Source organism: Lagopus muta, chromosome 1 (genome assembly GCF_023343835.1).
Source record: "Lagopus muta isolate bLagMut1 chromosome 1, bLagMut1 primary, whole genome shotgun sequence".
Lineage (NCBI taxonomy): Eukaryota > Metazoa > Chordata > Aves > Galliformes > Phasianidae > Lagopus > Lagopus muta.
In genome coordinates this window covers 168,306,339-168,592,588 of record NC_064433.1, presented here as the reverse complement: position 1 = coordinate 168,592,588, position 286,250 = coordinate 168,306,339, and the positions used below count along the sequence as shown (strand labels likewise).

The 286,250-nt window shown below is 42.3% G+C and overlaps 9 protein-coding genes and 1 long non-coding RNA gene across 30 annotated transcripts in view; 7 read left to right on the top strand and 3 right to left on the bottom strand.

Moving 5' to 3' along the window:
• VPS36 (vacuolar protein sorting 36 homolog) overlaps positions 1-18,154 on the bottom strand; it is a 23,736-nt gene extending 5,582 nt beyond the window's left edge. Inside the window, exons 1-13 of one of the 2 annotated variants that reach the window (XM_048959777.1) lie at positions 17,959-17,976; positions 16,837-16,905; positions 16,335-16,538; positions 13,188-13,258; positions 11,408-11,522; positions 10,145-10,234; positions 9,197-9,283; positions 5,724-5,756; positions 5,539-5,616; positions 5,024-5,158; positions 4,092-4,157; positions 3,160-3,224; positions 2,631-2,715 (exon numbers count right to left, since the gene is read on the bottom strand). In XM_048959777.1, coding sequence (XP_048815734.1) covers positions 2,631-2,715; positions 3,160-3,224; positions 4,092-4,157; positions 5,024-5,158; positions 5,539-5,616; positions 5,724-5,756; positions 9,197-9,283; positions 10,145-10,234; positions 11,408-11,522; positions 13,188-13,258; positions 16,335-16,340 — 831 coding nt within the window. In that variant the 5' untranslated portion in view covers positions 16,341-16,538; positions 16,837-16,905; positions 17,959-17,976. Of the gene's footprint in view, positions 1-2,630; positions 2,716-3,159; positions 3,225-4,091; positions 4,158-5,023; positions 5,159-5,538; positions 5,617-5,723; positions 5,757-9,196; positions 9,284-10,144; positions 10,235-11,407; positions 11,523-13,187; positions 13,259-16,334; positions 16,539-16,836; positions 16,906-17,958 lie in introns of both variants that reach the window. The other variant, XM_048959768.1, reaches the window with a different exon arrangement.
• A 158-nt stretch (positions 18,155-18,312) lies between these two features.
• On the top strand, positions 18,313-29,151 carry CKAP2 (cytoskeleton associated protein 2). Its single transcript, XM_048933350.1, has 9 exons — positions 18,313-18,435; positions 20,417-20,504; positions 21,845-21,920; positions 22,882-23,690; positions 24,653-24,836; positions 25,402-25,569; positions 26,111-26,183; positions 26,822-27,209; positions 28,262-29,151. The coding sequence occupies exons 1-9, from the start codon at positions 18,375-18,377 to the stop codon at positions 28,491-28,493; spliced, it is 2,079 nt and encodes a 692-aa protein (XP_048789307.1). The 5' UTR covers positions 18,313-18,374; the 3' UTR covers positions 28,494-29,151.
• Positions 29,152-29,540: 389 nt separating this feature from the next.
• NEK3 (NIMA related kinase 3) lies at positions 29,541-41,488 on the top strand. Its single transcript, XM_048928453.1, has 15 exons — positions 29,541-29,858; positions 30,605-30,698; positions 31,372-31,469; positions 32,490-32,573; positions 33,167-33,234; positions 33,350-33,436; positions 34,556-34,610; positions 36,039-36,239; positions 36,576-36,645; positions 37,292-37,335; positions 38,185-38,281; positions 38,657-38,803; positions 39,367-39,501; positions 40,243-40,369; positions 41,307-41,488. Exons 1-15 carry the CDS (start codon positions 29,742-29,744, stop codon positions 41,371-41,373), a joined length of 1,491 nt encoding a protein of 496 aa, XP_048784410.1. The 5' UTR covers positions 29,541-29,741; the 3' UTR covers positions 41,374-41,488.
• A 502-nt stretch (positions 41,489-41,990) lies between these two features.
• NEK5 (NIMA related kinase 5) lies at positions 41,991-67,094 on the top strand. Of its 6 annotated transcripts, none has more exons than XM_048927733.1 (23): positions 41,995-42,036; positions 44,055-44,195; positions 45,921-46,017; positions 48,066-48,163; positions 49,715-49,798; positions 49,906-49,976; positions 52,026-52,112; positions 52,937-52,991; positions 53,899-54,099; positions 54,195-54,267; positions 54,820-54,950; positions 56,732-56,931; positions 57,766-57,832; positions 58,169-58,288; positions 58,418-58,501; positions 58,625-58,729; positions 60,167-60,247; positions 60,974-61,042; positions 61,160-61,283; positions 61,480-61,617; positions 62,604-62,741; positions 65,155-65,242; positions 65,631-67,094. In XM_048927733.1, exons 2-23 carry the CDS (start codon positions 44,079-44,081, stop codon positions 65,887-65,889), a joined length of 2,487 nt encoding a protein of 828 aa, XP_048783690.1. In that variant the 5' UTR covers positions 41,995-42,036; positions 44,055-44,078; the 3' UTR covers positions 65,890-67,094. The 6 variants fall into 6 exon arrangements, with proteins under 6 accessions (XP_048783720.1, XP_048783690.1, XP_048783710.1 ...); XM_048927744.1 differs by lacking the exon at positions 41,995-42,036 and adding an exon at positions 42,129-42,250; XM_048927753.1 differs by lacking the exon at positions 62,604-62,741.
• Positions 67,095-67,211: 117 nt separating this feature from the next.
• ALG11 (ALG11 alpha-1,2-mannosyltransferase) lies at positions 67,212-71,178 on the bottom strand. Its single transcript, XM_048927792.1, has 4 exons — positions 71,077-71,178; positions 70,322-70,555; positions 68,673-69,604; positions 67,212-67,598 (listed from the first exon to the last, which is right to left on the bottom strand). Exons 1-4 carry the CDS (start codon positions 71,112-71,114, stop codon positions 67,327-67,329), a joined length of 1,476 nt encoding a protein of 491 aa, XP_048783749.1. The 5' UTR covers positions 71,115-71,178; the 3' UTR covers positions 67,212-67,326.
• Positions 71,179-71,415: 237 nt separating this feature from the next.
• Positions 71,416-112,648, top strand: ATP7B (ATPase copper transporting beta). 7 transcript variants are annotated; one of them, XM_048959609.1, is made up of 22 exons: positions 73,625-73,680; positions 74,416-74,542; positions 87,164-88,391; positions 89,699-89,956; positions 91,197-91,360; positions 92,272-92,433; positions 94,031-94,107; positions 94,471-94,645; positions 95,209-95,442; positions 95,638-95,729; positions 95,868-95,995; positions 98,536-98,690; positions 98,888-99,022; positions 100,919-101,113; positions 102,012-102,194; positions 103,526-103,724; positions 105,000-105,146; positions 106,409-106,551; positions 108,502-108,705; positions 108,813-108,930; positions 109,747-109,849; positions 110,378-112,648. In XM_048959609.1, the coding sequence occupies exons 2-22, from the start codon at positions 74,468-74,470 to the stop codon at positions 110,640-110,642; spliced, it is 4,440 nt and encodes a 1,479-aa protein (XP_048815566.1). In that variant the 5' UTR covers positions 73,625-73,680; positions 74,416-74,467; the 3' UTR covers positions 110,643-112,648. The 7 variants fall into 7 exon arrangements, with proteins under 7 accessions (XP_048815593.1, XP_048815566.1, XP_048815584.1 ...); XM_048959636.1 differs by lacking the exons at positions 73,625-73,680; positions 74,416-74,542 and adding an exon at positions 71,416-71,468; XM_048959627.1 differs by lacking the exon at positions 74,416-74,542 and having other exon boundaries at positions 73,630-73,680.
• Positions 112,649-139,613: 26,965 nt separating this feature from the next.
• TMEM272 (transmembrane protein 272) lies at positions 139,614-160,474 on the top strand. 2 transcript variants are annotated; one of them, XM_048933581.1, is made up of 6 exons: positions 139,614-139,887; positions 140,145-140,268; positions 142,992-143,071; positions 149,193-149,252; positions 154,684-154,766; positions 156,948-160,474. In XM_048933581.1, exons 3-6 carry the CDS (start codon positions 143,014-143,016, stop codon positions 157,308-157,310), a joined length of 564 nt encoding a protein of 187 aa, XP_048789538.1. In that variant the 5' UTR covers positions 139,614-139,887; positions 140,145-140,268; positions 142,992-143,013; the 3' UTR covers positions 157,311-160,474. The 2 variants fall into 2 exon arrangements, with proteins under 2 accessions (XP_048789538.1, XP_048789537.1); XM_048933580.1 differs by lacking the exon at positions 140,145-140,268 and having other exon boundaries at positions 139,615-139,887.
• Positions 160,475-170,025: 9,551 nt separating this feature from the next.
• Positions 170,026-200,965, top strand: DHRS12 (dehydrogenase/reductase 12). 4 transcript variants are annotated; one of them, XM_048934698.1, is made up of 10 exons: positions 170,026-170,161; positions 170,623-170,756; positions 175,453-175,535; positions 179,375-179,467; positions 180,493-180,574; positions 191,899-191,960; positions 192,709-192,813; positions 193,378-193,468; positions 194,757-194,894; positions 197,401-200,965. In XM_048934698.1, exons 1-10 carry the CDS (start codon positions 170,106-170,108, stop codon positions 197,538-197,540), a joined length of 984 nt encoding a protein of 327 aa, XP_048790655.1. In that variant the 5' UTR covers positions 170,026-170,105; the 3' UTR covers positions 197,541-200,965. The 4 variants fall into 4 exon arrangements, with proteins under 4 accessions (XP_048790655.1, XP_048790656.1, XP_048790657.1 ...); XM_048934699.1 differs by lacking the exon at positions 170,026-170,161 and having other exon boundaries at positions 170,645-170,756; positions 171,751-175,535; positions 197,401-200,952; XM_048934700.1 differs by lacking the exon at positions 170,026-170,161 and having other exon boundaries at positions 170,693-170,756; positions 171,819-175,535; positions 197,401-200,952.
• A 2,379-nt stretch (positions 200,966-203,344) lies between these two features.
• WDFY2 (WD repeat and FYVE domain containing 2) lies at positions 203,345-270,549 on the bottom strand. The gene is made up of 13 exons (XM_048934697.1): positions 270,290-270,549; positions 237,942-238,009; positions 232,703-232,776; positions 225,663-225,717; positions 219,508-219,658; positions 217,531-217,643; positions 216,401-216,527; positions 214,502-214,607; positions 210,728-210,829; positions 209,491-209,621; positions 209,146-209,254; positions 205,014-207,982; positions 203,345-203,433 (listed from the first exon to the last, which is right to left on the bottom strand). The coding sequence occupies exons 1-12, from the start codon at positions 270,478-270,480 to the stop codon at positions 207,953-207,955; spliced, it is 1,257 nt and encodes a 418-aa protein (XP_048790654.1). The 5' UTR covers positions 270,481-270,549; the 3' UTR covers positions 203,345-203,433; positions 205,014-207,952.
• Positions 270,550-270,599: 50 nt separating this feature from the next.
• Positions 270,600-283,044, top strand: LOC125688486 (uncharacterized). 5 transcript variants are annotated; one of them, XR_007374745.1, is made up of 8 exons: positions 270,600-271,101; positions 271,779-271,903; positions 272,337-272,438; positions 273,500-273,577; positions 274,570-274,778; positions 275,740-275,855; positions 276,038-276,142; positions 279,072-283,044. It is a non-coding gene; the product is annotated as an uncharacterized LOC125688486 (long non-coding RNA). The 5 variants fall into 5 exon arrangements; XR_007374746.1 differs by having other exon boundaries at positions 273,742-274,778; XR_007374743.1 differs by having other exon boundaries at positions 273,500-274,778; positions 279,072-281,146; positions 282,516-283,044.
• The last annotated feature ends 3,206 nt before the right edge of the window (positions 283,045-286,250 follow it).

The window sequence follows — 286,250 nt, the reverse complement described above, 5'->3', positions numbered from 1 at the left end:
GAAGAAATTATTGGAAATATTCAAGTAGCTCACAGACAGAGGTACATTGGCACAGTTACTATCATACAGCCTAACTAAGTGATTCTGCAAACAGGAGAGCTTGAGAGAGGAAATAAAAACACAGCAGGGCACGACAGGTCATTGAGGTCCCTTCCAACCTCTACGATTCTGTGATTCTGTGATTCTGTGATTGAGAAATTCAAGTAATCTCAGAGAGAGGCAGAGAATTTCAGTAGATTTATGATATTGCCACTGACTGTATGAAATCCACAGACCTTGCTATTCCACCCTACATTGTGGCCTGCTACTGGGATCACATTCACACAACAAAAGATTCAGTCTTGGGCTCAAAGCTTTGGTCCCATTGTCCCAGTGATGCTAGTTAATACATGCTAACGTGAAACATTCTCACATAGGCTGGCATGTGGACATTTGAAATACAATATTTCAAGTCCAGACTTATTACTGCATTGAATTTCTCATATTAACTTACGCTGTATTAGCCTACAAATTAAAAAATATTACATTTTTTCACTTGCTCAGATTCAAACAAACTTGTAAATCCAGATGCAGTTGCCATTTCCTGCTTCCTACATAACCAGGAGGAAAAGGGTTCATTCTGCATTATTCTCAGCATCCTCTGAGCAGTAGTTTCCCTTTAGCAGAAACTCCAATTAAATTAGGCCTACCTTGAGAGTATATGACTAAATTTAAGTAATGGAAGTCAGTTATACAATCGAATATAGCACATGGGTAGTTATTTTTCCTTCCCAAATCACTGCTCTCATCAAGTGACTTCCCTTTTGACTTCCACGTCTTCCTGTCCTCAGCACTCATTCAAAACCACATCACTCTCCTGTTTGAAACCCTGACTTCCTTTCACTTTTTCTCAGAAGTTTCATGTTATTGTGTATTATACATTAAGCACGGGGTGCTTTTGGTCAGAGTTCTCGTCTCTTCCCTTTCCCTTATGGGCTTGCCTTCCTCATTCAAAGCCTCTCCCTTACATTCTTCTATGAAATCAAAGCCTAGCTTAGAATCATAGAATCACAACTTTGGAAACAACCTACAAGATCATCTAGTCCAACCATCTCCTCATCACCCTTGCCACCACAAGCACTAAACCACATCACGCAGCACGTTGTCCAGACACCTCTTGAACACTGCCAGGGACGGCAACTCCACCACCTCTCTGGGCAGCCATTCCAGTGCCTGACCACTCTCTGAGAGAAAAAGTTCTTCCTTATGTCCAACCTAAACCTCCTCTGATACAACTTGTGGCCATTACCCCTTGTCTTGCTCATTGCCTGGGAGAAGAGGCCAAACCCCTCCTCACCACAACCTCCCTTCAGGAAGTTGTAGAGTGCAATGAGGTCTCCCCTGAGCCTCCTCTTCTCCAGACTGAACAATCCCAGCTCCCTCAGCTGCTCCTCATAAGACTTGTGCTCCAGACCCCTCACCAGTTTCGTTGCCCTTCTCTGGACACGCTCCAGGACCTCAGCATCTTTCCTGTAGTGAGGAACCCAAAACTGAACACAGCACTCGAGGTGCGGCCTCACCAGTGCTGAGTAGAGGGGGATGATCACCTTCCTGCTCCTGCTGGCCACACCATTTCTAATGCAGGCCAGGATGCCGTTGGCCCTCTTGGCCACCTGGGCACACTGTCAGCTCATGTTCAGCCGAGCATCAACCAACACCCCCAGGTCCTTCTCTTCTTCACACTCATCCAGCCACTCATCCCCAAGCCTGTAGCGCTGCATGGGGTTGTTGTGGCCAAAGTGCAGGACCCGACACTTGGCCTTGTTGAACCTCATCCCATTCACCTCAGCCCAGTGGTGCAGCCTGTCTAAATCCCTCTGAAGGGCCTCCCTACCTTCAGGCAGATCGACACCACCTCCCAGCTTAGTGCCATCTGCAAACTTGCTGAGGGTGCACTCAATCCCCTCATCCAGGTCATCAATAAAGATATTGAACAAGATGGGCCCCAGCACTGCCCCCTGGGGGACACCACTTGTAACGGGTCGCCAGCTGGACTTAAAACTCCATTCACCACTACCTGCTGGGCACGGCCCTCCAGCCAGTTCCTTACCCAAAGAAGGGCAGAGCTGTCCACGCCACGAGCAGCCAGTTTCCCCAGAAGAAGCCTGTGAGTTTAATTCTCTACGTACCACTTTCCATGTGAGCACTCTTCACAGCCAACTCAACTGTTATAAATACAAAGTGCTATTTTACCCAAATCAAACAACTGCCTGCCTCAACATTTAAGACCTATTTTCACCACCTTCAAGCACATTGTATACAGAGACTGAAGACCATTGTTGTTAAATATATGCCATGAACTTCATCCTACAGTGCAAAGATTTGGAGGAAGGTTAAAGGTTAATGAATTTTGAAAAGAGATGGAAAAATGCTTTATTCCTTATGGAGAAAGCAACGACCAAGATTATTGCCTGCATTGTAATTTGAAGATGAAAAGTGCCATTTGAGTATTATTGTTAGAAGATTTTAGAAGTGGAATATTTTGTATTTTAAAGCCTCAAAAGGAAATCCTGTACTTCACATTTCTATACCTAATGTGTTTAAATTTCCCCAGCATAATCAGAACACCGAAGGAAGTGGAGTTCACTTACTGTCTCTAAAGCAGAAGCAACCATTTCCTCTTCATTGTGAGACTGGAGCTCAATCACCATCACACCGCTGTCAAATATCTGAAGCCTGAAATCAGAAGAGAGGGTCAAAGTAACCCAAAGCCCCAGGCGCATCACCTATGGCCACCCTTCTGATACATCCACAATGACAACCACATTACAAAATGAAAACAGGAAAGACTGTGTAAAATGAACTTCAAGTTAAAAGCATCTTAGAAATAAAAAGAGATTGAAAAAGACAGAGCATACAGTTGGGCTTAGATAAGCCAATTTTCCCAATATGGGGAAAAAAAAAAGGTTGGAAGTGAGAAGAATAATGTCTTTCTAGCAGACAAAGTAAAGCATGGTTAAAATACATATTGAAGTGTAGAGTGGATGTTGGTGCACACAGCAGCACCTGGACAACTGTGTTTAAAAACAAAGTTCCACATGTAAAATACTGTCAGCCAAGCAGCACGCCCTGACCTACGAGTGCCATGTTTTATAAATACATCTCCTGTACATCTCTTACCGTAGCGGCAGTTTCAGTGGCTCCAGCATCTTACAAGCATTTACTAAATCTTCTGGTGAGAGCAACTAAAAAGTAGTAAAACACATTTATTGACAGCATGCCTTTCTAGGATCAGCATAACACCAAAACAAACAATTGCTACAATGATAGATAGAATATACACCAGGTTACTTAATTTTGTTCTTTTTTTTCCCTTTCATGTTGCCCCATCTATTCTACACTCCTTCCTGTCCCCTTACTGCTTTGTTTTTTTTCCTATAATACACATTTTTACCCTGTTTACTGAGAGAACTGAAGCATTTTGGAAAAAAAATCCTCATTCTTTAGTATTCCCTGGTCTCAGGTTTGTTTTCTTTTTCCACATAAAGGTGGATTTTCTCCTCTATACGGTACTATGAAAAGCAGCATACATTGTTATTAAGTATAGAGAATATATAAACACTGCATGAAAGGAGGAGGAAGAAAAAAGGTAAAAATCTCTGATTTTAATAAGCAGTTGATCACTTCACATTGTTACAGACAGTGAGCAATTGGTAGGGAATACTTTCACAGTTTTTCTTGGATTACCTTAGCAAGGATGTGCACTTTATGCAAACAAACAAACAAAAAAACCTAAGAAAAACTAAGAAAAACTAGGAAAAAATGGGGGAATGGTTTTAAACTGAGACAGGGGAGATTTAGGTTGGATATTAGGAGGAATTTTTTCACCCAGAGGGTAATGAAGCACTGGAACAGGTTGCCCAAGGAGGCTGTGGATGCCCCATCCCTGGAGGCATTCAAGGCCAGGCTGGATGTGGCTCTGGGCAGCCTGGTCTGCTGGTTGGTGACCCTGCACATAGCAGGGGGTTGAAACTGGATGATCTTTGAGGTCCTTTTCAACCCAGGCCATTCTGTGATTCTATGATATGATTCTAGGAAAACCAACTTCTCACCTCCAATCCTCGTGCACGGTTTACCAGACAGTACACTTCTGTAAGTGACATGATTCCTCCTCTCTCCTGTGTAAGCACAAGACTGGTAAGAGAAATAGCATTAATCTAGTAAACACAGTATATTAATTTGCTTTTGACTGTTTGAACAGCTAAAGCAGAGAAGCTAATTGTGGCCTTTAATGAAAAAGCTACCCTGTCAACACCACCAATTTCTAGCACTAGAAATAATTTGTTAGCAATCTTTGTCCAATCATTTTAAAATGTAAAAAACTGATACTATACCCAAAGATTGAGGCCTAATTTTATTTTTAAGCCAAAGGATGAAGGAATTTTTATGTATTAAACTTATCAATCAATTTTCATTTTTCAGGCAGCGTGTCTGATCACAACAGGTGGCACATTTCTTAAACAAAACATTCCAAATACTTCTTAGGAGACATATAGCTGCACAAGTTTCAAACGTGAATATAGATTTCTGGCAAGAATCTAGAACTCCCTAAGAGCTTCAGATAAATTAAAATATGAGATATTACTTGATGGAGAATAAGTATTAAACAGTTTAATGAAATAATAGTTATATATTCAAAGCTTGTACTGTTTTTCTTTCTAAAAAAAAAAAAAAAGAAGTAATATTCTGTGGCAAGGAATGAATACAGAGCTCCTCAAATAGCAGAAAGGCTGCTAATGTGATCCACCAAATACCACCAAAAGTTACTGAATTGGAAGCTGAGATTGCATTTCTCCAAAAAAATATTCTTACACTTCACATTTACATTTTCTTTCTTGAAAAGACCTACGTAAGCAGTGAGTAAGAGGCTGTGCTGCTCCATTAGGAACTTTGCAAAGAGGCACAGTCATTAACACAGCCAGAACACGTTTTCATGAAAACTCAGCACCACAAAGAAAACACTGGTGCAAAATTGGTACGTTACCTCTAATGGTGTCTGCAGCATTCCAGCTAGTTGCTTTGCCAGCTGCATGTGGTAATGAGTACCAGATCCGTGTGTTTCCCTAGTAACTGGATTGGCTATGCCCATACTCAGCAGATATGATTTGAACCTAATAGTCTAAACAAATAAATTCATTAAAAGTGTATCAGCTACTGAACGACTCTCATTTTTAAAGGACTTTCACTTTATTACCAGAAGACAGTTTTGGTGAATTGATCCAAACAGTTTACTACCAATAAAGTCGATTACTAGCAAAGCGAAAGCAAGAATAATACAAAACAGAGAACTGTCATCGTCCACCAACAAAGGCAGTAAAATCCATGCTTTTCAGAAAGAGCCAAAATAAAAGTTAACCAAACTCTTCAGTCTCTTTAACTAGATGTAAAACAAACAGAAAAGCTCACAAAGCATTCTTTGCAGAACTCGTTTTGCTAAAAGGACAGCTTTGGCTTTACACAGGGACATTCCTGTTGATTCTAAAAACAAAATTCATTTACCTCATCCTCCGTGATGTCACCTTGTTTTTCTTTAATCTTATTAGCAATTGACTTGGATAGCTCCACCATTTCCTTAGCCTATCAAGAAAAATCCACAGATAAATCAATTTGCAGGTCATCAGGGAAAACATGCTGAAAACAGAAAACAAGCATAAATCTACTCGCATACGTAACACGTGCCTTACCTTCTCCATTAGCTTACTAAGGTCCTCAAAAGCCTGAAAAGATATTAAAAACATTTCAGATCAGTACAACTACAGCATTCAGCTTCATAGACACAGTGAGCTACCTCGGCAAACCTATCAAGCTGGTTGCAAAAGCTGCTATCCTTTACATCAGTAAGTTATAGTGTGACATATTATAGACAATTGATTGCTTTATGAAACTGTTTCATACAAGTCTACAAAGACAAACCATACAATCCATAAACAAGGAACAAAGGAGACTGAGACCCAAAAAAGTTTAAACAGACCAAGTCAGTGATGCTCTCCTGAATGCTGGGGAAACATTTCTTGGTGGTGAGGGCAGGTTTTCTTCAACCAAGTGAGTTAAAGCTCACTCAAGAAGATCTATTGCTTCTGGACAGCAATAAGCCAGCTGTAATGCTACAGAAACATTCTTCCTGACAACACAATTTTACTGTATTGAGTGGGAGCTTCTAGGTTAGTAAGCAAGACTGTAGTTACTTTAAAATGAGCAATGAAGATAATACACAATTTGATATAATATGCTTAACCAAAGAGACAAAATCTCTGAAATTCTGTGTCAACATCTTTTCATGTATCTCACACAACAGAACAGTGATGCTCCCATAATTTAACACAAAACAGTTAAAGAAGAATGTAAATATCCATGAGACAAACATCAGATTTATACAAATGAAGATTTAAAAAATAGATTAAGATCTTCTGAAAACTCTAGTTGTTGGACCTAAAAAGCACAGCACATGCTAAGGCAGGTAAATGCTTATTTGTACAGTTTTTTCTCCAGTCTGAGCAGCTTAATTGCTGCCACAAAATTTGTAATAAATTGGACCTACAACATAGGACCATGCTTATATCAAGTCTATTGAGCTTAGTAAACTTCTGTGGTCTCAAGTACAATAATTCTGTATTTTCAGGCATAAATAAAAAAGATCCACATATTTTGATCTCAAAGAAACAAAAAGTAAATATATTATATATTTAAAAGTAACACATTTTTGCCAGGCTTAGCAACACACACTCAGCCTGTGGTGCATCTATCTAAATACATGACGACATGCCTGTGTAGTGAACCTTTTCAAACCACCTTTGTTGGCCAACTGGTTTGAGAAACATTCCAGAGCCTCCTCAGTTATTGCCTGCCTGAAAGCAGCACCCAGTAATTCCAGCCACAAAGAAAGATCATTCAGTTAGGGTATAGCAAATGACCACAGATACATCTTGCCTACAGTTTCCAGACATCAGTTCTATGCCGTTTCCTATCTTCCAACTAATCCCCCTCTAGAAAGAATTTTAGCAGGACTTATGCAGGAAGACTGAATTGTTTCCATCTAAAATATTTGTGCACCTGAGTTAGGAAGCTTATTGGCCTGAGACTCCATATACACAGATGAGAGACATGTCTCCAAGAAGGGATGTTTTTTTTTCCACCCAAATCCCTCCTAATGGTACAAGTGACTCCATAGAACCATAGAAGTTCAGCCTCTTAACACTTGGTACCTCAGCTAGGCATCCAGAATTAAGTGGAATACTTCTTCTTGGGGAAGGACAAGGGGGAATGGTGTTAAACTGAGACAGGGGAGGTTTAGGGTCGATATTAGGAGGAAGTTTTTCACTCAGAGGGTGGTGACGCACTGGAACAGGTTGCCCAAGGAGGTTATGGATGCCCCATCCCTGGAGGCATTCAAGGCCAGGCTGGATGTGGCTCTGGGCAGCCTGGTCTGCTGGTTGGTGACCCTGCACATAGCAGGGGGTTGAAACTGGATGAGCATTGTGGTCCTTTTCAACCCAGGCCATTCTGTGATTCTATGGTGATTCTATGATTCTTGCTTCCTTATTTGCCAAATTCAATGGTTTACAATAGAATTCTCAATCTTTGGTGTAATTTAAGTCCTTCTATTGTGTTCGCATGATATCAACAAAATTTTCTAATAAGGTTTTTCCTAACTTATTTCTCATCTCTAAAACCTGCATGAAAACGCTGTTCATCAAAAGAACCCTTGCTTTAGCTAATAAACAGTATGCTGTGTGTAACTCCTCCTCTGCCTGACTCACTGAGGGCAGGCCTGGAAACAAAGGGGAATGTGCACACACCTAACAGGAACTTCCTCAGATAAACAAAAGGCTACAGAACTGGATTCTTATCAGCAGTGAACAGCAGATGCAGGAAGCCTTTTTCTGGAAGCCAGGGCACCATTTTTTAAATTAAGTCATCTATAACATTTAAAGCTGGAGGAAGGCAGGATTTCACAAGTCATGATTTTCCTACATTCATGCAACACTTACAGATGGATTTCTTCTGCTCTCTGAAAAAGCTACAAACGGAAAAAATAACCAGACAACACCTTTTGAACTACACACACACACCACAATGCCTTTTGAACTACACATAGAATTTCATTCACTACATTACTCACAAAAGAAGAAAAAATTGTAGCAGTATCTGAAACAGCATGCTGCCTACAAGCTGCTATGTAACTCTACATAGCAGAATATGCAGCACGCTTTTTACTGGGGCACGCTGAGTCTTGTAACACTTTGCCATTTGAATCAATCTGTTGTAGGCAGTTTATGAGTATTCCCACATCAATCCAAGAGAGGTTGTGGATGCCCCGTCCCTGGAGGTGTTCAAGGCCAGCTTGGATGGGGCCCTGGGCAGCCTGGTCTGGTATTAAATGGGGAGGTTGGTGGCCCTGCATGTGGCAGGGGGGTTGGAGATTCATGATCCTTGAGGTCCCTGCAAACCTGGGCTGTTCTGTGATTCTGTGAATCTGTGTATCACTCTCTATTATGTGACAAAACCAGATCACTTCAAAGGATATTACTCCCAATACATCTGAAAGATTTTCAGTGAAGGAACAAATTGATTCTGCTGTCCATCAGCACTGACATTTGAAAGTCAATTACTGCACTGCTTCTGGGAAAAAGGACAGCATCCATCCTGCCAACATACCCTGCACAGATACCTGTAACTTGCTGGAGCCTGGACAATTATGGCACTGTAATTATAAGTTGAACTCTAACATTTAAAAAATAAGCATCCATGCGATGAAAAGGCAAATGCACCACAATATACATATTACATTTTCAATTGAAACCAAAACTAGCTGTACAAAGAGGAAAAAAACACTTGTCACGTCCTCTTTCTGTAGAAGTCTCTGCATTCTGCTTCTGTTGATGAAAAGTCATTGAGCTCAGATGTGTAATGAATCTTACAAATACACAGCAGTACTTCTGAAGTACAGCCTTCTTGAAAGGAACTGTTTACATTAAGTACCCTTGCAAATATTGAAAAGGCAGTTAAAAAGAATAAATAGTTGTAAAATACACACTCTTAATCAATTCAGATGTCTCAACAAAAGCAATAAACCATCTCAGCTGCCCCTAAAAGAAAGTGTGAATGAACAAAAATAGTGCATACAGATGGCTGACCTTGAAACTTCAGTAGTATTTACCTCGGAAATGTTTTTGTCAGTCTCTTTTCTTTTTGCTTCTAGTTTCCTTTCGATCCCTACAATTCCTACAGCTCTTACTCTTCCTGCCTGGAAAAGAAAAGAAAACAAAGAGTCAAAATAAGAAATGCTAAGTTTTCTCATCCACCTCAGCATGAAAAAGCTTGTATCAGAACACAGAAAAAGTTCCTCCAAATAGCCAATAACATACATACAATAATTCATGTATTTCTTTACAGTACTTTCAAAATCAGTGTCACAAAATAAACAATGTGTATAAAGCAAGTATAAATCTGCTGTCACATAGGCAGATAATGGTTACTATATTGAAGCTATTAACATGAATATGCTTAATAGCTTGGTCTAGACTGAATGCTTTAGTTTATCCCAATTAAAGCCTCCTGAGCCCATGTGAACATTTACAATACAAATACGTGAGTGCTTCTAAACACAATTACCTCAAGAAATCTGTGTTCTGCATATTCATACGTACAATGTATTCACATACATTCTGTGATACAGTTGCAATGTGAACACATTTATCAGAGTTTTTAACCTAGAAGTATGCAGACAGGTAAAAAGACAACCAAACTGACAAAGATATCCTCCAGAACAACTGCCCAATTAGAAGATAAATATAAATCAGATCCATGTGGTTTTCAAACATATGAAATATACGTGTTACATTTCTGTTTTTTGTGGCCAGAGGTCAGATAAGAGATCACCGAAAACCTTTTAGCTTTATCAAGTCTCTCATGCTGAATGTGCTATTACAGAACTGAGCTCACCATCAACCACTCAAGGCAGAGCACTCTTAAGGAAGACAGGCCAGAGGCAGACACAGTATATGGAAACAGCACTTGTGGAAACAAAATTACATGAAGGTTCTGAATTCAAACTAAACAAAGCAACATGAGACGTACACAAGAATGCCAGAAGTCCTGCTCCTACCTGTGGATCCTTGTTAACCTGAATGGTCTGTCCAGCAGGCATGTTCTCCCATCTCCTCTGTGTAATTTCTTCTGAGAATCGTCGAAAGAACTGCAAACATTTAAGAGTGACAATAGATGTTTCACAAAACATGCAGAGTAAATCTGGTTATTTTAGTTTCTTGGCCAACGAACCAAATGTCACTGTAAGAAGCAGCATGGGAACACCTACACATTCACAGAACAACATTCTTCTCCAACCTTCAAAAATACACATGGTAGAGAAGGAGCTAGTAGTCAAATTACCATGACTGCTTCTACTGTAAAATATTTTTTGAGATATTCAAAATGTTCCAAAACATGCTGAAGTTAATGATGGCAAGGTTTGCTCAAACGCCTGCTTTTAAAAGGAAGGAAAATTGATCAACACCATCACAAACAATCTGTTAATTGAACAGCATAAAGACAACCATGTAGACTTATTTGTTTAATGCTAATACCAGAAAGTGGCATTAGTTGATTAGTTAACTTTAAGCAACTTTGCTCACAAAGAAATGAAAGTGAGTGTGATGAAACATATGCACGTTAGATACAAACAAAGAAGACACATAGATGCCTTATGAAGATATCTATAACTAATTCAAGTTGAAAATCTGATTTTCTGCAGTGAAATGGCATGGCTTTCTTCTGCCTTTCAGAGCTAAAGTTTTCCATCTCTCCACATAAGGATTTTATACTGTGACATTTCTTCACAGAGGACAATTCCTTTTTTTTTTTTTATCTTTTTAACATCTATTGCATTTTGAGATTAGCAGTTGGTAAAACAAAGAAGAGGAAAGAAAGAAGAAAAAGATTTATAAAACACAATGAAACAAAGCTCTAAAGCAATGAGAGAATTGGTTAGGAGTAAGCTGCTTGATTTCCATTCAGTGGAGAAGTACAAAGAAACACCTTTGACTCTATTAACAGTAACAGATTGCAAGGTCATCATTTTGGAAAATAACATGTTCCATTTAGAAAATAATACAGGAAGAATAAGATGTTTCTAAATGTACCAGAAAGAGGACAAAGTCTCATAGCACCTCCTGACATTTTTGGGACTCTGTTTAATCAAAGCACAGAACCCTGAATGCTCACAATGTTTGCTTTAAAAAAGGATGTACTGAAAAAGCTCCACCTCAAAAGTCAACACAGAAAGATCGTGGAAAATTATCACTATCACAGCAAGAGGAGAAAGGCATGTCCAAAGCTCTGATATACTGGGTTCACATGGTACAAAACTTACCTCGATTTGTCCATGCTCTTTGAAAGAAAGTTTTATGTAGGAGTATTTGCTGCTTTGGAATGGGCCAGGCTCTTTGTTTGGAGAAGCAGGATGAAGATGAGCGACTATTTTGGCACTAAGAAAAAGTTAAAGGAAAGAGAAAACACAGCTTTTTTCATTAATTAAAAAAAAAAACACCAAACCAAAACCCAAACCCTCTTCCTACAATCAAAGTTATCTGTCTATTCAAAATCTGCACTAGCTTTATCTCATGTAAGAACTAAAGTCCATCAAATAATGCTTTACATTTGTGCAATAACATTGAAATGTTTTGCCACCATGTATATATCTATTTTGTGTGTGTGTTGCATAAAAGCTACTACAACCTCTCAATAACATCTCAAGTTTAAAACAAGTTTAATAACATCAAGTTTAAAACTATGGCATCTGCCATCATTTTTAAAAATTAAATGCAACAGATCTTAAGACTTCAAGCAAATTATTTCTGACAGTGTTAGTTAAGGTAAAAACTGCTTGTCGAGCAGTACTTTTGATTTGGCTTTTGACTTGCAATGATTACTGTCAAAACATACTAACTGTCACAAGAAAACAGAAAATCTCAATATTCTGTTTAATCTGTCTGCTTGTATGCTTCACTTATGAACACCGTATGTGATCTTGTCCAAAATCAACACTGAAAGGTAATGTGTGTGGAAATAACAGTCTAACATGACACCTACCACCAAAACAAGCCTTGAGATAGCACGATTTTAGGAATATACTAAGCCACTATCACATTATGGGGGCAAGTCTGCCATTCCCATTTCATTTTACAAATAGTTATTTTTAATAGATCTTTATTTGCCTTCTTCAGCATAAGGGAACTACCTGATTTCATCTGGGCACCCCCAGGATATTACCTTAGTCTTTTCATCTGACTGCATCTACTCATCTGGCTGCAAGCACATATCTCTATGCAATTTCTCCATTTAATCTTTTTTCTTGTCAAACTTCTTTATACACACACCACACCAGATTTGTGACCTAACCGAGGGGAAACACCAGCTCTTTCTATTCCTCACCAGCACTTCCAAGCTCAGATTCAATCATACGTTCATGTAAAGTAAGATAATATGGGATTTGGCAGAGTCTCTGTTCCTAACCAGTTCTGTGACACGGATGACAAAAATTAGCTTTCAAATTTAGATTCAGCAACAGCACTGTGGTATTGGTGACTAATCACTGAAAATGGCAAGCTGGAACACATACTTTAGTGCTTATAGGATGATTTAACCATTTGCATCAAACACCACTTTGTCGTGACTTGCTTATGCACTTGGTCTTAAGTGAGGAATGCTGAGCTCCCTGGCTGTCAATGTGGAAATATGGTTTACAAACTGATCCTACCATGGATAATTAAGTAATCTTGGATTTGTCACATAACACACATGCAATTAATTATCAATGTGAGAAAACCAAAGTGTTTATCATAGGATCATAATAAAATCATGGAATAGCTCAGGTTGGGAAGGACCTTAAAGCCCACCCAGTCCCAACCCTGTGCCATGGGCAGTGCCACCCAGCAGCTCAGGCTGCCCATGGCCCCATCCAACCTGGCCTTGAGTGCCTCCAGGGATGGGGCATCCACAGCTTCTCTGGGCAGCTGTGCCAGTGTCTCAATGCTCTCTCAGTGAAAATTTTCCTCCCAACATCTAAGCTAAATCTCCCCTCTTTTAACTTGAAGTCGTTCTCCCTTGTCCTATCACTATCTACCTGTGTAAAAACTTTTTTATCACCTTACCTTTTTCCTATCCCAGCTGCTTGCTCTTCAATAAAGACAACTTGAGACAGAGGTATAGCAATGCAGCATTCCTGGAATTATCAATGGAAACACAAAAGAAATTAAAGCCACATCCTGACCATTCTCTTAAACCATTCTTTTCTCTTTTCCCATTTCATAAACAGTAAAGATTTCTACAGGTGCTGTCAGAGGCTGTCAGATGAAGTACAGCGTTAACAATAGAAACTATGAAAGAGAAATAAAAATACAAAAATACAGATTTGAAGCCGAGTTCCAGATAACCAAAACAAATCTAAGTGTAAGGCACTTCAGGCTAGATTTATAAAACCTCAACTGAACAAAGCTTTAGGATATAAGTACAAGACACAAACACTAAAATTTCCACACTGCTGCAGCTTATCCCTGTAAGTGCATAATGCTAATAGGTCCTTCAAATGTTTGGATGGATGCAGCTTGGGGAGCCAAAGCACTACACAAAACCACCAGGCTTCTCGGTGCTGAATGTCTAAAAGCTGAATTACTTTTTGAGGGGTGATACACCAATTAGGAATGCCTCCATCTATTCATCCTCACACAGGTTTAATGTCAACACACATTTGTTGAACTGTGCTTTAGATAAATCAAAGCAGAGCAAGAAACAAGACTGTACCTATCTGTGGGAAACGAATCTAAACTCTTTATTTATGTATTTGAGACAGAAGTTGCTGAAGGGAACAATTCAAAGCATCCAGTTATGTGACTGGTCTTGTTTTGGTGAATATCCTTTGCTGAACATCCTCTTCAGGATGAGATCAATGGTCAGTCAGAATGCAGGAAACCTTACAGACCCTCTTTGAAGCTTTCTCTCCCATCAGCCACAAAGGTGTTCCTAACACCAGCTTATAATGAATACTGTTGGGAGGTCCTCTCAATCCCTGCTACCTAAACTGTCCTTTGCATGGAATGATTAAACACACATTAAATTGGAGCTTGTAAGTATATGTGGAGGAACTTCTACTAACGAATAAATCTCTCAAGGGGAAAAAAAAACAAAAACAGATGGCTTCTACTTCCTATTTTAGACTATTTCAATTCTTCTCTGGCTCCAGATTTTACCACCAATGTACAGAACAATCATGTTTGTAAAATGCCCACATAAATATAGGGGAAAAAAAAAAAGAAGATTCCATTAAAACCCAAAGATTTTGAAAGTAACAAAAGAGTCAAATGTTATATAACAACACATAATATCTAGATTTTTTAAGCAATATATTAATCTAGTTCATAGCTAGAAAGCTATGAGTTTACTCTAAGTACAAGGACTTCACTCCTTCCTGGAGAGAAAAGCAAGAGAAAATGATGCCAAAAGAGCAACAAATTAAAAGTTCTGTGGGGATATGAGGACAGCGTGTTCATTTGGATTTATTTTTCTGCTATTTAGTGTTGAAATCATGTATGATTTTGTGATCTGCAATGTTGTGCAAATCTAGCTATGTAACAAACTTAAAAGAATTACATCATCTTTTTCTTTGGAAATGGCTATTTTCTGTACTGTTTGACTGCAGGTGGTATCTAAGGACAGCAGCTATAAAACAAGTGTTTTTGTAACAACTTTTGCTACTTCAGCCTAACAAGTAGCCTCCTCTATTACAAAAGTCTGTTGGCACAACAAAAGGGAATCTCCTGAAGTTTATTCTAGGTAAGGCAGCTAAGTTTCTGAAGTTTATGCATCATAGCTCCACGTGAATATAAAAGGCCATGGTGCTACCCATGCTTCACTCCTAAGAGCTTGAGAAAGAAACAGTTTCATTTACCACAGTAACAAAGTTATGGATTTAAAAAAAGAAAGCAAAAACTCTTTTGAGACAGAAGTAACCTATACTAGATCAGACATGGATAATTTCTGCTAATCTGCTGCCCTGTGTTTCTGCCTCCTCTCAGCACCTTTGCTAAGTCAAATTGTTAGAACTATTTTCTTATTCTCCAAGTTTTTTCTCTGCTTTTTAGCAAATTCTGTGATCTCTGGAGAGCACAAGGAGCCCTGCCATTGAGGTAGCATAGGGAGAAGAAACAAATGTCATCTTTTTGTTGAGGAGAAAAAGGGGATCTGAACAGTTGTTAGACTTGCTGAAGCTGTCATACACAGTGTTATTCCAGGCAAACTGAAAGCCTGAGAAGATAAGAAGCAATGCATATTGCCTTATGTGCCTGCCTGACACAAAGACATGCTGATGAAGAAGTCAGGGGGGTGAATTACAGAGACAGTTCAACACAGGTAAATTATCTCACATTGGCTGTGGAAAAAAAAAATAATAATAATAATAATTACAGAATGGCTTGTGATTTAGGCAATCAGCTCCTGACAATAGCAACCCCAGCTGGGACAGGCTCTCTGAACAAAGCAGGGGGGTTGGAACTTGATGATTGAGGTCCCCTCCAACCCAGGCCATTCTATGATTCTATGATATACATATGTAAGTTGCTTTGCCAAATTCAGATCATCCTTGGCAACCTTACATGTCATGAAGATCAGAATAGCTCACCACTGTGGAGCAAGAACGTGATGATTGGTGGGGAGTAGTCACTAAGTATGAGAGGTGCTTCAGTTACCCTTGCTAAAAGCCAGTCCAGTGGAATAAAACTTACTTTTGAAGAGCTGTTATGTGCACATGGCTTCTGAGGCTAAATTTTCTAAAATACTGTGTCCAAAACAAAGAGAATTCAACCTGGTTCTGAGAAAGACATCTTCAATTACATCTCTAAAATGGTGCACATTATAACAGTCTATATTTAGAGCTAATTAAATATCTGTAATCTTTCTCACCCATTCACAGCCACATCTCAGGCCACCGGGGACCTGATGTAAAGCATTCAGCAGCAGCATCACACTGTTGTTTCAACAGCACTGCTTAAGCTCTGAACTGATTCTCCAAAGTAGTACAAATGGTCTGGCTTACTGGCTCAGCACAGCAGTAGTCAGCTGGAAGGATAAGGCGTGTACAACATAACACTGCCACCAAACACCAACTATTATCATGGCCTGGTATTATGTGCTGTAACCAGAAGATGGGGATGGTTGGACTTTGAAACACAATGGGGAAGAAAAGGTCTTGCTAAATGAGCAGCATGGAAGAGGCATTCAGATTACAGTCAGAGTGACATTTTCACCTTCATTCTCAAAACCAAGTATCCAATACATGATGGCAGACTTCCTTCTCCATTTGTGTGCCACAGAAAAGGAAAAACGATACGATTCCTTTCTGCGCCTCCTCATCTCTGATCATTTTATTACAGCAGAATTGGGTGAAAGAATATTCCTTGTATATCATCTTCTTTGAACGTAATTTCTGTGAAACAAAATGTGGGCTACATCTGTAAGACAAAACATACACAAACAAAGCTGTGGTGGTGAGGCATTGCAACAGATCACCTAGAGATGTGGTGGATGCCCCGACTCTGGAGACTTGCAAAGCAGGGCTGTACCAGGTCTGGGCAACGTGATGGAGCTGCGAATGCCCCTGTTCACTGCAGGTGAGTTGGACTAGATAACCTTTAAAATGTTCCTTCTACCTCTAAGGATTCCATGATTTCTTTTTCATCTGCAAACGCCAACTTACTTGATATGAAATTTACAACTGAGTGACATGCAAGAGACAGAAGTGGGACTTACATGATTCTTCTGATCCCTCCATATTAATCTGTGCGTGCTAAGCAGTAGTACTCCACTATCAAATTTCACCTAAGCAAGAAAAATAAAACAGATCAGCAACAAATTTAACCACTAAGTTGCATAAATAAATCATAAAATCATTAAGGTTAAAAAAGACTTCCAAGATCATCGAGTCAATGTGTAAACTCATCACCACAACACTCAACTTGGTAACACTACACATCAATACAATGTTGGAATAAGATACAAGCCAATATTTTGAGGGCACTCTTATTGTTTTTTTCTTCCCGAGAACAGAATCAATGAAGTTAATGGAAAAAGAAATGGGGAAAACCAGCATAAAAGGATTACATGGATATAGACAAACTTCCTTTTGAACTGCATAAACATAAAACATACTCTCAGGAAATCCTGAGAGATCCTCCCTCCACATGCTGTGCAAGATACACAAACTGCTAAATGGATATTTATTTCTAAAAGGGCTATTGCCTTTTGTTTGCTGATAAAGAAAGTAGAAGTTCTGTAAGAACACAAAGCAACCTAATGAGAACGTGCTACAGACAGAAGTCTTCAGGCCTACCAAATAGAAGCGTTCCTTCTATCCATTTTATTGTTGAAGAAATATTTTATATATCGGTAAGCAATTAGGATTGGGAAAAAATGTGTGAGCAAATTGCTTCCTACTTGTAAAGCTCGAAGGAAGCTTTTGTAGCTTCTTGCAAGGGTACGCAGCCATTCGGGTGGAGAAAAACAGGGAGACGGAGAGGCGCGGCAGTGGCACCGGCTGCGCGGGGAGGAGGCGGAGTCACCGTCCCGGAGGTGTATGTGGCACTGAGGGACGCGGGCAGTGGGGATGGGCTGCCGGTTGGAGAAGAAGAGCTTAGAGCTCTTTTCCAACCTTCACGATTCTGTAATTCGCAGAGCCAAGCCCTGTCAGAGCTCGCAGCAACGGCTGCTGGGCGCTGCGGCTCCGCTTCACACTTCTCCTCAGCTACGTCCCCTCACGCTTACTCGCCTCCCCTCGTCCAGGTGCCCACAGCAGCATCCCGCGTTCCCCCAGTTCCCCGCCCGCGCACCGGCCGGCACTCCAGGCCTGGCCGCGCCGCCAGCCGCTCCCGTCACCTTCTCCTCCCCGTCGTAGAGACGCACGCCGCGCTGCTGGAGCACCAGCGTCTCTCCCAGCTCCAGCAGCCCGCTGGTCCAGGAGAACCGATCCATGGCGGTCCGGGAGGAACTCTCCCTTCCCCAGGAGACACCGGGCCGCAGCCGCCGCTCTCGTCCGGCAGGCACCGGGCGAGCACAGCCCTGCCCCAACCGCTCCAGCCACGGCGGTGCGGCGCCCTCCAGCGGCAGCCTGAAAAATGACCGCCATTTTCTCGCCGCGGCGCCCTCCAGCGACGGCCCCGGGAACGGCCGCCATTTTCTCGCCGCGGTGCGGGAAGCGCCATTGGCCCGTTCAATTCCCGCGGCCGGCCAATCAGAGAGGCGGAGCCCGGCGGGGATTTCAAACGGCGCAGCCGCTCCCAGCCTGTCCTGCCATGGCGGCGCGGCTCCCTCCGCAGCTCCCCACCAGCCGCCGGTCCGAGCCGGAGTACCGAGGTAAGGCTGCTGCTGGGGGCCGAGCTGGGCCGGGTTTCCTGCCGCGCTGCGTGCCCTCAGCGTTGGGTGAGGGGGGAACTCAGGGAGAAGCGCAGGGGTTGCGCTGCCCGTCAGGAGTTCGTTGCGCTTTGGGCGTTTCTGTTTTTCTTTGTGTTGATTTTAGGGTGTTCAATTAAGTGCATGATCCTAATAGAGGATTAATGTTCAGGGCTCAAAGGCAACATTCAAGCTATTTCTACTTCCTCAGCTTCAGTAAGGTAGCAGTGTCTGCATGTCGAGGGAGCAAGGTGGTGGGACTTCAGCCTAGAGAAAAGAGCTCGAGGTAATCTGAGAGAGGCCTGTCAGTATCTGAAGGGAACAGACTCTTTAGCAGGCCTCCTGTGACAGGGCAAGGGGAAATGGTTTCAAAGTGAAGGAGAGATTTGGGTTGGATATAAGGAAGAGGGTGTTGTGCATGTGTGTGATTACAATAAAGGGGGTTAGGCACTGGCACAGGTTGCCCAGAGAAGTGGTGGATGTCTGTCTGCAGAGACATTTGAAGCCGAGCTGGACCAGGCTCTGAGCAACCTAATCTAGCTGCAGATGTCCTTGTTTATTGCTGGGAACTTGTACTATATAACCTTGGAAGTGTCCCTTCCAACTCAAACATTTCTATGATGGTACAGGGTGGGGGATGAGCTGCTGGAGAGGAGCTCTGCAGAGAGGGACCTGGGTGTCCTGGTGGACGACAGGTTGGCCATGAGCCAGCAGTGTGCCCTTGTGGCCAAGAGGGCCAATGGCATCGTGGGGTGCATTAAAAAGAGCGTGGCCAGCAGGTCGAGGGAGGTGATCCTCCCCCTCTACTCTGCCCTGGTAAGGCCTCATCTGGAGTACTGCGTCCAGTTCTGGGCTCCCCAGTACAAAACAGACAGGGATCTCTTGGAAAGAGTCCAGTGGAGGGCCACAAAGATGGTGAAGGGCCTGGAGCATCTCTCCTATGAGGAAAGGCTGAGTGAACTGGGTCTGTTCAGCCTTGAGAAAAGAAGACAAGAAAGTTCTGCACAAATGTGCACAAGAACTTCTTTACAGTGAGGTGACGGAGCACTGGAACAGGCTGCCCAGGGAGGTGGTGGAGTCTCCTTCTCTGGAGATGTTCAAGACCTGCCTGGATGCCTACCTGTGCGACCTGCTGTAGGGAACCTGCTTTGGCAGGGGGGTTGGACACGATGATCTCTGGAGGTTCCTTCCAGCCCCTACAATTCTGTGATGACTTGAGGCACAGTGGCAGCTTGTGAAATGCAAAGCGAGGATGATGGCTAAGACAAAATCTGAAAGATGAAAGAATAGGCATGAAGAGGTTCAGGAGAGAACTCATGCCTGCTTTGGAAAGGAGATGTTTGTTATTTCTGTGAGTTTCTTACACTGGTGAATGAATCTGTCTCTTTTGGAGAGAGGATTTCACAGCTTAAGACCTCAGAATCACGTTGCGCTGTTATTATCACTCCCAATTTTGGTCTGACATTTGTGCAGAATCCTAGCTGACAACACAAGAGAAGCAAGTGATTTTACAGGTGGGTGATTGGTTGGTTTCACACTTGTTTTTTTCTGTTAGTGGCTATCACAAGTGAAAAGTGGACTTGCTAAGCCAGCAACAGGTATGTTAATGGCATCTACAGAGAAGCATTCAGAAAAGACGAAGCAGGGCCTAATATCTTCCCATTCTTCCCACTGGTTTGGTTTAGGCTTCTTTTAGCTTAGTAGTCAATGCAGAAAAACAGTCATTTTGTATAGTTATAAAGTTATATTGACCTGCTCCTTGCAGCTAGGCTTCTTTAGTGAATGAGATGTTTGTGAGCATTAAAGAATTGTCTGATCAATGATGTCTGTACAACAGTGTCTTGTTGCTTTCCTATTTATATTTCTTTTATAAGAGGCAAAATATGGCATTACTAGTTTAACTGAAAACGTAACAATGTAATGTATTTTTTTTTAAACCCCTTAGAACAGAGAAGACAAAAAGTTGAAGAATACCTATCAAGAAAAAAGACCTTTTCTGGCATGCCCATTCACGAAAATGAGACATCAGTCAGGTATTATTATTTTCTGCTATTCGTATTCCTTTTGGTAATGGATGGTTAGAAAGATGTAAGTGGCCGTTCTTGGGAGAATCACAGTCAAAAGATAACTGTGCAACTAGTAGTGACCATGTGGGTTTTTGTACACCCTTTTATTGACAGCAACTATTAAAAGTTTGTGTTAAATAAATGCAACTGCTTTATAGATGTAATTTAAGTGTGTTGCCCATTCCACTGGAGACTGAGGCAAGGGAGGGTACTTTAATTGCAAAACTCTCATATCAGGTACCACTGTTTGCCTCTACAGCCCTCCTTTTGCAAATACTTTTTTCCCTTCTTTTTGCTCAGGTTATGTTACACATGTCAGTACAGTTGATGTAATCTCATTATGTTTTGTAGTTATCAATTTAATACTTTCAGTTAAGAGCAACTATATTATAACAGAAATTAAACTGTGATGGACAGAAGATAGACGTAACTTACTGTGGATGCCTACCACTGATCACTAATGCTTGTTATTTACTTCATTTTAAATGCTTCTCCTGCTATTGTCTGAAGTTTGGACATTCATTATGAAGGACCTGGCAATAAGCAAGAATAGCTTCTTTAGAGATAACAGTGTTGTAAAGGAGTTCAGAAGATGCTAGCTGTAATCCTAGTTTGTTTTGGATTTGCCATTTTAATGTTTTTGCAATTAGGAAATTTCAGCATGGAATTTATTCTTATCTAAATGGAAAGCCTGGTTTAGCACTTTGTGTACTTGAAGTGGCATGCTCCCTATTTCTATCCTGTTGAACAGTGTCTTGATGGTACAAATCTAGATGAACAGTGAGTGACCTTTGAATATAAAATGCACATGAATTGCAAGAATAAATATAATCCATCAAATACCTGTTCTGTGTAGCAAGAAAAGGCACGTGCTTTCATGTTGTAGAAAGCTGTCTTTTTGGGGAGAGAGGGATTGGAGGAAGTGGCTACTTTAACTGTACTAGTGGCCTTATTGTAGTGTTTGATCTACTTTACTTTTCCTTGCTTTCTGCTTCTTTGGCTATTCCTCCCTCAAGTGCAGTGTATAGGACACTTGACCTTTTGTATCAGGTGCAACATATCCTTAAGTGTAAGAATGATATCTGAAGTGGTCAGTTAACTTTTCTTCCCTGCCTCAGCCAGCTTCCTGTGATGTGGGAGATGTCTTACAGCCTGTGCCATGACCAGTGCTTGCTTAACCGTTTCTCATTCCTGGAGGCAGTGTTCATGCTGAGCAGAATTGCTTCAGTGTGAGTTCAACTTGTAGATTGCTGCCTGAATTGTATTCTCGTGTTGTTTAAGATAATCTTTAATTTTTCTTAATACAGTAGCAGAACTAGGAAAGCAGCTGGCAATAAACTACAAGATAAAACAAAGCTGTCAGCATCTCCAAAGCCAGAAATGGTAAGTCTTCGATAGTCAAATACTCTTTCTGTGGCTATCGTGTTCTGCTCACTGAAGTCAAGTACCTGAAATGTAACTTTTAGAACATGAGAATTTTGCAGGTGTAGAGGTACATCTAGTTAAGATTTCATTCAGTGATTGGTTAATGTATGGTTTTCTTTCAGTCTTCAGGAATGCTATGTAAAATCTTATCAAGTTCTGTCAGAATAGAGAAATCATCTAGTGTGCTTGTTTGTTTTTTTTGTGTTAAACTAACCAACAACTGACTATTGTAATGCTGGTAGGCTTAATGTAATCCGAAGAGAATGCTGAATACCCAGGAACTAGTCTCACTTCTCATAACCTCTGAGCTGGGATTATACTAAGAATGTAAAGACAAAAGTTTCAGGGAGTAGTAGGGAGAATGCCTTATAAAACAAGGTCTATTTTTTTTTTTTTTTTATCCATAACTCGTTAATAACAAAAGTTCTTTCTATCTGGGTAGCACATCCTAATGGCCTTTTTAAAGACTTTTCTCACTACCTACATTCACTGGGCTATGCATGGTGAAAGGAGAATTTGTGCTGCTATTAAGTGATATGTTATTCAAATTGTGAATTTGCTTTTGACTGCATGCAGCCTAAAGCAAGTTTGTACTGTAGAAATCTTCTTGGAAGGCACTTGGAAAGCTGACAGTGGCTTTTAAAATAATTTTCTTTGTGCAGGGGGAGTCTAGCCCTTTTTACTCCCCGAGGCAAAATTTATACAATCATTTGATTCCCAAATAGGAGTTCTGGAATAATAGTTGACAAATATTCTACTTGATGTGCATATGTATGCTACTTCTGTACATACTATCACCTTTAAATTGGCATTTACTGTTAATTGATTCCTTTAAATATGCAAAAGCCTCTAGGGAACTCAAATAGCCTGCAACATGAATGCACATCTAACATCTTCATGGAAATTCCTCTGGTTTCAGGAAGATAAGGAGAATGCCAATGAGCTTTCATGGGACCAAGCAAGCAGAACTTCAGAAGAAAATATCTTGAAATCTTCTACAATCACACTGGCATCGGAGACGAGCTATAATCCTGAAGATCACTCTTCAGTGAATAAAGTCACTGAAATAAAGTCTCAGCGTGTATTAATCAGCAAGTCCCTGCAAGTAAAAACCATGAAAGAGAAACAACTGCCAGCAGAAAAACAGAGTTCAAATGTCAGCCTGCCAAAGAAACCAGTGCTTGGTACGTATCGTGGCAGAGTCATCCAATCCAAGATCAACTCCTTCCGAAAAGCACCAAAGAGTGAGGGGGAGAAGAGTTCTTTGTCAGATGAGAAGCTTCTTATTTCTGCCACCAAGCCAACAGTGAAATCTTTGTCTGGAAGCAGCTGCAATGTAGTTCGGAAGACTGTGAAAGTCACAAATAATCCTAATTCTGTAAAACCTAATTGTGTCCCACCGTTACAGAGCAAACCATCTGTCAAACCTGCTCCTAACTTCCAGTCCAGCCTAAATAAACAGCCATCAACATCTGCGGTAGTACCAAAAAAATTAACAGCCCAAAAGGTGATTGGGAAGAGGGGACCTCAGCAACTGAAGGCTGCTACTAAGAATTCTGACCATGGAACACTAAGAATGAAGAGATGTGAGGACCTGTGTGAAAATGGAAAACCAGAAGCTCCAGCAAAGCAATTTTCTCTTGTACCTGATGGCAAGACAGGACAGGATTATAAAGCTAACAGTATCAAGAAGTCTCTTTTTCTGAAAGAATCTGCAGAGGAGAGAAGGTAACTGAACGAGTCACTGTACTGTAGCTTGATCTTGTGAGGTATCTGTGTTCTTCCTGTGGCTATCTTACTTGATCTAGTTCTTGCTGTAGGAGAACTGGGTTGTTTGAAATTGACTAAAACTGGGCTTAATAGTGAGAAACCAGGATTCTGACTAGTTGCAAAGCTGTTTGGGCTTGTGCCTGTGCACTTACAAATATAAATGCTGTATGCACTCATTTTTTCAGGCTGAGTGATGTGAGAGTTTTAAGGACGTAACATTTACTCCTGTAAATGAACTGCACGGGAATGCTGGTGCTTTAAAAAAAAAAAGACATGTTTATGGACTGAAGGGGAGCACTTCTTAATGAAGTACTTCTCAACTTGGTGAATGCATCCTAGATGATGGGATGAAGATTCATGATTGGGAAGTTATTTAGTACTGATAGTACTCCTTGTAAAAAGTCACACTGACAAAAAAAAAAATTGCAGGTATTATGGCCAAGGAATTGAAATGGGTACGAAGACTGAATTACACTTAAGCTTCATTTTTGAATTTTAGAAGCTGTGTGATAGGTTTGTCCTATGCTGCACTTGGTGCTCTTCTAGTTTTCTGCTCTATACTGGGTGATAGGGATTATAGAAGAGAGGTGGCTATGAATAATGAACACAAGTGTGTTTTTCTTTATCCTATTAAAAAGTCAAGGTCTTGAGCCTAACACACTTCCTGCTGTTGGAAAGGGAGAGATCAAAGACTTCTGAACTGGTAGATACCTAAAGTAGGTGGAGTGATGCACGTGGCTCTGAAATTTTGGTGCAGATCTAATTGGCAACTGTATTCCTTTCAAGCTTAGAAGGAGAGGACTACATGGATACTCTTCACAAAGTTTGTCTTTGTAAGACTTACTGCAATTAATGTCAGTTGACTGTAAAATACATCATGAAATCTGATTAACTAGAGCTAATAATGTTCTTCCATACAGAGTTCGCCTGGCTGAATGGAGGGCATCTAGAGGGAAAGTGATGAAGAGGCCGCCTATATCTGTGCTTCTGGGATCACAGCCTAAGAATGAAGAGCTCTCTTCTACTGGTGGTTTCTTAGATTATGAATTAAATAGTGAAAAAGTCAACAAGACTCTTACAGAATGTCTGCAGTTAGCTGAGCAGGTACTCAGTCTCTTGCCTACAAATTCTACTCATAGAGCCCTACAGCATGGGAGTATTGTGGATGTATCGGACCTATGAATCAGATGCAAGGGATTCATTGCTCCTCAAGTTAAGCAATATCATAGGATTTTGCTGACAGCTGAAGAAATTAGTTGTTGCTCAACTTTACTAACTTGCACAACTAAACAGTATAATTAGATGATAATGGTAACTTCATAAAGTAGAAGAGCTGTGAAGTAACTAATCTAAAACACATTTGCAGAAACATGCCTGGATTTCTGGAAGTCTTTATGAAGTAATTCCACATCTGTATCTATGGGCTATGCAGTTTTCTATATAAAAGGAATAGCATAACTGGTTTTCATTGAGAAGAATAGGTGAATGAGAATTCTTCAGCTCATATTCATAGTTCAGTCTTGTAAATATTTGCTGTCTTCAACTTTCAGGGGCGCTTTTCAAAGCAACAACAACAAACTCTTGGTTTTTGGGTCAAAAGTAGCTGAAATATGGTGCTGCAGGATGTTCACTGCACTTGAACTTTTTTTTTTTTTTGCTTCAACTTTAGGGAAATCAAGGTAACAAAGCACGAGCCATGTTGGAAGAACTGACAGAAAGTATTCCTGGGGCTAAAAAGCTTGCAAAATATTGGATCTGCTGGATGCGTCTTGAACAGATGGGCCCTCCTGAAAAGCTTGTGGCTGGCTATGAGGAAGCTATTTTGGCAGGAGCAATGGTGAGCAACTTGTCTTGAAGTTTGAGACTAAAAGGCATGGAAGCAGGGTGTGTATTTAAAAAAATAAAAAATAAAAAAATGCAGCTACTTCTAATTTTAATACTTGTATGACAGAAGGGTCACCTGACTTGTCTGAGCACAAGAACTTGGATTTGGTTTGTAATTGCTGTAGATACCTTTCTGCTTTCGAGAAATAAGGTTTAGACTCCTAGCACCATATGATGATCTGCAGAGAAGAAATAAAGTAGTAAAGCTAGTATCAGTAAAAACCCAAACAGAACTCAGTTTTACAGTCCTGATGGACTTGATTCCTTTGCTTTAATATCAGCAACGTTTGAGGTAATCAAACATGGCTGTAGTGAGCTGGATACAGAAAGTGCAGGATTCATCTATCTTCTTACTTTGTCTGAAAAGCATCAAATGATTAAGTACGCACTGTATGTTATGTACTGCTTTCCCTGTAACTTATACTAAATAAGATGCATTCAAATATGATTTTGGAATTGCTTTTCTAAAACAAAATTTGAAACCTTTTTTCTAGCCTCGAGATGAACTACGGCGCATGCTGATAGATGCTATCAGAAATACTGAAAACTTGGTTAAGTCTGAGGATGGTAAGTTCGAGTGTTTCACATTGGTTCAATGTCTGGCTTGACAAGCAGCACAAATTGCTTAAAAATATTTGTGCCTATATTAAATTATTTCATGGGAATTTGATTGGTACTTAATTTGAAAACAACCTTGATTAAACAAATACTTCAATAATAAATCACTGGAGATGCTTTTGTGTTCAAACTACTTAAACTCTCTCAAGTTGATGTTGTCCAGCTTTTTTTTTTTAGCCTGAGAATCCAATGTGTAGCAATTCTTTTCATTTAGTAAGTCAGTTGCCTCTTTCACATATGAGCTGTTTCAATAGAAGATGCATATTGCTGGGTGAAAATACTCCAAGTTTTGAAGCAAAGTAGCTATAGAACAGCCCAATAAGTATTTGATCTCAGAAACTGTCTGAAATACTCTATTCAGAGTTGCTGCACCTGAGAAGGAAGGGAATGACTTCTCAGGATGTACTTAGCCTGAGTTTTCTTAAAGTGATAAAATGACTGGTAACTTAAATTGTTGTGGCCCGGACTCAGTTTTGTAACTTTTTCTTTCTTGTGCAAAACTAAGATTTCAGAGACCCCCAAAAACTTCAACTTCTCTGTAACTGTAATTAATCACAGCTACACTTTCTTTCATTTTTCATTTTTAGGGGGAGTTGTGATAGAAACTCATTTAAATGAGGTACTGGAAATCAGCAAAGAACTCAATTCATCTGTTGAGCAGGTTCACGAGACCTTCAAGGATCTTGATGTTGATGATCAGAAAGCAGAGAACGATGACAAGAAGGAAGAGACTGGCAATGAAGTGGTCAAAAAAGAAGAACCAGACCTAGTCTTTAAACCAGAAGAAGAGATCTTGCCAAAAAAGAATAAAAAGCACAAAAATAAAGAACGTGCAAAAAAGAAAAAGTGTGAAAGAAAAGAGCAGAGTGAAGACAGAGTAAAAGATACAGCTCAAACAGTTAACTCTCCTGAGAAGGATAATGACACAGATGGATTACAACTGATTAAAGAATCTACCAACCCCTATTTGGAAAGGTAAGGTTATTTAAGGTAACTACTGAAAAGAAGCAGTGTCTGAGCCAAAACTAATGTTTGTGCTGCTCTGAAAGAGAGAAGCATTGCATCTGAGAACATACAGTTAAAAGTATTCAAGGCTTTTAGGGTTGTTTTTCTTTGTTCAAAAAAGTCTTTTTAAAATAATTCCTTAATAATAACTACTTGTTTTAAGATGCCTCACTATACTAAAATGTCTTTGTGGCAGAGGAAGAACTGTAGCTTCAGAGCCCCTGTAGTTGTACCAGTTTTACAGTGAGCTAGGTCAAGGAAAATCAGGTATTTACAGTTGCTTACCCTTTCAAACATAGAATCATAGAATGGCCTGGGTTGAAAAGGGCCACAATGCTCATCTAGTTTTAACCCCCTGCTATACACAGGGTCAGCAACCAGACCAGGCTGCCCAGAGCCACATCCAGCCTGGCCTTGAATGCCTCCAGGGATGGGGCATCCACAGCCTCCTTGGGCAACCTGTTCCAGTTCCACTCAGTGAAAAACATGAGTGTGTTTGTATGTCAAAAAAATACAGAGGGCATAAACAAGAAGCAACTGTCCTGTAATTGCGTTTTGATACAAAAATTGTGGATGGTAATCCTGGGTCCTGGGATGAAGCAGAGAAGTTTTTTGTTGTTGTTGTGTTTGTGTTTTTTTTTTTTTTTTTTTTTTTTTATACTTTTGCCCCAATGTTTCTTTTGTGACAACAGACCGGGGAAAGTTGTGCTCAGCTCTGCAATGTGCTGAGTTGGGCTCCTGGCAGTTGTCTGCTGTCCCTGACAGTGAAAAGATAACCTCCTTCCTGATGAAAGGAGTGATGGAGGATTCTTCCTTTAGAAACTTTTCAGGAGTTTTACAAGGCTAAAATCTTTCCTGAAAAAGAGGATGGATATCCAACTTTAACTGTATGGATGGGGAAGCTGTTTTCTTCAAGCTATGGGAAGATAGAGTGGATACGAGTAATTATAGTTCTGCTTCTGCTAGGTACTAGAGAGATAGCTTATCTGTCCTGTGCGAAGTAATTTGTTTCTTTTCCCAAGTGTGAAGATGCACTATGATGGAAACGATTCTGATGCTAAAGACCTGAAGATTATAACCCCTTTGAGGTACTCTCTACGAATTCGGGAGAAGATGTACAAGCTTTCAGATACTCCTAAAGATTCTCTTGTCTCTTCATCTGAACAGCTGCAGGAATTGGAATCGAAAGCAACTGCACTTCTCCATAAACAGAATGACAAACTGGAAGAAACAAGCGCTGAAGTAGAAGAGTGAAAAGTGGCACTAACACTACATGGAGGGGTGGAGGAATTGGATTTTTAAGAAAGCTTGGGTGTCTTTTGTTGTTGTTTTTTTAGCAGCCTTAGGAGAGGAGCTATCTAAACCTTGTGTGGTTAGCCTAGGATGAAATCTGGTTTTAATATGCTGTTTTTTAAGCTTGTATCTTCCCGTGCTTTCAAACTCTTGTGATAAATCTAAGGGGACTGTTTGGTTCTAAACGATATCAGTGTCTTCATGTTAAACCTGATTAATACTATATACTTACAGATTAGGCTTAACGCACTTCATGTAACAGCTCAGTGATTATATTGTTAATATTTACTCTTTCCTGTTACAATTCCCATGAGTTCATCAGAATTGTATATTCTAATTCTTTGCTTAAGGATCAAAAGTAACTTAGGAGTTCCAATAGGGAAATATCTACTACAGAAACTAGCTAGTGTGGTATACAACCAGTTTTAAACTGCAGTATCTGGTTTTTGTTTCTATTTTCTTTTTTTTTTGTTTTTTTTTTTTGGGGGGGGGTATTTCAACAAAACTGAGTACAATCCTTTTAGTTATCTGACCATGAACAATCTCACTAACCAACCTTATGTCGGTTTCTGTTAGTTTGGAATATGGTAGACTTATTAAACAAATCAGCTGACTTGTATTTGTGTCTTATTCATAGGCTTGGGGTTGGAAACTAATTGCAGCTCATGGCTACAGCCCTGGGACTGAGTTTCTGGGCCTTATTTTAGTTTATTCTAATGTGTATGCTCTTCAAGTGGCTTTAACTCCGCTTCTGTTAATATTTGACATCTTTTTTTTTTTTTCCAGTGTTTTATGACCACTCGTCTTCAGTACACTTAGCATACTAAACACATAGTTATTTGGATTACAGGGTTTAGGCCTTGGCTTTTGTGCAATACTGAGCAGCCAGAGCCTCTCGGGACAGCAGGATGCCCAGCGCAGCTCCTTGTTAACCAGCCTTTGCTGTGAGGGCTGCGCTCTGCCACCCCCACACGGCAGCGGCCGCCATGGCTGTGCCCCGCCTTCCCGCGCGGCGCCGCCTCAGAGAGCGGCCGGGTGCCGCCTTCATTCCCTTCCCGCGGCGGGGTGCTCCGCGTTCGGGGGCTGAGCACCAAGTCTCGGGGGGCCGCTCCGCAGCATCCCCCTGCCTGCCGCCCTGGCCGAGGCGTAGCGGGAGCCCTGCTGCCGCGGGAAGCGGCCTGGGGCCTCGGCTATCGCAGTCGGTAAAAAATGGAAGAATACGAAGTACTGAAAGTACTGGGAGAAGGGTCCTTCGGGAGAGCTCTCCTAGTTCAGCACAAAGTCAGCGACCAGAAGTATGCCGTGAAGGAAATTAGGCTTCCTGTGGTAAGTAACACACGTGCACCTCCTCCGGAGTCCCGTCCAACCTGGCCTTGAGTGCCTCCAGGGATGGAGAACCCACAGCTTCTCTGGGCAGCTGTGCAGGGCATCCTTGCCCTCATGGTGAAAAACTTTCTCTACTGTAGTTGACTGGACTCCTATCGACTTTGCAAGAATCTAGATTTCATCTGCAACATCTAGTGGGGAATTGAGCCTTATATTATTGCTGAAATTCAGTTAGTCAGGTTACCTATAGCTAATAAAAAAAAATCACAAAATGCTGCACGTAGCTAACAAAAAAAATCACAAAATGGGAGGCTGCGGCTTCCTTGAGGCTGAAGCTAAGTTAGTACTTGGGCACTTGGTTTTACACTGGGTTTGTGCAGTACAGCTGTCAGCTGTTCCAAAGTCAGTGTGTGCTGATTTGTTGTTGCATAGTTCTATGCTGTTAAAATAGAAAATCATTAACTGAGCCTTCAATATTTCCAGGAAGAAGTCTACAATTAGTAATAAACCTTGCATTGAAGAAGATAGTTTTCAAGTTTCTAAAAATTAGAAAATTTTCATATATAAATATATATATATTATATATATATAAAATATATATAAATATATATATAATATATGTAAATACAGAAATTCTTAAAATAACAGAATAAAGTAAATTAAAGATGTCACGTGTAAATATGTGTCAAGTGTATAGATGAAAATGTTTTAGAGTGACCTTGATATAAATGTACTTACATTTTCAGTCTTCGTCTGATGTAGAGAACTCTAGGAAGGAAGCTGTTCTTTTGGCTAAAATGAAACATCCAAATGTTGTTGCCTATAAAGAATCATTTGAAGGTAAATATAAAAACTTAAAATATCTGTATTTAGAATCATAGAATAACGAAGGTTGGGAAAGATCTCCAAGATCATCCAGTCCAACCAACTGCCTGCCTGTCACCAGTATTTCCCACTGAACTGTCTCTCAATACAACATCTAAATGTTTCTTAAATGCCTCCAGGGATGATGACTCTACCACCTCCCTGGGCAGCCCGTTGCAGTGCATCACCACTTCTTCACAGAAGAAATTTTATCTAATATCCCACCTGAACCTCCCCTGCTGCAACTTGAGGCCATTACTTCTAGTTGTATCACTAGTTATGTGGGAGAAGAGGCTGACTACCATCTGCCACATCTTCCTTTCGGGGAGTTATGGAGTGCAATAAGGCCTCCTCCAGACTGAACAATCCCAGTTCCCTCAGCTGCTCGCCATCTTGTGCTTCAGACCCTTCAGCAGCTCTGTTGCTTGTCTCTGAACACGTTCCAGAGCCTCAATATCTTTCTTGTAGTGAGGGCCCAAAACTGAAACCAGTAAAGTTTTAAGATTAATTGTAGAGCTTTATTTAAAGTTGCATACTGCTATGGCACAAAGACCACATTTTTAGCATGTAGTTGGAACTCGATAGTAACAGTAATATATGTATTCTGTTCATTAAATTACTAATTATTTGTAAATTGCCTGAAATCTAGCTGATGGACACCTGTATATAGTGATGGAGTATTGTGATGATGGAGATCTAATGCAAAAGATTAAACACCAAAGAGGAAAGTTGTTCCCTGAAGACACGGTAAGAAAACACATATTTTTGAAACAAGGACCTTGGAGTTGTTCTTCATGTAAACTGGAGTACATTAAGAAGTACTTTATGTCACATAAAAAAATGTAATAGATATGCTAACACCTTAAACTACTTCAAATGAAATAAGATGATAACAGAATCATTAAGCTTGGAAAAGATCAGTAAGGTCATTTATTCCAACCGTCAACTCATCAAGGGAATAGAAGCACTGCTTCTTTTGTAATTTCAGCAGGACAAGTACTGAACTGTAAAAGGAATAAGAAATAAATTGCTGTCTGTATCTGAGAAATGCGTGAACAGTGTGCAAAATACAGATTTGAATGCATAAATGTATGCAATTAAGGAAGAGCTTAATACAAACCAGTCAAGTAAGAGGTACTGCAAATGAAAAGTAAATAAAGTACTGTGCTGAGATAATTGAAATTAGCTAAGAGACTAAATAAAATATTATGCATCGGTTGAGCGTTTGAAGCAAACATGATGCATGAACTCCTTTTGTCATTGAAGCTATGAAATTATTTTGGAGGAAGCTCAGTGTAATGTTGTTGTGATTTAAAAGCCACATCCTGCCACTTATAAGCATCATCTTCGTTAAAATGAAAAGACCAGAATCCTCAACTAATATCCTCAGGTTGGCCCAACATCTCTAAGGCCATTTAAAATAACACAATTCATTTTAGAAACATTATATTATCTCAGTGCAAGTATTTTTTATCTGCTTATTTGCTATGAAATCATAATTAGCACACGCATAAAATTGCCTCCCTGGTTTCAAGACTGTTGTGTGTTATTTGTTTTTCTAGGCACAGCATTCTTTCTGCCTTATTAAAATACACACTTTTATTTTAAAGGATTCAGCCCTTTGGGGTCATTGTGCTGGAGTTACCTATAACTCTCAGGTGTTGGGAACACACTTTCTTCTGTGCTTTTTTTTTTTAAAAGCTCTGTTAGTGAAGGAATCCTTACCTGCAGTATTGAGCCATTATTACTCTTCATTACTTTTTTCAGATCCTTTGCTGGTTTGTGCAGATGTGCCTGGGTGTGAAGCACATTCACGATAAGCGTGTATTGCACAGGGATATCAAATCTAAGGTGAACAGAACAAGCTTTTTTTTGCTACTTACAAACTCTTCCGCATGCAGATGTTCAACTCTCTGTTATAATTTGCTGCTACTGCTACATGCTGTTTTTCACTTGTATGGAACCATGTGGTCTTACACATCATCTTAATATAATTATGCCCTTCATAGCCACACTGATAATAGAGTGCTTCTGGCAAACTGCAGATAATTTAGAACAATAATGGAGGCATGATAAAAGGTGTATGGAGTAAACAGTTTGTGATTATTTTGCCTCTCATTTTTTCTTTCTTGTTATTTCCTAGCAAAAAGGTAGAAACTCAGAAGCGTGCCCTTAGTGCTTTGAGTACAGCACTGAGATGAAGGCGTTTCTGATGTCTGATTCTTTCTCTGCTACTGATGCTGAGAATTTGGGTCTATATTGCTATTCTGTTTGCCTTTAAACAAAATATACTACTTAACTTTTTGTCCTAGAAGCATTAGCTTAAGCAAGTAAAAGGAAACAAAAAATGTCAGAAGTGATCATCAGTATCTTCTCTGTATGTACAAACTGTATTTCCTAAAAATTATTTAAGTGTATGAATTTGTTGTTCTCTTGAAATGCAGAACGTCTTTCTCACTCAAAATGGAAAAGTAAAATTGGGAGATTTTGGATCTGCACGACTTCTTGCACAGTATGTGGATATTTCCACTGGTTTCAGTGGTATTGTTTTATTTTGCAATACATAAATAGTACAAAATGTCCTGAAGAATTACATTTCATGTGGATTTTCTTTGTCATTTCAATAGCCCGATGTCATACGCCTGCACATACGTGGGAACTCCTTACTACGTACCTCCTGAAATATGGGAAAACATGCCATACAACAACAAAAGGTATTCATGTTTTCAGTGGTCACAGATAATGACTGACTGACTTTTTATTTGAAGTTATCTGACTTTGTGCTTGATACTTGTTTGGTTTCAGGCAAGTATTGAATTGAGGAAGGAGTAATCTCTGGGGCAGGGGGCCTTAGGTGCAAGGGCCTAAATTCCTCTTTATTTAGGTAATTGAAGACATAGTATCTTCAATCTTAGGAGTTCAAAAACTGCTGTCCCGACCTCTGCATGCATTTGTAAGAGTAAATAAGATACATAAACACACACATATGTGTATTTATGTGCAAGTATACATACATGTATGCTTCTTGGTTGTTTTATTTTTTAAGCTCTTCTTGCCTGTCTTAATGTAGGGATAATGGCTACAGAACTGATGACTCTTAGATTGATTGAACCCAGTTATTCTAGTCCTTATGCAAGGACTTCTGTGAGCAACCTGACAGAATGGTGCTCACAGCTTCCTCACAGACTGGATGCTACTGAGCCATGGTATCTCCCCCCTCCTACTTCTGTTCTGTGACCCTAGCTGTACCTGAATCTGATTTGCAGAGTGACTCGTTTTTGCAGCAGAGAGGAGAGCTTTATAGTGCTTAAGATTTTTCTGCCTCTCTTGCAAGGATAGTGTCGAGTTGTATCTTTTGCAGGTGTCATTATTTGCTTCCTGTGAAGAAATTGTGATGTTTTCCCTGTAGGAGAGTGTTCATTGGCAGGGACTAGAATTCCAGTTCTCAGAATGAGGGTTGTGTAGCTGCCATTTGATGCTCAGGGCTGTGGAGCACAAAGGCTTTGCAATGCAGAAGGATATAAATATTGTTGAAGTAAATTGCTTAGAAGACATTCTGGGAATAAAAAGCTGAGTACAGTTGTATGACATTATCCTTATTTACTTCAAGGTGGGTTAAAATAAGCAAGATCATTTCCACTGGAGATGCCAAGCACATTATCGTGTTGACTTTTATAGTTTTTATTTGCAGATTTATAGATTTATGGTTAGATTTATTTTAGTTTATTCAATTCAGTTACATACACATAGTGAATTTCACTTTTACTGGATTATTTTACTTGTTAAACTGTAATTTCTGTCTCAATTTCTCTTACCTTTCTCTATGCCTACAGTGACATATGGTCTCTGGGATGCATCCTGTATGAGCTGTGCACTCTTAAACATCCAGTAAGTATGGCTATATGGATATTAGAACAGTTTTGAAAATCCCTTAAAGTTTAATCAGTAGTTGCTGAACTTGGATCCGTAGAGAATTCCATTTTTGACTGAAGTGTTTGCTGCTGCTCTTTCTGAGACAGGGAAGTACTGCTTTACACTTCCCACTTTTCCTCCATTACTTTCCTTCTGTGTTTCAGCAGCTCGTGGTCTACTGAACCCTTCTGTGATATGCCCAGTCTTCTAAATTGCTTGAAAACAATTCTTTTTTCCTTGTTCGCTCGGTTTTCCTTCCTCTCAGTGAGGTGATTTGGGACTTAATAAGAAGCCCAGTGAGTCCCACGCTGAATCAAGATATCTGTTGGGATGTTGGCACAAGCATTGCATTTTATAGGATCTAGCTGATCACAGGAGATGGAGGCAAGGACACTCAAAATCTTTTCTAACGTGTCTACATCATATGCAACTACAGCAAAATGAAAGAAATAAGCAGTTTGGAACCTCACATCAGTGACTGATTGTTAAATCAAGTTGCTGTCCAAGTAGTGTTCTCCTACTGGGACAGAGGGAAGCTGCTTGTATGGTTTTGTATCTCTGTTCACTTCTAGTACACTGGATTTCATGTGTTTGATGCTATGCTCCCTATGTGTTAACTTCCTCTGCCTTCTTTATATGGACACGTGGCTAAGACTAAAAGCCTTATCAAGGTAACTTTTTTTGGCAGGAAATGAGATCATCCTAACATAAGGATATTTTGTTGGACGTTGTTTTATACGCAGCAGTTTCATTTCATCAAGCTACTGCTATAGCTTGAAATCCTTTGTAACAGCAAAAGATCTGGTCTAGTATTAAATGGGGAGGTTGGAGATTCATGTGGCAGGGGAGTTGGAGATTCATGATCCTTGAGGTCCCTTCCAGCCCAGGCCATTCTGTGATTCTCTGATTCTGTGAAGATTCCTTACAGCTGCAGCTGCTATTAGTGTAGAAATTTATATTGCACATCACTGAGTGATGAGGCACTGAAGTGTGCTGCCCTATGTATGTCTTTGTCATGACTTTGGCAGTGTCACAGCCCTTAAGGTAGTGCTTAAGAGGGAGCAGAGCAGCCTTCCCTTTTTAGCAGCAATGAAACTTCACATATCTGAGATGTTTTAATTCTCAGGAAATTATATCTACTTAATTGTTAGCATAAATAAATGCCCATTTAATAGCTGTGTAAAATGTAAAATAGTTACTGATGTACTCAAAGTTATAATTGCACACCTGAATTACAGCCTGAAGTTCCTCAATCAGGAGCCAAATCAGTATGACTGGAGAGAGTCTACACAGATGCATGCCACTATTATTATATAATAAATACTAAAGTTGCTCTTCAATGACATCAATTTATTGAATACTTTGCACACTGTGTGCTCTGATGTTCATTTATTTTTAACGCAGTTTCAAGCCAATAGCTGGAAACATCTAATCCTTAAGATATGCAAAGGATCCTACAGTCCTCTGCCAGCTCACTATTGCTATGAACTCCATTACTTAATCAAACAGATGTTCAAGAGAAATCCCAAGAATCGTCCGTCAGCAACTACTATCCTTGCAAGAGGTTGCTTAGCCAAACTTATCAGAAATTGTTTCCCTTCTGAGGTACAGTACTGTCTTTGTCTCTGGATTTGAACAATAATATCTACGTGTCAGACACCAAATAAATTTCTTTTGTAATTTGGTAGTATGCAACAGTATGAAATGTGTTATATAAATCCTACATTAAAAGCTATAAATATACTTGTAGACATCTCAGAGAAACAAATTTTCTGAAGGGTTTTAAGAAGAGAAGTTGAGTATTGACATCATGCTGCTAAAATAAGGCACGATCTGTAACAGCAGTTTTGTATACTAAGGCTATTTTTAACATACAGTATATACAGTAGCTTGAGGAAGATTAAAATCTTACAGTTCTAACATTTGTGCATACACTTCCAGGTGACAGAAGAATTCAAGCAAGATCTAAAGGAAACTAGGAAATGCAAAGGCACTGCAATAAGACCAAAAGGTGTCAGTGATGTTTTTCTTGATATAGGAGTAATAAAGCAACTAGGAATTGTAAGATCTTAAATACAGCTGTAAAATGTTAATATTATATGCTTGAATCATTTTTTAATCCTTTCAAAGTTTAATATTCCTGAACTTGTATGGAAAGTCCTTGAACAGTGTATATTATATTCCATCATGAAGCTTCATGTTAGAAGACTTTTAATTGGGCATAGCTGAGTGCTATACATCATTACTTTCCCACTGTCAGAAATACAGTGCAGTGCTGCAGTAAAAGATTTTAAGTCTTAGACTTGTACTAGGACTAAGGTTGTTAATTTTAACTGGGCTTTCTTTCCCAGAACACAGTGAAGCAAGCTATTTTTGTTATTTGGTTTAAAGAAGATTTTGGATTTTATCTAATTTAACTACACTGAATGCATTTAATGACACTCAAGTTTATATATAGCTGCAGCCCAAGCAGTTGTATTTTATTGCAGTAAGGTTCAGAGGGACTCAGCATTGAGAATGAGATGCACAGACAGGAGTGTGAAGTAATTTTCCTCACCTGGTTCAGTGGTGTAATGATGCCATACCTCTCAAATACTACTTTACCACAGATGTTTGCCAAAGGCATTAACTCTTCAATCTGTCCCTTAATGTATCAGGCAGTGTTGCAGCTGGTGGAGGCTCAAATAAGAAAGAAAGTAAGGTAGGTGTTCAACTATAAATATGCTATTTACATTTTGGCAGTTCAGAATGTTCTGTATTAGAGAAAAATATCATTCTGGAAACTCTTAGTGTGCTAAAACTGTAGACCAGTCTTCTATGCCAGTTATCACCTGCACTCAACCTGCAGAGTTCAATTGCAGTTTCAGACCTTTGTAACATTTTGATGTTTTCCACATTTAGTTCAGTTCTAAAGTGGATTTCATTATAGTTATGTAAAAAAAAAAGCAAACAAAACCCCTCACTTTTCTGAGATGTAAGATGCTGCATAAAATCATGTATTTTCTTTGCTTTGGGGACACATTTTGAACAGTCTCTTGTAGAAACAATCCAGTGGGGACATCATTCTCACCGGTTCTAGCACCAATGTGAGATTTTAGGTGAGGAGTATTAAGCAACAAGTGACCAAGAAAGAAAGCACTTCTGAGGAGATCATAGCACAGCCTGTCCCAGCCATATTGAGTATATTTTTCAAAACATATTGTCAGTAGGGCTCTTTTTTTCTCTTAATAGACCTGTCAATCTGAGAAGCTTAATATTTGGGTTCAACTTGTTTTCTCAGGGAATAGGACTCATGTTATCTTTATATTGCTACAGCTTTCAAATGTGAAAAAAAAAATCAAAAACCCACAAATTGCATCAAGTAACTACATTCATACTTAGTCTTAAAAGGAGATTGTCGAGAAAAGAACATGCAATGTGGATTGTAGTGTAATAATAGATCCAGTGCAATTGCTGTTGCCACTGCTTTCATGGTGTCTGCAATTTAGTTTTCTGATCCTTAGGCCAACCAACAAAGATAATGATTAACACGGTCCTTATTCTCTTAAAGCAAAGCGAAGATGAAGGTAGCACGTGGTTGAAAAGTGAAAATACAACTAAAGATTGGAATGAATGCACAAGAGAACAAAGGAAAAATGACGAAGAGGGTAAGTTTTAAGGCTTATGAATTTCCTTCTATCTGGTGATTTTAAATGTTGTTGATCCAGACATTTAAACAGGTAGAGCATACAAGTCTGCATCTACATAAATCCATGCTGCTGTTTGTTGCTTCCTAATTGCATTGATTCTTACTGATCATCTCAAGTTCCTGAAAAAGTCTTGGCCAAAGTATTAAGAAAGAACTGTTTGAAAACATTTGGTATGGAGTAAATGGACTCAATGGGGTTATTCTACATCCTGTTTCTAGGTCAAGAATTGTGCTCATAGCATCAAATATGAAATGCTGAACACTTAGAGCCAGTTTGAACAGACAGCAAACAGTGAGATCTGCTGGTGATCATCTTTTGTTGTTGTAATTACAGCAGAAACTTTGGAAGTCCTCTCAGGAGTTACTGACTTGACACATCTCCATAGGAGACAATGGGAGAAGAGGACATTCAGTACTGTAGTGGATGTCCTGGAAAATGCTCCCTTGCTTTCTTCCAGTTTTACATCTGAAGAGAATAAAAGTAAGATTTAATTGAATGTGTTTTTACACAATTTTAGTTCAAATAATATCAGTGCTTCTTTACAGATGTTAAAAACCTAAACTTCACAGGAAATATTTAAAGTGATGTGAAAATCATTTAAAGACACCCTATTAACAAGCACTCAGAAAGTCCACTGTGCTGAAGAGAAAAGGTACATTTGAGACTGATGATTCCTTACTGGTCTTGTGTAATGGGAGCATTTTGAAGAGTAATGAAAACCACAATTAACATTAGCAACCCTAAAATGAAAATTATTGCCAAGAAATTACACTACCATCCCCTCTCTTAACGTGCCATGAAGTGAATGACATTGAAGATATTGTACAAAACTCATCATCTGCAGAACTCAGTTGTTGAGATGTACCTGTTCTCCTTTTCTTCTCTCTTTATGTCATCACCCGCAGTGTGCTGTGAGAGGTCAGTGTGGTGCTTGCATTACAAGTTTTCTACCTTTGTTTTTCTCTTAACTATGATGTTTGCAATTCATGTTGCTAATGCATTTTCATCCGAGTAACTGTATTTAATAATGATTTTATACCTAGATGGTTCTGTTACGAACTACAGTAAAAGTAAGCCACGTAAGCAGTGGGCTAAGGAAACTCCTCGGACCCTGATGAACATCCTCAGTACTGCAGATGTCAGCTTAGCGTTTGAAACATACACAGTTTATAAACCAGGTAAATTCCTATGTTTATTGATAGGCCCTGTGTGTAGAGATTGAACACTGATGCACATGTCACAACAGACATGAACAACATACATTTTGTTTAAACAATAAAAGTTTACCAAATTAAATGTGAACTTGAAAAAGAAAATCCAACTGAGAATTCCTGAGTGATTGTACATCCCCACTGCATCTATGAAAGACTTTCACTTGAACAGTCTGACAGTTTTCACCCTGCCAACTGGCATAATATCTGAGTTGTTGGGATGGAGTAATTAGGCTGTAGCCTCACCAGGGAATCCACTTTCACTGAGTCATACTGCTCTGTTTTGAATAGAGGATGGTAGGATGGTGGAAGGTAACTGTAGGCTGTAGATATGCAGAGCTGCAGGTGTAAATACTCTGTCTGTCTCATAGAACATCCCAAGTAGGTAGGGACCCACTGAGTCCAACTTCTGGCTCCACTCAAGAGCACCCAGAAATCAGATCATACATCTGAGTTGTCCAGATGCTCCTGGAGTTCCTGGCAGCTCAGGGCTGTGCCCACTGCACAGCCTATTCCATGCACATTGACCTCTGGGGCAGAACCTTTTTGTGATATCCAACCTTAAGTTACTGGTGATAAACTGTGTTTATCTGTGTTCTTAAAATATTAAGAGCTTGTACTGGAATCTGCAAAGATCTAGAGACAAACTAGAAGACATTTTTAATAATTTTATTCTATAATTTGTGATTTTGGTTTATGCTTTCAAAGCTTCTGAAAATATACTAAGAGGTCCACTTTCTGATGAAACTGAAGCATCTGATGAACTAGATGGGGAACATGAAGATATTGCCACAGATTTGGAGAGACTTGAGCCTAGATCTGATGAAGACGATACGTATGTCCAAATGACATCTTGTGTTTTTGTTTTGTTTGTTTCCTTAAAGCAATTAATATATATATATTCCTCTAATTAAAAAAAAAAAAGATAACTGTATTTTTCTTATCACTTAAATTCATTCTTCTCTTCCACAGTGATATTAGAATTTAGTAGCATTTGATATCAGAAATACTTTCTTTGCTGTATTTATAGTTCTTGATGTTGAGATTCAAGAAGTTGCTCATTGTTAGATTATTTTTGCTGGTGACTTTGTAAAAAAGGAGATGAAATTAGATCTGCAGTAATGTGCAACCTTTTTCTTGCATGAGGTCTTTGTACTCTGACCTTGAAATCAGATAATCAACAGCAGCAATACCACTTGCTAGTAGTGTGTTGGCTGCATTGGTGTATGATTCTTCACACTCCTTCATGCATAGTTCAGTGAAGTCACTTTTGCACCTACTTACTGAGATACATTTGTAGAAACTTCTAAACTTCTGTTTATGTTCCTGTTTTGGAAAAGCAAAGTATGTCAACGCATTCTGAAGAAAAATACTGTATTTTATATGTGTGTGCATTTGGGGTGGGGCGTTCTTGGAGTGTCAGAATCTTAGCATATGTTGTTTGTTTTGGTGGCACTTGGAGATGATCTGCTCAGGCAGGGATGTACTGCTGCAGTCCAACAGCAACCCTTCACATCAACACACATACGGTGTCTTGGTGTGTGCATCTGGCTTTGCAGCTGATAAAACTTATTTGGGTAAATTCAAAAGGGAGTCCCTGCCAGTTCCTTAATCACAGAAGTGCAGGGAATAAGTCTTTGGTGTTGATGTTTTTAACAGATTTTCTCCTACTGAGTATAATTTTAGGAAAAAAAGAAATACAAAGCAGGTAAAGATTTTATGAGGTTGTACTTTTTTGCTTTGCAAAATAACATTTTGAAATCTGTTTTTAGGGACTTTGAGGAAGATGACCCAGACTGGGTGTCAGAACTGCAAACGGTGTTGATACGCAGTGACTGAAAACCTGGAGTTTTTCTACGGTAACGAAAGTCAGTCTTGGCACTATTTGTAATCCCATCTGTTGTTATTAACAGTTGGTTATTAATAAAGTCACCTCAGTCAAGAAATTCCGAGTGTGCAAATTGTCTGTATGATGTAACTGAGAGGGAATTGCTCGGCTTTGCGCAGGGCGGTGGTGCAGTCACCAGCCCTGGGCTGCTCAAGAGCCGCGTGGCACCGAGGGCTGTGAGTGGGGATGGGGGGACGGGTTGGTGGTCGGACCGGAGGGGCTTACAGGTCTTTTCCAGTGCTGCACAGCAGGGTTAACAGGTCGTGTCTGGAGGGCATTATGAGAAACATGTAGCTTTGCTAATTGAAGCGTTGTTCACACATCATTAATCTTATGATAATACCTTGGGGCGAGCTTTTGCCTTAATTGCCTCCCTGACCAGTCTTATGTACATCATACGCACGTACGTAAACTCACCTGCTCCTAAACAAGGACTAACTTTCCCGTTCTGATACGGAGACAAACTAACTAACGCTGTAGCGTCAGCTGTTCCAGCCCGAAGCCGCTCCGAGGGCACTGCCCGCGGCTCCAGGCCCACCTGGAAGTCTCCTCCTCCTCCGCTTTCTCCTCCTCCTGCTGGCCGCGGTGCTCCGGAGCCGGCTGGGCGCACGCAGGTACCGCGGTCCGCCGTTCGGGCCGAGCCCGACGGCGGGGCACGAGCCCAGGGAAGAAGGGCCCGCGCGGCGCGCCCCGTCGCCATGACGACGGCACCACAGCGGGCGGGAGGGAGCGATGGGGGAGCCGTGGCCGCCGAGCTGCCTCCTCACAGCTGGTGTCCCCGGCAGGGAGCTCCGTCAGTGCCGGCCTGGGGCCTCGTCCCGCGGAGAGGTGGCTCGGGGGGGAGTGGGAGGCGGCGCGAGTGGGTGCGAGGGTCCCATAGATTGAGGGAGCTGCCTGCTGTTCCTGAGAGGAACAGCGAGGTTGTCTGCAGACCTCCCCTGGCAACTTGTAGTCCAGCTAATACATACAACTTCAAGGCGTGTGCGTCTATTAGCCGTGTTAGTTTGCTTGCACATGGGTTGCAAATACCTTTGGCTGTTATTGCCAGGAGTGCAAGCTAAATCAACAAGCAGCGTGTTCTGTGTTTATTTTGCCCGTTAAAGAACAAGTGTGTAGAATTGGTAACCTCTAAATATCATCAAACTCCCAAATCATTAGTCTCACATTGTATTTTATGCTGCCTTTTCTTCTTTCTTTCTTTCTTTTAATTTTAGTTTGTTCTGGGAGCATGCTGCTAGTCCTGTTTAATATCTTTATTGATGATTTGGATGAGAGGGTTGAGTGCATCCTTAATAAGTTTTCAGATGACACAAGATGGCTGAAAGTGTTGATCTGCCCCAGGATAGCAAGGCCCTACAGAGTGTCACTGGGCTGAAGCCAATGGAATGAGGTTCAACAAGACCAAGTGCCAGGTCCTGCATTTTGGCCACAACAACCCCAGGCAATGCTACAGGCTTGGAGCAGAGTGGCTGGAAGACTGTAGAAGAAATAGACCTGGGAGCGTTGGTTGATGCTTGGCTCAACATGAGCCAGCAGTGTGCCCAGGTGGCCAAGAAGGCCCTTGGCATCCTGGCTTGCATCAGAAATAGTGCAGCCAGTTGGAGCAGGGAGGTGATCGTCCCTCTGTATTCAGCTCTGGTGAGGCTGCACCTTGAATAGAGTCACGGAATCACAGAATCATAGAATGGTTTGGGTTGGAAGGAACCTTTAAGATCATCTAGTTCCAACCCTCTGCTATAGGCAGGGGCATCTCCCTCTAGACCAAGTTGCTCAAAGCCTCATCCAGCCTGGCCTTGAATGCTTCCAGGGAAGGGGCATGTGCAGCCTCTCTGAACAACCTGTTCCAGTGTCTCACCACCCTCACAGTAAAGACTTACCTCTTAATGTCTGGTATAAATCTATTCTTTGCATACTGTGTTCAGTTTTGGGCCCGTCAGTACAAGTAAGATATTGAGGCCATGGAGCGTGTCCAGAGAAGGGCAACAAAGCTGTGAAGGGTTTGAAAAACAAGTCTTATGGGGAATAGCTGAGGGAACTGGGATTGTGGAATCTGAATGAAAGAAAGCTCAGGAGAGACCTTAATGCTCTCTACAGCTGCCTGAAAAGAGGTGGTGGTGAGGCAGGAGTCAGTCTGTTTTCCTGTGTAACAAGCAATATGCTTTAAGTTGCACCAGCAAAGTTTCAGCTTGGATATTAGGAAGAACTTCTCAGAAAGAGTGGTGATGTGGTGATGCATTGAAGCACATTGCCCAGGGAGGTGGAGGAGTTGCCATCCCTGCAGGTGTTCATGAAATGTGTGGATATGGCACTGAAGGACACTGGGTGTCATGGGAATGGACTGATGGTTGAACTGGATAATCTTAGTGATCTTTTCCAGCATTAATGATTCTACAGTTCTGTGTTTCAATCTTTCCTTTAATTGATGCTTATTGAAAGTGCAGGTCCACAATCGTTTGCAGACTTCCAGAAGCTAACAGTTGGAGGCAGCATCAGCAGCAGTAATAAAAATATGATATAAATGTGCAGAAAGTTCCAGCACTGTAAGGCAGTCTCTATTTTGGCAGTCCATACTCAGATGTTACAGCACTGACATATATACATGCTATACTAACTTGGGTATTTTTTTTTTTAGCTACTGCTTTAAAACAGAGACTTCATGGATAAATACAAAATCCTTAAAAAAATTGGAGAAGGATCTTTCGGCAAAATATTCTTGGCGAAAGCAAAAGTGGATGATGAGCAATGTGTTATCAAGGAGATTGATTTAACTGAGGTAAAACAGCAAAACCTGGATGATAACAGTAGTTACTGACCAAATTGTGATGATTGCATTCTGCTAGCATGTGTACTTGGGTGAAGTCTTACCACATTTGTAGATGTTCTTCAAAGGCATAGTTAAACTTTTTGGACTCTGTGCTCTTTGACTGCCATTTTAGTGATTTTTCAAATTTAGAGTAAATATTTTGGTATTAACACTTTGTTTTTCACTGTGTGTGTGTTTTTTTTTCCTTTTCAAAGCTGTGCTTACTAAACATTATAGTACCCGATTTAACTTTTATAGCAGATGATTCAGCTACAATGACATTTTGCTAATGAATTGACAAGGCACGATTCTGTGACACATTTCTATCAACTTTTCCATTTCCTTTTTTTTTTTTTTTTCCCACATCCATGTTTTCAGACATGAGTAATTTACAGCGGAGCCCTTCCAATTCTCATTTATTGTGTGTGGCAGTTTGGTTTGTCTAACTGTATAACTCTATTTGTATAACTCAAAATGTTCATTCTGTAGTTGTCATCTCAGTTACTTGGTTGGGCTTGGGCCTGCTTTAGAAGAACAAGGATGCTGTTTGTTGTGCTTGAGAATTCTGTTCTAGACTGAGGTGAATTGGGCCATAGAAGTGCTGTGTTTCTTTCTGTGGGCTGCAAAGAGTGGCTAGCCCAGGTATCAGAGTAATGTCCTCCTATATCTACTTCCAGAAGGACAGGCAGTTGAACTCCCAGGAATTTCAACAGTCATTTTCATTGGGTATCTACGTGCTTGTGACAGGTCTTGTGTTCTGGGCCACACCAGTGAATTTATGGTGTGTGAGAGAACCATAATAGAAGAAAACTGGTATGTATGAGGCCTAGAAGGAACTATATAACCTGCAGATTCAAGCCCAGAAAAAAAAATTGATTTGATTTGGTCATCTCTAATCTTGTATTTCAGTGTATGCAAAACAGAAAGAAAAAAAAGTAAATATTTTCTTGTAGTTTATCCCAGCTGTTAAACAAGAGCTGGTTACAGAAAATTCTGACTCTGAAGTTGTAAAATTTGTCTGATGTTTAGAGTGTGTTTCTTTCTTGTATGAGCTGTGTCTCTGTGTGTCTTTTCGCCTTCTGACTTTTGAATCTTTTAGGGTTACATTTCAAATTTGTTTCTTAAGAAGGAGAGTAGGAGACTTATTTTTACAAATGAAATAGGGCACTTTAATAGAATCTGTGTACTCTGAAGCATGAGTTTTAAAGGAATTATATTGGTAAAAATGTAATTGCAACCAAACACGTCTTCTATTAACTGTAATAGGGTAAAGATTTTGCTTGAAGTGTTGCAAGAACTCATAACAGTTGTAAAACAGAACTTTATTTTTTTGAAATTACCCTTATTAAGAATACAGAATCACCCTGACCTGTACTCTTCAAATATATAAAGTTTAACTTTTTGTTAACTTTGTTAACTTTTTCATCAACTTAGTAGTAGCATTTGTGCAAAAAGTTTAAAGCTGTCCATTTGCCCATGTGTAAGATGTCATCATTTGATAACGTTCCAGTGCATTTCCAAACATCTGCTGCAAATGGGTATTTCAAACTGTATGTACATCGTGTTTTATAATGTTTCTGCATCACCTTGTGGCAGTCTTCCTGTATTGGTAGGAATGCTTTGACACCAATGTAACTGCTTTTGGAAAGAGTTAAGTATATCACTGCTAGCATACAGTTTCTTAATTCTTTGTAGATGCCTGTGAAAGAAAAAGAAGCCTCTCAGAAAGAAGTCATTCTCCTGGCCAAGATGAAGCATGCAAATATAGTAACCTTCTATGCTTCTTTGCAAGGTTTACTTTTAACATTTGTGTTTTATTTGTGACCGTAGGAGTGAAAGGCAGCAAAGTCTAGTTTGTTCTTACTGACCAACAGGAAGTGTGGGCCCAGCACCTTATTTATCAGTAGGGACCACTTCCAGCTCCTAAAAATGAACACAAGGTATCAGCTTTAGTCACTACTTTCTCTCTTCACTGAGTGGATGGGACATAAAGATCAAATGCTAGATCCTGGGATCTCTGCATTGCTTTAGCTGAACTTTAATCTTGACCTTCAGCAGATATCCAGAGTTCTGTAAGACTTTCTCAGGATCTTCAATGGAAGAGTGCTTTGGAGTACTGCAGGAAATAGGTCCTGTGGGCCTTTGACTTATGGGATACCACACTCTGAGGTATCCCTAAGCTTGCAGAAATGTTTTAGCTTAGAATTTGAGGCTGAAAGAGAGAGCAGAGTGGCTTTCAGACAGAGGTTGATGCTGGATTTTGGAGGGCCTCTGAAGAAAAATGAAGGCTGGTGTCCATAGGGAGCATGCAGTTAATGTATGATGCAGGTAGAACTTACTGTACACCCTGAGACCCCACAGTGGGGTTGGGGCTCCTTGGGGTCCACAATCTCACAGGCTTTTGGGTCTGGGACCAGAACTGGGGCTGTAAGAGGTTAACACAGGGTGGGGTTTGGGAGTGTGTTGAACACTTCCCAGATTTCAGGAGCAAAAGCCTTACAAGTCAGTGATAGCTGCAGTTTACAGCTATTGCTTGGGAATGGAAACAAATGAGGACCCAGGTTTACTTTCACAGAATCACAGAATCACAGAATTGTAGGGGTTGGAAGGGACCTCCAGAGATCATCGAGTCCAACTCCCCTGCCAAAGCAGGTTTTTTGGGTCCTTCCCTTTTGAGATGGGGACTCAATCAACCAAGATTTGCATCTCCCTTTTCATTTTAGAGCTGGAAGTGATCCCAAGTACTGGTGAAAGCTCAGCTTTGACGTAAGGTTAGTACTGGGCAGTGCAACAATCTTTGTCCCAGGTTATTCTGTGATTCCTAGAGGCCCACAGGGAGAAGGGTGTTTGTGCTGGAGGAAGTGAAGCTTCCGTGGCTCAAGTTATTCTAGGATTTTCTGAGTTCACTGTAAGAAGAGAACCAGTAGCCACAAAGAGGATTGTCCTCTCCTGAATATTTGTTTGAAGATGGGTACCTGTTTCTAACAAAGACTGGGATCAGGCTGTGAGCTGGGACAAGGTAAAGGCCTGCCAACTGTCCAGGACTTGTGGGATTATGTTACTGTTGGTTACTAAGACAGGAATCTTTTCCATGTCAACAATAAGCTCATGATTACTCATAATTCGCAGTTATTCATAATTACTGCATGTGTCCATCCCTGATTTTAATGCAGTTTCTACATGCAGTCGTGTTTTCCTGTTGTGAGGGAAGGAAAGCTTTATAAAGTCAGAGTTGACAAAGGACTGAAAGAGATGGAAGGAAGGCTGTTCTTCATAAAAGCTAACTCCCTATATTTATTTTTCCTGCTGACTTCTGTCATAAGGAATGCCTTGTGGAATGAATGCTGTACTTACTGCTTTTGTTCAGATTGTTTTATGTGATCAGGATTATAAATATTTCAGGGAACATGCTCATCTGGTAGTCCTCTGGACTCCAGAAAAATCAGAACAGGGTGAGTTCTCATAGTAAACAGCACCTGGTGTTTATTTCTGCTATTGAACTGCTGCTTTCAGCCTTTTCCATAGCACTGACTGTATACTTATTTTTTATTGGGAAATTAGCATTAGCTGTAAGAATATCTGGCTTCTTCTATCAGTGTGGTTTCTTGAGGTGTATCTCATGTATTTAATGTACTGGTGAATCTCCATTTAAATAAATGTTCATGTCTTTCTTACTTTTGCATCAGGTGACACTGGAGGTATCAGTGTTTAATCAGTCACTCTTTGAAATGGAGGAGTAGGTAGAGGATTAATTCTCTTAATAGAAAGACTGTAAAAATGTGAATAATTTATTGCTGTATTAATGAATAATAAAGGAAAAAAGTATACTTTTCCTTTCAGAAGAAAACAAGCTGTATATTGTGATGGAATACTGTGATGGTGGAGATTTGATGAAGAGGATAAATATGCAGCACGGAGTACTGTTTGAGGAGGACCAGGTGAAACCAGTTAACCAAGGACATATTATGTCAAATGTTGTTTGAATTGTCCAGTCCTAGCAACTGTTTCTGTTATGAACTGTTACAAAAACTGAACATTTCTTCGATGAGTTTAAAGGCAGTTCAGAGTTTGCTTTTTACACTATTTTAAGATCTTACATGAATTTATTAACAGTATTTTGATGCCAGTTTTATTCCTCTTCCCTTTATTCCCTCCATCGTGAAGGCACATTCCATTTAGATAAGCAGTATACCCGCTCAGCCAGGTTTATTTTACAAGGTGTTTTGGAGTTACAAGGGGATATATGATGTATGAGTTCCTCATTCTGGTGTGATTTGCATCATGACATATCGTGCTTTAGAATGAAGTCAGTGGTAAATCTCCCATTCATTTTATTTGGGTTAGGTGTTTTCTGGTGCCATTTAAATTGTTAAGCCAACCCAAAGAAACAAGGCCAGAATTCTGATTGCTTTTGGAGCATATTCACATGTGTTTTAATTTGTAAATAGGTTTGTTTGAGTGGTATTGCAGCTCACAGAAACAGAAGTTCCACTACTTAGCCTGCTCCTTGATCTTTTAAGTAGCATTAAGCATTCTGAGGGAAATCTTCCTACATATTGGACTTCGTATATTCAACTCGTTATTTAATTGCATGTAGTCTTCTGCTCTTGCAGTTACAATGAAAACTTGTCTAGATACTGGATAGACATATCTAACCTGTTAGCAGAAATGTACTCTAAATTTTATGACATTACTTCTTGCTTAAATTGGAAAAGAGGAACTCTTTTTTAGCGTAGTATTTATCTATTTATTGTATCAGCTCCACTCAGGGAATCATCTGTGAAACAGAAAGCATTTCTGCATAAAAGATTATATAAACTCAATTAAAGTCTTCCAGGACCTTCAGTTTTCCTGAAGAGAGAAACATGTAAGCAAGTCTTACTTTTGTTTCTGAATTAAATCCAGTGGCTCTTATTCAATAAAAACCATGTATAACTGAAGTTGGATATAGACTTAAGAACTATCTGGGGTTAAGGATAAACTTGTGTGATTACTTAATAACCAAGTTCTTTCATAGCTCTGTTTTTTAACCACATTTCAGACCTGCTTCCTCTTGTTTCTTTTTCTCCAGACCACATTTGGTACAACTACAAGTATTATAACTGTTTGGTATGGTATCCATTGCTGAGGATTTGGATGACACTACCCAATTCTGCTTTAGTTGTTGTTGTTAACTCATTTCTAAAGATCTAGTCTTCTTTCTCTCCTTTGACATAATTATTCAGTCCATACTCAAGTGATGGTCTTGTCACAGTCAATGAAAACTTGACTGGGTTAAAGAAAGTGGGAGCAGGTATTTATATCCATCTCTTGATAGCACTGAAAAAAAAGGAAAAGTCTATGGCATTGATTTTAGTCATTTGAAAGTATTATTTCTTACTGTTTTCTATCATCTGTTCTCTATGTATTTTAGATTTTGTTGTTGTCTTTGTTGTATGTATTTCATCCACACAAATTTACAGATATCTGTCCATTTATCTTTACTGCAGATTTTGAGTTGGTTTGTACAGATCTCCTTGGGCTTGAAGCACATTCATGACAGGAAGATTTTACACAGAGACATAAAATCACAGGTAGTAAAAGTGAGATGGGAAAAGGAGTGATTTTATCTTGTGAAAAATATGCTCAGGAAGCTCTGCTTGGTTTCATTTTCGCCTATCAGTTTCTTCTTCTTTTTCAGAACATTTTTCTTAGTAGTAACGGGAAGGTAGCAAAGCTTGGAGACTTTGGCATAGCAAGACAGTTGAATGAGTAAGTACCTTTTGTATTTTGTATGAGATCTACACCAAGTATGACTATTTTTTGAACGTTTGGAATGTAACCTGCATGGGAAAATTGTCTGTGAATTATGCTTGGTCTAGAATATGAAAAGTCTGTCACTGTATTTTTTCCCATTATCCTGTAATGTGCCATGGTGCTTGAAGCCACAGATCCTTATAACTCTCATCATAGGCTGTTTCTCATCCTATGCTACATAGAGTGGAGAAGCCTCCATCTTTCACTGTTTGTTAAAAAAGGACTAGAACCCCTCCTCTGAAACGTTGAATTCAATGGCATATCATGGCTTGCATCCATGTGGCTGAACTCTGTTCTCTCAAAGACAGTGGTCTGTCTTATCTTTACTGACTCAGGACCAGTGTGCCTTAGCCTATGTAGTAGCCAGACATTGTTTAGGGAAAGGCTTTTTGGCCAACACGTGCCAGGGGTCATGCTAATTAATTGAATTTGGTCCCTTTTTTAGCCTCTTGATAGCTCTGACCTTGGCAGAATCTTTTGCCAATGATGTTCTGGTGTTTCATTAGGTATCTTATGGAAAGATAATTTCCTCTGTTCATCATTTTGTAGGTTATCCTTCTGTTATCAGTCCTTAGGTGCTTTGTACTCCACCTGATGCAGTGTACTTGTAACTTCTCCCATCCCTAAACTAAATTAATCTAAGCTTAATCATGTTACTGCATACGCAATAACAGTAAAGGGAGCAGATAGCTTTAGCCAGCATAGACAATTTGTGCATTCTCTTCAGATGTACTTAGCTGTGTTCATGTGTGAAATCCCTTTATGTATTCGTCACATGAATGTGCAGCACATGTAATGTCTGTCAAGGCCCTGTCAGATTGGCTTTGGACTGAAGCCTGCATAACCTTGTAAGTTTGTGGTACATCAGAGCTGGGAGGTCTCAATGAGAGCTGGAGTATAATGAACTTATTTTGGTAGTATCTTCATCTAAGCTTCCTTATCTGCAGGGATATGCTGTGCCATTATTTTAGCTGCAGTCTCCATCATCACTAATACCTTTGTGGTGTGCCCCTTTTTGAAGCACAAACCCACTGGCAAAGCCTCAGCTCCTCACATGTAAAATACGAGTGCTGGAAACGCCTACCTTCAGAAGTGTTCTGAGGATACCTGCTTTGAGGCTTGGTCCTACATGGTTGATAGGAAGTAAACTCCAGAACTGGAGTACTGAATAGGCATCAGGGACTATAGGGACAAAAATATTTGGGGCTCTATAGAACCTTTTCTTGTATAACAAGTGATTTTAATTTCTGAGTCTCTTTTCTCCCCCTCATCTGTGATACACAAAGGCATTTTCATCTCCATTCTCCACTTCCAACTGCCAGATAGTGTCCAATATTTGTACTTTCAGTTCAGTGTCCTTGCCACCTCTGGCACTCAGAGTTCTCTGTAAAAAGTGTCACTTCCAACTTTAACTGACATCTAGTGCACAGTGAGAGCAATCACAGTCTGTGAGTACCTTCTGACTTCCCAGTGACTCTTGATGACACCCACAGCATAGATGTCTGAAAGAATGTGAAATGAATCCAGGTGGTGTTATTTGGCTATTTACCTACATAACAAGTCAGCAGCAAAGATGGAAACAGAATTCACATACTTCTGCTTTAGTTTCTGAACAACACTTCCTCCTTTATCTTGCTTGCATGACTGACTACCACTTAAATATTCTTACTTCAAAGTCAGAGACTTCTCATATTTTGATGTGTAATTGATGGCTTTCAGAATTTTATGCTAATGATAATAATTCCTTGAAAATGTTGATTACAGTGCTGATAAAAAGTGGGGGAAAGACAATTCTTGTGCTTTCTGTTGAAATGCAAGCACTGTATTAAAATAGTTGGTCATTTTTACAGAGAAATGGGAAATGCTTCTGTTTTTCTTGGAGTGTTCCATTGAGCTATTACTCAACCACTTTGAGAGCAGCTATGATATGCCCCGTGGAGTCTAACTCGATTGCTTGCAGACATTTTCAGTGTATAAGCCTTTTTGTTTATTGTGTTTCATTAGCACGACAGAGTTTGCCTGTACATGCATAGGGACCCCCTATTATCTGTCACCAGAGATCTGTGAAAATCGACCATATAACAATAAAACGTAAGTCTCTGTTTTCTTCATATGCTTGTGCATGAGGGTGTGCAGTCATGAGGTGACTTATTTTCATCATGTTGTGGTTCAAATTAGTATTTCTGCAGGACACCAGAAACTTCACACGTATCAGCTAGAGACAGCTTTGTTCTTCAGTCTTGGTAGGAACATTAAGCAGACATGGTTTGTAGCATGTGCCTTTTCCAATGATAAGGATAGTACCTGGTTAGGTACCACAGAAACATTGGTGCTACAATTGAAAAAAAAAAGAACAGATGTAAGGTTTATATTTTCAGTGCATCTTAAGAAGAAACAAAAGGTGCACTGATACTCATGTCTGATGGAATAATGCTTGTAAATCTGTGGCACAGATAACCTCTCTAGAGAGGTTTGCTGTCTGCTGGGGGCCTGCATTGAGAGCATTGAGAAGAGGCTATCAGGATATCAGGTATGATAAAGGTAGCTGACTGCTATCCCTGCCTGGTCTTTCAAGCTAGGTTGCATGAGACTGCAACCAGGATATTAAAAAATATCAAAAAAATCTTTACATCCCTTGGGAAGGTGTTGAAGGAATCAGCAGTGCAGGTGGTGTTCTCCTCAGTCCTTCCATTTGAAGACTGGGATCTGAGCAGGGGGAGGATGGATCTTTGCCTGTGTTGGCAATTCTGCCTGTGGCAAAGGCATTGGAACTTGATGATCCTTCTGGTCCCTTCCAATCCAAGGCATTTTTTGATTCTAAGATTCTATAATTTTGAGAGCTGAAAAGAGATACTGATTACACGTAAATAAATATTAGTGGCTTTTCATGAAACTTTAATTCCTTTTGTTCACAGAGATATTTGGTCTCTTGGCTGTGTGCTCTATGAGCTATGTGCACTGAAGCATCCTGTAAGTACCTTATAATTAGATCAGTATCATATTATTAAAAAGAAAGTGGACAGCCTAGAAAATTTGTAGAAATAAGAGCATTAATTAACTATTGGAATTGATATTTAAGCATGACTGCCAGTGTTTAATTTTTTGTATTGTGTCTGTTTTGTGCTTACCAAACTACAATGTATTGTGATTGAGTCAGCTGAGTTGCATCAGTAATGAAAAATCAGCTTGTACCTTGGTTCCTGAGAACACAGAACACAGAGGATAAGTTGTGTGAACTGAGGCTTTGAAGCTGAATGCTGTGAAGACAGTATGTATGCAGGTCTCTGCTTAACAGCTTTTGGCAAAATTAATCTTGGGTATTTCTGGAAAAATTATGTCTGTGTTGCTGTATAGCAGTAGAATATGAAAAACTTCCGAGTACCAAAGCTAGCACACCTCCTGAGTCACACAGCAGAAATAAGGAACATAACCAGAAAATCCATTAAAAAAGTGCCTATGTTAATTTTTCTTCAGCAAACTAGAGATGATGAGAACTGATTTCTGAAGAGATTGCACAGCACAGAGCTGCTGTCAGCAAGTGCCTTTTTTCATGTCGAGATATCGGCAGTAGGGCGACAAAGAACAGTCTCAAGTTTCACCAGGGGAAGTTCAGGTTGGGTATTAGGGGGAAAATCTTCTTTGAAAGAGTGGTCAGGCACTGGAATGGGCTGTCCAGGCTGTCACTGTCCCTGGAGATGTTCAAGAAACATGTAGATGTGATGTTAAGGAGCATGGTTTAGTGGACAGCACTGGCGGTAGGAGGATGGTTGGGCTAGATGATCTTAGAGGTCTTTTCCAACCATAGTGATTCGATGATTCTAAGGCATCACTTCCAACCAGCAGTACTGTCACCTTTTTATGTTTTTCACTGATCAAGTTTGAAGGCAATAGTTTGCATCAGCTGGTGCTGAAGATCTGCAGAGGATATTTTCACCCAGTGTCTCCCAGATATTCGTATGATCTGAGGATGTTAATTTCCCAGTTGTTTAAAATATCTCCGAGAGATCGACCATCTATCACTTCTATTTTAAGGAAGCCCTTCTTGCAGAAGCTTGTTCTAAGACATTTGCCCCCAGAGGTGAGTACCTTGTAATGCTGCTTGGCAAGAGGAGAATGTGTATCATAGTATAAAACAGTTCTGTCAGATACTTACGTTGCTTATTGTTAACACAGGAAGAACTCAGTCACACTGTGATACAGAGAAGGAAGCCTTCAGGATCACTGCCTGAAGTCAAGATGATGCCAGGTAATGGTAATATTACTTAACATTGGTTCTACACTAGTGTTTGTTAGTTACGATGTGGTTGATGGTGATAACTTTCACCAGCAGTCTTTATTGCACATTTGGATATAAGAGTTTCAACCAAATCTGAAAATAATACAAGGAGAGAACTGAAATAGCAGAAACATTCACCCTAGACAGTGCATCACTATCCTACCTGTTCAGGAAGAGACCACAGATCATTTGCAGCACTCAGTTAGAAAAGCTGCCATGTGGTTCTGGTTTACACAGGTCTCCCTTTTATTTATTGTACTTCTTTGCAAAACTGATTAGTAAAATCCACGTTACGTGAGTGTGACAAATTACACTGTTTCAAAAACATGTCATTCTAAGAATGAAAAGCAGAGTGCTTGGGAACTGAGAGGTATGATAAAATATGATTCTGTGATGAAAGGATGTAAGGAGTGTTTATTATTTCAGCCTGTCAGTGTTAGGTTTATACACCCTACTATGTTTTCCCAGTGCATCATGTAGAAAGCAACGATAGTAACCTTTTAATATTTTATTTTTTAAAAGTTTGTAAGCTTCAAAGAAGGAGAGTCCAGGACCAAATTCTTCCAGGATCTGAAATGGTAGCACCTATGACAACGCAGGAATTATATCAAAGAAATGAATGGAAGCCTTCTTCAAGAGGGCAACAGCTTCAGGTACTGTTCATCCACATTCTCGTAACATTTAATTATCGTAGAAGATAAACTCCTAATGTTAGAAGAGGTCCTATTAAATTCAACCTAATGCCTGCATCCATCATCCAAAAGATGTTAAACTCTATCTGGCCCAGTATTGACCCCTGGGGTGCCTTGCTGGCTAGTGACATCCAGCTGTGTAGCATGATCAGCTCGGAATCAACATGATTCAGCCAGTTTTCAATCTACGTTGCTACTCCTCCAGCACATTCTTGGTCAGCATTTCTTTGAAGATGTTCTGGGAGACAGTACCAAAAGCTATTCTAAAGTCAAGGTAGGCAATAGCTGCTGCTGTCCCTTTGTCTACCAAGCCAGTCATTTCATTGAAAATGGCTATAAGGTCAGTCAAGTGTGATCTTCCTTTTGTAAATTCATACTGACTACTCCTGATCACCTTCTTGTCTTTTGTGTGTCTGTAAATGATTTCCAGGGTAAATTGATGCATCACCTTGCCAGGCATCAAGGTGAGGCTGCCTGGCCTGGAGTTTCCTTCTTCCTGCTTTTTTTGCAAGATAGGAATGACATCTGCTTTCCTTCAGTCCTCAGTCTCCTTTCATGTATGGTCTCATCTATGTTCAGTTTCTGATGTGTTCTCTAGTCTGGTCCTCTTCCACCAAGAGTGTGCCTTCCTTGCTCCAAACTCTCTCCCTGGTCGGAAGGCCCTGGGATTCCTTAAGGCCACGCTTGCTGCTGAAGTCTGAGACAAAGAAGGGATTCAGTAGCTCAGCCTTTTTCATTCTGTAACTGTTCTGTATCACCAGGCATTCACTGCTCACGTTATCAGTTTTCTTATTTAGATGGTCTGATTTAGTTTTCCTGTTGGCATTAGATTGCCATACTCATGGACACCATACTCTAAAATTTCCTATAATGAGGCACAATATGTACCCTTTCTGAAGTTACCTCTTTTTTAGGAATATTACTGGCAGTGGAAAATGTTTCTTCTTACATAGATATGAATCTGTATTGTGCATTAATCTGCACTATGCTGTGGGTAGAGGTGCAAAACAGGGAGGAATAGATAACGTATTTACTGGCTAAGCAAGGGACCCTGAGATGCTTTTTTCAGCTTCTTTTTCATACACCATGTGATGTTTTTAGTCTCCCACTGTGGAAAAGTTCATCGATGTCTTGTTACACTTCTTTTATATCATGCAGCAGCATGTGACCTTTCTCTTGGTTGTTCTTATGAGATGGAAAAGGCAGTCTTGTTGCATGTTAGAGATGCAGGAAAGTTGCATCACAGAAAGGACTTTGAGAAATGAGAAGCTAACTCCCACAGGCAGATAATCAAAGAGATGCTGACACGAGCAGCACAGTGCTCCCCAGAAAACATTAGTCTGTGTGTTTACTGCCCCAAATGATGTCCCACGTTCCCACTGCTGTCACATATAAGACTGTCCTGGAATTATCTCAGTGTTCTGGACTTTGGAACAGTGGTGTGGCTCAAGGACAGCTAAGTTACAGGGCACAAAGCCCTGACTCACACAACATGGGCTGCTGTCTAATCACAGGAGATGATGGAACAGGGAAAAGAGGAGGACAGTAAGATTACATACACCCTGTGTGTAACAAGTTAGGAAGTTTGTGAAACTATTTTGAGAACTACACTAACTGTACTTACACTAATTTGTACAGACTGTATTAAAATGCAACTCAGAATGGGGAGGATAGGAAATAGTTCAGACTGGTACTGATACTAATGAAAACAATTAAATTAACATCCTTTATTATATTTTCAGCCACAGAGCTCCAGATTTAAGATGGCAGAAAGGCCAGAAAACATTAGAGTACATGGCCATTATGGTCATTACTATGATAAACTCGACAATTTGCAAAGGAAAATTAATGCATGTTATGAGCTTTCTCACATCGGCCAAAGAGCAGAGGAATATTATAAACTAAAAGGACAAATTGCACCTCCACCCCCCCCACCTGAATGGTAAACCTTTCTCATTATTTCCTAGTAGTGAACTATCACTCATTATTTTGAGTAATCAGTCTTCCTCTTTAGGTAGCACTGTAATTATAGCTTATGTAATCTTTCCTTCTCTGCTTGGTCTTTGATAATTTTTGCACAGGTTTATTGTACAACACTGGAACTCCTGCTCTTCTCAATCCAGAAGTTCCTTCTGAATGTATTGTCCTGATGTTTGAAATTTCATTATCAAAATGTCTCCCATACCTCATCGAGTGAAGAGTAAAACACAACCTTTCTGTAGACTTTCTGACCATATCAAAGATAAACATTGTCTTTTCCTCCCATCAGAAACAGAAAGAACTAAAGAGCAAAAGCTGTTCTGTACTGAAGGGGATGGAGTGGGAGACAAGCCATGCAAATGTTGTTTTTTTGGAAGCCTATATTTTGGCTTTAGATATAAAGACCTGCTCTTCAGCGGTCTGTGGATTTCAAAGCCTTTCTTTTATAAGGCAGAGGTAGAAACTTTCTGAGAATGCCTGTCCATTGACCACTTCTTTTGAGGATCAGAAAAAATGACTTTATTCTCATTAACATTTTCACATACCGTTTCTCAAATAAAAGGTGAAAAGGTACTCTGCTCTTCAGAAGGCTAATATAACCAAAATAATAGGAAAGGAGCTGCCCAAAGAGCGTATGTTTTCTTTTTGCTGTTATACTGTTGTCTTGTATTTATACATATTTTATCCATACGTATACATTCATGTTGTACAAACAGAGCTGGCAGAGTATTGCTCGTGCACAAGATAGAATCTGTGAAATAAAATGCAGGATAAGGATGTCACTTTCTTCTCTCAGGCCTGCAGAATACCTTCAAAGGCGCTTTGAAGCCCAGCAGTACAAGATTAAAGTGGAAAAACAGCTGGTGAGTGAATACTGAATCACAGAACAAAATCAGTGAAAGAATCTGAATGAAAATCCTCAAGATGTACTGATGTCTTTCTAATAGACTGTAACAGTGACAGGTAGAAAGTTCTGCTCTAGCAAATGTGTTGATCTGCTCTACAGTGGTCATCTTCAGGTTTTATTTTTAATGTAAAACTGTAGCAATGTAAAATTCTACAATGACTCTTACTTCCAAAAATACACACTTGCCTTACTGCACTCCTCAGTGGAAGAGGGAAAGTGAATTCAGTGAGCACTGAAGAAAGGATTCTAAGTGAAAATTCGTTTGCTTTGGGGTTTATTTGTGCCTCCACAGGGGCTGCGGCCATCCTCTGCTGACCCATATCATGACCAAATGCAGATGCAAAACATAAATGAGGAGCATCTCAAAATGCATCAGCAGGACACGTCTAGAAAGAGTGAGATGAAAGAACAGGTAAAGAAGATGTTTTTCTTAGTTGTTTAAAGCTGTTTCCTTACACTTCTCAACAGTGGTGTTCTTTATATTGCTGTTTCTCTATGCCTTTCTAATAAATATGCATTCTAACTTACTGTTGTTTAATAGGAGTACCTGAAACAGTTGCAGAAAATTCGTGAAGAATACCACAGCAATATGAAAGAACTCAGATTAAGAGCAAGGGTACACCAGGTAGCAAAGCAGTCATATTTCCTTTCCTATCAAACATACATGCAGTTGTATTTCCTTTTCCTTTTTTAAGGTAATACACTTAATTAGTAATTGAAATGAAAATTTTATCAATATGTTCCTTAGGAGAATCAAAAAATACAAGATAAAACCTTTCTGGTGAGTCAAGGGAAAACTGAAGACCACTCTGAAACCAAAGATACAGCTGGAATAAGAGGAGAATCACTTGAGGTATGAGTACCATCCTATAGTCTATACAGAACTTTTTATTCATAGTCTTTGATTCACCCTCTGGGACTATTATGGAAAATGTAAAGTCTAAATCTTAACTGATATTTGTACCACATATGAAAATATCCCTTGATTTCCTTCATGAGCAGCCTGGAAAGCTTATTTGGACTAGTTCTAATTCCATTTGGTCACTTCTTCTTCCTCCTATTTAATTATGGAAAGGTACTTCCACCTCATTTCTTCTTGTGGTGTGTTTCTTCTCCTTCCTTTCTGAGTGAAGGAAAGAGGAAATCACTCACTGTAAATCTTCATTAGAATGCTGTACAGAAGATGTATTAAATAAGAGCTCAGAGTAGAACATGAATACTTCTCCTGTAAGGAAGATGCTCACTTGGGGAGTAAGTTACAATCCAGTTTTATGTGGATTTCTTACCTGAACAGAAATTTGGGAGAAGTGGTAGTAAGAAGTGGAGCCAAAGATTTCCATCTGCAGGAATTCATCCCTTCTTCCTCATCAGATGCTTCCAAAACAGCTGCTGGAATGGAGCTTCAGAATCATTCCACTTTTACTTTGAAATACTGCTGTGGTGAAAACCAGATGAGGTTTCCAGACCACATGTGGTTCTACAGCAGTAATTTCATGAGTGAAACACATGAAAGCGTCAACTTGTCAAATTATTTATCAGAGCACAAACTGATGGCTAATTTTGAAAGGAGAACAGCCCTTGTGTAGGTGGTCGGATTCTTAAGCCAGAATTTGTTTCATGTGGTGTAGGACTTCGTGCAGTGTTGAGTAGCAGGGGGCAGATTTCCACATAAAATGGGACAGACATTGCTACCCTACTGCAGTGATTCTTCAGTGATTAATGGATCCTAATTCCAGCTTTTACTAAAATGAAATCCCTTGCTGGGATAGGCTAGGCTATAGGCAACTCCAGCCACAACTGGACAGAAAAGTAAGTTTTATGCCTGTTTGATGTCACCTTAATTTGTGGCACTCCATCAACTGGAGAAACTCCACAGATGTTTCTAAAATGTCGGTGAGTTGTTGTGGCTTCTCCTGGTGTTGATGATGAGCAGATGTACAGCAGATCATTGATAGACCTGTATATAATCATTTTCTTTGCTTTTATGAGGCATGTTCTAACACAGGATTTAGGAATATGCAGAGGAATAATTAAGTAATTTTTAGGTGTTACCAGAAAACAAGATCACATGAAAACTAGACTTTGTACAGGTACAGGTTTCAGTTACAATATTGATTTTCATCATTTCCAAAGTCTGCCAGTATGAAACTAAGCAATGAATGGAATATTCTTAAAGACACATATATGAGGAAATCAATGACTAGGTTTATTACTGAAACAAGTCTTTTTACATAAGGTATATACATATTCTGCTTCCAAATATTTTAAAGTTGTTGTTTTTCTCTCCTAGGGCATGGAAGAAAACTTTAAACAGGTCAGAATCCAGGACAGGCAAGACCAAGAAAATCTAGAGAAGAAATGCAGCAGAAAGGTATCCATACTTACCATAAGTTTTGCCATTTTATTAAATCAGTACAGTGATGCCACAGTAGCTCTGGAAATCAAAGTATTTGAGAACCAATTAGGAGGACCATTTGCTAAGTTTCTGTGACAAGATAGGATGACTAAGAAACATATGGCAGAGCTTTTCAGGTCTTTTGAGGGAGACCCCACTTAAATCTTAGCAGAGAGAAATCAGTCCCCATTTGTTCATCTGAATATCAAACTGCTTGTCTGAACATATTTTTGTTCAACATTATTCTCTGCAATGCTTTTTGAATTGTAAGAGGGGGTAGGAAATAAATGGGAATGCACATGAGACATCAGGAAAGTTTTGGACCATAAAATCATTCTGATGTGGCCTAAAGGTGTTTTGTGAAGTGTTGCACTGAAGCAGATTTTAATAATGGCTGAGAAACAGCAGAAGAACCGACTCAGTGTATCACAAGTATTTAAATTAAATGATTATTAAAGACATCTTTTCTTAAAATCAGTGATGTTCTGCCTTTCTCTACTGAATGCAGTCTTTTGGAAACATCCATAAACTGCTCTTTAGAACAATCTATTTTTGTCTTATTTGATCTTGTTAAAGAAAAATGCTGCTAAACAGAAGTCATTTTTAACAGAGCAATGGTTTTCAAGTTTGTAGTTCTCTATAAACTGTGTGCCTTTAATTATGTACTTTAATATTTTAATGAAGTGTTTGAATTTTCTTTAGGGGGGAGTAAAATTTGAAATTAATTTAGATGTGTGTGTTCCTGAGGAAGACAGCATTCAAGAAGCAGAGGTAGGGTTCAGTTATATTTAAGCACTTACATCAGTAATCTGGAATGGTGACAGTAGCTCCATATCTAAGGTTTAAATATTTTCATGACCATCATTCTCTACCTTGTTTTTTTTCCAGGTACAGGATAAACTCAATGAGATATTAACTTCTGTGGATAGTGAGAATCTTGAAGACAAACTGTTGAATGTTTATGAAAGCCCTATGGACAGGGCCTTGGGAGAATTATCTGGACACCAAACAGGTATTTCGTAGGGAAATTCAATGGACTATGAGTCCTGAAAATAAGGTGAGAGCTAGATAAGTTCAGTAACTGCAAGACATAACAAGTTTATCTGATGTTTCTCTCTCACTTCAATATCTTATACCACTATCAATGTTTCACCCCCTGAAATCTATTTAAAAATGAAATAACTTCTTCCTCTTTTTCTTCTCTCTAGCGTCCAGTGATGCAGGTGATACTGAAACAAAAAGAAAGCATTGGCAAGCTGGAACACCCCAGACACTACTGAAATGTTTAGCCAATATTGATACTTCATCTGTATCTGTATGTCCTACTATGGCTGAAAATGAACTTGGTAAGAAAGTTTTTATGCTTTTCAGTGAGCTAAAGTGGGGAGCTACTAAAATTCAGCCAGACTGCTCATTTAAATACCTCTGCAAACTTTTCCATACCAGAACATTCACATGATCGAACGGGCTTTTAATTGGAAGGACACTGTAATAGCTGAGGTTATTGGATGTGTTAAACCATAGAATGAAAGAATTGCTTTCCCCTCTAATACTGCAGTCATGTTTTGCTGCTCATAAATAGAAAGAGCACAGTTTTAGGAATCACTGTGTGACCTGAGTAATTTGCTGCCAGTCTGCAGTGAATCAACACAGCTTTCTCAGGCGTTGAGCTGATAATACAAAAGAACTCTGGCAGTCTGTGGCCAAAGTCATCCAAGAGCGTGGTGGTGTTCTGGTTTCCCATGCCACAGACTCGTGTTAATACACATCACGAGTGCATCCTTACACAGATATGATTGTGGTGGTTTTCCTTTTCTGAAGAGGTGATTTGTTTACTTTCTTGCAGTACCAGTGCATATATTCCCAGACAGAAAGGTAGCTTCAGTGACTGGGTGCTGTAAACAAAGGACTTGTCCAGCATCCTTGCAATCTCCCAACACCCCAGATACACAGAAACAACCTGAAGAGTTTGCATAGATAGTCAAGACAAAGCAAAATATTGTTAGGATGCCACTTCTTGTTCCTTGCACATTAGGTGATGGGCACAGGGAACAAGAGAAACAGGAACTTTTTGGAAGCTTTTCAGCTCCAAGCCAACAAGTCTGAGAACAAGGACTGCTCAGTGAAGCTCTACCTGTTTATTCCAGGATCAAGTATGCTTATTACTTGAACATAAACACTGGTGTTAAGAAATCTTTAGTGACAAACAGTCCAGAAAGAGCAGTGTTGCACAAAAGGAAGAAATTAGAGTCAAAATCAGTTTAATTCTGGCAAAAGGCAGTGACAAGCCACAGTCATGATTTAGTGACCTGAGAACCTTCCTGTTCTTCAGCTGACCATGTTATTCTGCCTGAAGACATCACAGCAAACAGGAAGCAGTGGAAACAAACAGCCCCAGGGACGCTCCTGAACATCTTAGCAAAAGCAGAGCTCTGTAATGATTCCTTCATCCAGCTTAAAGACGAAATAGGTAGGATGTCTGTTACTGTAAATTACACAAGGTTTTCTTCAGTTACTGTGCTACTGTGCTACTGGCAGAGGACAAGAAGCAGTACTTCTAGAAAATTTAGAAGCAGTTGACAAATGAGAAAAGCATTGGCAGCTTCTGCCAGCAGCTCTGGCTCTGTCCTGCAGCAGTGCAAGTCCTCTTTCAGGATGTAGCTGTTTTCAGCAGATGGGAAAACCTGCTTACCAGCTATCACTTTATGTATAATTCTTCATTTACCTGGGCAGATGAGGTTAAGGTACTACTTGCAACAAGGCAGGAGATAGCACAAACCTGGAATTAGCCTCTGCAGCAGTTGAGATTGAAGAACCTTGTAAAAAAATCTACAAATTTGTGCAAATACATGTATTTCTGTGGAACAGCTGTAAATTGTAGTACATAATGGCTGGTGAGTAGCTTTACATAGTCCATGCTGATACTGCTGACACTGAAACTGATTGCAACTCACTTATGCTGCAGCACACTTCTCTAAAGGAAGAGGCTGCTTTAAAAATGACATTTTCTATGCATCAGCACGTAGCTAAAAGGCAGAGAATTTTCTACAGAAAGATAAATGTAACCAAATGGTGTCGTTTTACACAGAGTTGCCAGTCTACTGAATGTTTAATTGGAAAAGAGGAAGCCAAATAAATTGCATGCACCAAATTTCAATATTTTTAGTGGATCGTGAGAAATATCTTTCATTTGCAGCAGTGCAGACAGCACTCTCTTGCTAATTATGCATCCCATACATGCTCCAATAGAATAACAAGCTTTTGAAAAACTGCTCCATCCTGAAGGCTTAATGAGGCTGAATTACCTTTCTGGAACTGGCTTTAAAGCTTACACATAAAAAAAAAAAGCAAATCACTTTTCATAGACTCACAAGGTTGGAAAGGACCTACAAGATCATCTGGTCCAACCATCCTCCCATCACCTCTGCTACCACAAGCACTAAACCAAATCTCACAGCTCCTCATCCAGGCACCTCTTGAACGCTGCCAGGGACGGCGCCTCCACCACCTCCTCCCTGGGCAGCCATTGCAGTGCCTGACCACTCTCTGAGAGAAAAAGTTCTTCCTCCTGTCTAACCTAAACCTCCTCTGATACAACCTGTGGCCATTTCATTTCATTAATGTCAGCAGCCCATAGAACTAAAGCAAGAATAAGGTCATGTGGGTATTCTTAAGTGCTATTCCTTTGGGCAGTTATATGTTAAAATACCACCCTCCTTCAGTACGCAGTTCTGTCCTGCTACAAAAGTTGTCATTCTGGAATACATTGTTACCCAAACCGACAGATTTCAGTTGGACTACACACAGGATTCATCCCATGTGTACTGAAACAGCCCTTAGAACTGTTCTTCCACTTTTCAGGTTGAAGTTGCCTTCCAGTCTCTAAAAGTGAGCAGTTTCAGTGAATCATAGCTACTCTATTCAAGCAGTAATTTTCAACCTTTCCCACACAGTATTCTCCTAAGTTTTCCACTGAAAATAGAGGCTGTTGTATTTGGTACTTAACCTCCTAACATCAGATCTGCATTCTTACTTACCCTTTATAGTCCTTTGGTTGTGGTCTACAAACGTGCTGGATTACAGAATCACAGAATCACCCGGGTTGGAAGGGACCCCAAGGATCATGTAGTTCCAACCCCCCTGCCTAGCAGGGCCACCAAACATACACATTCAGATCAGGTTGCCCAGGACCCCGTCCAACCTGGCCTTGAACACGTCCAAGGACGGGGCATCCACAACCTCCCTGGGCAGCCTGTTCCAGGGCCTAACCACTCTCCTAGTAAAGAACTTCCCCCTAACATCCAACCTAAATCTTCCCTCCTTCAACTTGGATCCATTTCCCCTAGTCCTGCTGTTGTCAGCCCTTTTGAAGAGTTTACTCCCCTCCTGGGTGTAGGTTCCCTTCAGGTATTGATAGGCTGCAATGAGGTCACCCCACAGCCTTCTCTTCTCCAGGCTGAACAAGCCCAACTCCCTCAGCCTGTCCTCATAGGGGAGGTGCTCCAGCCCCCTGATCATCTTAGTCGCCCTCCTCTGGACCCTTTCCAAAATCTCTATGTCTTTCTTGTACTGAGGGCTCCACACCTGGACACAGTACTCCAGATGGAGCCTCACAAGAGCCGAGTAGAGAGGGACAATCACCTCCCTGTCCCTGCTGACCACCCCTCTCCTGATGGAGCCCAGGATTACACTGAGCTGAAGTTATAAACTGCTGACTAAAACATGTCATCAGGAATAACTGAAGTCGGTTAAGCACAGTACTGACAGTGCTGTATTCAACAAATAAACAAATAAATAAAGCATTTATTTATTTGCTATTATTTTAGATACTATTTTATAACTAGCTAATATGGAAATAAAGACATTAACCTTGTTGCCTTCAGAAGAAAGCAAGGAAGACGATTCAGAAACGTGTGCCTGTGTTGCTGTTGATGAAGGCAGACTTGAGCCAAGATCAGATGATGAAGACACGTAAGTCAAGCACATCAGAAACCAAATTCATACGATGAAGTTTTCATGAGGTGGCAGGATGTATTGCCTGAAGCTCTTTTTCTCCATTCTTTTAAATTCATAACTGAAGAAAACTTGTTTTACAGTCTGCTAATGTACCTTTCAACTCTGTAATTTATTTTCAAGTGCTAACACTGATGTTAAAAACGTTAGGCCTAAGTATTAACATGGCTGGTTCCCATTTAGATAGCAAAAGATCTCACAAAAAGAGGTGAAGAAATAACTTACGTTTTCTATGTAGCTTGTATATTCTTTACAAAGCATTGTAAAAAGTCTCCAAGGCACTGAAACTAGAAACACTTGTAACAACGTACACTTAACGAATACAAATTTCTTGCTTAATTTACAGAAATTTTGCAGACTCTGGAGATGAGCTGAGACATGAGCTGGAAGCAGCTTTGGAAAAAGCAGTAACGTCTTCAGCAGAGAGATGCACAGAGTCTTCTGTGCTTTCAGTACATAAAGATCAAGCTCATGAAGAAAGCACAAGCTTACCTAGCAAGCTACTTGAGAAATCTAATGATGAGTTAGAAAGTAACTGCGGGTCACTTACTTTAGATGCAAATAATGGAAAAAGCAAGCAACAGCTACGTGATGCACAAGAATGATTACTGATTCAAAACACAGTTTTCCTGGAAATGTGAACTACATCAGTAAAATAATAATAAAAAAGAACAGGTAGCTGTCAATAAATTCCAGGTAAATCAATTGCTTTCCAATAGCGTTAAACAATTAAGATGTTTCTTGACATTTTTTAAAGGAAAAAAAATAACAGGCTACTTTTGGGATTACTACATGTTGAAAAACTCCAATCCAGAATTGTGTATGTGATGCACTTTCCTTGATTAATGTAAACTACCTGGGACATCTCTGACACTTGCCTGGGCAACTTCTGACTGCATAGTCTGCAGCCATTTTTATATCATGTCAGAAAGTCTCCCAGTCAGTGTATTTTATTTTCATAGATCAATCAACCTCCCATTTTAAGAAGCTTTTCCAGCTTTTCACAACCCCTCAGTACCATCAGTGCACCTTAGCATTTCATGTAGTTTCATTTACACTGCACTGACTGCACCTCCAACTCAACTTATACAGCAGCAGTAAGTGGGCTTACTGTGCCACGTGTGCATTCCCCAGTTCCTAATAAAACTTAGGACAGGGTTCCAGTGAATTAATTAATTTCCAGTGATTAAACACGCGTTTTTCCAACCATATGTTTTTCACATACAAAATGTCATCAATACAGGTGAAGTTTAAATAGAGGAAAAAAACATGTTCTGAAGTCTGATTTCAGTAGCTTGTTGCCCTTTTCTTGTAGTTCTCAGAACAACCTAAAACACTGTTGTGATGGCTCAAAAAAACCCACAGTGTTTCTCCAGTTTGGATATGAAAATGGATGCTTAATTTAACTTTTTGCTCACTTAGTTCTCAGTGTCATAAGCACTCTTTTAGAGTTGTGAGGTTTGTATTTGTGTGCTATCTAATTATGGTCTCTAATTTAGGCCCTCCTATTTCCTAGGAACAGAAAATCTTTCAGTAGGATAGAACACGAGAAATACTATGCCATACTGTAAAGGATGTGAGGAAAGAGCTAATGTAAGGACTGACAATTATGACACTAAAAAAGCAAGCTAGCAAATTGTATTAGAGGAATTGCTATAGGTAATGAAATCACCAAGACTACATGAGAAACAGCTGCTTACATTTTTCTTCATTAAACGTAACTACATTTTTCTTCTCATGTTGTTGGAGTACTTAACTTTACCAATGGAAGAAACATATATACATATATATGCACCTATCTGTAAAAACATGAAACAGTGTTCTAGGAAGGATTCTGCACATTAAGAATATAGAATTTTCATCAGAAATATAAGAGAGTATTTATTTCCCAGTAAACTCTCTCTATTACATAAAACATAAACCGACAGAAAAAAGAAAGATCTCTTTATTGAATGGGAGCAAGGGACCATAAATTACACGTATTTACAGGTGACACGGGGTCCAACACAACAAGTTTTATTCCTATGCATTTTTGTTTGCATTCATTTAAATAAGGGTTCCACAGATAAGAGGAATGTCTCTTCAAAACGCTGGTCAGAAAACCTGCACACAGACTGGCGAGCACTTTCTCTGATCTCTAACCTTTCTTCAGGAGACATGGAAAAGATGTGAGCCATTGTCTCGGCGTAACTGTCCTCGTTCTCTGCTAGGAAGCCTGTAATACGTCCTTCATAGGGTACCACAATATCCAGTTTGGGGCCACCAGAATTGTGAGCCAGGATAACTGTGCCAGCTGCCATGCATTCAACCACTCCTGTAAAAGACAGAAAATATGACATGAATGTGTACATGGCATGCTTTGGCTTTCAATAGTTCACTGGAAATTTAAATCCGTAATAAAATTCACCTGGAATTATAAATTAATATAGACTGGAGTTCTAGATAAGTGTGAAAAATACGGACTAAATGCTCTCACAAGCTCTGATCCTAATAAAGTCTGATGACATTAACTTCAGCTTGGTCACTTCATAGCCAAGCTCAGTAACCCTCTGTTTGCCTCCAACCTTACCATATTGTAGCTGTACGGTGCAGGCAATCTTACATTCCCTTTCAGGGAAGACAGGAAGACCCAACTAATCCCAATACACTGTGCCCAATACCTTAATTCTGCATGGCAGCACACTGCAAACCATGTCTCAGCCCCTCTTTGAGATTCAGCTTCACACCACAACGACTGATTTTAGGACTGATGTTAGCACAGGCATCTAATGAAGTGAGATGGCCTATATATTTATATATAAAATATATATTTTATCTCTGAGAAACTCCGAGAAACTCACCTCCAGAACAGCAGCTAGAGCTCTCTGACACATTAGGCATTTCAGATAGCAGTTAAGCAGATGGAACATTCAAAATCTCTCTGCATGTGAGCTAGGTCTAAGTGTCTAAACTCCCCTTGCAGTCAGTGGAGCCAAGAGAGCACTAAGTTGCTTCAGCACAGGCTATGCAGGGAACAGAAGGCATCTGTGTAAGTCTGACACATGTAACACAGGCCTTCAGCTGCAGGGACTTTGTGCTTGCAGATTAACAGCTGAATGTCAGGCAGGACATCCTAAACAGATGGCATTTGTTGTCTAAGTGACTAGAGGATGCCCATAATGCAGTCTGCGATGTTTACAACAATCCAGCTTGCACTACAGTAGCACCTAGTGAACTGACATCTGAACTGGTCTTGAAGGTTCTACCTGTTAGATCACCATTGCCAAGAACAGGACTTGGTCACCTGCTTGGCATGCAGACCTCTTAGGTTCAAACACAAACTGAAGCCCTCCTCATCTGTGTTCTGAACACTGAGACAAGCAGCTGAAAGCTGAGGAGGGATACTGACCAATGCCAAAGTGCTCATTCCACATTGTATGCAGGCCAATGGTGGCCTCGGCCAGGTGTTTCTTTAACTCCTCAAAGGGAATGTTTATTCTGAACATCACACTGTTACTAACTCCAAGCTCTTCACAAAGACATTTAAGGTTATTCACACGGTCTTCATCTTGCTGGTTCCGACAGCCTCCAATTAAAATAAGCTTCAATGAGAGCTGCTGCCTCAGTCTCTTCTCTTTCAGCAACTTAGCAAAGGCTCGGATTTGCAAAGGATGATCTTTTTCAGGCCTGAATTGGCTTACAGAAACAATAGAATATTCAGCACTGTTCTTTTCCTCTTCCAGTGGGATATCCAGGAAGGACTGAACATCACATGGTGGATACACAATGCTAGTGCAAGCCCCAGTTCTCCAGAGGGAAAGAATGTGATTTAGTGTCCAGGAAGAATTGACCATAACCACGTCGCTGCAGTAACCCACCGATCCGTACATGAAGGCAAACAAGTAGTAGTAGACAAGTTTCAGTTTGCTGAAGAGAGGATTGTTTGTAATGAAAGCCGCATTGTTAAACCTGGTATCCTGATTCCTAACTACAGAAAGCATATCGGTGCTGATGGTGGGATAATGGACATAGCATCCAACACGACAACCTCCTAAATATTTAAAGAGGGGGAGAGTAAAAGCATAACCCATCGAGTCAATGTAAATATCTGGAACACACTTGAGAAGAGCTTCCCAACCGAGAAACACGGAGCCTAAACTTTGTCCCAGCAAAGTGAAGCGAGGATAAAGAGAAGCTTCCACAAGATAGCGTTTTTCCAGAAATACAAACTTCACAGGATGAGTCAATTTAATGTTGAATCTTCTGAAAGCACCTTCTACTATGTCTTCTTCAGTGGCATCTCTATCACCAGTGTAAACAACACACATTACATTCCTGTACCTGGAAGAGAAGAGAAGAGAATTTCGCTCATTCTTCTCATCAAATTTTCTAACACAAAACTCAAATATTATCCACTCAAAATTTACCAAAACGTATGTTCTAAATCAAATGTCTGGCCTACCTCTGGAACAACTTACATGTAACTAAATTGATGATATGAATTCTTTCCCTTACACTTTTTTTTTTTTTTTTTTTTTTTTTTTTTTTTTTTAAGTAAAAGCTGGGGACCAGGAATCTTTTTTTAAAGAAAGGATCTCAGTATTAATCAACAGGTTTAGGAACGCCTTGCAGCATACTAGAATGTCCATCCAGTGTACAGCATGAGTGAAATGCAAAAGACTGTGCAAGCCAGTGGACGTGCCAATGCTGAATCACTTTATGTATTAACTCAGCCTCCTGCACTAAGAGGCCATTACTGAGACTAGATCATCAGTTACCTACACACAAGTTATGACCCTAAAAGCTCCCTACGAGTGCTGCAAAACTGATGGAGAAGGATAGATTCTGCCAAGGAGGAAAGAACTGACAGGTGCCACAGCTATGAAGGAGACAGAGGATGGAACAAAACGTGGGTAAAGGGCTGAAGAAGAAAGGTGAAATGTAGGACCCGTATATCAATGATATCTATTCAAATGTGCAAAATGTCATCAGTTGCATAAATGGTATCATGAGAAACAGAGCAAAATATGGTATCACCTGATAAACAGATGTGCTTACTTTTTCTGGAGTGTTCTTATGGCACACCACAAGACTCTCTCTCCTCCACCACCTGCGTTGCAATAGGGATGAAAAAACGCAACCAGCAGTGGCTGCCTCCCATCCCTTCCTGCCAGGTTCTGCTGCTTTCTCCTTCCTTGTATCCAGAGCCTTATTCCACACAGCAGGACGGCCAAGCAGGTGCACAGAACTCCACTTAGAAACAATGCAGGGATTAACAACGAGCACAGGAATCTGAAACAAGGTGGAAATTGTAAAATATAAAGCTGATTTAAGGAAACACTACATGTGAAATCCATACAGAAAGGTGTAAGGGTAAGAGCCAGAGGGTGCCAGACAACTTCTTGAGTTCTTCTAACTGCTGAAATCATCAGCATCACCGCTCCATTTCAATAATTACATTCAAAAACCACTATTCTACGTTGTTCGGCAATTTTTTTTTTACAGATGTCAGCAATGGTTTATTGACATTATTTATGTTTGTGTTATTACACTACATAAATATCACCCGCTCTATTTCAACGTGTCACATATACTCCAAAGGCCGCGTGCCCGCAGCAGCGTGGCACAGCACAAGGCGCACAGAGAATCCTCAACAGATGTTCAGGGCCCTCCTTCAGCCCAGCTCCTGCCCGCTCTGCCTACCGAAGCTCCGCAGCCGGTCACGGCAGAGCTGGGCCGGCAGTTTCCCCTTCCCTCCTCGGGCTCGGCAGGGCCGTGGAGCGCGGAGCCGCCCCCACCTGTCCGCCCCGTACCTGAACAGCCCGCAGATGCACAGCCCACCCGCCACCATCTTGCGCGCCGCCGCCCCTCCTTCCGCCGGAAGCGCCCTCCGCTTGGGGGCGGGACCAACCAGGCATTGCCTCTCTCTCATTGGCTCTCAACGGAGATGGACGGCGGGGATAGGAATGAGCGGGAACAAGAATGGGCGGGAACAAGGAGTGGGAGTGGCCCCATCTGAGGGAGCGGGGTAGGGTTGGGCGTTTTGTGAGCAGGTGTGTGGCTGCATGTGCGGTCTGCTCGTGCTTTTATTTCTTTTCCTTCATTTTGAGGGAATGATTTTCCTCTTCTGAGGAAATCATGCACTGACTTGTGATCTCTCAGCACGATTGAGGCCAGAGCAGCCTTTTTCATATCATAGCCCTTGGTGAGTCCATAAGTCGTGAGGCTGGTAGGATGCTTGAGAATGTTTCCCCTGGCCTTAGCAGAAGATGGTGTTGGGTGCCTTAGTTTGGCCGTTGCTAAACCCAAAACAGAGGGATGAAGTCTCTCCTGTACTGAGAGCAGGAGGAAATCGGAGAGTAATGACTGCGGACTGGCAAATGGATGAGGCCAGGCTCTTCTTAGTGGTGTACAGTGATAGGGCACGGAGCAGTTGCCTAAAACCTGAACATAGGAAGTAACATAAAAACATGTGGAAGAACTTTTTATATTGAGGGTGGCAGAGCTCTGGAACAGGCTGCTCAGAGAGGTTGTGGAGTCTCCTTCTGTGAAGATATTCCAGACCAACCTGGATGCCTACCTGTGCAGCTTGCTATAGGGAGCCTGGATTCAATGATCTCTGAGGTCCCTTCAAACCCCTACAATTCTGTGGTTCTTTTTCAGATGGGGAATGGGAATGGAACTGTGTCAAGCTGTGGAAGTTAGCATTCTATTAATCGTTACTGAAGTTTTTGTTTAAGTATTCATCCCTGTCTCAAGTACAACTGACAGTAACTTTTATGACAGCATGTCTGCCATTAGGTGAGCAGTTACATTGGAACAGTTCTGTTGGGAAGTCCAGCACATGTAATCTAGCGTTTAATTTCTGATCCAGCTGTTTTCCTAAGTTGTGTGCAACTGGCACTATTTCTTCTCCCTCTGTTCTAGCAGAAGAACTGGTCTGCTTCCCCAGCAGACCAACTGCCTGAGAAGCACATGAGATGTTTGCAGAAGGGATCTGTGCTAGGTTGATGTCTCTTAGCTGAAGACACCTCTCTTTTGTCATCAAGCTGACTGTCTGGGTGCAGAGAAGAGGCACAGCTTTTCTAGGGAACAAGTCTGGTCTATTTTAGCTGATGAGATTTGTGCATCACTGACTTGAAAAGGAGCTAATGGCTACTCCCTCAGAACCTATGAATCTTGGGTTGAATTTCTTCTTTGAAAAGATATTCTGATACAACTTTTCCAGATCCTTATCAATGCTAAGCAGAGAAACAGTTCTTTAAAAGACATAGACTAGGTGCAAAGGGCTGTGAAGAACAGCTGCGTTGTTTCTGCCTGGAATCTCCTTGTAACCACTACTTCCCTGGTTCAGATGTGCTTTTCTTCATAGAAACTGCTGAAGTCCTGATACAGGCATCTAAATCCTTTCTTTGGAGCTTCCTCTTGGTTCTCTCTGGCTAATGAGAATAATAAAAGAATCACAGAGATTATGGTCTTTTGTCAATCACTTCTCAAGCTACAATCTTTGTGGAGTGGAGAGAAAATATACACTGACAAAAACCAACTTGCAAAGTGCTGGCAGCAGGAAAGCTAATGGATATTGGCCCTGTACATAGCAGGGAGGTTGAAACTAGATGATCATTGTGGTCCTTTTCAACCCAGGCCATTCTATGATTCTATGAAACTAAGTTGCTACAGGCACAAACTGTAAAATTTAAGTAACAATTTTGAAATCTCTTCCAGCCCTGGCACAACTACATCAGATTTGTACTTGCAGCTGGAAGATGTTTTGCTTGACAACGCAGTAGTACCTCTGTTTCTTTTGCAGTTCTTCCTCTGTATTTTATAAGCTTTTGGAATGCTTTGTTTCCTGTGCCAGTACTCCATCATGCACACAGTACAGAAGTGCTTCTGTTGTTCTGTTGTTCACAGGGCTCTGACCTCTTGGCACCTTCCCTCAGGGATTTACAGACATTAATGAGATCCTCCAGAGCCTCCTCCAGCTGAGCAGCCTCAGCTCTCTCAGCCTCTACTCACAGGAGAGGCTCTCCAGCCTGTTGACCATCTTAGTTTTGTTTTTTCTGTAGTCTGTTCAGTAGTAATTTAAAAAAGATGTATTAATACATTCAAAGTGGTTTTGTTAGTTTGTTTTTTTTAGTCATAGCATATTCTGCCTTTGATGTGAGCAGTGTGAAAACTGTTGTTGACAGCTGTATGGGAACTGCTGAATCACGACCTGAACCTCTGATTGATCACCTGAGGCTAGCAATGAGTCAGCCATGGGAGCACAGGTGAAGGCAATTCACCTGTGCTACTGGAAGAGATGGAGCTTGGATCCACCTCTCCTAGACCCATTTAAGAGCTGACTGCCAGGGGGGAAGGATCTTTTCTGAGATCCGCTCCACTGGAGTTTTATGAGTGAGCCCAGGATACAGGTAAGAGTCCTTTCTTTTCTGCTTTGCTGTAATAACTACGTAGCCAAGCTCTCTGGTATACCTCATAACTATAGCATCTGTACATTCATTGATTGTACAGCAGCCCTATGTACTGTGGAGGATACCTTTAATGTGTGATTGTCCAGCACGGCCTAACTGGAATGTCATCACTTCACAACTCTCATGCATGTGTATCAGAAGATACTGTGTGCATGCTTGTGAGATATTGCCAGTAACATCAGCAAAGCAGTGCTGAGCTCTCTGCAATGTTCCTACTGCATTGGTGAGAATGCTATGAAAAGTCCTGACTGGAGAAATTCATGTGGCCAACGTGCCAAAGAAATTAAATGAGCCATGTCATGAAGTTGGCTTTGTTCTCACCCTCACAGAGATGTGCCAAGTTTTTCATCTTTTGCTGCCTCTGCAAGCACTTTTGTCCCCCTTTAATTGCTTTCCTTATGAAGTCCTCACTCTGAAGGAAGATCTATGCAAACAAGTAAGCAGTATTGAAAACAAATGACAGAATCCACTCACAGTGTTCTCCTCAAGTGTGCAAGGCATTTGGGACAGTTTTTAAGTACATTTTTCTAAGCCTCATTCTTACTTAGGGCTCCACGTACAAGAAAGTTAGTAAAATAGGACTACTGCCAAGTAACAAACACAAAGAAACTGGATTAATACTGTGTGAGGATATTCGTATGACAGTCATGTGGTCCTTTATGCTCTCTTATACAGTTGGCTGCTTTCTTTCTGGAACACACACTGTGTAGTACTGAGTTTCTCATGCATGGCGACTGCCTTAGCTGGCAAAATGCCTGGGACCATTTTTAGCAGGAGGAATCTTAGATCATTCATGTACACAGTAAGTTTCTCCCTTTTTCACATTTCTTGTGTTAGGCTGTTATATGTTTTACTACATTTGTTCTTGTTTGCATAGTAGCAGGAGGCAGAAATAAAACTGGACCAGATGCATTCTAAAGATTTGTGAAGCAAAAAAGAAGTATTAGAAATAAATTGCAACACGTATCTAGGACAAAACACCAGGGGGTTGTTTTTGCTGGTGTGTTATACTGTGTGTTAAATCCAAGCAATTCTAGATGTATATATTTGTAACTGTCAGCTTTACTTCTTAGCCTAATGTTCCAGCACACGTGAATGTTTGCATTATGTATCTGAGTAAAACCTGGCTTTTATCTATCTATCTATTTATTTATTTATTTAGCAGAAGCAATGTACTATGGCAAAGCAATTCAGTATTAAGTAGGTTGGATCTACACAGAATTTTTGCCAGAGTTCCTATAACGTGTGTTTATCTCATCACAGACAGCTTACCTGAGTGGAACGCGTGGTTTTTTATTAACAGGAGATTATTTTACATGAGTTGTTCCTGTTGGACAACGGGTACATAGGAAAATGAATCAGTTCCACTGCTGAAATTGTAACTTCCCATGGACTCTGTCAGTCCTCCTAAACAGTCCACAGGAGGAGAGGTGGCTGACATCGTCAGGGCAGACGAAAGAAGTGAGTTCAAGAGACTGGGAGCACGGGCAGAAATGGGATTGTGCAGAAATGGGGTGTTGCAGCCCTCCTGGTAATGTTCCTAACTTTGCAAAATAACGTGGAGACTCACTTCAAGTCCCAGCTTTTCAGCTGGAAGTTTGTGGTTCTTGAGGGCAATGTGCACCATTTCTGAGTTGGTAATAGCAGACCTGAACTCCTCTTTCTTTTCCTTTTTCTTTATGCAGATCCTAACATCTGTATGGCTGTATGCACCTAGTCAGAATGTGAAAGAGACGGTGAAAGACCATCTCTATCACAGTAGTGCCCTAACACCTGTTTAAAACCATTATGAAACTGCTCAGGAAAATGCAGAACTTTGCTGAGTCTGTTTTTCTTCCAGAAATAGGCACCCCTACTGTCAGACCAAAAGGATTCACAGATTGAAAAACAAAAGCCTGCGCTAACTTGTTCAGGATGTGTTTGTGTGCTGTATTTGTGTGCGCATCCCGCCAGTTTCAGGAGGCAAGGGGCAGTGCTATTTGTACAGGAACCCAAACTGTTTCCTGTGAATCCAGGTCAGGGCAGGATTTGCATTCTGTAGTCATGCCTGGCTTGTTGGCACTGATCAGGAAAGAGAAAAAAGCCAGAATCTGTCTGCAAAGCAGGACAGAACAGAGTTACTATTGCTGCAGGAGGCAGGCTAGTCCAGACATGAGAGATGTGGGCACTGTGCCTTGCCACCTCTTCTGACCTTCCACTGTGGGGATGAAGAAAGCTTGAAAGGTCGGCAGTTCTCCCTGAGTCACCACCTTTCCTTCCACCAAGCATCAGTTTTGTTTACAAATGTCCGTGGCAGAAACATCCATTTTCTGTAGCACAGAACTGCTCTTAAGTGGCAGGTCTTCCTGATGAACAAAGTGCCTTTGCACTCAGTTTCAGTTTTGATGAGCCAGTTTGTACACCACAGAAAGCAACCTGAGAGATGCTGTATGTATTATTTGCAGAATTGCAACTGCTTTCTTCAGTCCAGGTGTTCAGTATTTCAGATGGAAATTTCTATAACCCTTTCTGTTGCTATTTCCTTTAGATGTTTTTTGAAGCATATCTTTGTGCTGAAGGGATTGCTTAAAATTAGCAGCAGTTTCCTTGTTGTTTTACATTCATCTGTGTCACTTTATCTCTGACATTTCCACCTGAATTTTCCTCACTGTTTGTTGTATTTGTTACGTGATGTAGTATGGAATCATTATCAGATATTCCATCAGAAACAAAATAACAGCAAGTTAATCTTTTTGTTTTGTTTTTTTCTCTGCTCAGTTTCAAGAAGTCTCTGCAGTGAATAGGTTTTGCTCTATCCAGGAAAGCAGTGTGTATTTTCCTGGTCACTCTGAAGTACGCTTTGTTCCTTGACACAAAGCTGGAAGCTCTCTGCTGTGGTTCTTGCATGAGAGCTGACAGTAAGTTCGTGCCCAATATTAAACCTGGACAGTGCAGTGCTGTTCCTGGCCCTGAAGAGCAAATAATTAACAGGGCTTTTGTACATAAGTACTGTAAATAGGTTAGCTAAACAGCAACTCGTGGGCTACAGTTTGGACCTCTGACTACTGGGAACTGCTATGTTCCTAACCCTGTGTACCCACGATGTCCTCATCAGAGGTTACCTTCTTCACTTGCCTGCCGTGGCAAAGGGGACCAGCCACAGCCACATTTCTGACCTCAGAATCAGGAAGAAAAGCTTTTTTGAGAGCAGAAATGGAGTGTGGGAGCTTCCCTCACCTGTGCCAGCAGGGCTGTGCTGTGACTGTGCTCTGGGCTCGCAGAGTGCTCTTGGGGTCACTCTGCAGCCATGTCCAAGTTCACCTGGGGTCAGTCTTCACAGGCCACAGGGAGGGACTAAACACCTTCATGTTTTTCTGCCCAGTAATGGCAACCAGTCCAGAGGGATTGGGGAAGAAGTAAAGTACTCCTAGGTGATGGAAAAGGCAGTAAGCCCACTCAGTAGGCTGAGTTTTGTCTGAAACGCTGGGAAAGCTGTTAGAACTCTTTACGGAGGTGTGGATGTGTGAGGAGCCTGAGTGCTGGGCTGGGATGAGATGGTATCAAGCTATCAGCTGGGAATTGCTGGAAATACTTCTCTTCCTGCAAAGAAGTTCTCAACAGCTGCCAGCGTAAGACAGACAGCAACAATAGTTAAGAGAAAGTGAATTTGGATTTGCCTTACATATCTAGGCTGTCCTAACAGAGGCAATGCATTTGTATTTCATATATAGTGTTTATAATGCGAACACCAGATGCTGTTTGTCTTTCTCTTGAAGTGAAGGTGATTATGCTGAATAGAAATGCAATGGGATGAAATAAGCTCCTATAAAAAGGCCAAGCAGTTTGGCATGGGATTAAACACTGGCTGTAGGACCAGAAATACAGGTTTAAATCCAAGTTACATTCTTCCTTTCTTTTCCCTTCTTTCTTTATTTCTTTCCCTTTTCTTTAACTTTCTCTCTTTCCTTCCTTCTTTCACTATGATGTGCTTTGTGTTATTTACATAGTGTCAGGTGACTCATCTAAATGCAATCTCTCTCTGAGGCCATCAAACATGACCACAAGAATGACGAGGCAAATGCTGGAAGGGAACTAATAGTAATTCCAGAGCGTGGGCTCTACATCTGGGACAGATTCATAGCATATGAATAGTTGGGTGGCACTGAAGACGTATGCTTACATTCCTGATCTGTTTAAGGAAAAAATTTAATTGCAGGTTTGGCAGGGCATCTTAGAGCCTACTATTAGTTTGCCTGCAACAAGGTAAACAACAGCTTACTTTAAAAACAACAAAAAGAAGTCAGTATTCCCATTTACTTAATGGGAAGTTCAGAGATTCTCCATTCGAAAGAAGTGAAAATCCTGGTTGCAAAGTGGTGCTGCCTGACAGTTTCTGCCACGCACCTGGATGAATGTTACTGCAGATCTGGACTTGAATTAGCCTATGCAGATGGTGATTGTTCTTTGCACTTAAACTCTGCCCCCAAAGGTGTGTCTTTTCCAGGGGTAATACGATCAGCTTGGTAGTTTCTAGGCTCTTAAAAACAAATTCCTGCAGTATAAATACAGATAACAGAAATTATTGTACTGAAATCAACACTGCTAAAAACAGGCAGAGTACCAAGTCCACACAGTTTGCTATTGTGAAGAAGCCATAGGATCAAAAAATGAGTCTGCGTTTCTGAGCCTTGTTACCGAAGAGATTCTCCGCTGACTTCTGCTGGTTTAGAGCAAACAAACTGTTTCTAAATATTTAGAGAAGATTGAAGCTGCTACCTGAAAAACTGGAGCCAAAGTCTGAACTGATTTGAAATGAGGTCGTCAACTCTTAAGCAATTTTATTCATGGCAGGTATGGATTTGATTCCTTGAATTTCAGAGTCCTGTAAGGCTTCATTTTATTTCTCACAGCGTAAGAAATGCTATTACATGTGGTCACACTTCCTTGTCTGCTGCTATGTGTACTGTTCAGGCTATGGAAAGATTTGGGGATCTGCTGGCTGCCAACTTGCTTACAACGTTGTACCCACAGAGGCATCCATCTGATTTCATGGCACAAAACTGAAAGCAAATGCTGGTAAAGGGAGAAAACGGACCAGTTTGTTCCCACTGAAGTGATACAAGGGTCTTTTTTTCTCCTACAGTAAGTCTGGCAGTTAGTTTGGAAAACTCAAGGATGCATTTAGTACCAGGAATGTGACCAAGCTTCCAGCTGTTGCTTAGTATGGCTGAACGTGACTGTTGTTGGTGTTACTACAAGCTTTGCAGTAACTTATTTTCTTTTCCTTTTCCTGGAAGCTCCAATTCCTGTAGTCAAAACCAAAGTCATTCTAGCTCTGCTGGGATGAGGGGAAATTTTCAATAATTTTAGCTGGCTGCATCACTGAGACAGTTGGAAAAGAACCCAAAATACAGTCAGATGTGAAGTTGTTTTGTTTTTAGCCTAATGTCACTGTTTGGGTGCATTTTGTTATTGTGGTTTGAAATGATATCTCTAGAGGAAAGTATAGAAACTATGAACTTTGCATTTGAATGGTGATTTCATAGTGATTTCCATGGTGTGTAAAAGCTTAAGTCCACCCCTGTGCTGACGTGATGTGAAGGTGTTCCAACTGGTTCCTCTTGTCTGTTGGGCAGATTAAGGCAATGCGACTCCCTTGCCTCCAGGCCACTGATTCTTTCTTTGAACCCAAGCTTCTCATCTTGCTGGCACTGTTAAGAATACTTTAAAATGCTTTCCTACTGCAAGGAGCCAGAGGGATTAGGCACAGGACTAATCATCCTATAAAGCTAAGGATGAATTCATACAGGAAGCAGCATTTGCATGAAGACCTGTAGTTTTTATGTGCTTAATGCATTCTCTGATAGTAGCAGGTTATGTAAAGAGGGAAGTTTATGTTTTTATGAACTCCTGAAGCTTTAAGGCAAAGGGATTTAGTTATCTTTGGATGCTTTGCATTTTCACATAAACAAAACCATCTCTCCCAGCACTAGCAAAGAGCTGTGAAAGCAGCAGAGGTATTTTGTACCTGCCGTCTAAATCCCACACTACCACACCTGAATGATGTTTCCTGGTAAAGCTGCCCAGCTGTGCAAAACCCAGCCTGGAAGCAGGGTGTGCTGCTGTTGGAAGGTGAGACAGGCAGCAGTGCCTTCCCAACCTCCCTCCTGGCCCATGAGAGAACTGTAGAGGGATTGGGATCAAGCAGGACCTCTGTTAAGGTAAATTGAAATGTTTGTTTGTTTTACAAGATTCTTGGATGGTTCTGCTTTGGGAATGGCGTTGCTCATCCAAGGGCTGGTGCTGGTAACTCAACTCTGCAGACTTCGTTCTCCACTACTCTCTGTCTCTTGCCTAAATGGGTGTTTGGCATCCTATTGCATTAGATTTGTTGAAATATATCTTATAGCCTTTTCACATGAAGAGTGCTAGAAAACTTCTATCTACTTTCAAAACACAATCCTTTGTCTCAGCCTCTGCATCAGCATTCAGCACTGTGCTGAAGCCAAAGGCTGTGGGGGCACTCAGTAAGAACTTGACACTGCTGCTTCTAGAAACAGATTTTTACTTCAGAATTGCTCAGAATCTGGGGGGGGGGGGAGGGGTGGGGGGGGGGGAGGTATGGGTGAGAGAAACTGGGGAGAAGGTACTGAATAAATATCTATTCCTTCAGCCAAAGCTGAGCTTCGGTGGGGTGGACCTGAAAGGAGGAGAAAAAAATACCAAACAACACCATGTTTATACAGTTTGCTTCATTGCATGATATCTCATCAGTACCAGTTACTTGTAGAAACAAGCTAGGTAGGGCTTGGGATGTTTTGAATAATAATAATGATACTAATGAAGGTGAATGGACCAAGTACTCACCTTACAGCTATTTGAAAACTGGAATTTCTGTTCCCTTAGACATTCTGGAACTTGAAATTTCTGTGGTGTAGAATTATTACTCAGAGCTGAATTTCTGATTTGGGATCAGAGAATTGATTTGTTTTAGAAAGAAGAAAAACTGATTTTCAAGTTACATTTGTATCTGTAGCATGGAGACACAGGTCTAGTATATGAAGACACTGCAACAACATATTTTCATGTAAATCCAACAATTGGACTTTCCATTTCTTGGTTCCAATCAGTAATTGTGGCAGAGAGGTGAGGGATGTGAAGGTAAAAGTGGAAAGCATCTGACCTGTCCTGCCAGCCAGCTGGAGCACCATGTGTGTTCCCTCAGGTTTCCTGAGATGTTGATCTTGTGTGCTCATCTCTGCATGGGAGTAAATTTGATGATGTTTTCCAAATCCAAGAGCTTCTGATTAAATGTAAGGGGATTATTTTAAGGCTTCCCCATGCAGTGAGGTCACTGCTTATTCAGGGAGGGTGTGAATTGACAGTAGATTGACCATAGTGTATAAATTCCCTTCGTGGCCATCCTTCAGGGACCTGTTTAGGGGCATCTTTAGAAACGGATGGCTCTGCTGAAGGCTCAGGGAACTTGAGGTCCCACTCATCATGTTAGAACAGTGCTGTGAATGTTCTCAATTTGCTGCAGGCAGTCTCAGGAAAATATACCTAGCTTGGCTGTGGATGCTTCCAGTGGTACCTGTTGTGTGTGGCTAAGTTAGATGTCCCTGTAGCTGATGAGAGGAACTGGGTTTGCCCAAGGAAATAGCCACCCCCTTTTTTTTTTCTTCCTGGCACTAATTGCTGGTGTGGCTTTCTGTTTGTTTGTTTATTTATTTAGTAATTAAGCTTAATGGTGGCAAGGAGGTACAATTTAAAAAGCTAAAGTATTGTACTCAGTCTTTCTCTCTCTCCTTTCTGAAATGAAGGACTGTTCCAAGTGAATGAAAGACCTTCAGTCTGGGAATCTTACTGAACGATATAATCACAGGCATGGTTAAAATGTGAGCGGGCACCATCTTTAACCCAAGAAATCCTTGGGGAAAAAAAGGAAGGGGAAAAGCACCATCGCCCTTTGTAGGAACTGTGGGTATGCCTGACTGAGTTAATTATGCACCGGCTTGCTGCACACAGGTCATGTTTGAGTAGCTTGTGAAAGGCTGAGCTGGCCGCAATGCCGTGCGCAAAGATTAGCAGCGCTGAATGCGGTTTGGTAAGCACAAGGGATGCCAATTGGTGGGAAGCAATGCAACTGGCAGTGAGAGGAGGTAGCTGAGTGCAGTGAGCAGTGTACACAAAGATCACAGGTTACATCTGGGATTTCATTATGCATGCCTAATGAGCACGTTGATGAGAACTCCCCAGGCCGTCGTAAAAGTAGCTGAAAAAAGAACTGCTGATAAGGCACTGAATAGCTTCTCTTGTAAAGCTTTCCTTTGGAGCTGAGATCTTTAAAGCCGGCAAAGATAATGGAGAGAAAATTGGACAATAAAATGCGAAGGGAGCTGTCCTGCCTCGCTACTTTAAACAACAAAAACATAACCCTGGTGTCCGTTCGAAAGCGGCAGGCAGCTCACGATGTGCCTGAACTACTGATTATTGGTGAAGGGTCCAAAGCGGGGTCTCCGCTAGAAGCAAGCAGGAAGTTGCAGAAAGAAGAGAAAGTTTTGCAGCGTAACTCCATGGGAATGCCAGAAGTCAGTACAACTGAAAGGCAGGTCGGTGAGCTGCTGCGTTTGGTGGTGGGGAAATGGAGAATTTAAAGCTAAATGTGCTGGATGTGGATTGTATATTGATGTGCTAAACCTCCTGTATGCGAATCGCTTCAATCCTCAGCGTGACTCCATGCCCTCTAACGAGTAGTACACTGCCAAGGCCTCTGTGAGGTCTCTGAAATTAATCTTTGAAAGCAAATGGTAATGAGGTTAATTGTATGTTTAACGGGAGCAAACTCTAAGAACAAATATTGTGTGTTTTGAAACAATGTATACTTCGAATGGCTTAAGTGATTAGAGTCAGACTGGAAGGAAACAACAAAGACAGACTGGCTGTACTGAAGGCTTGGTCTGTCTCTAGTTACTTCTCACTTTGTAAATGCTTGCTGTAAAACAGTCATGACATAACTTTATTCTGCCAAGAGATCTCTCTCCTATATTCAGTTCATTGCAGTATATTGTGTTGCTCCCGTCGCAGCCAGGAGCATCGCAAAGCGTTTTGCTTTGTTTTAATTCTGTGTTAGAAACCATCGATTTGCAAGAAGGTTTTTCTTTTTCCCTCTAAACCAAGTCTGATTTATATAGCTCACTTCAACTGAAAAGCACCCTCTGGGTCTCTAAAGTTTATCAAATATAGTGTGTGGATATGGTATAATTTCAGAAACAAGTATACAAACATTTCTCCATCTTCTGTCTAATAGAGAATCCTGCTTCCAAATGGAACATGTGACTTTGAAATAATATTTTCATTGTTTCACAATTTCCAGTTGGGGAGGGTGTTTTTTCCCCTCTTCTAGCGTTCAAGAATTATTTGGTGAATACAGAGCCATGTTAGAAGTAGATACTAACATAGGTGACTACTGACATGTTCATCTTCACAAGGGGAAGAGGAAAGGAAGAACAAGCATTTAAGGCCTGATTCAGTTAAACAGAATGTGCTAACAAGATGGATGGGCAAGCTGTGCTGAGATTTGTTAAGAAGGATGGGAACTGGATTTCTGTCTCCTGCCACCTAGAAATGATGCTTCTGTAGGCATGAAACTAAAGACTGTGGACCTTTGATGTTCCTGAGGCTGTTCTGCCCTCATTTTGTTGTTCACTGGCAACCTCTAACAAAGTAGGAAAGCATCTGAAGTATTTAAAAAGCACGTGGATTTCCAGTAGTGTGCTACTGCCTGCCTGAATCCTATGCTGTGAATCAGCAGGTTGTGAAAGAGGGGAGCAGGAAAAGTGAAAAAGCAGCACAGGTGAGGCCGTACTTCTTTGGCAGCTGTGTGCTTCAAGTTAAGAGGGCAAGAGCCGATTTCAGCCTGAGGATGTATGGGGAGAAGGGCAGCTCAAAACCTTCAGATATACCAGGTGAGAGGCTAAGTGAGACCTGGTGTTTGTGGGCAAGCAGGCAGGGAGAGGCAGAAAGGAATTTGCTGAATAGGCCAAGCCCTGTGTCCCTGCCTGCTGACAGCCTGGCGTTGTGAGGAGAAACCTGGCTCTTTAATTTCAGGATATGAAAATTGGTATCCAAGGCAGAGGAGGGGCATCTGAGGCAAGGATTTGCGAGGCGTGAGGTGGTACAACCTGGAGAAACAAGAAGCAGTGTGGCAGCAACAGGGAGATGGATGACTTGGTTAGGAATGCAGCTCCAGCCCTGGGAAGGAGCCACCGGGGGATCTTGGTTAGGGAGATGCTCAGAGAGCTACAGAGTTGGTTGTTTTTTTCCTTCATACCACCAGTTTTAGCTAAATGATGAACCAAATGTTTTCACCTATTCTTGAAAAAATTGTGATGGCTCTTTGTGCAAAGTGTCAAGTGATGGTCAAGTTCTGGTGTTTCTGTGACTAACGATGCATTAAAACAGTAGGATCAGTCGTTGCTTTTATGTTTTTCAAAAGATTGAATGGCAGAAAATGCCCTTCAGTCTTCTTATAAATTGAGTTTGAATTGCTTTTATGTCTCTAGGCACCTAGAAAAATGGAAGTGGTTAGTGAGCATGGGGCAGAGGACAAAAAGGACATAAAAGCTGTGATACTGCCTATTTTCTGTCTACAAGTTGCTGCCAGAAGCATAGTGGACAGGAGCAGGCAAGAAGGATGCTTGTGTCATGTCACTCTGCTCTCATGCTGTTTCATCAGAAAATGCAGAACACCAAAGCCTTTGTCATCTGAGCCAAAGTAAATGCACACAGTGAGCTCCTGTAGTGCGTTAGGCCTTCTGCTTTGCTGGGTGTTTGTGAAGATAAGCGCTTCCCACCATGGCCAAAGTCTCTGCTGGGTTCTAAGGGGGTGGAGAGATAGGCGGGAGAAGACAAGGAACAATTCTGAACTAAGCTTCTCAGGGCAGACATTAAAATAAGTGAGTGCTTGAGCACCATTTGAAATATGGTATTTGAGAGACAGTTTCCTTTAAAAATGGGCCTTTTCCCAAATGTTGGGCCGTGTGTGGAGCCAGGAGTTGGACTCCATGATCCATACGTGTTCCTTCCAGCTTGGGACATTCTGTAATTCTGTGATTCTATTATATTGTTATCTTAAACTGGGAAGGCATGGATAAGAGGAAGTAAGCATGCCTTCTGTGCCCTTAAATGGGAACCATAAACTGTTTATATTTAATTTTGAAGACAAGGACTGCCCTTGTTCAGGGGAGGCGGTTTGGTCACTATTCCTGGAGATGTTCAAGAAATGTTTAGATGTTGCACTGAGTTTAGTGGGGGAGTACTGGTGGTAGGTGATAGCTGGGCTAGATGATCTTGAAGGCCTTTCCCAACCTTGATGATTCTATGATTTATGTCGAGGATTTCAGCAACTTCTGGGAAGGAAGTGCAAAAAAGAGGGGAAGTGCTATTCCAGGCACTGCTTGATGTGGAAGAGTAAGGGGGAGTAAGGGGGCCAAATGAGGGATAGGGGCTAAAATCCATTTAACTCTTCCCAGCATCCCTGCAGCATAGTCACAAGACAGACGGAGCTGGGCACAGAGGGTAGGCTTGCCCCAGGATAGCAAGGAGCTGCACTGTAGTGTTGCAGAGCTGAAGGTGTTTGCTGCAGCTCCGGGCTGTTCTGAGCACCTGTGACACTGTGGTGGCTGTGACCTCTCATTATCCACTCTTCTGGGGCCAGCCTCAGTGAAACTCATGTGGCCCCTGACACATAGTGTGGTTATGCCATGCGTGCAGTGAGCCCAGGTACTGTTGCATGGTTTTGCAGCAGGGTGCTGGTTGTTACAGGACTGGTGGCATTAAACCAGGAGTCCTAATGGACACTAAGCTGAATGTGACCCAGCAGCTGTTGTTGCTAAGAAGGCTACTGGTATTGTTGGCTGCACTAGGCAAAGAACTGCCTGCAGGTTAACAGATGTGATCCTTCTTTTCTGCTCAGCTCTGGTGAGGCCACACCTGAAGTAATGGGTCCAGCTGTGGGCCCTCTGTACAAGAGGGCCCTGCCAGCCTTCACCATGATGTGGTTCTGTAAACCAAGCTTGCACAACTAACAGGAGTCAAGACTGAAGACTCATTTGCTTTCAGTTTATTTACAGTCCTCCATAATTGTTCATGGCAAAGACTCAGGGAACTGATTTTCAGTACAGGTGACGGGCACTTCAGGAAGCCCATTTCTGCCTTCACCTGCAAGTGAGATTCAGAGGAATGTTGCATGTAACTGAAGCAGTGGCTTCTGTCTGTTTATGAGCAGTTGCTTTTCCTAGGAAATAAGGGCCTCCTGTTCTAATAAATACAGCACAGAGAAGACAAATTTTAATTTTTTCATTTTGGTCATGACCCAGACATTCATTATTCACAGGCTATCTAAGCATGAAACAAAATCAAGTTAATGGATTTTGATTACTGCATCAAATGGACTGGGTGCAGCCTAGTGTTAATAAGCAGCCTAAGTAATTCTCGTCTGCGCTGTACGAAGGAGACAGTTTTCTTCATAGCAGAAATGAGATTAATATTGTTGAGCCTGATCTGGTGACTCCTCCTCCTGTCCCTTCACTGCTGTAATGCTTGTCCCTCCCCTTCTGTGCCTTCCTCATGACTTGATGTAGGCAATGTCTTTTGATGGCAGACTTATGCTCTGATTACTTCATCTGTAAGATATGTTGCCTTTGTAATTTTCACTAATGCTTCATTTTTCAATTGAATGGAGTGCACTGAACCATAGAATTGTAGTATTGCAGATCACAATCTGATTGATGCATAGTCTACTTTGGGCTAATCTACTTCAGTAATGGCTATCACGTCCTGAAGATTGGCATTGGATCAAACCAGTAGGTTCCTGTAGCTCAGTATCAGGTGCCTCTTTATTAGGACCTCTAAAAGGGGTGGATGAAACTGAAAGATGGTGGAAGCATCTGCATACATGTATGGTTTTGTTTTTTTTTTTTTAAATCTTTGTGTGTAGATTTAAACTTCAGAAATCTATAGATGCAGACAATCCAAACCCTTGTGCATGTGTGTACAGCTCTGCAGATAGCATGCAGCTGGTCCTGCCCGGTTTCAGGCTCTCAGGGAATTACTGAATCTGTTTTCTGTGGACCTTTTATTTTGTTTTCATAGTGAGTGGGGCGAACTGAGCTAGCCGCTCACGTTTGTGGAGGGATGTTCAGTGTGGTCCCTCTTGTGAGCCTCTGTGCAGGTGGCAGTCTGCAAGGAAGAGCAGAGCTCAGGCTGCATGGTGAGAGTGCTTCAGTTATAGATAAATTGGGTTGGGACCGCTGAGAACATTTTGCTTTAGCTAACTGGTAACGTATTCCAAGTGTAAATCAATGCTGAGAAACACTTAAATGGAATATTGCTGCTTACAGCAGTAAGGATGCACACACTTTATTTTTATTTTGCTCTTTAGGTTTTGTCCAATGCTGACTCTCCTCCTAGCTGTGCGCTGGAACCTGAAATGAAACAGAATTTTGCTTTTGACAACATGGGCTATGAGGAGAGCTTTGAAGCCATGCCCTCACCATCTTCCCAGGAACACACTGTTGCAGTCAATGTGGTGGGAATGACTTGCCAATCTTGTGTGCAGTCGATAGAAGGACGAATTTCCAAAGTTAAGGGTGTTGTGAGTATTAAAGTCTCCCTTGAACTGAATAATGCTTTAGTAAAATATCTGCAGTCAGAAATAAGCGCTGAACAGATTTGCCAAGAAATAGAGGATATGGGCTTTGATGCTAACATAGCAGAAGAAAAGTTGGCACCAGTGTCTGTAAATTTGCCGTGCTCGAGAGAAGCAGTAATAAAGCTTCGGATAGAAGGCATGACGTGCCAGTCCTGTGTCACCAGCATTGAAGGAAAGATTAAGAAGCTTCACGGTGTGGCAAAAATCAAAGTGTCACTTGGTAACCAGGAAGCAGTTATTGTTTACCATCCTTACATCATTCAGCCTGAGGAACTTAGGAGCCATATCAGTAACCTGGGGTACAACTGCACCATTAAGAGTAAATCGGCACCTTTGAAGCTTGGTGTGCTTGATGCCAGGAACCTGCAGAGTGCAGACCCCAAGGAGACACCAGCATCTCTTGAGAGTGAGGGTTTGCATCCGCTGGTTGCCAGCAAGAGCAGCACAGCTACGGTGACTGTACATATAGAAGGCATGCACTGCAAATCTTGTGTCAGAAACATTGAAGGAAATATATCCTCTCTTCCAGGCATACAAAGTATTGAAGTCTCCTTGGAGCATAAATGTGCTGTTGTACAGTATAGCCCAAATTTAATTACCTTGCCTGCTTTGCAGCAAGCTATTGAATCCCTTCCACCTGGGAACTTTAAAGTTTGCCTCCCTAATAGTTCAGAAGCAAATAGCCAGTCATCTCCATCTCCTGCTTTGGTGTGTGATCTCTTCAGAGAGCCACTGAAAGACACAACGTGCACAGCTGTTATTAGGATTGATGGCATGACCTGCAACTCCTGTGTACAGTCCATAGAAGGAACAATATCTCAGAGACAAGGTGTGCAGCATGTAGCAGTTTCTTTAGCTGACAAGACTGGGACCATACATTATGATCCAGCAAACACGAATGGAGAGGAGTTGAGAGCTGCCATAGAAGAAATGGGGTTTGATGCATCTTTGCTGACAGGTAACAGTGTTTTGTCTTCTGTGATGCCCTTACTACTGGAGTAGGTTTCCTCCTATGGGCTCCTCCAGCCTCCTCCAGCATGCTGTGAGATCTGTCAAACTGACTGTTTTAATTTAAATTCCAAATTCAGATTCCAAAAACACACAAACTTAAGGATGTTTCATTTAAAACCAATCTTTTTCTGGCTAAAATCCCTTCTTAGTGTCTGAATCATTTGATCTTTATTTCTTGAGAATTAATGCTAGGGACCTAAGCCTTGCTGTCAGCAAGATGAATGCCAAGATGTGCAGTCTTAGGGAGCCAACACTACTTTTACATGTTAGCTGCAGCACAGTTTGTGGAATTTGTATACATGCTCAATGTTTAAGAAGGTGCTATGGTGCATGATCTCCTCTCTAGCAAATTTCAAAAGCAGCAGTATTTATTCGCTTCAGCTCAGAACAAATTTCCTTTAAGTTACAGATGTGGTATATCTCGAATGCATTGGTTTAAACCCCAAATACCCAATTGTTTTTCTCACAGATCCAATCCCTCTGAAGCTATGGAACAGCTACAGATGAGGAGTCTGTGTATGATGTTAAATTATGATTTGTTTCTTTCATAACTTGTTGGTGGGAGAGCTCCTGTCTATGGAAAAGGAGAGGAACCTCTGTGCTTAACATGTTCAAAAGCAACTCTTCCTCCTTTGCACAAACCTTCTTCTGCCTTAGGGAGATGATTTGAGAGCACTGCTATAGCCAGGAGGGTTATTTGTTGGATGCTGTTATCTGGCAGAGAGCAAAGATGATCACTGTGGGATGCATGAGTTGAGGTCTGAGTGCAGCAAATCCTTCCACTGCTTGTTTTGCAGTACTTGCATGATAACTGTTGTGTCATAAAGAGAAACCTGTTGTGAAGTTCTTCCTTTCCCTTTTAGGGACCAAGCGCTATGAGCTGTGTAGAAGGTAACAAAGACAAGAAGAATAGGAGGCTGGTTTGTGCTCTGTGCTGAATAAAGACCCTCTAGATACCAATGTATCTTTATTGAGCAGAGGTAGCTGTCAGATTAAGGTAGCTCTTTGATCTAGGCACTGACATTGGAGGCACTCGCTGTCTGAAAGTGACAAAGAGTTGTGTAGAGTTAAGTGGTCGTATAAGTAGTGCAGGTGAGTGTGTATTATATACGTAATAACAATCTATCATTTTCTTCCACCAAGAAACAGAGATTACCGTGTCACCTCTCAAACAAATAAGGGACTTTGCATGATTGCTGTAACCTGCTTGTAGTTTTGTGTCATCCTATTGTCCCGTAATTGGTGTCTGTTCAGTTTATTGTGCATTTGTTCAAGATATTGGGGCAGGAGAATACGAGCGTTGGCCTGATGCCAGTAACACCGCAGCGCAGCCTCCAGTCCCAGAGCTTCCAGGGTTGGATTGTGTCTCCGATGCACTTCCAGACAGCCCTCATCCTGATGAGCCAAACCAGCCCAGCGGAGCAACAGCCAAGAAGTGCTTTTTACAAATCACTGGCATGACCTGTGCATCGTGTGTGTCTACCATTGAAAGACATCTGCAGAAAGAAGAAGGTAATAAATTTGATGTTCCTGTAATGAGTCCTGAGGGACTGCTGGTGGGAAAACGTATTCTGCACGGTCAATGGAAGAACACCTTGTGGTAGAACATCTTGTGGTTAAATAGACTTAATATTTTCTTTGTAGAGCTAATGTGACTACGTCACTGTTTGTCTAGTGAGCCTACACGATGGACATAATTGTTTTGTAATAGTAAATGGTTGGAATATGATCAATATTTCAAATTGGGATGAGAGGTAATGGCCTTAAGTTGCACCAGGGGAGATTCAGGTTAGATATCAGGAAAAATCTATTCTCAGAAAGAGCAGTGAAGCACTGGCAGAGGCTGCCCATGGACACGGTCTGTGGTCATGGTGCGGATGGTTTGATGGTTGAACGAGGTGATCTTAATGGTCTTTTCCAACCTTAATTATTCCCTGAAGTAAGGCTCAAGACAAGAACAGAAAAGTTATTCTTATTTTGTTCTCAGGGCCTTGCTTCTTTACAGAGCATTCCATCACTTTCAAAGCTGTTGAGAGCTCTGCATTTGTGGTAGGAAGCTTATTCTCTGGCATACATTTGCACAAGCATGCACAAATAAATGCATGGCTCCAGTGCCTGGGTAATTATATTGGTTTAGGCACAGCAAGTCTTGTCAGGTTAGAAGTCTGCAGGCTGGCCATACAGAGAATGAACAGTCAAGCATCAGCATTGCCTGCTTTAATGCGTGTCAGCATGCCTTACTTGGGTTTTGCTTATTGATTCCCGTGTCTGCAGTTTCCCAATGCATGGTCTCCCCGCATATATAAAAAAATAAAGAAATTACTAGCAATTTGCTTTGTTTTCTGTGACTTCTATGCTTTGCTTTTTGATTGTAAATTTAGATTAAAAAAAAAAAAATAGCCCAATATCCAGTGGGATTTGGTTAGGGCTTTGCAAAATTAAGTAGGCCAGGGTAGAGCAGTGCAGAAATTGTTTATGAACTTTCTTTCTGTCTCTGACCACAGCCTTTTTTCCCATCTAACTGTTGCAGCTCCTCCTATTGCTGTATGGAACTTTGGTGTGGCTGCATTTCAGTAAAAACTTTGCTGCTGTGACTGGCAAACAATGCTAGGAGGAGGCAGAAGAGAGATCACTAGACATGAAATGGCACTAAGCTGCTACAGTTTCCATTGAAAATCACATGTGATATTTGATTTTTCTTCCTCACAAACTGAACTGCTTTATCTAACATTCTTTATTATTGCTGCTGCAGGTATTGTTTCAGTGTTGGTAGCACTGATGGCAGGTAAAGCAGAGATAAAATACGAGCCTGACTTCATACAGCCTCTTGAAATAGCACAGTTGATCCACAACTTGGGTTTTGAAGCCACTGTCATAGAAGATCAATCAGAAACAGAAGGAAATGTGGAGCTGCTTGTAAGTAACATATATTTCAAACTGTGTTGATTTTGGATATGTCAGGTTCAGAAGAAGCATTTTCTTGCGAGTGCTTTTGTTTAAGGAGGTACGGCCTCAACAGATCAGTTTTGTCTAGTGATGATCATTTTGCTTAATTGCTAGAAAGAGAAAATCAATTTGTTTTAGAAGACCTGTCAAAGCCACTGAAACAAAAACCAATAGTTGTAAGTATAGAATAGGCTTCTGTTAGCAGGGGGAAATGAAATGGGGAATATGTCTTCAAACACCTGATGAGAAGGTTAGGGACTTTGTATAGAGGTCTGAGAACGCTGGGTGAAATAAGGACAGATTCTTTGAAAGTCTGTTTTTCTTCTTACATTTATACACAGTAAGACAGAAAACAACAGCCTCTGGTTATGCTAGTAGATCAGAAAGTGGGAATGTGCCATGCTGAGGATTTGAATTCAGATGATGATGTTAAACCTGCTACATATATATTGACTCAGGCAGTGTTAATATAGGCAGCTGTATTAACTGTACTCTTGCAGTAAATGCAATGTGCTGGTGGTGCTGTACAAATAAGCTGTTGTGAATATAACTGTTTGTTGCAGAATTTTATAATAATAGAAGTAGATAGTTATATTTGTATCCTTTAAGACAGCTCTATAAACTCTTCCTGCTGAGGCCTTGTGTCACTGCCTGCAGAGTTTGAACAGTCACTGGTATGTTTGTAACAGAATCTCAAATTCTTTAAACAAATATTGGATGAATATTTGGTTCATTAAAAGTGATGACAACAACAAAAACTTCCTTAAACACTGAAACCTGCACTGTGAGTGCAAAAGTGAAAATGACTGACGTACTGGACCTTCTTAGCACCAATGGTGAAGAGAGATTGCTAACTGTACCTAAAACTGTGTTTACTTCAGATTACAGGGATGACTTGTGCTTCCTGTGTTCACAATATTGAATCCAAACTTATGAGAACAAATGGCATATTCTACGCCTCAGTTGCACTTGCTACTTGCAAAGCTCACATCCAGTTTGATCCTGAAATTACAGGACCTCGAGATATTATAAAAATAATTGAGGTAGGTTTTAGAACATTTTGTTATAAACATCTAGAAGGTGTCCCTGCCTATGGAAGGGGGGTTGGAACTAGGTGATCCTAAGGATCCCTTCCAATCCAAACCACTCCAGTTCTACAAGTCTATAAAATTAAGAAGAAAATAAAGCTGCTGATATTTGGAGGGTTTCACTGATTTTTACAGGTAATGTATTTATTATATGCATTTATGTATATATAATGTATTTATTAATGTATTTACAGGTAATGTGTTTATTATGTAGTGAAGCTGCTGTGCTGCACAGAAGTGCGCAGCTGCACAGTCTGTCCAGTCTATTGCTTTAAAAATACATCCCAAAAGTAACAAAAAGATGAAAACAAATCCAACAAACCCACTTTTTTTTTTTTTTTTAAATCTGTATCTGGTAAAGGTATAGAATTGTGTGTCTCTGATTTCCAGTTGTTTCAGTAAACTGTGGATACTATTAAAAAAAAAAAAACCACCAAACAACAACAACAAAAAAAAACAACCAGAAAAACAACCTAATTTTTCTTGTCTCTAAAAGAAGCTATGAAAGAAGTCGTGTAGCAGCAGGGAGGTAAGCCCTGCTCGTATCAGGAGCATTACAAATCTCTGTATACACAGGCCTTTTTTCCCATGTCTACTCAGAGAGAAACCTTTTCAATCAAAAGAGTCATGGAAGGAAAAACATCCTGGCTTACCCATAACAGCAGAGGTCATAAGTTCTGCTATTATTGTAGCCCAGGTGTCGATAACACTTTTTCCTCTGCTTCAGCAGAAGGGTAGAGAATTTGTTGGATGAACCACACGCAGAAAGTAGTCAGGAGAATGGCTGAGTCTGTTTTCCTTTCATGCCCTCAGAGTATTTTGTTCAGCACTGCAGAGCTGATGTGACGGCAGTGATCAACATATAAGTAGTAGACCGTTCAGACAGGTAGAGCAGTTTTTTGAGGTATATCTTGCCACAGGATCATCTCATAATACAACTATTATGATTAATTTGGGGGGGAGGAGTGGTTGCAAGGCAGTAAGATGTGAAGGGGTCAGTCATAACTGGATTCTTGCAAAGATGTATACATATATATAGCTTTTCCCTGCAGTTAGCTTTATAGGTTTAAGCTGGTTCTGGTAACTTTGATTATCAACTTCAGATGCATCTATTCAACTGCCATGTTAAGGAGATGTTAGCAAGGTTTACTGCCTGGTAGCTTGTATACATTTTTAACTTTCTTTGTGGTGTTTTCTATTCATCGTATTTAAACCAGTGGGGATTAAAGGGTGTAAAATTGCTATGAGGAGGAGAGCAACAGAATACCTGCTGTCAATGGGAGCTGCCTTTGCCTAGGAAGCCAGAACACTTACTGAATTACAACTGTGTTGGTGTATAGATAACACAAGTACTTTACAGTCCACATACTGAGTACTATCTGATATACCTTCTTGCTGAGGATCTGAAAATAAACAAGATGGCATTTATTAAATATGGAGCAGTGTCCTTTTCTGACATTTCTTCTAAAAGTAGTGTCATTTAAATATGTTCTAAGTAATATAGTTAGTCTAATCAAAAGTAACTCATCTTCCCTCCTCTTTTAATAAAAAGGAAATTGGCTTTCATGCTTGTGTGTCTAGAAGAGTTCCAAATACACATAACTTGGATCATAAAAAGGAAATACAGCAGTAAGTACTTCACTTCCTGACTCACTAACAAATGTATGTAGATCATCTCTTGTAACACACCCTCACTTTTCTCAGTTAATTTAGCTTATTCTTGTGTAAAACATATTTCATTTTATGATTTGCTATTTGGTTCATATACTTCTACTGCTTTCATTAGTTGTGGTTTTTAACTGATAAACGACAATACATTTATATACCTAGGAGACAGTAAAACTGTCCTGATGTTTTGGTTCTTTCCCAAATATCCTGAAGCCGTGTGTCAGAATAGCACTGATACTCCTAGCTCTGTATTGTCAGCACAGTGTTTGGCCTGGGTACTGCAGGGTGTGCTATGACTGGGGATTTACAGCTTCTACTTTTCAGGTGGAGGAAGTCTTTTTTGTGCAGCCTTGTGTTTGGTATTCCTGTCTTAATCCTAATGATTTATATGCTAATACCTGGCGGCGAGCACCATGGGGCTATGGTGCTGGAGCAGAATCTCATTCCTGGATTATCTATTTTAAATCTTCTCTTCTTTGTCCTGTGCACTTTTGTTCAGGTATGTCCAGAGTATTTCTTGGATGTTTGCTTTTTGTTCATTTCCCATTTATGTAACCTGATCTGATAAGGATAGGAGACCTATGGGAAGGTTTAGTGGATTATACCTGCTCTCTTGTCTGTGACACCTACGTAGAATGAAGTGACACTTCTTTGCAAATTTTCAATTCTTAATTGCTCACGGCACTTACTCCTGCCACTGGTGTGCCATTAGCATTTCCAAGAGGGGAAGGGAATATTAAAACAAATAAATACCTGATCAGGTGTAAGCTGTTCAGGTAACTGTAGGTAAATCCTTTCAACTTCCTAGTTTTGTTTATTTTGCATTTCTAGGAAAAGGGTAGGGTCTGCCAGGATTTAGCTGGCATGGCTGTTTAGAGAAAGTAAGGGCAAGTGAGAGGATAACAAGGGATTCAACTTCCAGTAGATCTCTCCACTAAAGTTATATTGAAGTAAAACTCAGATGGGACAGCCATCCCTTCTGTTACCTACTGGTGGTATTATATTCCCCTTGCTTTCACTGCTCTGATCTTAACATGTGCCTGTCTACTCTTACACCAACAGTTCCTTGGTGGATGGTATTTTTACATACAAGCTTACAAGTCACTGAAGCACAAGGCAGCCAATATGGATGTGCTCATCGTTCTGGCCACAACGATTGCTTATGTGTATTCATGTGTGATCCTGTTGGTGGCGATAGTTGAAAAGGCAGAGGAAAGCCCTGTCACTTTCTTTGACACTCCTCCAATGCTGTTTGTATTCATTGCCCTTGGGAGATGGCTTGAACATATAGCAAAGGTAACTCATTTTCATGTGAACTATTGTGTATTTATAATGAGAATGGAATAAAACTGTTCATGTGAGTTTGAGTCAGATGTTTCAGGTGTGTGAAGTAGGCTACAGTAATGGTCGTTTAGAGTTCATTGTTCACCTTAAGCAGACATCAGCATTTATGTATTCTGTGTATCTCAAACATCTCCTTCCGTTTCTCAGAGTAAGACCTCAGAAGCTCTTGCTAAACTTATATCTCTTCAAGCCACGGAAGCCACTGTTGTGACTCTTGGACCTGACCACACTATTATCAGGTATTTACATTTCATGAAGCAAAATATTCAGCCTACTCGGGTGCGCAGACTGGGCTTGAAGCAGTTACTGTGAAACCATTGCTATGGCTTTGAAACCTGTGACATTAAATGAGCTGTCCTTATTTTTGTCTTTTGTAGAGAGGAGCAGGTACCTGTTGAACTGGTTCAAAGGGGTGATATTGTAAAGGTTGTTCCAGGTGGAAAGTTCCCAGTGGATGGGAAAGTCATTGAAGGCAATTCTATGGCAGATGAGTCTCTCATTACTGGTAACTTCTCTTAAACTTGTGCAAATGTGCGAAACCTTCTATAACTTTTTCTCACATGAAAAGAGAACAGAACAAAGCACAAGGTGTTGTCTAAATAACCTCCCATCTTAATGAGCTCTTCTCCTGGCCTTTGTGAGCTTCAATCCAAATCCTGTATCTGCATACATATAAAAAAAATTGAAGAATCTCAGCTCAATTTGGTCTCTTTTACTAATGTACTGATGGGATGTGCAAAGGCTGAGCACTGTGGTCGTTATTCCAGAGATACGGTGGGAGTTTCTGATGGAATATATTTCTAGAGAAGATGCATTTTCAGTAGTGACTTCTAAAGGAAATATTGCTAAGATGTTGAAGTCATACACATAGACATCAAAGCTTCCAACAAAGATGGCCAAGGGGGCAAGGAGAGGGAAAGAAAGTCTCATGACTTGGTGCTTGTTAAGAGTCATAGAACTTGTTCAGTTTCTGAGATTTCCATTTCATTTCCTAAATATAAATAAGAATTACACAATCAAATAAGTCCTAATTATAAGTTGAAGGATCTAAAAACTTCACATTGTGATTGGCTTGCTTGATTTTAGTTATGTATTTACTTTGGGGAAAAGAGACACCCTTAATTTTAGGAGAACCAGTCATTGTCACTGACGTTAAGAGCAGAAAACAGTGGTTTTGTAGAGATTCTTAAAGCAACAGTGTGAGAATGTGGACTTTGCCCCAGAGTAAACTTTCTTGGTTTTTGAAAACTGAGATTAGTGGAAATGGAGACGGGCTTCTCAAACTCCTGTGGCTGTACAAAGTTACCAGTTAGAGGAAATTTCTAGAGGTTCCCTTCAGTATGGATCTCTTGCTGACCTTTTTGAGGGATGGCACACTGGAGAGTTAGGACCAAGGACACTTCTTTTTCCTTTGATATTAATCTGACAAAAGGCCGGGACAAATTGCAGCTCAGATATCCAGAGCAAAGTGGCAAATAGAAATTTCCATAATGCAAATGCTTGGGATCTTTTGTTCTGGAGCAGTTTATGGTTTCCACCCACCTCCAGCCTCTGCAGTTCATGGTGAATACCACACCAAGCAGTGTAGTGTTTTTCCAAGCAGCAGTCTGTATTAGAGGATTGATAAACTTGATTGCTTTTAGAAGATTAGACTGATTATTGTCTAGTTACTCAAATAAAGCCTTGCCCAAATTCCTTCAGCAATGAAGGAATGTGTTAGATGGCTGATGCTGACTTTACCTGCTGGTATTATGATGCTGAACTTTTTTTTTTTTGTATGAGGAAATGAAAGCAGAGAAACATAAAGCATAAGATCTAGTTTCTGTCCTGCATTCTAAACAATCACAGAAACCAGTGGTGGCTGAGCCATCTCCATGTTGCATACAGATTCCAAATTCTGTAACTTTAGGAGCTGTGCTGTCTTGTTCACGGTCCCTGGCTCACAGGATTTTCAAGCTTTGCCAAATCACAGACTTTTTCTACTAAGATGCAGAGAAAATTTATTCTAAATCTTTCCTGGTTTTTCACAACCTATATGTTGGGTGCCCCAGAATTATCTCTCTTCTCTTACAGTGGCCCTGTTGCTTTCACAGTTTCTTATGTGATGCATTTCATAGCCAATCAGAAAGATGACCTCCCTTCCTGTACACCTCAAAGTTTCAGTGAAGACATGAGAAACTATGGCCTATTTTATCAAAATCTGGGATTAGAGACTGTTCATTCATACTAGGATACATTCAAACATCAGAGTGCAGCATCTGTACTGTGCCTGAGATAGAAAGACTGAGCACTGATGTTTGTAGGCTAGGGATTATGTTTCTGGAGGCTGGAGAAGAGCCCTACATCTCTGGCAGGCTGAAAAGGAAGAGCCAGAAATCACAGACTCATAGAATGGCCTGGATTGAAAAGGACCACAATGATCACCTAGTCTCAACCCCACTGCCATTGGCAGGGTTGCCAACCAGCAGACCAGGCTGCCCAGAGCCACATCCAGCCTGGCCTTGAATGCCTCCAGGGATGGGGCATCCACAGCCTCCTTGGGCAACCTGTTCCAGTGCGTCACCACCCTCTGGGTGAAAAACTTCCTCCTAATATCTAACCTAAACCTCCCCTGTCTCAGTTTAAAATTATTCCCCCCTTGTCCTATCACTATCAAACCCATGTAAACAGTCATTCTCCTTCTTGTTTATATGCTCCCTTCAAGTACTGGGAGGCCACAATGAGGTCTCCCCAGAGCTCTTTCTTCTCCAGGCTAAACAAGCCCAGTGTCTTCAACCTTTCCATATAAGAGAGGTGCTCTAGCCCTCTGAAATATTTCTGCTAAGACATTTGCTTCAAAAATAAACCTAGAAAAAGGTTTACAGAAGCATGGCATCACTTATACATGCCTTCAGAGGACTGAGATATACAATGTGTAATTTTATGCCATTATTGTTTATTGTGCTGATTTTGCTGGCGTACAGTGAGTGTGCAGTGTACTGTGTTCATTATCATTAGAGGTATTTGCACTGGTCTGATGCATTTATTTTTGGTGTTTCTTTCCAGGGGAAGCTATGCCTGTCACTAAAAAGCCTGGGAGCACAGTGATTGCTGGCTCTATAAATGCACATGGCTCAGTTCTTGTTAATGCAACTCATGTTGGTAATGATACCACCCTGGCACAGATTGTGAAATTGGTGGAAGAAGCTCAAATGTCAAAGGTAAAAGTAAGAGAAAAGGAAACCTTATTCATCAATTTTGATTAAATAAGAAAAGATTCTGTATTTTTACACATTTATGTAACCCGTGATCTGTGTTTTTCCAGACTTCAGAAAATAATGGACTGTTAGTTTCATTAATTCTGCATATTCAGTGTTTTGATCGTAAACATGCAAACATCTGTTTTTCTTTTTTATAGGCACCAATCCAGCAACTGGCAGATAAGTTTAGTGGATATTTTGTTCCATTTATCATCATAATTTCTACAGTGACTTTGATAGTATGGATCACAATTGGTTTTATAAATTTTGATATTATTCAGAAATATTTTCCTGTAAGTAATTTGATTAAGGGTTGGATTTCCTTGTTAAGCTATCTCCCACTGAAATTAAAATACTTTCTGTTTGTAGGGCTTGACGTTGTACAAAGGTGTTTACCAGGTTACAATGTGGTATTTTCTACACAAAGGCGATGATTACATTAATTAAAATATATTTGTGGGTGTAAATATACTTGTGCATTAGCCCTCCTTGCTGCATAGGGTTCTTATGAACTGAAATGATAAGCATTCCTTCTGGATTAAGCATGACTTGTAGCTGCACTGCAAGGAGCTGAACCATTCCTATCATGCTTGGAATTTTTTTAACTCCCTGTTCCTTGGCAGATAGTGGGTTTGACTCCAGAAGAAAAATGAGTTTTTCTTATCTTTAGGATGTGTATTTGCTGTGCTTAGCAACTGTGGGTATCTGTGCACCTGGAAATAGAGTTATTCCTCATTAGATCAGGAAACCAGTGCTGGCAATTTACATCATCTGAGAGCAGAGCCATTCTGTGACACCCACCAGTGTGAGGATAATTCTGATGTATCCCCCATGGGTGATGAGCGCACTTGGATGTTGTACAAAATCTGTTGTAGTTCATGAAATAAGAGGAGATTCAGGAATGCTTACTTGCTGCTTTCCTGAAGTTACTGAGTTCAGGTCTCTGTGGAGTGGGACTCTGCATGTTCAGTCTCCTAAAAAGCCTCTTGCCGTGATGATGGGGACAGTGTTTGTACTCTGAAGGCAGAATTCGCCCCTTTAGTTGGTGTCTCTGATCTGCCCTGAACATAAGGCAGTTACTGCAGCCTCCCCGTGCTGTTAGGCTGTGTTTAAATGCGTTTTATCATAGAATGGCCTGGGTTGAAAAGGACCACAATGATCATCTAGTCTCAACCCCACTGCCATTGGCAGGGTTGCCAACCATTAGACCAGGCTGCCCAGAGCCACATCCAGCCTGGCCTTGAATGCCTCCAGGGATGGGGCATCCACAGCCTCCTTGGGCAACCTGTTCCAGTGCATCACCATCCTCTGTGTGGAAAAACTTCCACCTAATATCTAACCTAAACCTCCCCTGTCTCAGTTTAAAATCATTCCCCCCTTGTCCTATCACTGTCCACTTATGTAAACATCCATTCCCCCTCCTGTTTACATGCTCCCTTCAAGTACCGGAAGGCCACAATGAGGTCTCTCTGGAGCCTTCTCCTCTCTGAGCTAAACAAGCCCAGTTCCCTCAGCCTTTCCTCACAGGAGAGGTGCTCCAGCCCTCTGATCATCTCAGTGCCCTCCTCTGGACCCACTCCAAGAACTCCACGTCCTTCCTGTACTGGGGGCCCCAGGCCTGGACGCAGTGCTGCAGATGGGGCCTCACGAGAGCCGAGTAGAGGGGGACAATCACCTCCCTCTCCCTGCTGGCCACCCCTTTGTTAATGCAGCCCAGAACACAGTTGGCCTTGCAGGCTGCAAGCACACACTGCTGGCTCATGTCCAGCTTCTTGTCCTCCAGGACCCCAAGTCCTTCTCTGCAGGGCTGCTTTCAAGGAAATCTTCCCCCAGTCTATAAAAATGCTAGGGATTGCCTCGGCCAAAATACAACGTCTTGTAGTGTATTTATTATTTATAATGTTTTATTTACAGTTTAGGTAGGCTATATTTCTTAAATAGGTGGCCAACAGGAATTCCTGAAGCATATGTGCTTGAGTAGCAAGAAAGCCACAAGACACTGCCATAAACAATTCATAACGTTCATCTTTTTGTACTATTACAGTAGCAATTATAAATTATGTTCCTATAGTTGAGGTTTCCTGGTAAATGTGTTTTTTGAGATGGCTATGATTGATCGTGCGTATGTTATCTTCTATTAGCAAATCTTTTTTTTCTTTTTTTGCCTCCTCTCCTCCCTCTTTTTACAGAATCAGAACAAGCACCTTTCAAAAGCTGAACTAATACTGAGGTTTGCATTTCAAACCTCAATCACTGTGCTGAGCATTGCATGCCCCTGTTCTTTAGGCTTGGCTACCCCAACAGCTGTGATGGTGGGCACAGGAGTTGCTGCGCAGAATGGTATTCTCATCAAAGGCGGAAAACCTCTGGAAATGGCACACAAGGTTAATTGTTCATTCTGTACCTTTGTAGCTTTCCCAGCTGTCGCCACATCAAATATAGTGTCTCAGGAAATCTCTCTGATAAAAAGAAAGGCTGCAGATTTTATTTCCCGTTGGCAACTGTTCGTGGTGGCAAGGAAGATGACTTTGACCTTGTTTCTCCACAATCCAAAGTAGGCAGCAAAGTGTTGAGAGGCAGCAGTTTCAGCAGTCTGTTGCCTTTGAGGCTGCTGATGTTCTGCATGACCTTGTGAGGTCTCCAGCATTCATGCTCTCTTAGTTTCTTTCCAGAAAGCCAACATTTTTCTTCTTTGAGGGCTGATGTGAAATACATGTTGTTCGTGATCAGTGGCTTAAAATGTAGGAGAAAAACGGTGTGGTTGGAAGTTGTTTTAGTCTAGGGAGGGGAAGATAGATAGGTGGCTGAAAAAGCCCTTCAAACAGATGATAAGAGGAAATGGAGAAAGAAGGACTTGGCATGCCCACAGTCAGTAAAAAGAAGATGAGTTTACACCATGCTGTGAAAGACTGAGTTGTATATAAGCAGACTAAAGAGAGGTGAAAAGGATAATGAGAATAAATTAACCAGACTGACAGTAATTCTCATTCATTCAAACGTGTGCACATTCACATAAAGCAAGTGCTGTGATGTTGAAATCCTTGTATGGGTACAGCATGATACTGCAGCTTCAGCTGTACAAGGAATGAATAAGAAAGCATAAGGAGATCTACTGCACAGACGGTCTATGGTTCAGGATTTCCTGGGTTTTGTAGGTTTATTCAGCTTGTTTTGGTTACTGTCAACTATTTATTGATGTCTTGCCTGTATTTATGTGCTCAAAGCATGCAAGATCCCTACGGTCACATATCTTAGGCAGTAACTCTGGTTTATTTCTTGCAGATCAAGACTGTGATGTTTGATAAGACGGGGACCATTACTTGTGGAGTTCCTAAAGTCATGAGGGTTCTTCTGCTGGGAGACACAGCTGTGCTCTCTCTGAAGAAGGTACTGGCAGTGGTTGGCACTGCAGAAGCCAGCAGTGAGCATCCTTTAGGAGTGGCGGTCACTAAATACTGCAAAGAGGTACTTAGACTTACTGTTTCACTTCAGATGTATATATGCTGTGTGAAATCAGCAGATTCCAGAAGGAGATGCCTGTCTGAAAAGTAACTGGCTGAGAAGCTGGTAGATGATGTTATCTTAACCTGCACAATACCTGGGAGGCATAATCTAAACTTTGCTTTTGTGGCCACGCTACGGAGTCCTCAGGCAAGATATTACTAAGTTTTGCCAGACAGTGACAAAGGAAGGATTGTAGAATATATGCAGGAGGAACATGTAAGCTTAAAAAAGCATCGTGAAGCAGAAGTGTATGGTGACATTTCACACATTACCTGATTGTGGTAGTCACTGCTATTAGTCAGTTGCTTATCTGAATAGATTAGTCAAAAAGCTATGGAACAAATATGAATATTAAACTGTGATATTTGTGAATTTCACAAGTTGATTACTCATGCCTGCACAAATCCTGCAAATCCTTGGAAAACCTTTATATATTGTTTGTGTTCATTAAATGTTTCAGGAAGAATGAAAGCATAATTAGAAACAACATAAGAAGCCTGGTTTAAATAACTTCTTTCTACTAAGGCAGGTCACTGAGCTACTTGCCATTAGATGATGAATCTTAAACTTATTAATGATAGATCTTTCAGTGATGAAGTTTAGAAGTTAACATGTAAATTTAGAAGGAAAAAGTAAGTGTGGGTAATGATTCAGTGGCCCCTCTTATATTTCACATTTCCTGTTTTTCAAATTTGTCTTAGTTCCCCAGAAATTTCTGTAGTTACTGTATGCATCAATTATTACTGTCTATAGAGTTCTCTGAAAGGTACATATAGTTCTGATTTCTAGAAATATCTCACAATAAATTGTTTATCAAAGAATGTGGGTTTTTTTTTCCCATTCTTTTTGCAATTTGTATGACTGTAGTTATATATAAAAACTGAGCTCACGCAGTCACTTGTCTGTGTGGCTAATTAAAAGCTGAATCTTTCCAGAGCTCTGTGGCTGATTTTTGTAGTATTACTTCTTATTTCCCAGTCTTGGCTGAAGTTGTAAGCCACCACTGTACCTCCTTCATCTCTGAACCGCCAGGAAATGTCACCCTTTTTGGTTTGCTTGTGCTAGGGCTGAAACTGGGATGTACTCTATTGCTGTTCACTTCAGAAGTATTATCCCCAGCACATCTACGACATCTTTATTTTTATTTCTCCACTACGATGCTCCATGCTGCTTTCCAGTCTATGAGTCATTGTAAAGAGGAGGAACACAATCTCTTTTTGATGGCAGTTATCTAACGTTTGTACCACGTATTGTCAGCACAAACTGATGATGAACTCTGGTTATCTCTGCAGGAGCTTGGCACTCAGAGCCTGGGATACTGCACCAACTTCCAGGCAGTCCCAGGTTGTGGCATCAGCTGCAAAGTAGGTGGTGTTGAGGCTGTCGTGGGTGTGGCTGATGAGGGTGTTGATAAGTTGGACGCTAACAAGAGTGGGGACAGCAGTGCTCTTCTGGGAGATGGCACACTGATCACACTCTCTGAATCGAATGGTATGTCTGCCCCCAAAGTCACTGCTAGTTGTAGTCCAAGGGCTCATGAATCTACAGTGCTGAGCATAGTAAAGCAATTCTACCAGACTAGGCATAGCAGAAATGAAGTCTTATGAGAGAGAGAGAGGCAAAGAACACGAGGGACAAAAAGATGTCTTTATAGAAATTGAAAATCTCCTTTTCCCTACCTTCAATTGCTTTGGAATTCAGAAACCTAATTAAGGATTAGATGATACAGTGATTGATACTCCAAAAGTCGGTACAATACACGAGCAATACCCAGCAAGGTCCCTTTTGGACAGAAGAGTGGCCCAGCAGAGAGCACAGTTTGCCAATTAACATTATCTTCCTCCATAGAGAAGTTACATTCAACGTATGCTATCTTATTGCTCCATTTTTTTGTCCTACATTTTAGTTCCGTATTACTTTGGACCTTTTGTCTTCTATTCAAATATCTCTCAAGGTACTTAATTAAAAAAATTTATTCAGCAGTGAAGCAGGTTATATCTGCAAACCGAGTTTCAGTGCCTGATGCTTTTGATTTAGCCAGTGCATTTATTTTTGTTTCGCGCTCAGTGAAGGCACTTGCTCTTTTGTGTCGTATGGGGGAATGAATGCGCATTTAAAGTCCTCCTTAAGAAGCTCATCAGTTCTTTTCAGCAGATTGTATCTCTTGACCTTTTTGAGGAAGCTTTTAGAAGAATTAAAATAAGAACTTTAATCATCAGAACTGTGCCATTTGTGAGCGGTGTTAATGTAGTATTTTCTCACCTGCCTCAGAGGGCTTTTTGAAGTTGCATTGAATTCATAATGAAGTGTCTGTGTGCTGTTTCATTGTTTGCTAGAACAAAACTACTTTTCTTAGAAGAGACTTTGTATTTGAAAGAAGTAATTATTTGTGTGAACAATGCAGCATGCTGCACTTTTTGTGAAAAACAATGCAAACTCACAAAGGCAAATCTGTGCAAATACTTCCAATAAGTTTATGACGCAACTCTGTGTGTAAACAGTGAGTCTTGAAGGAGAAAAGTTTTATGAGGCTGTCATCAGTTAGCAGCTGCACATACGTGTTTGGTCATGGCAGTAGCACTTGAAATGAGCCTCAATATAAAGTGTTTTGGATGTGACCTTTGCTAATCAAAGACACACACAAGAAATAAGAAAAGCTCTGTGAATATATTTGTATAGCTAATGCAGCCTGAAACTGTCATTTCAAACATCTCTGACGTGTCTACTATTTTTAAGTCTCCCCTTATTTTTTGTCCACAAACAAAGGTTCATCATCTTCCCACACATACTCAGTATTGATTGGAAATCGTGAGTGGATGCGACGGAATGGCTTGCATATTGCAAACGATGTCAATGATGCCATGACAGACCATGAAACTAAAGGACAGACAGCCATATTAGTGGCTATAGATGGTAACTACTGTGACTTAATAAGCATCAGTTGATTGTACCATTGTAAGGATAAAAACAAACTAAAACAATCGGTGGATTAGTATCAAGAAATTACATATTATTTAATACAGAACTGTTTGTAAAAATGCCAAAGTATCAGGTGTTCTTAAAAGGTATTTCTTCTCAGAATAGAGTTTATAAGACCTTGCTGAGTAGTTTTTAATTTAAATGTTATTTTCCAAACCTCCTGCTTCCAAAAAGTGTGATGTGCAGCATGTACAACTGCACAAATGTGTCCTGCCCTGTCTTTGTGTTGCTTAAGGATTACAGGCTGACCTGCTGCATCTCTGATATCAAAATATTTCCTTAGTAAATGTGACAAGTCATTAGATCATTCAAGTATAAAAGAGACAGTAGATTAGACTAAATGAGTTTTGCCAGAGGGTTTCTATATTGTACTACACAGAAAGGGAACCTACGCAAAGCGTTAATAAGAGAAACTGCTGTAATGGTGATAAGTTTCCATTGGTCTGTGATCTTGATATGGGGCCTCTGATTTAATTAGTGAAAAAATAATTTTCTTGTGCCCACAGAGAAATTTTCAGAGGCATCTGCATGTCTCAACCAGGGCTCCATTAATGTCCAGAAAAATCAAGTGCTCTTAACATGGAAATCAGGGCTCTGATGTATACTCAGTGTTCCTAGCATTACTGATGATGGTGACCAGAGTAACAGATGATGAAAACCTTCTTAAATCATTGCTTTTTAAATATAACATGCAATAACTTTAGATTGTTGTAATTAGTATGGATACACCTTCCAGATAATAAGTGTTGGGTACAGCTTTCCTGTCCAAAAGTAATTAATCCAACCCTGAAAGATTTAGAGGATATAAAAGCAAATATTCTAAATGCTGGAGGAATGGTTTCAACATCTGACGATTACAAAAACTTCCCGTAGCCCATAGTTTTTTTTTGTATGGGCAAAAATGACTATCAGTCAGGCATGTTTAAAAGCTATCATGCTTCCCTTCTGCCTGGTTCCTAAGCATCAGAGGAGTTTTGTTCTTAGATCTGAAAGAGGTAAATTAGAAAAGCGTGTGTGTGAGTGTGTATAAGAAAGGGACCATAGATAAGAAAATTTAAGTCAGTGGTTCAGGCTTGTGAAAGCCAGTATTACCCAGAAAGAGTTACTTTTCCATACTGCGACAGAAAGAGTCCTGTTCTCTTGCTACCACTTTGCTGCCCACAGCTCTTTTTAACAGAGCACTTTTCTTTGTGAAGGTGTCTTGTGTGGAATGATCGCAATTGCAGACACTGTCAAGCAGGAGGCAGCCCTTGCTGTGCACACACTGAAGAACATGGGAATAGATGTGGTGCTGATAACGGGTGACAACAGGAAAACTGCAAAAGCCATTGCTACTCAGGTACCTTCTTGCATTTTACAAAATGTGTGATGGCTTTCTGAAATTCTGCTTATTTCAGTGAATTAGGACTAGGCACTCAGGGTTTCCAAGTATATGTTAAAGAAAGACTAACTTTTCTTGAACCAGACTGAACTCAGGTGAACATTTTAGTGAGAACTACTGGTGATTGGTGGACAGTTGAACTGGATGATCTTCTAGGTGTTTTCCAACTTTGGTGATTCTATGATTCTAAGTCCTATGGCATAGTAAAGGCCAGTGACTGCATTAAGATCCCACTGAAGACAAACATTCAGTACCTCTTGAGGTGTGTTGAGTTTCATGCAGCAATTACTTCATTGCTGAGCTGAAGCCTTCTAGTTCCATTTGCTGAAGGGTACTTATGTTTCCTTAATGAAGAAGGGATGTGCCTTTAATGTCTAGTCTGGTTCCTAGTACAGGAAGTGGGGATTTGCCATTAAATTTAAGATAACATAGTAATAAAAATGATTCTTATTGTTAAGAAGCATAGCAATCTAAAAGAAGTAGAGTGCATGACATTTCCTTGATCACAAACTATAAGCAACCTTCCAAAAGCAAAGCCAAATACTGACTCTACCTTGTAACATTTATACCTTCTCCATGTCCATTTCCCTCTTGCACTTTGCACTGGTGTACTCTTAATCTACTGTGTGCCTCTGTGTTGCTTTCGTCATGTATACAAAGAGCAAACTCAGCCAGCATCATGTCTTCCCCTACGTTGTGAGGCCTGTTTTGTTTCTCAATGTGATTTAATTCTTCTATTTTAATCCACTCTTTCACCTACAGGTTTTTTTAAGTCCCTTCCCAGCCCACCTTTCTTTGTTAAGACAGGAACTTTTTCATATATAAACTTTGGTTTATAGTTCCATTCCCTCAGATGAACTTTTCAAACAACATTATTCGTTGCTAACCTAGATTTTCATCATTGATTTTTTTTTTTTTTTTGTCACTTCCTTTCCAGTTGCAAAATGGTAAATCAGTCTAAAAAGTTTAATATTCTACTTTGTGTGAAGTAAAAAGAGAGCTTCTACCTCCTGTGCTCTACCTGGTGAGGCAGACAGACCTACGGTGTTTATCCCAGTGCTTTTTAGTATACCCACCCCTATTTTTCAGTTGTAGCACTAAAGACATTTGGTAGCAACTTCAAGTTGAGAAGTAGGTGGGTGAAGGAATTTATTCAGCCCTCTGCATTCTCTCCATAGTTTCCCTGGGACTTGCACATTTATGTTGGCATTTCTGTTTTCCCTAGCATAAGTGCCTAATCATTTACTACTCCTGTGCACATTTCTTTGAAACTTTTATTGGTGCATATCTGTCAAGCAGCATGTTTATTTCAAAACTGTCTATTTTAGCCATCAAACCTTTATTTGCCAGGGCAACAGAGCTCCAGAAGCCTTGTAAGGCATGATGACAAGGGCAGTGCATGCTGTTCCAGCCTCTGCAGTGATGATGGGGGAGTCTGTAATCAGTCACTTTCTTATCATAGAATGGCCTGGGTTGAAAAGGACCACAATGCTCATCCAGTTTCAACCCCCTGCTATGTCCAGGGTCACCAACCAGCAGACCAGGCTGCCCAGAGCCACATCCAGCCTGGCCTTGAATGCCTCCAGGGATGGGGCATCCACAGCCTCCTTGGGCAACCTGTTCCAGTGCTTCATCACCCTCTGGGTGAAAAACTTCCTCCTAATATCTAACCTAAACCTCCCCTGTCTCAGTTTAAAACCATTCCCCCTTGTCCTATTAAAAAAAATATATAAATAAATAAATAAAAACCATTCGCCCTTATGCCAAAGGCAGTTTGCTCTTCAGCTTTCCATGTTGCTTGCAATTTATTTGAGTGATCTTCCTTTGTTTGCCTTTCTCCCAGAGCAGCAGATGGCTTTTCCTTTCAGCATATCACCAATAACCCTGTGTTTCTTTCTTCGTGCGTAGGTTGGGATCAAAAAAGTCTTCGCTGAGGTTCTTCCTTCTCACAAAGTTGCAAAGGTCCAAGAACTCCAAAATGGGAGGAGAAAGGTTGCGATGGTTGGTGATGGAGTCAATGATTCCCCTGCACTAGCCAGGGCCGACATTGGAATTGCAATTGGAACGGGCACCGATGTTGCCATTGAAGCAGCAGATGTTGTTCTTATCCGAGTGAGTGCTGCAGTTTTGACTGCCTTCTATCACTTTCTGTAGCTCTTTTCAGTTCAGTATTCGATAGACTGCATGCAGAATACTTTCAGTGCTCTTCTGTCTTACAGAATGACTTGCTGGATGTAGTTGCCAGTATTCACTTATCGAAGAGAACAGTGCGGAGAATACGAATAAATCTGATTCTTGCCTTAATTTATAACCTGCTTGGAATACCAATAGCAGCAGGTAGGTGGTTGTCAGAGCTCAGCTTGTGGGAGGCAGCAGCGTGGTTGAGCTCTGTGCTGCCTCTGTCAGGATTTCCTGCTCAAGCAATTGAAGAGAGCTTCCTGGAGCATTTAAAACTTGGCAGAAGAAGAACAAAATATATATGTATATAAATGTTTATGCTGGTAGAAGAAATCTTTGTTCCCCAAATTTCAAGGTCTTGGGAGCAAATACTTACATCTTAAAATGAAATCATGATTTTATTTTGCTTTACTCAACAGTATTTTGGGATTCATTTTAGTATATTCAAACATAGCAATAATAAGAGAGATCATCCAACTTCTGGGTGCTCCCTCTTTTATTCACCCCAAATTTCATATTTTGTCTCACACTATTTGGTTTCTCTGCTTCTATCAGACTTCTATATCTTCTCATGCTCTAAATTCCTACTTAAAACTAACTTCAAACAGCCCCCTATTCTTTTTATTTTTTTTAGTAACTTCTCCCTCATTTGCTTGTATTATTATTATTATTAATAATATTATGATTATACTTCTGTTGCTTTTGCTTTGTTTTGTATGTGCAGAATACCTGGGAGGGTCACACAGTCTTACCCTGTGACTGCAGTCTTGTAGTTGAATCTGTGCAAAGTCCATTCCGTGCAACTGAAGGGACATATTTAACATGTTTAACAATAAGTAAGAAAATACATGTTGATCTATTTGTGATTATAGAGGCCTTAAAAAGTCCTGTTGATCTGTTCTATAGTATGCAGGGACAAAAACATCCATACTGGAACAGGCTGCCCTGGCTGATGTCTGTGTATTCTTTCGCTAGGTGTGTTCATGCCTGCTGGTCTTGTGCTTCAGCCTTGGATGGGATCAGCTGCCATGGCAGCTTCTTCTGTGTCTGTCGTGCTGTCTTCCCTGCAGCTGAAATGGCAAGTTATCTTACACTGAGTAAATGAGCAACCACAGGCAGCTCTGCTGCTTGGATTCAAGTGAGACATTAGTTTGGGTTTTATATACCTAAAAATACCTGAGGTCCTTTAGCATGGTGGTGTCTAATTCTTGTCTGCAAAAGAGATGGACGTCACTGTCATTAACATACTTGGGGTAAGACTGTTGAGCATTCTTTAGCTAGCAGCTAAAATAGTGACTGGATGCCACATGGGCAGCTGTGTTGGAGATCTAGTTCAGTAACACTTGAGCTTTTCATAGTGCATTTTTGGGTGCAGCTGCAGTGGGCCTATTTTTAAGACCATTGCAAACAAACGTATTTTAAAAGATCAGACTTCTTGCATTCTCTAGAAACATTCCAAACCTTCAGATATTTCTACTGTAGCTGAGGGTCTTTTGTGGTGCACAGTACTAATGAACTAATGTAGGAAATCTATTATTGCATTGTGATTCTGACCATGCTTCCTTGCACTGACTTCTTGATACAGACTATTTTTTCTCTTTCTCAGCTATAAGAAGCCAGACACAGAAAGTTATGAAGCTCAAGCTCAAGGCTGCATGAAGCCGCTTACCCCTTCCCAAATCAGTGTTCATATTGGAATGGATGACAGGAGGAGGGATTCATCCAGATCGGCTCCGTGGGATCAAATTAGCCAAGTGTCTCTTTCTTCCTTGACTTCAGACAAGCTGCCGAGACATAATGGGTTTTTTGAGGAGGAAGGGGACAAGTGGTCACTGCTGATGAATGGAGGAGATGAAGAACAGTACATCTGAAGTGTTGTGTTCTCAGTACAGCACGGAATGTTCCACCTCACCAGTGACAACAGGGACTGAGTCATGTCATCAAGAGCCTCAAGGTTTTAAGTGAAATTATTCCTTTGGCTCATAAAACAATTACAGTTCAGTTTTGTGTTGCATAGATAGTGGATTTTTTCAGGTCACCAGTTATTCCTAGTCACTGAAAGAATCTGTGACTCTATTGTGCTCATTTGCACGTAGCAATTAGTGAAATAATGTACAATAGTAATTTTCAGAGTCTAATAGAGTTTCTGTCTTTTGGACTGTCTGCTGGGCACCTTTGGCACCTCCAAAATCTATGCCCATGAGAAAATATACACTGTATAAGGAGCTCTGTGGTTGGAATGCACAGAATCCTAACTAGTCATGTCATTGTGGGAGCACTTTATACTTAGGATTCACGTGCATCTTCTTGGACCAAAAAAGCTGCAGTGTTTCACTGACTATATCTCTCTGAAAAGTATCTTTCAGAGACTTTCACTTTCTTTCAACTATCAAACTCTTTTGATGCATGTTTTCACAGCTGAACTTGTTCTGTGATTCCCACTGCTCTCTTAGACTTTCTCATTTGCTCCATAGGAGCTCTTTTTTCTTCCCTTTCTCCAAACAAGACATCTTCTATGATTTATTACTATGTTTACAGATTATCCCTGTTTGGGATAAATTCCTTTAAGTCACTAGCAATTTTCCATCTTAAGGAAACCCACAAAGGCAGAGCAATTAGTGATCTGAGTTAGTACATGATTTTCCTGTGGATATCTTGCATGATCCCTCAAAGTCCTGGATAGTTGGCAGTTTCTTCCCTCTGACCAAGTGAAGAATTTCTGTCAGTGTGAACGAAGCTGGCAGTTACCATGGAGTGACTGGAAGCAGAACTGTGTCTACAGTTGGTGTGACTCCAGCATGGCTGGATGAAGTGAGTTCATTACATAAATCAGCTTACAACCAGCTTCCTGGTTGCTTGAAGTGCAGCCATGAGGTTAAAAAGGTTGAAAAGTGGCCTTAAAATAATGTGGGAAGTAACACTTCCTGATGACAGAAGGGTATGAAGATCTATAATAGCTTGAATTTTAAGGTAAATGGATTTCTGTGTTATCAATTGGTTTCAACTTCCTTTTTTGCTCTAGTTTAATAAGAACTTAAGGTGCTGAGCAACTCATCTTTCACTTCAATGTCTTTACCAAAGCTGGCAGTAGCTTTATCACTTTGAGTGTTGAATTCAACCCTTAACACCATTTGGAGTCGGGACAATAGGAACCAACTGCTGAAGTGCACTGGACCTGGCCCCGTGGTGCTGCACTGCTGAACTGTGGGACTCTGAAGTAGGCAGCCCAGAGTTTTATATTCTGATTTGAGAAATGAAAGAACGGGAATTACTGCACCAAGCAATATGAGGTAACGTTCACTGACTTAAATACAGAGTGGTTTCAAACAAGGATTCAAGTCCCACTCCTAATTTTTTTTGTTGTTTGTTTTTACAAGACCCTGAAGCACCAGGCAGGTCTTCCTGTTCTCTCTTCCTCTTAATATTACATTTGAGCTGTCATGAGAAAACATCAACAGCGTGGTCTAAAATACTCATGTTTTAAAACTGTAAAATCTCCTTATACAGAGAGATGTGCAGAGATGACTTCCACAGCACTCACACTTCTCAGACATGCCATAAATGCCTTTACGTGGCCTTTAGGGGAAGTCTACTGTTTCACTATTTTATGTTTTCTTACCAGTGCTTACAGTAAAAAAAAATATGGTGTTTTTCTAAGCAAACAAAACTTGTCTTGGCTTATTTTTTTTTTTCTGTACCCTTCAAAAAATACAACCTACCGAACAACCACGTATAAACAGTAATTGATGGACTGTAGGATGTATGTGCAAGATGCCACTGCCAACAAGCAGTGCAGTTTGTATGGCATGCTGTACAAGTCCCTGATCTTGACTTAGTGTGCTTGGCTCTGACAAAAATAAAACCAAGAAATTCAGTCTATTAATCTGTTCTGGTGGATCACATCCTTGTGTTGTTGGAAGTTGCAAGAGCTTTTCTGATAGATTTCAGCAGAACTAAGACTTACTTGATTCTATTGTTGACTTGATCTCCACTTTTTGAAAGCTTGGACCAGTCAACTGGTGAGATTAGTCTTCTGCTCATCAACACAACGGGTACGAAAAATAGCTTATGTCTAAGATCATAGTGTGCATATTCCAAATTACAGTTTATGTGGGATAAGAAAATCACAGAATCACCAAAGTTGGAAAAGACCTACAAGATCATCCAGTCCAACTGTCCACCCATCACCAGTAGCTCTCACTAAATCATATCCCTCAACACAACATCCAAACATTCCTTGAGCACCTCCAGGGTCGGTGATTCCACCACCTCCCTGGGCAGCCCATTCCATGCCTGACCACTCTTTCAGAAAAGCAGTATTTCCTAACGTCCGGCCTGAATCTCCCCTGGCACAGCTTGAAGCCATTCCCTCTCGTCCTATCACCAGTTACATGAGAGAAGAGGCCAAACCCCAGCTCACTACAACCTCCCTTCAGGTAGTTATAGACAGCAGTGAGGTCTCCCCTAAGCCTCCTCCAGACTGAACAATCCCAGCTCCTTCAGCTGCTCCTCATAAAGCCCGTGCTCCAGACCCCTTACCAGCTTTGTGATCTGGTTCACAAAGCAGGGAAAAAGAACAGTGTTGTACTGTGCATTGAGGCAGGTGAGATTGAAAGCTTGTTGAAGGATGGAGTTAGGATTCCAAGCCATCTTGAGATATTGGACAAAGAAATTAGAAGTTAGCTGAGCAGAAAGATGTCAGGTAGGTGGTTTGTGTTTTCTTAGTGACCTGTTCTAACAACACTGGTGCTGCACAATGGAACAGATACATGGTGGTGTATAAACATTGTCATCTATATGATGTAAAACAGCTGTTCAGCTCTGGTGAGGCATCAGCTGAAGTAGCAGGTCTGGTTTTGTGTTATACTTGTTAGGAAATGTAAGCAGTTCAGAAAGCAGCAATGAGATTGAAGTGAAATCAAGAGATGCAAGTACCTGAGAGTGGGAAATGTAAGGAGATAGATAGTTTCAGCAGGTTTCTCAACAGCATCCAACAAGTCTTCAAACACGAAGAGAACAATTGAGTCCTTTCATCTTTTCAGTGTCTTATGTCTGGTGGGTAGAAGAAAAATTAAGAAGCTTATGGATTCGAGGAAGATTTAGATCAGTCACTGAGAAGGAACTAGCAGGAAGAGATTATCAAGGCAGGCTCTTGAGCTGTGTGACAATTGGGCACGTACCTGTTGGGAAATGCTTCAGGCAGAGGTGAGTCCTGTCTCAACATTCTCTCCAGCCCTGTTGTCTCTTATTTCTATGACACTGACGTGGGCTGGCATGTTAACTGAGCAGAGGGCTCTAGGCTGAGCACACTGTGCTGCTCTCAAGAGGGGCCAAAAGGCTGGAAGAAAGATTAGCTTTCAGTTTACTTAATACATTGAAATTAACTGGAAAATATGTTCATATTTAGTAACTGTATTTGCACAGTGCCTTAAAATGTAAGCTCCTGTGAAACATGGATGAAAGAACGTAAAGAAGTTAGGCTGGGTACATACACTCAAGAGAAACAAATGTAAGTCCTGACACTCGTGATGATGTGCTCTTGTTAAACCTGAACTGACTTACCAGAGGGATGCATGAGGTGGAGCACCGTATTCACATTTCTGCATGACATAATCAAGAGCCTTCCTTCTCTCTGACAGGGAAACTGGCCTACAGAGCCCTGATATAGCAGGGTGCTGGCCTGAAACCAATGTTCTGTGGGACCTGGAGCCAGAAACAGGATCACGGTTTCAGGAAGGGCGCTGAAAGGAAGAGCTCTTCTTAAAGGTAATCGTTAAGGTTGGAAAAAGCCTCTAAGATCATCTAGTCCAACCATCAAATCAATTTTGTTCTTAAGTGTGCAAATGTCTCAAGTTCCCCCAGTATGACTCGGGTGCTGCAGATCTGAGGCTAAAAGTTGATACATTGGATGATACATATAGAAATGCCCCAGCCATACTGGAGAGGTGACGTTGTTTTCTTTAAGTCTCTACCACTGTCTTAGTTTATTTGTCCTGGGAAAAGTGTAGTGTCCATATTCACACACATATATATTATATATATATATGCATTAGTGAACAAAGAAGACATCTCATGGATCGTAACTGTCCAATGGATAAGACCTATCTAATGGACCTTATAAGATCTAATATATCTTATCCATTCCTGTATGAGAAAGACCTGGGACTGTTTAGCCTGGAGAAGAGAAGGCTGAGAGAGGATCTCATCACTGCTTAGAAACATTTAAAGTGAAGGAAGTCAAGTCGATGGGGTGCACTCTTTTAGGTGGTGAGCAGCAATAGAACGAAAGGCAATGGGCAGAAACTAGGACACAGGAAGTTCCACTCTAACACAAGGAAGAACTTCTTAACTGTCAGAGTGACGGACACTGGAACTGCCCAGTTCAGGCTGCCCAGAGAGGTCATGGAGTCTCCTTCTCTGGAGATACTCAAGACCCATCTGGACACCTACCTGTGCAACCTGCTGTAGGGAACCTACTTTAGCAGGGGTTGACTTGATGATCTCTAGAAGTCCCTTCCCTATAATTCTGTGGTAAGTTTGGTCTCCATGTGATTTTTAGAGCAATAGATCTGGAGCATTGTTTATGCAACGTTTTCCAACCATTTTCTTTCTCATGCTGTAGTTTTGCCAGAAAATTTTTGGTGCCCTATGGTCACGGAAAACAAATGATTGCATTTGATGATCAGAGGGCTGGAGTATCTCCCCTATGATGACAGTCTGAAGGAGCTGAGTTCATTCAGTCTGGAGAAAAAAAGGCTGTGGGAAGACTTCACTGCAGCTTTCTAACATTTAAAAGAAGATTATAAAAAGGAGGGAAATCAGCTTTTTACAGTGATAGGACAAGGGGGAATGGTTTTGAACTAAAGAAGGAAAGATTTAGACTAGATGTCAGAGGGAAGTTTTTCACAGAGAGGGTGGTGAGGCCCTGGCAAAAGTTGCCCAGAGAAGCTGTGGATGCCCATCCCTGGAGGGGTTCAAGGCCAGGTTGGATGGGGCCCTGGGCAGCCTGATCTTAGTGCCTGATCTAGTGGTTGACAAACCTGCCAATGGCAAGGGGTTGGAACTAGATGATCTTTGGTCTTTCCAAACCAAGTCATTCTATGATTCTATGATTTGTTTAATTTCCTCCTCCCTTCCTATTTTCCAAAAGCAAACAAACAACTTGCTTTCTCTGCAGGCTTTTTGTCTAAACAGCCTTACAGGGATTGTATTTTCTCTGAACGGACTTGTGTGTGAAGAACACAAATGAGTCACTGGTGAAATAATCCGATGGGTTGGAGGATGATAAATCGGCTAACACTGAAATGTCATGTTTCATTTCTTCTACTAAGATACCAGCAGTGACTTGTGCTGGTTTTCAATGGGAAATGATTCGAGAGCCACAACAAATGAAGAAGTGGTGAAGAGCAGAGCATCCTGCCCAGAGCTTTGCTTCCCAGAGAAGCTGTGGGTGCCCCATCCCTTGAGGCACTCAAGGCCAGGTTGGATGGGGTCCTGGGTGGCACTGCCCATGACGGGGAGTTGAAACTGGACAATCTTTGAGGTCCCTTCTGACCCAAGCCATTCTATGACTCTGTTCTGATTCTTGCTGTCCTGCTTGCATGTGAGTCGTCCCGGATAGGCACAAACATTGGAGGAGAGAGATGGATTCTTCCCTTGTTTCGTGTTAAAATCACTGAGACTTTGCAGACCCATCCACAGTCTCTCTGAACAACACTCTGATTTTTGTCAGCTTTTTATGCATAAAAGGGTGATTTCTAATGATTCCTCAGGTGCTACAGAGGAAGGGAAAGGGATTTCCCATGAGGATATGTTTGTTGCTTTCACCACTTGGGCATTCAGCTCCCCTGGGACATATGTGATAGTGCTGGTTTTTAGCTGTACATTACTGGTTACTGTTAGTGAGTGCTGCAGCCAGGAGCCAGGTGGCTGCAAGGGCTGATGGACCACGAGATGTCACTGCAGGCTCAGCTCCAGCCACAGCCACAGAATCCCCTTTATTTGCAAAGCATCTGAAAATCTAACACAGTCAATGCTCATTAGCACCAAGGGGGGAAAAGTGAAAAAGGGGCAGTTTAAGCCAAAGGATAGAGTGTGCTTAAAATTTGGGTTTGACTTGACATTATCAAGCTGGGGAACAGAAGATTTCAGGCCAATGTTGATTTATTTGGAGCTCTGAATTGCTGCCTTGTTTGTATTATCTGACAGCTAAGTGATTCCTGAGCTCCTCGCTTGTTGTCTGCTGAGATTAGCGTTAGCTTTCTTTTCTGTTTTCCTTTGACAAGCTGAGATCTCACAAGATAAGCAGGAAAGCTGAGCATCGTGCACCTGAGCTGTGTGCTCAGCACCAACCCATACCTTCAGGTGGGATTTAGAATCCCCAGGTACCAGGGGTGCATGGGATATGCCAGCAGTCTGTGTCATCCCTGGGTGGGATCATTGGCACTGCCACATGTGCATGGTGCCAGCCACAGCGTGCCTCCAGCACTATCCCTGCGTGGGCAACAGCTGTTTTTCTGGACCCCCTGCAAGCCCACAGGCTGCAAAATTATCTGGTTGCTGTGAAAAGGCAGCAAAACCTTTGGCTTTCTTACAGGACCCGGCAGCAGACCATCATGCAGCAAGGGGATGGACGTGTGGCACCTGCGGCTGCGTGCAGCACTTGTCACAGCGGTGCTGCTGTTCCCTGTGAGGGTTAATGTTATTTTCAGACACCTCTGCATTGCAGCTGAAAATCGGAGAGGCTGGGAGCAACCTGCTGAAGAGGAAACGGCTCATTAAATACATACTGTCACTGATTCATAAGAGAGTGTGAAGACAATATAATTACTGTAATTATGGCAGATACTTGCTGCAGAGTTGCCATTTGTGTCGGGAATTTTATCCTCTCTGTATGGCAGGAGGATTAAAAGAAGCAACCTATAGAGCTGCCAATATGTTTGTGCCACAAAGGACTTAGTCAGAAGCTGTTGTCTGATTGTTCTGCTTACAGAAAGTGGAGCTCCATGAGCTGTTGGCATCCCAGGCGCAGAGCAGAAGCAGGGAAGGCTGCTGGGCAGCATGCTGCTTTCTTCCTGCTGGAAAGGAGGCAGATTTTAGCTGTGAAGTTAACCCAGCCACGCGGGCCAAGGAGGCATTGAGAGGGTCCACTGCAGCAGCATTTGTGCTGGAAGGGAACCATCAGCTGTGAGGGATAGGGGAAAGGTGCCCACAGCTCACCAGCAGACAAGAAAGTGATCTCTGATCCAGGCAAGCATGATTGTCTCTCCAATTTCTTCCCTCTCTCTGTCTTCACCAGCTCTTCCATTGTTTTCAGCATCGTTCTTGCATGAGTAAGTCAGAACAGAGACACACGGGAAAACCAAGCAATAAGAAACCTGAAGAGTTATGGAAGGAACAGATTAAAAGTTCTACCCTAGTGTGTGCGTGACACACTGTGCTTACCCGTCTGCACTAATGGCAGTGCTTCCTCTGCTTTTCTTCAGCTTTCTTATTAATTGAAACATGCCTTTTAGAAATGGCAGTCGGCGTAATGAGAAGAAGGACAGCCCCTGTTATTAATGCTGAACTCATTCAATCTCTTATGAATGTTTGGCGCTGTGAATGGCCACAGTGTCTTGGCAATGCATGCACCAGCTTCAGGCGGGGAAAAAACGCTTTTAACACCTGAGAACCAGCAAAGCAGAGACAGAAATGGCACACCACAGTGACTGCTGTGTTCTTCTTATCATCTGGTTCATGGCTCAGATCACACTGGGGCACGGAGCACACTGTGATCCCGGAGATGTTCCAACTCGTGGCACCACGGCTTGCACCCCAAGAGAGCATTAAAGCAGTAACTGGGTGCAAGCACATGTGCCCCAAGGGCTGCCTCAGCTGCTATCACATTTTGTTTCAAGAGAACATTAGTCTATTTTTTTGTCTTTTCTTGGTTTTTATTGATCCCAGTGTTCCCATTTACAGAATTCAGTGCTTCAGTGACCATGGTTTCTCCTCTGCTAAGGCTCTCCTGTTGTCTTAGAGAATTATCATCCCATTTACTTAATAAGGCTGACTCCAAGCTTCAGGTATTGGCCTGCCAAGACGATGCAAACAGGTGAGTGAAACTGGCCACTTCTCTGCCATCCTCCCCTGCAGGCTTAGCTGGGGATGTTTGTGTCTGGCAGTAGAAAGGAGGCACACAGCTTGAGCACTTGGTCAGGAGGAATGAGCCTAAGTCACCAGCGTCTCACATCTCCTCTCTTGCTTTACTGATGGAGAGTAACCTGCAGGTAAACTTCAGAAGTCATGTGCAGTAAATTTCATACATTCTTATCATGCCCGAATCTACCACAAGGCATTTTTCCACAAATGTCAGACCTGTAAATCCCAGATGCAGAGATAAGTGGGGAAGCAGAGCAGGAGCATAGGAATGAACCTTAAACTGCCTAGTTTGAGTAACTGTAATGATTTCATTCTGGCTAATAGCAGTGAGGAGTCAAGGGGAGTAAAGACAGCTCCTTGTTTCTCAGTGACCTAGTAGTGACTGTCAGCCTACTTTATCAGGAGTGATTACATTTTCCTTTTCTGATCTTTGCAGCTCTCATCTATTTGCCCTCAGCAAGCTTGCCTGCCTTGCCCTCTTCTCTGCTCTGAAACCCAGAAATTCCACACAAATTGTATTTTTTAAGAAGGTGTTTCTAATAGTGATGATTTGGAAGAGAATGTCGAGCCTTCTTGAAATATGAAGGAGACATTGGCAAGACCACTGTGTTCTCTGTTTGCCCGTGAATGGGAAAATGCTATTCATGTCAAACAGAGGATGCATGAAGTCATGGTGATCATAAAGATGTGGTGGGCATATTTCTGCACTGCAAAACTCAGGAACGTGGTCTGCCAGGTAGTTCATCCCCATGTGCTGGAGGAGCCATGCCCTGTGGTTGTTCATCGTCAATAGGACTGAAAGCCTGTTGGAAAAAAATAGAGCCAAGGATCTCTACATTGCCTTGTCAAACTTTCAAACTGCTGATCATCGCAGTGTCTGTCCTTCATTTTAGAAGTTTCTCTTTTATAGTACTAGTGCAGGGCTCTGGTGACAGCATTTGGAGAAGGAATGGTGAGCTCCCGTGTGAAAAGTGACTGCAAAAGGCCGTGGAAAGATATACCCACCTGGTTTTATTGAAAAAAAAAAAAAGAGATACTGCTCTCAAAGTGCTGGTGAAGCCCTTTTGTTGCTTCGTGCGTGGTCCAGCTCCTGCTTCCCTCTGACTTCATTAGTGTTTGGCCAAATCCCAATTCCTTTTGAAGATAATTAATTGCTGAACAGCTTATCCTTATTAGTGGTACTCAGCCCCAACTGAATTTACCACAGAAGCAATTACCACAGTCTTGGTGATGTGTTTCCTACTGAAAACACTTGGGTTGACTGCAGGAAGAGCTGGGAACCAGTGTTTCCCATGGCTTTGGGCAGCTGGAAAACATCTTTCAGCCACAAAAGCACTCATGGACCTTCAGTCCTTGCATCCACATCCAATGTCCACTGGCCCTCACTGGCCCTGTGCTGATGATCACATGGCACCATGATGGGATCACACATTTACCAAAGCCACTCTTGTCACCATCTGGGAACACAATGTTTCTCCCTGCCTCTAGAAGCTGAGAGTTGGAAGAGGTCATGAACATCCACAAACATTGACCAGACTTTCTTCAAGTCACTTTGTTGCTAAGGGAGTTTGTCCCTGCCATGGTAAGCACTGCAGGACTTCAGAACGCACTGATGTGAACTGTAGAATCATATACTGGTTAGGGTGGAAGGGACCTTTAAGATCATCTAGTTCCATCCCCCTGCTGTAGGCAGGGACACCTCCTACTAGACCAGGTTGCTCACAGCCCCATCCAGCCTGGCCTTGAATGCTTCCAGGGAGGGGGCACCCATAACCTCTCTAGGCAACCTGTTCCAGTGTCTCACCACCCTCACAGTAAAGAATTTCTTCCTAATATCTAGTCTAAATTGACCCTCTTCTGCTTTAAAGCTATTTTCCCTCATGCTTTTGAAAGAGAAGCATTTTTATGGTAAGCGCACACTTTACTTTAGGCAGTGTTTATGCAGCTATGCCCTTTTTGAATGATCAGCTCACCTGGTCTTTGGAAGGAGTGTCACCTCCAAATGGCACAGCCAGAAGGGCCTGCCTGGGGACCCTGCCCACCTGTGATCTTCTTTCCCTCTATCTGGTGTATCTCACACCCTTATGCCCCTGTTCCATCTCAGCTCCTTTCCTTGTCCCGGCCACTCCCAGCCCTCACTGCCTACCACCCTCCCCTCCTCTTCTAAGGATCCACTGCTGAAAAAGAGACATCAATCCAAAAACATCACTGGTGCCTGATGTGCGAACACTTTAAGCTGACACAGACCTGTTTCAGCAAGAGTAATTACCTGACTCTGCCTTCTGCACTGCTAAATCACAGCAAAGGGATTAAAGATGCATGCTAATGTCTGCTATGACTCTCAAATTAGAAGAAATAGCAACATGTCCTGGACCTGATTCAACAGGGACAACATATTATTGTTGAGAATAGTCCAAGCCCTTTCCAAAAGTCACAGAGCACGTTTCCATCATATCAGTAAAGCTTCTCTGACCCAAAGGGATGGGACCATGCTGTGAGCAGCCCTTTCAGGGACCTGAAACCTTCCTGTAATAATTATTGGCCTTTCAGTATTAAAAGGTAATTTATAAACACAAGGGAAAACAACTTCTGACACAGGTAGATAGTGATAGGACAAGGGAGAATGGTTTTAAACTAAAGGAGGAAAGATCTAGGTTAGACATCAGGGGGATGTTCTTCACAGAGGGAGTGGTGAGGTGCTGCCAGAGAGGCTGTGGATGCTCTGTCCCTGAAGGTGTTCAAGGCCAGGTTGGATGGGGCCCTGGGCAGCCTGGTCTCATACTTGGTCCAGCAGCTGGCAGTCCTGCCTGTGGCAGGGATGTTGGAACTTGGTAATCTTTGAGGCCCTTCCAACCCAAGCCATTCTGTGGTTCTATCAGTCTATGAGATTTTGACCCTTCTGGAAAAAAAAAAACATAATAACCACGAAGACTTATCAAGACACTTCAAAATGACAGCAGACACCTACGGCTGACTAAAAATATGCACCAATGGCATTATGCACTGCACCAGTTGTCGCTGCACTTGAGGATGTGAACTGACAACTTCCTCACAGACTGAGGAGTCCAGACCCAGAATGTAAAACAGAAATTATTTTAGCAACTAACATTGCACGCATTTGTCACTGTTTGCTGTTTGGCAGAAAACAGGCACATTGTGAGTGTCCAGAGCTGCCATCTGTTGGGATGGTCCTGACCACAGCCTCTTTTTCCAACCAGTTCTCCTGCCTGGTTTGTTTTAATTTTTACTGTATTTCTCAAAGCATTGGGTTATACATGGTATGATAACCATGAGACAAGAGATAAAGCACAGCAGAGAGTGCAGGAGGGCGATACTGGGTACTCCTGCTGCCTGCTGGGCCTGTGAGGGCAGCAGTGACCTGGCCTGCCTCTGCAGCTGGGCTGTGTGAAGTGACTTTGCAGAGAGCTTGGCCCCGCTGCTGGCAATAGGACCCAGGAGACGGGTAGAATGTTCCTCATGTGTTCTATGGGCACAGAAAGGTGCAGGAACAAGAGACCAAGCACCAGGAGCTGCTCCCTCCAGCCTTGAGCCCACACAGCTGAAGAAGCACACAAATCCCACGGTGCTCTCTAGAGCAGTGTGGAAAATTTGATCTCATCTCATCAAAAAGCAATCTCTAGAATCGGTTCCTAGAAGAAGATATGTTGCAATTAGCTGTCCAAACATCAACCTAAGGAAATGGAATGTATTTGCCTATGATACACTGTAAATTCCCGTTTGATAACTGTGGGCTAGCAGTAAGGGCAAAAGGAGAAGTAATGGAGCTGTAAGATGCGTGGTGTAGATCAGTGATACGGATTAGGATGTCCTGTTGTCATCGTGCTCTTTGAGTGATACCATCTGCCCCTTTTGCAGGCTACTGTCACAGAAGTGGAGATCTGGAAAGGATTATAATTTCCCAGATTTGCCACAGAATCCTCTTTCAGCTTTAATCTCTCTCAGTGCATCAATTCCTTCTCCCCATCCTCCTCCTACCAGGCCCACACGTGTCTGGGTGGGGAGGGGTGCTTCGGGCTGCATCCAGCCTGTTAATTGGGTCTGTCTCCACCCATCCCTGACTGCATCAACTCCTAGGGAGTTGTCACTCCTCAGCTGAGCTGTGTCAGGTCGTGCAATGTTTCTTCATCCCTTAATTATTTTACACCATTAATCACTTTCCCTCAGGCTGCTCTTTGGTCTGCCTTTTTAAAGCAAACATCGCTATATGTTGTACAGATGCAAACCTGAGTGTGTCTGAGGAGAAAATGCTTTGTGTCTTGCTTGATACAAGTCTGATGCAGATCACTTGAAAAATGAAGCATGTAAATGACAGGTAGGAATCAGCCAGGAGGTGTACAGCTTTCTCTGTGGGGTGACTGTGTGTTTGGGCTACGGCTTGAAACTGCTATGGAGCCTGTAAGGAAAGGAGCTTCTTCATGAGTCAGCATAGACATAGCGTGCTCACAAAGAGGTGCTTGCTGTGATCCCAGCAAGGCTTGACTGTTGGTCTTACTTGCTTAGCCTACAGTAAGGCAGTCGGTACAAGTCTGCAGGTCCATCTTTTAAGGAAACAGGAGGAAAAAAAAGCATACATGAAATGGAAATCTACTAGCAGGATAAGCAGCTAAATAACAGCTTTTCAACCCAACTTCTATTTCGGTGTTCTCAGTTTATGTGAGAAGAGCCCTAGAAATGCAGTATTCACATGAAGAATAGTAATTTTCCTGGAAAATCTCCCAGGCAAAAATGGTCAGAATGGTGCACTGTGGGATAGGAAAATTGTGATGCTGTAACTCAGATTTGGAGGGTGGAGAGCTATGTGTTCACATGGACCAAGGAAATGCTATCCTCAATTTTTGGCAAGCTGTTTTGGGGCCTGCTGAGGAACGAGGTGCTAATGAATGTGAGGTCACAAGAGGCTGTCATGGTCCTGCGCTGAGGTCACCCACTCCCCCAGCATCACCGCTGTGCTGTGGTCCATTGCTGTGTGCATGGCTCCTGCTGGTAGCAGCTGAAACAACACTTTGGCCATAACAACCCCAGGCAATGCTACAGGCTTGGGGCAAAGTGGCTGGAAGACTGTGTAGAAGAAATGGAACTAGGGGTGTTGGTGGATACTTGGCTGAACATGAGCCAGCTGTGTGCCCATGTGGCCAAGAAAGACAATGGAATCCTGGCTCGTATCAGAAACACTGCAGCCATCAGGAGCAAGGAGGTGATCATCTGCCTGTACTCTGTTCTGATGAGGCCACACCTTGAGTACTGTGTTCACTTTGGGGACTCTCACTATAAGAAAGACACTGAGGACCTGAAGTGTGTCCAGATTTGGGCAATGAAGCTGTGAAGAATCTCAAATGCAAGTATTACAGGGAACAGCTGAGGGAACCAGGGTTCTTTAGTCTGGAGAAAAGGAGGTTCAGGAGAAACCTTATCTCTCTTTAAAGCAACTGGAAAGGAGGCTGTAGTGAGATGGAGGTCAGCCTCTGTTCTCAAATAACAGTGACAGGATGAGAGAGAATGGCCTGATGTTGCTCCAGGGGACGTTCAGGTTGGATATTAGGAAGAATTTCATCTCAGGAGTGGTGAGGCACTGGAATAGGCTGCCTGGGGAGGTGGTGGAGTACCCAGAGGTGTTTAAGGAAAGGGTAGATGTAGTACTTGGGGGTATAGTTTCATGAGCAATATTGGCGGTAGATGGATGGTTGGACTACGTGATCTTTAGAGGTCTTTTCCAACCCTAATGATTATATGATATGAACAGGGCAGGGACAAAAAAAAAAGCTCAGCTAAGAGAATAGTTTGCAACCAAAGAAAGCTGGTTGTTTTCTTGGTGGTTTTGTGTCATTTTTAGCAGAGTGAAAGCTGAAGACCCAAGATCCAAACTGTGTTTATCTCTAAAAGCTCAGGGCTGCCTCCGTGGTTCCTAAAGATTTCAAATGTCCAGCTATAGAAGAATGAGAGCTTTAATTTTAAATATTGATTCAGATGAGACTTTGCAATATTTCAGGTACTCTGAGGGACTACATAGACTGAGAATAGTGCTTGATTAGGAACAGTATTTTCCTAGAAAGTTCCCAAATTTCCAGAATCTGGTCCCCATTCTCCTGATTCAATCAAAAAATAATTATGAAAAATTTAAAAGAGAAAAGAGGGGAACGGGAGAAACAAAGAGATTCTCAGCTTTACAGAGCTCTCTAAAAAAATGTAGTTTCTTAGTGTTTCCTTCAATTCAAAGTAGACAAATTACAAAGGACAAAAGCATAGGAAGCATAGGAAGTTCCGCACAAATGTGCACAAGAACTTCTTTACAGTGAGGTGACGGAGCACTGGAACAGGCTGCCCAGGGAGGTGGTGGAGTCTCCTTCTCTGGAGATGTTCAAGACCTGCCTGGATGCCTACCTGTGCGACCTGGTGTAGGGAACCTGCTTTGGCAGGGGGGTTGGACTCGATGATCTCTGGAGGTCCCTTCCAACCCCTACAATTCTGTGATTCTGTGTGATTCTGTGAAAAGCACAGGGATTTTTTTTGGTATTATCTGATATTCTTAGCTTCCTTATCGTAATTGCTCCTTTAGCCTCTGTGGCACCTCACCAGTTCAGTCATGCTCCCTGGCAGAGTGGCAGGGCTGGTGATTGTGACTGGATGCTCTCCATTCTCCAATTTCACATGAGTCCTGCATTCCTCTGCGTAATGACTGACACAACGAGTGGGAAATCAGAGACATACGCACACACGTGTAGGTATATACACATACATATACTGATCACATCTAATTTTGTTCTGTCAGTCTTACCTTTCCAGTGTATGACACCTGTCAGTTGACTCAAATGACTCCTCATCATTTCTTCGTGTTCTGCATCTCCCACCAGTTAGCTCCACAGATGCATCAGGAATGCTCCCTGATGACTATATTGTAACACATGTGCAGGTGAGGTCAGGAGCTATTTGTCCTGTTCAAGTGTTTGTGCTGATTTGACACTGATGACTCAATCTCTTTGCTGCCATCCATCAGTAAGACACGTTGGGCTATGCAGTGTTTTTGTTTTTAGAGGTATGAAGTTGCAGTCTGTCTCTTCCACTGCTGTGGCCCTGAATGCAAAATAACCCACTGTGAACTCTGGAGTTTTGAATGAAAAACTCTTTAATATCAATCAGAAATATTGAGGTTTAGATTTATCAGCTCCTTTTTGGCTTGTGACTAAAGGCCACAGTGTGGAGAAAGTGGGGCCCTTCTATTCTATTTTCCATAGTAGTTCCATATTTTCCTCCAATTTCCAAAGCATTTCCAAAGCTGGAGAGCAAGAAGTGCATTGCCTACATCCTGCATCACCCACGCCAGACCTTCCCACAGCACCAAAGGGAGAGCAGGAATTGCACTGCCAACCCATAGGGTGCATTTGGGTTCACTGTGTTTTCCCTGTGTTTGAGTTTTACTCATCTGAAATTAAACTAATTATACATCATTTTTAATTTTTTCCTGTAACACCTCTTCATTTGAACAGCACTCATAAGAAGTTTGGTTATGGTCTAACGCTGTGTCGACTTTCTCCCTAAGTCTGCTGTCCATTCAGAGAAGAGGCAGAAGGAGATGGGCCAGGTTAGTCTAGGGAGAGTTGGATAGAGAAGGTAGTAACAGGCTCCATCAGTGCCCCCAGCTAAGTGACACTGAAATGCTACATGGAGGAAGCACTTTTTGGGGAGATACCAGCAGTCTAAAACTGTACTGGGACATCCTTTCATCTGGGTTAACTCTGGTCTCTTCTGTGCCACAGTGTGGAAGGTCTGAAGTATCTCAACCACTGTGTTATGCTGACAGCACCCTTACCAGAGGAATGCTGTTTTGCTCTCCTGTGAAGGAAGAAGGGAATAGGAGCTCTCATAAGAGCATTTCATGTGCTTCAAGTTCTTTGTAAGAGAAAACAGCTAATTTTAGTTTAAATGGATGTTAATTTGACATGTGGATTTGAATAACTGAGATAAATTCTTGGCTTTTTGACATTAAAATATATTAAGTGACAACTGCTTTTTGCATACCGAAAGGTTCTTTCTCTCTCTAGCACCTAACATAAAGCTGTAAGGCTCCTGAATTTCAGGAAGCTGCACAGAATGATCTAATAGGTCATCTTCATCTCTGGCTTACATGGCAATAAAAGAATAATAAAAACAAAGGTTGCAAAGCATTCTTTCCCTGCCTGAATCAGCTGGCTTTTTTATGGGCCAGGTATTCAGTGAGCAATAAATATTCATGGGTTTTTCAGCAAAGACATGGTGCATAATTAGTCTTGAGCAGAATTAAACAAGGCAACCAACCTCATTCTACAGCAGATCACAAAGGACTGAAGCTGAGTGATGGGCCTGAGTGACAGCCCAAGTATGCCTGACAGCTGCAGCAGTCATCCAATTCTTCAGCAGCAATTGTAAGGGTTTACTGAGGCTTTTTAGATGAAAAATCCCACATTCAAGGGCAATGAGTTACTAATGCTACCTTACCAGAGAAAGATCAGTGCCTGGTTTGAATGAGGTGAGAACTTTTCCCTCTTGCTTCACCCCTCACCCCCATTCTCCTGGATGTGCAGAGGGTCACATGTAGATTTGCCTCTAGGTCAGCCCCTGCAGCTCCACCTATAAAAATGTAAAGCATGTGAGCTTAGCTCCTGCTTCAAAAAAACACCACATCAGAAGAGCAAGGCAAAAAAGCAGCAATTTGTGCCCGGCAGCTGCTTTTCTCAGCAGAATGCACTGGGGCCAGGCTCACATCTCATAACTGTTGCTAGACATTCAGCGTGTGATGCACTGCGGCCAGAGAGGGTAACAGGCTCTGCATCTGCGGGAATGCTCTGGCAGTTGCTGGTCAGCAGGGGACAATAACCCAAATCCCTGTGTGTATCTTCTCCTGATCCTTTGCACATACATAAATATTCATAGAATCATAGAATCATAGAATCATAGAACCATAGAATGGCCTGGGTTGAAAAGGACCACAACGATCACCTCGTTTCAACCCCCCTGCTATGCGCAGAGTCGCCAACCACCAAACCAGGCTGCCCAGTGCCAGGCCTGGTCTTGAGTGCCTCCAGGGATTCTATGATTCTATGATTCTTATCTGGGTTCTCAGAGCAGGGGAAAGTAGAAAGGCAGCCATCTTCTGCTCCATTCTCCTGGAGCTCCTCGCCCATCAGTTTATCCCATGTTGTATGAGAATAATCCCAGCAAGAACTGGTGCATACTCTGAGCCGGGCTGTCTCATCTAGGGGTGCTTAGTGGTGCTGCACCACATGCTTAGAAGAATGGAAAAATTAAATGAGCAAATGTATCAAAAGTCGATTATCAGGAACATGCTGAGTTTCTGAGCAGCTTCTGAAGCACCACATATTCCTCATTCATTGAAGGAGTTCCTGATACCAGCTCTGCTCTTCCTGTGCTTTCTGTGGCACTGGAGGGTTGGCAGAACTGCCAGTAAATAGGACCTGCTGCATTTCTTCTCCCTAGGGTTGCAGTTAGCAGTTAGCAATGACAGGTCATGACAGTTTGGTTGTAGTCATCCCTGTAAGACCTGGCAAGGCACTCTCAGCCCATTAAAAACTGCAAATAAAACATCCCTTACTTAAAATGAAGTTTCTACTTAGCTAATTTTGCTGTGGATATTATAGTGGACTGTGATATTAGAGATGTTTTAGACTAGGTCCTCTCTAGCCTAGATAAACTATGCACATATTCACCATCCTATTGCATTCACTATAGCCCTGCCCAAACTAGCTCCTGCATTTCTGATGCTGGAGGAAGACTTACAGGTTTTCATTATGTCTGGCTTTATAAGAATAAAGCAACATGAGGATGAGGGAGCTTTCAGATTATACAGTGGACATCTTCCCCAAGCCAGCCAGAGGAAAAAGAGGATATAGGTGCTTATAAGCACTGGTTATAAGCACTGGCTACTGTTGAAGTGCCAAAGCTAAAGCGCTGCTGTAGTGTGCTCAGAGATGGCAGTTCACACTCCAAGGTGATGCCAAAAACCTCTCTGCAGAAATGAGATCTTTTAGAGCTAACATTGAGGGAGACCACTGATGGTCATGCCATGTTCTCCAGACCTGGGCCTCAGCCTGCTCTGCACAGCAACTTTTGGACTGGTTTCTCTGCAAAAGCAGAACAGGCTCTCTCATGAAAGTACTGCCCAACCCAGAGCACAGAACAAATGCAGGGAGAAACAAGGAGTGGTTTCTTCTTCTCTCTCAACCTGTTTGGGTTCAGCTGAATAACTCCTCAGGATAACAAGTTTGGCTCTGGCACAGAGGAAGCCATCCAGCCGCCTACACACAGGCATCCAGTGCTCTTTTAGACACCGAGAAATTACAGCCTATTCAGAGAATCACAGAATGGCCAGGATTGGAAGGAACCTCAAGGATCACAAATCTCCAACCCCCTGCCACATGCAGGGCCACCAACCTCCACATTTAATACCAGACCAGGCTGCCCAGGGTCCATCCAACCTGGCCTTGAACACCTCCAGGGACGGGGCATCCACAGCCTCTCTGGGCAGCCTGTGCCAGCACCTCACCACTCTCCTAGTAAAAAACTTTCCCTTGACATCCAACCTCAATCTTCCCTCCCTCAACATAAAGCCATTTCCCCTTGTCCTGCCGTTATCAACCTTTTCAAAGAGTTGAATTCTACAGGTTGTCTGGCAGAAAACAACATATCCCTACCCCAAAGTGTAGCAGGGCACCTGGCATGTCCCACTTTAAGTCTGCCTCTGATTTCTGTACCTAAAACTTCATTCACATCCTGCCATAAGAGGTTACCAGATCAAATTAGGACTATGTTTTGATTTTATGACGGTTCTCTCTCTAGAATGTGCATGAGATGGTACTTGGAGTACTTTTCCTCACATGATGTGGTAAAACTGTTCTTTCATTGTGCTCCTGAGGCAGCCTTATAAAGGTGTAGGGTAATTATATCAGAGTACAGTTTTCAATTAGAACATTATTATCTCACAGAAAATGACTAAATTGTACCATCTTTTTCCACAAGTCTGCAAACACTCTTTCAGTTTTTATCAAAACAATACTCATTGGGTTTCTGCAGGTATCTCTAAGAGTGCAGAACTAACGGCTGACAAGTCAGAATCATAGAATCATAGAACCACTAAGGTTGGAAAAGACCTCTATGATCATCCAACTGTCCACCTACCACCAATACTGACCCACTAAACTGTGTCCCTCAGTTCAACATCTGAACATTTCTTGACCATCTCCAGTGACGGTGACTCAACCACCTCCCTGGGCAGCCCATTCCAGTGAGTAACCTTCTCTTCTTTTGGAGAGGAAATGTTTCCTAATGTCCAACCTGAATCTCCCCGGGTGCAACTGAAGGCCATTCTCTCTAGTCCAATCACTGATTACACAGGAGAAGAGGCCAACCCCCACCTTGCCACAACCTCCCTTCATGAGTTGTAGAGAGCTATAAGGTCTCCCCTGAGCCTCCTCCAGACTGAACAATCCCAGTTCCCTCAGTCACTCCTGATAAGACCTGTGCTCCAGACCCTTCACTGCTTTTTTACTCTTCTTTGGTCAAACTCCAGGTCCTCAATGTCTTTCTTGAGAGAAGGGCTCAAAACTGAGTACAGTACTCAAGGTGCAGCCTCACTGGGGCTAAATACAGAGGGAAGTCTGAACCTAGTTAGACCTATTCTCTTACTAGAGTGAAATTTTAGGGATAGATGCAAAATGTGTATCTATTTACTTGGTATGACTCCTTCTTATCATCTCCTATTATCAAAAATACAAAGACCCAAAGATTCTAGCAATTATGGCCATGCTACTGGAAAACTTAGCATTTGTAGAACACCTTAACAGGGCTGTGCAATACTGACAGAAGTGCAGACCTTGATGCATGTGGGCATCTGGCACACACTGGTGACGGTGGAAGGGATCTTGAGTGAGTGAGGGATTGCTTGGCACCTCAAGAATGTGGTCCTTCATCCATCATTAGAATTGCACCAGTCACTTTCTGATGAATGTTTACAGCTGTCTGGTCAGGTTTTCTCACCTGTCGTAGAATCATAGAATTCCTCAACCTTTCCTCACAGGAGAGGTGCTCCAGCCCTCTGATCATCTCAGTGCCCTCCTCTGAATCCGCTCCAAGAGCTCCACGTCCTTCCTGTACTGGGGGCCCCAGGCCTGGACGCAGTGCTGCAGATGGGGCCTCACAAGAGCCGAGTAGAGGGGGACAAGCATCTCCCTCTCCCTGCTGGCCACCCCTTTGTTAATGCAGCCCAGAACACAGTTGGCCTTGCAGGCTGCAAGCACACACTGCTGGCTCAAAGCACACACTGTTGGCTCCTCAGGGTGCTTTAAGTTCTGTCCATGAGGAGCTAAGCCCTTCAAAGGTGTGTTTCCTGGAAACATTACCATCCATGCACATAAGGACCAATTGTTACTGCAAGTGCTCAGGTATATTTGGACTTTGGAAGCAGATATTTTTAGAGAGAAAATGAGAGAACTGGAGTTAGAGAATCACAAAATACCTTAGTTGACCTTAATGAGAGCTTAAGGAGATGATTTTTGTTTGGTGGGGGGAACTTTGGGCACGTTCTAGTGGTGTATCAAAGCCCAGTTTTGGTTGCAGACCCTTTTGTAAATCACATCTTCAGCAAAAAAACAAACAAAACAAAATGCCCTCAGTGTCTTTGTCTCAGAGATACTCCATCACACCGTCATCATACAAAACCAGTAATAGAATGGAGAGATGTCTTTCCATCGTAACCTCCTCACCGCCCTGAACAACCTCATGTACAGTCAAATACCTTCAGAAATACTGAGAAATGATCTTAGCAGACCTATTCCAAACACCTCAGTGCAAGCCAAAAAAAAAAAAAAACAACATAAAAACACTGAACAAAAATCAACCCAAGACCTCCACTCCAGGCTTTCAGTTAATCTAGTGAAATTCAACTCAGCAGTTCTACACGGCCTAAAGTTTCAGACCAGATGTGACCACGTGTGGTCTTCTCAGCTGATCATTAATAAAAGACATTTCCTACTGGCACAAAGAAGCTGTTCCAGACTCTTGCTGCTCCGATGGTTACAAATCAGCTTCTATTTCATGGCCCATTTATACTTATTCGCTCCAAATCCATTTTTTATTTTGTTCTTTTCTTTATCCTTGATATATTCATAGGGATTAAATGTAACCACTCAGCCTTTGTCTTAGTAGGATAAGCTAGCTGAACCCTGTAGGTTCATTTCCCATACTTCTGCCTTTTCTGGAGGCAATTCTTGTCTTTTTTTTTTCTTCTCTGCTGTTTCAATATATCATGATGCCTCACAATGCACATAGATCATTGTGTTCTAATTTCAAGCAAATATTGTTATTTTCCCAATACCCCAAAAAGTCTGCAGTGTTGATCAATAAGACTCACCGGGTGTTTATTCATTACTGTAACCCACAGGGCTCCCACTAGGCTTGGCACATAGCCTGCATACTGCATTTTATGGAATAGGACAGTGTCTGGCCTGGAGATTGAGTCTGAACAGATTAAACAGAACATTTAATGAAGAGAAAAAGGTGCACGGTCACCTCTTCTCCATAGCTCAGAAGCAGAGATCACACAAGAAGTGTCTTCACAGCTACTGAATGACCACTGTGTTCTTTAGCACGATTGACCAGCGAAGGTTTATGTGCATTAAGGATAAGCTCAGTATGTATTACACTCCACGTGGATCTTCTGTTCTTGCACAGTAGAAGCAATGGGTGCCCATGGCCAAGTAAATGCACAATGCCAAGTTGAATGGGGCCCTGGGCAGCCTGAGCTGCTGGGTGGCAAGCCTGCCCATGGCAACGGATTGCAGCTCAATAATCTTTAACCCTTCCTTCCAACCCAAGGCATTCTGTGATTCTATGATTCTACGATTTACATTGACTGTGGGGATACATGGAGCCCAATCAGCTGCCTAGTGAAGCAAAGGTTAACGTCTCTTTGCATCCATCCCCATCAGCATAAAGCCCATGATCTGTTCCAAATAGTCTGGAAAAATGATGAGTTCTTTCAATCTTGTTCTTTCATCATGCTCTCTTCCACTGGCAAGCTTTAAATGTGTAGAAGAAGAGATGTTAAGTGGGGGAAATTGTCTTGTCCTATTCAGTGCCCTCTCATCAGCACTCTGTAAGTGGCACCCTGAATAGCTGAGTGAACTGGGCACATGTGGAAGGACAGCATCAGCAATCAGTATCTCTTGGGGGGGAAGCGAGTGGCCAAAATCTGAGGTAAAGCATGGATGAACTTTCCTGCAAATAAAATGTCAGTTGCTAGGCTGTAAGCATCCCGAGGCAATCAGTGCTTTGGGGAGAGAGCACAAAATTGACCTCAGGCTCGGAACAAGAGAAACAGCCCCTATGAACATCTCCCGTGTAGCACCTCAAACACAAATACAAAGGGAAACACACAGAATGGGAAGATTAAAAATAAACAAACAAACCACAGCTGTTTTTCTATGTTTTAGGTCGGGGTCCAACAGATATCTGTTACACGCAGGCAGGATTTGAGCTGAGCAGATTCCAGAAGGGACAAAGACCTTTTCTTTCAAGTACTGCACAGATCTCCCTCACATACAGAGCAAAGTGTGGCCAACAAAATGTTACACTCTGTTTTCAGTGCAGCTTTCAAAACCCTTGGAGATGTTAAATAGACATTGTGACACGCTTTCTTAGTAATTTGGCTGAAGGTGAGGTGAACTCTAATCCTACGTTATTCTTAGCTAATTTTTATTGTTTCCTACATCCATTTATGATGGATTTACAGATCTCAGCATCCCATGAATGCAACTGTACTTCAAAGAAAAGACACGAAGCATTCAATTTAGAGCAAATCAGCACTGAAGGCCTCCTATGTGCATTATTTTTGAAGACTAGTGGAAAATGCTGAATAACCCTGTTCTATTCTGCCTCAGACTAAAGAGCACTGACATCATTCTTCTGTGCTGGGTTTCTGCTGAGGACACTACTCAAGGGCTATATTGAATTTGGTGTGATTTGAAATGAGATTTGACCATGCTATTACTGTCATCAGAACATATCAAGTGTCTTCTTTGCTGCTCTTGTCTTTTCCACCTGTGAATAGAAAGGATCAAGACACACAAGCACCTTGTCAGTCTTCTGCTTACTCTTAACCAACGCAAAAAGCAAACTAAAAGAAGATAGAGAGCGGAACAGCGCAGTGCTAACAGTAACACCTCTGCTTTGTGTCTTCATTCCTTCTGCTTCTTCTGCCTCTCCTTTTTCCCACTCTATTTCTCCTGTTATTGCAGTGGGAACTGTGCTGAAGGCTGGGGACCCAGGAAGCCGAAGTTCTGCACCTGATAAAACTGAGTGAAAATACAAGACATCCGTATCTCATACTCACACCTATGCCCATGTGGATGGGGTTTCCATCCTTGTGTGCTCGTGGTGGGCACCATGGTTCTTCCCCCAAGGGTTGTTCTGCAGGCACTGACAGCCCACATGTTCTCTCCATGGAAATGTAACTTGATTTCAACTATTTTCCCCGCTCTTGACTCATTTTGTGCAGCATCTTGGTAGTCAGGTAGTGGGAATTTCCTTATGTACCCCAAACCCATAGAAACACCTCTACACCTGATTGGACAGCTTGTCCTCCCTTGTGTTGTCCGGAGTCAACCTTTGAGCACAGTGCCATCTGCTGAGGACTGAGATACACAGACATCTCATCCACAAAGGAATAAGAAAACCCTTAGGATTTTGTATCTTACAACCAGTCCTCAATTAACAACACTCTTCTGAAACAGATTTTCAGTAGGAGCAGCAACAAATAGACCCAATGTTTCACCAGAAGAGGACCATTTGAGTCTGTGTGCTTGGGTATCAGCCAGAGGCCTGATTAAGTCTAGATCCAGGCTGAGCTGGCTCCTGACTTGGCATTCATACAACTGCAATTAGACCTAAATTTGTACCTTTTGGCATCTGTAGCTCAGTTATACAGAGAGCTCTTGAACATTCTGAAAAGGAGCCCAAAATACAGGGTCTGTTGTGCCATGCCAGGACCGCTCCAGCTGCCTAGAGAGCTGTGACCACCTCCTCTTGTTGGAGGAAGACCTTGAAGTCCCCAAAGACTTTGGGCACTTAATCAAATAGAAACTGGCCTGGAAGGAAATTTCACTGCTGAAGAAGGCACTTTCTTTCCAAAGGGCTTCACTGACCCTTCGTTGCCTCCACCACCAGCTTAACTCTCACACTCCTCCCTGGTTCCATATTCTGTCCTCCCTCAGTATCTCCTCCAAGAACAGTGTTTTCCTCCCCTAGTGACCTGAGCAGGTGAACATGCCCCTGTCCTACCTTAGATATCTTCTTCTCCAGCCATGAAACAGTGCTGTTCTGCATGTGGAAACATGTGGCTGTTGCCAAAGCACCTTCCTGACAAGCATCTAGTGAGCTGGATCTCTCCCCTTGAACCTAGGTAGACACAAATGCATAGAGGGGAGGGTTATTTCTGCAGGTATTTCTCCCTTGTATATGGGGCTCCAGCACCCTCAACACAACCACACAGAAGAAAGAAACACAAACCCATGTCCTGCATTTCCTGCTCGTTCAAGAATGGTGCTGGGATATGGACTGCAGATACCTAAATGAGGCTGTCAGCAATATGGGCCTTTACAGGCTGTGTAGGTGCCTCACCTCTCATCTCACTGCAGATATAACCAATGCAAGAGCTGCTCAGCTAAGTACAAGCCTGTAGGATTGTTTGAGGCAGGTATGACACGAGTGAGTATGACACGATGCCTACAGAAAACCCTTCTAGTGGCTTCAGGCCAGGCAAAATAAACAGAGCATCTCAGCTGGGACTGGATGCTGGCACCTAGGGAACTAAGTGAAGCCATTGCTTTTCCCAGATCCTAATGGAAGACTTGAACCAGAAATTCCAAGCTCCATGAATCTGAATACTGCAGTGAACTCCACCCCCCACTTGTATGGAGTCACCTAATCACTCTGCAGTGTTCTGCTTTGAAATCCTTCCACAACTTTCATTGCTATTGCATTCTGTAGTCACTCTACTCTAAATGTGTGGCTGTTTCCCACACGTTAAGGCTGCAGAGAGGGATTTGCCTTTGGAGGGTTAAGTGTTTATGGTTCTGCTGAACAGATACAGTGTCAGGTTGTTTGGGTATCCTTTAAGATAAATGGATGGACAGGTGGCAAAAAGCATATTTTATAAGTGAAAAAAACATCAAATAAAGCAAATGAAAATGCGCAACATTTTCTTCTGTTGTCAGTGGAACAATATGTTTCATTTATGGCTGCATGCAGTGGGAATATTAGCTCTGATCTGCAGAACTGCAAATTAAACAGCTGATTTCAATTACTGTATTTTACGCACAGTAATTTTAAAGGCCTCGGCTCCTTTCATTGTTTGTAAAACCTTTATGAGTTGTTAGCTTTTTTTTAATCATATGTACGTTAGAATGGAGAGGTTTATTCCTGTTACCATACCAAAGGAGGCATTTTGCTGCTACGAGAGTTCGGCATTTTGTTCAGCTGTGATAACATTCCCTTATACTCTGGCGTGAAGCACAGTTAAGCCAGAAATGTTTCATGGTTTTGTGGCACCCTTGTGAGAGGAGCTCATCCTTTTTCCCCACTTCATTTTTTCGAGGGATTGCCCAGGGATTTACAAACTCTACACGCTTGTCCAGCACACAGTGGTGGCACAAGGAGAGAATATATGGGCCTCACGTAGCCTCAGCTCGCGTCCTGCGTTACCAGTGGGAGACGTTTCCTGATGAATCCAATCCAGCACAAGGGAAAGAAAGCCCTTTTTTCATCACAGGAGAACAGAGCACATTCCTAAAAATTATTTTGTTAGTCACTTTTCGTACACAAGTGTTCTGTTTGATCCTGGCTTCCTATGGAAACGCTCCGTGTGGTTTTGTAGCCCCAGGCCTTGCCAATTTGGCTGTTCCCTCCAAAAGCTTTTGAATCCTTTTGCCAAGCTCAGTCACATTTGATAGGCACTGAAGGCTCAAAGGCATGAGCAAGTGGGGTCTGGACACCTCGCCCTGGTCAGTGGCTGTGGGCCCAGGAGCATCTCCTCTTGCTTTCACAGGATATTCTCTCAGCACACAAGGCTGGAGGCTCACAGATGTCCTCAGCCACAGCTTTGTGTCCCATAATTTACTTTCCTAGGCAAATGCAGTCCCACCCTGCTTCTGTGCTGCAGATTTGAAGTAGGAAAAGCAATCCCCTAAGTAACCTGATGAGGGAGAGCTGCCACACCAGCACTTGTCCCATTTGGACTTTCATTAAAGTTGCTTTCTCCTTAGTTTATCCAGAACATTTGGTCCTTTTCTCATTTTCTGTTTCTTAGGCCTAGATTACAACAGAGTAAATTGTCCTGAGAAAGGAGAAGTGTGAAGCAGGCAGTCTGATATTGTCTCATTTTCTGCTTTGTCTCTTGGGCATTGGCCCAATAAGCTGCCATGGAGACTGACAAATAAAGCTGACTTCCCCAAGACAATCTTTAAGGCAGAAGCTGAGGAACTGAAATATCCACAGCAGCAGCTTCACACGGCTCTGTAATTTATTGTGACAGCCACACAAAAGAAAGCTCCTTAGTGATGTGAGTGAGAAGAGACTGTATGATTTTGCATGAATCAATGGGCAAAAAAGTGTTTCACAAAACACTTGTGAAGCTCCTCTCACATCGAGCTCTGCAGCTTCCAGACCATCCAGGAACTCGGGGACACTGACCTGGTGGCCTTTGGACCAAGCAGGGCATTCTCTGCATCAACAGCGCTTCAAGACTGCATTAATTCTCCTTCAAAATCACAGGAATCAAGCAGTTTAATGGCACCAAAGCATCACCACTGATCAGTTACAACCAACACTAGTGGCCCTTCCCATGGGGACTCCTGATCCCCATAATCTTTTGCCAAGATCATCTGTGATGACTGAATGTTGCAGCTTCTGACATCCCCACAGTCGGTCACTGAAATGCTGCAAAGCATCAGTCCTGGTGATTGGCTTCCCCTGAGCCAGCAGAGCGTTTCTCAGCAGTTAAGTACAATTTTTGCCTTAAACAGTGGAAGGAATGAAATATAAACTGGATTTCTTTCCCATGGGCTGTTTATTTTTCAGTGTATGATGATATTTTTTCCAAGAAAATGTGACATCTCTGATCCCGTGCAGCACTTAAGAAAACAAAACCAGATTCTTCCAATTTGAAAATAACAACAGAGATGGGAGATGGGGGACTATTTTTTGTGCTGATTTTGACGACCGAGTCATTGAGTTAGGAGAAAGGCCTATGGTAAAAGTATTCAATGGATGGAAAGCAAACAGAGACTGAACACAAGCAGATGAAAGACTGCATTTCAACAGGGCTCTTTTTCTCCACACACTGACCCATTAGGAGACCTGGGAACTCATGGCATGGTGCTTGTTGCATTATGACAAAGAAGAATTAGGGCCACACAACATCATGTTCTGTAGTTCAGCCACTCAGCCTTTAAGTAAGTCACTGTATTTGACTGTAGTAAATTCTATTGAGTCACTGTGATAAATTGGCTAATGATTAGTGTTGATTAACTGCTACTAACCTTGCAGTTTACTGCAAAACTACTAATAACCTGTAAATTGCTGTTAAAACTCAGGTTGCATACAATCAATCTGCGACAAATGTCTGTGTCCTCATGCTGTACCTCTTGGAACACCAATGGAGAACATCAGGAGGCTTCCAGGAGAGTGTTCCTACTTCCTTCATTGACCCTACAGAAGGGTTGGGTTCCCTGCTTAAGTGCTAAACCAACCCCTGCTAAAGGGCAATGAAGAAAAACCTTGTTCTTCCTCTTTGCTTAGCTGCCAAAGTCCCTTAACCAAAATTCTCCAAGATTCCAATCTTGGATCTAAAGCCAAATGAGCAAAAATATTTTTCTTTCTGAAATTGTCTTGCTTTATACCTGCAGAATCAGCTCAAAGTGGGATTTTACCCTATGTTTGCTGTGTTCTCACACTCCTGGTTCCTTCCCTAGGACTTGCTGCTGCCCCTTGATATGACACTTCCTGCTCCTGGAAGTGCTGTGCTTTTGGTGCCGCAAGTCACATCTCTTCTTCACTTTCAGTGTTTGTGTTTAAGTCCCCCACACACTTGCTGACCCAAAGGCGTGTGAAGTTACCACTGTCAAACACCCTCATTTTCCTTTCCTTGCCTGACCCCAGTGTTGAAGCCCTTTTCTCAGTGCAGGACCTTTAGCAATGCTCTAACTTGGCAGTTATATTTGCAGTGAGCTGTGCTGCCACTTATCCTGGAGAAGTTCTGTGCATGAAATCCACTTTCCTCTTGCACAGAACAAGTGCTTTCCCTAAAGCAATGCCACGCACACAATAAGCCCAGAGGCAGCAAACTGTCACCTGCTGACAGGAGGCAAGAATTCACCTTACAAACAGACCTCCACCACAAGAGAAATAGCAGCGAGCCAGCTCTTCGGATGTGCTAAAGATCATCAATTGCACTGATAGGGAGGGGGAAACTGCACGAAGAATGGACTAAGCACTTCATATTTGCTACGGATTTTAGGATGTACATACATATATATCTTTAATGAGAGCTTTAGTGAAGGGATCGCTGTTTTCCCTCTGGCAGAGGCACAGCTGAGCTGGGCCCTTTGTTTCCCCCTGCTGCGTGGTGGAGCTGCCCGAGTGGGCTGTGGCTGCAGTTGTGGGAGTGGGAAATGAGGGGGGTTCAGCTCTGACGGCTGTGTTCCTGCATCCCACATCCCTCATCCTGCATCACTGCATCCCACATCCCTCAGGCTGGCAAGAGGTGTGCAAATGAGAGACTGGAAGGAATAAAGACATCATCTGGAAGTGGGCTCTCCCTTTGGGCTCCTGCTGAAGGCTGGATTTCGTGGTCTCACAGCCCCGTCTCCCACGTGTGTTGGTGGAGTGCTTCAGATCCTGCAGCTCTCTCAGGTAAGGGACCAGCTCTCAGTGGGACCCTGCACCCTTCGGCACATTGGGTGGCAGCTGAGGCTTTGGGAAGCACGGGAAAAGCTGCCTGCTGCGTTCCTCGCTCCTGCATGGGGCATCTGAAGTGGGGAGCGGGCACAGCTAAGTTGGAGCAGACTGAATACTGGAGGATAAGTGTGGAAACAAACGGTCCTCATTTGGGCTCATGCTGTGAGTCACAGCGCTCTTCTTCTTTTGACCCACATAAATGAAACATTTAGGGTGAAAATAATGACCAGCACAACAGTTTAAGCTATAACTGCCCAAAATAAAGAGAGGACCAGACTGTAGCATCTGTGCTGCAGGGACTGAGCTCTGCTGCTAGCTGGGAACAGCCCTCGAAAGGTGAGCCAAAAGCCTGCTCTTGTCTGTCACATTTTTTTTCTGGCTGTGGCTGTTTTCCCCTTTGCATGTGACTTTCCCAACTCTCCATCAAACTGGGAGCAGGGACCGTGTGGGGGGTCAACTGCGCTGCCTTTGCATGCCGTGGGTCTGCATGCTGCACCACAGCAAGTTTCATGCAACGTTTAAGCTCAGACAGTGCCAGTTCCCAATATCAGCAAAGCCATTCCCTACCTGCCTGCCTGCTGAATAGCACTTCAGCACCCTCATGCATCGGCATGGAGGAAAATATTCATCTGCAACGCTCAGAAGCTTCTGCACATATGCTGAAAGGCTGGGCAATGGGGCAGCATGCGTTTATCTAGGGGAGCTCTGTAGGGATTTGTGAGTCCTGCAGGAGTCAAATCTGGAGCCTGAGGGATAGGTTGATGCCCTCTCCTAGCAATTATGTGCACTGTGCCCTTGTGTGAATGCTCTGTTCATAGCCATCATGATTTGCTTTATCTTACCTGTTAGAACTGCGAGCCCAGAACTCTCTTTCGGACATTTCTGGACTCCATCGCTAGATGGGGACATGCTCACGTACACTGAGTCCTCCCTCGGTTTGTCTTCACTTTCTTTACTTCAGTGTAAAGTGAGAGTTAATTTAGATGGAACGCATTTTACCCTCTGCTTACAGAAATACAGCATTCCCATCCACACACAGTTCTGCTCAGGACAATTTGGTACCCAATCAATTTTTAATACGGCATTAATTTTGTTAGCAAGGCTTCTGTAAGAAGCCACAAAAGTGATTCTGGAGATGAAGCTATCTAAAGGCTAGTATTACTGATCTCTTTACATAAATGGGAATATTACTGTCAGTAGCCAGTGACATACTCAAAATTAATGTCTATTTATGCACATTCTAAGAACTTTCACCAAATCTTTTAAAGTTTAAAATCAGGGTATCAATTGTTTTTGGAAACTACCAGTTTCCCTTTCTTCTTCCTGTTTTCCCTGAGCATGCAACACTGCCCATTTCCCTTTCTTCAAATATTTGTCAGTAGTTGCAATCCAAAGCCCAGATTTTGCTCTTTGGAGGAAGGTTGTGGTGCCTGGAGGAGGAGTATGCCCTCCATGAGGACATAGACAATCTCTATTCCACGCTCTTTATCATCTTTGTGGTCTCTGTGCTTGTACATCTCAGCCATATATGGTGGGGATTGGACATGTGATGGTGTGGGTATATGGCCATGCGTTGCCTGGCTGGTGCAAGTTTGTCTTCACCTCCTCTCTGGGGCCTTGCAATCTTTGTAGGGTTTGGGCCAGCTTGGGCTTTGCATGCACAGTGAGAAACTGTGCTGGATGGGTTTCAGGTCAGCTTGGAACAGAATGTGTCACACTTAAAATACTGCTTTTTAGAGAATTTAAAAGAAGCTGATTTGGGGCATCTTCCTCCATTCCTGCCTCCTCCACATGCATTCCTATTTCATTTTGCTCCTTCAGCAAGTCTGAAATACAGAGTCCTTTGCTGGGAACTCAGCAGAGCTCTTATGATAGGTACATACACAAGAAGTGAAAAATGGTTCTGCACAACATGTATCGCGATTATCACGAGATAACAAGCTACAGCAGCTGAGCAGAAATGACCTACAGCGAAATAATTAGTAGTGGGCTGTGCTTGGTCTCGTTCATCTTCATCCTAGCGGGCTTCGTGTCCTGTGTCCTGAGACCACAGGGAGAGGAGGTGTGATTTGGGATCTCTTTCTTCCAGTACTTCACCGTTACCCACATGTCCCCTTCTGATCAATATTTCTTCTGCACCTCAAACAACCCCAGTCTCATTTTTCGCCACCTATTCACCCAGTTGGTGCTGATGGTGGACCTGTCCTGGAGGCTTGGAGCATGTGCACATGCGTGTGAGAGCTTTCCAAACTCCCGTGAACACTCCCATCAGCACTGGATTGGACTATTTAACTGTCCAATGCTGTTTTGTGCCCAGCCTGGATGACTCACTGGCTGCTCATCCCTCACCCCATCATAAAAGTTCTTCATTACAAAGCCCTACTTTCTAATCCAGCTACTTTCTAATGAAAGGCATTGTGTTCTGAGCTCCCTGAGGTTTGTAGTTTCCATTCCACGTCCCTCTTCAGAACAGTCCCTGATCTCAAAAGTATCTTCTTCCCCTCTTTTCCCCTTTTCTTTACTTCACTTTTGCTCACTAAATAATATTTGCAGAGATCTGCATTGTGTAGCAAATTGTACCTCCGTCACTGAGCTTTCTCACAAGGTCAGATGCACTTTGTGCTGCTCCAACTCCAACCAAAAGTGAGGGCTCTGGTTACCCCCACCCCCCTACTTACCAGAATCTTTGGCAGATGTTACATTTTCCATGGCTACTGTCCAATTCTTCACAATTACCCGGATCCAGCACTGTACAAACTGTGCGTGAGTAGGGTGGCAAAAAGCAATGGGCGAGGCAAGGAGCAATGGAGAAGCAGGTTTTATGCCACTGAAAACCAGGCTTGAGAGGCTGTGAAGGCCACAGAAGGAAAGCCTCTCCCAGGGTGTTCAACTCTGAGTGCATCATGCTTTCACTGCCTGCATTTGGGGCTGATTTGGGGGGGTCTTCAGGGTAGTGAAAGACTACAGAAGTGTGTGAATCACTCTGAGCCAAGATATTTAGTTAGTTGAAGACACTGCTTTTGATTTTCATAACTGTATTCACTTCTGTATCCCCACAGACAGCCCAAAAGGTGCTTCACAATGCCGGCTGGCCTGGAGAAAGCTTGTCACCGCTGCATATCCAAAATTGCCAGCAATGGTAAGGCTGCTCTGGGAGTAACCTCTCTCTGTATTTAAACAGCTCCACAGCTAATAGAAATAAGTCTAGAACAAAGTTAAGGTGGCACCAAGTCCCGCCTGAATTTCCCTTGACTTCCCTGCTTTCCTTTTCCTTTCCTAAGTGATTTTAAGTGCTGACAGAGCATCCAGCAGCAGTTGCATCTCTAAAGTATCTACCTGTACTGCATTACGTGGATCAGAGCAGGTTGAGCAGAGGGTTAAGAGCCAATATGTTTAAAACTCCCACAGACTTTATCTCCTTTTCACTCTGAGTTGCACGCAATTTTTGCTTTCACTTTTAATCAACAGCAGTTTCTAATTCCACTCAGACGTACAGAGAACAAAACTCCGTCATCCACTTGACCACTCAGCCTAATTGATACCTCACCCACACAACCGATTGCAGTCGTCAGTCCATGGAGATCAGGGTCTTTTATATGAATTTCTTTGGCTTTACTTCAACGGCTCTCAAAGTTCAGAACAAACTTTAACTTGTGATTAAGTCACATTGCTCCTTGCTGCCTTGCAGTCCTTCAGATCAAACAGCAGCACTGATGAGTCCCAAGTGCATTTTAGCATGAACAGTTGTGGAAGAGCAGAATTCAGCCAAGCAGCTGGGACTGCTCTTAGAGCTGGTGCTGGAGGACTAGCAGGGAAATGCCCAGAGGTGCATGGAACAAAAAGGCAAATGCAGTGTGTCCTCTGATTTTTGTTCCTACTAGTTAGGAGAAAAATGTCACTGTTCCCTGCTGGTACCAGAGCTTTAATGATGGCTGAGAAAACAAAAGATCTTTCTGAAGGTTTTTTGAAAGAATGGGATTAGTTCTGATCTCATGACTGCTCTCTTACCTCAGGAGCACCTTCTTGGATACCCACAAAGTTCCCCTTGTGTAAAGCAACTCAGAAATACCACCCCAAGAAACCCATTACCTTTAGTTCCTCTTTACCTTTAAGTTCAAAATCGACTTGGCTTTAGCTACAGATCAGCCACTGCATCCCAAACTGATTTTCTGTTTGTTAGAATGCAAACTCCCCTAAAGTGCCCTGGTGCTTCATTTTACATTTTCTCATCACCCCGTGTACATTTTTCAAATTGCATTTCAGCACAGCCCACGTTGTACCTCTTGTTTCCTGATATTTAAATGACTCTGAAGAGTCACCCAACTTCCTCAGCATCATTTACGTTATTTTCGTTCTTCATACAGCAATTTAAGCTCAGAACATTAGGGCAATATTAAATAACTGACCACAGAATAAAAGGCTAACTCACTATGCTGAGTCTCTTGCAAAGCAAATCAGCGGCTCTTTATGTAATGCCTACACTGTATTTAAAAAGTGCATCTGGAAATTAAGCACAAGGGGCCAAATTCAGCACTGAAGTCATGACATAGCTGTAATTTAGTAGCTAGAGACATGGCATAAAATTCAGTCAAGCTGTTCTGCAATATTGCCTAACCCCCGCAGTGCCTATAATCTTTATGTATACACCTTCACCATTCGGTTGAATGTTCCCAGGTTACTGGCACCCCTTTCCAAATTGTTACTGAGGAGAACGGTGTTGCTGGTGTCAGTCCTGCAACCAGAAACTTAAATTGTAGGTGTTGCAATGCTGGCATAGTTTACTTGGGTATGCAGCTACTAGTGACCTGTTTCACAGTAATATAAGCTTTTCTAAGCAGACAGTGATGAATGGCATATAGCAAACAGCTGGAGGCTGAGGTTGGGTTTGGTCTTCAGCTCAACTTTATTGCACTCTCTTTGCCTCCAGTGGTGACCTTGCACTGGTACTGAAGACTTCTGCAAGGCTCTCTCAATCTTGTAGAGGTTTCCTGCAAATACCATGAAGGAGTAAAAGGTGGATGAAGATACCTGTGATGTGTATGCACTCTGTTACACTGCTACCTTCCACACTGCCCTATAGCACACTGTGACACTGCTTCCTAAGTGCTTTCCACATGCATCCTTGCAGCATCCTCAAAAACTGCCTAAATGCACTTCCAAAATGAGTGGCCCGCTTCCCAGAAGTTAATTGAGGTTAATGATGGATTCTGGCTTCTTCATTCCTATTTCAGCTCCTCTTTAATGCTGATTTCAAGTCATAGAATCATAGAATCATAGAATATCAGAAGTTGGAAGGGACCCAAAAAGATCATCGAGTCCAACTCTCGGCTCCACACAGGACCACCTATAATTCAACTCTATGTCTGAGAACCTTGTCCAGATATTCCTTGAATTCCAGCAGCTTGGTGCTGTGCCCACAGCCCTGGGCAGGCTGTTCCATGCCCACCGACCCTTTCCCTCACCCCCAGCTGCCTCCCCTGACGCAGCTCCACGCCGTTCCCTGGTTCCCTGTTGCTGTCACACAGAGCAGAGCTCAGCGCTGCCCCTCCGCTCCCTGTGAGGAGCTGCAGCCGCCATCAGGCTTCCCCTCAGCTCCTCTGCTCTCTGCTGAACACACCAAGGGACCTCAGTTGCTCCTCATACATCTTCCCCTCCAAACACTTCACCATCTCCATAGCCTTTCTTTGGACACCACATTCTTCTTATATTCTGGTGCCCAAAGCTGCACTCAGTGCTCCAGATGAGGCTGTGCTGGCATGGAGTCTTCTCAGAGGTTGCCACGTGCATCTGCATCGCAGGTATCGGGCTGTAAACCAAATTTACTGACATCCACACTGCTGCAAGTCAGCCCCTTTCAAAGCAGAATCCTGTTGGGGCTGAGAAAGGGCTGCTGTGAATTTATACCCAGACCTTTGCTCCTCAACTTGCCCATGAAGATAAACCCTGGGGTGAATGCAAAGTTTGGAAAAAATATTCTCTTTTTTTATCAAAAAGTTGGCAGGCCATAGAACAGTGTGGCTAAAGTACCCAACACCTCATGTATTATGATGTATATTGTCAGAGAGCTTGCCATGCGGTCTCCTGAGCAGGCTGCACTGCTGCCATACTAGCATGCCATTCACAAAGTGGGTAGATTAAGATCTGTAGTCATAAATCACTTCAGATCAGAAGAGAGACCAAGTCACACAGCCGTGGTGTTGGTGGTGATTTCACGCTCATTTACTTCCATGCAGTGGAAGAGTGTGGGGAGCTCTGGCAGGAGACTGAAAGCTCAGCTAAACTGTGGGTTTATGGCATTGAAAAGTCCTGCTGTGCAGGAGGCGCTCTGCACCACCCTGCTGATTTTCCTGCCCACAGATTTCAAGGAATGTGCAAAACGGAAAGCTGTTCCCTCTCCTCTTTCTCTGCTGTGACTGCACATTAGGGTTGCTTGTGTTGCCTCCCATAGCAGGGCCTTGCTCATGCCGATCACAAAATGGCTGCCCCAGCAGTGGCTCTGCTGCCTGATGCCCTGACAGCAGCTCCTTGGATCAGGTGCTCTTCTGATGTTCCTCTGAACCATGCCTGGGCTCATTTACCTCACTCAGCTGTGGTTTTAGAGACTGCCAGTCTTTTCTTGCCTCTTTTTCTAGGACTGGGTCCCAGGGCTCTTTTGACGGGCTGGTGTGGTGATATTGCTGACTTAGAGCTATTGCTAGCCACGTGTGTGAAACTGCATGGACAGCAGCTCCTTCTGCAGAACTGCCTTGCTACCTTGCGACAAATTGCATTTTATTGAGCAATTTGTCTTCAGACCAGACTGGGGCAGCACAGTCCAGGCAAATGCAGGCAGAGTGTGTGTGTCCTATCTGAGGAGCATTGCTCTGAACCCCCCCTCAACGAATTGGGGAAAACGGTCTTTAGCTCTGCCAGTTGCGTAGCCAATTGTTGAGAGTCTCACTTTGTTGAACACAGCGCTGGAAGCCTTCCCAGACGATGCATCTGCCCCTCCAATTCCAGACCTAAGAGGCTAAGGCTGAATGGGAAGATAATGAGTAAATACATTCCCAGCGACTGCTGTGGGAGGAGAATTAATGAACCATTATCTTTTTCTCCTGAGCCGCAAGTTGTCCCTACCTCCCATTTCTCTCCTACAAAATCAAGCTTCTGGGTAGAGATGTTAGACATGTACGAGCCAGCTGTGTACCAGATGCACAGCCCCACATAAATGTGGGCCTTGCTGAGCCTCTCAGGGCTCACCACAGCATCCTTCCCCACTGATCCATGCACTGCCAGGTGAAGGAATGGCACGGTGCCACCTCCAACTTGTTCCTGCAGGAACAGGAGGAGGTGATACCTCCATTAGATTGGTGGCTCCACTCAGAGCTGCTGACAGCACTGTGATGACGGGACCTAGGGCAACACTGGGGAATCGATGCAGCCCCTGCCCACTTCAGCTGCATTCATTTGGATGCTAGGTACATTTGTTGAGATGGGCACTGCCTGCTGGTGATGTGCATGGGTGTGTTTGAAGTCCAACTGAACTTCAAACACTGCTCTAGCCGATGAAAATTATAGTCTAGATAACATAACAGCAAGAATGTCTGGCATGAAATGGGACACTTGGTGAAAAGGAAGGGTCTGGGGTGTCGGTGTTTGAAAGAGCTTCGTCAAGGGTAGGATATCACTCAGGCAGAGGAGGAGTTTCTGGTCTGTGTCGAATTCAAGACATGGAAGAGCCAGAGCAGGAATGTGTGTGAGAGAGGCCAACCGGCAGAGAGAGGAGGAGTGGCACAAAGGAACAGAAGTGCTTTCTTCAGCTCAAAATATCTTCAGTCTCCACCAATTCATAGAGATAATAAACATGCTGTTTCTGAGAGAGACAGTCGTCTCTCAGGCACAGAAGTATGAGCTCTATGCTCCCTGTTAAGGAAACACAAGCAGTGTGTGTGTGTGGGGGGGGGGGGGGGGGGGGGGGATGGATTCCTGTGAAAAGTGACTGCAAGGCAGAAAATCCAGATTTTGGTGGTGCCACTACGTCTCTGATTCGGTTCCTCCTTCTGGCAAATGGAGGCAGTGCTGTTTCCCTATTCCTACAAGCACCCTGATGGTGATGCTTTGGCAGCACTGCGCAGCCATCCTGTGCTGCACTGCACAGCATCATGTCACAGGCAGTGGGTCCAGTCCTACATTGCACAAAGGGAGCAAATTGTTTGGCAGAGGCTGCAGTGCTGGGATATGAGCTCTGACTTCTTTCATAATCTTCCACGGAGGCACACTACTCTTTTCTTAACCCTTCTGCAACTTATGCCTACTTCCACAGTCTATGCCTATTGCACATTTGCTTTCTTAAGCACCTACTTGCAGATCAGGAAGTGCTCTGCAGGGACGCTCACTGCAGAATTTCCTCATTATGCTTCCCCCTCATTTTCAGGAGCAGCATCTCACTTTAATATTGCAGAGTGCCCATGATGAGGCACAGAGGTGGCAGCCTTTGCAGAAGATAGGCTGCTCACATTGTCATTGACACTGGATTTCTGCAAAAGTAAGCACTCATCCTCAGTCACATCAGACTGTGCTGGGAAAGTATGGGGATTCAGAAACAGCAGCAGGTCTCTGAGGAGTAACTAGGCACCTCAGAGCCTCTCATCCAAGAGGAAAGTTGATGCACACCCCTAGAGTATCCCTCCATGGAGCTAGAGTAACCCAGTGATAAGCTGTTCTCTGTCTTTGTGTCCATGTGCTGAGCTGGGTCAGGCAGCCAGACTAACCCCACACTCTCCACTTGTGCAATAAAGATCACTTATTTAGCTATCAGGGAAAACCGAGTGTAATGGCATTACAGCTGCTATTTGCTTCACAAACAGACACGGCTCATCAGTTGCCATGGATTAGCTCATGTGAGCTGCTTGTTATCACACACTATAACCTGGCAGTGTCTGAAGCTGGTGCAGGCTAACGAAGCCTTTGCAGTCAGATACTTAAAAGTAGTAGAAGCAAAAGTACTTTGTGTCTCTCATTGTTTTATTGCTGATGTAAGAACTAAAATGTATTAATTAAAAAATAGAGGCTTGAGCTCTGGAAGAGCAGCAGGCCATTTCCTGGTCTCATCGTCTCAGATGCTGCACACTAAATGTGATATTCCCCCTGCATCTTGTACACTGCAAAGCACTGGTGAAACTTCTAAACTCCAATAACACTGTCTTTATTTTCTTTTTCTTTTTCTTTTTTCTTTTTTCTTTTTTCTTTTTTTTTCTTTCTTTTTTTTTTGCCATTCACAGCATGCTTTATATTTGGGCTCCTTGCTTTCCTTGCCTTACCATTGTCCATGACTTTTACAGGTAAGTTAACTACAGAAGCACTTCTGTAATTTGAATTTTCTGACACTGCCTGGCAAGTTAATGCATCTTGTGGGAGAAAGGAGTTGGAAACCTTGAAGTTTCCAATCATTAAACTTGTAATTAAGCTTCAGACAGTCCATACTGTATGGAGGGGAGCAAGCAGTTCTTGAATTCAGAAACTACTTGTCTTAAATACATCTCCAGTGTGGGTCACTTTAGCATGGGACGGGAGTTAGGACATTTGGACACCTTACTGGTACATCTCTGCAATCTAACAGGGTCTGGGTTTCTCTATATCTAACCATAACTCTGAATTTTCTGGCAGTGCACTGCTTATTTGGAGGGCATCTGAACATTTTCCATTGTTGGGCTGGTCCAGATGACCTCTAGAGTTCCCTTCCAACCTAAACCACTCTGTGACTTCTTTTCACCACGAAGTTGCTGGTATGGTCTGTGTCTCAGATCTATTTTAATTCACTTTTTTATTGGCGTGTTTGCTTCAGCTCAATTGCTGCTTAGGCTACCAGCAACTGGCAGAGGTCTGTGGGTGTTTCAGCTCTGTCTGGGGGTGGAAGCTCAGCATCCGACACATGAGAAGATTTCATTAATCAGGCTTCCTCTGTATTAACTGCACTGCAAAAACCCTAGAAGCACAGGGCTGGAAGGGAAGACAAGATTGTCTAGTCTGCTATTTCTCCACCTTTTTGAAAATGCGACCTGTTTTTTGGCTCATCTGTCTTTTTATAACCACCCGAAGGCTGGCTTTGCAAGTAGAATTAAGGATCAAATGTTTAAGAAAGGAAAGGAAAATATTTTGAGCTGCAGAATGTTAAACATTTTCAAACTGTGTAAGGCTCTTTTCTTTCCTGAGGATCAGTTTTCTCTTATCATTAATAGAGGGTTTTTTAAGGCACATTTTCTAGCACATTTCCCAATACTTCATTGCTTCCTTTGGACCCTCCACACCCTTCCCAGGGGCCGTGACCCTGACTTGAGGCACACAGGCAGAGGTACCACCCTGCCTCCCCTTTCAGACCAGCTCTTATGCTCAGGACCCCTCTGGCAGACCTGGGGCTTCCCCTGACTTCAGAAAATTCCACAGCTCCCCACAGAGCCTATTTCAGCATCTTACTGCTCTCCCAGACAAAATAATTTTCCCCACATCCAACCTAAGTCTCCCCTATGGCAAATGAAATAGTCTGTAGCCTGTCCTACACACAAAGATACATTGGTGACTGTCCTACCCAAGGAAGCTTTGAAATATTTGAAGGGTCCTATTATAACTCCCCTCCATCTTTTTTCCAATTCTTCCAACCTGACCTCACAGGTCACTTTTTTGTAGCTTTCTTATACATTTGCCTTCCTCTTTTGGCCCCTGGTATGCATAGCTTATTTTTCCTCCTCAAAAAATATGACAGAACACAAGACTCAGCTGAGACCTGAGGAATGAGCAGCACAGAATAATTAGCTCCTCTGTTTAACATGCAGGATTCCTGTAAATGCACCTCAGAAGAAAAGATGCTCTCTGTACCAGCTCACTGGCTCTTATTTAGCTTATGGTGCATTACAAGCCCAGATGGTTTCTGGCAGAGCTTTTCCCTGTCAGAGATTTCTTGTTTTTTATTTACATTTAGGTTTTCTCTTCTAGATGTAGTTCTCAACTTTATCAGATGTCATTTCTTAGATTTTGAATGTCTTTTTCCAGAGTATCCAGATACTAAATTTTAAGTCTTGTCCTCAGAAACCCTAGCATTAATTCTGTCTTGGTGTCCTTGAGGAGCTGTTCATCTTCTGCCTTATAATTAAAGAGTGATGGTGCAAATGAGCTCTATACACAGGCATTGTGGGTGGGATAAATCACAACTCAATCTGGACTGTACGTGGCTGTAACCAAGCTCAGTATTCTGTTTTGCCCTTGCTGTCAATTAAGGGAAATGGGCATTTCTGATAGTGAAATTCCCACAGCCTCCTTTGGATGTCTGCAATAGGATGAGATTACTTTTGAGGGACTCTGGACAATGAGCCCAACTGCAGGCATCTCTTTTTGGCCAGAAATGTGAAAAAATGGGTTCAGCTGAATGCCAACCCTGCTTCCTTTATCTGGGGTCTCCTCAGTACCAGAAATGACTGTGATAGGGCTCTGATTAGGGAGCCCTAATTAGGAATTAGGGAGTTCTAATTAGGGATTAAAGAGCAATTAGGAACTTGAGAGATGGCCTCAACTGTTCCATCGCAACACTTAGGCTCCTATGCTTATCCATGACTTAAAATTGCTATTCATCCCATAAGAGGATTTTGGCTTTAGCTTTTCCCCAGTCTGAACATGCCTGAGCTGTGGAGTAGGGATGAGAAGGTATGATTTCAGGTGTGGTACAGCTTGTGTGCATGTTGACAGCAAGCCTTCTGGAAATGGATCCACACTGGAATCTGACTGCTTTGAAATAATGTTTCTTAGGGATATTTTATAATACCTTTAAAATCAGTGAGAAATGCAAAGTGCATGGTAAGATATTAGCCTGGAGTTGTGGTCATCTCCCCCACCAAAGACAGAGCCCTTCTTTTTCCACAACTCACCAAAATGAAGAGATGATGTCACTGCAATATTGCATTGTCAGACAATATTGGTATTCTGTGGCTGCGTACCTTCAAAGGTATTTTTAGAAAAATCATATGTCAAGGCAAATGCAGGTATTTATTATCCAAGCAGAAGCCTCTGATTTTTTGATAACAATCTGTTTTCATGATTGCAGAGATCATGCTGGTGCCCCTCCAGTCATTTTGGCTTGTGCTTTCTGCAAAGGGAAGCTGAGATATTTTCAGATGTTAACAAGCAAATTACAACAATATAAGTTAAAACACAGCGGTGAATTACTGGTAGTAATTACACAGTAACAGTGTATATTTTAAAATCTTGGTAGTACTGTAAATCACAGTGTAGATTTTTTAAAGAAGTCCTTTGTTATGAGGTGCATTTCAGCCATTTCCAGCTGCCTGAGAAGAGCGGAGCAGTTCAAACAAGGCCAGTGCTGTGTGCCAGGGCAGGTCACTGGGAGCACTGGATTCACAGCAGAGCCTGGATTTCTCATCGCCCATCGACCCCCATCACCAAGAGCCAAAGGGGAGCAAAGCTGGTGCCCATGGAAAGGAAGCACTGATGCTCTCCTGCTGGTCTGGGTGTTCCCAAATAAAGCACATGCCATGTGTGAATTGATCTCTGCATTACACATATGCCTCAATTTCATCGTAGCAAATGTCAGTGCTTATCTGCCAGCAGTAGGTCCATATTTCCCATTCACCCACAGTACTGTATTTTTAAAGTTATAAATGTACTAATTCCTTTCATCTTTTCTTTTGCTGTCATATCTGCCTGGAACATTCTCCTCAAAACTACTGAGTAACACTGCCTGTCATTCAAATTGTTCCCAAGTCTGAGTGCTGTCACGTTACATATATGAAAGGATTCCATAACAGATTGGTCTGGGAAACAGAATCTTAACTCCATGAAAGAAAATTGGCATGTTTTCTTGCCTATTTTTTTTCTCTCAAATCAAAATCTCAGTAGTGCATTGGAAACAGCAATTGTCTGGGTTCTTACACTTATATATATTCCCTAAGATCCCTGGCCAGCTGCTTTTCAAGCAGGCTATTATACGGCCAAGGACTCTGGAAACACTGGCAGCTGCTTTCTGAAAATGATAGAATCCTCAATGATTTCTCTATTGCCCACCTTTTTAAAGTTGGGAGTCTGAATAGGTTTCAGTGTTAGTGGCAAAATGGACAAAAAATTGCAGGCTTAGAAACAGCAGACAGAAAGGAAGAGAGTCCAAGTCCATCCAAGTCCAGTCCTTTTCAATTACAAGAGGCTTAGTACTAAATATTTAGTCTAGAATAATCCCTATGCTTCTCCATAGCAGGTCACTGCGTGTTATGACTAATGTAAGATCCATAGCAAAGCAACCACAATCCAGGATATCCATATTATGCTATGCAAGAAGTACAGGAGAGGTTTAGCACACCAGCAATGTTCTAGAGCACCCATAGCAGTGGATTTGGTGGGCAAATCCACCAAATCCACTGAAGAGAACCACAGCTACAGAAGAAGGCAAAAAAACCCCAACCCAAACAACAACAAAAAATCCAAACCCACTCCCCATCAAATCACTGACATCTTTTTCCTGACGCCAAACTGCCTTTGTGATGTAGTTTTGAACATGAAAACAAGATGTTCCACCAGAGAAATGTTTAGCACTAAGGCCAGCATGTTGCTCTAAGTGTCCTGCATCAAAATGACAACCAATTGTTAAGAGAAAAGTACAAAAAAAACTCCTAGAAAATGAGTTTCACAGCAAGAAGAAAACAGAAAATCCTTTCTGGCTTCTGCAACTGAACAGTAGAAGTCTCGAAATATGGGCTCAATGACAATAAAATGATAGGGTAATGAAGAATTTAAAATTATTTAAAGACACCAGTGAGTAGGAGACTTGGGCAAATGATTCAGCTCAGCTAACTTTAGGTACTTACAGCTGGCTGTCTAGATTCCTTGTACAGTTATAGAGAGAAAGAAGCACTTTCAGGGCACAATTCATCTGACCTATTTTAAATGCCTATCTTAGGAAGAGATGAATTGAATTTTAGAAGGGTCTATTTCTCCCTATTGACCATAAGGAGAGTCTAGGAAACTAGTTCAGATATAGATGCCTGCATTGCAGACATCTAAATTTGGACAGATGAGTCTCACTGCCACAGACCTGTATCATAAGCTTCAGTGTCTAATGCCAGCATCAGCCTTGTATCACCATACATTCCCTTCCCTAAAACTTACTCAGCTTTCTCATGCTAGCAGTAGATTTGAGGGTTGCCAGGATCCCCAGCTCCATAACAACCAGTGCTTTTTATTCTCCAGCAACCAAACAGCCTAGAAATTTGAGCATCCCTCGTTCCCTATTAGCTGCCTGGGAAACTGAAATGGTTCCAGGAGCTCCCACAAGTACTGGCACCCAAGCTTTAAGGAATCTGACTCAGGAACATGCTACAAACATGGTGCTAATAGGAGAGGCCTGGGAGTAGGTTATCAGATGAAAAAGAAAAAAAAATTTATAAATCGTACTAATTTTCAATGATTTTTTTCTACTTCTGATGAAAACTTCCTGACCAGCTCAGTCAGTTGTTCATTTATCAGATGTTAAAATGGAAGCCAGAGTAGTTAAGTAGTTAGATTTGCTCCCCTCCTGCCCTTTGCTTGCTCACAGCCCTCACTCCTGCAGTGGGAGATGCAAACCCCACTTAATTCAGCTCCCACTTCAACAGACACTGGGTACATATCTTGGGTCTAAGAACTGTACTTTAGTGCAGAATTTTAGTTTGCACTGTACAGCTTGTTGCACCGTTTGATCACTCAAGATAATAAACATTATTAATTTTTGCTGTTCAGGAATGAAGTTTTTGGAAGATTGCCCAGTTCAGCCACTAATTCCATTATATCTGTTGGTGGGTGGCGTGATTGGCAGCTTAAAGGTAATGTGCATTCTATGTGTGAAAAATACTTTGTGTGACTAGACTTTGACTTACTGGTTAAGACAAAACGAGGGCACCAGACAGCCATGTGCATGCAGTACAGGAGACAGCTATCTGGATTGAACTGCACTTGTTCCAACACTCAGGGCACCCATCAGCCAAGTGAAATGCTAATGAGTTCCCTTCAGCATTGTCCCATACACTGTGGTATGCCTTTCTCTTACAGTATGTCTGCTATCAAACCCACTGATAGAAAAGACTGCATAACATGGCTGGCTATGGGAAATGAAGTCCTATTTCCTCTAACAGTCCTCCAAGCCTTCTTCATTTTCGCAGGTGTTTGCTCATAGTGCTGCACGGGTTCAATTTATCACACTTCAGCATGGTTAGAAGCAGTGACCACACAGTAGCATGGCTTTCAACCCTAAGTAAATGTACCCTTGCATTGCTGTGCCTATTAATCTGGGCACAGCCAGCTCTCTTCTAGTGGACCATGCTCATTTATCTTTACTGAGCCAGCAGAGGATGGCTACTTGGCTACTTATACCCATGTCACACCCTGGGCACTATAATGCTGTAGCTCTGTGATGACTCCAGGGCAAAGGATGGCCCCACTTTGACAGGCCCCTTAGCTAATGCATCCAGGTCCTTTTCTTTGCCAGGACTGAAAGATCAGGCAAACTATCTGTAGATCTCTACATCCCCTGAACTCCTTCACAGTTATAAGCAAACTGCAGTACAGCACTGGGAAACCAATTATCCCTCTGAGGATCTTTGGGCAGCAAATAAGTAAAAGGAGAAGCAAGAAAGTACTTAATCTAGTACTTAATCTTGCTATGTGAATGCTATGAGTTCTCCTGGCAAATGTTTAGACATTTGATCACACCTCTGGACTTATCTGTATATTCAAAGGCAATTTAACAATGCTTTAGAAAAGATCAGATTTGAAAGGAACTTCTCAGGCTAATGAATGGAAGCATTCATCAAAAATGCTGACTATCTCTTAGCTGTTGCTGATTTGAAATCACTTTTTATCACCCAGAGTAAGTGGGTCAGTTAATATTTCTACCGACATCAAATACTGGATTGAATTTGGTTTCAGCTGACACAGGACAGTGTTTTTTTGCAGGCTGGCAATACATCTGAACTTGATTTGGCTAACTTTTGTCATCTCATAGTGCTTGATCTCTAGCTGAATCCCACCCCTTAGTTCTACCCAGTTGCACTCATGGGACTGCACTGACTGCTACAGGCGTATGGGAGTTGTGCCTGAGCAGTACACTTAGCTAGCTTCAAATCTGAGACTTAGAGATTTATGGACACTCTAAGAATGGGTATAGGATGAGTACAGGATGAGGTCTTGAAAGAACACTGTCCTGTGATAGATATAATTTAATGACTACTCATTCTGGCCACATGGATCTGATCTATTTGGCTTTTTCAGCGCCTCCAGTCTTTTAAAAGCTTTGATAACCTGTAGTTGTTCACCAACACGATGCAGCCACTCTACAGTATCTGGACAGTCTTTCTGAATTCATGCCTTTCTGCTCCATAACCATATATTCTGCATTATTATCAGTGTGAGCAACAGCCAGAATTTGCTTCAACTACAGCGTGGCAAAGCAATGTACAGAGGGATAGACTTTCTATGGAGTGGTTAGATGGTATTGATGAGATCCATAAATCCAAGGGTTTCCTGTCTTACCTTTGCCAACAACTGGGTTAGGAAAAGAGCTGGCTTTTCCAGCAAATATTTAGTCAATACACAATTGAACAGTTGTACAAAGTAGAGCAAGAGAATCCTGTTCTCAGTTGATTCACCTACATGGTAATGGAAAGCAACGAGGGGAGACAAATCCACCCACAACTAGGCAGGAACTTCCCTCCTCAGCTCATTTAGCAATTACTCTAATTTGGTTTTTTAAATCTCCAGTGTGAAAACTGCTGCCATTTCCCCACATAATCTGTTCCCATGCTTTTCTATCATGCCACTGGCAAGTTATTTTTCCAATGTCTGGCCTAAAAATCTCACCAAGGATCTGTCTCATTTTGGGCTCCTCAGATTTCTTGTACCTCACTTTCCCACACTCAATTTTAGTTTGGTCCAAAGGTTGGCAGTGGTCAGGAGATGTTCAGACTTTCCACAATTTACTCATTCCCTTTTCTCCCCAATGGTTCCAGGTGACTCTGCTGCTGTACGACTCAACCAAGATGAGGCAACTGCTTTCCAAGTCTGTTGTGATTGATGATGATGATGACGACGAATACCCCTGGAGGCAGAACGCTCACAAGTACTACATCCATCTAACCCTCAGCATCTTCCTCTTCCTTTGGTTCATTCTTGGGAACTACTGGGTGTTTTCAGTGTACCTGCCAAATTTCATCCCACCTTTTCACCAGCCCCAGGATTACTGTGACAAAACCTTGTACATTTTTGCTGTTGGTGTTCTCATTATTAGCCATACTGTTCTCTTCCTCCTCATCTTTTGTAGCTGTTGCATATATTTTTTTTCCAGGCATAGGTACTCTTCAGAGGAAGACTAAGTGCCACGTAAATAAAACTCCAGATGTTTAGGAAAGGGTGTGCAATGAAAAGGCAATAACTCACCCTTATGTGTATCTTTGTTGTACTATATATACGTATGTTAGCAGTCAACTGCAGGAGGAAATTGTAAATCACATTCCAGTACCATTTGGAAATAGCTAAGCTAGAATACAGCTTACTCAATGTGAAATTGCTGCTATAGATGCCAGGGTGCAGTCTTGCTAACTTCTATAACCCTTTTTTAACTCTTGGATTTTCTATTTGAAGTGTCAAATTCTTTAGTAAGCTCTTGGATATGACAAACTCCTCTAAAACCAGGCTCCTGGTTTTACAGCACAGTACATATTTGCCTGTAAAAGTAGCCATGTTATCCCCTTTACTGGGACCTGAACACCTCTGTAGCCTTGCTGAGGTGTGTTACTGTCCTTGCATTAAAGATGCAGGAGCTGAGGCAACAAAAGATATAGGGCTGCATTCAGACCACTTTGACTTTGGACTTTGACAGTGACTTAGATGCTCATCAGAAAGCTACCCAGGCCACTGTTAGACCAGCCTGTTAAGTATCTGGGATAGCAGTATGAGCATATGTAAAAGGCAGCTCGAATATGGCACCAAGATCTCTCCTGAACTTGGTCTAGAAAGCATCTGTATCTATCTTTGGTGCTAAAACAGTCTCCATGTATCCATGTATATCCAGTGCATCCAAACTGAGCCAAGGCCACCAGGAGATGAGCTACTGAGCAACAGATTAGGCGCTGTAACCAGGCCTCAGCAGTTCCCAGCCCAGGGAGACTCATTTCTCCACTTCTTGTATAATATTAATTTGTCAGTACCACACCAAGATGCTTGTCAAACCACGGTGATTAAGTTCACATCAAAACTGATGAGGCTATCTTAGTGCTTTAAGCATAGAACACGGTAATATAGAATATTTAAATACGGAACATGAGCAGGAATGTGGGAATTTCAGGTGGATGTGCTTATTAGAGGAGTTCTCTAGTTGTGGTGTGAGTGTGAAACACCTGATTTGTTCACTGCAGTGCCGTACTTACGGAAATCTATACTTAATGGATAGATGTAACTAATACAGCTTTTAAGCCAACAGCAGTGTCAGCTTTAAAAGCACCAGCATGCTCAGAGACAATTGTTTTGTGACATGTAATGGAACGAGCCCATACCTGGTCCTGGGAGATTGTTTTTTATGTGCTGATGAATGCAGTATAAAAGCGCTCTTTCTGCTTTTTCTTTTATGCAAATCTGTTAATACAGTCAAAGTGGAAGGGCTCTCCTGTATGCAAGCATGAGGATGGCCCCAAGCACAGAAGCAGATGCGGGCTTGGGGTATCTTTTCTGTTAAAAACCAGTGTTTTTAGAAGTGTGTGTTTTAGAGAAACCTAACAGAGCTGTAAGGCACCGTTCAACAACAATACCCACAGCTGAACAGGCTTTGTTCAACCATTCCTCCTGGGTCTGAGGCTGAACAATAGAATATCTGTGGGAATCACCTGTGAACATTTATCTCAGAGCCGCTGCATAGACTAAGGGTGCATTTGGTCCAGATAGATTTTAATTCATGCCCCAGCTTTAGGAATTATGTAGTTGCGGAAACCTAATCTTAGCAAGCCGGTGGGAAAATGGGTAGAAGAGGAAAAATCAGCGTAGCACTCCCCAGCCCTGCAGCAGTTATCAGGAGTCAGAGATATGCTGTCCCCATTCAGAAATTCAACAAATGGAAGTTGCTAACACTGCCACTTGATGCATGCTGTGTGCAGGGAAATATGAGCAGCGGCAGCCCTTCCTTTTACACACGAACTGAAGATCCAGGCTGTGATTTCCTATGAGCTGCTTCACCCCATCTCTCCATTGCCTCTCTGAAGGTACTATGCGTTTCTGAAACATAACTGTTGCCAACAGTGGAATGCTAGAATTCCTCCTTCCTACCCAAAGTATCTCATGGCTCAGCATTTGGACTACCAGATTTTGGCACAGACAGATGCTCAGTTCTGAACCACTCTACATGATTCTACCTTCAGTGGAGAGCATATTTCATTCATTAAGATGTCACGGTGTTTAAAAAATTGCATTTCAGCATCTTGACATCCGTCCAGCACTTGAATGTAACAAAGCTGCTGTTTAGCATTACACAGGAACCTTACCAAAAAGCATGAAAAAGATTTTATTATGCAAAGGAAATTTAACACTAAAATAGCTACAGACATTCATTCCCATCACTGGACTCCAATAAAAATGTCCCTGTTCTTGTAAAATGCTGCTAGAGTCATTCTTGATTACAGAAAATTACTCCTGTGTGTGTCAGAACTGACTGCTGTGCCACTACACACCCTGCGACCTTGCAGCAAGTGACAATGTGTGTGCTCCTACCCAACCAAATACGATTTGATTTTAGTTTGCCCCACAGAAGAAGAGATTTAAGCTGAGTCCCATTGCCTTGTGTTTTCTGTGTGCCTGTATGCAGGCAGTTGCAGCAGCAGATGAGCAATAATTCATGAAACACACCAGTGACACACCAGTGAGCCTGAGGCCTGCATCTCATTCAGGCTGAATGAATCTCTGCAGTCAGTTGTGGAGACTTAATTCTTTAGGTATGAGAACCCAGAACATTCACTGACTTTGTGGGAAACAGCTGATAAATCACAATGCCAGTGTTCAGTAGTTGGTTGACTCAAGCTGAAAGTACCAGAGGAGGTATTAAGGAAGCTAAGGGCAGTTGTAAAATACTTTAAACATCTATATGGTAAACAGAAAACTTTGTTAAGATCGAGGGAGGAAAATTCTGAATTGACAGTATTTAATTTTACTAATGTATGTGAATAATCTATTACACTGCCACTGCCTCCTTCAGCAGGATAGAATCACGCAGGTGTGGAGCAAGGACAGCCAGTTTGGAGCATATGATGCATACACTGTGTTATTGTGGCTTATTAAGTTATCAACATTCTCCTGGTCCGTCATCTTCAGCAGGATTGCTCCTAACACTCAATAAAGCACTCAGCTTAAATTCAAATGAAGCTGGTTTAAGTGAAAGCATTTTATCTCCCTTTGGGGTAAGCTAGGAACGTGGTCTTCAGCACCTTACCTTGTAAACAGTAACTTCTTAAATTCACAGAGTGATGGTGTCCCAGGCATGGATGAGCTCAGTCCCTGGAGGAACAAATACATTCCCTCTGCGGACTGCTGTGGAGAACTAAATCATTACAACCCCAAAGCTGAAAGGCTGAAAATACAGTCTATGCCTTGGTATGAAAATGTTTAACGTTTTCCCACTGGACCAAAATTACAAATTGAATTTTTTTTTTTCTTTTTCTTCTTCTTTTTCTTTTTTCCTGCAGTGAAATAAATGGCTTTGGGAAAATTGAACAAAATACACCCTTAAGCCAATTATGATGAACTCAGAAATGTAACGACTACAATGGAGGAAATTGTCTGTAACCATTCTAGTTAAATCATCTCTCCCTTTTGAGAAACAAAGCTATCTTTCTAGCTTTCAACATAAGAAATAGCCACAGTTTCAATGGATTAGATTGCCTGTGCTCTGCTAGTTGTGGGTACTATGGAAATCCAACAATATGAAGACACAAAGATATTTCTGCTTGCACAAAGAAGAATACAGACGTATACATATCATAAATGCAATGGCAGCAGACATGCAATACATTACATTTATTACATTTTATTGCCCACAGTGTATTTCTCCTCCCTCCACTCCACCTTCTTTGGCAACAGACATCATATTCCAAAGCTTTGAGGAACAGCTTCCCAGAGCTGTTTTAAAAGCTGCAGACAGATAAGTAAATGTCTCATTCTTTCATTTCAACATAGGTAGCTCTGGAGGGCTACCTGCTGACCCACAGAAGTAGGGAAGAAGGACATCAGACTTGTCACAGACCTCATTGCTGGAGTAGAAACAGGAATTCATACTGTTCAGGAATAAAAATAGGAGATTGCTCTCACAAGGCAATTGGTTCAGACTTTATGAGGCCCCAAGACATCACACTTTAACAGTACAAGGTGACTGTGCAGAAAATGATAAAAAAAGTAGAAGTTATTCTTGGTTAGTTCAAGAGCTGTTTCACGTGTTTCAGAGTTGGCTGAGCAAGGACCTGCAGCTTAAACTGAGGGAAAAGAGAGAAATGTACAGGACGTGGAAGCAGGGTGCCTGGGAAGAATATAGGGACGTTGTGCAGAAATAAGATTAGGAAAGCCAAGGCACAGACAGAGAGCTGAATTTGGTGAGGGATGTGAAAAATAATAAGAAGGGGTTCTACAGGTACACAGGCAGGCAGACAGCCAACAAGAGTGTTCCCCCTCTGATAAATGAGGAAGGAGAACTGGCTTCGTCAGACATAGGAAAAAGCTGAGGTACTCAATGAGTTGCTTTGCCCCAGTCTTCACAGGTGGCCAGGCTGCCTGTGTCTGCCAGGATCCTGAACCTCTAGGCGTGGGTGAGAGGAGTGGATTCCATCCCACTAGACTTCCTCATGAAACCGTATATAAATCCATGGGGCCGGATGACATGCATCACAGGGTTCTGAGAAAGATGGCTGATGTGGCTGCCGAGCTGCTCTCCATCATATTTGAAAAATCATGGCTGTCAGGTAAAATCCCTGGTGACTGGAAAACATTACTCCCTACTCCCAAGAAAGGGAGAAAGGAAGACCCAGGGAACTACGGGCCAGTGAACCTCACCTCTGTGCCTGGGATCCTCCTGGTTACCATGTTAAGGCACACATGAGATGAAGAGATGATCTGAGACAGCCAGCACAGCTTCACCAAAGGCAGATGGTGCCTGACCAATCTGGTATAATGGAGTGACAGCATCAGTGGACAGGAGAAGGGAGATAGATGTCATCTACCTGGACTTCTACAAAGCCTTTGACATGACCCCTTCTCTCTAAACTGAAAAGGTATGGATTTGAAAGATGGACTGTACAGTGGATTAAGAATTGGTTGGCTGGTCGCAGCCGAAGGGTTGGGATCACAGAATCACAGAATTGTAGGGGTTGGAAGGGACCTCCAGAGATCATCGAGTCCAACCCCCCTGCCAAAGCAGGTTCCCTACAGTAGGTCGCACAGGTAGGCATCCAGGCAGGTCTTGAACATCTCCAGAGAAGGAGACTCCACCACCTCCCTGGGCAGCCTGTTCCAGTGCTCCGTCACCTCACTGTAAAGAAGTTCTTGCGCACGTTTGTGCGGAACTTCCTATGCTCCAGTTTCCGGCTGTTTCCCCTTGTCCTGTCTCCACTCACCACTGAAAAGAGTCCGGCCTCGCCACTCTGCCCCCCACACCTCAGATATTTATAGACCTGGATCAGGTCCCCTCTCAGTCTTCTTTTCTCAAGGCTGAACAGACCCAGTTCACTCAGCCTTTCCTCATAGGAGAGATGCTCCAGGCCCTTCACCATCTTTGTGGCCCTCCGCTGGACTCTTTCCAAGAGATCCCTGTCTTTTTTGTACTGGGGAGCCCAGAACTGGACGCAGTACTCCAGATGAGGCCTTACCAGGGCAGAGTAGAGGGGGAGGATCACCTCCTTTGACCTGCTGGCCACGCTCTTTTTAATGCATCCCAGGATGCCATTGGCCTTTTTGGCCACAAGGGCACACTGCTGGCTCATGGCCAACCTGTCGTCCACCAGGACACCCAGGTCCCTCTCTGCAGAGCTCCCCTCCAGCAGCTCATCCCCCAACCTGTACTGGTGCATGGAATTGTTCCTCCCCAGATGCAAGACTCTACACTTGCTTTTGTTAAATCTCATCTGGCAGAAATCTATGATATTTTTCCCAGGCTGCGATCTAACAGTTCAAATCTGAGAGGTGTCCTGAGATGCAAAGTATGGGCCTGAGGGCCAATGTGTGCAAAAGGTTTTTCTACAAGGAGATCCTCCAGATTTCCACATCAGTTAGGTACCTGCATATCTTGTGGATTTGATTCTTAGTCCTTTGGGGGAAAAAAAATTACTTTTCAGTACTGAGCTGAGTACTCAGGGTGCAGCACTGAGCTCAGTTTGCAGGGTGCAAACAGTGGAGAAATTATGACATACTGGTACAGCTGCTTCTTGAGCACAACGGGCTACTTGGCCTAGAGAAGGCCTGATTTCATTGCAAACAACCCTGCTGAAGACAGGAGCTGGCAAATTTATCAATGACTTGGGTATAAAAGCACACGAAGAAAGAGAATACCCTGCTGCTCCCCAGAACAGCTAGAACTTTGACCCTTTGCTGCACTCAGGATGAGCATCTTTTCTACTCCCACTCTTCTGATCACATCAACACGTCAGATATGACGCTGGGATCTCCAGGCCTGGATGCTCCTCTTCAATCACTCACAGGCCCTCTACTCCAGCCAGGCAGAAAGAAGTGCGCTCTCTCTGTCTGAGAGCTGCTGACAGCTCATAATTGCTGTTACACTTAGAGGGTGCTTTAACTTCTCAAGTGCTCTTGAGTGTCCACGAGGACATCATGGCAAATGCTCATGGCAAACGCATGTCTCTAAAGATGGTGACTTGCACACGGTTGCCACTTCCTTTGAAAACCTGTTTCTAACTACAGATGTTGAGCTCCTCTGAAACTTTGGCCCTTAAAACCTGCTCCTGTTCCCACTGCAATCAGTGGCCATGTTCTGATTGACTTAATGGGGCCAGGCACAACAACTTAATTAGAAATTTGGCAACTGTGATGAAAGAATGCACAAAAGCCTTCTGGATCTTCTGTAGGAAGCAAGGAAAGGAGCCAGCTGTGCTTAAGACAAAGATAGTAGAAGAGACTGGCAGGATGGCCTTGAAGCTGCTCTTAAACATCTTGTATAACATAATTGCTTTTCAGCTCTTGAGTACTCTACCTGTCCCTTGGGAAGAAAACATGAAGCGTGCTGAAATGCAGAGCCCTGCAGAGCAATCAGTACCCTCAACTTTTCTTTTGTGTTGTGAGGTAATTAAAACCTTGTTTAAAACTCCTTGCTCTTTCACAGACACAAGGATGGATCAAATGCAAGGATTCTTTTCATGTCAGTCCAGCTGTGTGGCCAGAGGTGCATTTTCACCAGCCCTTGCGTTTTATGAAAACAATGAGGTCTTTATTCAAGAAATCCTAACACTGAGGGGATCACAATCACAACAATTCAGATGTTTTATTTGCTTTGAGAATTTTCTGCACTCTTGAATGGTCTGCATAATGAACTCAGAGGCTGCTTCTACACTGCAAGATGCAGGCACCTGAATATAGGATTACCAGTGCCAGGCCATGCTGTGCAGTCAGCCCGGGTGCAATCTCACTCACAGTGCTTGAGAATGAATTATTCTTCAAGGAAAGTATCCCCCAGACCATACTTGAGCTTGTTTTGGACAGACATAGCTGTTTAATGTGTAAAGAAAGCAGCCTGTGCATCATCAAATATCCGTGTAGTATGAGCAGTAAGAGGATCTAGCCCTGAGAATAAGCTATGAGTTATTTGACAGCATAGATATACCTGAAGTGCTGCTGACCTCAAGTGAAACAGTAAATTTGAGCATGTTATATAAGGAGTGAGCAAGGTGAAGTCATCTTGTTCAGTAGTCGAATGAGGGGAATGTAAGGAGCTCAACAGCCTTGTGCCTCTCTTGATCCTGCCCCTTCCAGTGCAGCTGTCAGTCGATGCAAATAACAGCTCCTGGCTATAACTACCCCAGATGTTTGCTGACAATCCATGAGAAGAATTTCTGGTTCAAAAAATCCCTCTTATTCAGAATAGTCTCTTGCTTTGGTGTAATGCTTGCTAAACTAGCTGCAAGAAAGAAATCAAAAGCTGCAGCTTCCCAAATTTTCCAAATGCCAGAATGGATTCTAAATCTGCTAACAAAGAGCATCAACCTAGAATTCAGTACAAAAGGGAACACACAGCCAAAAAAAAAACCCTTGACATAGGAGGATTTTTTGCCTGTGAGAGTACTGCCAGTACTTCAGTACTTCAGTAGCATCAGCCAGCTCCTGGCAATACAGTCTTATCATTCTCCTGCACACAATCTCTATTGCCTCGTCACTGAGATGGCTGGGTTAGTAGGCAGCACTTATTCCATCTCTCCTGCCTCTGGAACAACACAAAGGCAAAACATCACAAGAGGAGAAATGAAATAACAGCAACACTTAGAGAAACTCCTGGAAACTGTATTTGATAAAAGGGTGTGGCTAACCTGATGACATTCAACAAAGCCAAGTGAAAGGTTTTGCACTTGGATTGATGTAGTGTATACAAACTGGGAAAGAACTCATTGAGAGTAGCCCCGATGAGAAGGTCTTAGGGGTTGGTTGATGAAAAACTTAACATGATCCAGCAGTGCGCGCTCGCAGCCTGAAAGGTCAATGGTGTCCTGGGTTCCATTAGAAAAGGGGTGGCCAGCAGGATGAGGGAAGTGATTGCCCCCCTCTACTCTGCCCTTGTGAGGCCCCATCTGGAGTACTGCATCCAAATCTGGGACCTCCAACACAGAAAAGATGTGGAGCTCTTGGAGAAAGTCCAGAGGAGGGTCATGAAAGTGGTCAAAGGTCTGGAGAACCCTTTGACCATTCAAAGGGCTGGATTTAGATTAGATGTTGGGGGAAGTTTTTCACAGGGAGGGCAGTGATGCCCTGTCCCTGGAGGTGTTCAAGGCCAGGCTGAATGGGGCCGTGGGCAATCTGATCTACTGCCTGGTCTAGAAATTGGCAACCCTGCCTCTGACAGAGGGATTGGAAATTGATGATCCTTGAGGTCCCTCAACCCAAGCCATTTTATAATTCTGTAACTCTATGATTCTATGATCACAGTATTGGTGCTATTGTATTTATTTAATACCCTTAGGTAAAACTGAGTGTGTACAAATGTGATATAAGTTCCCAGCTCTACATTCAAACTCCTTCCTAACAAACATACATTCTCTGTTAACAAACAGAAGTAATATGCTCTCATTTTCCATTTCTGCCTAACCCTTAAAATGCTGTAAGCTCTCCCACTGTCTGCCTATGTTATTATATTTTGTGTTTGACTAGTGGGAAGCTTCTGCCATGCATACTCACACTGGTTAGTCCCTCCATGTTGGACCACACAGCACCCAGATGATTCCAGTTCAAATGGTTTAGCCTGGAAGGGAGGCACAATCTTGTCAATCTTCCATCTTCCACTCACTTTTAGAGACACCTGCAGATTGCAGACATGTTCCCATTATCTTTGAGAAGGAAGACAAAACTACGAACAAAACATATCAGAACCATCATCCATTTTTGCTTTATGTTAAGCTGTATGCACTTAACAAATATGCAGGGTAAAAAGAGGAGTGACAAGGGAACAAAGCACAACCCAGATTAGTGCACTCACAGGAACTTCCACAGGAATTTTGTTTTGTTTGGGATTTGCTAACGTTTTTCAAACTGAAATCATGTTTCCTGTAAAGAATGCAGCTAATTCTGCAGGGTAAGCAACCGTGGAACGTTACTATCCTAGGACAGCATACTGAGAAGCACCGAGGGTTACAACACCCAAGGTGAGACATTCTAACTAGCATAAATATATGGGGCAACACTGGATGTTTGTAACAGCAGGCGTGCTCACATAACTCTGTTTCTGCTCTGCTGTGTGTTTTCCCAGAACCAGCATTCATGGAGAGAAACCAGACAGGTTTGAACAGTCTGTAAGGAAAAAGCAGAAGCTGGAGGGCTATCAGGGCAAGGGATTCAAATGAAGAAGAAGGAATGTTATGTCAGACAGCATGCAGGATTTGCACAAAGCTAACATCTGTTCAGATCACAGTGAATATGACTATCTAACATCATTTTAGCAGTTGCTGTGCAGTTCTGGTTGCTAACTGCAGGTTGTAGGTGATGATCACAAAACTGTTTCCATACAGCTCAGTATTATATATTTACATTTACACAGGATGGAGACTGCTCCAAAAGTAATGCCTCCTATTGACTATGGTCCATGACATCAGAGCCAATGTTGTCGGTATGGCAGTAGAGCTTGAAACTTCTTGCCAATATCCCATTATTATTGCTTTGTGACAAACGGCAGTGGAGGCAAGATTATGAATCACCTTCAAGGTGTTGGAAATGGTGGTGGCAATGTTGGAATATCACAAAGTTTGCACCAGGTATGTCCCACAGATGCTTGTACAGGAACAGAAAGAACCCCATATGCAAGTTTGTCAGGACCTACTGCACCAATACAAGACTGAAGGGGACAGTTTCCTGGATTGCATCATTACTGGTGATGAGATGTGATGTCACCACTATGAGCCAGAGTAACAGCAGCCCATGGACTGGTGAATGTGAATTCCACATTGAAGAAAAAGTTTGAGAAGCAGTCCTCAGCAGGTAAAGCGATGTGCTCTGTCTTTTGGGCTAGGAAAGTGGTGATCCTGCTGGATTTCTTAGAACCCAGACAAACCATCAACTCTGACCATTACATCACAAAGCTGACGGAGCTGAAGGCTTCAACTTCCAGAATCAGGCTGGAGAAGAAGAAAATCTTTCTCTTGTAACACAATAATGCCATGCCTTATATCAGTCTCAAGGCCACAGGCTGCCAGCCTAGGTTAGACTGTCATAACATATCCACTGTATAGTCCAGATTTAGCACCTTCTAACTTTCTTTGTTTGGTCTGATGAAGGATGGACTCCTTGGGCACCATTTTCCTAGCAATGATGCCATCACAGCAGCTGTGAAACAGTGGGTGACCTCTGCTGGTGCAGATTTTCGTAAGGATGGCATGCAGTCTCTTGTTCATCACTTGCAAAAATGTACAGCTAATTGGTGGTGATTATGTTGAAAAATAGTGTTTTGTAGCTGAGAATTTGCTCTATCAAACAGTGTTGTTGTGCTCTTTGCATCTGTTGTGGTTTCCATGGAAATAAACAGGAGGCATTACCTTCAGAGTGACCTCTATATGTATCTGTAGTTCAGGCAGCCATTCACTTTCCATTACAGAAATAATGTTGCCAATTACACCACTGCCAAGCTGTCACTTTTTGGGTCAGAAGAATCCATTTTGAGCACCAGAATCAGGGTGAATTGTTGAGGAAGACTTCAGTCAAAACATCCTAGAGATTTCCAAGAACAAACAAATAAAATTGGTTTAAACTGACTGGTTTAAAATAAATTCTTCCATCTGTTTTAATAAGAACAAGCATTTTCAGATTTGGTGCAAAGGTATGATATTTATCTAGATGGTCTCTGTAGGGAAGAAGATATCCCCGTGAAAATGTGTCTTTTTACCCTCTGAAAAATGTTATTTCACATATAATACTTAGCATAAGCACAGTGCTGAGTCCTGAAGTTTTAACTTCATGGTGGGAAGAACATTTTGAGCTGAGAAACTTGAGTTGAGAGCTGAGGACTTGTTTATGAGCCCTTCACCAATATGAAGAGATCTAGAAACAGAAGTACCAGGCTACAAAATGGGGTTAGAAGAGACAAAATATTTCAATTTCTTCTGTCTCTGCTGTTGAAACCAGCCAACTGAAGCTGTTGAAAACAGATTGGATTCCTAAAGCAGGTTGTGTGCCTGTGGCCTTGAAAGGCACATAAAAAGCATGAATTAATCTAACTTGCACACTGATGTTTTTAAGTGCCTAGTCCTTTAACATGCTTAAGAACATAATTATGCCTACAATGACAATTTCCTTACAGCTAGCATAGATTGTCCAGATGTGCAACTCCAGATGATTCTCTGGGGCTTAACAGCTTTAACACACATTCCAGAGGAACTGAAAACGCATTTTAAACTTCACTCCTCCTACTGTAGCTGCTACTTGCATACCCTTTCTTACTGGTATGTATTACCCCATTAGTAGGAGCAAAGAATTTCACAGGTTCATTTGCTATCTGAAATACTATTTGGTGTGGTGCAGTAAGGCTATTTATGTTCCTAAAAGTTGATGATGTTCTCTAAATTGGAGAGAGATGGGTTTGAAGGGTGGACACTTCAGTGGATAAGGAATTGGTTGGTAGATCACAGCCAGGGATTGTTTCAATAGCTTAGCATCCAGGTGGAGGCTGAACTGCGCCCCAGGGGTCAGTCTTGGGACTGGTACTCTTTGATATCTGTATCAATGACAGAAATGATGGGATTGAGTGTGCCTCAGCAAGTTTACTGATGACACCAAGCTGAGTGGTGTGGCTGATAATGACAGAAGGAAGAGGTGCCATCCAGAGGGACCCAGACAGGCTTAAAAGTGGGCCTGTGTGAGACTAATGAGGTTCAAGAAAGCAAGGTGTTGCATTTGGGTCAGGGAAATCCCAAATACATATAGTGACTGGGAGAAGAACTTCAGAGTAGCCCTGCCGAGAAGGTCTTACGGGTTTTGGTTGATGACAAATTTAACATGAGCCAGCAGTGCGCTTGCAGCCTGGAAGGCCAATGGCGTCCTGCGTTCCATCAGAAGAGGAGTGGCCAGCAGGGACAGGGAGGTGATTGTCCCCTCTACTCTGCCCTCGTGAGGCCCCATCCGCAGTACTGCGTCAGGAAACATGGGGAGCTGTTGGAGTGGGTCCAGAGGAGAGCCTTGATCAAAGGGCTGCAGCACCTCTCCTATGAAGAAAGGTTGAGGAAGCTAGTTAACTAAAAATAATAATAATAATAATAAAATCAGACCGCTGAAGTGAACACCATCACACACAACATCCGCACTCACACGCCTCTGCCCGACCCGTAATGGCGCCGGACCGGGCGGGGCTGCCCCGGGCTCTCACCCAACGGCGGGCAGGGCTGGACCGGGCACCTTTACGTAAGGCAGAGGCGGGACCGAGTCACAGTGGTGGCGGTAGCACCATGTCGTGGTACCGCAACGTCGTGTGGTTCGTGAAGGGGCTGCGGGAGTACACGAGGTACCGGGGCCGCCGCCCCCGAGAGCGGGCTGTGCCGCGGGGCGGGTGCGGCGCTGCGGCGAGGCGGGGGCGGTGCTTGGGGTGCGTGTGTATGTTTGTGGGTGTTCGGTAGTTCAAGGCTTTGCGCCTTTATTTTCCCTGTTAATTGAAGTCTGCCCCCCAAAGAGGGCGAATTTCAGCCCCTTAAGTGTCGTTTGACAGCCAGCCTTACCCTGAGCTCAGTGCAGGAAGATCGCACGTGAGCCCGAGCTGAGCAGTCCGAGCCCCTTCGGCTCCCACACAGGACGTTTGGAGTCGTTGCCGCAGAACTTGCTCCACAGCGGCACTGCGACCAGGCAGCTCTGTGAGAGAGGAGTGTTGAGCTGTGGAGGGAAAGGCCTTTTCAACCCTCCCTGTGTTTTTTGGTTTTGTTTTGGAATTGCTGTCTTCTAGTTTCTCACAGGTGTCTCTGATTTATCTAGGAGTGGTTATGAATCTGCCTCCAAGCACTTCGACCCAGCAGATCTGGAGGTGGACGTGGCTGGTAGATCCTTTCTGATCACTGGGTCCAACAGCGGCATTGGCAAGGCTGCAGCCAGGGAGATAGCGCGGAGAGGTGAGCTGGGGAACCACCCTGAGCTGCAGGAGAGAGGAGGGGAAGCAAATCTGGCTTCCAGCACAAATAAGGAACATGCGGCTCTCTGGAGCGAGGGGACAGAGCTCTTGGTTTGGGTTGAAGGATTAAGTGTGGTCAGCAGTGTGAAAACTGAAATAATGCAACAAAATATAAATAGAGAAAATGTCCAGTGTTTCTCATGTGTGTGTTTAGCAGTATTGTCCACCTGTGCTATAATGTCATTTAAAGGTGTTACTGACAAAGTGTGGTCTACATAAGGCTGGTTCAGTACAAGTATCACCGTGGTGGAATGTGAACAGGGTGAGGAACTTAAACATATAGCATGTGATGGAAGAAAACAGGTGGCTTTGCAAAGCTAGAGATGGGAGAGTACAGAAGGACCAAAGTGGTGTACTTGATTGTGACGATAACAGCCTGGAATTGGCACCCTTTAGCCAGCCTTTTTCTTTTCTTTTTTTTTTTTTTAATACATTGCTCTGTGTAAGCAAGGAGGTGACATGAACTGGAATTAGCTACTCTTTAAGGGTAAAACTAATCCTGTTTAGGGCTGATAAAATAACTCCCCTTGTGCAAGAGTTCCAGGCACTTTGGCCTGTAGAATAAAAAGGAGTTTGTGGTTCTCTTTGCCTGCTTAGGCTCTAGCAACTATCTTATGAAGGAGACTGGAGATTTGATTAAATTAAACTAATTCAAAATTATTAGCATTGAAGAGCCTTTGACTTAAAGATCCCCCTCAATACCAGTTTATGATTGATCTCAGGTTCCTGCTACAGTCATTATGCATCATAAATTTATTGCTTTGCCTGGTGACTCTTCTGCTTACAAATGGAGCTGCCCACCAGATGTTGCTTAGAGTTATTTAGGCTAAAAAAGATCACTAAAATGATCAAGTCCACCTGTCAACCCATCACCAGCATACTCACTAAACCATGACGCCCGATGCTTCATCTACGCTTTTCTCAAATGATTCCAGGTATGGGCAGCTTGTTCCAGTACATGACCACTCTTTTTTCCCTAATATCCAACTGGAATCTCTCCTAGAGCAACTTAAAGCCATTACCTCCTGTGCTGTCACTAGTTACCTGGGAGAAGAGGCTGACCCCTGCTTTGGTACAACCTCCCTTCAGGTAATTGTAGAGAGTGATAAGGTCTCCCCCGAGCCACCTTTTGTCCAGTCTAACAATTCCAGTTCCCTCAGCCACTCTCCATAAGATTTGTGCTCCAGACTGTTCTCAGCTTTGTTACCCTTCTTTGGGACACATTCCAGGGCCTCAGTATCTTTCTTGTAGTGAGGGACTGCAAACGGAACACAGTACTTGAAGTGTGGCCTCACCAGTGCAGAGTACAGAGGGACAATTATCTCTCCAGTCCTGCATATCAGATTGAACTGGTGCATAGGATTTGGTCATTACATCTAAATTTGAGCTCAAAGAATAACTTTAGACTCAGACTTCTTGCCTGATACTTTTCTAGGGCATGGTTGTGCATATGAAGTTAAATTGACTTAATCATTTAAGTCAGGAAGAAATTCCTGATCCCATTCTTGTATGTGTTGCTCTGAAACTCCATGTCAGCTACTGGGACTCACTTCTAGTTGAATCTCTTGAAGTGCGTTGCAACAAGAAAGCAAGAAATTATACTCAGCAAACAAATAACCAGCTACATTGGCTTCATCTGCGTGCACATTGTATCCTTGTAAGTTATGGCAGTCTTGATTACATCTTCTGTAGCCTGAGTTCAGCTCTTTTCTGAGTCAGTGTCATGTTGGTGTAGTGGGCTAACCTTGGCAGGCAGCAAAATGCCGCACAGTTTGCACACTTTCCTGTTCCACCAGCAGTAGGGTGAGGGAAGAGGAGAAGAAGAATAAAAGTGTGAAAACTTGTGAGTCCAGATACAATAAAAAAAAAGTTTAGTGCACGATGGAGAAGTTAAATAAGAGACAAAGAAAATGAAACAAGTGATGCAAAAGCAATCGCTCACTAACTCCCATGAGTAGACTGATGCCCAGCCAGTTCCTGAGCAAGAGATGGCTAACTCCTAAAGCCCCCTCTCTTCCTCTTTATTACTGAGCATGATGATATGTGCATGGAATATCTCTTTGTTCAGCTGTGGTCAGCTGTCCCAGCTGTGTCCCCACCCAACCTCTTGCGCACCCTCAGATCTATTCACTGAAAGGCTAAAGTGAGAGACAAGGCCTTGGCACTGTGCAAGTGCTGTTCAGCAGAGGATAAAAAATAGTGTGTTACTAGCATTGTTTTACTCACAAATCTAAAGCACAGCATCATATGAGCACTATGAAAAAAATTAATGCCATGCCAGCCACAGCCAGTACTATGCGTACTGCAGATGTGGGCTTTCCTATATATCTTGTGAGCTGCAGTTCAGGTTTGATGCAGGTTTTTCTCAGTCCCATGTGTTGTTTAAATTCAGATAATTCTAGGTCTTTACCATGAAAGACATATTTAAATATGTCTTTCGTATGATGGGCCTTTCCTAGCCCATGGTTTGCACCCATCTCTTCTGGGCAGCAAGGAAACATTCATATTCAGAGCCCTTCAAATCCACCTTTGGGACCATACCATGTTTCCAATCAGCTGAAGGGCAGCTAGCTCCTCTGTGTATTTTTTTTTCATACAAGTACAGTGCTTGTGCAGTCTCTTGTGCTTTGGGAAGAGCTCTTAAAACATCTGCAAATCCTCAACTGCCTTAAGATCTCTCATTAAAGCCCTCCTTTGTGCAGCGAAGCCTACAGTCACTGAAAGAATGGCTTGACAGATGAGCATTGGAAACTGCATGTTCTGATACTTGTCTGTCCTTTCACTCATGAAATCTAGTCTCACTGAAGCAAAAATTGTCTTTCATTCTGATCTGTATATGCTTAGTGCCTGATTATGCAGGGTCCCTCCCATGCACAGTGCATACATAGCACAAAAAATCTCAAGGCTTGTTGCCTGCTTCAGCTGCATGCCCAGTATGCTTGCTCCAATTGTAGTCAGTGGAAAAACTCTCAGACACAATTGCACATTCAGAGCCCTAAGTAGGCTCTGCAGCACATGGGTATGTGACTACTCCATCCCTGGAATAGTTCTGATGTCTTGCATTTGGGTACTAATTGCTTTCATCAGAATTCCTTTGGGATTACATTTCTTAAGCCTTCTAGCATTGGGCTGCTAGGAACCCCTAAAACACATTTAACAGTAAACTGAACTAAGGAGTACAATACAATATGTTCTTGTAACTGAGATTAACAAATTTCTTGTAATGATTAAGGAATGCAAACCATAAGAATAACAGTGATGTCTGCTTATATTTCAGTGCTGATTTTGAAGGTTCTCTTTACTGTCGCTGTGCTATTAGGGCATGATACATATCCAGTCCTTGGAGAAGACCCTTGTCCTGAGTATTTGTTCTGTAGAAAAAGTGGTTGGAAGGTACCTAGAGGTCATCTTGTCCAGCATCCCATTTGAAGCGGGACTTTTGCCATCACTAAACCAATTTGGTCACTGCTTTGCCTAGCTTGATCTTGAAAGCCCCTAATTTCCATTCTATTGAAATTCTACCACCTCTCAGGGCAGGGCTGGGCTGATCTATCTCCTCATGACAGCTTCTTTCTTAATGTCTGTCCTGAACCTTCCAGGCTGCAGTTTGTGCCCGTGGTTCCTTGCCTGGGGACCCTAGCATGTTTTGCTGTACATCTGCTTATTGTGTCCTGAGCTTTCTGTTGAAACATTTTTAATAGACTGTTGTCCTTTGATAGACCGTGCCTAAATTCTTGGTGTCTGGTTTACTAGGTAGCACAGCAATCTATTGCAAGCCAGTGTCCAATGATTGTCTCTTTAGGGAGGTTAGGAATCCAGGACAAGGAAGGCAGGGGAAGGGAGGAGAATGGTGGGTGGAGAAGGAAGTTAGAAACAAACTGAAAACCACTAAGACACAAGGAGGAGCTCAAAGCCCCTCAACAGCTGATGGCAATGGGTTGCTGTTTGCTAACAAAGTCTGAAATGAAGTCAAACTTGTTCTGTCCCAAGAACAGCTCTGGCAGCTCCTGAATCCGGTCCAACCCCAGTTCCAGGATGAGGAACATCAAAACCTCCTTGTCTATGAAATCAGTGTCCATAACATTCAAGGTCAGAGCCGGTGAGGGCATGTGCTGCATGCCCGGGTGCTGGCTGGGCCCCACTCTGTACTGCTGAGCACCAGCTCCCATGGGCCCGTTGCTCTGGGTCTTCTGGGAGCACTGGTCCCTAGGTGGGACTAAAGCTGCTGAACGTGGGACTGTGAAGTGCTGTGGCTTTGACTTGCACCTTTTTCCCAGCTCTTCATCAATGTTGTGGGAGCCCTGGGTCCTCCACAGACCACAGCTACGAAAAGCCACTGTTCAGCTCTTGACAGCAGAGCAATGGGACTGTGGAATGTACACAGCCCAGGAGTGCTCTGTCTGCTGGGAAATCCCCACAGTATTCCAGGGTGGCCACTGCTACTGGCACGCTACAGATTTCTCACAGATGGGAAGCAGTCACAGGAGGTTTCTCATTCCTTCTAATTTGTATCAAAAACTAACCCCAAAGAAGAACTGCAAATTGGAAGCTACTTTCTGGCTCTTTCTCTTTGCTGATGTCCCCCTGACATATTTAGTAATTAATTGTCAAATATGTTTCTTGTTAAAATCCACGAGGTGGCACGGTTCACCTGGTTTGCCGCAATAAGGAACGAGCTGAGGACGCCAAAGGAGAAATAGTGACAGAAACTGGCAATCAGGTAAGTTTGTTGTTATGTTTTGTGATGTCCAACCTACTTTTCCTTACTACATTGCTGAGGATTTTAAAAGTTAATTCATTGCAACACTCTTGCGACAACATTTGTGGAGTTGGAGGTTTTCTGAACCTGAATAACATGCTCTTGATTTGCAAAGGATGTCTTTCCTGCTTCACGTATGTAGTCCTCATTTTATTCTTATAGACTTTCCAATCTCTTTTTCTTACAGTATCTTTTCCTGATCTCCTGCTTTCTGTTAGAGATTCTTTTTGCTTCTGCATATATCAATCTACAGTACACCTCCGTAGCTGTCAGTGTTGCTTTGGTAATTATTCTAGAGGATGTGCTTGTGGAGAAGTGGAGCCAGTATCTTTGTACATTGGATGAAGATCTGTCTTCGTTTTAAGCAGGGCCTTGGCTCTTAAACACAGTATTTTGATTCCAGTAGTAGTATTTAATGGGTGTCAAACATTGTGAAGACTTCTTATGGTTAGAGATACCTTACTGAATAATTTGTGCTCTTTAGTTTCAGCTCCCAAGCGTGGCACTTCTGCTCTTTAATGGAGGTGAATTAGATCAGTCCTTGTAGAAATGCTCTCCAACTGTCTAGAGAAGCATGATCCCCTGACTATAGTAAGATACAGTTGTGAAAGAACCGGTGATTAGAAGTGTTACTTTCTTCTGTAGCTGCAGTCAGACAGCCTGGGCAGAGGGGTGAGTTTCATGACCTCTGAGGGTTCCTTCATGTTCTGTGTTCTAGCATTTGTGAAACAAAACTCAAGGCACATAGTATTCTTCCTTTAAATGCAGCACATCTACTGCATACTGAGTTTTGGTAGACTACAAACCTGTAGTTTCTCTAGTCATTAAAGAACATGAGTGCACAGTAGAACTTCTGTGTGACCAGGGGTCCTGTGCACTTGTATGGAAAGGAGCATTTGTTAAAGTGTTAGATGAGCTGTACAAGTGGCCCTGCACTGGAAAGAGTCATTTTTATAAGAAGTCCACAAGAACATCCTTCTTTCTAAGTAGCCATTCAGAAGCAATCCAGAGGGATAATAAAATACTTTATCTGCAACTTGACAAGTTACAAGCAGACCTAACTTGCTCTTCCTGATTATCTGGACAGAAATCCTGTTGTAATACGTGCCAGAGATTTGTTTCCAGTTACCACAGCAAAACATGCTGGGGTTCAATGCTGAGATGAGTTACTATTTGGCAGGCACTTGCACCTTAAACTGGGACCTAGGAAGGTCTCCTGATTTTCTAATTAGATCTACTCATGGAGATTAGATCTCACCTTGAGAATGACTTTGCTACCATGAAGGACTTTTATAGGGAACAGATCTGTAAGTTCCTTTTCGGAGCCAGTGTGACAGTCTTCAACAGATTCTTTTTCAGTCTCTGAAATCACTTGTAATATTGAACATCTGCCCCCAAATCTCCTGCTCTTCTGTTGCAGTAGTTAATTGCAGTAGCTCTAAAAGTAGAAGGCTCTTAGAGAGGTATCTGCTTAGAACCTACAGAAGTGTCAAGTTTTTTGTTTAGAAATGAGCATTATGATGAGAAAATTCTGAGCTGCTTCAAATGAGGAGCTGAAATCCAGAGGCTAAAGAGAAGACAAGTGTTTTTATCTTCAAGGAAGCAGAATTGTAGATTGGGAATGATGCCTTATAATTTTCCCAGCTTCTTCGCTTATCTCTTTTGCTTGTGTAATGAGTAGTAAAGGAACAGTATGAAAAAAGAGGAGGTTTTTTAATGATTATTTGTTTCTTTGCATGGGAACACATCCTCTGCATAACTATCTTGGAAGTTCCTTTCCTTGCGTACGTCATAAGACTGTCCATGGTATGTCTTCAAGACTAAACACTGTGCAGGAGAAGAGTAGGATTTGCAGTGCCTTCTGTATGCTGATAAATGCTACTCTGCTTATACTAGCTAGAGCAGACATTTACAAAAGCAGAGAATTGCCTTTAACAAGTACTAAAAGGCTTTAGATGTTTTGGAGAGAGGAAATGTTTTAGATTTAGTGGGTTGGAAGATTATAACTTTGCTCTCATGTCAAGCTTTTCCTCTTTTATTTTACTGTGTTCACATCCCTGCCCATAGCATTTCAAAGCAAGGGTCGACTGAAAGGGACATGGTGATTCATGCAGCACTTAGTGTGGAAAGAGGTTGCAGAAGGCACACAACACTGCTTAAAAATAGTGGCATGGGCACAGCGATGTACTTAAAGGTGTGCTCTTCTGCCCTGCTCCAGAGGAATGATACGTGGGTGCTGTGCTGCAGGGAGTGACTGGCTCTTCTTCCTGAGCCTGGGGCAGAGCACAATGGGGTCCTCATCAGTTGGGCTCTGCTGTGGCCAAGGTGCTGGGCTGCCAGATGAAGCATCTGCTGGACGTGGAGCAAGCTGCATAGCCTTAGGGGGAGGAAACAGGAGGTGGACGGGGTCTTTGCAAAGAGCAGAAGAGCACAAACCCCACTCACCTGGAAGGATGGAAAGCTAGGGCCTATCTTCAAGTAAATGGATGGAGATTCCTAAGATGGGGAAGACTGGGCATTTGTGAACACCAGTAGAAGGCAGGATTGTTCTCAGCCTGCAGGTGTTCATTTACAGCATAGGTATAGTGCCATGGTAACAGATGGGGAAGAAAAAACTCTGTCAGGGGAGGATTTGAAGCCAGCTGAGCCTGAACCATTGCTGGCACCAGGAGGAAGGGTGGGTGAAAATGGCTGGAGGCTCTCTCCTGTTGGGGATGGAGGCATCCGCCTGCTGTCTTGACTTGATGTCTTGAGAGATTTGTCACTTGCTAATGTGGTTTGATCCGGTGAACAGTAAGACAGGTAGAAAACTGCTTGGGCTATTATGCTCAGAAAGTAGCAGTCAACAATACAGAGCTGATCTGATGAGCAGTTATTAGTTGCACCCCTCATAGCTCAATACTGGAGCAAGTTTAATGCCTCTACTGACAGTCTGGACAAATAGATCAAGTATAATCTTTGTCAGATTGCAGATAGCTTCAATTTGTGGAGAGCTGGAGAGTAAAGGTGCTATTCAGAGAAGCTTAACAGGTGGGAAAATGGACAGAAATGAACCTCATCAAGTTCATCAAGAGCAGTCCTGCCCAGGGTTGCAGTAATCCCACAGAATAGATGGCCTGGGACTGACTGGAGAATAGGTCTACAGAAAAGGGCTTGGGGTTGATGCCATGACCCTGAGCAAGCAGTGTGCCCTGAGGCAAGGAAGACCAAATGCACCCTGGGCTGAATGACCAAGTGTAGCCAGCAGGTTGAGAGAAGTGCTGAGCCCTTGTGAGACCACAGCAGGACACCTACATCCAGTTTGAGCCTCCTGGAACAAGGAAATCTTTTTGTCTTAGAGCAAGGCCAGACTGCTAAAGTTACAAAGGAACTAAGATGTGTGTGGAGAAGAGGTTGAAAGCGTTGGTTTCACTCAGTGTTAAGAAGAGAAGGCTGAGGTCTACAGCCTTGTTACTGTGGCACATAAATTGCAAACCTGACTGTTGACTGGGTTTTACCTTGCTGTGTATGAAACAGATAGACTTTCTGTGCCAGATTGCCAGACAGAGATGAAAGCTGGGGTCCCTTCAAGCATGCATTAAACGTTAGAAGGTCATGGCTCAGGAGCAAATGACAAAAGATGTTCCTAGGAAAATATTTTAATGTCCCAATTTTGCTTCTTAGCCATAAGCGTTTCAGATATGTTCTGGAGATAATATTTTTTCATATGACTAGAATAGCTTTTCAACTAGTCAGGCCTTAACAGTGAGCAGGACCTATTCACTATCCATGTTGATTGTAACTTACTTTTCTTCATTTAGAATATCTTCTTGCATATTGTGGATATTTCTAACCCCAAAGAAATCTGGAAGTTTGCTGAAAAGTTCAAAACTGAACATAAATTGAATGTGTTGGTAAGTTTGCATACTTAAATCATGTGTCTATCTTTGGAATGCCTGTCCTCTGAACTTAGCCAACAGATAGTCCAGATTTTGCAGTTCTCTCCTTAATGTTCTCTGAGTACTGCTACAGAAGTTTCCATGGTCCATTTGCTTTTGTCCATTCTCAGTTCATACACAGATATAATACAAAAAAGCAAGAAGTGCAGTAATTTTTTAGTTGCATCTTTTGAAGTTCTCACTGCAGATTTTCTATCTGGCTTTTATTACTGATAACTCTGTGGCCTTCAGGTTGCTTATGCAGGCTATGCATATTTCTCTAAACAAAAATATGGCAGAGAACGATGCCTCCCCCATGTCGTCCAACCCACCCTGCCATTGGCAGGACACCTTCCACTAGAAGAGGCTGCCCAGGGCTCCATCCAGCCTGGCCTCACTTCCATGAAAGGGGCATCCACAGCTTCTTTGGGAAGCCTGTTTCAGTTCCTTACCACCCTCACAGTGAAGACTTTTTTCCTAATATCTAACCTAAATTTCCCCTCTTTTAACTAAAAGCCTTTACTTCTTGTACTCCTTGAAGCCTTCTCATCTCGAGGCTGAAAAGCCCCAAATCTCTCAGCTTGGCTCTACGTGAGAGGTGCTATAGAAAGTGAATTTTCCCTAGTAGAGGAATGTCTAATGGAGAGTACATCATCATGTAGCATCAATGGGATCTCTCAGATGAGATTAACGTACTACACTGCTTATTTGTCCTAATATCCGTGCTCTGCAACCTGCATATTACTTCTGTGAGATGAGATTTTAAAACATGGAGTTAGGCACTAAGATGGTTGGCTTTTAGTACCAATCCATTTCTCTGAAGATCCTTTCTTCTGTGAAAAACATTTGTAGCAGTAAATTGACTTGGAATAGTGTGATTTATAGAAACAGTTTTTAGCATTATGCCAAAAAAAGTCAAACTATCATCATTTGCCTGTATGTTTGCTTTTGTTTGTAGACATTTGCCTAGATTGTTTTTGTTTACAGGAATTGTTTTACAGATTAACAATGCAGGGTGTATGGTGAACAACAGAGAGTTAACTGAAAATGGACTTGAAAAAAACTTTGCAACAAATACCTTGGGTGAGTATTGGGGGCCTAATTCTGAACAATGATACTTATGCTTGAAGTGTTTACAGCTGGGCTCTTTCTGCTCAAAGAGGGATTGTATTATTGCTATGCCAGGGAAGAAGTATGAAGGTAAAAGAAGAAATATTGCAGCTTGTGTGGAGTGTCCTATTTGAATTTCTCCATTTTTCAGCTTTTGTCGTATCAGTACCTTTATTTATTGTAGCAGCAGTGAACAAATGCAGATAAGATTTAATTAAACTGCTTCTGAAATGTGATAGGAAGCTTTGTTCCAAGCAGTGCTGCTAATGATAGTCTGTGTAGTCCTGTAATCCAAGCTCCTGTGGCTTGTTTAGAGCACATTTGTATGTTTCAGTAGGCCTGAGCAGTCCTACTGCACGTGGTGGAGGCACATTATATAGGAAAGCTGTACCTTCTATAGTGCCTTGGGCATTCTCAAACAGACACAACTCCTAGTCAAGTGAATGAGAAGTTCTGGGTAGTCCTTCACACCCCAGATATACGGGGCGTATCTGATGAATGGTGGGGGCACAAGAGGGTTAAATTAGGGGAAACAAGGAAGAAAGAGGTGAGGACAAGCAGAGAAGACGGTGAGCAAAGGGAAAGGCTCCTCCATAAGAGCCATGGAAAAGATGTGAACACACAGGAAGCCAACAGTGAGAAGAGCTGTGTGCTGCCACTGATGTACGAAGGGTTGAAGGCTGCACCTCTTGCAAGGAGAGGTGTGTTGCATGCTGCTGTCCTGTTACTCTCTTTTCCCTTCACACAAGTATGTGGCTATACAAAGGGACTGTTTTTAACATACTCAGAAGTGGCCATTAAAAAGGAGCTGTGGTGTTTTGTTTCTCTGTTTTCCTCCTGATTATCAATATCTGGGATGAGGAAGAGGGGAACCTTAGGCTGTAAAGATGGGGCATCGACAGAGCTAAGCATTCAGAGCCTGGGAACCCTTGTTTGGTTTAATTCTTAGCTTTGTTTTGCATAGCTTCCTTAACTCCTATTTACTTCTGAACATTTTAGGGTAGAATTATCTTGTGCTTAGCTGATATTGCACACACACATTGTTTTTCTGCAAGTCTGACTGCATTAAAGTGACAATTAAAAATTCAAGTATAAAGGCACAGTTTCTGTTTCTGCAATCTTGTAGTAGCATTCTGTTTCTTGCGGCCAGAATTCAAAATGAGTTTTACTTTGCCATCAAATTTCCCTGGCTGTAGAAGTAGAATTTCAACATGAGAAATGTATCCCCCTTGTTGTCTTTCAGACAAAAGTTCAGCAATGTGCAAAGATGCAGTTCATCTGGAGAGAAGCAGAGTGAAGCAAATACAACAGTTTGAACATGAAAGCATGTATATGTGTAGTTTTAAGCACTGGGGAAATGAATTGGTGGGGAGCTGTGTGAGTACATCACTTGAATCAGATTTTATCACACAAGTGGAAGCAGCAAGTTCTGCTTTCCCAGCTGTAAATCAGCCTCACTAGAAATCTACAGCAGGATAAAGCTGCACGAATATGGTAGAGGAAGCTGAATTATGATTGTGCTGAACTAGGAAAGTGCCTGTATTATCTTCTGTCAGTGTTATGTATAGATCTTCTTTAGTCATTTATGTGTCACTTGCTGCTTGAGTGTATAAGAAGGTCAGGGAGGTGGCTGCACATTTGAGCAGATGAGGCAGGTAAGTCATTTTCTGCTGTCCAACTTCTGCAGAGTTCAGAGAAGGAGTGGATTGTCTGCCTGGGCTGGTTCTCTTTGTAACAGAAAGGATTGTCTTTTGAAGCTTTAGAATAGTGTGGGACTTGGATGATGTGGAAGGGACTGTTTGTGCAAGGGAACACTTCTGTGCTTGCACATCAGGCATGCATGGGGGACCAATGCTATCAAGAGTGCAGGTGTTTCGCTTCAAAGTCAGAGATGAGATAATAAATCATTCCTGTCAGAGGCACAGTAGTAGAAAGTAGTCTGGAAAAATGCGTGTCAGAGCAGATGCTGTGTTAAGCCATTTCCCTGAGTACTGTGTGCCTTTGGGCATGCTTTACTTTGGAGAAGTTATTTCTCAGTAACTAAAAGCATGTCCCGAGTTACTTCTCAGTAACTATCTGTTACAGATTCCCAGAGAAAACCATGGCTACGTTAGACTTGGCAGGTATATAGGTTGGCTATAAACCAGGATGTAATCAGAGAGGACAAACTGAATTCCCCTCCCTGCTTTTATCCTCAGAAAAACTGAAGCCTGGCCTGTTTTGAACATCTGCAGTGGTCCCTCTCTTGTTAGCAGCATAGAAGCAAGAACTTGTGATTGCCTGATTTCTGTAGAATAAGAACATTATTAACACTTTTATTTTTTCCCCCAGAACTTCACATGCAGAGTGTTCCTTTCATCTTTCTTTGACTGTTTGTTTCAACCCTGAATCTTAGCTCAGGTCTAATAATGGAATGTGTAGGTTGCAGCTATCTAAGAATGCAAGAATTAGCTATAAAATGCTTTAAATACAGAGCGTAGTCTGTTAGTTCTGTGTCTGATTAACATTTACATAAGCTCTAGGATTGCTCATTTAGGTGTCTAAAATGCTCTGAAGCTTTTAAATCCAGGCTGTGGGTATTTTCCTCTTGACTGACTTATTAGTGTGTTTTCAGATATTTCGCATAATGGGTGTTAGAGTTCAGTTCTAATTGATGATCCTTTCTTGGAGAGAGTGGGCAAAAATGAATGCATAAGCCCTCTGATAGCTAAGATGAATATGTAAAAAAAAAAAAAAAAAATAATAATAGTACTGGTTAAAATAAAAAATAAACCTCCCTGAACGTGAAACACCACTGACTGGCTAATTGAGAACAGTTCACTGCATTAGGAGGTACAAAGACCTCTCCGGTGTTTCAGCCCTGTGGAAAAAGACTTGGGGGTCCTGAAATACAAAAAGCTAGACATGAGCCAGCAGTGTGCACTTACAGCCCAGAAGGCCAACTGTATCCTGGGCTGCATCAACAGAAGGGAGGCAGCAGGGAGAGGGAGGGGATTGTCCTCTGCTCTGACCTCATGAGGCCAGCAGGTCCATGGGGGGGCCATGAAGATGATCAGAGGGCTGGAGCACCTCTTCTATGAAGAAAGATTAAGGGAGTTGGGCTTGTTCAGCCTGGAGAAGAGAAGGCTGTGGGAAACCACATTGTGGCCTTCCAGTACTTAAAGGGAGCTTCCAAGCAGGAGAGGGAATGATTTTTTATATGGTCTGATAGTTACAGGACAAAGGGCAATGGCTTTAAATTAAAAGAGGGGAGATTTAGGTTAGATGTTAGGAAGTAATTCCTCACTATGAGGGTGGTGAGGCCCTGGCACAGCTGCCCAGAGAAGCTGTGGGTGCCCCATCCCTGGAGGCAATCAGTGTGCAAGAGCCCAAAGGCCAACTATAGCAGGTTAGATGGGGCTGTGTGCAGCCTGAGCTGCTGCGTGGCACTGCCCATGTTGGGTTGGAAATGGATGGCCTTTAAGGTTCCTTCCAACATAAACCATTCCATGATTCTGTGATTCTACAATTAGACAGGTGGGAGAAGTGTATGAAAAGGTCAGCTGCGGGTTGATGGTTCCAGCTTGTAAGTTCTCCCACTCCTAACAAAGACCATTCAAACCAACAGTATTCAGTCATTTTGGGAAGAAAAAAAAAGCCAATAACTATCAGTGTTGGTAGACAAGTGGAAGCAACAGAAATCAGTTCCTTTTGAAGCACTAGAAATGGAGCTGAAAGAGTACCTGTTTTCTCTGTTTCATTGTCCTCTTCACTTCCCTTTTACTCAACACATCTTCTTGCTTGCCATGGAGAAGTAGCATATCCATTACATTTTATTGCTACTTAACAGGCAAGGGGATGCTAAAACACACTCAGAGGTAAATAAGTGGTGCTCCCACTGAGTGTGACTTTCTCAGTCTAATGAAACCTCCTGTGCTCTCATGTTGCAATAATAAAGCTGTATACAGTTACTCTGTGAGCAAGAAGGGGTAGAGCCAGGGGAAATAAGATGTTAGGGCCATAAGAAATAAGATGCGCAGCCCATCTATGACAATGACTGAATATTTTTCAGTCTCTTCCCTCCACATAAACCATACGTAACTGGGTCTCGTATGAGCCAGCATTGCCTGTCAGACTGTTTCTGAACTAGTTGGAGGTCAGGCAGCTTGGATGGCAGCTGCTGCTCTGCCATGAAGTCAATCTTTGCAGACAGCCTTACTTATGTGAAGGAGCCTGTGATACCAATTTACTTTTACTGAGTTTTGAGACAGAGAGATGAGAGGTGCTATAAAAAAAAAAGGTGAAGTTAGATGTAGTTGTAAATCTACTAGCTGTACTGAATTCTGGTTTCCCAGGACACAGAGGAAGCTTTATTGAGCTGAGCTTTGTAATTCAAGGGAAATGTGGACCTTTGTTTTGTCTTTCATGTTCATTAGCTCTTCCCATGCACTCTCAGTTATTGCCTAGTGTGGTGGAATTGCCCCTCAGAGACGGCGCACTAAAATCCTCATTCCTGATCTGATACTCAGGAAACAGGCTCAGGGATGTCTCTCACTTGAAACTGTATAAATTGAAGGCTTGAAAAGATAACCAGGTCAAGAAAGAATGTCAGCTTGTGCTTTTTTATTTTCTCCTTTCTTTTAAGCCTTGGACACAGGAAAAGCAAGCCAATTATTTAACTCATTTCTACCAGATGAGCAAGCCATTGAAATCTGTATTATAAAACTTTGTTCCCACTTTTTTTTTTCACAGTTGAAATAGCACTGTTCCTAATAATACTGCAGGGCTCAGTAAGATGGAAAACTCCACTGAATGTAGTGCTGGCTGCCTGCCCTTATCTGGATGTTAGCAGATTAGAAACCTCACCAACAATTTACCACTAATTGCCAGACAGAACATCAAGCAAAAACTATTGTAGAATCCACTGACACACTTGGGCCTACAATAATTGCATCATGAATTAATTTGATGTTACAAACAGGTAGTGGCTTTACAGTATTACTTCTGCTGAAACAATGATTTTCTTTATAAGTCAATGTAAAGTATAGGTTTGGGGGTCAATTAAAATCTGTAAAGCAGATATAGGTATGTATTCTTGTACTATCACTATATGTGGCATCTTGCTGATTTCCAACTTGGAACTATACGAATCTTGAGGATTCTTCCTTATTTTAGCAGGCTAAATGTAAGTTCCAACACCAGCATTTTGGCAATCTGCCTTTACAGTGTTAGTTTTATTTTCTGTTAGGGCTGTTCTGTGTTTTGCTTAAACTTCAAGTTCTGTTGCAGAAGGATTTGTAACCTTGTGTGGAAAGACCCTGTCTGATTCACTGTAGCCTTCAGCCCATTGCAGGGAGATAGCTTTCATTTTGGTGATGCTGTTGTAGAGATAGTGAGGTGAATTAACTATTAGAAGAAAGTGCAGAGCTACCTTTCGGCAAGACCTAGCAAGAGTTTTCCACAGTTCCCTCAGCTTCTACTTCAGCTCATGTGAAACATGGCCTGAGTTTATTTGGATATTTGTGAAGCAGCCCAGCTGATTTTTGTTACATTTTTTTGAACAACTTTGTGTATGATTTGTATGTTTACTTCCCTCACAGCTCCTCATTTCCTACGCTTCCATCAGTGTGGTTTCTCTGTGTGATTGTGAAACGCTGCATTACTGCTCATACAGTTTGACAGAGGAATTCACTGTATGGAGTTACAAATGGGTGTTATTAATTAGAGCACAATATGAAATTACTCAACTCAATTGAGAAGATCTCAGAGCAAGTGGAGAAATTGCACAACACAACACATGGTGATTCAATTTTATTTTAGTTTATTTTTATTTTATTTTTTTTATCAGCACTTGGGAAGAAGTGTGCCTGAACAAAGCATTTTCTATTTAAGTGCCATACTCATTGCTTCAGTGGAATTACCACGTGTAATGCACAGACTGACAAACCACACTATTGATGAAGGCTGCTCTGGAAGTGATGCCTACTATGTTATTATGTTGGCCCACAATATCAGAGGTGGATGTTGGTGGTATGGCAGTAGAGGTTGAAGCTTCCCATATTCCATTACATTTTGTTGCTGTGCAGCAGGTGGCAGCAGAAGGGAAGTCTGACGAAAAGGTGTCTGATATGGGAGTGTGTATGTGCCACTGTAAAAGAAATGGCACCCACTGACATTCACTGACACTTGCTGAATGTTTGTGGAGACCAAACAGTGGGTGTGAGCACAGTGAGACGATGGGTGGTGCATTTCAGCAATGGCAACAGAGATGTGAAAGGCAAGTCACATTCTGGACAGTCACGCACTGCTGTCACACCACACAATGAAGAGCACCTGTATCAGCTCATCTGCATGAATCAATGGATTATGACCACTGAACTGTGCACAGAGCTGAATATCAGCTTCGTGTATTGGAAATGATGGTGGCAACATTGGAATATTGCAAAGTTAGCACCAGATGGGTCCCACAGATGCTCACATGGGAACAGATAAAACAGCGTATGCAAGTTTGTCAGGACCTATCAAACCAATATGAGACTGAAAGTGAGTTTCCTGGATCACATCATTACCAGTGACAAGACGTGGTGTCAGAACAGCAGTCCATAGAGCACTGACATGTGAATTCCCCATTGAAGAAAAAGTTCAAGAAGCAGTCCTCAGCAGATAAAGTGATGTGCACTGTCTTTTGGGGTAGGAAATGGGTGATCCCTCTGGATTTCCCGGGACCTGGACAAACCATCAACTCTGGTCAGTCAGTGTTTCATGACACTGACTAAGCTGAAGGCTCAAACTTGCAGAGTCAGGACAGAGAAGAAGAAAACCTTTCTTTTGTAACACAGTAATGCCAGGCCGTGTAGCGACTTTAAGACCCACATATTGCCAGTCTTGGCTTGACTGATGTACCACTCCTTCTGATAGTTCAGATTTGGCTCCCTCTGACTTCAGATGAGAGAAAGATGGACTTCAGGAGCAAAGTAACAACCGTGCCCTAGCAGCTGTGAAACAGTGGGTCACTTCTGTTGGTGCAGATTTTACAAGCGTGGCATGCAGGCTCTTGCTGGAGAAAATGCACAGCTAATGATGGTGACTGTTGACAAATAGTGTTTTGTAGCTGAGATTTTTCTCTATCAAATAGTGTTATTGTGCTCTTTTTTATCTGTTGTAGTTTCCATGGAAGTAAACAGGAAGCATTACTTTCAGAGCAAACTGCATACCACATGGCACAGTTGTTTGAATGGTTTGTAGTGGTGGAATAGCTGTATCCTTATAGGAAAGATTTGAATTACAGGCTATTATACATGATTTCCTATTACGTGAGCTCAGCTTTAAGACATAAAACTTAGAGGAATTTTTACAAAGAAAACCAAATGTGGAGGGAGGATGTTTATCTTTAAAAGGGATTATGCAACAATCCCAGGAGCCTCTTTTACTCAGGAAAATGTGGCCAGCAAGTTCTGTGTCAGACCGCAGTACATGGAACAGGGCTGCAGCTTGTACAATAGGCTTTTCTATTTGACTCTTCACCTCATCAGAGTTCAGTCAGGGCAATGTGAAATCCTGGACACGTGGGTGACAGGCTTAGTTACCTGCTTCTGCATTCCTGCTGCTTCTGAGCAAGTTCCTGTTTCATCTTGCTGGACTCCTCTGCAGCTCTGCAAATACTCCTTTTCAAAGGGAAGTGGTGTGTACCATTTCACTACAAAAAACAAGGGGATGCTGCCTGAGTAATTCCAAGCAGTCTGCAATTCTTCACGAGCACCCTGCAGACCTGTGCAGGAAATGGCCTTGGCTCAGGTGAGTTGCTCAGGCACAGGCATCCTGATTCCAGTTGCCTTATGACCCAGTGGGCTCTTTGCACCTCCTCTGTTGGAGTGGCAGGCTCTGGGGAATGGACTCTGCGTGCCAGCATTGAGGCTGAGCAGCTCCATTTGAGAGACAAGGGCATGCTTTCTGCAGAATACTCTCAGCAGTACTGGCATTTCCTCACCTACCTGAAAAAGTTTCGTTTGGTTTCTGTCAGAATCCCAAAATGGAAGATCAGGATCGCCTGGATACTCACTGCTTATTGCTGTTCCAGTACAAGGAGCATTGCTGTTGGTCATTTTACCCTCCATGCCACTTTGAGTTCCTTTTGGTCTTTTTAAACAGCAAAGAAAAAGACTTCAAATAATCTAGAGACTGAATACAGTGCTAGTCAAGCATTAATCACATTTGGAATGCTTATTTTAGCTAAACTGTGGGGGAAGAGCTTTCTCTTTTAACAGACAAAAATATTTTTTGTGTCAAGGGCATTGCTAGAATGTTCACAGAATCACAGACTGGCTTGGGTTGGAAGGGATCTTAAAGCCCATCCAGTTCCATCCTCCTGCCATGGGCAGTGCCAGCCAGCAGCTCAGGCTGCCTAGGGCCCCATCCAACCTGGCCTTGAATGCCTCCAGGGATGGGGCACCCACAAGTTTCTCTGGGCAGCTGTGCCCATTCAGTAATGAGATTCTTCCTAATATCTAACCTAATTTTCCCCTCTTTTAATTTGAAGCCATTCTCCCTTATCCTATCACTGTTAGATTATGTAAATGTCTGTCTCTTTCCTGCTTATAAGCTCCCTTCAAATACTGAAAGGAATGGTGTTGCAGTGTTCATTTTCGAAAGACAGATGTCCAGTTTGTTGATATGAATAATCAATTATTAGCAAAAAAAATAATTTGAATCTTGCTTTGATCTCCTTAAGCAAGGAGGGGAATTGTAGTCTCTTCTACCAAGTTAGAATCTTGGTTTTCCTCAGAAAAAGAAAAAGGGTACTAAAAATATTAAGTTTTCTCTTCTTTATCTTTATACTGCCCGTGCAATTCATGTTTTTGTAAAGACATTTGCAGCATTCATTTGCAGCTTACCCTTTTCCTTAGAAATCTGTTTCTGCATTACGGCATGCTGCAGTACAGCAGTGCTTGGCACAGTCTGTGCCACGCGGTGCATGGCTGTGACAGCCTGCACTGCCTGCCTTTAGCACCACTCCTGTCGGTTTGAACACGACTCCCCAGCTATGTGCCAGCTCTGCGTGGGGAAAAATGCAGAGGTTTCAATCGATAATGATGCATTCCAACCAATAATACGCCTCATTAATCTCTTATTACTGAGTTTCTTGTCCAGGCTGTTTAGCCTGACAGATCAGCCCATGAATGTATAATATTCAAGTGTATTTTTTTTAAATACGAAGGAATTTGTGTCTGGACACTTAAGACTGGGTCAGCAGTTGGTGATGTATTTCTAAGCAGAAGGGCTTTGCTTTTAATGCCTGACACATCTGTGTGCGTTGGAGAATCACAGAATCATAGCAAGGCTTGGGTTGGAAGGGATCTCGAGGATCATCAGGCTCCCCTGCCCCCCCGCCCCCCCCCCCCCGCCACAAGCAGGGCCAACAACCTCCACATTTAATACTAGACCAGGCTGCCCAGGGCCCCATCCAACCTGGCCTTAGAGGAAATGCTGCTGGAGGATGGACCAGGATTGAAACATGTCTTTTCACACTGCCTCAAAGTACATGAGCAAATGGTTCAGTGGGCAAAACGTCTGATGCTCTGGCTGTGTGGGATTTAGTGAGTTCTTAATAAACTCGTGGAACAGAGGAGACAGTGGCTCTGCAGTTACTTTGTGGTTTTAAATAAACTTCTGACAAGCTGTAGTTGCTATAAGCAGGATTACTGGCATTGAACTTTTCTCTCATCCAGCTGGAAAGCAAAACAAAGCCTGGCATTAATGAGGCAATCCTATTACATTTAGAGCTAACAAACAAAACCGAAGCCTCTTGAAAGTGTCGATCTGCAGGACAGTAAAACCAAGCACTGCCATCGCTGGTGCTCTGCAGCTCAGCTTTCTCCTTCAGGAAATGCAGTGCCTTTAACCAAGATGTGCTGTTACTTTGCATTTGGAGAATCCATCGCAAACCAGAATTTAATCCAGACTCTCAGCTTGTAGTGAATTGCAGCAGTCCCTGATGCTATCACCATGGCCTTGTCCTCATGATGTCACCGGCTGTGGTCCCCAGGGGACACATGGGCTCTCAGTGCTTGCTGGCAGCTCCTTTGCTTGCGTTTCCTGCTGCAGGCAGGCTGCTCTTACTGCTCTGCTGTGCCTTCATTTTAATCTGCTTGGGTTTTAAATATATCATCTGCATATGGATGTCCCAGTGATGCTACAGAGAAAAGGATGGCTGTTGTGACTGACGGGAGAGCCGAACAGTTTGTTCACCAGGCATGTAACGCATTTAGCTGTGCTAGCATATTTATAAACACGCTGTATTTTAACTGGGTGATCTCATCGCCTCTGTGGAAGAGGGGTTATAAAGACACATGCTGAAGTCTTCATGTGTAGGGAAAAACATGGCCTCGGTGGCTCATGGAAAAAAACACGTTTATCGCTGAGATGGAGCTGTTGAACTGAAGCCATTTCTGGAGAGACAAGAGAAGTGTTGTGCTTGATGCAGAAATGCTAGACTGAGTGGGGCTGGACTTATCTGGAGTTCAGTGGAACTTCTAAAACACAGTTTTCAGTGGGGAAAAGATGTAAGAGAAGTCTCTTGTAAGAAACAGAAACAAACAAAAATCCCTCCATTGCATTGGAACGGGTGAAGCAGCACTAGGTGTGTCTGAACCAAACATGCCAGCAGATGAGCACTGCTCTGAATAACAAACTTTGCTGGTTATAGTAACAGCTGTAATGGAATATATTTGTGCTGTTTGTACAAATTACGCTAAATGAACACGATCAAAGTGTGGAAATACACAGTTGAGTTTCTCCAAGTAAACCTAGCTCAGCCTTGGACACACGATATGAGTATTTTCTCCCTGGGCAACCTGATGGAGCTGTTGTGTTCCTGTTCAGTGCAGGGAAGTTGGACTAGTTGGCCCTTCTCACCACAAAACCACTTGGAGGGATGCACTTGTGAAGCATGGTTTGTTTCTCTTCTTCATGGCCCAGCATAGCTATGTGTACATATGGTTCACACAGAGTGGAAATACCTTCCTTATTTCTTTGCTGGTGTTACCTCATTCCCCAGAGAAATCCATACCTGAGCCATGCAACCTTCAGAGGCACAGCTGGAATGTAGGGAACCTTTTTTTTTTACAGGTAAGATAGACATAAAAGCCTGCAAAAAAACTGATGTGCCTTTTGAGACAAGATGGATAGGGTAAGTAACGCAGCAACAGAATCATTAAGCTCAGATGAAGTTCCAGAAATAAAGGGAATTTGGTTATAGAGGGCAGGGAGAAAAAAAAGCTTTTGGAAAGAGGAGTTCATGTTGGTGTCTGTCTGCCTTGTAGGTACATACGTTCTGACAACTGCCCTGCTGCCCCTCCTAGAAAAAGAAGCTGACGCCAGAGTGGTAAGTTTGGGATGCTGTTGGAAAGTGGTGTTTAACTATTCTTTTCCTGTGATTTGTGACAGCATCTCTTTGCCTGTGTTAGCAATGCAGCATTATTTATAATTCCATGAGCACCTCTAGTATCCTCTTGGATTTTGCCAGCAATGAGCCCCCTCTTCCAGTTCTTGCCTGCTGCTCTGAACCCTTCATTGGAAAGCAGAGTAAAATATTTCCTTTAGAAACTTTCCTTTTTTGTTTCCCTGGGGCTAGTTATCTCCTGCAGTGTAGTGCAAAATACTAACAGGAGTATAGGCTTAAAAACCTTTACTGGTTTTGGTATTTGGAATTTAGAATAGGACAGAAAGTACATTTTTAACATGAAATTTCCTAAGTTTTGTATAGTATCTCTTGTTTCTAATTAGCTTATATTAAATGCTAAAGGTATAAACTACAAATAGTGCTGTTTTGCTGTTTTCTTTCTGCCAATTTCACTTCGAAAGGAAAAAAAGACAAAGAGTTCCCTGATGGAGTCGACACCATTTTGAATGAAAATCAATTGTTCATTTCTTTTTAAAAGTAATTCTTCCACTGTATCTCCAGGTAAGCTCCATGTATGAGCATGAGCACAAGCAGCGGGGAATGGGCAGGAGAGTCCTGCTCCCAGGGATTCACATGTGGAATTATATGTGAATTACTCATTCACATGCATGAGTAATGACATTGGGGAGTTGTTTGCTTTTTCATTTGTTTTTCATTCATTTGCTTGCAGGTAACTGTCTCTTCTGGGGGCATGCTAGTTCAAAAACTAGACATATCTGACTTGCAATCAGGAAGTGGGACGTTTGATGGAACTATGGTGTATGCTCAAAACAAGGTACAGCCCTGGTTTTGAAAACGAAGCCTAGCACTTATTTGCATGCTGACATGCCATCTGCTTTGCACAAAGCCTTCACACACACACACACACACACACACATAAAGTTTGCTGTGGCTTTCCCATTGCATCCAACCTGTTCAGAGATATGCAGGCAATAATCTTCTGTTGATGTCACGCACTTTTGGTGCATATCACCTTGGCAGGGGGAACATGACTTTCATTTGGTTTGATTCAAGTTTCAGTGGGGAACACTGTCTTTAGCTGACAATCCCTTTCTGTTTGCTTGATTCTTCCTTGCAGTCTGCAGCAAGCAGAAATGGTGAGTAAAAGCAGTGTAACCCCTTTAAGAATAAGCTTGTGGGTATGGTGATCATGATGGTAATCATGATGGTCTCTGCCAAAATTACTCACTAAGCCCAGTGTGGGTGAGCAAGGATATATTTCTGCTATACGTAAGTGCCATGATATTGCACATTTGGTATAGTTTACTTCCCTGGGAACAAACACTGTGGAGAGGATGTCAGACTTGATGCTAATCTGGCTGTTCTTGCTCTATTCTAGAGACAGCAAGTTGTCTTGACAGAACAGTGGGCAAAAACTCACAGAAGCATCCATTTCTCTGTTATGCACCCGGGCTGGGCAGACACTCCAGGTATCATTTGCTTGACACTCAAACTCCCTTTTTTTTCTAGACTAGCCTAAAAGCAAACAGAAGAGAGACTTTCTGCTAAACTGCTCTAGCAGGTGCAGTCATTTCTTGTCTCTGAACTGGTGCTTAGAGTAGTTTTGTACTCCCTTGGTAGTCCTATCCTGCACAATGTCTGCCATCTGCATGGAGCTGGAGAATAATAAAGGGCTGCAAATTATTCCAGCCCCATGCAAATGCACAGAAAAGCCTCAGTGCTTGAAGCTAACCTCTAAATTACATTTGCAACAGGACCGTTAAACACATAGAGACAGCTTCTGCCTCTGCGAGCACCAGTGTGCAGATGTTGTAAGCCTTCAAGGATGCACGGGAAAAACAAGCACGCATCGTGTGCATGCCTTGTTCCTCTGCTCTTCCTCTAAACATTTATAGTCATGGAGAAGTGGTGTGCTTGGCTAGACAGCTCTGTCTGAGCTACAGCTGTTCGTTACTGCCTGGCTCAGCAGGAGGGCCAGCATGCGGGTTGTGTTCTGCAATATGTTCTCAGCCCCTCACACCCCAGCTTGGGCTGCAGACTAGCAATCCAATATCTGATTTTTTTTTTTTCCCCAGGGACACAGTTTTCCAAATTTGTTTCTTACAATAGAGACATTTAAACCCATCTACTTTTTGCTTGAAAATTAATCTGTCCAAATCTTAGTGTTACTTTTTCTTTAAAATATATTTATTTTGCACATCGTTGCTGCGTTCCCAAACCTAACGATCTTTAATGTTATGCCATAAAGTTCAAGGGCTACCCAATCCCCTAAAAATAAACAGCTGCAGGAGACAGGCCTTCAGTCATCATCTGTTACATAAAATATAAATAATCCAGTGTTTAAACACCGAATATGTAGTTAGTTTCACCATAAAATTTTGAAACACTGTGCTGCAATTAATTTCCTAAAACGGATGTGAAAATAAGAATTGAAATCTATCAGAATACCTGTTTATTTGGTATTTCTATTTCCCCCATGTTTAACTTCTTTGGAATTGGATCAGAAACCTCTCACTAATCCTGTTCTCACCTCCTGTTAATTTTCTTAGTGCAATTTGATCCAAACAAGCAATTGCTTGATCATCTGGCAGCTTAACGCTATTCCACCGTGGTCACCGTGTGCCTGGCTATGGAGAAATACTTTCATTATTTTTGAGCCTTCCCTTCACTGTACACTCACAATGGCAATTCTAAGCATAACTTTTTTTAATCATAAAAGCCTTGCATGGTAGCCCACCATCCCATTGCTCTCTCTAGCTGTGAGGTCGTCGATGCCAGACTTCTATCAGAAGATGAAGAACAGCCTGCGTACAGAGGCGCAGGGAGCTGATACTGTGGTGTGGTTGGCAGTATCATCTGAGGCAGCAAAGTTACCCAGCGGCCTCTTCTTCCAAGGTGAGTCTGTCATTGCACGTCAATGGAGACTGCTAACTGCAATTGTAGCATCCTAATCTGGCCTGGAAAGGGATGGAGACTGGACCAGGCAGCTGATTTTCAACGGGTAAAGGGTTTCTCAAAGTTATCCCAAGACTAAAAGTTTAAGTGAGCTCTTAAGAAAGTAAAGAGAAAGTCCTGTGAAAGACTGTTAAGCTGTTGTGTTCCTGCTGTTGTCCTCTAAATCAGCTCAGAGACTTCAGAGCATTTCCTTAGGGAAGTTTTCTTGGTTTGAAGTGAAGATGGCTGTTTGCAGAACTGTGCCAACGGAAGGTAAATCACAGCAGCCAAAACTGCATCTTTTATGATGCTGGGAAAGTAGCAGCCTTCTCACAGAGTGCTGGGGGTTGGCTGTGCTTTGACAGGTTCTTCCTTCCTACCTCTCCATGCTCATGTGAAACTGCCAACACCCCCTTTCTCTGAAGCCAGGCAGAGATCAGAACACAGTGGCTTTTTTTTGGCATTACTAGCATAATGAATTTAAGTGGAAGAAATAGGCCAGAGCCTCTTCTCTCAGACAGGTGGCAGGCACCTGAGAGAAGGCAGCTGGAAGCATGTTTCAGTCCTGATGCAGGTCAGTCCACTAGGAGGAAGGCAGAGCTTGGGATAACTGCTTACAGGCACCCCACACTGTGTGTTGGATGTCAAATTCCAATTCACTGGAGTTTCTAGTTGGAGCATGCAGAAAGTTTGGACTTTCTGAGCTGGGTTCACTTTGTCCTTTCTGTTCCCTCCCAGGCATTGCACTGGGTTGGTATACTTCACCTGACCTTTTGCATGTCTTCATGTGGTGCATGCAGAAACAGCACCTCCCAGCTGGTCATTCCACTCTATAGCTCCAGAATTGCCTTTTTTTTGTACTCCTGTCATCTCCTGCTGGTCCTGACTTCTTCTCAGAAGAATCCATGCTCTGGATCCTAATTCCAACAGTCCCTTGCTTTTGGCCTTGGTCTAACTCTGGTCTTAGTAAACAGGAAACATGCGTTGGCTCTTCAGCTGTAGGTAATGACTTCTGAGAACTTTGGCATGACTGCTCTTAAGATTGCAGGGGAATTTTTGTGTCGTGTGCCTACTGCATAGAGATGGAGTCAGACAGTTTTTTCTCTCCCCCAATGCCTTATGGGTGCCACAGGTTAGAGTGTAAGGTCTTTGGATCCTTTAGTAAAGGGTTTAATGTGCTGGAGTCAATACAGACCCTTCTGGTCCTAGACGGCCATTTCCTGAGTCAGTAACACCTTCCCCCCGTTTCCTCTGTTCCGTTTTATTCTGTTCCCTTTGAGTGCAAACTAGAGCCAGCATTTCTTTTTCCTGAGGAAAAAAAAAAAAAAGGTAAGAACATGACTCCTACAACCAGAATTCTCTGCATCTGCCAAAATAAATAAAAAATGTCTGACAGGGTCCTGCTTTCCAAGTCTGGAAGCATCCTTTCTGCGATACTGAGCTCAGCTTTCACACACAGTTCCCAAACTTGAGCACAAACTTCTTGAAGCACCCCCGTCACTTAGGAAGCAGTCCATGTTCAGTGACAGAGAAAGGAATGTTCCTCTGCCTGTTTCTCTCTCCTTGCGTTTCCCCGAGCAGAGGTTATGTGGTGTGTGCAGCCAGTTATGACATTTGCTCTAAAGAGATGAAACGTCTCTGCTCCCCTGAGAAGCCTGATAGGCTTTCAGAGAAATCTGCTGCCCACTGTTGGAACAGATTATTCTCTCATCTCAGCTGGTTAATGCAGAACTTGGACTTCATAAGTAAAGTAACGGTGCTGCACTAGTGCTCTCACAGTTGTTTCGTAGACATTGAAGAGCACTTCCATAAGGTTCCTCAGCTCCAGATACCATGCTTTTTGAGAGAAAAAAATCCCTTCAAATCCACAGTGGTACAGCTGCATTTACAGAGTGGGGAGAACAACGTATGGAAAGCCAGCCAAAGTATCACACTGAACAAGTTTGGTCAAACATCTTTATTGTGTGCACATTACTTGTGGCAGTTGAGTAATTAGCAGAAGTTCTTTGGCATGCAGAATTTATCCATTTATTTTTAAGGATGAAAGTAAGCTTTTAAAGATAGAAAGTAATCCAAACTACAGAGTCCCAATTGAGAAATTTGTGTAGCACTAGAAGCATTACCCAGGAGACAGTGAAAAACCCTTTCTGATGCAGAAAATGCAACTTCTATCTTTAAGAATAGTCACAAGCTCCTGGTCTAACAGGAGTCAAACTAGTGACTGAGAGCAGGCGTAAACCCCACAGCAAGGCCTTCCTTTATCCATCTGCAAATGAGATCTCACTCACCACTCTGAGTCATACTGTGTGAAAGGCCAATTATTCTGGTTCCAGGAAACAAATGAAATTAATTTCTGGTTTGGAAGATGTACATAACTAGTATAGAGCATAGCTGAAAAATCTCTTCTGTGCTTGAAGAGGTAGATAAATAAACCTATTAAGATTTTTTCTTTCTTTCTTTCTTCCAGACAGGCAACCAGTCCCTACACACCTACCCTTAGCAAGAACCCACAGCCCACCAGGGGATGAGGAGAAGCTAATGGAGGTGCTGGAAGAATTCTCCCAGAAGTTCAAATCCACTTCTCCAGGATCCCCTCAGTGCTGCTAAAGATCATGGAGCAGATCTTCCTGGAAAATATGCTAAGGCACATGGAACAGAGGGACATGATATGGGATAACCAGCATGGCTTCACCAAGGGCAGGTCCTGCCTGACCAACTTTGTTGCTTTTTATGACGGTGTAACTGCATCAGTAGACAAGGAAAGAGCCACTGATGTCATCTATGTGGACTTCAGAAAGGCCACAGTCCCCCATAACAGCTTTCTCTCCAAATTGGAAAGGGACAGAATATTATAACATTCTTCTCTCCAAAGTGGAAAGGTATGGATTTGATGAGTGGACAGTTCAGTGGACAAGGAAGTGGGACCATACCTTGAGAGTGGTGATCTATGCATTGATGTGCAGATAGAGATCAGTTACAAGTGGTGTTCCTCAGGGGTCATTACTGGGACCTGTACTTTTTAACATCTTAATTAATGAACAGTGGATCGAGTGCACCCTCAGCAAGTTTTGCAGATGATGCCAAGCTGTCTGGTGCAGTTGATACACCTGGGGAACAGGATGCCATTGAGAGAGACCTAGACTGCCTTGAGCAGTGGGCCCAGGAGAACCTCCTGAGGTTCAATAAATCCATATGCAAGGTCCTGCACCTGGGTTGTGGTAACCTCTGCTACCAGTGCAAACTGGGGGATGTAAGCATGGAGCACCATCGCAAGGGACCTGAATGAACAGGTGGATGGGAAGCTGGACATGAACCAGCAATGGACCCTCGCAGCCCAGAGAATCAACCATATCCTTACAAAGCAGTGTGGCTGGCAGGGCGAGGGAGTTCATCCTGCCTTTCTGCTCTGCACTGTGAGGCCCCACCTGGAGTACTGCATCCAGATGTGGAGTTCCCAGCACAGGAGAGACACAGACCTGTTGGAGTGCATGCAGAGGAGGGCAGCAAAAATGATCGCCTCTCCTGGTGATCATTTTTGACGGAGCTGGGACTGTTCAGCCTGGAAAAGAGAAGGTCTGCCAGGGAGACCTGAAAGCAGCCTTTCAGTACCTAAAGGGGGGCTGTAAGGAGGAAGGGAACAGACTCTTTAGCAGGGTCTGCTGTGACAGGACAAGGGGAAATGGTTTCAAACTAAAAGAGAGGAGATTTAGATTGGACACGAGGAAGAGGTTTTTTACTACTTTTTTACAGAGGTGAGGCACTGGAACAGGATGCCCAGAGAGGTGGTGGATGCCCCATCCCTGGAGACACCCAAGGTCAGGCTGGATGGGCTCTGAGTACCTGACAGAGCTGTAGGTGTCCCTGTTTGTTGCAGGGGAGTTGGACCAGATGGCCTTTAGGGGTCCCTTCCAACTCAAAAAATCCACTGATCCTATAATCTTAGCATCACTGCTGATACAGCATAACCACAAAGCTTTTAATTACTAACAGTGCTGTAGTGTACCTTCAGTGGAGGAGAGGTAGGATACCATAGGCCTGTTAAAAATAAATTGTATTCAGATGTGCTCATTGTGGGGAATGGTGGTCCCTGCAAATTTGTTCTGTTCCTGAGAGTCTCACCCACTGTGAGTACACACGTACTGTCTGAAGACACAGTAAGGATGCAGTCTTTGAATTGGACAGAAAATTTGGGAGGCATTAAAATGAAACCCAAGTGACAGCTCCGAGCTTTGTGAAGTTAACCAAAATCTTCTGAAGGACGTAGCACACAGAGAAATGCAGAGGAGTGTACCTTCAGAAGTCTTCAGGAAATAAATGGTTAAAGTTTCAAATGATATTTAAACACTGTATTTGACAGGGTGGTTGCTTCCTTCGGCATATGAAGATGACTAGGCTCAAATGTGTCACTGGGAATGCAGAAACTCCTGCATCACTTGCTTAGTTTAAATGGAAGGATTCTGCACAGTCTTCAGTTTCTATAAATCAGTGCTGGTATGCAGAAATGATCTGCTTCTTCATGTTTAAACAGCAAGAATTTAGGAACGCTGCCAAATGCTTTCCACATTACTTTATGGAGCCAGGACTGAATATTATCCTGTTTATGTCAAGACACTATGAAGTAGGAGGCTTTAACACATTCCACACCCAGACACAGTTGGATCCCTCCCCTTCAGGAAGCAGAGAAATGGCTCCATGACTCTGGGCAGGAAAACAAATAGCATACTAAGCTGTACGTGCTTGCCATTTCTGTGAAAGATTGGGGAATTGCTTTATCATAACAAATGGAATACGAAGGGAAAGGGAAAATGGGAGGCACAGGCTTTAGAGAACTCCATCTCCTGATAAGAGAATTTTGCCTGGAACTGTTTTATTTGTAGACACAGAAGGTAGAATCTGTCTTACCTGATCTGCAGAATTACTCACTGGAATTCTCACTCTAAATCAGTAGAGAGAAAACAAGCTCCTTTACAGTGATTTAATGGATCTAGTTTAAGAAGCCCTTACATTTCTGCTTCTTTCTAATGACTGTGAAGATAACCAGCTCATAACAAAGACATTCTAGTGGGATTATCTTTATCTTTTATACTACAAATGTACTGCAAAGCCAAGACTGTTATCAGCAATCCCGGTGACATGTTTTTCTCCTGAGCCAACTGTGCTTGCTGGCAAACTGCATCCAAAACCCCCAAAAACTACACTACTGTTTCTACACATCACTGTGGATCGGTGTGATACGTCAAAAGAACTAGAAATAAAAATACCACAGGTGTTCTTTGGAGCTCTCTACGATGACTGATGGGCAAGGAACACATTATGTTTACTTCACATAATCGAGTTTCCCAAAAAATTGGTTGAACACAGTCCCGGATCAGACCTTTCCATTTTCAATTCAGTCAATTACTGAATCTTTGGAATGACAGCATTTTTTTGAAGACATAATCATAGAATCACAGAATGGCTTGGGTTGGAAGGGACCTTAAAGCCCATCCAGTCCCAATCCCCTCTCAGGGCAGTGCCAGCCAGCGGCTCAGGTTGCCCATGGCTCCATCCAACCTGGCCTTGAGTGCCTCCAGGAATGGGGCATCCACAGCTTTTCTGGGCAGGCCAGGTTGAATGGGGTCCTGGGCAGCCTGAGCTGCTGGCTGACAGCCCTGCGCACAGCAGGGGGATGGGACTGGATGGGCTTTAAGGTCCCTTCCAACCCAAGCCATTCTGTGATTCTGTGAACTACAGCTATTGAAAACAAAAGCCTGACTGAAAGGCTTAAGTAGTAACTGCATTTCTCAGTCTAGTAGCTGCAAAGCTAATAAAAACAATATATACTTGAGTGTTTAAGTCAAGTTGCTTCACAGCTCTGCAGAAGAAAAGTTTAATGACTTAATGATACTTAAATAGTTCATAAAATAACCCAAAGTGCTCTTTAACATATATTAAATGTACATTCTTTACTAGTTTATTAATATATCCTGTATTTTTCGTTATAGTCACTGCTTACAGTGGAAATAAAACCATAAAACTGCTTTAATCAAAGTTTGGTTATAATGTGAAAAAAGAGACAGATATTGCAGTTTAAGAGCCCTTACAATTTTAAATAACATTAAATACAGGTCAGCAATTAGAAACCAAATCTGGAACCTCTCACAGTGCTGCTATTATGTCTCCAGTTAAGCTTTATTCACCCTTTACCACAAGAGCAAATGAGGTACAAAGCCGTAAAGCCAGCGAGATGCTTTGTTTTAATGTAGTTGGCATAAATTGTACCTGCATCTAAGCAAATACATTTAGTATCACCTATACAAGTCCTAGAGGCACGAGTAAAATGGCACCCAGTGACAGACTATCAGAAATAGAAGGCTGTCCAAATTCCTGTTAAGGACTGCGATGCACACCTGCTCTATGGGATTCGGGTGTGATGTTGAATATGCCGCACTTGGGCTCAAAGGCAAGAGTTTTCCTATAGTTTAGTGTAAACTCTTAAAAAACCCTCAGTGTAAAGAACTTCACAGAATCACAGAATCACAAGGTTGGAAATGACCTGCAAGATCATTTAGTCCAACCACCCTCCCATTCCTATTAGTACCACAAGCTTATTTGGTGGAACACAGTCCTGGGCCTCTCCATTTTCAATTCAGTCAACTACTGTATCTTTGGAATGCTAGAGCATTTTTTGAAGGCCTAATATTAGGAGCAGTACTTGTTTTCACTAATGTTTAGCTAGTGAGTGCACAATGCTATTGCCAAATAGGTCAGTTTCAGATGACAACCTGGTGGCCATTGACTTCAGTGGAGGAGGACAGCTACAAAATAGTTTAATCCACACTTCCTTTCTACCCATGCTCTTCCATTCACTGTGCGTGCTGCTCTGTCACACTCCCCACAAAAGGAATGCCTTCTGATGACACCAGGTACTACTTATACTAAATTAGGGCTGATCACCATCCACCCAATGGCTCTTGCTCTCTGTCAAGGCAGAATCTAATGTGCAGCCTACCAAGAGGCACAGCCTGGTCAAAGGGTTTTCAGCCTGAGAGCTTGCTGTGCCAGCAATGGCAGGAGTACCCACAAATAAAGTGCTGGAGGAGTGGGAGACGTAAAATGAGAGCCAGTAGAGACTGCAGCGAGCTGCTAGGAGGCGATGGTTTTCCTTGCAAAAGTCTTCTTGGTCATTTTCCCATTGCTTTCAGATACTGCAGGAGTTGAGAATCCACAGTTCGGAAGCTCTTAGAACTGAAAGGCAAAAAGGAAGCTATGGGATGAGGCAGGAGATTGGGCAGTTAGCTCGCTACCCAGCCAGCCTGCTGACACACTGCTGGGTTGGTACACTGAAAAGAAGTGACACTGTTTGCTCATGGGACAGTTGTCAGTTCTGTGCCAACCACCTGACCAGACAGATGAATGAGACTGGTGAAACTCGGCAACCTGAATTTCTTGTTACAAATCAACGTAGACATTGAGAAGGAAAACAGCCAGGAACTGATGGAAATACCCCAGTCAACTGGCACTATTTATTCAGTTCCATTGAGAGGGTTAGATATGTAAAGGAACAGAAGTGGGAATTGTTACAAGACAATTAGCAGGAAAAGATGGTCACATTGTTGAGCAATGCTCCTGGAAACACCGACCCCAGCAAAAGCTAGTAGGATTTTCCCTGCAAAGTCCCCAGATTCTGAAAGACAGTGAACTTCACACACTTCTGATCTGATCACGGAGTTGTTAAGGTTGGAAAAGACCTCTGAGATCATTGAGTCCAACCATCAGCCCATCCCAGCATGCCCGCTAACCATGTCCATCAGCGCTACATCTGCGGTACAAGCTCCAGGCAGAGTGGGCAAAGGGGAAATAGTTTTTACTCAACATCAAAAACAGTGCCGAAAGCTTCAAGAAACTATTTTGAAAGTGGTTGTAATTACTAAAGTTAAATCAAGTTCATGTACTCCTTGTTGCTGAAACTTCAATGATTGACTGGTGGTGGCAGCCACACTGCTTGTGACAGGACAAAGAAGAGGTGCTAATGGGTCCTTCACGTCCCAGGGAAGCCCTGCCCAGTTACAACCCCGTTTGTACTTGGTTGGCATCTGCAGTGATGCCTCACTGAGTAAGCAGGGATGGAAAAATTGTGCAAAGCTCCAGAAAGTTGAGGCTAGATGAGCATTAAAACAAAGGACAAGAAAGGGAGATCTTCATAGGCTCAATCTCACACCTCATCACTGGCACAACTTGTGGCTTCTGGATCCTGATGTGGGCTGTGGTAAACTGGTAGTGCTAGGACAGAGGGTAGTTCAGCTTTGCACAGTTCTGATATTTCCATTTAATTTTATATACATATTTGCAAACATTTTGGTGGCAGACTGGGCTCTCTTGTTATCACTTTGTTTCGAGTTCAGTGTCCCCTTGTCTGAAAGTTGAATGTCCTTGAACTCAACTTCTTTCTGCTCTTAGCAGCACAGTGTTGTCCAATGTTTCGGAGATGGCCAAAGACAAGTCACAAAATTCCTACAAACTGAGAAAACGTATGGAAAAGTCACATGTAACTACACAGAGTTAAATGCTGAAACTGAGATCTTAGAACGTCTGGTTTTGTTTGTTTATGTTGAAGGGCAAAGATTTCCTGCCAAATTTCGTGTGAGATTCTGAAGAGGAGATCCTGTTCTTCCTCACAAAAGATCAATGCTAAAGGGACTCAGCATGTTAATGCGTCTTGAAAGAGGTTCAGGTCTGTTCTTACTGCTCCTTGCTATCATCACATATGGAAACAGTTTTAGACACTGATTGAAAACATCGTATTTGCTCAGTGGGGCCCCCTGGAAAGGACAGGCACCTGCAAAGCCACTTGCTGCACAACTACCTCCTATGGACTACACAACAGAATTTTGGTTGTTTTGACACAAATTCTTTTGTCAATAGCAAAAACAGACACATACTACATTTTTTAACTACTTAGTAGCCCCAGTATTTTTCTAAGCCATGTAGTAAGTGAAGATGTTAAGTGGACTTTTAATTACAGAAGCACAGCACAGCTGAGGCTGGCAGGGCCCTCTGGGTGCCTCCACTCCATCCCCTGCCCCAGCAGGGACACCCAGAGCAGGGTGCCCGGGGCCACGTCCAGGCAGCTCTGGGAGATCCCCAAGGAGGAGACCCCACAGCCTCTGTGATCCTGTGCCAGTGCTCTGTCACTGCACAGCACAGAAGGGCTCCTGGTGTTCAGAGGGAACCTCCTGTGCTCCAGTTTGTGCCCATGGCCTCTGGTCCTGGCACTGGGGCACCACTGACAGAGCCTGGCTCTGGCTTCTGGCACCCTCCCTTCAGAGATTTATGGACATTGATGAGATCCCCCTGAGTCTCCTCCTCTTCTCCAGCTGTGCAGCCCCAGCTCTCTCAGCCACTCCTCACAGGAGAGGTTCTCCAGGCCCTTCATGATCCTTATGGCCCTTTGCTGAACTCTCTCCAGTACATCCACATCTGTCTTGTACTGGCCAAGCTCTAGATACAGCTGGGGGAGAAGTTGCTTATTCCTCTCCAACTGTGATACCCTCAGCAGGCATGAAGTTAACTTTTCGTTTTCCTACAGCATTTTTTTGGATCGTGTACAATCCTTTTTGTGTGTCTGGCCATCCATCTTCTTATCAGCAGCCAAGCCATGCAAAGGGAATGCATCTCTCCTTCTCACAGGTCAGGGCATATTCATGCCACACTCTCAGGTGAAGAGCTGTTATCACTTTCAATGTGCCAGGAGTCAATGTGCTGACGTCCACAAGGCAGAAGGTCAACTGGGCTTCACTGCAGTAGCAACAGACAGGAATGAGAGCAGATGAGGACAGCAATGCCACCATCTGGGGCTATTCTGACTGACAGACTTTGACTCCTGTTATGCCCTCTCCTGTTTCGAAATCTCTAACCCTGGTGTTACGTCTCCTGCTCCAGAAGGACCATCAGTACTATCCTTGCACTGCCCACGTTCTTTTCATAGAATCATAGAACCACAGAATGGTTTGGGTTGGAAGGGACTTTCAGAGATCATCCAGTTCCAACCCTGCTGCTCTGGGCAGGGCTGCCACCCACCAGATAGATGTTCATGTTTACCTTCCTTCTGAAGCCTGTGTGGCTATTTGTGTGACCTACGCCTTCCTCACCACCTGCATGAACACTATAGTTTCCACTCCATTGAAAGCCAGGTGCGTAGGTTCTCTGAAGGGCACAGCTTTTTCCCCTGCAGAGACACCAGATAAGAGAGAAATGAAAACCAAGTTTTCTAAAATCAAGAGCAGGGGAAGGCCAGCATTGTCTGTATGCCCTCTGGCACAGCAGGATGTAGCACTAAAAGCTTGCTGCTGGAGTTCAGCAGCCCTGGGGAAGAGAAGCTTTTTGTTTGAGTCCATGTGGGTGAAGCGTATGGCTTACATCTGTACCAAAAGACACAGCACTGTGCCCTCCCCCAGTAATACAATAAATAAAAACAGCTTACGTTTGTTATTTGACAGTTATAATTGAAAGAAAAGGACCAGGCAATAGGGATCCTTTTTTTTTTCTGATCTAGAAGACAAAATAAATAGATATGGTTACACCAGCCACGCAAGACAGGAAGGTAAGAGAGATGCTTCTCTTTCTTCCCCAGCTTTCTCTTCAGCTTGTATCATTTTCTAAGTCACGACCAGTCTGACCTGGGGCTGCAAGGTAACAGGGCATCAAGTTAAACCCAAATAACCCTCCAGGTAGTTTATGCAGAAAAAACAGCAAGGGAAAGTTTGCAAAATGGGTTCATATACCCAATATCTACCCATAAGCAACACTGAAACCACAGCTCCTTGGGAAGAGAAGATGGGGACAAGAATTTACCACAGGAGTTAAAACATACCTTGCTCCAAAATTTGGTCATCTTTGGAGTTCCTCACTTTAGTTTGAATAAGATGTGTCCTGAAGGGCTGGGCATTCACCGAGCAGATCCTCAGCTTGCAGACTTCTGAGCTCCACTGATGTTAAGCACAATTCATGCTGTGGGCCCAGGCCCTGTTGTAGCCATTATGGCTCATCAGGAACAGAGCTGAACACTGATTACTTGATTACTTGAGCGCTCTCAAGTTTCTGCCACCATGTGAATTACTCTCTGTGGCAGCAGAGCAAGTTCTGGCCAAAAAGCCTAGAGCCCAGGGTAATGTGGAACAGCATAGGCCAGCATAGTTTTACACACCTTCTCCAGCTGGAATGAAATCCTGGCAGTAGACTCACTCATCTTGCATGCCTTCCAAGAGGAAACAAGCATCTAATTTCCAGGAAAGAAAGTAGGAGGGCTTAAAGATTAGTAACGTTTCAGCAGTAAAGTGAGTCTTTTTAGTGAGATGTGAAATATGTTTGAAAACGTGCTTTAAAAAAATTGCTGCATAGAGGGGAACCAACAACAGGCTGTACAGCCAGGAAAGCCGGGGTGGCATCATTTCAGACAACACAGCTGCAGAATGCTTGAACACCATTTACAGGATGTATAAAAAAAAAAGAATTTTCCCTGAAGAATTTGCCTTCATGGAGGCAGCTCCTCAGACTCAGATTAATGTTATGAATGGCACTTACCTTTTTTGTTCTGTTTTCTTTTTTTTTTGCATTCTCTCCCAGTGAAGGCGTACAGCTCTTCTCTGTGTAGCAGCGTGCTTTATGGTGGTAAACACCACAACCTCCCACCGAGAGGGGAGAAGCAAAGGGCAAAATGGGGGCAAGGCTGAGTGCTGCTGACTGCTGTATTTCATCACAAAGACCAACAGCAGCCCTGCATCAATAGGAGATACAGGAACACTCAGCCTGCAGAGCAAGAGTATTGTCAATAGAGTGTTAAAAAGCAAAATGGATTTAGAGGAACCCAGAGATGACTCTTCATTTAAGACAGATCTAGCAAAAAAAGTTTTGCTTTTCTTTTTCCATCCTGACACTTTCCTTTTAAAAGGATAACTTTGGTCAATCCAGGTTTTTTAAATACTTCTTTATTCTTAAAAGAAACTGCCAAATATGACAACAGGACAATAAGTGTTGTTCAGCAATATCAGTTTCTGATCTAGAGAGGAAATTAATAAAAACATCATCGGCATCTTAAAAAATAAATATGACTAAACGTATGGAAAACAGGAAAATCAAATTCATGTTCAACAACACAGACAGGTACAAATGCTGAAATGCTGCTGCACAAGGTAGAGGTAGAGGTAAAACAGACTTCTCAACCCCAGACCAGTTTTAGATCTGCTCCCCCACTCCCCTGCACACACTCCTGAAAGTTGTTGCCAGTAATTTCATTTGAATCCTCCTCAGCCTCATCAGACTGCAAGCAGGTCCGTGTGCTCTTTCTGATGCTCCGAGCTGGAAAACTATTTCAGCTTTTGTAGAAATAAGTTGCTAAGCAACCTGGCCCCCGGGTTTTGCAACTGGTGCAGCAAGGAAAGTGGCAGGAAGCCATGCTTTAGCTACAACAAAACAACAGAACGCTCTCCAGATGATGTCTGCTAGGATAAGAGGGTGGTAGAGCCCTTGGTAGAAATTGCAAGTCCATCAGATGCTTGGCGATGTGACCACAGAAGGCACAGTGTCGTGCCTGGAGCTCTTCTGCTGAAGTGAGCATTGTCAGCAGGAACATCCCAAACACACAGGTGGGGAGAGCCGACTGCCTTACACTGGAAACTGACATGGGTAAGACACCAACCGACAGCCCTCGGTACAAAGCAGCAAGTATCCTGACATCATGATGTATAAAAACTAAAAACTGCACTGCACACGGATTCTCCAAACAAACTCAAGACAACTGAAGTCAGATCGTACAAACCGTTAGTTAAAAAAATACCTTCTTGTGTATTTTGAGAATAAATGGAAAGAGTCTTCGTGCAAATGTTCAACCTTGATCAAGCAGAGGACATAAATTGTTGTAAACACATGAGTTCCTTTCTCATCCGCAATATGCGCCCGGCATTACCTATCTTCTGCAGAATGATTAGGGTTAAGAAATCTGCTTCTTCTGTAAGTGTCACCCTTCAAGTTCCACTGATGTATCAAGACACTACTGGCGTCATATCCCACAGCTGTTAATACAACAACATGTCATAACATGGTGAGTAGTGGTGAAATATAACAACGTAATATATAAAACTAATTTGCACTTTTTAATTTCTTTTTAAGGGAGGCTACGTGCCCAGAGGGGGATGCACCAGGTCCAAAGTTTAATTTCGTTTTCCAACACTCATGTCACTTGACATTTACTCCTTATAAGCCAGGTTAATATCTGGTTTTAAGCTACAAAACCCCATAGCATATTGCTAACTTGTGTGATTAGCAGTTGTAACACAATTACAAGGTAGATCTTTTCTTGCATCCAAGCCTGGGGCCCCCAGCACAAGAAAGACGTGGAACTCTTGGAGGGGGTCCAGAGGAGGGTCACTAAGATGATCAGAGGGCTGGAGCACCTCTCCTATGAAGTAAAGTTGAGGAAACTGGGCTTGTTTAGCTTGGAGAAGGCTCCAGGGAGACCTCATTGGTGCCTACCCATATTTGATGGGAGCATATAAACAGGAGGGGGTATGACTGTTTACAAGGGTGGATAGGGGTAGGACAAGGGGGAATGGTCTTAAACTGGGACAGGAGAGGTTTAGGTTAGATATTAGGAGGAAGTTTTTCACCCAGAGGGTGGTGACGCACTGGAACAGGTTGCCCAAGGAGGCTGTGGATGCCCCATCCCTGGAGGCATTCAAGGCCAGGCTGGATGTGGCTCTGGGCAGCCTGGTCTGGTGGTTGGTGACCCTGCACATAGCAGGGGGTTGAAACTAGATGAGCATTGTGGGCCTTTTCAACCCAGGCCATTCTATGATTCTATGATTCTACTGTTGTTGTTTGTAATTGCTAAAGTCTTGTTATACACTTATTCATTATTTTAGCTACTTCTCTGCATGGAGTTTTGACATCTGTGGGCCATTTGTTAACCTGGCCTCACAAACTACATCAGCCACTTCAAAAAGCTGTTTTGTGCTCTTTATGGGAAGGGCACTGTTAGCACTGACTCGGCTAGTCTTGTCCCCATCCCTTTGGGTTTACAGACCAAGATCCCTGTGGTCTTTTTTGGGCAGAAGCGTATCAGTTGGTGTGAGAGAGATCAGTGTGGAGAATGGTAGCTAGGACATACATGGATTCCCATGGGAGAAGAAGAAGAAGGAATGAAGTACAAAAGCTAGAGCAATCTCCTCCCTCCTACCTTAATAATCTTGTCTGTCCCCGAGGTCAGCAGCCATCCTCTAGTGGCATCAAAGTGTACATGAACTATGTTGTGCTTACTGTCGTGGAAAGTAGCTGTGGGCGCCCGCCTTGAAGAAAGAGATCCCAAATCAGAAAAAAACCACAGCTGCCAGGTATCAAGGAAACAAGCATTTGAAGCAAGCGCTGACCTATTATGCACTGATGGGACTTCTGCTAATGGGACCCAGGACCACCCAATGGCTGCTCGCTTCCCAACCCTGCAGCCACTCGGGCCACTCAGGCCCTCCCAGTTACAGGCATTTTGTCCCACTGCAGCTCTGGGCTGCTCGGCGCCCACACTTACTCCTCATCCGTTATGGACTCGTGGCAGCTATCGCAGACCCTCACTTCAAACTCGAACCCCATCAGCGGGATGGAGGAGCGCTTGGAGCTGCACTTGCCGCAGACGGCCTTCCCGCATTTGCGGCAGTGATGCTGTGGGAGACAACACATGAAAGGACATCTTCAGCCATGAGCCCGGGGACGGGTCGCTGCTCGGCTCCCAGCTCTCCCACCTCACTTTCGCAGGGCTCAGCTGAGGCTGCAGCAAAAAGGAAAGCTATTCTTCCTATGGGAGATGAAGGAAAATGCTCATCTTCATGTACACCCACCTTCTCCTAGCCATGTCCATCTTTTGAGTCTCTCTTTGGGGGAGTAGGGACTACACCCCCAGTGAGCAATAGGTATCGTATTAAAATACGTCAGCTCAAAGTAGGACAGGGTACACTGGTATAACTCCAGAGCCTCACCTCAGCCTCTTTGTCCAAGTACAAATACACATGGCCTGATCATCTCAGTCAACCCTGCTGGCCATTTTCAGCCACTGTTCAGCACCATCGTTCCTGCATTCTGATACTACCTGTATTCTGTTTTCTCACACGCTGACTGCATAGGACCAAAGGGCTGCCATGCCTGTCATAGGAGAGACAGGCCCTGTGGTGACAAGCCACCATTAAATAAAGGGGAAAGGGCAGCTTAACTGTGACCCAGGCACCTGTTTCAGGGCCCAAGAGGTCACCCTTTCCTGCCTTTTCATGCCCCTCTCCCAGACCATAATCCACAGCCCCTTCCTGTTGGGCAGGGATGCGCAGCAGTATTCCAAGCAGAACAGTTAGCCTTTTCCAACACAGCTTAAACAGTTACAGATGTTTACCCAAGCCCATTAAAAACAGCTTTAGTTCCAGCACGATCTCCAAGAATTAGCTGCAAATTTTTTTCTACAACAGATTCAGATGACAATAAGCAAAATCCCACATGGCTAAAGCTACAGACAGCCCCAAAACAATTTACTCAGCTCAGACTCATACACTTTTTTTACATTTGCTATTGGGACAGGCTGTCAAAATTAAAAAGAAAAAAAAAGACAAAAATGTTCTGCTTCCGATGAGCAGGAATCATTAAGGGGAGCTCACTGTCCTGTTATTGCTAGAACAAAGAGAAAGTTCTCAAGCCTTTATAGGAAAAAAAGACTCCCATAACATACTGTGAGAGAGAAGGAGCCTAACTGTATCATATTAACACAGCAAAGGGTCCATACAAACCTGCCTGAGGCCTATTTTCTTACTGTCCCACATTTGCTTGAAGTTCCAGAAGAAAGGCTGGTCACATTTTTGACAGGAGTCGCTGTCCAGCCACTCAGGGGTCTGCAACACACACAGGTGGGGGAGATGAGAAACAACTTCCACCGGAACCCAGGGACAGGATAAGGAAGATGTGATGGAGTGCAGTAATGTGGTCAGCTCAACTTGATTACAACTCCCCACTGATCATTTTACCCGATCAAGGTGAAGGTATGCAGGAGGAACACTTCTCATCCACCACATAAAGCAGAGTCTGATTGTAAGTCCATAAAAATAACTCAGGAACAAATAAGCCTCTCCAGCCTCTTCAAGTTTGGAACTTAGTATCTACAAATGTATATCTTGTCTGGACAGCATTAACCATCTGCACTGGAGGCAATCAGTACTTCCAGTATCCAAGCTACTCCAAGAGGCATTCCTGCTGTCAGAGGTATCTGTGCTGCAAATCTGACAAGGCAGGCAAATGAGGTTCTGAAGAAGCTTGAAACCCAAAACACCTTTTTTCCCTGCTTTCACATACAGATGATGAAAGGAAAGCTTTCTGTTTCCTAATTCCATGTGTAGATTTGCACTCATGCTGTGGATGAAGTGGGTAAAAAGATTTAAAGAATATAAAGAAAATATTAAAGGCCTTTCTCCCTCCTGCAGCCAGGTTTTGCTGTGAAGAGTAGCAAGGATGGATTCCCTGCAGGGAAGCACTCTCACCAGACACTGAAGGAGCTCAGGAAATGCCTGAAATGGCAGGAGGGCTTGTGGAGGAAGAGAATGACCTCCTCCCCTACACTTGGGTCCCCTGTCACGTGCCTGCTGGTGGACATTCAGTGCTTCTCCCCACAGAGTTCAGGAAACACAGCTTTGGACGCGAGACTCCAAGAGTCGTGGTTCCTGCATTTCCAGACGGCCACCAAAATGATCCAAGGGATGAAACACCTCCCCTACAAGGAGAGGATGAGAGAGCTGGGGCTGTTCAGCATGGAGAAGAGAAGGCTCCAGGGAGAGCTGAGAGCGACCTTTTGGTGTTAAAGGGGACTGTAAGAAGGAAAGGGACAGACTCTTTAGTAGGGTCTCTTGTGATACAACAAGGGAAAATGGGGAAATTCAGACTGTATATAAGAAAGAAGTTTTTTACAATAAGGGTGGTGAGGCAGTGGCACATGTTGCCCAGAGAGGTGGTGGATGCCCCATCCCTGCAGACAGGCTGGAGGGGCTCTGAGCACCTGATGGAGCTGTAGGTGTCCCTGTTCAGCGCAGTGGGGAGTTGGACCAGATGGCCTTTAAGGGTCCTTTCCAACTCAAAAATTCTATGATTCTATGATTTGAACCTTCTCCATCTGTCTGTCCATCCATCTGTCCTATTTGGGCTTGGCAGGAGTTCTTGGACAGGGGATGACTTCTTCTCACTTCACCAGCAGCACTAGATCCCAAGGACAAGGGTTCAGCCCAAAGCGGTGTTGGTGAGCAGGTCTGTCCCATCCCCAGAGAGGGACAACCCTCCCAACGCTGCCTCAGCATGCTCCTACCCAGCTCCAACTGAGCAAAATTAAACAAATACCAAGTCAAGTTCAAAGTGAGGAAGCCCCATTAATAAACTGCATTTGGCTTCTTCCACACTGTCATTTAAAAAGGCAAGAAATGCAGCTGAGATTGAGAATTAAAAGTACTATGAAAGCCAGACAAAGATAAGGGAAGGCGGATGGAGACCCTCAGATCCCATGGCAGTTTTGACCCCCAGCAATAAACTCAGTCAACTCTGAGCTTCAGCTTGTTCTGTCAGTTACTTTGAATGCTGTTCATACTGTAGGGGCAAATCCCTGTCTTTTGTATCCACAACAGTCTTTTAGATTAATGTCTACAGATCTGCATCTGAACAGTACTCATGAAGATGTTTTGCTTGTGACAAGGAACTGCTTTGTAGTCAAATAGAAACACAGCTTCCAGCATTTTTCAGATGTTTTCTTCTCACAGCTTTTTAAAAATAGATAAAAATAAGGAATCAAGCAACAAAATGGCATAATTCACTCCAGTGCAATCGCAGAGACGTGGGAAAATCTCATATCAAACTGAAGACAGCACACATCCAGTGGGGGGGGGGGGGAAAAACACTTATATAAGGGGAAAAGTAGCAAAGCCAACATCCAAGTATCTGATAATCACATCTCAAGGGTTCATGTTTTAGAGGTGGTTTAACACAGTGGTTGCCCTGCTGCTCTATGGATAACAAGAATGAGCCCACATTGCCATAGTCAGCACCACACACATCAGCACCTGCTGCTAAGCCCTCCTGTAGCTCATTATACTTCCCCTCCACTTTTTAACCAGCCTTCTCACATTATTGCTGTCTCTTTTGCAACCAACCAGTCTTAACCCTTAGTGCAGTCTTTTGAAGGCTGCCAATAAGTAAGTTTTCCATTTCTGGATGTTCAGGCTGCAGCAAAAAGGAAACATCTGTTGGGAGGGAGAAACCCACTCTGCTTTTGTTTCACTTTTGGAGCTGATGATATAATCGGCCATTAGATTAGCAATTAAAGAGAGCTAAATGGAATGCTAATTCACAGGAAAAAAAAAAAGGGAGCAAGAGTAGCTCAGTTCCTGCTTAGGTCTGTTTGAGTAGGTTTTTAAATCCAATTTTCCACTTATCTTTTTTCCTTGCTCAAGGGAGACGTGCACAACCCAGGGAGACCAAAACCTTCGTGGAGAAGCAGCAAAGCTGATTACAGATTGTGTTGCCAAAAGCAGCTGGGAAAAACTTGCTGCCCTTATCCTTCCTTGCTTTTCTCTAATCTTAATTACAGTGGTCTTCCCCACTACGCACTAGAAGGAGCAAGTAAAGGGATGTACCCAGACGTGTGTTTCCAATGCATCTCTCCCAGCCACAGCCCCACACTTGGCTGGCAGTAACCTTGCCCCAAGTGACCCACCAGGGGTATTCAGGGCCTCAGCGCCCACCCACAGAAATAGGGCAGAGCATTAGGAAAAGCTGTTACCCCCATGCAGAGATTTTACCAGGATTTGCCATGTTCAGGGCTAGGACTGGAGCCTGACTCTCTCGCTCGTCCTGCTGAGTCAGGTCTTCAAAATTGCTGAGAGGAGGCTCTTCCCACAGCACAAAGACTTGGGGTACATTTTGCACTTGCTTGCATCCATTGGCCACACAGCACCAAGGTGGTTGGGAATGTGTAAGTGAAATCTTGCTGTCTGTATCAGCAACGCTGTCATCTACCCCCTTCCATATGGCTATACCAAAGGGTAGCACGGCCCAGTAGTAGCAGGTGAGAGTGAAGCCACAAATAAATGTCTTTTCAGCAAGAATAAAGGAGAAACCAACACTGGGTTGCACATTTCCAGAGATAACAAAGAACTTCCTAGTTTTGTTTTCTTAACAAAAATCCCAATAATTATCAAACCATCCATTTACCTCTGAAATGACAGCATTTCTCATGATGTCCTTAAAAATAAAGCAGAACATCTCACATCCTTAGAGGACACCTTCAGAGCAGTAATGTAAAGGATAGAAACCATTTTACAGCCTACTTAATACACATTTTCTGCCAGATAATTTCCCCTGTACCATATTATCAAAGGCATGGCATAATTGCTGTGTAAGAACTGGAGCATATCCAACAACATTTTTAATGGCTGAAAAGTTCTTGTTCTAACTGAAAGTTGCACACGTTAGAAAAGCCACTCACTTCCCAAGACTGCTTCAGACAGAATCAGCAAGAATCGTGCCCCTACCTCCTGTCTTTCAACATCCATGTTCCAGACCACTATTCCCCCGTCAGCACCACAAGAGATGAGCTGCCGAGTGTGGTGAGCGTAGGAGAGAGACTGAACTTTATCGCTGGAAAAGAAACAACGCAGTAACTAATCAACCATTTAAAGCTAGCACAAAAGTAAGGACAAAACATACAATAAAGAATCAAGAACCATGGAATCGTGGAATGGCTTGGCTTGGAAGGGACCTTAAAGCCCATCCAGTTCCAACCCCCTGCCATGGGCAGTGCCAGCCAGCAGCTCAGGCTGCCCATGGCCCCATCCAACCTGGCCTTGAGTGCCTCCAGAGATGGGGTACCCACAGCTTCTCTGGGCAATGTAAATCATTCAGTTGCCTGCATGTTTTCCCCCCCCCCATTCTCAATGCACTTTTGGTATTTATCGGAAGCAAATTGGAGTCTTTGCTGTCCAGTTGGAACCAAAACCAGAGTGCTGCTCACTTGGGCAACATCCACAAAATCAAGGACCTGTTCTGATAACTGGTTGCACTGCTCCTGAAACTGCGAGTTGAGCTGGGAAGGCGAAACAGACCTGAAGCTTCAGGGGCTTTCCCAAAGCACATCTGAGTACATAAATGTAGCCTTAGTAAGGTACATTCTCTTCAGTATGTTAATAACAACACTTGATTTTGGTAAATCTCTGCAACATCTAGACATGAAGCGCGAAAGAACCACTGAATCTTTTCTTTTAGCACTAATAAGCATTATAAAAATAATACAGGAATTGGTAAATTGTTTCTAAGCCTTCCCAAGGTAAGGTAGATGATTTAGTTTATTTTCCCTCTTTTAAACAAAAAGCTGCAAGTGAAAAACAACACAGCTTAAACCCAACCTGCTGACTCTAATGTCACCAATAATTGGAACATTTCTTGGTCCCCACTGCCATCAGGCCTCTATACTACACTGAGCCAGCCACCAGCCATGCTATGGATTAAGATCCAGATGCTAACTTCATACTAAAAGATCTAATTTCCACAGTAATAAGTGTAGCAGGGGTGCATTAGCTAGCATCAGTGTTACGGTATGAGGATGATCTGGGGATTTCACAAAAGCTCTGCAGCACTCTGAAATCCCAGCGGCCCAACAAAAATGTCCAGCAGAGTGCAGCATCACTCAAGAGAAATGTATGAATACATAAGAAGCTGTAAACACTGTCAGACCAAAACGGCCATGGAATTTTGCCTCTTCAAATCAGAGCCTGGCATGCTATTCCCTCATATACGCTCTGTCAATGCACCGAAAACCTGTTGTAAGTATTTAAAAGGCTTGGGAGTCATCACAGCTAGTGACACTCTAATTTACTCAATGTCCAGAAGAAGATTACTCTTCTTCAAATACATCTATTGTACTAAGCAAATGTGTGGTCTGTATGTGCAAAGATGAAGCCTCTTTGCATTAAGGAGATGCTGCAGGCACATATGGGTAAAGAACATTCCTTATATTTCAGGCTGCAGGTAAAGTGAGATGGAAAACACATGGTTAACATGCAGCAAAACGGGACTAATTGTCCAAGCCTGATGCTCCCTCTAGGGGAAGGAAGGAAAGAAAAAACCTGACACCTAAAAAAGGAAGGAATTTTCCCTCCAGCTGTTCTCATTTGTGGACCCCTCCTTTCCAACTGAGGTGCAGACTCTCACATAACACACTCTGGACCATAGGTAACTGTGCTTTCTTTCACTACCTTTTGAAGACTATCACATCAGCCTGTGGTCTGGATGCTGAAAAACTTGCTGTAAGCCATTTATTCTCACTGTATGAAGACCAAGGGGAGTCACACATACAAGCTAAAGCCATGTGAAGACTGTAACCTCTGGACTATTTTTGCTTCCACATGGGACAGGAGGAAGGGCTTTGAACGTACTTATGTCCTTGCAGCTCGATGGCTGTTCCTTTTCTTCCTCCAATATCCCACATTATAATGGAATGGTCAGAACTGCCTGAGAACAAAACTCTCTGTATTGGGTCCCAACAGAGAGCAGTGACACCACCTGAAATAGGAGATTCATAGAACAATTAATTACAGAATGTAGCTTAACGTATTGATACATACTTAAACATTATTTTAAAAAAAAAAAAGAGTGATGAAAAATGTGGGTCTCTCTAGCAAGGGCCATGCAGCCACCGTACTGGCCATTTGGTAAGCAGCAGCCTAGAAATCCTATTGAAGCCATGCTCTGCCCTTCTGTAGCCTCGTGTGGGCAGAATGGGCAGCAGAAAGCCACCATATGATGGTCACAGTGTGATTGCACAGCTTTTCATCTCCATCGTCCCCTGGAGAGAGATTTTATTATAGAAGAGAAGCAAGTGGGGAATATTATCAGCAACCTGATCTAGAGGGAGGTGTCCCTGCCTATAGCAGGGAGTTGGAACCAGACGATCTTAAAGGTCCCTTCCAACCCAAATCGTTCTATGATTCTATGATTATGGGCATCTTCACAGTGCCTTAGCACATGGATTGAACGACCTTGTGATTGAACTACAAACACGCAGTCAAAGAGGAGGGATTTAAAGAGAAGATGCTGAGCAGTGTCCACCATTTTTTCCATTACATGGCAAGCTCACATCCCAGGGCTGCTGTTTTAAAGTGTGATGGAGCACAAGTCCAAGTAGTGAAGCAATCAGCCAGCATCCCCAATAAGCACATCCAAGATACACCTAACCCACTTGGGCAATAGTATCCACCCATGTGGGTCTTTCCCTAGGAAGCATCTTTCCCCCCAGAGTTACTGAGACTTTTATCCTCACTCTGTGTTAATGAGCTACTGATCATGGCATTTACTATCTATGGCATTTACTACACTTTTCGAAAGTTTGATCCCTTTCTTGTTTTCCTCAATAAAGAACAAGCTTTCCTGACTCATAGTGACAGTTTAATCTCCCTTTCACGCTCCTGTTTCACAGGATATAAGTTATAGGATATATAGTTATAGGATTCACCTTGATGCTGAGCACAGGTGAAGAACCAAGTAGGGTCTCCTCCTCAAGCCTTACCTGTGTGCCCCTTAAATGTCGTCACCAGGCTGCAGGACTCTTGCTCTAATTTGAGTATGGTTACTTGCCCAGAATGATCACCAACAAACACATGCCGGGTTTCCACATCAAATCTGATGTATAAATGCTGAGGAACACACATTGTTTACACAAGCTATGCATTACTCTTAATGGCTTGTTAATTCTTTTAACATGAGCGTTCTACAACCTTGTGAATAGCACTCTAGTCTCAAGGAGATAAACAGCGTATTTTTAGGTATTAAAGTCATAGCTGTTCATATCAATAATGCAGTCTCCCCGAGTTAACCCAAACAGCAAAGAAAAAATAAAAAAACAAAGTTACAAAACCTTGCAATAAGCCTTTTGCCATCAATGAGAAGTCTCATCTCCCCAGTATCTCCAGCTTAAGTTGGATAGTGTTCATTCTTCCTCTTTCCCTGTGTTGAAAACAACGGTTTTCAACCTCTTCATTATATTTAAGTATACGAACAAAACTCCCATCTTTTCTCAGAACACTACCCAATGTCACAGAAGTCCTCCAGAAGAATTTGTCTTGTCTAGTGGTTGGCAACCCTGCACACAGCAGAGGGGTTGAAGCTAGACGATCATTATGGCCCTTTTCAATCCAGGCCATTCTATGATTCTATGAGCCTATGATTCTATCTCCTTAATTTTTTTTTAATACCAATTTGGTGGCAACCTGGTCATAATGCAAAAACTAATCTACCTTTCATGGCATATTAGGCAAATGTTGGCTACATCAGATGTACCATACACCATATTCTAAATGGAGTAACATCCACCTACAGGAACCATCTATCTCAACAGATTCTGACTTCATTTGATTTAATTGCACATTTAGATTACTTATTGCTTATTTAAGGAAAAGTTGCTTCAACTGATCAAGTGCACACATGAACTGTTAGGGAAAAAAACCCACATCCCAGGTTCTGCTAAGTTTTTCTGCAGTATCTGTCAAAGGTTGTCCTCACCCCTGCCCTCCACCTGCAGGATCTGATGACCCAAATTAAAAAGTCCTCCATAATTTGGAACCTCTTGCAGCAGTCTGCCTCTCTAGGGAGCTTTAGGAAAGGCAGAACAAACTCCTGCATTGCACTTTCTATGCTCTTCAGAAAATTAACTAAAAATGGAGTTCACCCTGTAGACCATTTAGATCAGTTTGCCCTTCATTCAGCCTGAGATTACAATGCAAGGCCATATACTTCACTTATTTAATTCTGAGGCAGTCTCATTTCCTGCAAAGTAGCACAACACATATCATCTATACCACATATGCTATGGGCCACTAAAAAGTCTGTTTACGCTAACCCCTGCTTCCAGCCTAAGAGCTCATACTTTTCCACATCCCTTTTCATTTGCAATAAAGCTGAATTAATATTTCTTTTATTGCTAGGCAGCTGGGGCAGCTCTAGGTGAATAAGGCACTTGAGTGCCATTTCTGGAGCCATTTATTCTTTAGTTAGCTCAAATTCCCAGTGCACAGTGGGCTGCTCCAGAGTGAAGGACGAGTGCTGATTATTTGATATTAAAGCCATTTAATTCTTCCCATCGTGCACAAATGCACACTGACCTGATCACTGACCTACTTTGTTACCGTCATTTCTCAGAAAAAAAAAGAACATGCTGCATGTTTAAAACGAAGGCCCTGTCCTTATTTATTACAATGGCAGACCACAACAGGTTGCAGATTGCCCATTGTTTCGCTTAGACCTAAATATGCCACCCCGCATTAAAGAGACGAAGCAAGGAGAGCGGACAGTTGTTTTGTGTGTTTCTGTTTGTTGTTTTTTTTTTTACATTGGCTTTAGAGAACAGTTTCTCACAAAACACTGAACCTACGCAGGGCACAAATGTTGGAAGACAGTTAGAAATAAAACCAAACAAACCAAAAGCAAACAAAGAAGTTGTTTAAGGGCCAAAGGGCAGCGCCAACACGGAGGGCTCAGCAAAGGATACTGCAGGCCGCAGGCCCCCGCGCTGGTGCGGTAGCCTCCCAGCCGCTGGCCGCTCTCTGAACAGTGCCAGGTGAAGTGCTTGTCTTGGCCGGTGCTCAGCACCCACTCCATCTCCAGGACAAACAGAATCATGATGACCCTGCTTTGATGAGCTGAAAATTAAGCAGACAGACAAGTAGTCACACGGCAAAGAACACACGGGCAGCAGACCATTGGAAATGCCATCCCCTTGCAGCCAGCTCTGCCATTCCTTCGTCGTCTGCTCACTCTTTCCTATAGAAGAAAATGGTGTTCAATAATCCTACTGACCTGAGCTACCATGTAAGTAAGGTTCCTCCCCTGAATTTTAAACACTGGCTTGAGGAAGGAGAGAATCAAAATTGATGTAAGCTGCTCTGAAAGTAACGCCTCCTATTTATTTCCATGGAAACGACAACAACTACAAAGAGCACAATAACACTGTTTTGTAGACCAAATTCTCAGCTACAAAACATTATCTTTCAACATAGTCACCACCGTTTGCTGATTTGTGTGGATGAGCTGATTGAGACTCTCTTCATTATGCAGTATGACAACTGCGCATGCCTGTCCAGAATTTTGGGGGGTTGGACTCGATGATCTCTGGAGGTCCCTTCCAACTCCTACAATTCTGTGATTCTGTGATTCTGTGAATATTGCTGGTCTTTTGCATTGCTGTTTTCACTGCTGAAATGCACCACTCACCATCTCACTGTGCTCACACTCTCTGTTTGGTCTCCATAAACTTTCAGCAAGCATCGAGTGTCAGTGGGTGCCATTTTTTCTGCATGGAAGAATTCAGTGACACACCTTTGCTTCATACACACTTTTGATATGTCATTTTGTCAGACTGCCCCTCAGCTGCCATCTGTTACACAGCAACAACATGGAATGGAATATTGGTGGGGAGGTTCAACCTGTACTTCCATCCAGCCAACATTCACCTTTGACACTGTGGGCCAATGTAATAAAATAGGAGGTGTTACTTTTTGGAGTAGCCCTTGTAATTCATTCCTTGCATGCCTACAGGAGCCATCCATCTTCTGAGATAGCACAAGTCTTCTTTCCATCACTGTACCATAATCCACAAAGCTGCCATTGTGGAAAACACTCCAGGTTGTATTTAGATCTGCTTTGAGCTGGTTTTTAGACAGCAGAGCAGATTCTCATGAAGCAGCACACAGCCAGCTCCAGTGGATCTGGCCATGGATCGTGGTACCTCAGTGGAAGGAGGAGTAATGCACAGGCACAACCTACAACAAAACGAAGCTTTAGATCTGCATGGGAACCAGCTAAAAAAGAATATGGAAAACAATAATAAAAAAACTGAAAAGATCACAGCTGGGCAAAATGAATAAAACAGATGAACGAATGAATTTCTGCTGCCACCTAAACAAAGTCATCAAAAGCTTTTCATTAAACCAATGGAACCCAGGCTTGTATAGAAGGATTTCTGTATGAATGACCACTGGGTTTGGTTGTGAAGGGCTGACTGAGATGACTTTTTATTAAAACAAGTGGCTTGAAAGACACACAGAATTATCCCCAGCTGTAAGTGAACAGCGCCTGCCGTGCTCCTCAATCCACAGCTTGCTGCTTTATTGCTGTTTTGAGACTCGGCAACACGTGTTGCACAAAGAGGGCTGTTTGCGTTTCTTAGTGTAGACGCTGACACACTGGAAGCATTAAATATCTCTGGAAGCATAACAACCACTCCAAACCCTCTGTTTGAAATGCAGAGAAGTTCAATAAGAACAATATGGAAAGATTGCTGTCTACCCTGCACAAATACAAAGCGCAGATGAGAGTCGTGATCAAACTCTACAATGCGGAACAAGTTATGTTAAAAAGAATACGAGGCTTTCAAACAGATCTCTCTACCTTCAGATTTCTTTGCTGGGTAAGAATCTCAATGATCCCCATTGCACTAATGCAGGGCTTCATGTATCTGTTGGTCTTCCTGCAAGCACCTGCATGAGCCAGTCAGTGCAGTGGGGCACTGCAGAAGGGGCCATGCCGGTATCCATGCTGATGCAAGGACCCAATGGGATCACAAACATGTCCTGAGGGCTTGTGTGCCCCAACAGTGCTGCAGACAGGCCGAGGCAGTGCCACAGGACTGCAAAGCTCGCTGTGATCAGGCTGTTCAAGGCCTGCCCAGAGATGTTCCCTTTATTGACGATGGAGACGTGCCAGGCTCTCTGGACAACCTGCTCCAGCGTTTGACCTCCCTCATTTTGAAAAACAAAAATCCCTGCTATCTAATCAAAACATTTTTTTTTCTGTGTTGCAATCTCTGCCTGCTGCCTCTTGTCCTTTCACCGTACACCTCCAAGAGCAATGTGGCACTGCCTCACCACCCTCCCATTGTGTGGCTGTAGACCACTGTCAGACTCATCTCAGCCTTCTTTTAACACCAAGCAAAACCAACCCTTTTGGACTCTCCTCACACACCACATGTCCCACCTCCCTTGTCAACTTGGCAGTCCCTCACTGGCCCTGCTCCAGGACTTCCTCATCCCAGGAGCCCAAAAATAGACACAGAAACCTCATGAAGTTTAACAAGGTGTTCAAGAAATTTGTGGGACCCATCACACTAAATACTTTGCAAATATCCAGTGTTCGTTACCATCATTACTGACTCGGCACTGATGTTGGTAAATGTTCAGTTAGGCTGGCTTGCAACTCATGTTCAGATATCTGCTGCTAATGCTTCTTCTACAAAGCAGGACCTTTTGCTAGAAGTACAGCACGTGGATGGTGAGGCAATTCTTGCTCTGCTTTTGAAGGAGAAGATGTTAAAGAAATGCACACATCTTGTGGTGGAAGTGGAACACGAGATAACTTTGCTTATCCTCCTTCCCCAAAAAGAACTCCCAAATTCAGCACTGCTGCCCACACATTAGCTGGTGCCACCACACACACTGATGTCAGAAATATATGAACCAAGTGAAAGCCTGGTAGAGGTCACCTAAGCTGGGGAAGAAAGAAAGGACAAATGCAGGCAGGAAGTCATTTGGCATTTAGAGAGAATGTGATCCACGTGAGGCTTAAAGAAAAATTGCAGAAGTTGACAGTAGGGCAAGACAGAATTCTTGGCCCTAGGATTAGTATAGACTCAGAGACATGAAGTAGCAAGAAGATGGCGGTCCTTCATTCATAGAAGGCTTGACTGCACACTGTTTGTGTGCAGACAAAGGTGGAGAAAACACTTCCAGTACTGCTCAGTGCAGCAACAGCACAAAGGAGAAGTGGAATGGAGGGCAGCTGTTGCCATGGTACAGGAAAAGTCACAGCAAGCAGCAGGCCAGCAGAGAATGGAACCCACATGTGGGGGAAGATTATGGGATAGGGAACACAGAGAAGCAGCAGAGAAGAGGAAGATTCAGGTCCATTTGCAGAGGGAAGGTAAGAGCAAGCAGGACAATTATATTCCTAAGAGAAGGCAGCAGCAAGCATTGGGCAAAGAGCAAACCGGAGAGATGGAGGGGCCATGCCTGGAGAAAATAGGCTTAGTAGTAACAAAGAAAAGGGATGGACTGTGAGCATTCAAGGTAAAGGGGATGCACAGAGAAGTCCAAAACGTGCAAGAAAAGTCCAAAAGAAGAGGTTGTACACAGGGAGAGCAGTAATAAGGAGGTGGCGTGAGCTGGCCTGAAAGGAGACAGAGGACACTCCTGAAATGGGGAGGCTGCAAATGGCATGGGGCAGAAATAGATCCAGAAATCCTACTGAGTGGAATAATCTTGCAAATAATAAACAAAAATGAGTAGGAGGTAAAGCAGAAGCCATTCTTTTTCATGCAAAGAAAGAAGTTATTTCCTGTGAGAGGTCAATGTCCCATAACTTGCCATGAAGTACTGAATTACAGTGCCACAAACTTAACCTCTTTGTTTTGATCCCTTTCAAGAAAGAGGTTTTGCAACTCCAGGCACAGCCTTGCAACAAAACTTTCAAGGCACCATGCCAGCCATGTCCTGGCTGCATGACACCAGATCTGGCCACAGACTCCTGCCAAGAGTAAAGCACAGCCTATGCACATGCACCAGCAGACTATTTGGCAGACATACAACTGGCTTTTTAAGACACAATTAGTGCTTTAGCCACTAGAGCAGCTTCAGCTACTTAGAACAGTGCCTCATTGTTTCCTACCCATCCCATCCCCTATACTTTTATATGGCCGTATTAGGAAGGTGTACTTCATGGAGAGTTTTTTGTGGAGGGGAGTCACCACAGACAGGTGAGGAGGGCTCATCTCTGCTGGATCATGGCATGCCTACAGAAAGACTACATGTCCCTTCCCTGAACACTCTCCCAGACAGTGTGGTGCAAGTAGGCACCCTCTCTTTGCAGCAGTGTCTCAGCAGCACTGCTGCACTCCATCCCCAGTGATATGTCCCATAAGCAAAGATGCAGTGTCAGGATGGAGGCAGCTGTGCCTACCAAAGTGTCTCCTGGTTCATGGTATGATAAAACTGTAGCAGGCTGTGAACAGCCCTTCACTGAGTCTTTTATTCCAAACATCTTTCCTGTAGCAAAGAACTAACATCTGCCTCCCCCTTTCTGGCCACCATTCCCATCTGCAGCACTGGCAACAGTCTGACTTTCTTAAATGGGGATGAGATATGAGAGAAGAAAAATGCATCTCCAACAGCACCTGGGGGCACTTTTTTTCCAAAACAACCATTTGCTGATAGGGTTGGCCATGCACAGAATGCAGAACATTAGACCTACTGCTTCTTTAACCCCTGTATAGCAGGGATTACTATCCAGATACCCCTCCCACATTCAAATTTAGGAGATGCCAGCAGCCTGGCTCACCACACTCTGTTCTCCCCACCCCAAAAGAGCATAAGAAGGATGTGGAGCAGGTCCAGAGGAAGGCCACTAAGACGATCAGAGGACTGGAGCATCTCTCCTATGAAGAAAGCAGGCACTGTCTGTGGTCTCTGACTGCCGTAAGAAAAATGGCTTCTGCAGGTTATGGTTTGCCCTAGACCTGAAATGATACCTATTCTGGGCACAGGTGTCACTTATCTTGCCCTAAAATAAGTACATAGCTTTCAAATAAAATCTTCTAACATGTCTGAGAGTCCAGCACCTGGCACGACAGTCCTCCACAGTGGCAACCTCTGCCTCCACGTTGGTCTCACCAGGAGAATGCCCATCTGTGCATGCCGTGTCCCTGGAGGTGTTTAACACCAGGTTGGATGGGGCCCTGGGCAATCTGATCTAGTTCTTATCTAGTGGCTGGCAGCCCTGCGTGTGACAGGGGGTTGGAGCTCGATGATCCTTGAGGTCCCTTCTAACCCAAGCCATTCTAAGATTCTGTGATTCTCTCCATACCTTTAAATCTAAAGGTTACAAAGTGATCCCCAGAGCCTCCGTTTAGAGATTTAAATTATTCTCTAATTTTTCAAGATACAGAAACTCAAATACATGAGTAAATGTATATGTGAAAGGTACGAGAGAGATCTCAAGCCAACAGGTCAGAGACTTTTCTACAGAAACGCGATTCTTAGCATACAATACATCACCTCTCAGTCAAACAGCAAAAGAGGTGTAGAAATAAGTGGTAGCTATTATGTTACTTTTATAGGGATACCTGATCTAAGAGTGGTGTCCTCTAGAAGTTTAGTAAGGATAAATAGCTATGTTTCTTACAACATCCCATTAACAAATGGCCAAGTGGAATTAGAAAAGATATGGACCTTTTAGTATGGCAGGTATCCACTGATAATATTGAGATTACTAAAACAAGCATTTACTGAAATACAACTGTACTCATCCCAAAAGCTACAACCCTAAAAGACAGTCAGCTTTCTAAATAGATTCATCAAATGCATACTATTAAATATTAAAAACTAATGTTCCTCTTCCCTCCACATATTTGGATTTTTGACGGCTTGCTGTCTACGATGACATTCCTAAAGTAGACTTCAAATGAAAAATAGAGCATGAAATAGCTCAGTAAGCCTTGCAATCTCAAAGCACAGTATTGATCTATTGATAAAAACAGCATTTATATTAGCCTGAAAAATTACAGTAAAGGAGAATATTTCGATTCTCGCCCCTGAAGAGCACATTAATAAAAATTAATGACAATACAGACTAATTAGCACAGATCATGGTTCTTACCCTGGTAACTCTTCACTAGTGTCATCTTGTTGTAATCTTCTGATAAAATGAATTCCTGGGGAAACGGAAAGAAGAAGAGCAACACAGAAACAGGGGTTAGAGATGTGAAGTGTCCAAGACTATTGTCATTTGAATCTGTCTGTGTTTTTGCAAATTTTGAGTACCTCCATCTAAAAACCCCACAAATCATTTCATTTTTTAAAAAGGCCTAACAAAGCCTCATGAGTGCTTCTGAACAGAAAGGTGGAGATAAAAGAGGAACCATTAAAAAGAACTTAAGAAGCTGGCAGGATGGCTGGCTACAAATGAGCCAGTGTACCACAAAGCAGGAGACCTGAATGCCAGCACACAGCAAACATCTCACAGCTCAGGATTGCTGGAGCAGATACGTGTGCATGCACCCAGCTGTGTGCACATCCGCATGCACACCCCAACCTGAACCTCAGGAAGCTCCAATTAAATTTGTGACAGGCCCCTGGAGATGCTCTCTCCAAACTATGTACTAATAATCCACAACAGGGAAAAGCTCAGATTTCTGTTCAGAAGTTTCTCGATACTTTAGACAAACAAACACAGACGTTCCTCCCCACCTTGATTTTATCTCACTATTAATTATTATTTATTCTGGTATCTTAGAAGCAGACTTTCTTGCTTTGCTGCTGCTCTGCTGTGGCTACCAAGCAGTAGTGCATGGGCACAGAGGGTGGCTGCCCAGGGACAGGCATGCGGAGTGACCCAGCTTGGCTCTCTCTATGGTCAGGGAAGAACACCCTACAGGGAGATGCTCTGCAGTCCTGCTGCCCTGGTGCTGCTGTTTAACCATCTTTAAATTGGCTTTTAGAGGATGCGAATGATGAAAATCAGCAGTAAAGAGTCTGTGTGGAGGTCTCAGCTCCTGGAACAGTCCCATGTGGTTAAACAGAATGAGCACCTGGGTGCTCCTGCTGCTTATTTTGAAGGAGAGAGCTGTTCAGAGTAGGGGAAACAGTGGTCACAACACAGCTTCTGCAGCTTCACTTGGGAGGAAACACCTGGCAAAGGGTGGGCCCTGCTGCACCACTACATGAACTGGCTTTCAAATTGCCCTCAGGTAATTGTGTGCAGACGTCCTACTGAGAGAAATGTGAGAAAGAACAAGGAGCTTGAAAACACATCGTATTAAATTATTTAAAACAAACTATGCAGAAGCTCCCTGGGCTAATCTAGCTTGGGGCCAGCAGTAAAACCTAATTTATTTAATCTGGAAATAGTGTGAAAATAAAAGGAACATTGTAAAACACAAGATGAGCTACATTTTAAAGTTGTGCAATATCCATGCATAAGCACTGTCAAAAGCACTGACAGAAAGGACTGGGCTTCATGAGCCCACGGACTATTTTTAAGGCAAATCAAATGTTTAGTGCTGAAGAGTATGAGAAAACATTCTAACCACTGAAGCACTGATATTTACCCAACTTTTCTGATCTGGAACAAAAAGAGTCATTCTGCATATCCTGTGGGGTCTCCAGGTAATCAGCATGGCTCTCCAGCACCTGGACTGTCCCTAATATACCATAATTCATGCTTGGCAGCAAGGTGGAGAAGCTGCCACACGCATCTGTTGGAAACCTACAGGTCCCATCTTCCAGGAAACAACAGTGAGTGGGTTGAGGCAGCTATGTATTGTGCTGTTTCTAGTTTTCTGCTTGTAAATCAGTAATAAATATGTTGTCTTGAATTGCACTACTTCACCTTCCACTCTTTTATTCTTATCCACCTCCTCTTAGCTTTCCTCTGGCAGCTGAGGATTACAATGAAGGGTGTTATTTAAATAGTGGTGACAAATCAATTAAGTCAGCTGGATTTCTATACCAGGGTCACCTTAACTCTGCAAACCACAGAGCATTAAAAATCTGCTATACCTCCCTACTTACTTACAGGGGAAGTGGGTTTAATTAACCACGGCCTGAAAAAGGTTAAACCGCCACACAGAATGCTCCTCTGCAAAGCCCACTTGAATTAAGGACCCTTTTCTACGAACGTTAACTGTCTGCTGATGTTGCCTGAAAAGAAACAGCTTTAATTGCTGCAACACGTGGTGGGAGAATATGTTTGTCTTTCCCATCCTGGTAGTGAACACAGATTGCACCGGGGTGACGCACAGATGCAGGTGATCAGAAGTGCAGAGGTGAGGAACAACGCGCATTCAAATTCCCCTTTGGCATTTTGCCTTTGACAAACTTGACACGGCCGTTCTGCTCAGTTATCTGTGGACAGCTTATTGGAAGGCTGAAAAAGTCTCCCGAATCTCCCCGTTGCAATGCAGTGAATCAAAACACAATGGCAATTAGTAAGGTTAAGCCAAGTATTGATTAGGTGTGCTTTAATACAAGCCACGGTTGCATGTTATCGATAGAGCACTCTATCTAAAGGGATGAACACAGTACAATATGAACACAGTTCCATTAACCTGAATACTGGATGTCATGATATTGCATGTTCTTCTCTCCACCTCCCCCAAGATTTCTTGCATCTTATTTTCTCCCCTGAAAGCATTTGTTACTTTGAGAGTCATCTCCTTTTCACATTTTCTAATTTTTAAGTTCTTTTATTTCTTGCTCCCCTGTACACAGTCACTTGTTTTTCCACTGCCCACATTCCTCTATCCCTCTCAAGGTTTTAATTACATCAGTGGACAGGTAATTTAACACAGGGCACCTTGCTCCACGAATTCATGCCCTATTGCACATACACTGTGGCTGCTGCCCTACAGAAACACTGACTGTATCTTTTTAACATTGTACCAGCAGAAACTGGTTCTTATCCTTCCATACATCAACGTTTCACACTTCTCAGAGCTGCTGATGCTTCAGTTCTCATTAGGCGGTTTTTGGGCACTTCTTAATGAGCTAGAAAGGCTGAGGTCAGCCACACGGCTCACACACAGCTTGTTAAGAGAACAGGGAAAGATTTGAGTCTTGTGACAGTGCTTTTGCACAGGAGGGGCTGTGACACATCACAGCACTTGGAATGGAAAAACCAAAAACCTTCCTCGCAGGGATTAAACATTTTTCTGGTAAGATCATCCTCTGCTCTTCAGAGGGTTTTCTTGTGTGTGGATTTGGTTTGTTTTTTTTTTTTTAATTTTCGTTTTTCTCCTTTGAGTTTCTCTATATGTTTTTTGCAATACTGAAACGTTACTGATCAATCTTGTCTGTCTAAGGAAAGCTTATTACTATTACATCAGTGGAGTAATCAGTGCTATGAAAGCCTTTAAGGTGAAGTCCTGGGCATTTGCAAAGGCCAACCCAATGCCCACTGCTGTACAGAGGCTCTCAGCTGCACCTTCATTGAGCACATCTCCCTCACACTGTAACATACACACACCAAAAACTTCCACTCTTGACTTTAAGACTTCTATAAGTCTTCTATAAGTCTGCAAATATCACTGGTGTTCTGTTTCGAATTATTTGTGTTAAGGTAAACAAAACACATACCCTAGTGCATGTCATTTCAGAATCCTTGGCCGTGTATGCTGGCTGATATGACACAGAGTCAAAAGAAGAGCCATACCCTTCCAGAGCTGCAGGTGGACATCAAGTGTTGGATGACAAAATAGAACTAGAGACCTCTGCATTGGCAACTGAATCCCATCTCAGAGTTAATACTTTTTATTTATTACCTATTCACAGCCTCGCTCCCACCCCAAGGAATTTACAGTCTATACTCTGTTAGATGATGCCATTTTGACAGCACAGTGTGGATCTTTGAGGCTTGACTTGACCTATTAATACAAGTTACTGACAGTGCTCTCACTGTATCTTCCAGAGAACAGCAAACTAGCTTCAGAAATTGAGAGGAATGAATACTCTTAAATCTAATGTCAGTGACTATGTCTACATCTGCTGCAAAGAAAGGTCTTCAAAATGATTACAGCATTCTCACTTCATTAAATGCAAAAATCAGAATAGGATAGAAACTATTATGCTATTTCTTGGCGAAAAAAACACACTGAACTTCCCACTGTGGCAGAGGTGCACACCAGCAGGTAGAGCCTAGGTGTTCCTAGTACTGTTTACAGCCAAGCTTGTGGACATCTGCACAATCAGATGATGTGGATGATGAATCTATATTAAGCGCCATCCCCAAGAAAGAATTCAGACAGCGCTGTGCCTTTGACTTGTTTTCCTTGTGGACCTTCTCCAAGTATGTAACAACTTCATCTGAACACAAGCAAGGTCAGATAAAAAGTTCAATTTCATTCAGTTTCAGCTACCTAAAAACTAAATGCCTCAGTTATACCTTCAGAAATAGCATAAGCAACATGGGTATTCCCAAGGGCAATTCATTTCTCTACTGGCAGCAGAGCCTCATGATTAACTTTGTCTAGGAAGCTAACTTTTAGATGAAATTAAGCAGGGAGTTGCATCCTGGCAGTCAACTCTCCTATTTATTTCAAGTGATAGACCTTTCCTCTGTCGCTTGGTACAGTGGTATCAAGAAACCTGCACCCATTAAAACAATATTTCCTTCAGAGGAAGGAATTTATGACTGCAATAGTGTCTTTTGGCTTCCAAAAGCAACCTGAGGCAGCCCCTAAGACAAAAAGAAATACAAGTGCCATTTATCCAAAAAAAGGGATTGCAAGGCATAAAAATGATCACAAGAAACTTTTTTTTTTGTGCTTCAAGTACTCTTGCTTTCCAAGCAAGATGCTTGACAAACTTTCACTCAAGAGAGAAGTGTACTGTGCTGCACGAAAGTTGATGCAGCCTTCATGCTGAGAAGTTACAAAAGGTTGAAAACAATCTCTTTTACTTCTACATCTTTGTAGAAGTAAAAACTGTCAGTCTGTTTCTTAAGGGGAAACGGGGCCTAAAACCTCACTTCACTGTGGCTTTGCTGGAACATCTTTATTTAACAACAGCATTGCTGCCCATCCTTCTCAAAAGGCACCACAGGCATTTCTGGGGTGACAACCAAAAGCCACATAACTTTCCAAAGTTTCATGTAAAAGGCAGTTTCACTTTCTTATTCATATTTATGTGTGAAAGTAAAAGCAGTAGCACAGAAAGATGAATTTGACATCATGGGAGCTATATTAGCTTATGCAGCCCTTGCCATAAGATCTTCCCTTCCATACAAAGTAGATGCACAACACCTTTCAGAGCTTTTCTGTCCTGCATGCAAGGTGCAGGAGCAGCTGACCAATGGCCAAGTATTTCAAGCTACTGAAGTGAATTGTCTGTACATTTCTTCTGAGGGTTACACAGTAAAAGTGCACTAAGACCACCTTGTTGCAGGAAGGTCTCTTACTCTGTGAACAGCGTGCCCTCCTTGTACACTTTTGTGCTAGACTAATTTTACTCCTGTATACATGCTTAGAATGCCCCTCCAAAAGGTGCTTGTAACCTACCCTTGAGTATTTGGTGTTAGATTTTCCCTAACACCTATATATAGCAAGGACTTGAATGTGGGGCTACCCTTCCTCCATCTCCACCTTCAAACATCTTGCAACATAATGCAGTTGTGGCTTCTCTTGCAAGCCTTGGGTTTTCTGCAGAGGGAAACTTTCCATCACTTGTGAAAGTTTGCAGAGCATATTTTCTGCAAAATCCTCTACTACACAGTTGCTTAAAGCTAGTAGGGACAAAATGAAGCAACACAGACTAGCCCTTCCCTCTCCTATTGACTTGTATTCGTAAGAAGGGAAAAGGAAAGCAAAGTGTGGCAACAAATACAATGTCTTAGAGGTGGCAATGCACACTAAGAAGTACCCAAAGTAACATGTTGGTTTACCACCTGCATACCTCATTAACCATCTTTAGCTCTAGAATGGAAAATACTTGACCCTGTTCAGACTCTCTGACTCTTCAAGGCAAAATGCCATGAAGATAAAGGACATCTCTTTCATCAAGCTGGAATACTTAAATGCCTTATTTACAGTTGCCTTCACATTCCTCAAAGGCCTGGTGAAAACAAATGCGTCCAGTAGGACTGGAAAATTAAAGCTATTTTGGAGAGTGGGAAGAAGGGAATTTCAGAGGTGCAGGGAATTCTCTGGCAGCTGTCCCATCTCCTAGATACAAAAGGAGAAATCTCCTACAAGCACTGAAAATCTCTGGTGCTGAGCCATTAATAGCTTTATGGGTCAAAGCCTTCACATCTTTGAAACAGCTCATGGGCAATAGCTAAAAGGGCTACACGTCCCATCCCAGATACCATCTTGGTTTAGTGCAGACAGCTGCCCTTCTGTCAACCTATGGACATACATTCAGTTATAAAGCCCATAAAGCAGAGACAACAGCAGTAAAATCGGAAATGAAGATAACAATGGTCTTGAACTGTAGATGTCTAATGATGGGGCATAGGTGAGAAGTCCCTCCCTGACCCCTAGTTCCTTTCTGCATGGCAACAGCATTTCATCAACTATTCCACAAGAAAAATCCAACTTTTAGAGAGTCAAGTGCTATTCTCTATTCCAAATCTAAAAGACAGGCTCTTGTTTTGATATCCCGCTTCCTTTCCATACACACACAGATCTCTGAGATGTTAATAAACCAATTCTTTCAGCAAGAGCATTGACCTATATGAGCAATTACTATAGAGGAACTGAGATGAAAACAAAATCTGAACCCTGAAACTTGGAAAAGTAGCTAAATATAGAGCAGAAATTCATCTTCTGCCTCTCAAACATTATTTTTCCCCTCTCAACTGCTGCTTTCAGAAAACTCTGGTATGGCATGATTAACAAGACACTCGTTTAATAAAACAACAGCTGTTCAGCTGCTTTTTCTTTAGTTCTTTTTGCTATTTTTTTAAGATAGATGCAAATTAAGACTGTCTGTTTAGTTGCCTAATAAATATTGCAAACTCCACTCAATCTTTATGTGAGGGCTGGAGAAAAATTTGGAGTAATCTACCACTTTCCACACTACAGCTTTAGATCCACTGCAGTAAAAATTCTCTCTCCCGAACGCTAGCAAAAATATCCTCACCCCATCACACATATACTTCTCGAAAGGGAAGCATTTCAACTAGAAATCTTTGTATGTACTTACTGAGATTGTACCATTGTCTAGACCTATGGACAGCCTTCTGGTTTCCGGGTTAAAAGACATGCATGAACATGGAGCTGAAAAAAATGAACATGATGATGAAGTTAACAAAACTGCGATTTTCTTGAAGTTCTGGAAAGCCTAAAACTAGCTAGCATGCTTCACCGTGCTTCATCATTTTGCCCCCTTCCAATAGATAAACATTCAAAAAAAAAACAACAGTGCTTGTGCCATTCATTCTATCCTATCCTATTAGGACATGGATTAACAGTTATTTATTGCTCAGTTCCTTCATTTTTCCTTACGAATGCTTTCTGAAAGTGGGCATGAGGCATGTTATACAAGAACTGTGCTGGTGTATCCACATGAGTGGTACCTGACATTTCAGTACACATTTTATATTTATTTAGCTGAATAATTTGGGCAGTTTTTATAAAAACAAAACAAAACCAAGCCATTTGCCTGCCCTTTATCAGCAATAAAAGAAAATGCTGTCAAAGACTCACATCCTACACCTGCAGTAAGAAAGTGAACTTGACTCATTGTTAACAGGAGCTGACCTACCAGCCAGTACGAAGAGCAGTCAGTCCAACTGCTCTGTGGTCATTTCCCCAGACAACATTATTACACTATCACATACTATGGCCAAAATACAAGACTGTGGAAAACTTGCCACTGATTCTTACATCAACACTAATAAATATCAGGATACACTCTTAAATTGCTCATAAATCAGTCCCCCTAGGATATGGAGAGGTTTGCATACAGGGTAAAATCAGACTTTTCTTGTAATAACTCAAGTGATATGCTTGGTTTAATCAAGATACTGTGAGGCTGCATTTAGAAGGCAGGGATTGCTTTTACCATCCAGCACAGCAGCATGCTGTCCCCACAGAACCCTTCAGTAATCACTTCTCAGCACTGTGACTAGGGACAGGCATCCATCCCCTTTCTGTAGTGGTAAGACCATTGATTAAACCATATTTGTGTAATAGATGTTGAGTGCAGTCAGACGTGCTTTTAATTCTTTTCCCCTCCTTTTTAGTTTCTTCTCTCCGCTGTGATTACATGCAGTGGTTTTGTTAGTAACTGACTCGGAGTTCTTTGTTTTACAGTGCCATGTACTTGCTATATTCTCCATTCGAACAATGTCTTACCTACAGTTGTACAGCTCATAGCTCAGCAGATCTTTGTTAGTTAGCAGCTGAGCTATATCACAGCAAGGAAAGCCTGTTTAACAAAACCATTCTACCTCTAGTACTGCACACCCCCAATACATTTCATAAGGGACAACTAATTGCAAGCAGGAAGCCAATCACATTCACATCCAAGAATTAAATTAAAGAAAAGGCTTCAGTTCAAGGGAACTGCCAGAACAGAAATGCTACATTATGGCTACTAACAGTAATGAAATCATTCCTTTCTGTACCTCTTCTTCAGAAAAGGCAAACTCAAAGCTTCCCTTCATATGGTGGGATGCTGCTATGATACTGAGACTTCCAGATCATAGTGGAATTAGGATGTTGTAGGAAAAAAATGACAGAGACAAAGCAATTCTAAGTAAACATCATACCCTTTTAAAAGGCACTTAATACCAAAACAGGCATATTCAACATTCCAGCTTTAAAATGTCAAACAGTGTGCATACGTTGAAAAAACTATCAGTAACTCTGAAGATGACAAACAGTTTACAGAGAAAAACTCAGTTAAATTAGCTATTTAAAGTATGCTTCTTCCAGATAACTCAAAGCACTTCAGATACAAAAGGTACAAGCAAATATGAGACACGCTGCTAAATAAAGGCCACATTTGAGTTCCAAACCCACATGTACTTTGTCACAGCAATGTGAAGATACTTCGCTATAATCATTTTCCTAAAGGAATTCTTAAATAACATGTACTCTTGGAAAAATGAACGTCAGCCCTAGCTGCACTAATGCAATTGAAATGGCACCAGTTGCAACCAGACAGCAGCAGCTTATACTTTACATGAAAGTTAGACACTTTCTTAAGCACTTGGGCTCATTATAAGGAGGGGAACAAAAAAGAAAAAAAAAGAAAAGAAAAAAAGAAAAAAAAGAAAAAAAAAAGCCCTAATTTTCTAAGATGTTAAAGAGCCTTTTAAAATAATACCGAGGAAAAATAACAGCACTTTGAAGACTCTCCACTTTAACGTCTAGCTATGATTTGGATTTCACACTACAAGAGGCTTGATCTGATCTGATGGGCTGGATATTCTTGACATGTAAGTCTGGCTGTATTCTTACATATAGGGCAAATACACAATAATGCTATGATTTTTTGCCTTTGAAAACAGAAATCTTGAATTCCTTCATGCTCTAAACAACGAGTCTCCTCAATTAGAAGCTGACAGAAGAGGAAGACAAATACAGACTTTATACCTGCATTTTCAGAGGGCCAGAAGTGGCAAAATGGAAGACCTAAGGGTTGTGTTTTGCTTTGCACAGTTTTGACCACCTGCTTCAATGCAAAGTGTTAGCTAAAAAAAAACATCGTAAGGCCATGTACTATCTGCCTCAAACCCTGGGTATTCCATTATGATAAAACCTTTACTCAGTTCTCCATCTGCGAGAGGCTTTTTCTGGTTGGGTTTGGATCTACTGTGGTCATTCATTTTTGTGCAAAGCTTTCTTGTATTGACTATGATACCTTCTCATAATTCTGTAAAAAGGTGTTTTTTTTTTTTCCTCCTGTGCAGATACTAACAAAAAATGTAAAGATCACACACCTAACCATGAGGATTAACCTGCTCAGAGGTCCACTGTTAACACAAGTTGTTCAGACAACTCTGACATGACGTAGTCAGATATTCAGCTTACCTAGTTTGCTTTACTGACCACACAACTGTGTATTTTTGATAGTGGCTCTGCCTGTGGTGGTTCTTGAAAGCAGACTGAGTTCTACCAGTGGTTCTACCACCTCCAGCCACCAGCATCCATGACCATGTTCTGTCCAGAGTTTATCGAAGGCCTTCTGGTGCTTAATGCTGCTGTGACACTCTGGCTGAGAAAGCCAGCAAGAGACCACAGAAATGATATCTGCCACGGGATGTTTCCATTACTCTTCTCTTTGCAAAGGCTTGGCTGTGCAGTGACCTGATTTGAACACTCACAGCTCACTCTTTCTCAAAAATGGGGCTGCTGTGTTGTCCACTATTTTCTGAAACACCCATGGGTTGGGCAGAAAACTCTGTAACTGAGGAAAGCCCACTCCTAAATAGCAAAAATGTCCCCAGTTGGAAGAACCTACTGAGCAGCTATATAATGGGCTTCACATTCAGAACGCACTGATGGCTCCATTGGTTGGCAGAGTCTGAGCAAAGCATATGGCTGGCTCAGCCTCAATGCCTCATCCTCCTAACCTCCCAGAGGTTCTGTCTGCAATCTCAGTTATTAAGACTACCTAACAACAAATTATGAAAGGGTGTGGGTCATGCAGCACTGTAACCAGCCATGAGTCACGCTAATGGGTAATCTGTAGGTGGGACTGCCATTCTCACAGCTTGCTAAGCAGCACAAAAGCATCATCATGCCTACGATTTTTCTTCTGAAAAGAACCTCTGTTGTTCTCTAGACAGCAAAAAACAACGTGAACCTAAAGCAGAGGACAATCCAAAAAGGTGATCCATGCAGAAACAGACAGAAAGCAAATGCATGCCCGCGCAGAGGCTAACTCAGAGCCCTCCCTATGATTTTAAAGCATAAAGCCATGGCTGATAACTTAATTGGCATTGCTCCAGTGTTTAATTATACTTGATCATTCTTGAACCTGGTGAATAACTCAGTACAATGTAAATGTCTCATGACTCAAAAATTTACCAGCCTGAAGTGAAGGAACAGCATCAGGTGCTCAGACTCATGAAGGAACTCTAAAAAAGCCCCCTCTGAGTGGGTCTGGATCTACTCAATCTTTTCCAGCAAAGCTATTATTACTGGCAATAATGCAGCCTCTCTACGATCAGTAGAAGAGCTAAGATGATTTTAAAGTGAGAAGTGCCACTTCATAACAGTTTGTCTGAGGGAAGCAGACCTCTTTGGACAGATGAGGGGAACCAAAGCCATGGCTACTTATTGTTACAGAGGTCCACAGTCTGCCACATCATTAGCTGCTTTCCAATACCTTTTGAGCAAAATTTTGAACAGAAAATACCTTTGAGGCTTGACATATTCTTATGAGTCCATCCATCAGCAAAGGAAAAAAAAAAAAAACAAAAAAAAAAAACCAAAACTTTCTCTCTATTTAGCAAAGGAATGCTTTCCTTGAGCAGGCAAGCAAACATTGAGGCCACTCTATGGCCCCAAACTGATGATGCCATGGTACTAGAACTGTTTAACATTTATACGTACTAAACATTCTCTGCATCACGGAGATAGAAATCCTCTTGCAAATCTGACGTTAGCTTAAAATACTACTTTCTCTGGAGAGTAACAATGCCTCAATGGGACTTGACAAATGCTCCCTGATCTGCTTTCTAGAGACAAGCTAGCCCAGCACATATGAGTTAACTGAGGAGCATCAGCATATTTCTGCAGCAGATGGCCTGCAAAGTTTTCTCCTGCACTCAATACAGGTCATGACAGGGCAGTAGTCTCTTCAACCACCTCTAGGAAAAATGGACATTAATCTGCATTTTCTTTCAAAGCATGAACAACCTCTTTGGGACAGAAGACCTACAGTAGATGATACTGGAGAAATTCATGATGAAGGCTTGGTTTTCGTCATCTAATTGTGGGGTAATATGATTCTGCTCCTCCACTGGAAAACCAGCCTTCTCTGTCTAGTATGCCCTCTATTGTATTAGCTACTGCAGGATATTAAGTTATTATCAAATAAAACCATTTACCATTGTACTCTAATGGACTGAGCACATGCAGTAGTAAGGGCAGTGATTTATACTGGAGACTTACAAAGCTTTATGGACTCCATTAGTGGTGGAACACAGGACTACATTTTGAGCTTCCACATTTGTAGATCCATATTCACATAAATGCTCATCCCTTCCTAGCATATTTGTATGCTTTTGCTGCTGTAATCCCTGATGCCTCTCGGGAACATTAGCATGCAACTTGGTAAAGCTTCACAGAAACCGTGAGAGCTACTCAAGTACTGAATTTAATATGAAGTGGTAAGGCCACAAATGGCCATAAACATTAAGTTTAATCAAATAAAAAAAGGCATTGTGCAAATACACAGTAGATAATGAACGTTTCCTTATACTTACATGGCATTGCATGGTATATGCTGGGCCAGTACTGTCCACTGTCTCTCTTCAGCCAGACACGAACCGTTCTATGAAAGAAAAAACAAAACACACGTGAGGAGGAATGAAAAAGCAACTATGAATGAAAACAAACCAGCAATGCTGAATGCACAAGACTATGTTCAAAATGAAATTATTTCACTGAGAAGTAAACACACGAACTCCTACAGCAGGCCTACACATCAAGCACAGATGATGATGATGAGGGAAGCCCGTTCCTTGGTACGATGCAGTACCAAGCTGAACACATCATACAAGGCAGCCTGGCAGTCTTCCTCTGCTCTGTCAGTTCAGAGCTGCTGTCTTCAAACAAGAGCAACTAGACCTCTTGCAGTGCTCCAACACTTCCACAAACACATCAGTGGTTTCCCTCTGCTGGAAAACCTTCCTAGTCTTTTCCTTGCTCATACTGGTATCATATTTGCAGCCCCTGTCACTCAATTAGCATGCAATGCATCCATGCCCATCACACACGAGATGTTTTTCACTTGTTTCCTGAGCAAACGATGTGAAACTGATGTAGAAGCTGGGCCATTAAATATTTATTATTTCAGCCTTTGGTATCATTTGCTTCTTCTGGTCCAATCTCTAAAACTCCTTATTGGGACTCATTCCCAACTTTGATTCATCAGCTAATGTCATCAAAATATGCATAGTGCCACTAGCTAAAGCAGCTGGCAGCCAGTCCTCTGTTAATCTCAGCAGTCATCTCCTGATTCTTCCTGGACATCTCACTGTCCTCCCAATTTCAGCCAACTCTTACCTGCCTCACTGTTCTTTGAATCCTTATCTCCAGTTTTAACTAGTGAAATTTGCATATAATTCTCTATTCCATTCCTTTACTGATTTACACTAAATGTATTAACCTTATCCAAAATACTTAGTTATCCAAGACAGCATCTGGTTAATGCAGCACAGTACATTTTCATTCATGCCATCATGTCTATTTTCCTCCACCAAAGATGCCACATGGCAGTAGATACAAGAGGGACCTAAAAAACCCAGTGTTGAATATTCTCTAGCAGCAAACCTGAAGTTTGCATGTGAGAGCACTGAGAAGATACACACCAAATGAACAACAACGGCTCTGTCCAATTAATGAAACATGGAAACAAGGCTTAAGGAGAGGAGTCCATGGTAATAATTCATGCTACATCTTTACCACAGAGAAAGCAGATTTCAGTCCTTTTTAGCCAGAAAATTTTACAGCAACACTTTAATACAATTTAGTACAAGTTGATCTAAAACACTACACATGCAAAACATAAGAACAGAGATGTCACACGCTCTCGGAGCTACGAGAGATGGTTTAGTAGCTTGTGGCACTGATAGGAATGGGAGGGTGGTTGGACTAGATGATCTTGCAGGTCGTTTCCAACCTTGTGATTCTGTGATTCTGTGATTCTGTAATACAGCAGCTCAAACTATTTATTTGCCCTGTCAATAAATTAGTGTGCAAACTTCAGATTAAGAGCTGCACTATTCTATGCTCCTGGATTACAGATCCTCCAAATCAGTTTTCTGCTCATCCTGCCCTGAATCCAAACTGATTTTTCAGCACATATTTCAGAGACCTGAATATATGGCCACTACACAAGCTGCACCGTGTTACAAATTTCTCACATTTACACTTCAACATTGTATACAGCTCTAAAAAAAAACCAAACAACAGTATCTCACTATATCTCCAATTCCCATTGTCATAGATCTCTCACAAATCACTCAAAACCTAAAAATTCAGTATAATTGCTTCCTAACTGTAGTGGCTTTTTTGAAATGAACACACCAGCAGCTCTCCAGCAGATGTGAAGTAAAAGCACTAATACCTGTGCAGTGAGAGTGCCAACCCTTCTGTCCCTTCTTGCTTTGGATGGCTGTGCCTGTTGTCAGAGCAGCCTCTGCATCCTGACCCCAGCACAAAGGGTTGGGAACTCCCCATCCTTCTGTGGCTGTGCCCTGAGTTTGGGACACATCCAGCTCTGCTCATCAGAAAATCAAAGTGCTTGAAAAGCTTGAAGTGGAAGTGACCTTAAAGACTATCTAGTCCCAATACCAAAGAGGTGGTAAGAAGGTCACTGCAATCCTGAAAGTGAATCAAGCTCTGTTTCCCAATCGGATGAGCTCATGACAATGTGTTTTCAACAACTGAAGTGGGAATGAACACTGCATGCACAAGAAAATACTGGGATGTATCATAGGGAATTGAAATTATTCAGTTTGAAACTGCCTTGAGGATATGCACCAATACTCAGTGAGAGACCTGTTTTTTTTGTCCATTCCAATCCACATATTTACTGCTACTAGTTTCCAAACTCTTGAGCTGAGATAACGTTGTCTCTTCTTCCCACGTCAAGGTTCTGGCAAATAATAAATTCAGCCTGGAGAAGAGAAGGCTCCAGGGGAACTTATAGCAGCCTTCCAGTAACTGAAGGGGGCCTGCAGGAAAGCTGCGGAAGGACTTTTTTTAAAGGCATGTATTGACAGCATGAGGAGAAATGGCTTTAAACTGGAAGAGGGTAAATTCAGACTAGATATTAGGAAGAAGTTCTTTACTGTCAGGGTGATGAGAAACTGGAACAGGTTGCTCAGAGGGGCTGTAGATGCTCCCCCCCGGAAGCATTCAAGGCCAGGCTGGATGGGGCTTTGAGCAACCTGGTCTAGAGGGAGATGTCCCTGCCTATAGCAGGGGGTTGGAACTAGATGGTCTTAAAGGTCCCTTACAACCCAAACCATTCTATGATCCTAAATCTAGAGAGGTGCCATGTGTTACAGATTATTCAGCTTGTTAAAACAAAACAAAACCAAACAACATCAAAGACTATGTGTAAGAAAAGATCTTCTAAAAGCTAGGAGAAGCAAAAATAAATGTTTGCAAAAATGGCAATACTTTGGATGCTTTGTTTGTGTTTTTGTTGTTTGTTTTGAAACTACTCACTGCAGACTTCCTACTTAATTTGACAGCTGTCTCAGCTAAGACTGTTCACTCAGTTGTGCTGGAAAAAAAAAAGCTGTTTAATGCTTACTTTAAAAAAAAATAAAATGAAATAACTGGTGGAGTTTCCTTGCAAAGAGTGGAACTACTTCTACCAGTGCATGTTTCTTCTGGAGGTACACAGTAAGTTCATTTCACTACATAGTCAAATATATTTCTATTCCATTACTGCTCATGCAAAATGAGAAAAAAATATCATAAGAACAAACAGTATGAAAAGCTGTTATCTGAAGTGTCTGAAAGTGAACATAATCAGCAAGACCGTTCATGTAACTTGTTACAGAAATTCATTTTACTCTCCCCAGTAATTCATTTTTTAAATAAAGAAAAAAACAAGTCTCATTAACAATTTATTTTTATGTTAAGGATGATTATTATCCATATCTTTAAAACAACAATCTAAAAGCTATCCTAAGCTTTATAAGACACAAAATCTATGTATAAGCAGACACAAAAGTACAAAAATCCTTATGGCTTATAACTTTCTTCTCTTAGATCACTGGACTACTGAAAGAAAAAAAGCAGATGTCAGTTCATCAACTTCTGGATAAGCAGCATTTTTCTCCAAGTGGGCTCAGGCTGAAGAACCAACAGCTGAACGTGAGAGAAGGCCTCGGAAGAGAGCATCTTTTTTCAGCTGCAGTTCTGCACATCTTTGGGTACTTGATACAGTATTATCCACCAGATGTGAAACCCTGAACTTCTGAAGCTTCTAAAGAATGCAGAGAAAAAACAAGTGTGAATGAAAACTTCTTGTTTTATGGTTATGTAGCACAAAGATCACTTGCTGGCTGCAGGGTTACTGGATGGCAACCAGCACCCACCCAGGTAAAGATCCATTCTTCTGGAGCAATTCAGTTGGCATTGCCATGGAAATGAATTGCCCCTTCATTCTGTGGCCAGTGAATTGGCTTGGAAAGATTTTAGAACCTATCAAAACAATAAATAGTCTTCTAGTGCTTTCAAAACAGAGATTGTTTATTTTTAAATGAGACGAGCTACACAGCTATAATACTACCATGTACAAAACAGATGGGGGAGGTAAGGATATAATACAACCCTGCCGAAAAGGACCTGGTGGATGGGAAGCTGGACATGAGCCAGCAATGGGACCTGGCAGCCTAGAAAGCAAACCTATGTTGGGCTGCATCCAAAGCAGTGTGGCCAGCAGGGTGAAGGAGGTGATCCTGCCCCTCTGCTCTGAGCTGTGAGGCCTCACCAGGAGTACTGCATCCAGATGTGGAGTCCTCAGTGCAGGAGAGACGTGGACCTGTTGGAGTGCATGCAGAGGAGGGCCACAGAAATGATCCAAGGGATGGAATACCTCTCCTATGAGGGCAGGCTGAGAGAGCTGGGGCTGTTCAGCATGGAGAAGGGAAGGCTCCCAGCTGACTTGAGAGCTACCTTTCAATATCTAAAGGGGGCTGTAAGAAGGAAGGAACAGACTTTTTTTTTAGCAGGGTCTGCTGTGACATGACAAGGGGAAATGGTATTAAACAAAAAGAAGGGTGATACAGATTGGTCACAAGGAAGAGGTTTTTTACAATAAAGGTGATGAGGCAGTGGCACGGGTTGCCCAGACTGGATGCCCCATCCTTGGAGACACCCAAGGTCAGACTGGATGGGGCTCTGAGCACCTGATGGAGCTGTAGGTGTCCCTGTTCACTGCAGGGGAGTTGGGCCAGATGGCCTTTAAGGGTCCCTTCCAACTCAAAAGCTACGCTATGCTATGCTATGCTATTTTATTCTATTATATTCCATTCCATTCCACTCAAAAGCACTGGGTTTATCCAAAGACCAAAGCCTGCCCCATTACAGTTCCTGCTCTTTGGAAAGGGGTGGAGGTTACCAGTGCTAACAATATGATGCAGTTAAAAATGAAAGCACCCCCTTCTGTCAGCAGTCCTAACCACAGAGCTGATTAAGTACAGTTACAGAACAGTTTGCAAACAGGAAAAGGAACTATTCTGGAAAACTCTTTAAAACTCAAAGCCAGCTATTTAATTGTCAGACAGTGAGAAAAGAGTTTAGTTTTATCCACGGTTACTGCTTTTTGTGAAGTTTTCTGCATGCACATTTTCCAACCATCAATATTTTAAATTTTATCTTGAAACAAAAAGAATTAAAAATGCCACCTGTTCCTCAATATAAAATAATGGACAATTCAGAATTATCGAAAAGCCGTGCCTCTCTGGAAACTAAATAACTGGACTGGAAACAGCAAACTCTTTATCCACTGTCATTAAATAAACATGACAACAGTAGTATTTAAAACCCAAGCACAGCACTGACAGTTTTACTGCCTCTAACAGAGAGACACTATCATGAGAAGTAGGATAAACAAAGATATTTAACAGCCGCATTAAAGATACTACATCATTACAGCCCATCACCCCAAGTTCTTCAGGCACTTTAATGGGCAAGAGACATGAAGAGATGCTGGCTCCTGTCTGTTATGATACAAGACATTCCTGGGATTTTCTGAAAGAATAAAAGACCTTTTATTTCAGGGGCAGTTCATGAACCATTGTGCTGAGATCAGTAACAGACAGTTTCGTTTCTGATAAATTTTGCAAGCAAGAGTACAAAAATAAAAACTAAAAATGGAACTGATTTCCAAACCAGTCTCTGTTTCAGGGAAAACAAAATAATTTTAATGGCTGAGAGCCAAAATCTCAAGCACCAGGAGAAATTCATATTTTAGACCGTCATCCTACGTCCCTCTGCAAAATAAACCAAACAATCAAGAAAAAACAAGCCAAGCAGCCAAAACCCAAACCACTTCTATCACCATCCCAGGGAAGTTCACGATTACTCCTCTCAGGCTCATTCACTGTGGTCCCCATGAAGGCCATCACACAACCCTGATCTGCAGGAGGCGTACAGCACCAGGGCATGTTTCAGATTCTACCTCACTTTCAATGGTTTTGTTGAAGAAACATAAGATTTAAGCTGAAATCACTGTGAGTTTACGAACTCTACTCTTGCTAAGAGCATGATATGGTGTAAGATCATTCTACACTGTCCTTTGGGTGCTCTCATAATAAAAGAGCAGGTTGGGTTTCCAATATGTAATGCAAGAACTTCTGGCTCAAGAAAACAAGGACAATGAATGAGGAATAGTCCGAATTTCAAAAAACTGGCTTTGTTTCAGGCGTGTTTTAGTGAGAGGTTATCTCACATGTGATTACATAAGTGCATTTCAAGAATTTCAAGAGCCTTTGTTGTAAATTTAATATCTCAGACATCAGGCTTCCCATAGGACAAACACCTTTTAAGTAAACATTGCTCTCATTGCTCTGTATGCATCATGTCCCATAACAAAACTGTAGGAGTACTGAGACTCCTCCTTTGAGAAGAAGCTGGGACAGCTCCCAAGAAGTTCAGTATCCTCCTGTTGTATCTGAAATCCCACAACCTTTTGCCACCAGCCTAGCAATCCTTGGGCACAAAGCTCAGAAGCATCAGACAAACTCAATCACAACCAGGGGGCTGAACCAAACTACTGCTGCAAGCAGCCCTGGATGTGAATGGCACAGGGAGGCAGCTGGATCCCATGGAAGTAGCACAGCACCAAACTCTGCCAGGGGAAAGAGGCTGGTGACTCCTTCAGCCTTCAAGCATTGATTGAAAAGACCCAGTGATATAAAACCCCACTGCTAAAAGTGTACAATGTTCAGGCTAGCACAGAACATTTTAGGTGATGTTCATCACTGCAGCAATCTCTGTGGTGGTGACCCACGCAGCATTTGTCATACAGAGGTCAATAAAAGTCCAGACTTCTCATTTCTCCTCTTGCCATATAAAATTGATGCCAGAGGCAGTACTTACAATTCAGGCACCTAGGACATCAGAAGCAGCTCTTCAGCCTGGTGCAAAGAGCAAGGCAGGGAAGAAACACCCATGGGGGGTTCAGCCATGGACTTTTTTGATCATCAGCAACGGATATGACTTTTGCTACCATTGATTTTTCTCCTTAATAAATCTAAATAGTCATAATAAGTCTTTACTTTCCATCATAATCTTCCTCTTGCCTCATCCATTCTCAGAGTCACTCATACCATTTGTTGCCATGCATCACAGCAAGACCCTGGATCCTATGAAAATTGAAGTACATATGCTTGATAAAATCTTTGATCATAAACAGTCTCATTTTGAGGCTATTCTGAGGAGACCTGGAATGAGCTACACAAGAGTTGTGTAAATTCAGTTCAGGAGTCAATGATCTTACAAAGCACTTGCTAGTTCCTGTCTCCTTAGGAAAGGAACAGTGGAAGAGTCTGGGAATGAAGCTCAGAGCTGAGGTGCATTAGGAAACAAAAAATAGCAAACGAAGTGCTGTATATCTCCCACCAGTCTAGAGAAAGAAAAAAGAAAAAGCAAAGACTGCACAAACCAGTATGCCAAGAGAGCAGACAGATGCCTCAAAAGGTGGGATTTTTTCTCATTTTTCTTTGTTTGAAGAGATTCAAACCACTTTTAAGAACAGCTGCAACATCACACTCTGCTTGCACAATATTCTAACTTAAAGCTTGCTCTGCTATTTCCCTATTTAATTTATGCTGCCATAAACTAAATGCAAATGCATATTGCATAATAGGGAAAATGTTGAAGTTTTGGTAGGTTATATGCAACTCTGCAACTACAAGTCAGGAAAAAAACTGTTATGACCATCAGTGGTACTTGGTTCTAAGAGGAAGAGATATCTCTTTATTTAACACAGCTTGGCTTACAAAGAGGCCTTTTTTATTCTGTGAGAAGTGACTAGAAAACACAGCTTCACAGGAGGCAACCTTAAGAGAAGTGGATTTTTATTACTCAGAAAAAAATGATAGCAACTCTCTCTTCTACTCAGTTCTTCCACTCAGTTGGAAGAAACAGGAAGAAATTTAGAAACAGTTTTCACCATTTTTTCTTCAGTTTTCTGGACAATGAGCAGCACAGTTCAGTGATTTTTCCAGTTACTCAAGCACATATGCCTGGAAGCAGCCTACATTCTGCTGGACCAAAATCAGATTTGGACCAGTTCCACTGCTGGAGGTGAGTAAAGAACAATCAAAAATGGATCAAAAGTCACAACTACAGAAAAACACCATGTTATCTGGAGATTACTGGCACAAGGGTCAAAGTGCTGAGCTGCCTCAGGCCTTCAGCAGCCCCACAGAAGCACTGTAAATCAAATATCATGTGAAACAGTGCAGTGATTACACCATATTCCTGCATGAATGCTGTACAGAAGCGTATTTTATCCACAAATTCAGGTAAACGCAGGGTTGAAGTTCTCTGTAGCATCAACCTACAGCTTTGGAAGCTGTTAAACATCACACTCAAACTCCTTCCTAGCAAAGTTTCAAAATCAATTCCTTCATGAAGACCAGAGCCTCAGTCTCCCTTTCCAGGCCTTTGGGGGAAATCAAAATGACTTCCATCATTCCCATTCACCCCCAGATTTCCCACTCACACACGCCACTGAATTTCCTTCCAGAAGTGTCAGTGCTTCTTGCACTGATCAATTCTAGTTTGTATTCAAGAAGCATAAACACACAACGTTTTGAAGGCAGTCACACCGCATAATTTAATTTTTTTAATCCAATTACTTTCACCTCCTTCCCACGTTCAAACTTCTAAGTAATGGAAGTTATTAGAAAGATCCTCATTAGATTGGAACAGAGGTCTGCTATGCAATACATGATGCAGCGGAACCATGCAAAAAACACCTACTGTTGTGAGAAAGCAACCCACCAACTCTCCTCCACATTTCCAGCAAAGCAAAAGAACAAGACTCCATCAACCAAGTCATCAGCCTGCTTCCATGCTGCCCTGTAGGAAATCTGTTCAGGGGAGGGAAAACTTTCTTTCTTTCCTGAGCTGGTATAGGCTGTCAACTAAGTAAATGATCAATTTTGTCATTTATGCATAGTTCACTCTACACTAAAAAAATTATTATAGAACAGACACAAAATAAGATGCTTTTAAGTCTATATAGTGAAAGTTAGATACACCCTTTTCAATATACACACCATCAGCATTACATTACTAAAAAATAATATCTATATATGGGTTTCAGAAGAAGCCTGATATTTGATTGCAAGCACTAAATGAAGTCTCTAGTTGGAATTCAAAACAAAAGTGAATGACAATGTGATGGGCAGAAAGGATTCCCTCGATGTTATTCTTTGTTCACCTTCTAGTCAGACATACATCATGGCATCCATGAGAATGGCACAGGACCTGAGGAGAGAGGGGAGCATGGAAGAACAAAGCATGCAAGTAATAAACGGATATGGAAGAAGACAAGAGATGCTGGCTCACAGTCATAGCCTTCGGTTACAATTTATTTTTCAGATAAATGCTTCCCTTGGTTAACTATACAGTGCAGCATGTAGTAAATAATGTACTCACTGCAGGGAAGGATCCCACCTTTTCACTTCCATAGGATCATGCCCTCTCTCAGCATTATAATTTCCAGGCATAAGTCATGTGCGAGAGTAAATGAAATCCTGAATTGCTTGACCTTTTCTTGAAGGATCTTTTATGTATTAAACAGAGCATAACCATCTATTGCAGATATTTGAGAATCCTAGCATACATGTACCAGAAATAAGGTTCTGGCCACTAGAAGACAAAGAGCACAGAACATGCAAAAGCACTGATGGTATAGTTTTTAATTCAGTAAGATAAGTATCTAACATATAGTTAATGCAACATGAAATTGTAGGGGAAAATCTGCTTCTATGAGGGTTTTTTTTCTTAATTTTGAGTAAAGTATTGATCGTATCCTGGCCCAAAAGACCCCCTTCCTATGAACTTTCTTTTCAGTTAATTATTCTTTTGGTTTTGTTTTCTGTGCGAAAAAGAAAAGCCTCGCATCTGTACTGTACAGGTAAGTTCCTTAGTCAACAAGCAGGACAATCAGCAGGTCACACAATGCTGTAGATGCTGAAGACTTACTGAAACAGCCTATGTAAAAACAGCGGGGCTTTTGTTTTTCAAATAGCAATGAACAATCAGGTCACTGTTTTACCAAACAAAGCAAAACATCTACTTGGAATGTATTTGGATGCTCTGTGCCACACCAAGATGCTTCTGGAAATGCTGTCCTTGGGATATCAAGGAAGTTCTGCAGTCCCATTTCTTGTTCATCCAGTTTCCCACTGAATCTGAACCCCGATTCATGTGTGATAGTATTCCCTCAGCTTTTCTGCTCATTACTGCTTCATTCTGAGGGCAGCCTGACTCACAGATGTCCTCACACAAAACCAGCTCCTACTTGCTTCAGTCTGCCAGAGGAGACTGGAAGCTCTGATATGAGAACAGCAGGACCTGTTGGTCTGAACAGCAGAACAACTTTGGCTGGGGCATTGAGTACTCATTTGAGAAGGAAAGAAGCAAGCCCAGCAGCTTTAGTGCCACCAACAAGGGACAGAGAGCTAGGCAAAGCAATACAAATCCAACCTAGTCCTTAAGCATTTGTTTGTCAGCTGCATAGGGACTGCAGCCCTGAAGTGCCATGCAAGGTGTTCTCAGATTTTTTCTTTGCATGCAGACTGAAGAGTGCCTTGTGAAGTGTGAAAAATGTCAAAAACTCTGTATGTGTAACTTAGAGGAGATCTGACATTTCAAGGCTTCAGCAGACAGTCACAGTTTGTCACCTTGGCATTCCCGTGGGGGTTGTGCACAGGGATGGAAATCAACACGAGTGAATAGAAACTCTTTTCGAATGTGTAATGCAAGACTGAACATCACACTCTGAACTTGAGATTCTCCTATTAAAAAAAAAAATCTATTTCAAACTTGCAATACCTCTTCACACCCAGCCACTTCTTCCATACAATCACATTACAACTTCTCCACCCTTCAGTATTCAATACCCTTGTGTGCAAATTTTGTCACATTTAAGGCTAGTTAACTGATTCATGGCATGTCCTCCTGCTCTTGCGTTACAAGACTGGAAGTTTCTCTACTCTCTACATAGGTTAGCTGTTGTGTGTAGTTCTGTAATTTCTTACATGCTTCCTCTTTACTGTAATCAATCTTTTCAGTCTCTTGGGAAAGCTGCTCTTGTGTTTTCTCTACTTGTCTTCTAATCCCTCTAATGAGGCAATATCCCGTCTGAACTGGCATCTTCTTCATCAAATACAGCAATCCAGACTCAGACAAACCTGATGAATTGTAAGAGCATTATCATTCTTTTCTTTATCCATCTTCCCCCCTTAACACCCTAGCAGTGTCTGCATATTTGACAGCAGATGTGCATGTTTTTTTGCTTTTCCTTTTTTAAAATTCAAACTGGTGCTATTTAAAAATTTACAAAACATGGATGAAAGAATAATGCATATTTATCAACATCAGATTTTCTCTACAATACACTGCAATCCACCTACTACATTTTCCTGCAGTTCTTCCCATCTCCCCAGACCCACTTAATTCATCTGTTAATTTTGGGCAGTGGACTGGTCCTAGACTTCATTAGGCTGGCAGGAAGCAGAGGATTCACCAGCTACAACTCCAAGGGGCAATCCTGAAGTCACATGTTCCTTGCAAGAAGTGTGGGAAGAAAATAATAAAGAAGAACTACAGGCAGAGGCAATCGTATGCCAGGGAAAAGGCCGACGGTACATGTCACACTTTCTCCGTTGTAAAGGTGAGACCAGAAAGGCAAGTCTGTGACATAAGCATGGGGAGAACACAAGACCAACTCCAACCTTGGGTGTGGAAAATAATATCATTTAAACCTGTGAAATGGTGCAACATATTACAGTGCACCTTTGCAAAGATGTGCAAGAGTTGTGTACTGACAAGAGGCCACTGCTTAGGCGACTGTCACCTATTCACCAAATCAATAAAGCCTGCAGAAGCTCCAGTTCAGTTATCTGATTGCTACCTTATAAATAACTAATGCTTTGCAGTGAGGGGCAGTATCCTGTTCGTTGCAATACCACTAAATATTAAAGCCTCTCTGCATCGTGTTTCTATCCTACAATTTACTGCACCTTGTATTCTGCACCTTGTTGCTAGTTTACCTTCATACTTTCTTACAAAGTCATGCTACTAGCCATGGTGATAACAATAGAAGTATTAATATTTATGTACTCGCCAGAATCAGGGATTTGAGGCAGAGCACTTCAAAGCAAGGACTTTTATCTTCATTGCTGATTTAACTCCTAAGCAACTGTATGTTTTCATGGGATAGCTGATGCACTTTTTCTCAGACTGAATAAATGCAGGATTCCTCACCAGAAAGCTTACTTTCAGTAAGCTATCTCTCCAACATGTCAAAAATCAGACAGATACATATTCTTCAACCCACATAAAAACACTGAGAGCTGACATATATAGATTATAACAAATCCAGACTACTTCATAATATGCATCACAAAGCTGGCCTACAATAACACAGTGCATCATTAACCGTGTAGCACCATTACAGGCAGCACACCTCATCCATATCACGGTCAGTGAAGTGCCATGGACAAGAGATAATAACCTTAAGTTGTACTATTGGGAGTTCAGGCTGGACATCAGGAAAAATTTCTTCTCAGAAAGAGTGGCTGGGCATTGGAACAGGCTGCCCAGGGAGGTGATGGAGTCACTGTCCCTGGAGGTGTTCAGGAAACGTGTAGATATGGCAATGAGGGACAAGGTTAGTGGACATGTGCTGGTGGTTGGACTAGATGACCTTAGAGGTCTTTTCCAACATTATGACTATATGATTATATGTTACTACCATTAACAAACTGGACAATCCACTATAAAGAACAGCAGAGACTGGAGACACTAGGCTGTTCTAGCAACAGAAGGATGATTTGTGTGATTTCTTTTTAGGAAAGGGTAACTTGGTGTAAAACAGGACAAATACACAACAAAGATCTTTGGGTCAAGAAACATTTTTGCAGTGGCTGGAGTTACAAGGGGTTACATGCAAATGAACACAGCTTTTTCCAAAATGTTTTATTCAGAGATATTGCCATCCAGTAGGAGACAACTAGTTAGCACAAGCATGGCCTGTGAAAAGGATGGAGTGCAAAGTAATGCCTTTGGGCTATTTGAGGGCCATCTAAACCAGAGGATGGCAGCAGACTGAGGCAGACAAGAGCCATCACTGACCTTGATGGAGGACGCCAGACTTCAAATGGTAATACAAAGTGGAAACCAGCTAGAGACCACCCATTGGGCAAGTAAATCCTAAAGCACTAAATCAGCTCAAAGCATTTGCTGGGTGAAAAATGAGCTGAGAGAGGGGTAACAGCAGTAAATAAGGGAAAAGTCTTTCATGATTCTGCTGCCTTGCAGGCTCAGCACTGCCTGAAAAATTAGATCAGATTTGCAATTCTAGCTCAGCTATTCACAGGTCAGACAGGATTGCATGGGGGGAGAGGAACAGCTTCCCCTGCAGACAGCTAAGTACCATGCAAAAAGACTGATAGGATATGCCCAGTTATCTCAAGCCATGAGAAATGCTCCACACAAGCTAAAATACACTTTTGGTTTCAGAATCTATGCATGTTCTGCTGTGTCAAGCCATTTCTGCTCCCACTCTTCTGCTCTGGCATTTGAGACATGATGAAAACACCCAGGTGGAACGACCTGACAGTCCAGACAGCCTCTGCCACATTTCATAACATGAGTTAGTTCTATTTATCAAGTATACACAAAGAGCTTTGGAGGAAACATACACAATCCATGAGTAGTTATCAAGAAGCATAAATCATTAACAGACTTCAGCAGATTAAACAATTTACTTAATTAGGGGATGTCCCAGCTACCGAGCATCTGGAGGGAAGCAATGCAAGAGAGCTTGGGGGAAGTATTTTATTAATTTACTCAGAAGCCAGTGGAAGCTAAACATTTTTGTAACTATTTTTTATTACAGTTGAGGGGACAGAAGGCAAACATCATTCAGATGTTAGAAAGGGATGTCCTGTGTGTAGGATCTGGCCCCTAGAACAGATCAGCTGGACAGCTTACTCTAAACAATACCAATAAACAGCAACTGTAAGTTTATAAGCAAGACCCAAAACTATTGTGACCTTGAACACTGATGTGAACAAATAGATTGTTCATGCACTTTCATCATCTGCACTGCACAGTGTAAATGCATAAATGCAAGCTAACAAAGGCTCTTAGAAGTACAACAGCCAGATCATTTCAAAAATGCATCTTTTCCTCTCTGGCACTGCAATCTTTAAGATACTTCTCGCACATAAAAGATGAAGATTTGTCTCTGCTTTTCCCATTTATTTATTTATTTTCTGGATAATTTAGTAATTTTGATCAAGTAAGTATTGTGTTCAGTTTTGGGCACATTAATACAGAAGGGACACTGAGGTGCTGGAGCAGGTCCAAAGAAGGGCAACAAGGCTTGTGAAGGGCTTGGAGAATATGTCCTATGAGGAAGGAAATGGGGCTGTTTAGTCTGGAGAAAAGGAGGCTGAGTAGAAAACCTTCTTGCTCTCTTCCAATATCTGAAAGGTGCTTACAGCGAGAGCAGAGCTGGTCTGTTCTCACTGGTGACAGGATGAGGAGAAATGGCCTCAAGTTGTGCCCGGGTAAGTTTAGGTTGGATATCAGGAAACACTTCTTTACAGAAAGGGTTGTTAAGCACTGGAATAGGCTGCCCAGGGAGGTGGTTGGGTCACCATCCCTGGATGCGTTTAAAAATCGTTCGGATGTGGTGCTCAGGGACGTGATTTAGAGTTAGAGTGTTAGAGTTAGGGTAGGATGGTTAGGTTCCGGTTGAACTTGATGATCTTCAAGGTCTTTCCAACCTGAGTGATTCTATGATTCTACGATTCTAAGTGTTTAAATGAAAATATTTCTGCAGAAGGAAACAAAAGCTTGTTGTATAGCAGGTATGTGATAATTAGAAGTCATTGAGCACTAGGTATCTGCACCCCAGCTTTCCCAGTTCTGACTAGTAACTTATGTTTAAAGCACATAGGCATGAAAGACAGTCCATTATTCTCTTCCTTACTAAATAAATCACTGAAAATCTTAGAGACATTTTTCTTTACTTCCATCAGTTCTCCTACTCTTCTGCTTATCTGGCACCCTTCAATTTCATGTACATTTCAGCCACACTGTTTCTCTCCCCAAGAACTTTGCTACAGCGTTCTGGTTAGACAAGGGCTGATGGTGATTCATGAGTCCTGCTTGGCCTTTTAGCAACTATGCTGTTGCCAAGAATATAGGCTTCAGAAGTGTGTGTGTATGTAGAAAGGGTGCAGATACACCCTCTGCATTCCTGTCCTCCTGTTCTCTGAAATGCAATTTAACCAGAAGCCACCAGACTGCCAAGGTCACTCCTCTCCCTGGCAATAGAAGCTTTCAGCATGCATGCACCCACACACAATTGCAGAGGTAGCCCACATACCCGCTCCAGCAGCTGTTGTCCATTTCAAGTCAAATATGGCTTTGAAACAACGAGGCAAAGGCAGGTATTACCACTCACTCCACCTCTTCCCATTTAAACTCCAGTTTTCTACTGCATGTAGCATCCCAGCCCACTCCCTGTTGCCTGAGAGGCATCACGTATTTAGTGTCTCTCAGTTATTCAAAGCAGTTGAATGTATTTCAACCACAAATAAGTTTAATAAAATCAATTACTAACTTGTCAATTACAGTTGATTGCTGGCAGGAAAGAAGATACTGGATGCTTCAGCAGATACATGAGGACATGAGGAAGTATTTGGACATGAGGAAGTATTACTTTTCAGAAAGGGTGGTCAGGCACTGGAATGGACTGCCCAGGGAGGTGGTGGAGTCACCGACCCTGGGGGTGTTCAAGGAAAGGCTGGATGTTGTGTTGAGGGACGTGGTTTAGTGGGAGCTGTTGGGAATAGGTGAACGGTTGGACTGGATGATCTTTTAGGTCTTTTCCAACCTTGGTGATTCTATGATACAGGAGATACTTCAAGTATTCAGAAGGCTACATCTGGCTGACAGAAACATTGAACACACCAAATACTCTCTCAACACCAATTTATACTTCTTTTCTTTTGCCTCCCCCCCCCCCCCCCTTTTTTTTTTGTTGGTTGTTTTTAAATCAGATATCAGGTGCCAGTGTTTTTCCAGTCCAAGCTGTCCCATTTCACTTTCATAACAGACGACTGCTGAACATTGCTATTGCTAATGCTGTTAAATACCAAGGATGCGCGACTGACTGCTCCAAGGCTTCATGCAGGAAGGAGACAGCCTGCCTTTTTTGAATTTCATATTGATAAGACAGAGCCACCAAAAGAATGAATAAACAGGAAGGCAAGGAACAGGAGAGAGCGAGGTGAGAGGAGCTGCATTACAGAAGTAACATGAGTGGGAAGAATAAGCAGTATGTTATAAACAGGTTACAAAGTACAAATGATGCAAAGCCTGCAGTAAGGATGGCAGCGAGCATCTGTTTCGGTAACCTCGAGGCAAGAAAACCAAAACAGCACAGTATTCTGAAATAACAGATTTATTCAGACCGAAGAGCAGGCTGAAGACAGACTCTTCAAACCCCAAGGCTTCCCCCCACACCCCAGTCACTGGGATTTCTGGAGCATCAAGAAGGCTTTTTTGCATGAGGTCAACCCAACGCCAGAAGGAAAGGAGAACTCCAGCTCCTTTGAATTTATGAAGCAGTCTAATGGTGACAGACGTGGTAACAAAAACCCTTCTCGACAACCAAGTATTTCCCTACGTGTAACCTCTAAATATGTAACACGGAAAGTATTTCTTACATTAAGGCTTCTCTATATAGTGCATTTGCACTTCACAAATGCAAGGTTCTTGCACTGCTACCTGGGACACTAAATCCACTAGACTTCAAAGGGATCTAAGGCAAAGAAAGTGAAACATCGTGAAATAAGCATATAGCAAATTAAGTAACATTTTTAAAAAGGAGGTTAACTAAGGCTATTTATCCGAATTCAAATTCAAAGTTGTTTGTTTGTTTGTTTTTCAATTGAAAATTTGTACTTGAAAGAAAACATTTTCAGAGAGAGAAAAAGCATCAGTCAGAAGAGTTCTTCTGCAGGGCTCATGGAAAGTTTCATGTTTCAGCACTGGCTGTTAGCAAGTTCTTCCTCTTGTTGCCTTCCCAGACTGAGTCAAGTTGCTATTGAGACTCAAGAATAAAACATTTTTCATTTTTAATTAAAAAATGCTTAGTTAGCAGTAAGTGAACACACCACATGGAATGAAACTTGGTCCTGTTTAGTAAAATACCAAATACTCACATTTGTTACTTGCCTGTTTTCAAAAAAGTGCAGATACTTGATATGCTACTAAATTAATCCTGGACAGGCAGAGAAACAAACACCAGGATCCAGCTTCATAAGAGAACTTAAGCACAGTAACACCAGACACGTGGAGGTCTAATGTAAGTACACAGGTCTAGTAACACTGTCCTCATAAAGGAGGTAAGTACTCATAAACTAGGCTCACAAACTAGTCATAAACTAGTAAACGTGGCAGCTCAAGCCAACCAATGCAAAATGCCAAAAGGCTGTGTGAAATCCTGCAAACTCCCCAGACCCTGCTGTATCTCCAATCCTAACTTGAACTGCATGACTATGCGGATTCCAAACTCTCTCCTCATGACGCTCATTTTTACTCCACAATAGTTCAGCTCTAAGAACACTCAACTAGGAGGACAAGGCAGGCTATGAGATCTCCTGAGCATGCAGGCATTGGCATTATGCTCCCTAGAATCAAGTCTCAAACAAATCTGAGGGAGGAAAAAAACCATGAAATTAATAGTTGATGCTAGGTCATATGGTGGGATGCCATTAGTCCAGCCACCCTCTTCCCAAGAGATCCAGAAGCTACCTATTACAGAACAGAATCACAGAATCCTTAGAGTTGGAAGGGACCTCACCTGGACTGTCACCTAATCCAACTCCTCTGCAGTGAACAGGGACACCACAGCATCAGGTTGCCCAGGGCCTGATCCAGCCTGGCCTTGAAAGTCTCCAGGGAGGGGGCATCAACCACATCACTAGGCAACCTGTTCCACTGCCTCACTACCTCACTGTAAAAGATTTTTTTCTTATATCTAACCTAAAATTACCCTCCCTGAGCTTGAAGCCATTTCCTCTTGTTCTGTCACCACAGGCTCTGCTATAGAGTCTGTACCCTTCTTTCCTGTAGCCCCCCTTTAGATACTGAATGGCTGCTCTTAGGTTACCTCGCAGCCTTCTCTTCTTCAGGCTGAACAGCCCCAGCTCTCTCAGCCTGTCCTCATAGGAGAGGTGCTGCAATCCCTGGAACACCTGTGCCTGCTAAGATCTTATGACAGTAATTAACTACTACAAAAATGCATCAAGGATGCAGCAGTTACCATCAACAACAGTTAAAAGCGTAACATCAAGACTGGATGTGCTCCTATTAAACAAAAATCACATTTATCTGCTGGGCAGGATAGATAATCAATCACACATTCTCAAACGTTTCCTCCATTCACAAAGAAAATTTTCATTTCTATTTTCAGCTTCAGCAATCGATTGCCCCCATCTGCTCACTTTTTTCAGGTAATAGATAACCTTGCCAAATGGCACCACCATGTTGCTCTGATCTGTGATTTCTGGAATCTTATCAGTTTAGCTACACAGGAGGAAAGGGAGCCAAGTCAGACATCTTGTTCTGTTTATTTTCATGTTACTTATGCATAACTGATAGCTACTCATAACTTCAGTATATTTGACTGCTAATCCACTCCTCCTTCACCCTTTCTGGTTAAAATTGTTTCCATAAGATTTGATGCAATGGAAGCTGAGCAGATCTTACGTATCTGGAATGAGAAACTGCAATTTTGTGGTACAACAAAAGAAGGAGCTTTTGTAGGAAAATGTTATGAAAGCCACAGTAAAACTACTGTTTCCAAGGTATTCAGAGTACACATGATAATAAGGAAATCTTTTTGCTTTTTTAATTCTCCGATCTTGGATCTTAAGAAGGCAAGTCAGCCTTCAAAGAATCACAGAATCAAAGAGGTTGGAAGGGCTTTGGAGATCAACCCAGTCCAAACAAACCCCTGCTAAAGCAAGTTCCCTACAGCTGGTCTCACAGGTGGGTGTCCAGGCAAGTTCTGAATACCTCCAAAGGACACCCCACAGTCTCTGAGCAGCCTGTTCCAGTGCTCCGTCCCCTTCACAGTAAAGAAAATTTTCCCCACGGAACTTCCTGTGTTCCAGTTTGTGCCCATTGCTCCTTGTTCTGTTGCTGGGCACCACTGAAAAGAACCTGGCCCTATCCACTTGACTCATGCACTTTAGATATATATAAGCACTGACAAGATCCCCAAAGTTGTCTTGTGACAACTTAGGGCTAAGTAGAATAATCCAGTACAACTTCCTTACTACCAAATGACCAAGACCAGAGGATAATTTCACATTAAATCATCCTGAGAACAACTGAAATGTGATATTAAAAACTAATCAAGAAACTAAGCAGCCCCACTGTCGTAGCCATGAAGGTGCCACCCCAAGATGACAGAAGGGCACAAGCTGGAATGTAAACTCATGCCCCAACTCCCAGATCTACAGTACGTGACAAAACAATGCTCTACTCAAACCAGCCAAGAGTATTGGGAATCAGAAGCAAAGAGAGTTTATCTTGACTGGTGGTAGACTGCATAGATGAGCACCACGAGAGACATAAGCAGGTCCAACAGCTGGAGGAGCAGCAGCAGCCACTGAGATCTGAGCAGAGAAGCAGATTGCAGAGGCTGTGGGTGCCATCCCTTTATTCCAGCTGGGGCTCAGCCCTGGCAGCAGCCCCTCAGGTCACTGGCTGATGTCCCACACAGGAATGCTGCTGGGGCTGCTCTTCTACTCGGCACAGAGGCCTCAAAGATCTGCCCTCCTCCAGACATTTGGTTCATCTTCAGAATGTCAAATTATTTTTGGTCTCAAATTCCAGCTTTTCAAACTTACTTTTACAGACCTCAAGTTAGCAGAAACGTTTGCAGATCGATCTTCTTAAAGGCCTCTAACTTGTTCAAACCAGCAATTTTACTGTTATTTTAAATCACAGAACCAATTTCTCATAAGCAACGTGACACCTCAAGAACAGGGCCAGCCACATGATCGGGGTGACTTAACCTGTGAAATGCATCCCGATGAATTAATGATGCAGACCTGGGACAAGATCCTGGCTGAGAGGCCACCTGGCACTGAAAACAGCAACTGCATCCAGGCTGTGTACTGGGAATGGTCCCTGATCCAAGCTAATTCCATCCAGGCAAGCTTTGGGTTTGACACCAAGCAAACTGGCTCACAGCACAAACAGTGCCTGGTACCAGTGGTCATGCAGCACAGACAGATTCCCCTGCCTCAAAACATACCCTGGCACTGGTAAACTTATTAGAGAGTTGGTCATTACAGCAACTGGCCCCTAGGTTCAGCTGTTTGTACCAGCTGGCCCATGCCATTATTGAAAAGAGGGAACAATATTGATCTTGAAGTCCGCCCTACATCTGTAGTCACGTGCAATTTGGTGCTGACCTAGAAGAATTGGTAAGTTGGAACAACATGGTTTTTGCTGACTCTACTCAAGACAGCCCTACTTCCTAGTTACTTTGTACCACAACAATATGCCAAGGTAGTCCGTACTTTCCTCTTTCTTCTCCTTCATTTTTATTAGCCTGAAGTCACTGTAAAGGTGTAAGCCGATAAGCCAGCAACTGAATAAACAGTTTCTGGCTTAAATACAGTCATGACTTGCAGCCATAAATATAAAAACCAAGCAGAAAAATGAAAAAAAAACCCAACCCACAAGAAGTGTAGACCAATGCCAGGATAATGCTCCAGAGTATCACAACAGCTGGGATGGAAACCAGGAGCCTGCTAGCAGACAAATGTATTTCCAGAAGAATAGCATTTATCTGAGGCATCAGTACATGCACACACATCGCTCTTTGAAACCATCCTTTGCCCTTTTTGTCTTGCATGTAGAACACCTGAACACAAACTACCCATGCCATGTTTTTCCACATCCAGATTTATTTATGGTCATTTGTTTACTTCTCCCACAACACCCAGTACAGAAAAACACTTTGCCTACATAGTTAATGGGTACATTCTTGTAATTCAGAGATAAATAACAATTCTATTTATTTCTAAAAAAAATATGGCTCTCTAAACCATGTAAAAATGTCTGTGTCCAAAATGCATGTGAACAAAAGTTCAATTTTAGAGTAAGTCAAAGGAGAGACCACAGGAGACAGCAAATGAGGTACACTAAGCTCTTTGTTAGGCTTACCCAAACTTCCTGCTTCTCATCCCAAAGTTTGCAGACCTTGAGCCATTCCTTCATACATGTTCACATCCCTTAAAAAGTAGATGGATATGTTCATTCCTGCTTCCTCAGAAATGGGATTTAAGTCATCAGAGCTTTACAAGGACAAATATAAGCAGTGACCAAAAGTGATGCAGAGGATGAAACTAGTTGTGGAATGGAGACTCCTTGGCTTGGTTTCCTGTTAATAAAAACTTATTGGGGAAATCTTTGCCAAGCTCACCTCTTATCTACCAAAGAACCCACTGGGGAGAAGGGAAAGGAAAAGTCCAAGCATCCTAAATCACAGAGGAGCTTTCAGAATTCAGTTAAACTTGATACATTTCCAGAGGTTACAGCATGCAATTTGTTTTTAAACAATCAGTACATTCATAACCCTTTCCCTGGTATCTAACATGGGCTAGCCACAGTATTTGAGGAAAAAAAAAAATTAACTGGAAACCTAAGGATCACATCACCCAGTATTCATAGAATTGCTGGTTAACCCAAAAACCCCACCACTGCTTTCAAACAACTACTCCAAATCCAAGATTTTAAATAAGTAGTGATCCAAGCTACTGTGGGATTTCATACATTCCTGCTGGTCTTATGCTCCCCCCACCATACAAGCAACTACAGTAAGGAAAGAGCACAGAGAGGGGAAGACAAGGTGCCAAACTTCAGCATCACAGCCCCACCAATGTCCCCCAAGCAACGTTCCCAGATGTTTAGTCTGGACAAATCATGCTTGCAATGGTGCTCATAGTTCCTTGTCTGTCCATGCTTCAGACCTTCATCTGCCGCAAGACTCTAAGCACTGCAGCAAGTCAAGTTCTCCATATTCTTCAGTGCTTTTCCTTTTTTTAGCTACAAATAAATCTAACATCAACATGAATGCAACCCAAAGGAGTTAGTTCAGTCAGCGTTTATATGGGACTGAGCTTATGATCCTCTTAAGTCTAGCAGAAACATTTACTAGCTGGTATTCTGGAAGCATTATCACAGATTCATCTATTCCCATTCGTTTACTGGCAGTTGCAGAAGTCAGTGAGAAGAGATTTGTTTATGAAGTCTGATTCACTTCCTGAGGGGAAGAGACTGCACTCTTCCAGGGAAATGGATTGTGTCTATATGTTGGTAATCAGCCCCTTATATATTACATGCAGAGCTGATGACAGTGCTCTACCCCATGCACCACAGCTGACATGCTGAAGCTAACTGCTCTCTCTTGTTTGGGGAAACTCAACATACATCTACTCCTATCTGATAATTGCAGCTAAAACAATTTCAAAACTCCTATTACTCCTGACTTTGGACGCAATGCAACCTAGAAAAATGAGGTACTACTATACTTCCACTGCTCAGAAACTGCTAAAAGCTTTAACTGCTAAGTGCAGGTGGGGCAAGGCTCAGGTTGGCCTAACACACACTTCTAGAGCTTAACTGTAGACTCTCTGACTGAATAGGACATGAAATAGGGTCCCACAGAACCAAATAAAATACATCATTTCCCTGATGCAGAAAACATCAACTTTTTATCTCCAGACATTAAAAAGTCTTGGTCCAAACTTAGGGTACAACAAAGCCAAAGGTGTCCCTTCTGACTTCACAGACACGTTATCTTCTCATCCCTCTTCTTTAGCACCATTAATACAGGATCAGTTTATTCTTTTCCTCTGCATGTTTTTAGCACAAACAGAAGTAAGAACAGATAAAAACCTTGCTGTAGTGGTGGACTGAAATCAATCCTTCAGCCCTTGGAAGCCAAATGCAAGGCTCTTCAAAGGCCTTTCCACCTCCCCTTTGGATGCTGGCCTGCAGAAAGCCAAGCGCCCAGAGGCTGCTGGAGTTGAAGCAATGAGACCCATGGGACAAGAGTGGCACCAAGGGCTGTATGGCACACTGATGGGACGAGCACAAGAGCTCCTGCTGGGCTTCCATCAGAAGTGCAATCAGCTTCTGACAGGAGCTTACTGGTACTGGAGCTGCTGAAATGAAAACTCAGTTCACGAGTCCAACAAGGCACCATGTGGAGGATCTTTCCTGCAGGTCATTTTTACTGTATTTTGCATGCAAAGCTATCTGTGTGCTGTAAAATACAATGCTTTTGCAACATCAGTTCGGACCACATTTTGGATGCCTCTGTAGCCTACATTTGCTCCAGCAGCATAGCGGGAGGGGAGACACAGTTGTCCCTGTGTCAAAAATAAAAGCAGGGAATGCAGAAATGAGAAGACACTGCTTAAGTAACATAAAACCCCACAAAGAAGCATTTAAAGATAATTCAAAACATGACAAAAATGGATGCAGATTAAACAAAACATAAGCTATTATTTCCAATTCCAAGGTACTAAAATTCCTACAGTTTCCAACTCACATAAAGGGCAACAAGTAACTAATAAAGACTCCCTCTATTAAAAGAGATTACTTTTCATTACTTTATGTGGCTTTCGGAGATAGGAGGCAACCAGGTGACATAGCCAGGCAATCTCTTTTAGATCCCCAAGTAATAAATGGGCCTAGAAACAACACGTACAGGAAAATACCTGGCAGAATATTGAGTCTGACAGTATCTTCTGCCTGAATCTGTAAAGAAAGAAACCTCAATGTATGCATTCACAGATAAGCATTCAAATCAGAGGACACATACACAAGATAAACTTTGCTGCACTGCTTCATAAAGGCTCAGCAGCAACCAGAATGAATGCATGACAGCAGACTACTTTTCAGCACTTTCCTGCTTCATCTTAACTTGCATAACAATAAACATACTGATTTTCCTCCCTTAATCACTTATATATATAATTTCAAACCATGGATAAGCTAAATAATGTGGCAGTAGGAGACTGTTGGTACATCTAAATCATGAAACCACTGCATGCAGAGGATATGTACCAGTGGTTGGAGTTCTGAATCAATCTCTTACCTCTAACATCCCCATCCTGTGGTACACATTAGTTTGCACAAATGCAATTATGCTTCTGATATACCTTATTATCTTAAAGCTAAATAAAAGCTTCAGCATCAACTCAAAATGAGACCCTCCTAGTGCTTAAAAATGCAAGCTGTTTACTTACATATCTCACAGTGCAGATGCACTGCCTGTTTAAAAATACAAGTAAATCCTTATTTGCTATTATAAATGAATTTGAAGCTGAGGATAAGTTCATCACATTTGTGCTCACTGCTGGAGCTGAAAAAAATCACATTATCTATCACATTCTATGTGATTCATTCATTCATTCATTCATTCCCCTATGAAGACAGGCTAAGGGAGCTAGGCTTCAGCCTGGAGAAAAGAAGGCTGCGGGGCGACCTCATTGCAGCATTTCAATACCTAAAGGGAGCCTACAAACAGGAGGGGAATCAACTCTTTGAAATAGTGTTTGATAGCATTCTGATAACAGCATTTTGATAACAGCATGACAAGGGGAAATGGTTTTAAGATGAGGGAGGGAAGATTTAGGTTGGATGTCAGGGGGAAGTTCTTTACAGAGAGAGTGGTGAGGTGCTGGCACAGGCTGCCCAGAGAGGCTGTGGATGCCCCGTCCCTGGAGGTGTTCAAGGCCAGGTTGGATGGGGCCCTGGGCAGCCTGGTCTGGTATTAAATGGGGAGGTTGGTGGCAGGGGGTTGGAGCTTCACGATCCTTGAGGTCCCTTCCAACCCTGGCCGTTCTGTGATTCTACGATTCTAAACACAGTGATGGCTCTTTCTTTGGCGCCTCTTGAAGAGGGTGCAATGCATTTGCTCTATCATCTGCATTCAGAGAATGAAGCCTGGTGGCAAAATAGGCCAATTCACATTTCTCAGATGTCTCTCTACAGGAAACTGCTATTACACACTGGTAAAGGTCAAAAGCATTGCCTTGTGGGATAGCATCGACCACCACTGTTACTTCAAAAACCTGCTAAGAGCGCTGATCTTTCCTCTCACAGTAAGAAGGAATGATGCACAATTTGAAGAATAAAAGACAACTTCAGATTGAACTTGTCAGTAAGCTTGGCAGTAGAGCTATCATGCTCTCCTACCCAAGGCTGTGTTTTGGCATTGCCTTACATTCAGAGCTCAAATCCTTATAAGTTCCCTGAAAAAACTTGATTTAAATGGAGAATCCACATGGTATGACAAGCAAAGCCCATATGTTCAAAGCCTGGCCAAGGTTAGTTACACAACACTATTTCCTGCAGCCTGACTAAGAGGAAAATTAAAACACTGTGTTGTTTTTTTTTTAACCCATCTCCACAAACGTTCTTCCTTTAATGAGGATGGAGACTGCATTTTGACCACCCACAATTTTAGCACAGACTCAAAGTTTATCAACTATCTGATATCCAAAAATTCCTTTTGACCATTATTTAACTGCAATTTCAAGCCAGCAGGCACACAGAAAGTGACAAATACAGAATCCTAGGAGATGCATATGGTTTTGTGATTATGCAAAGCTCCCTCCCTGAGGGGCAGCCTGGCACACTCCCCCTCCTGCTTCTCCTTTTGCATAATTGTTCTTCCCATTCTCTAGGCTTGCTCCAGACATGCACCCAACCCTTGACAGCATTTACTGCATTTTATACTTCATCCCATGAAAGTACAAAGAAACCCATTGTGTTTTCTCTTTCCTGGAATGACCAATGGGGACCGGCTCAGCTACACAAGCTGCCTGCCCCCATGCACAACTGCACCCACTGTCATCCCAGCATCCATCATTTCCCCAAACCACATATGGACAGGAAACAGACAGAGCTCTTTGCACTCCTATTTTGCAAAAGCTTACAGTAGTGACTACCACTATTCTCATCAAGTAGCTACAGAGTTTTATAGGAAGGCACCTGTATCTGACAGACGTGTGATGGAAGCAAGGCAATTAAATACAGCCTCTGGAGAGTATTGTGCACATCCTTTCAAATTCAAGAGGCTCAGAATGCAGAGATGTGCAGCAGCTATTTGTGAAAAAGCCAGCTTCTTTCCTCAGGGCACTGCCCACTGTGTATGAAGCTTTCAAAGCTTCCTAGCACAAGAGCAGAGCATTATGCCCTCTCATATTCTCCTCCCCGCTTGTTCTCAGAGATGCCAAGCATATTCTAACCAGACTGTTACAAGCTGTATTTTGCAAAACAAGGAGCAGCAGGTTTTTGGAAGAACTCTGGCATCACATCTGAGTGGTCTTCCTGCACACATTACCATGTGCATGGCAGCATGCAAAATCCTGTGCAGCTGGAGAGAAGAAAAAAAATAGGAGTTTGCCTCAATAGCCCAATCCTTCAGGGCAGGTCAGGCAAGCTACTGACACATTTTCACAGTGCGACAACTTCATATGCTATTTGAGAGCTTCAGTCTGCTAACTGATAATGAGAGGCCAGCCTTACTGAGCTATCAGCTTTACAAACGTTGCCATTCATTTATTTTAAGCTATTGCAGCTATTTAAAACTAAAGCATCACTATCTCCTACACATAATTAGTTTTAGGAGAAAGACCAACAGGTTTTGTGCAATAGTCCATTTTAAGTTCTATGCCAACTCTGCACTGCACAGCCAGCCCATAACCGCTGTTTGTTGTCCTGTCAGGGGCACAAAGAGGTGGCACTGTGTGATCCCCTCTGCGGAAGGAGCATTGTTCAGCTGCAGAGCTGGAATAACTGCAGAGAACAGCCACCAGGACAAACAGTGGAGCCCAACGGATACATGATGTGCTGACGAGAGATGGGTGTCAAGAGACACCAGTGAAATTAAGTTGAGGTTAGAGAAGACAAGGAGAAAGATAAGACCCAATAAGACAGGAGGTGGATGCACAGTCCCAAAACTTGCAGCAACTCGAGAGCATTGTGCAGCTGCTGGCAGAAAATGAGGCTGCTGCAAGGCAAATGCAAGCTGCATTTGGCAGCTCTCCTCATTTCATACAGAGGCTGTGAGATATGATACATGCATCTACACCTTTTTTATAATGGATAACCTCTAAATCAGAGAGGGGATTAAAAACCACTGCATCTCAGACTAAAGGCTCAAGCACCTAATCTCCCACTGTACTTTGATACCTAACCACAGCACTGAAGCTGGGTTTTTACAAGCCGTGGTCCAAGCCGCGCTGTCATATCACATTTTTGCAGCTGCCACCTTGCAGTTAAGACATGAACTTAATACAGCTGCAGGAGCTGCATCCATTTGTGCATTGACCTACATGAGCCAGCAGTAGCAAGAGAGTGAAAAATCAGAGAGACAAGGCTGAGTCCTTGTGCTTTAAATCTTTAAGTGACACTAAGTGCTCAGTGGAGAGTACCAGAAGGCAAGGTAAACACAGGCTTTGTCAGCCTTCAGTAAATCATCTCTTGATGGCACAAAGCAAAATCACTCAGTACCCCACAAACTGCTGAGGAAGGTACATCATTCCAGCAAGGACTCAGCGAAACATTTTATGTACCAGCCCCAGCATTTTGGCATCTGAACAAGATGCATGTTAGTGAAATCAGGAACAGTCGCTTTTCCACATCTGGAACAATTTCTGATTCCATGAGGCTTCTGGGCCTTCTCTCAAGCCTCTTGCTAACAATCCACTTCTTTCACTTGAGCAGCCAGCACTATCCTCCACCCTGAGCTTGGTTCCAAACACAGTCATCCACTTGCAACACATCCAAATAGTTGGAAAAGAGAAACATAAACCCTGAGCAAACAAGTTGCATCTGCAACAACAGGCCTCAAATCTTTATGTTGTTTATGAGGGGCTCCTCCATTTCCTCTCAATAATTCCATCAGCAACTGATGTTCTTAATCAAAACTTAAAGAACCTCCAGCACAGATGAGTCTTCTTACACTTTTAAAGAGCACCCACACCTTCTGCACTGCTACTCATACTGCAGTAACCTGGGTGTGAAATTACAGGCTTAGACTGATCAATGCACAAACAGCCATCACCGAAATCTGTTCTTTTACCACCTGCACTTTTACTGCAAGCCAACAGCCACAAAGCAGAATGGCTTTCAGTGGAATAACTCTGTGTTTAGATGAGAATTACAAACCCATGTTGCAACCACTGCCCTATGAAGCAATTGCTCTGCATCACTGCAGCACAGAGGAGAAATCCAGAAAGTTTTTGGGAGCGTGTGGTTTGTCACATCTTGCCCAGCTGCAGGACAGAGTGATGATCCATCTCACTTGAGAATGAACTACAATGCTTGCCCTGGATCCTGACAAGAAAAGAATAACAAGGAACAAAAGACTGCTTTTGAGGTATTTCAGAGTGGAAAGAGCACACTTCGCCCTGTTAGAATGACTGTCAGCAGACGCAAAAGCCAACTTCCATGATTTTTGTCATGTATGCATATTCCCATCCCCAGTGCACTACTAGTTTATCAAAGTCCAGACTTCAGCTACAGAAGACTCACTCGCTTTTGTACCCCTTAAAAACCCTGTCGATTAATATGCCCAGAAGACAAGCCCCAAAAAACAAAGTCTGCATTTAAAAACCCCAACTTGCAAAACAAACCAAGGCACAGAATTCTGTACAGTTTTCTCCATGTGAGACAAAGACATGAATATGAATGTACATGAACAGCTGGGGCTCACTGCTACTTATGTTCAAACATGGAACCATACAAAGCCGAGACATCTGAGAACAAAAGGACTTCAGATGACAGAAGAGAGTGGAAAAGGCAGAGATTTCTGTTCCCTTATTTAAAAAATACAGAACTATTTCTTAGGGCATATAGTTTACTCCTTCTAGAAGACTAGAGCGCTTGTTTTTGAGAATAAACTTGAGGGGTTTCAATAACTTTCTATTGTGAACTATGGGAACTTTTACTTCCCATGAATACTTTAAGGAAAACAACTTCCGCACGCCATTGCCTGCGACACTGATGTGTTCAAGGTCTGCAGCATGGAAGTTAGCACACCTAAGAGGGCGCAGACCAGAGTTCATATTTATCAGGAAAGCTGTCTGCTTCAGCACACTTCTAAGCCTTTCTCCCTTCCAATACAGCTGGTAGTACCACAAAAAGAAAGCTGGTGGCCTCCAGCCCCTCCTACCACGGCAGCACTGCATCAGCGCGCCAACACCCAGCTGAATTAACACTCACATCTATGGCAGGCTCAAGGAGTCACAGAAGCATGCCAGTGCCAAGCCCTTGTTGGCAGCGAGAACTGGGTGAGTCAGGATGCTTCTCCCGCCCCATCCCCATGCTCAGGTGAGATTAGTGATACTAAATCTCCAAAGCTCAAAGGAGATGTGTCCCAACTTGACACGCCAGTGACCTACTTTGCAGAAGTGCCCAACATCCACAGCTCCCTGTGAAGTCAACAAAAGACAAGGACATACACACCAGTTTTGAAATGATGGGAGTGCATGCTTTTAACAGAGGAAGCTGGTGACAGCCTCGGGCCAGCTGTGCACATTAGGAGAATCCCATTTAGATCCACGTGGAGAACTGAGGGCACTCAGTACTACGAGTCCCTCAAGATGTATGTGTCTGTTTGGATGATTGTGTCTGTTAATTCAACCCATTTGCTGATAAGGAAAAGAGCACAGATGGCATCAGATATATACATTCTTGGATAATGAATGCTGCTGCTCATTTAACTTTCGCCTTCCTAGACAGGTGCATTCTCTTGCAAAATAAAATTATGTATTATTCCAATGTAGCTGTCTTGTATAGAGATACAGACCCAACCTACTTTGCCCTAGTAAGGAATGAGCAGTAGCAAGTAAGATCAGAAGGCAATGCACGCTGTGTAACTCATGTGACTCCAACTAGGAGTCAGAAGAGAAAATACATACTCAGATGATGCACACTGAAAAGAAATTAACTCCACAGACAATGTCAAGTTCAGACAGTCTTAATCAACTCCCCTTGAGGTTACCTGTTTCCCCATCTATGCCTTTCTCTTTGAAGAACCTCCATACTCTGCATTATTACTTAGTTTTCATTTTATTCCTGAAAACGTGTGTTACAAACACAAGCAATTCAGGGCTATATCATGTACAGCTATGTCTGCAAGCTATAGCTGAAACCACTTCCGCAGTCTTTAAAAACCAGATAAAACCACTGGTACCACACAAAATACAGACTGGCGGCCAAGCTCCTGCTTTGAAGGATTTACTGTTATAGAACTGTATGATACACTAAGGAACTCCTTAAAGCAGTGTCTAGCTGATGTGTATGTTGAAGCCTAATTTCAGCATCGATGTATCCAGGCACTAGCTACTGAACAGAGGAGAACTGTCTCCACTGTGCTCCCCAGCCCAAACCAGCACCAGTAACAGTCCATCCCTCCAGCTACTCCTCAGCAAAAGTTTCAGAGCATCTCTCTCATACAACCAATACATATCACAAGCTGGTGAGCTCAGCCAAAACTCACTTATTTCCCTAAGAGACAGATAACATCTCCACAACTGGCCTTTGCAGTTTCCAGGAATCTCTCAAAGCCCTCCACATTCCAAGGCCGTGAAACAACAGCCTTAATGCTAACACCAGCAGACAGGTCCAAACAGGAAGAATCTGCAAAAGCAGTGATGTTGAGAGCCTGGTAAATTGTGCTCCAGCCCTAGGTACCCTGAAGCCTCCACGTGGGATTCCCAAACTGCTCTTCCTTCCAAAGTTTTAATCTCTGAATCTTCTAACTACAGTGAAAATGCTAACATGGATGGGAAATGAAAGAAAGAGCCATCGATGAACATCTGCATACCTAAAGAAAGAAAAGGCATGATCACAGCTTGTAGCACCTCAAAGATACCACAACCCAGCCCCACAAGCAAGCACTTTACCTTGGTAGTTCATCTAAACCAAACAACCTGTGAGCCTCCAGACGCAACACCGTACCTCTTGCTTTGATGGAGTTACCCCGTACCACCAGCAAAACCTCAGCCAAGCATCTGGCAGCACATTCAGCAGCAGAGTTCTTTGCAGGTTTCAGCAGCTAACAGGACTCAGCTGGCCTTCGCTAGGGGTTGGAGGTGGGAGGGAGAGAGGGATGCTCTCACTGAACCAGCCAGTTTGGAGAGAGAAACCCCCAGGTTCTGCTTCCCCGCTGCTTTCCTGAACCTGACATCTCTGGTATTCATGAAGTACAGACCTCTCACTAAACCTTGCCTCTACAAAGAAACACCGACTTGGAACACCAAGCTGTTCTCCACAAACCATAGCTGCTAAAATAACACAAACTGGACATTAAGGTAGGGGGAAAGATTGAGTGAGAGACCCAAACAAGAGCAAATTCATTTTAGGAACACTTTCTTACAAATAAAACAATTTGGCTGAGTAAGCACTGTTCAGCTTCACAACAAATATGTAAAACATATAAAGAAAATAGAATTGTGGCCATGTAGTGCTGTAAAACTCTGCATCAACTCCCCTTTGCAGAGCACTTGCTTGAAGCAACTCTTCTCCCCTTGCTATGAGGCATGGCAGCTCACTTGGAAACCATAGCTTGGATGAACTTAAGCCATCTCAAATTGGCATGGTTCACGTATCTGACAACTGGCTGGAAATTAATGCACAGAGAAGACACTGACAAGATAAGAGATACTGACAGATTTTGGGAAAGCTAACAGAGAAATAACAGCAGTCACTCTGCAGAATAACAGGCAGAGATGAACAATCCAAGATGACCCTTGGGAATCACAACACATCAGCCAGCATTGGCATTTCAAGCAGACAGCTGGGGACACAGTTACAAGCACCTGAGCTGTAAAGAAATTCCGGTTAAAATACTTATTTGTGGACCCTGTAAGAAAAATAAGCTCGTGCTTTGAAGGCCGGCACCTCGTGAGTTCAGCGCTGACACCGCTGAAGGCTGAATTCAGCCTCGGCTCAGGAGAGGACGAGCAGCCTCGGACACGCTCACCCCGCAGCGCACGGCTGAGGGGCCCGGAACAGCGCTCCTTGCAACTGAACTGCAAATCTTATCAACGAGATACGGTATTTTAAACAACTACCGAGAAACACGGAGCAGGGAAAGGGGAACTGGAAGCGCTGTTTCAGCCCAGTCGCGGGGCAAGGTCAAGCAGCGATCCCCGCGCCGCGCCTGCAGCCGCTTCACTGCGGCCAGAGCCCCCGCCGCAGCCCGCCCGCCCGCTACCTGTCCTCGGAGACGCTGATGACCCCGTCCTCCTTGGGCACGATCGCTGCCATGTTCACCACCTCCTGCGAGCCCTCCACTTTGTTGAGCAGGAGGGGCTTGCGGGTCAGAGCTTTGGGCTGCGGCTCCGCCGCCATGGGCACAACCGCTGCGGGAGGACAGACGTGCGGGTGCCCGGCAGCACCGCGCATCCCCCGGGCTGCCCGGGAAGCAGGAACCAACGCGGCGGCGGCACCGCCCCCGAGCCGGGCCCCCGAGGGGCGGGCCGGGCCGGCAGCGGGAGGCGGGGCGAGGGGCGATGGCGGCCGGAGGCGTCGTCGTCTCGCAGCGCCCCCAGGGGACGGGTCCGCCTGCGCGGGGTGGGAAACGGGCGCGCTGAAATGCGCTCAGGTAGAGGTGGCCGTGAGTGCAAGGCTCGGCTGCACGCGAGAATTCGCAGTGAAAGGGTGTGCAGGAAAGCAGGGCTTCTCGTATGATGGAAGCAGAAATTCACCTTCAGAGTTCGTCCCTAAGGGAAACGCGACGGGACTCTAGCAGTTGGATTTCAGCAAGCTGCTGCTGCACACTCGCGTTTCCCGTTGGATTTGGTGAGGTCCAAGAGGGTCCAAAGCTCTGTGCTTAAAAAAGCACTTAAGGTGTATACCAAAGGGGAACTTTGATCATCAATCTGGAGGACTCTGGAAAACGATGTGAGGTGTTGAGCTGTAGTCTTGCATCATAGAAGTGATCTACTGGGCTGGAAAGCTGGAAAGCATTATTTCCTTCTAGCAATCCACGGGAGCATATGAGGAAGGGGAGCCAATTTTTACACGGTATGATAATGATAGAAGAATAAGGAATGGCTTTAAACTAAAAGAGGTTAGACGTTAGGCAGAAATTCTTTACTGAGAGGGTGGTGAGGCCCTGGCACAGCTGCCCAGAGAAGTCAGGGCTGCCCCATCCCTGGAGGCACTCAGGGCCAGGTTGGATGGGGCCCTGGGCAGTCTGAGCTGCTGGCTGGCACTGCCCATGGCAGGAGGCTGGAACTGGATGATCTTGTAGGTCCCTTCCAGCTTGAGCCACTCTATGATTTCAAGTGCAATATTAAATTCACCCACAATAAGGTGAGTACTGGCAGTTCTCTAATGAAAAAAAAATAATAATTCAAACCAACAAAACAGTGCTCCTGACTGTCAGTAGAAAAACTGAGGATCTTATGAATTCAGTGAATAGGGATATATTTGTTGTGTCAAGAGAACTGAAAACTAAGCTCCAGGTAATGTTTAGTAAACTGAATGTGTTATGCTAAACGAGGAAGCAGTACCTGCAGGAGCAGAGAGGCACTGAAGCTCTGCTTGACTGCAATACGTGGAGTTCACAAGTGTACTGCGGGGGGAAAGGTCTGGTAGGCAACAGATAATGGCTTGCAGGAAATGAATCTGCACTCTCAAGCTATTTCCCAGAGGATGTATGATTGCATTAGATAACATGCCTTTCTCACAATTCATAGAAGGAAAACTACTACCAGAGAAGCAGAAATGCAGAGCAGCCCTGCTACTACTGTGGACGACCTGAAGTTCTAGGCTGGACCGACAGCCAGAAATGCTTGCCTTGCTACTTGATGAGATGTGAGAGGTATTTTTTGAAGATGTTAATATAATGGATAATTTTCAGAATAGACATATATCTTAAAAATGTCTTTTAAAACAGAAGTCTGAAGAAATCTGGCAAGGGCTGCTCCCTTTGCAGTTTGTTTGTATTCAAGACTTGGCACTATGCACTGTTAGCAGATAAATGGGGGCTGACTGTATGCAGAAGGCAGCATACTGCAGGGAGACATACAGTGCTTTTTGTCCAACAGACTCCTAAGGAAGTGAGTAAGGGGGAAAGGAGTGTCATAATAAGCAGAGACATAGTAAGAGTGACATAATAAGCAGGTTCACCATGATTCCTATGCATCTTCCAAATTAGCTGTTGTTTGTTTGTTTGTTTGTTTTTGTCATTTGCCTATTAAGGTGTTACATTTTCCTATTTACCTTGCCTCTCCTGTATCTTTAAACATTTTCAGACAACACTTCTCCTTCAAGATTTAAGATACTGTTCTTCTGGAGGAAAACACTGTAAGCAATCCGAGATGCACTTTTTGTTTGAATCTCCTTTTTCCAAAAAGGTAAGGGAGAAACTTTTCTTAGTGGCTATGACACAGTTGTTGGGGTGCACCTGTTGAATGCGGGTTTCAAGGGCTGCTACCAACTACATGCATTTGGATGAAAGCCAAGTAATAATATGCTGAAACAAAATCTATGCTTTATATAAAAATTTGGGGTTTTTTTGGCAATAATTTACCCACTGAAAAAACAATAAAAAAGAAGCCAAATCCACAATGCAAGAGGTGCTCCAGTGGGCGTACAGACAGTCAAGACAAAAATTGTCAGGACTTATATTAAAGATTAGCTTTAATGGTGACTTCCTCAGCAAGCCTAGAAAGGCACTTGAATAACAGAAAATTAATGGTGTCCTGAGGTCTAGTATATCACCTTATGTGGTGTCCAAATCTGTGGTCAATGCTCTAATCTCCCTGATCAGGTAGGGAAATACGCTTGAGATAGTCTTCCATGCAAAGCAGAGATTGAATGGCTTAGAGAACAAAAAGTGGTGCTTGAAAGCTGTGGAGGGAAGGAAGGAAAGCAGTGAAAAAATAAGATCTCAGAGTAAGCCAGGAGCCTGTAGCATACTCCTGTGTTGTACCTGACAGGCTATGGTCATAATGATGGAAAATAGATTGATGAAATTACCAAGATCTGAGTGGTTTTCCAGATGTACAGTTGTCACACGTAATCCACCCAAAAATGATTAGCATTTTAGAATCAGTCTTCTTACAACTACACAAATTAAGGAACAAAAAGACTTCAAGTTAGAATTAGCTATACTCATAACTTTAATAACTACTTACAGAATCAAACTGAGGATAGTTTAGAAAAGCGTTTCCCCCCCAAAAAAGAAAAAAGAATCAAGAAAAGAAATCTTACAAATACTTCTTAGCAGGTTTTTTTCCTTCCATTTTCTATCATAGCTTTATAGCTAAAATGCATGGATTAAAAAGTATTTCTAAGATTATGTCTTGCAGCTAAATTAGAAGCCATGAAAAGCAAGCTTGTATACTTCTTTTTCAACATTCATGAAAAGTACAGAATTAAAAATGATTCTTGTCAGGTATGTATTTTTTTGCAGGTACTGCTGTGGTATGCTTGGAATATTTGGACTTTCCTGTAAGAATCTATCTGCCAGTAACACAGGCTGAAAAACAAGGTGAAAAAAACACTTAATTGCTATCAAATTAATACTTCATCTTTGTATCTTAGTGTCATTTTCTCTTACTGTGTATTTTGGTATGCAACAACAGCAAATGAAGCGTGCTTCTCTCTTAGATTTGGTTGCTGTTTTTGTTTGGTTGTTTGTTTTTGTTGGTGCAGGTTGACTTTCATCCTTTTGCTCTGGATGGAATGGAACTGGCCTACCTGCCTGCTTGTAAGACTGGCCTCCATGTTCCTGTGCTGGAAGAGGACAGAGGAGCTCTGGGAAAGGGCAGTGCGCTGTTTTGAACTGGTGTGCTCACACACCGTGGAGCTGCTTCCATGCCCTCATATCACACCGGAGCCTTGGTTATTTTCTGCAGATTCTCCTCTGCAGTCTGGTTCGAAGCTTGTGAGCTGAAACCAGTTCCACAGCTTCCCTGGTACTCTGCTTTAAAAGTTGCTCTCTGGCTCCATCTTCTGTTTTGTTTGCTGAGTTTTGTTTTTCTTTTCTAGCTTTGGTATAGCAGGGTGAGATTTTTCTGAGTTTTATAAAGTGTACTTGTTTTAAAAAGTAGGTAATTGCTTCTTGTGTGACAGTTGTGACCATCAGGTGAGCAGGTGGCCCACGGGGACCTGGCCTTTCCCAGCTCTACCATTAGCCCTGGTTTTAGATACTTGTTTCTGCAAAGCTGTTACTGCTGGTAGAACCAGAAGAAAACACAGCCCCAAAAGCAGTGTTTTCCCTTTTGGGTAACTGTTTTGCAAAATGGTGGCATGATCTGACAACACAGTGACACCTGGCAAACCTTTCAACTAGAGCTGGAAAGCATTGGGGCCACCAAGTAGGAGTGAGATGACTTCAATAAACAGCTTGGATTTTGTGGATACTAACAAAAACAGTCCTTTAGTTGAGTGCTGAGCAATTATATATGTGTAATATTTATAATACCAGGAACAAGCTTTTCATAAAGAAAAAAAAATGATTTTCTGTTGATTAAATTTTAGGCCAGAAGACATGCCCCTGTGAGCTGTGAAGTAAACTGATTGCAGTTGCTCTCACTCTGCAAGAGGAACTAATGTGGGAGAGAAGCTGCACTCTTCCCGATTCAGTGCTTAGTTTCAAAAGTGCTCCATTGACAGCAAGCCAGATTTCAGCTTCCGAAGCCTCTTCCTCGATCACCCATGCAGAACCAAAGGGCTTGTACACACAAAAGGTAAAAACACTTGGCAACAAGTAGAGGCACCTCTCAATAGCCATCAAATGCAGCAGTGGCTTACTCCTGCCCATGATTTTCTACTCTGTTGGTAAGCTAAATGTCTTATCACTTTATACTACCTGGGATTTACTGTTTCTTCAAAGCCTGTAGCTCAATGCAACTGCAAAAAATTTGTCCTTAAAATTCTCTCCTTTGCAGTTGCCTCTTTTGTCAGCAGTGATAGCCTTCATGAGATAGTTACTAAAAAATTGATTTCAGATGTTACATCATTCTTAGAAGCATGTGGGAAATAGATATGGATCCATTCTTCGTGTAGAAAGGCAAACTTCACAGAGCACCAAAGGATTCAGTGGGAAATACATTTGTCCATCTTCCTCAAAAATACAAACTGTTGTAAAACTACACTCTAATTTTGCTCCAGATATTTATCATTCATTCAGTGAACAATACTGCCTATCACATTTCTGATAACAAATCCTACTTGCTTATTATGACAGTTATTAGTTTTATGTGGGTGTTCAGAGAATGGGGACCTATCAGAAATCAGATCTGCTGTATACAGAAGTTCTGAAAAACAGAAAGATTAGCTTTAAAACATACACAAGGCACTATGCATAGCACCTTGCTGAGAAGAAGTGCACTAATTTTTAGCTGCCGTGTAATTGCTGTTGGCTTTGTAACTGACTGTGAACATGTGAGAACAAAAAAGTGATGCTGTGTCAGTGTGTGGGCTGCAAATGAGAACTCCTGGCTCATGCATTTTGCCCCATAAGCAGTTCTGGCATTGTATGCAGTCTTATTGCTGTTTCCTTTGTCCTCACTGATCCAGCTATAGTATCACTCACATTTTGGGCTTCCAGCTTGGTGTCAAAAATCTCTGTAATTTAAATCACTGTCTTTTTGGTGGAACACTCTGATCACTAATTCTTATAAGCTCATTATTCTTGTATTTTTCTAGGCCTCAGGACTTCAGAACTTGTTCTAAATCTTCCTTCTCTGTGATATTGAAGAATCAATACATTCATATTCTATTTGGAAAATGGATTAAAGTCATCTATGTAACTTGGTTAAAAGGTAAATAAATGTATCTTGCATAGGCACAAACAATACGAAACTTTGAAGCATTTCCTTTTTTCTTTTTTTTCTAAAATATACAGTTAAGAACATTTCTAGGGAATATCAAAGAACACTTTTTTTTTTTTACAGCAGCTTGTGTTTTTTAATTATTCTATTTTTCTTTACTACCAATCACGCAGCCCTGGATTTTCCTAGGACAGCAAAATACTTTCAACCAACTGAGCATATAGAAGTCAAGAAGATCAAAAGAGTACTACCTTGGACACGAGAGGAAGTTTATGAAGGTGAGCAATTTTCTTGAAGTTGAACCCTTTCGAAGATTACTCCTTACTGCAAATACACAGAAACCTTCAAAGTATACAAAACCAGCATAAAAGTCTTAAAAAAAAAAATAAAAAAAAAAAAATAAAAAAAATAGGTAGACCCTCACCATTAATTTTTTTCAACTCAACCCTGTAACAACAAGTTTATTTAAAAGCTTGTGTTTTCTGAACCAGGGTAGGTGAACTTTCCCTTTCAGTGGAGAAGAATTCTGAAAAACCATGGAAGTTGAAGTGTGTGCAAGAGCTTGTGGCTCAGTACCATAGGGCTTTCTGAGGAGTTAAAAAAGAATCCCAAATACTTCAAGTGAACTCTTTCAGGTCTTATTCTGTGTAAATGTTATGAGTCACCTTCACTTTAGCAAGTAAGTCAGCATTTCTGGCCCTTACTGAAGCAAGGAGTTTCTCAGTCTGTAAGCATATACATACATTCCAGTGATGCTAGATGTAGATGGGCACTACTGTAGACAGTGTTGTGAAGCATTTAGTTCCTTGACTGCCTCGTGACCCTTCCTGATCAGCATGATTTTTATTCTAGATAGATTTCAATCCAAATATCTGATTGCCTTGAATATCTTGGAGTAAGTTCGTAAGTCTATAGTCAGAATCTACAGAGTACACTTTGATTTTGAACTTGTATTCCTACCAAAATCAGTTTTGGCTGCTTTGAGCATATGATTTTGGAAGAAGCGTGGGTACGCAGGCAAGAAAGATCTATGAAAATACTTCTTATTTTTAAAACAGCAAACGCTGTAGAGACAAGAGGCCACGCATGTTTGAAAGGGAAAACCAGTTATTCAGTTACGTTCTCATCTGTAACTTGATGACCTCCTTGTGTAAAAATACCATCTGACAATTACCTCTGTAAAGACTGAAGGACTGGTGAATGCCTATCTTGTACCTCTGACAGCAAATGAGGAAAGTCCAAATGGGGGAAAAAAAGTCCTGGGACTGACTGAAAAAAAAAGTCTTACATTCTCACAAGTTTAGATTAGAAGCCTGATGTTCAGGCTAAATGGCACCAGCATAGCCTCTGAATTGTATTATTAATATCAGCACGAGGGAATTTTCACACACAGGCTCTAAATAAGGTATCAGTGTCAATGAGAAAGGTACTCAAAAAGATCCATATGAGGCCAAGTGACGGTCTGAGGTCAAAAGAACTCATCTGCTGTGTTAGATAAGTTCCCAGTAATAGGAGGGAACAAGGTGATAGTTATTTTTTACTGAACCGTAGCAAGAAACACCGTAAGAAATGGCCATGTAAGTGCTTCTTGAAGTGCTTGAATGAGAAGACCTTGGATAAAGGGCAGACAGTAATCATGAGCATGTAAATACCCTCTGTTGTAATGAGTGAGTGTTGGAAAGGAGTTTCCCAATTTGAGAAGCCACAGGGCTATGCATGTATTTCTGTATATACTTAAACATGTTGAAAAAATAAAATGAAAAAAAAAAAAGCTTTCCCCAAAGCCAGAGAGCCTGGGGCCATATATGCAGCAATGAGTTTTGCCTTAGGACAGGTCCACCTCTATTGGTTCACAGATCCTCTCTGTTTTTCAGGCCTTGCCATTTCAGTTTCGAGGCCAAACAGGTAGCACACTAACATCACAGAACTAAATTACCTTTTTCCTCCAGTAAAGCCTGATCATACAAAACTGTCTATGGGGAATGGTCCACATTCCATGTTTTCCTCCAAGCCGTGTCCAAATAACTTTTAAGAGAGTCCTAAAAGTCATAGTGCCAAAACTGCCAGGCAACATGCTCACAATTCAGTTGTTAGAGCTCTGCACAGCAGTGCCTGAGCATTGGCCTTTTCAGTTTACCACTTGCACAGCAAAAGAAGGCAATGACAGTGCTTTCTAATGGGATACAAGCACTACAGAACAATAGCAGCTAACGAAGAAAATTGGCTCACCCTTCCAGCAACCAGTGATCAAGAAGAGCACAATCTCTATCTGGAGATACATTGCTCATCTGGCTGCTAACCCTTAAATGAGGGAGAGGAGGAGCAGACTCAGAGTCCACTCTGTTCCATCACTCAGGTGCATTGCTTGCAGCTGAGCTCCCTGGGTTAGCCACACCTTCTCACCAATGGTTCTCAAGCATTGGTTCAGGATGTGACCTGGCAATTCTACTGCATCACTGTAAATGTAGCTGATGATTTTTTTTTTTTTCTGGAGTTTTAGCACCTAACAACAGTTTGGCTACAGTGACCCTAATGCCATTAAGAGCAGGTATCAGCAAGACTGGGCTTTTCTGCATGTGTGGTGAGGGTCCCAGGCAGCTGCTCAGGAGTCTGAGTGTTGTTCTTGTGATGCCAAATTCTCCAAATTTTGTCACGAATACTTCATCTACTAACAGATAGAAAAGAGAGAAATGTGTCAGTGTCTCGTGGTATGCAGCTACCAGCAGTACAATGAACACAACCCCCAGTGAGAAGCCAAAATCCAGATCCTTCCCAAGGGAAATTAATGTGATTTTGCACTAAAAGCTTAAAGGTTTGTAAAAACCTTTTCGTGTGCAAACAGTCCAAATTCTCTCCACTGCAACTGAAGAGGCAGAAAAACAGATGATAAGCTAGGACAACTTTTCAGGACTAGGTCCTGATCTGAATGGTGATGTAGGAGGAAGGAACAGTTGTCCAGCTGCCATGCAATGTCATAGTGTGTGCGCATTACTACTCAGGGCTGATCTGGTTCCAATGTCTCAAAACCCTCTTGTAAGACTACATTTGAATATACATAAAAGAGACAGTCAAAGTTTTTCCTACTGTGGATTTTTCTAACTACTGAACTCTTTAACTTTTCCCCCAACTTAAGGGTTGACTCTGTCAGCTCTGTCTTGTTTTTGTAGCAGTGCTTTTTCTTTGAAATTATGTTTTGATTTTAACCAGAAAAAATGCAAGTATGGACATTCATATATGAAAACATACATACACATAAAGATTCAATGGAGAATGAGGGAGAAATGCCATTTCTTCTAGCCAAGACAATTCTCAAGGGGAGATTTATACACTTTTTATGCTTTGTTTTTTAGAAAGCGGTAACATGCTGTCCTAGTGCTGACTAGCAGAAGAACTAAAAGTTCTTGGACCACCAGCAGCAAGAAATCACAGAGTTGTATTTACAGAGGCCATTAATTGTCCAGAATGTTGGGTAACAGATTCTGATAAACACGGATCATGATATGGTTCTTGAATTATGCAGAGGATTATTTCACAATCCAGAAAACAGAGAATTCAAGCATAGAAATAGCCATACAAAACATCTTACTGCTAGCTGGGGAGGAATTTGCAATAACATCAGAATTACAGGAAAGTTCAGTGCTACTGACAGTGGTGTGCTGGATCACTCTGTGTTGATAAGGAACAGCTTTACTCAGTGGTCACAGTTACAGTCACATACTCCACAAAGTGACTGACATTATGGCAAAATGGGCCATAGCAATTAGAGGAATGTTGTGAAAAAAGCTAACTGGACAGAAGTAAAGCCTACAAATGTCTTAGTGAAAACTACTGTAAAATATGTTGCTACATGGGTAATAGATTTCAATATATAAAAAAAAAAAAAAAGGTACTTAGGAAATGATGAGCAGATGTAGCAGTGGGAAAAGAAAACAAAAAAAAGCACTATGGTGGAAATAGGCTGGAGCATTCCAAATGATACACAGTTAAAGCACAACAAATCTTAGCTCCTCTTGAGAAAGGAATACTGTCCCTTTCCTGGTAACTTAACTGTTCAGTAGAGGACCACAAGTGAGCCCAGTACTGCTGCCTTTACTGTAATCAGGTTAAAGGGCTGTCACTTACCTCTGAAATGGGAGCTCAAGTGATATCTGTCAACCTTTGGAAGATTTGCTGGATCAGGAGTTACTTATTAGCTGCTGCTGAAGTCAAGCACAGAGCACAGCCAATCATCAAAAACACAGGGAGTGAAGACTTGTCAGGGCAAATGAGCAGTTTCAGCTTTTTTCTCTCAGCCAGCTGTGGAGAGCCACGCTGAGTATCCAAGATAAAACATCAGGAAAAAGATATTGTAACTGATGAGATAGAGAGATAGAGTAACTAAAAGATGAGATAGAGAGAACCTGAAATAGAAGACATGAATGAAGAATTGATCAAGGAAAATGAAATAAATTGGGGAAAAAAGTCATGATACTGTGAAAAGGGATGCACTGTATGTCACACTTAAAAGCCTAGATTTGTCTTCTTTGAATTATTAACCTCCGTCTTCCTTCAAGACCACAGTAATGCAGATCAGTGGTAGCTGAGTATTCACAGCTCACATAAACCAGTCAAACATGAACACATACAACAGTGTCAGGGCCTTCACAAAACAGAAATAACAGCAAATAGAAATACCTCAGGAGATGGAAGGAGCAGGAGGATCTCAGGGAAAGCATTACACTCAACGCGCAACCAGCGTACACAATGTACTTTGCCAAAACTGGAGAAGTGTATGCTTAGCGTCAGCATGAATTATGGGAAGGGATTTCTTGGACTTTTCGTTTTGGATCAGTGTTTGGAAAATAACCATAAACTGTATATTGACTTCAAAATGACTTACCAACAGGAAAATATTAGAACTGATCCTGAAGCGCTCAAGGCTTTCCGATTGCAACATCGTGAAATTCAAAGCCATCTGCAACAACAAAAGAACCCATTACTGACCAAGCAGCACTGCTGGATGAAGACTGTTATTATGATGAAGAGTTACACTTACAATTCAAGGTTCATTACAAGCTGGTCTCAACTCTCTTCTAAAATTTTCCTTGTGAGAAATGCTTTTGTGATTTCATCTTGGTGAGAATTATCCTTTCATACTTTTCAAAGCAATGTTTTAAGTGTCTTTCCTTCCCATTTGGGATTTTTCTGCAAGAAGTCACTTTCTGCAAGTTACTGCCAAGCAGATTTGCCCACTGTGGAATCCATTTGACTTTGCTGTGCAAGATTTTGGACCTTTTTAACAAGTAAGTTTTGTATCAGGGCTTCAACATTCATCTGAAAGCAGAAACAAACCCAATCTCCTTGTATTTTAATTGTATCTTTTGCATAACGTGCTCAACAAACAGTCGCAAACATCTAGCCAAAGGTGCTTTAAGTCAGGGAATACAGACAAACACATTTCTTCCTTGGATGAAAAGACCTTTGCTTTTAATCAGGTTTGTTTCATTCTAGAATACTGGTGTCTTCGCTTTATAGATGGCCTTTGTAGAGAGTTCCAGTTACTTGTTGAGGTTTGATAAGTTTTCATTAAATGCTAAGTGGCAAAAGGCAGCCCAAGAGGCATTGATTCCATCTGACACCAGTCACATGGTTTCGTAGAGCAATCAGTTGCATCTTTCTTTTACAGTATATTCTGTTTTGGGGCAGTGCATAATAATCACATTTTGAGTAAAGGCTGGATAATAAATTTTACCACGTGCCAATACTGTAAAGAAAAGACTCCTAGCTCTCAAATACTGCATGCAGGTATGGTACCTCAGTGGGATACACTTTAGGGATGAATGTATAATTCTGCCTTCTAGTTTACTATGACCATACCAATTACTCTGGCCATTCAAAATAAATAAAATAGACCTCGTTGTTTTGCCTCCCTGCAAAGCCGCTTGTAGAATATTTTTAGCTGTAACCACTCCATGCTCCAAGCTGACTGTAGCAGCAATTGGTGTTCTTGCACCACTTGATTAGTTGGATAAATTCTGCATGCTCATGTCTGGGATCCATGGCAATAGAGTTACGTTGCTATGCTATGAAATGTGCAGGAGGGTGCAACCCTTCAGAAGGGATATGATTTCTGGAGCTGATGAAACTTTGCAGCGTAGGCAAGAAAGAATGCTTAAGGCAACAAACAAAAGAAATCTCTGGAATGGTGACAAGTATCACTCAGGTCGGTGGGTATAGGCAGAGCACCCATCTCTCAGGGAAACAGCTATCTGGAAATTGTTAAAAAATTATGTTGTGGGCAAAGATTATCCTAATTCTGTGCTGGACATCTGAGAAGAGAGCACATGGCAGCAGCATGTAAAACAGGTATTTATGTGAAGGGCTGAATTAACCCATCATGATACGTACAGGAGCTTTTAGTCAGGGCTAGTAAAGTGAGAAAACTAAAAGCCAGGGTTCTAACTAAAAGCTGAAAAACAGCTCACAAACTATCTGATAGATGTAACTATTATTTCTGGCTTTACTGATGACAGGATTTCTTTTTTTCCCCTGGCACAATAAGCAAAAGTATCCTCAGACCTGTTGTTTTAGTGAATGCAAAAAACTCTTCCTGTTTTCATGGCCTGGGAAGAGGAGGGAAGATGAGAAGTCTGTACCTGTATTTTTCCCTAGGCACTGTGGTACCATCAGGAATCAAGTGGACTGCTGCTGCCAGCATCTCAAAGATGAATAAATTCAAGAAAAAGGAGGTGGGGAAAAAGAAATAAAAAAAAAAAAGGTAAAAATACCTATGCTTTCACATGCCAGAGAGGTTTTCTGTTCTCTTCGGGTCTTGACACTGCTAGCTGAATTACCCAAGAGACTGAATTTAAAAGCTTGGAGTTGTGACAGGTTTTTGTTCTTGACCAGGATCCTACCTGAAGTGAAAGGAGCAATGTAACACATCTGGAAGGATACGTAAGGACTGTAAATCTACTAAAATTCTACTGCCTTATTAGAACTGTAATCTTGAAATGTTTGTTCTAAGCAGTTTTCTCCACATTAAATTTAATATTTCCCTAAAGTGCCAAATAGAAAAGGCTCTGCTCTGTTAAACACTGTTAAAAACATATGAAGACAACACGTAGCCCAGAAGACCTTTCAATCTAAGGCCAGTAATACCAAAGGAAAAGCAGGTATCAAATAAACAGTCTTAATTTGATTTTATCTTTCTCTTCTGTTCAGGTGCCTTAAAACTTTCCATCATTAATTGACTGACTTCCACTGTCACAGCACAGATGGTCCTCAAAGAGATTAGTTTTTCCTCAGAAAATAATCTTACTATGCACTTCCATCATAACGCACTTTTGAAAAGCTTAAGGACTTCACAAATATTCATGAACTTCATCTCTTGGTGCCCACATTCAGTCTGGACAGTTAGAAAACAAACTATTTCAAACCATCCTAACCCCAATTTCCTTGAAATTCCACATTAACTGTTCTACCCCCGGATGGCAAACTTGTGTTCTCTGTGCTCCCAACAATTGAGCCAGGAAACAGCAAGGGATTTGGATGAATGAAGTAGTGGTGGGGAATACAAAAACCCCTAGGAAGCTTCAAGAGCTATCCTCTGGGCTTCCCGATCCACAAGCACTGAAAGTGAAGCTGTGTTTGAAAATGGGCCAAGAGAAGCCAGAATGCAACTTCTTCTAGGGGTCATCATTCTGCAGAGTGGCGTAGTTTCACTGTGCTGGGAAAGCTAAAGTACAGGCTTCTAAAAGGTGCTAGACAGTCTTGAAGGCAGACAGCTGCCTCTGCAAAATTTAGAAAAATAGGCATTCTTGGTCAAAGTCCTGGAATATAGATAAAAAACTGAGATCAAATTATCTTAATGTCACTTTTCTGAAAAAATGTTAGGGATAACATCTTATCTGAGCCTTCTCAGAGCTTTATAGTTACCTGAATTACAGTTTCTCTTTGGGAACAATTTCAGGAAGAGGGGGAAAAAAAGAGTAAGGTAAAAAAATCACTGAATATAAAATAGAGAAAAACAATCCATCTAACAATATAAGTTCCCATGTAGTCAAGTTCAGGACAAGTGGAAAACATCATTTTATTTATAAATAAAGCAAATAAACCAAATGCACAGAGCTTGACTAAAGGAAGACTAAAGGGAATATGATGCAAGCACTAAAACTCAGAATGCTATACAGGGTTATATGTTTTAGTGATGAGCATCAAACTAAGCAATGGAAAAATTAAAACTTCCAATTGTGAAAAAAAAAGTGTGGTGATGACAATTTACAAGGCTATGGAACGGGATTTTAATGGAAGCTTTGAAAAATCTACCTGTGTCATTAAAACCTGAGCAGACCAAGATCTTCATATCTTTGTGAAATTGTTCTGTGTACAGGAGGAGAAAGGCAATTTAAAATAAACAAATACATACATAAAATATTAAAGTTTAACTGCCAGTTGTACTTCAAGCCTGTGGTTTAGGACAAAATAAGCCTAACACTCTGATAATATAACAAAAATTCAGTGAATATTCACTGGGAGAAGTTGTTTATCTTCAAGGAAAAGAGAAAAAACAAACAAACAAACAAAAAAACAGTAACAGTATATCAAAAGCCTTTTTTATTTTTAAATAGTTATATTTTCAGGCTCGTATTTTATATTCATACTCGTATTTATATTTTGCTTTACAGTGCTAGCATTTCAATTTTAACTGAAAGTTGCACTTTTAATACTGCTCTGTTTGTCCTCAGATGGACAATGCCCACTCTGAAGATGAGTACATGAGTATTCTTAGATATGGATGTACGCTCATAATCCCCTACGGATGCATGAAAAATAATAAACAAAAACTGAACGAAAGAAGCTGGAATTGTTTTCGTTATCGGTACAGCAAGATTATTCCTTCAGACAGAACCATGCTGAATTAATTCACCTAGATTTAGGAGAACAGCTAGAACAAGCTCATTTAGCCTGTACATGGGGTATAATTTTGCCCATCATGTAGAAGGGCTTAAATCAAAGAAAGATGCATCTATTTTCAGTGATAGTTTCACACTCTTGCTGCTCAGCTGCATCAGCTGTATCAGTAATGAGCATAAGCACTAATATCAGTAGGTTTTGTTCCTTCATAGCAAGTCCCTTGTACAGATTTATAAATGTGGCTCTGATAGCAGCACTAGCCATTATGGCTCTCACATCAAGAGGCTGATACACACTTAGGCTTGGGTTGATTATCTTTGAAAGAATCTTTCTCAATATTAATCAAATTGGCCAGCTCCCAGCAGAAAAGTAATGCCTACTACAGACAACACAAAACTACCCTTCATTCTGCCCTATAGGGGATCTAATATGGTTCTAATATAACATGCACAGAAAGAACTCAATGTTCCAAATGGCTTCAAAGATAATAGCAAAAAGAAAGCATGTACAGAATTCACAAAGTATTTCTGCTTGTATAAATCCCATTGGAGCTGCGTGAGTTTTGTCTGTGGGATTCTTTTATCAGTGATGATCAGTGGGGCTGAGCAGACCGGGGCAGAGTAAGCCCAGATGCTCCAGTCCCACCTTCTTCTCATGTTGGTAAGGAAAACACAGTGTACCTACTGCTTCCACTTTCAAAGTCAATTCAGAATTCTTGCTATTTTATGACTGACTCTGCTACTAACAGTTAATATGTCTTTCACTCCCTACCCCCACGCACACTCTTTCATTTACTGGCAACAAAAATAAAAATTCCAAATGACCTTCCAGGCCTTGCAAGAGTCTCCATGTCCCAGGCTGCCTTTCATGTTTTCCTGGTATGGCAAGTATTCTAAAATGCCTTACTTTGTTTTTGTTTTTTTTTTTAATTTTTTTCCCCCTGCAGTTTGCAGAAGGCTACCTCCCAGAAGTTTTCCATTTTTAGAATGCTCTCCAAGAAAATGGATGCTTGACACGTAAAATAGGTGGTCTTTTATTAGGACAGTCAATGAAACATCACTGATACACAAATAGAAGAGAAGATGGCATGTCTGAAGAACGTGCCTGTAAGAGATTTAAAAGAAAGCCAATTAAGAGGCCAACATCATACACTCAGTCAACTTGACTCCCAAGTGAAGCTACTAATCCCAAGGCATGATTTGTTAAAGCAGCATTACGGCCTTCAGTTAACTTGAATCCCACCACCTCAAGGAGATGATCACCAGCCTCACAGCAGCCAATCCTGCTGACCTCAGGAGCTGTACACCTGACAGAGAACCAGGTGATGCACACAACTGACTGTGGAGAGCTGAAAGGAAGAAGGACATCTCAAAATACAGCTGTGGACACAAAAAGATTGTGAACCAAGTCTTTCCAGTAGTCCAGAGGTTTTAACTGCATAATGGGGCCTGGCATACAACTGATTCCAGAGCAACCCAGCAACGTGCCTTG

Coding starts and splice junctions, on each gene's coding strand:
- ATP7B (XM_048959582.1), top strand. CDS start 82,083: ATGGAGAGAAAATTGGACAATAAAATGCGAAGGGAGCTGTCCTGCCTC. Junction 89,957..91,196: donor ACATCTGCAGAAAGAAGAAG/GTAATAAATTTG, acceptor TTGCTGCTGCAG/GTATTGTTTCAGTGTTGGTA. Junction 95,996..98,535: donor AGATGAGTCTCTCATTACTG/GTAACTTCTCTT, acceptor GTTTCTTTCCAG/GGGAAGCTATGCCTGTCACT.
- ALG11 (XM_048927792.1), bottom strand. CDS start 71,114: ATGGTGGCGGGTGGGCTGTGCATCTGCGGGCTGTTCAG. Junction 69,605..70,321: donor ATAAGAACACTCCAGAAAAA/GTAAGCACATCT, acceptor CTTCTCTTCCAG/GTACAGGAATGTAATGTGTG. Junction 67,599..68,672: donor GAATGAGCACTTTGGCATTG/GTCAGTATCCCT, acceptor TGTCTTTTACAG/GAGTGGTTGAATGCATGGCA.
- CKAP2 (XM_048933350.1), top strand. CDS start 18,375: ATGGCGGCGCGGCTCCCTCCGCAGCTCCCCACCAGCCGCCGGTCCGAG. Junction 25,570..26,110: donor CTATTTTGGCAGGAGCAATG/GTGAGCAACTTG, acceptor CCTTTTTTCTAG/CCTCGAGATGAACTACGGCG. Junction 27,210..28,261: donor ACCAACCCCTATTTGGAAAG/GTAAGGTTATTT, acceptor TCTTTTCCCAAG/TGTGAAGATGCACTATGATG.
- WDFY2 (XM_048934697.1), bottom strand. CDS start 270,480: ATGCGCGGTGCTGCCGGGCACCCGCACGTCTGTCCTCCCGCAGCGGTT. Junction 238,010..270,289: donor ATCAGCGTCTCCGAGGACAG/GTAGCGGGCGGG, acceptor TTTCTTTCATAG/AACGGTTCGTGTCTGGCTGA. Junction 210,830..214,501: donor TGGATGTTGAAAGACAGGAG/GTAGGGGCACGA, acceptor TGTGTGTTGCAG/ACCCCTGAGTGGCTGGACAG.
- NEK5 (XM_048927733.1), top strand. CDS start 44,079: ATGGATAAATACAAAATCCTTAAAAAAATTGGAGAAGGATCTTTCGGC. Junction 44,196..45,920: donor AGGAGATTGATTTAACTGAG/GTAAAACAGCAA, acceptor AATTCTTTGTAG/ATGCCTGTGAAAGAAAAAGA. Junction 61,618..62,603: donor TATGGCTGAAAATGAACTTG/GTAAGAAAGTTT, acceptor CCTGTTCTTCAG/CTGACCATGTTATTCTGCCT.
- TMEM272 (XM_048933581.1), top strand. CDS start 143,014: ATGCCGGCTGGCCTGGAGAAAGCTTGTCACCGCTGCATATCCAAAATT. Junction 143,072..149,192: donor ATCCAAAATTGCCAGCAATG/GTAAGGCTGCTC, acceptor TGCCATTCACAG/CATGCTTTATATTTGGGCTC. Junction 154,767..156,947: donor GCGTGATTGGCAGCTTAAAG/GTAATGTGCATT, acceptor CAATGGTTCCAG/GTGACTCTGCTGCTGTACGA.
- DHRS12 (XM_048934698.1), top strand. CDS start 170,106: ATGTCGTGGTACCGCAACGTCGTGTGGTTCGTGAAGGGGCTGCGGGAG. Junction 170,162..170,622: donor GGGCTGCGGGAGTACACGAG/GTACCGGGGCCG, acceptor TGATTTATCTAG/GAGTGGTTATGAATCTGCCT. Junction 192,814..193,377: donor TGGTGTATGCTCAAAACAAG/GTACAGCCCTGG, acceptor GCTCTATTCTAG/AGACAGCAAGTTGTCTTGAC.
- NEK3 (XM_048928453.1), top strand. CDS start 29,742: ATGGAAGAATACGAAGTACTGAAAGTACTGGGAGAAGGGTCCTTCGGG. Junction 29,859..30,604: donor AGGAAATTAGGCTTCCTGTG/GTAAGTAACACA, acceptor TTACATTTTCAG/TCTTCGTCTGATGTAGAGAA. Junction 33,437..34,555: donor ATGCCATACAACAACAAAAG/GTATTCATGTTT, acceptor CTATGCCTACAG/TGACATATGGTCTCTGGGAT.